Source organism: Numenius arquata, chromosome Z, assembly GCF_964106895.1.
Source record: "Numenius arquata chromosome Z, bNumArq3.hap1.1, whole genome shotgun sequence".
NCBI classification, from domain to species: domain Eukaryota; kingdom Metazoa; phylum Chordata; class Aves; order Charadriiformes; family Scolopacidae; genus Numenius; species Numenius arquata.
In genome coordinates, this window is record NC_133616.1 from 56,693,275 (window position 1) to 56,981,632 (window position 288,358).

Genomic DNA, 288,358 nt, shown 5'->3' on the forward strand with positions numbered 1-288,358 from the left:
TTGGAGGAAGCAATAATATTTTTTTTTTTAATTTTTGCAAGAATGTTTAAAATCCTTATCTCAAGATATGAAACACATTTGATGAAAATTCTCTGGTATGAAGAATGATGTAAACTGTGAGAAACACTCTATAGAAAGGGAAACAAATTCAAAGAAAGAAATTACTAATTCTTAATCCAAGTGTTAAAATCCACATGAGCTTTTTCTACTACAGAGGGTTTTGTGACTAATTCCCCTCCCAGATGAGTAAATGAACGATTCTCTGTTCATAAAAGCAACAAAACTTTGTGAGGCTATGAGAATGTGATATTTTAGTACAACTCAAAAGAACACACAGTGTCAAAACCACCTCATACTGATGGCAAGCCTTAAATTTATCCCAGCACCCATTTTTAGACAAAATCACATTGAGAAGCTCCCTTTCTAATAAATGAAAAGGGATATCCCTGCTTTGAATCATCCTTTGAATGATTTTATTTCATTCTTTTTACTGGGTATATTTTGAACACTATATAAAAAAAAAAAATGCAAGTATAGATATTTTGTTTGATGAATTCTAATTTGTGTCACAATGAGACTAATTTATAATGTGTGAGCTCTGTTTTCTTTCATTTTGTAAAATGTTGACTTGCAAACTGAAGCAAGAAGTAATTGCACTACTGCAGGCACTTCCCACAGTTTTACTGCCCTGATTATACATAGTTTTACAGGAGAATCCTTCCTTTTACCAGACTAATTGAAGGGATTTTTATTTAAACTTGGGTTATGAATTACTGTATGATTTAACCTGAAGAGCTGCTCTGTAAGGTCTAATTTAAAGTAATAAGGATGCTACAATCCAGGAAACTTTACTTATGAAACACCCTGACTTTTCAATGAGGTACAAAACATCACGTGGTATATGAAAGCTGCCAGTAGAAAAGTAATAGAGAGAAACAGAAACAGAAAACCGGGACAAGGTCAAGTCTGGAATATTTCAGAGATTTAGCAAATGACAGATGAGTGTGATAGAGGCATGAAGGAATAGTTTCCTGGAAACTTATTTTATAATTAGAACATGAGTCCTGAGTATCTGGTGGACACTCTTCAACTACAGCTAGGTTGACAGCTTAAATAACTTTGTGTATTCTTTTCATAAAATGGCAAGGTCACCACAACTTCTCATGTTCAAATCGCAATGTGGTACACTGAGAGCAGTTGGCTGTTCACCATTTCTTTTGTAATTCAAACTCTCCTGACTAGAAGGCAGAAAATTGGACACAAAGTATCTCAACGTAAGTAAAAATTATTAGAAATAGAATTGTGTAATTTCTCCAGAGGTTGCACTGTATACATTTAAATTAAATGTCAGTGCAGAGGCTTGCATGATCAGATTTTGCACTATTTAAGCACATCTTCTGTCTGATTTAGAAATTATTTCAATACGGTTCTGTGAATGCAGGTGAATTTAACCTGTAATTACCACTTCATAGTTTTAGAACTACCAAAATGGAAAAATGCCAGTCTTTTCCACAAAATAACCTGATTTAGAAACTTAGTATTTTTCCCCCTCTTTCAGTATAAAACTACCACAATTTCTAGATAAAGCTGTGTGATGTGAAGAAACATACCCAAACATGGAAAAAGGCAAATTTTTTAAGAATGAAGACAGAGAAAAAAGATAAATTGGAAAATTAATTAACAGTAAGGACAAAATTTTCTGATATAGCTAAAAAGCAACTCGAGACTTGTGAATGTGATGACAGTACAACTCTGGGGAAGGCGCAAGAACGATTAGCTTAATGAAGTTTATTGACTATCGCTTAAGCAGTTGCTGAGCTACGTCTGTAGGCTTTCCACCTACCATGAAATAATCAATTTTATGAGATCTCCTTCAGTACAGTGTTAAACAGATTGGTTTCCTTGGATCATTTCAGCTTGGACCCCCAGAGAAGCCAATCAGAGAGGCAGCAACAGTGAGGAGCTCCAGGAACAACTGCAATTGTAAAGATACACACAGCAGCGAGAGTGAGGAGTTTGCAACAGAAAGGAATTATTGTGCAGACATCAACAGAGGACATAAATATTAGTTCAAACATGAACAAAAGTCAGGATCTGCAATTACCTTAAAAAGATATTAAAACTCCAGCTTATTCATATTCAGGCTAAAGTACAGGCAAAATACTCTGCTACCTATCCTTCCACTCTGTTCCTTATCTCAATAATAAAATAAATTAAAAAAGAAAGACCAGCCACGCAGTCTGTTACATTAATTAGTAAGTTTACTACATGAGATACTACTAAATGGTATGCTACAACAGAAGTGAACAAGCTCTTCCTAGAAGCTGAGTCAATAAGAGCCATTTAACTGCCATTGGAGTACCACAGATCCCAAGCTAATAAGCCCTGCTGTGAAGCACTGTGTATTATTTTACGAAAAATGCCATGCTAAAGTGGCATGGCTTGTATTGGTTGAAAGTGCAAAGGAACAAGAATATTTGCTAGCTAAAACCCATGTAAACACAGTCACCCTTACAGCAAAGACTTTAGGTTGCTCAGGCCCCCTAGTTGTGTATCGTTAAAATGAATGGTTCCTATAAGCATAGCTAGAGCCCCATCTAAGAACAAGATGAGTTACTGCCTTGCTTCCATACAGAAGTCACAATATCTGCTACTTAAGTGATTTAGAATTAACCTAATTGAATCCTAACATTTTCAGTGATAGGCTACAAAATTCCATCACTTTTTAACTATCGTTAGACATGATGTTGGAAATATGGGGAAAGTGAGATTGCAAAAAAGTTTACCTGATATTTCTCTCTCTTTTGAAATAATTGAGATCCCCCCCAAGGTTACCATAAAAGCTACTTTGCTAAAATTACATGTTGTAAATTAAGATTAATTTGCATATAAAGGATATATGTTCTTTGAAAGTTTACTCTATACTCAGAGACATTGCCATGACTTTTTATAAACTCTTTACTTTGGATGATAATATGACTTGCTGTGGAGGCTTCTCATATGTAGATGCGAGGCCATTGAAATCAAGATACTGGAGGATGAAAATCTGCAAAATCAGATTGCTGAGGGATACCTCATTCTGTACTTACAGATAAATGGGTACCAGTACAAACTAAAATTTTCAGACAGTGGCTTTATTTTTTAAACTGTCTTGTACTAAGACATTAATTGTGTTTTTGCAGTTTTCTGGTGCAACAGGAAGTTGTGGGTAGGTACTTACATTATGTGCTAACACTGCCTTCCATAGGCAAGGGAGATGTGTGTAAAAATATAGAAGACAAGTAAAATTATAGGAGAATCTGATTCTTCAGCTGCAATTCAGTTACAGACTGTAATTTTGGCCTGGCCCAGGCCTTTGTAAAGCCAAAACAGACTGGTCAAAAACAGGAACAGAGAGATTTCTAGAATATGCATAAATAATATTTGGCAAAATATTTAGAAGAAACTGTCAAAGTTTCCTGCATATGCCATTAATGAAGCAAATATCAAGCAAAATAATCTGGTTTTGCAGATTGAGCAAAAACTGACAAGTCCCAAAGCTAAGCAGACAAAAACTGGCATACTGACTGGTGGTAGGTGGGAGCCATACCAAAGCAAACCCACACCCACAGTAAACCTACAATCCCTAGATATTTCCCAAAAGCCTATAAATGTAATTTTCCAAAGGTAAGTGTGCTAGAAAACAGAGATGATTTTGCACTCTATTTTTCAAGATGTGGTATATCTATCATAGCAGCAATCGATAATGCACAGCCCAATAAGAGTGACTTAAGGTACTAAAGTTTGGGGCTAGATATAAAATCACTTATCCCTGTCCAACAGGAAAACTATCTCAGAGTAGTGAAGTACCTTTAGGAAAATCATGTGGAGTCATTCATACTTCGCACTATCAAATTATATTTTGGTATCAACCAAGTACAGCTGTCATATTTAATAGAAAACTGGATGCAGTGAGTCTGTAATATTTAAAACTGGTACCAAAGGAAATGAAGAATTGTAGAAGTACAGAGAAATGAAAAAGGCCAAACAGAATAATCAATATGATCTGAAGGCCTTTCTCATAGAGAAAAAATACTATATGTCTTGCAGGGCAAAACAGCAGTAATAGCTTGTAGTGGGGTTCCCAAAACTTGGCAGACAGAAACTGAGGAGATGTTCAAAAATGGAGATATTGAAAACCCGCCTGGATGGGTTCCTGTCCAGCCTGCTCTGGGTGAACTTACTTTGGCAGGGAGTTTGGACTAGATGATCTGCTGAGGTTCCTTCCAACCCCTACAATTCTGTGATTCTGTAGGTCCTATCATCCCAGCATCCTGCAAAAATGAAGAGAAGGGGCAATGGAAACTTGCCAATTTGTACAACAACGTCTTATGGAACAGTGATAGTAGGTTAGGATTAATGCCTCTAGCAAAGCAAAGAGATCTCTTATAGATACGTAGCAAAAGTAGTGTCAGTGCCTGAGGGGGACTACACAGATCCAAGCCACCAAGATACATCAAAAGATCACAGAATCACAGAATCACAGAATCTTAGTCGTTGGAAGGGACCTTTGAGATCATTGAGTCCAACCACATAAAAAAAAAAACAAAAAACCACAACACACAAAAACAAACCAACCAGCAAACAACAACAAAAAAACCAACAAAAAAAAAAAAAAAAAAAAAAAAAAAAGCACCCACCAACTAAACCCCACACCCACAACCTCACACACAACACCCCACCACAAACCAACAATCCCGGGCACTAGAGCATGCCCTGAAGAGCCATGTCTACACGTTTCTTAAATACCTCCAGGGACGGTGACTCCACCACCTCCCTGGGCAGGCCGTTCCAGTGCTTGACCACTCTTTCAGTAAAGTAATTCTTCCTAATATCTAATCTAAACCTCCCTTGCCGCAGCTTCATACCATTTCCTCTGGTCCTGTCGTTATTCCCTTGGGAGAAGAGGCCAACCCTCGCCTTTCTACAGTTTCCTTTCAGGTAGTTGTAGAGGGCAATGAGGTCTCCCCTCAGCCTCCTCTTCTCCAAACTAAACATGCCCAGTTCCCTCAGCCTCTCCTCATAGGACTTGTTCTCCAGACCCCTCACCAGCTTGGTGGCTCTCCTCTGGACACGCTCCAGCACTTCAATGTCTTTCCTGTAGTGAGGGGCCCAAAACTGAACACAGTACTCGAGGTGAGGCCTCACCAGTGCCGAGTACAGAGGCATGATGACTTCCCTGCTCCTGCTGGCCACGCTATTCCTGATACAAGCCAGGATGCTATTGGCCTTCTTGGCCACATGGGCACACTGCTGGCTCACGTTAAGCCGGCTGTCCACTAACACTCCCAGGTCCTTTTCTGCCGGGCAGCTTTCCAGCCACTCTTCCCCAAGCCTGTAGCGTTGCCTGGGGTTGTTGTGACCAAAATGCAGGACCCGGCACTTGGCCTTATTAAACCTCATCCCATTGGCCTTGGCCCATTGATCCAACCTGTCCAGATCCCTCTGTAAAGCCTTCCGACCCTCAAGCAGATCAACACTCCCACCTAGCTTGGTGTCATCCACAAACTTACTGAGGGTGCATTCAATCCCCTTGTCTGGATCATCAATGAAGATATTGAACAAGACTGGCCCCAAAACTGAGCCCTGAGGGACACGACTGATGACCGGCCGCCAACCAGATACATCAAAAGTATCTGATATGCTTTATGCATTGCTCTGCATTCAAACACCTTGCCTTAACTACACATAATATGCCACATTATTTGTGTTTAAGCAGAGTCTGAAAGTCTACTACATTAGCACAGTGTCACCAACAGAGCTGTGTCTGTAATAATCCCCATAAACTGTTGGTAAATGCAGTTCCTCAGAGTAGTTTTCCTACAAGTACCAGCAATGTTGTGCCTCATAAAAATCTGACTTAAAAAATTCAATTGTGCTGCCGCTGGGTTTGGTATTGCTCTGTCTTGGACTGTCTGGCCTGAATTGGTTTGTTCTGCTTCTGCATTCATCTTCCCGACAGCTGGGGAACCACAATGTGTGCTCACATCTTTTCCTCATGAGATGTGGCTATTCACAGAATGAGAGCTTCTTTGTTAAGAAATCTTGTCTTGCTTCCCAGTTACCCGTTGTCTTCTCAGTTGTTTCCACTCTGTAGGGCTCTTTTATGAAATGCAACCAGCTTATAAACACTCCAGTAACGATGTTTCACTTATTGCATTCATGATAAGCATCTATGCTGTGTATTCCCCTTGACAATACTGTGGAAACTTTTACTAAAAAAAAAACAACCCAAAACTTCACAAAATCCTTAGGGGACAAATAGATTGCTGTTAAAGAACAAGTAAACTTTTGCAGGCATAGCATAGCAAATGAATGAATATATAAAGTGTTTATTAGATCTATAAAGACAAAGATTTTTGGAATATACTGAACACACTGTCACTTTTTCAGATTATGTTTAAATTTGTGAAGCAGGTTTATTTCGTTTCCTCAGGAGTAACTGAATAGTTGAGAACATGAGCTGTAACTTTTGGGTGTTCTTGCTTTTCCTGTGTCACTTGATCTTATTGCTACTCTGCAGCTGGGTGCACATCAATCCTGCAATTTGGGAAAAAAAAAAAAAAATTTAAAGACCTGTCAAGGGGTTGAATTTCTTAGGAAAATAAAATCCAGGAATTTTAAAAAGAAGGAACAGATAATCATGATTAGATTGTTTTTTGTTCAGGATTGTGCAGGCTTTACCTAAACCATCATATCTAAAAATAAAATGCAGCTACTCTCACATTTAATTCAATTTGAAGATAAAGGCTCTAGACAGACTTGCAAAAAAAGAGAAACATATGTATGTATCATCCAACTCAAAAACAATACGGCCACCTCTTTGTCTGGTTTATTGAATTGCTTTCCTGCCAGGGATTGTGGGAAGTCTCTCTCTTTCCTGAATGAGTGACCCATGCCATTTTAAATACACCAAATGTTTTGAACTTACTGATCCATGTATGTCATGTCCATCCAGCCCACAGCTATTGACACCGAAAAGTTACATGTGCTGTCTCTTCCGTGGCAGGCTTGTGCTGCAGTCTGTTTAAAGTTTGTGTTCCGTCAGCATCTGCTGAGGGCTGTTTGGTAATAGCATCCTGATGCATGTTCATGCAGCTAGACAACAGGCTATTCCTCACATGGAGCTGAAGTAAAGAGCCATAAGCACTAATTTGTTTTTAAATCTAAACATCTCACAGAAAGTCCCAGACCTGGTTTTGTACCTAAAGCATGAAGAGGGTAAGAGTTCTTAGCAACTGAGATTGGGTCAGAATTTTTAGATGTCTCTGAAAAAAAGAACAGGTAATTGGGGCATGATATAGCATTCTGAAGCAGGCTGATACACAGAAAGACAACAGAAGATGATGAGAGAGGCACAAAGATGCAGGAGGGCATGTGAAGGACCATGTGCCATGTTCCTCACCTACCCCAGGGGTAGGGGAGCATAGGGGTGGGGCTCAGCATCCTCCATTTCCTTCTTGTGGGGGCAATCTACAACAGATATCTGGCAGATAAGTAAGGCTTGCCGTTCTTCTGGGAAAGTCTCCTTGAAGTCACCTTTCACAAGGTTTTTTAGTAACTTGAATTTGGCCTGGGTTCATACTGCTTGGAAGGGAAATGGGACTGCAAGGTGGCTGGGCTGGGAGCTTTGGGATTTTGGGGGCACTCTGGGTCCTGAAAACCCAAATTCAATGTAAGTGCAAACAACTTCAATGCTTCAGAAAGAGACTCTCCCATGGGAGGAATGCACCTCCTGTAGATAAGGTGAAGCTTACTCGGTCAATATTTGTAAAATTGAAAACGTACAAAGCAATAAAATTATCACGAAAACAGAGCACAAGTAAACGAAAAGATTCCTCTTACCTTCACTGCACTTGGGACTGCTCTCATAAATAAATCCATTTGCTGCTGTTGCAAGCTAGCCCTTTTTGAATTTTAGGCTGACAGATACCTACTTGCTTGGATGGGCTTGAAAATCTTGAGGCTTATTATGGAGCTGCTTAGTCTTTACATTTCCCCATCATGCTCTGTGCTCTGTTGCAGCTCTAAACAATTAAAGAGTTTACAGTTTCTTTACCCCAAGCATATGCCAAATCCCATTCTTGCTTATGACATGGTGTGATTCAGCACAATGAAATCGGCCGATAGACCAGAATTTAACTCTGTGAATTTTCTACAAGAAGCATAAGCAAAATGTGAAGAGCTATTAAGAAGGGAAACTGTTTGTGGTTTAGCATGGCATCTAGCATTGTAAGTGATAATTCTATTTCATTTTGAGTTAAGCAGAAATGAAATGTTTAGGATATAGTAAATGCTCAAATGGATGTATTATGCTATGCTAGTATTTATTTTGTTCATGTCAGAAAAATTAGATTAGCTTGTCTGGTAAATCTTAACAATAAAGCTACACAATGACTGTCACTAATCATTTCCATGTTATACACACATCTTGTAAAAAGTTTATATGTGCTTGAAATTAACATTGCATGTATTGGTTTGGTTTCATAGCAGCATGTTTTATGTGTTTTTTTCATTTCCAAATGGACAAAAAACCAAGAAGTTGTTTTGCAGCAGGGCTTTTCTTTTTTTTTTTTTTTTTTTTGTGTTGGGTCGGGTCGGGTTTTTTTGTTTTTGGGGTTTTTTGTTGGTTTTGGTTTTGGTTTTGTTTTGTTTTGTTTTGTTTTTTAACATCTCTTCATACTCTTATGGTCTGCTTGGTTGCTAAGAATGGCAAACATCTGGTTTTTGGCAAGTATGAAAGAGAGCACAACCTTGTTAAACAACTTCACAGAAATATCTGCACCTATAAGGATCTTTTTGTTACACATATCATATACATATCACTATTCATGTTATCCGTTCACCAGTTTCACTTTTCCAGTGCCATACAGACAAAAGTCTTCCTTCTTGTTCTGATCCCCTTACAGTTGAATATGATAATAAGAACAACAGAGCTGAGAAAGACATAGGGGTAAGGACAGGACCAGGGACAGGACTTGAACTGGATGGGGAAAACGGCTGGAGGGAATGATTTCTTGCTCAAAAGAAGTTGTGGGAGATGAACCAGTCCTGTAGGGCAACAATGTGGAGGATGGGAAAGGCTGCTGTGATGGAGAGAGCCAGAAGGAAGTTGGAAGAACTCAAAAGCTGACAAGAGAGTACTGACATCTGTTTAGGCAGAGCTTAAAATGTTTAAATTTCAGTATTTGGCTGCATCTTAACCATTCTGGGAGGTGCTTGTGTTTTGCTGAGACTGTGGTCAGAAGAACTCAAAGATGAAGAAAAAAAGATAAAGATGTTACAACAGGGACAGGACTTGTGGTAGCATTTTCAAAGATCAGTAAATATTGCACCAAAGTAACTATGCAGCAAATGATCCTTTCTATGAAGTATGACTTTGCTACAACTGGAGAATGAATTCAGGAGGTTAACAGCAGCAGGGAGGCAGCCTTGCTACTAGCGTTACCTCCCAGCTCAGTCTAAAAGGCAGAATGACTCATCACCTTAGTTTTAGGGCAGAAAAATGCACTTCTGTCTATATCTAGCTACAAGAAGAATGGAGGGCAAGTCAGTAGAAAGAAGCAAAAGTAACTGCTACTATTAGAGTTGCAAGCTTTGAATAAGCAAGACCCAAAGCAAGTATTCAAATCTGTAAGGCTTTAGGATGGATTTAACCATCCCTAGTGTGTTTCAGTGTCAGTAGGAAACTGTAGGATGCTACCCGGTGTGCCAATATGTATTTAAGAGGAAGATGGTGTGTGGGGCGCAGCAGTGCTTGTGAGGGAGAGTTCTGCAGCACACAGGTGCTGAAGCCGGATTAGCAAATGCTGAAACTAAAGGCTGTGTCCTGCACAGCCACCCTCCCCGGGAGCTCAGCCTCCCTTGCAGCGTGCTCCCTGGGGTGATGACTGTGAAAAAAGGGGTGCTATCAGTGCAGTTCTGGCTAAGGGGAAATGGGTAGATGTTGGGCTGCTCAGCCTTGCAGACAGCAGCTGTATTTTGGGTTACGACTATTTTGAGCAGGGACAAGGAAGTCTGCAACCTTGCAATGTGTGAAGGAACAGTTTGTCTAACATGTAGCTTCCATTTCATAGATGTGATGTGATGGGAGCATTTTCCTTATTCCCTTTGGAAGTGAAGGAGGCCATCAGTGGACTAGCAGCTGCAGAGCATAATTACTATTAGACTCAATCTCAAATGATGTCATAATAAATATCATAAACGTTGCAAAGTACATTTGATGGGCTCCTTCAACATCTGTAGTTTGCTTAGTATTTGTGTCAGCCATCACCTTATGGTACAGAAAAAGATAAAAAATTTTGCTAATAAAAATTGGTCTAGATTTTCTCTGTAAACATATTTCCCCTTCTCTCTTTCTACACTAAATCTCTAATCTTTTCTGAAGTACTCTGCTATTCAGATCCTTCTTGCTAAGGCCCGGCTTCCTGCTAAGAAAATCTTATAGAGGGAGAGGGAGTAAGAGACCACAGTACAAGGCAGACACTGTTTTGCAGTAGAATTTCTTTGATTCTGGCATAACTATTTCTCTGCAGTAAATGTATGTTTTCCATCAGACTTTGCTCTACCATGTGGCCTAATCTTCTTGATATTTTGCCCAACATATTATGAGCTCAAGCTACTATTTCTTTCCTTTGTACAAGCCAGTAATATAAATGCTAGAGCAAATGGTATAAACCCCGATGGAAAACACATATCTATTTCATTGGGGTTATTAGTTGCCAATGGGAATAAACAGATTTTTGTCTTTGAAGAGCTCATTAGCTTCTAAGGAAAAAAAAAGCAACACAAAAAAACTTTCTAACCTTGTAAATCTATTGGGACCCAAACCCAAAATTTCATTTAGTATTTTTGGGAGCGTCTGCTGACCTTGGCTTTGACAAACCTTGTGAGCTGTACTTTAGCCCACACAGCTTTAGATGCTCACAGTTAACTTAGAAGATATCCATTACTGCTTGTGTCCAAACTGAAAAAGGGTGTTGGTTTAGAAAATGACTGCCTGAGCTTCCACAATGAACTCCTCTATTAGATCATCCCTATTGCTAGCTTTTCCCAACTATTTGAATGCTTACCTTTTCCTCAAGATTGGCCAAAGGAGTAGCTTTCTTGGACAATGTAAGGCACCCATCAATATTCCCTGAAAATCCTGTACCCATACAGAAGTGCAGTGTATGCAGGAAGTGCAAATCCTCAGCTACCTGTCTCACTATCACTTTCCAACTAAAAAAAAACCAATCAACCAACCAACCAAACAAAAAACTAGCAAGATATATTGGGTCAAATACTGTGATTCTTGCTTGATCTAAATTACTATCGATGTTAAAAGAAGGATTGTCCAAGAAAATACCAGGAAGTCTACTGTTTCTATTTTCCCAGAAGGCAGTCACATCCTGCTGGTGGTCTTCTCTCCAGACTGAGTCTCTAGAGGGAATTCTAAAGGTCTTTTAATCATGTGTATGTCAGAACAGGAATAATTTTACAAACCAGAAAAAGAGCCTGTGAATAAACAGCACATACCAGAAAAAGGTGGGAAATTATTTATCTGGGATCAATTGTGCTGATTCCACACCACTTAAAGTTATGGTTTTATGATGAAGAATACTGTGTAGAAAGAATCAAGTAGTTAAACTTAAATGGAATGATTTTCATGCAAAATGTCTGCATGTGAACTTGAAAATGCTGGCAAATTAATTCAATATCTGTAACACGTGGTAAGCTGTTAAAGAATACTTTTTTTCTCTCTTGGTAGGATTGGTCTGTGATTATAACTTCATGTTTTATTGAGATATGAAACAGTCATAGGTTGCATGACTGTTAATTCCACAAGAACAAACCTACAGTAACCTTAGGATTCAGATTTCTATCACTACCATCTCTACATAATCTGTCTTGTGGCTGCTTTTCACTCCCACACACTTGACTTTCTGCTTAAAAACAACTGTTAAAATTAGTATTTCTATTACTGAAGATCATGAACAAGGTCTTTCTTTCACTTTAGCTACTATTCATGAGTTTGTTTGAATTTCATGCCCAGCCCTTCTCCCAGGACAAGCATTGAATGTTTTTTATGTATTTAGTCTCATCCTCACTGTGAAAATGACCTGTAACTGACAATATGTCAGCAGCTGTTTCTTTTTTAAAATAATGCCATTGGCTGTTATTAAGAGGACCCCAGTAGTGAGCACTAATGGAACAAGATGACTTTCATCAGTTGTAGGAAAAAAAATGAGGGAGAATTTGCCTACCGCATTCGAACCACATTTTCTTCAGTAGAGCTGATATTTTTTTCCTGTCCCTTTCAGGATAGTGACAGGATTGTGTTCGGGTTTAGTCACTCAGCTCACTGTCAGTTCTTGGTCATCATGAAGCAGAACCCTTTTATGTGTTTGCAAAATGAATAGTAATAGTCAAGAACACTGTTTGTAGACTGAGCAACCTTATCTATCAACTTCCACCTATGTTAAAGAAAGTGTTTATCCTTCAGAAAAATATTCAGCTTTTTGCACCATGTAAATAGAGTAACTCTGCAACATTTTAAACATCTTAATAAAATACAAGAAATATAATCATAAAGGAGTATTCATACACAACCCCTTATCAAGGCTATTTGCTTCTGAACAAATACAATCATTTCATGTGTACCATAGTCCCAGAATCTACATCTTTGTATGGAGCCAAAAGCAGAATCGGAAGATCTTGCACAGAACTTTGAACCCAATGATAAAATTTCTTTAGTCATGTAAACAAAAAGAGCATGAAAGTGGTGACACTATGCAGTGAAGATGGCATTGAAAAGGAGGACAATAGAGGCATATGCCAAAATTAAATTAGTATTTTACCTTTCCAGAATGATGCTAAAGTTTAATTCACGGGCCAAGGCAGGATTGCTAGATAATATGAGAGTATGGAACTAGAAATTACAATGTTAAAGATGGAAACAGAATTTCACTAATTTACTGCCCCCAAGGCAGAGGAACTTCATAACTGTCACTGCAGAATCCTGCAAAGCCCTCCCCTATGGTATAGTAGGGCTTAGAGGAAGGTCTTTAACATAGAGTGAAAACCTAACCTGATTTTTTGTGTGAATATGAGTCATGTGCTTCATGTTTGTGAACTATAAAACAAGTTTTCATTTCCAAACTGGAGGCAAACCTTTTGGAAGCAGAAGAAAAAAAAGGCGTAAAGCTCATTGGATTATTAATCATAGGAATGTGATGCGATACTCTTCTAACTGCAGCAGATGCTATCCCAAGCTTTACTAAGTAAAGTTGTTTCCAGCAGAGGTCAAGAAATACTGTTGCTTTTCTACTATTCAGAATGAGATCCCACCTGTAAGGAAGACGGATGTGAAGTGAAATAGCTGATAAGGGATTTGAAGTGAAATAGGTGATAAGGGATAAGGTGATAAATGAACAGAAAGTGTTTCACAAGAAAATAAAAAATGGGCTTTATTGTTTTTTCAGAATTCTTCCAAATGAGAAGGCCTTATAGATACATCAGCTATTAAGGCCAATAATGCTAATGACACAAAAGCAAATAGATATAATCATCAGTATCTATAAGCTAAATATTTCTAACTATCAGTGGTGCTATAGAACAACTTTCCAATAGGAACAGTGATGGGAAAATAGACTACTAAAATGAGTGATAGTTCTTAATCCACCTGTGAATGAGATTACTTGGCATGCTAAAGACATAGCAGGATTCAATGCTGCATTAGGACCCTCCTAGTCCTGTGCTTTTCAGGATGTAAAGACCTGTTCTTGCCCGTTATAAACAGTGTAGTCAGTGAATCTTTATTTCTTCCTTGCAAATAATCTTGTAACGTTTCTTCCTCATAAGAAAAGGTACTTCGAAAAGATGAGAAATAATTTCTAATCTGAAAGTCTCTGTGTAAAAATACAGAATCTAAAAGAGAAAATTCAGTAAGGTTGAGTTAGGAATTTCCACCAGGATCTCACTCAGTCAATGATATCTTAGTTTCTGAAGGATGAACCACAGGTACACTTCCAGCAATGTGAGATGACACATGTAATCAGCTGAGTTTTTTGAAATCGTGTGTTAAAGAAGGACAAAACGTGAAGATACCAGTTTTGCAGGTACAGCAATCTCAGTCAGGGAACTTGTCCTAGTATTTCCCTAAAACCTGTATATTTAAGGATATCTTAAGGTGCTTGCATCTTTCCTGGGACTTTTTCATGGTTTAACCCCAGTAGGCAGTATCAGACATCCCTTTGGGTAGTTGGGTTCAGTTGTGCCAGCTGCGTCTCGCCCAGAATTCTTGTGCACCCCCCAGGCTACTCACTGGCAGGGCAGTGCGAGGAGCAGAAAAGCCCTTGACACTTTATAAGCGCTGCTCAGCAATAACTACAGCATCAGTGTCTTACCAACACTGTTCTCATCACAAATCCAAAACAGCACCATATAAGCTACTATGAAGAAAATTAACTGTATCCCAGCCAAAATCTGCATAGTCTGGCCATAATTTCTGTCAAACCTACAGTAGTTATTAAAATATTTTCCTTTTAAGACATAGCTGTCAAAGTGTAAACAAAGACAGGTAGATGCTGCAGTTTTGGGCATGGAAACCCAGTTTGGGATGGTTTCCACCTTTAAAAAAAAATTAAAATAGAAGCAGCAGATACCTCACCATTTCTTTGTCACATTCTGAGGCTCCAACCCTGCCAGCAGACTCCACTGGCAATTCCTGTCGGAGTCTGAAGTACTTTTACAATCCATGTGTGAAGTGCTTATATATAAGCCTAATCAACTGTTATAGTATGGTAAGAAATTCTCACCTTTGTGGAATGAAGAGTTCGTTTGAGTCATGTGTATTTTCACTGAGTTTATATAAGCTTGACAACATGATCTAACAGAAAGTTGTAGGTTCTGTAGGTATTCTGTAGGTTCGGCGATTATTGCACTGTGACATCTTTTTTGCACATGGCAGATGTATGTACCTGAGTGGTACACTTACAATGACAAAATTAAAATTTAAACACATTAATGTCCAACTGGGTCACTTTTTCTTGCTTATTAGGCTGACTGCATCAAGATTCATCAAACATACATTGCATTACAATCTCTGCTATGATCACTTTTGGGCTGCTACTGCTTTTTTTTTCCTATTCGGCTTCTCCAGCAATTCTGATGCCAAGCCCAAACTGCTAAGCCCAACAGAGTCTATTATTTTAGTACCTCTCTGCACACACCATATCTCATTTGATATTAGGGTTTGGAGTTCATAATTAGTAGTCCAGTGATTTAATATAACATTATAGTTTCAGGTACAGTCTTTGAACATTAACATTCACTTTAACGTTAGACATGGACATCGCTTGTAAACCAGTGTTGCATTGTAAGTAGACTAACTTCAGTACCTCATTTGCATACTTTACCTAAATTATTAACCATGAGATATCCCCAGCCTTTTGGAATTGCCATCAGATATTCATAGCATTTTGCCATTAATTTTTGGTGCCATTTTTAGATCAACTTACAACTCTGGTTGCATGGTACATACCATGGGTGAAATCCTGGCCAAATGAAATGACTGATAATCTTCCCTTGTTCTGGTAGGTTACTGAAGGCATTTATTTTAGAGTTTTTAAATTTCCTATTTAAACAAATAGCAATATTTTATTTTTAATTAGATATTTAAATAATTTAATTTAGCTGAGGAAAAAACTTCTACTTGAGCTGTTCAAGTGTGAAGAAGCTTGCTGCCCTAGGCAACTGTAGTACCCGTATGAGCACCAAACCCTCAGAACAACTTCAAAAATTCATAGTTTCTGTAAATAGCAATGAAAGGAACAATTAAGGTTATTACAGACCCTGCATATTTCGTGTATCTTTCTCTAGATTTTACTTTTGATACAGGACTGGAGATAGCAACAGTGCTGTACACAGAGTCCATATTCTATATAAACTCCAATTAGAAATCATTAATACATTACGAGAAAAGATTTCCTTGCTATAATCTGGACCATTTGCTGATCCATACTGGCTATAAATAGCTCTGAAGAAGACCTGTTTTGCTGCCTATTAAGTCATTGTTAAACCAATGTGCTCACAGCTATAGGCGCAATGCCACCAGATAATCTTTTTCAAGACTTAGCATAGCAATGTCCTAAAGTATCACAGGAGATAACTAGAGTGTCAGTGACAAAGATGCTAGTAAAGACTGTGTTTTATGCCATGACTGTTCACAAGAAAATGTATGAGCTTTCTTTTCCATGACATCTGTAACATCTCAGTCAGTGACTAGTTCCAAGTAATTGTCTACTCTTGAGGTTGGTTGAGTGTTTCATGATGAGGAATTGTTGTTATACTTGGATAAACTTACTAAAACTTAGACTTGACTTTTGGCTTGCATGGAAAAAGGCTGGCTTCAGAAAGGATAAATGTTTTTTTGGCTTGAGTTTTGGTCAACAGTATCTCTTGGTGAGACTCTAGAAACACTGTGGGAATTTCAAACTGATAAATAAGCCAAACACACAAGTTGCTTTTGATCAATGAAATTACTGGGAAAAAGCAAGATATCACTTCATTTGTAGTTAAAACTGGTGAAAGCTCGCTTTAGTTCTCATTTCTTTGTGCACTGACAAATTCTCTAATTATCAACTTGTTATCAGACAATCCTTCTATGACAGCATATGTAGTCAGAGCAAAAAAATCTAAATCTTTGTTTTTCTCATGTTTTATGTTTTGTGGCACAATACTGTACTGATCTTTAATGTTTTTTTTGCCACCTTGCAATAAATGAAAACGAAGTGTAAACTCTAGCCATAAATGCTAATTGAACAAAAGGGGTTATAACCACAGAGCAACATGATAGAGATAAATCCAAATTGGAGTAATTTTTCATTTAATTATTTAATTTATTTATAGGCTAAGAACAATCTTCTGGGTCTTCTACTCCTGTTTTCAAGACAATTTGTGATGGTGATAAAATAGTGGTTTTATCTGTTACTCAGCTTTACATCGTAATTTACTAGGTACACTACCAGTAGTCATCTTGTCTTTTTTGTTCAGGTAAGTACAGGGGGAATAAAAATCAGCAGAATTACCCTTGTAAAAACTCATCAGAAAAGCTAATGGTGTTATCCTGCCTTCTGTTTGGGGTGTTGTAACTCGGGACTCTCTCCTAGAGCTCTCAGCTAAAAAGATTACAGGGACTATTAGCAAGAGTTTCTCTGAAAGCAAACTTCAGCCATGTTCAGCTTTCACCTCATTTCTGGTTGTAATACAAAGTTTGTGTTTGTGTTTTGGTTTTTGTTGTTAAATTTCTATCTCCTTAATTTCATTGGTTCCTGTGTGACTCAAAGACAGCTGGTCTCAGAAGAGGGCTGTGAGTAGATTGCAGATGAGAGTATCTTCAGCAGTAAATCTAAGATTGACTTTTTATTTATGAGAAATCGGAAGCAAAGACTTTTTGAATGAAAGGTTTTGACAGTTAAAAATCCCAGATGAGGTTATTGTAGTCTTTTGTGAAGATGCTAATCAGTATATATGAAATCCTTAAGAAACCTTTTTTTCACAAAAGGAACTCCAATTTAACTGTGCTAAATTGTAATCATTACTAGGATAATCCTGGCAGAACTGATATGATAAAGATAACTCATATTTCTTGCCCTCTGATCCCTGCTGTGCCTCTTGTTTGGTTTACAAATGATCAATGTCCTCTCTTTGCTGTGCCTATAGTGACACCAAAGGGCCCGCTCCTTTGACATAAATTTTCAAATATAATATTCATGGACTGTCCAGTCCTTTCTGTATAGGATTAGACAGTGCTGCCTCCATGCAGTCCAACTGCTGCATGAGTGGGTTTGCCACTAAGCATACTTTCCACCATCTGTCTTTGTTGTTGTATGTGCTCCATCTGATCATCTTTATGGCCCTCTGCTGGATTTGTTCCAGCAGGTCCATGTCCTTCCTGTGCTGAGGACTCCAGAACTGGACCCAGTACTCCAGGTGGGGGCTCACCAAAGCAGAGTAGAGTGGCAGAATCACCTCCCTGGACCTGCTGGGCACACTTCTTTTGATGCAACCCAGGATGCGGTTGGCTTTCTGGGCTGCCAGCGTACATTGCTGGCTCATGTTGAGCTTCTCATCCACCAACATCTCCAAGTCCTCCTCCTCAGGGTTGCTCTCAATCCATTCTCTAAAGATAAATCTCCATATGACTCTTCTTCCTTACAGCCTTCTGTTTCAATTTCTTGCCTGATATTCCTCTGACTTTTCCTCTCTGGGAACCTCAAGTCATCTGAATTAATTCTAATTATTGAACACATTCATCAGTTGAGGAAGGGAAACCCAGCCACTGTGTTTGTGTGCAGGTGTATGCAACATGCAGTACAAACACTCCTTTTGCTGACAGGCCTGTGGGTTTGTCCATATGCTTGGGCAGCATTCCAAAATTCTTGGGTGAACCAGAGGAATCCACGTCAGGACTCTGCTCTTGGCAACCTCGGAGGAGCTGCATTTCAAGCCTATGACCTAGGTTGTTTTTGGTGTCTCTTTCAGTCCATTAATACATGGATCCTCTCAATCTATTACAAATTCCTCTACACAATCAAAGGTAAAGATCCTATTTCTTCCTCTTGACTGAAACGTAGGATAATATTTTTCTTTGTGTGTGTGTATCTGTCTGGTCCAGATGCCTTTCACAATCACCTACTAAAACCTACTGAAAGTATCATAAGGGGGTGTGCCTGGGGAAAAATATTCATGATCTCAGTGGATTTTAAATTGTTCCTGTTATCTTTGTTTTTGTTGAACATGATCTAATGCAAGCTTCAAATATATGTCCAGAACAAAACTGGACATTGAGTTCACTCTAACTTTCATGGCACAAATTCAAAAATTAAGCCATACCTCTAGATTGTTCCTGGCACCCTGCAGCTGGAATCCTCAGTTTGTGCTCGGAAAGATGCAAACTTCTTAGTATGCCTCTCTTCAAACACATTATGTTCCTGAACAAACACATTATGTTCACTGCACATTCTATATAGTGGTTCATTAAATGAAAACTAAATCTTTCTAACCAGTTCACATCACCTAAAGTAGAAAAACATCAACATTTATTGTCACCAAGCAAAAAGCAAAACTACTGCATAAAGCAGAACACTTTTGGTATGGGAAATTGAGATAATAATTCTCCAAGGTAAAATAACTTAATTTCTGATTTAAGAACTCATTTGGAACAAATACCATGGAAAAAAAAAAAGGCCAAACCTATATTTCTTTTACATAAATTGGTTTCGAAGGGACACCAGCAAGTGCCAAGTATACATTGACATATGAAAGTGGCTGATCTAGGAGCATATTATAACCCATCCTAATCACCTGGTGTTGTAAAACGGAGAACTAAGATTTTAATTTAAGATAACTGTGGTGAAATATAATGCAATATTAGAATATTAGTTCCCAGGTGGTAGCAGTAACAAAAAGAATTTTACCCTCATGGGACAGCATAGAGAAAAATCTTCCAGAACAGAATTAATTGGTCACTGAGATAAAATATGTGATCTATTTGCTTGTAGTTGACCCACTGTAAATAAACAAATAAATAGATAGATAGCTCCAAGGCCATGAGACACCCTGGTAGTCTTATTAGATGTCCAAGTACATAGAAATATGGAACTGTGATGTGGGCATAAAAACCAATCTTGCTCATAGTCTTGATCTTAGCCATATTTTTTTCGTTTATTTTGTTTCGTAAAACAACTTTGCCTCTTTCCTTCAGTATTGCTTCCCTAATTTTTGTCACATGTATTGCCTAGGCTTTTGGATGGTGAAAATTGCTGCTTGATCACACAGCTGTTGAAGCTAACGAAAAATTCTACCATTTGCATGGCTATATAGAAGCAGAAAAAGCTTCACGGCTAGAGGGCTAGCAGCAGTTTTCCACAGTGTTCATTCTACCATTTTATTTCTAGCTATTAATACAATCTAATTTTCAATGTTAGTTCTCTGGCTTCCTGATTCTTACATTAGGGGATTTTTTCTTTTGCTTTAAATAATCTTTTAACATTCCTTTAGACTTTATGGCTTCCATAAATTCAGTCTTGCTTTTTCTTTGACAGAACATATATTTTGTTGTTTTTTCTTGATAGAGTTGAATTTTCATGTTTTGGTTTTGTTCTGTTTTGTTTTGTTTTGAAGATATTCTTTGGCTATTTGGTTTTTGTGCTTAAAGTTATGGATTCTCTGATATTTTTTAAAAGCTCTCACGCTGAGCTGAGTGACTCTACTGATTTTCTGACGTCATATTTTGGGGCTTTTAGCTCTGTCTTTTAAGTATCCTATCCTTAGCAAAAAGACTGATTGTTTGGGTTTTTTTGTATTATTTCTTTCCTCCATACTGTTATACTTGCCTGTATTGTCTGTAAGAAATAGTGATTGTGATCATACTGTGCTATCGTTCAATGCCATGATCCTATTCAACTAATTTAGACATATCTCTACTGCAAAAAAGCAAATCTTCTCTGACTGCCATGTGCTCCAGCATTTTAGTTTCACATACAGTTGTAAGAACTCAGACCATACACAATTTCTGTTTGCTATTGAACACGTGCCCACGTTGTATCCATCCGTGTTGTAGGCAGAGTGTATGTCTACCCATGATAAAGGTTACGAAACAGGTTAAAAGATAGCAGTATCAGATTCCGTATCAAATGCTTTTTTTTAATCACTCTGGTGCTGGACACTAAAATGAAGAGCAGGGAGGTTGCTCTGACTAGTTTCTAGGGAGTGCAAAGGAGAAATGATGAAACAGCTCAGCAGCCTTACTAACAAAAGGATGATGAGCAGGAGAAGCCTTACAGAGCTTGAGAACCTGACCTCTCCTGCAAATGCCTCAATCTCTTTCAGAGGGTGGCTCATGAAAATAGGCCTGAGCTGTTAGCACATTTATACTCTGTTCTTGATTGCATAACCCTGAGGTTGGGAAAACCAGAGTAATAGTTGCCAGTGAAATTCAGTTTGGGTTCCTTTCACATGAGCATCCTCTAGTATTTCCAAAAAAGGTAATGCTAATAGTAACCACAGTGCTTTTGGAGGCAGACATTTGGTGAGATCATTATATTTGCTTTCAGTTAGATTAGGTGAGATCGTTATAGAAACAGGTGAATTATTTTTTTTAATTAAATTTTGTGCTCTTTGTGGAGCTACTATGCTCATTGTTTGTTTAAAAATTGTAGTCTACAATCTTTTCTGTTTGTTTGGTGGCTATTAAATTGGGAGAGACGTGTACTAAGAAGATTGTACCTACCATTTCTACAAGCACTTGAAATTGAAATTTGGAAGAACCAGACTTGATAGCTGCCACAGGTTAATAAAATGGCCATGTGGATAGGCACAACACTCAAGCTTATGACCACAGAATCTGCTAAGCAGAATAACAAATCACCATAATGTTTCCTAATGCTGAATCTGAAAGATACGAGAAATCAAAGGAACGCAGAGAACACCCTATCGAAAACACCTTGAGAAAGTTTATACACAGTTTATTCCAGCTAATACCTGGAATATACCTCACTCAGAGATATTAGAAGTCCCTCAATATCATTCTTAATTTCACTCTAACAGCAAAATAGGGGAAACCAAATAGTGCTTTGTGTGCTAAATTTCCACTGACCCATACCATTTTCACTGGTCTTTTATATAGCAAAATGTATCATATTTATGTCTGTCTATGCTTTTGCATAACATTTATTCTAGAAGAAGAAGTGGTATATTGTCCTGGAATACAATGTACCAATACTGACTTACATCACTTAGACATTTTGGAACGTGTTTTCTATGAAATAACACAAGATAAGTATATTATATAGTTAGGTCTTATGCTTACAAAAGATTTAAAGTCATGAGAGTTTTCTTGTCCAGGATCAGGATCAAACTCTATATCAACAAATTTCCATAAGGGTTGCTGGATGCCTTCTTGTAAGTCCTAAATAGTGGTGCTTTTTTTAAAGCCAAGGAAACAAAATATTTTTAAGCACTTTTTCCTCAGATGTGCTGTTGATGAAGAAAAGCGTGAGGAAACACTGACAAAAAACTGAACTGTGGTGAAAGAGCCTCCTGTTGAACAGGGTCATTCATCAAGTCCAACAGCAGCAGAAAGTAAATGAAAACGTGACCTGAATCAGCAGCTGAAAGAAAGAATGGAAGTTAAGCCTGTCAGAAATGCTTCTGTTAGATTTTTAATGGCATAGTTTTGCCCTCATATTATATGTCTAAAATACTGTACATATGTTCTCAAAATAATAATAACAATAATAATAAAACTGTAGTAGACATTAAAGCACTTCTTGAAGAAGCAATAGAAGTTTAATAGAAACCATCTGTTAAGATGCTTGAACTCAAGAGGCCATTGTTTTAGCTGGTTATTTTGATCTTTTTCTGTGATATTTTTAACAACAAATTCTTTGCAAAAATACCCTATTTAAATAATTTCTAAATTAGAATGTCTGTATTTTCCCATTTTAAGGGAGGAAAAATTCAACCATGCTCTACTTTTATTTACTTTATAACTGGTTATATGCTCTCTTATTCATGGCAATAAGCTCCTCCTGGAACCATTTGCTACCTTGCATTTAATGAAGTATTGTACTAAAGTTTTCTTGTAAGCATAGCATAGGAAGTTGAAGTGTGTCACTAATTATCTTGTAGTAGTCAGCTTTTCTTCCCTGTCTTTAAACACAGAGCTCTATCTTCTACTTAGTAAGATGTATATGGGAAGGAGATATGGACAGAAGTCAGTAATGAGACTAACTCTGTCTCTGCAATGATTAATAAATAAAATGTCTTTATTAAAGCAAAAACACTAATAAAGAAACTCTTCGTTTGTCTCTCACCACACACTTACCTCTGAGCATTCCTTCATTTAGAGACTACTTCTGTGCATAGCACTGCAGTATAGAGTACAGTCCTCTAAAATAAATCTTAAGTAGTAGGTTTCAGTTCTGCTAGCAACACAGTTATAGTGACCAGAACATTTAACACAGGTAAAATGTCAGAGAATTTTCTTGCTCCACACAGGTTTTGCACTGGGTCCATTTCACATGAGAATTTTGTGCTGCCTTGACTAGCAGTGCCAGGACATGTTAATGCAAAGCAGATGCTGAGAGGTCATGGCAGCACAGCTGTATGGAGGCAGCAAATTGAACAGTGGGTAAGAAGGTAGACTTACCTATTGAGGAATAGCAGATAAAGTGAACTGAGATAATTTAGATGTAATTTATGGGCCTAATTCAGAAAAGGAGTTGAATTCTTGATCAGCTTAAAGCACAGGAGTAGAAATTGTAACCTTTTCAGAGCTTGTATATTTTGTCTGGTTGTACCCTAAAACCAACAGCTGTTTTGCCTAACACAAGATCTGTCTTTTCATTGTGTTTCTTGTGCAACAGCATGTTCTCTGTCTACATTGAGTTATGAAAATAGGGAAGAAAGTTTATTCCTAGTCATATAACATCATTCATGCTCTTGCATCCATAACAGAACTACCATTTAAAGATACTGCTGTTAAATGCAGACTCTAATTTGATAACAAAAACAATGTTTGAAGCAAAACCTAATGTTTTAGAGATCATTGGTAACCTGTATCTCATTCTTGGGATGACATGCAATATATGTATGCCATTTCAAGTTCAGGTTACTTTATCATAATTCTGTGTAATGTTATTGGAATTATGCATGCCAGCCACCATAACAGGGTTCAACTCTAGGTTTCCGCTGAATCAGTATGCCAAAAAGAGATTAAAGTCATTTTTATTAATAGGGGTACAGCTCGAGCTGGGTGCTCCTGAAGATGAATCTAGAACAAAGAAATCCCTGGGCAATTATAACCTTACAATCCAAGTTCCACAACTCTCATGTGATAGTTTGGACCAACAGTAATTTTAAGGTCTTCTTGCTTTTTTATTGGTTTGATTTGTTTGCTGTTTCTTTGCTAAGCAGTTGCTAAGTGGCCACCTTCTTATATAGTATCACATCCTTCTAGGTTGGTTTTGGCCGACTCCGTAGTTAGCTGCTTTGCATGTTGTAATATGTTGTTACAGTTCATATGCCATGATCTATAGGTTTTGTCTAGTCTAGCTATTAATGTTTAAGCTGCTATCTTTGTCCACTCTAGCTATTATTAATGTTTAAGTTGCTAGCTCCATGTTTCAACTAACTTTGTCTACAACAGTCCTGCCTTTATTAACATTCCTGTTATAATATAGCAGCAAAATATTTATAGCCTCTAGCAGTTGAACACAGCAAATGTTACAACATTGAAGACAAATAAACAGTATGACAAAGATCATTATAAATATTAATTACCTATATAGAATTCGTTTTTCCCAAGTTCCTAAATCTGATACCTAGGAGGTTAGCCAAGGCCACACTTCTTGGAATACTGCTGAAGTATTGTTCAATTGTATTTATGCACTAATTTTACTTGTTCCCACATCTTCTGGACATTGGCTGAAATTCTTCCACTCTGGTCAATATACATGCAACAACTGGCAATAATTATACATCCTCCCCCTTGTGAAGCTAACAAAGTATCTAATGCCATTCTGTTTTGCAGCGTAATTTTGGAGAGTTGTGTAATCCCTTCTTGTAATGCTGTAATTGCATCAGCAGTATTATTACCAAGAATTTCTATTGCTGCTGAAAAATTAACTAAGGCTTTTTCTAATTCACTCACTCCCAACCAGGAAAGAAACCATTTAGCGAAGCAGTGGAATGTGGTCGGGCTTTCTACCAGCAGATTACTGTTTGGTCCTATGAACGAATGTTCGTAACCATGATCCTGATTCCATAGTCAAATTTGGGAATACAGAAATATCAGGAGTAACATCTCCTAAGGTGCAAATTCCCGACCAGTCTCCTGGCAATATTTTGTGAGCTCTCTTACCACATATCCAAACCCACCCTTTTCCCTCAGGTACAGACTAGGGTATATTGGAAAAGTCCCCAAGTATTCCCGCTATTCCAATTTCTACAGTTTGGTTGCAATCATTAAAGTTGCCCACAAGGGCAATACTATTGTATAAGGCCTTAAGTTGATTGGGAAGGGTCTGATGTTTTACACATGTTGTGCATTTATTCTTTGCTTCTGGGATTGCCACCTCCCATTGTTGTGAATCAATGTGGTATCGACAGTAGTATTTGTCCATAAGCTCTTGATATGTTGTTTGGTATAGGGATCCCTAACGGGAATGCTTGTTGCTGAGTGACTTTGGAGGTGAGTACATATTCAGTCATTAGCTTTTTTTTAGTAATTTGGACTATGGTTTGTGGCAAGTTAAAATAGAGGTTTTCTCTGCACTCATGATGGGGCTGTACAAATTTAGACATTCCCTTACCTTGTGTAATAAGCACAGCAAATGTTAGTAACTGCACCTGTAAAATTTCTGTAATCTTTCCTATAAGGGTGGAATGGATACCAAGAGGGGTAAAATTCCTTATTAACAGTCTCAGATGGTTCACTTAACTAGGCCCCTGGGGAGTCACATATCCAAGAATCTCTGGAAAAGAAACAAAAATGGCATGAATTCAGAACTCCTTCATCCTTTGGAAATTCAAATGGCTTCAGTTTCCAAAGTAGCACTTGTAGTTGGTTCCTCTGTCACTGGTCATTGTACCTCTACTGAATAATCCTCAGGTAACCATTTAAGATGTGAGTGGTGGATCCAGGCTTCCTTCTCTGTAACCTTTAAGGAAAGTAAGAACTGAATAAGACAGTATACAGCCCCTTCCACCAGGGTTACAATATAGATTTGTGGGAAAATACTGTTATTAAAACTCTATCTCCAGGCTGAAAATCATGTACCTGTATCTCTGGAGAGATGGATTGGTACCACTGAGCATGAATTCTTTAAATTTTGAAACTTTTTTGTAGATGTTTTTGTATCCCCAGTACAATTTGTTAACTCATTCATCTCCATCTAACAGGCTGGTCTAGTGGGGACAAAGGTGTCAGGTACAGCTAAGTGTCTGCCAAACACTATTCCTGTTGATGACAACCCTAGAGGTTGGTGAGGGGTATTTTCAATATCTCAATATCCCATAGTACTACTCCTAACACTTCAGGCCATTTCAAACCTATCTGACTACAGCTTTGAGTAATGTTACTATTTCTTTCAGTTTCGTTGGAGCCTTTGGTATGAACTGGACAGTGTACTACAGCAATTTCCCTTGGAAGCTTAATAGCTTTCAACAGTATTCGGATTTCTGTTCCATTAGAAATATTCTTTCCCACCGAGCTAAGAAACTCTTGTTCTTTCCATAGCATAGCTGTTGCATGATACACTCCAAAAGTGTATGAAGAATCAGTATAAAGAGTTACCCACTGATACGTCTCCACCAGGCTGCTTTTGTTAATGCAGTTAATTCATCCCCTTGTGCACTCACCAAGGGTTGTAGAGGTTTTGCTTCTAGTACCTGTAAGTTTCTCACCACTGCACCACTCATGTGCCATTTTCCATTCATGTAATATGAAGATCCAACAGTGAAAAGGGTTGGATCAGAGTTCTCTAGAGGCTAATCTTGCAGATATTCCTGTAGGTGCCTTGAGTTAAGCACTACCTGAGCACAATCCTGATGCAGATCACCATTGGAGGAATAGGCTATAAAGCTGAAGCATTCAAATAATTACATAAAGCAATATTTAAAATTGTTAATTCATAACGATGTGCTCTTTGTGGGGACAATGCCTATGTAGCATGTTGTTAAGAATCAGTTCTACTTCATGTGGGACATACAGAGCTGCTGTGTGACTCAGAACTAATGGTCTGCTCTTTTTCATGCTGTTGCTGCCACTGCTTTAACACAGGAATTATTCCCTGCCACTACAGGACCCAGATGAGTTGAGTAATAAGCCACAGTGCAGTGATGTGTATCTATCTTTTGAGTAAGGAATCCACTGCTTAATCCTTTGTTCTCATGCACAAATAGTTCAAAGGACTTGGAGTAATCTGACAATCCCAGTGTTGGAGCAGAATTTAAAGCTCCTTTTATAGCTTAGAAAGCCTTTTCTCTTTCTGAACCAATGTATATGCTCCGATTCCTCTTCCTTGGTAGCTTCTGTCCATGGCTTACTTAACTTTCCTAGCCCTGATATCCAGGGTCTGCAGTATCTTACTGGGCCTAAATATCCTCACAGTGTTTCTTTGTCAGGGCTTTTCTACAATAGCTTGTTCTGTATCTATTAATCTTTTTCCCTCTGTTAATATTAATTCTAAATATTTTACTTTCTGCTAACACAGCAGAAGCTTAGAAAGAGACGTATGGTGACCTTTCTCTGCTAAAGCAGTACATAGACAAGTAGTATCTTTTAAGCAATCTTTGTATGTCTTGCTGGCAAATAACATATCATCTATGTAATGTACAAGTATAAAACCTCCAGGTGATACAGTATCTTTCAAATTTTCTCCTTGCCACCCCAGCATGTAAAACTTAAAATAGTTGCATCAAAAGAAGCGTGACCAGCAGGTTGAGGGAGGTGATTCTACCCCTCTACTCTGCTCTTCTGAGACCACACCTGGAGTTCTGTGTCCAGATTTGGAGTCCTGTGTCCAGCTTTGGAGTCCTCAACACAGGAAGGTCATGGACTTGGACATGAAGATGATCAGAGGACTGGAGCACCTCTCCTGTGAGGACAGGCTGAGAGAGTTGTGGTTGTTCAGCCTGGAGAAGAGAAGGCTCTGCAGAGACCTTCTAATAATCTACCAATACCTATCAGGGGCCTACAGGAGAGATGGGGAGGGACTCTTTATCAGGGAGTGTAGCGATAGGACAAGGGGTAACAGTTTTAAATGTGAAGAAGGGAGATTTAGACTAGATATTAGGAAGAAATTCTTTCCTGTGAGGGTGAGGCACTGGAACAGGTCGCCTGGGGAAGCTGGGCATGCCCCGTCCCTGGAAGTGTTCAAGACCAGGCTGGATGGGGCTTTGAGCAACCTGCTCTAGTGGAGGTGTCCCCGCCCATGGCAGGGGGGTTGGAACTCAATGATCTTTAATGCCCCTTCCAACTCTAACCATTCTGATTCTATGTCAGAGGTGGTTTTGTTCACAAATACAATTGCTGTCAATTTATTATTAAAATTAACACTGGAGGTAGGGAAGGAACATGTCACACCCACACACCCCACCCTTACACCCCCACTGCCACTGGCTGCACTGCAAAAGGATTAGGGAAAACATTAAAACACACAGAGTAAAGCACAGCAAAAGCAACAAAAGATACAGAGGGAGGAGTATAGGGTGGTGTGGAGACCAGCTCTGCAGACGCCTCAGTTAAATTACTCACAATTGACCACCCTCTTTACAGGGGTCATATGCCCAATTCTCTCATACATACCAATAATCTATTTTCTGATGTTTTTCACCTTCTAAAATTTTCTGGAGCGTAGCCAATTTCTTTAATTTGAAGGCTCCTTCACAGGGCCATATCCTTGCTCCTCTAAGTGCTGGCCAATCTTCTTTATACAATGCTATTGCTATAGTTCGAGCTGGGTGCCTCTGAAGAGGAATCCTGAACAAAGAAATCCCTGGGCAATTATAACCTTACAATCTAAGTTCCACACCCCTCGTGCTACTTTGGACCACTAGTAACATTAATGTCTGGGGTCTTCTTTCTTTTTTATTGGTTTGATTTGTTTGCTGTTTCATTACTAAGCAGTTGCTAAGTGGCCACCTTCTTATACAATATCGCATCCTTCTAGGTTGGTTTGAGCCAATTCTGTAGTTCGCTGGTTTGCATGTTGTAATATGGTTGTTGCAGTTCATATGTAACAATCTATAGGGTTTGTCTACTCCATCTATTAATGTTTAAGCTGCTAGCTTTGTCTACTCCGGCTATTATTAATGTTTAAGCTGCTAGCTCCATGTTTCGACTAACTTTGTCTACAACAGTAAGTAGACTGTAAATTCTTGTAAAGAATTTACTCGTTTGAGTAAATATGTAGCTGCAGAGCTCCCTCTAGCAGAGTTTAGTTATTCCCAGTCATTTTATGCAGTGTGGTTTATATGAAGTGGTTCTACAACTGGTTTTCTCTTTGTTTTCTTAGAATAAAGAATCACTTTATATAGATGCTTTTTCAGAAGTTAAGGCTAGATATTCTGGGAATCAAACTTATTTTGAAAGAGATCGATATGATGCAGGAATATTATTTTCATCACAGACCTAAGAGTGGAGAAAAAAACACTTTTATCGTGAAAAGATGCGAAAAAATACCTGAAAAAGCTTTGAAATTTGTAATCACCTGTACCCTCTTGTGAACACATCAAATGTGCTTAAAAAAGATGATGACAACCACATTACTACCAAAAAAAGGCAAATCATTCTTTTTCACTGCGTATAAAATTGGGAGTGGTTCTTAAGAGCTTTGTAATTGGTGAATTGGGAAGGTACATGAAAAGTGAGTTCAGTCTTTCTATGAAAGTTGTTTTTAGAGATACTAGGTTTAATTGAACTCTCATTTTTTACTAAATTGAAACTTGACTGCAACACTCTTTAATTGATGGCATCTGCTTTCTTCATAAAAGATTTTTAATTATCTTCATTATACATATCCCCGTTATGATTTATATTGATTAAAATATATTTGATATGATGCAGCAGATTTTCTTACAATCAGCATTTGCTTGCTGTTTTACCTTATGTACTACAGAATTACATTTATTTTTCTTAATTAAATAAATTAAATACATTTCTAATAAAATCTTCTATTGAAGGCGTAGGAAGAAAGCAACCAAAAAAATAAAAGGGTAATAAAAGGTATTATTACCACTTTAGACCAATGTCACCCTGAAGCCTCGAGGAACAGAAACTGAGCAGTCTCATTAATATATAACTGTCTCCACTTAACTGTTAAAACACACAACTTCTTATATTTAAATACTCACTTAAAGAGAAAGAGAAAGGAGGGAGGTTTTCCAGATCAAGTCCCAAGAGCTCTAGAACTTAGTATCTACTCCTGATCTACTATGACTGGCATATTCATGTGTTTTTCTTAAATTATATAAGCTACTGACAGGCATTATATTTGTTTATTACACAAACAATGCAACCTGAAGATAGATGCTAGGGATTTTAAATTAATCATTTGAAGGATGGAAGTGGGATTAATTTTATTTGGATGGGTGCTTCTCTTTAATAGAAACTGTGCTTTAGAAGGCAGCATGTAAAAGTTTAACATTATGCCTTAAATGCCTTAAAATAGTATGCCTTTTGCAAAGCTCTGTGGGTTACTCAAGCAGGAGCAAAACTTCGGCAGGCTTCAAGCTGAGAGCTGGTATGTCAGAGAGCCACCACAGGAACCTTGCAGCATTTATAACCATTAAAGGGAAAAGGATGTTCTCTCTTTCTTTATTCATTTCTTTTTTCCTTTTTTCCCCTTTTTTTAGTTGTCTCCGCGTTCATTCATCAGTTTTGCTTGTATTTATGAATCACACTGCTTAACAGAGGAGGCACTTGATTTTGTGTACTGGCAAGTAGTTAAGAAAGGAAGAAAAGTAAGTAGGGAAAAATTATGATGTGTTAATATGGGCAAGATGACACTCCACTGCCAGCCAGATCTGAACTGCACATTCCTGCTGGTTCAACAAATTCAGCTGATCTCCTGTGTACTAAGGACTGAACAGTTTACTACAATATGTTTTGCAGTGCCTAAAAAGGGAGGAAGATTTTGCCCTCTAAGTACGGTTTTTTTTTTTTGAATGAGGCAGTGGTCCTTCTCACTAGCTTTCTCATAGGTGAAAAGGGAGAAGAGAAGGAACATTTGCTCATTTGATGCTTTTCCACTACTGAGATAGCCATTTCATAGGTCATGAGGGACAGTTAGCGGAAGAGCTTTCTTTTTTGGCCAACTTCCACATAATTTCCTGCAATCAAACAATATGCCTGTTTGCTTTTGCTGTGTCTTCATCTCATTTTTTCTAGAAGTCACACTAAAGGAGAGTATACACTATATGGTCCTCCTAGCATGTAAAAACACCTATGTTTCTTAGAGGACTCTAACCTTCACATCCTCATGTCAAAAAGGAATCAAAATTGACCTACCTTGATATAAATATGAAGTGGAAAACAGATAATATCAATTATGTTTTTATATACACTGTGACATATCAGTGATAGCTACCATGGTGCATGGTACTATGAACAACCATATTTATCTTCCTTGCTAGCACTAATCTAAGTCTCAGTGCAGGTTTCTCGGCTCAGGTTTCTTCTGAGCAACCTGAATTTAAGGTTCTGATTAAATGGCAAGAGTCCTACCTGTGTAAGTTTTTGCCTTCATGACCCCCATAGGTGTAGCTGAAGTCACAAGAGGCCATTTATTCTGGAATACCTGGCTAAAAAGAAGGAAGCTATTTAACCAGGCAAGGCAACCTACTCTTCCTTTTAATGTGTAATTTTAATTTGTTAGCTCACAGGTTGTATTATAAAGCCTCCATCTCCCCACCCCGACCCAGGTTTTTTCATTGCTTTGCAAAAATTATTTCTTTGGCTCCTCTTAACATCTGAGAAACTTTTCCAGAAGAGATGTCTTTATTTTCAAAGATCAAAGGAAGTCTTTCTCTTAATATCTGCAGACTGATGAATGACAGGATAAGTAATGTACAAAGAAATCTTGCTATGCTATGAAGGAAACTGGAGGTGTTGCTTTGGCACCAATGTGCAGATACCAAACACAGGTTTCCTAAGGCAAAAAAACCCCCAACATTCTCTGATTCATATTCTGCAAATACTTACTTACCCTAGGTAATTGCAAGATGAAAAAGTGTATTACATTTTTGAAAAAAGAGCACAGGCCAGATAGGCATAATACTTACATTTAAAAGATTATATTCTACCTTTAATGCCATCTTCTGAGTATATTTACGAACAGCTTAGTTTGTTCCATGTCTCTGCTTCTAAAGATAAGATATCTAATTGAGTTCATGTCCTATTGCACCATTATTTTGGTGTAAGAACTTGAAAAATCTAACTGGGATGCTTAAAAAACACTATTTTATCTGTAATCCTAAGACCTTATTAGTTCTTACTCTATAAACAGAAAACCCTTATTCTGATTTCAAACACAAAGAAAAGTCCTAAATATGCCTAGAGGCATTACAGACTGCATTAAGGCCTTCAGAACCCAGAGACTTAATTTTTGCTCCTATTTACTGAGAAGAGGCAAGGCTTCAGAAGGAACCTGTTTTGAGTAATTGCATTTCCAGAAAGATGTGGGCCAGTTTGAGAGTCCGGGGAGAACAACAGTGCCCATCAGAGGTCCAGAAAACATGAATCTGAAAAGATAACCAGTGGGAAAATACTGAAAAAAATGTGTTGGGTCTAGAGCCCAAACACCTCAAAGCGCAACCATAAATCCTTGGTAGGCTGGTGTTGAAAAGAGAAAAGGAAACAAATTTTCTCCATGTCTCAAGCTAGCAAAGTAACAGGTTGAAAGTAGAACAACAAAAAAAAATTAGATGAGACCTAAGGAAAAACAGTCTTTCTAACAATTAGGATAGTTTAATGTTGGAACAAGTGGAGAGCAGGGATTTTTTGTCATTGAGGTTTTAAATCTCCTGATTGATTGGATGAACAACCGCCAGATGGGACACTGGCATTAAAACTGCTTCTTGGGCAGGAAGGTGGATAAATGGCCTGCCCAACCATATTTTTCAGAATTACATAGTGTGGAGAGGTGAAGGAGAGGGAAGCCCTCTGGTATGCTTATGCTATCTCTCCCTACCATCGTGAAGAATTGCTATGTATGTGGGTTTACTCAAGGTCAGCTTCCTTAGGAAAGAAAAAGGAAAGAACATCTAAGGCTTTCTTTGAGCATCTTCCCACATTTTCACACTTCCTTGAATGTCTGAGCTACTGCAAAAAAACACTAATAGTCAGAATTGACTGCATTGGTTGCAAGGCTTCATTCTTCTTGCAGATGTGTTCAAAAGCTCTGGCTGGTAGGAGGACTTAAGGAAAGAAAACAGTGTGAGGAAACGCCATATAGAAATCAGGTCTCTGTGAGCCAGAATTATGATTGCTATATGGGTGAGCTTATTTCCACTTCATGGATGCAACCCTCACAAAAATCTCTTCCATGGGGGAAGAGCTGGACATCTTCGTGGAGAGACATCCCTTGTGAAGGGAAAGTGGGACTTTAGATTTTGGGATGATAGTATTTCACAGAAAAAAAATATGCAGCTGGATAGCTTAAAAAGTTGTTGGTGATAGGCAACTGAGAATCGAAATCAAGGCTTAAATTAGTACTGATCAAAGTGAGCAGCAGTGAAATGAACACCAGAAACATATGGGAATATCTTCTGTCACTAGACATTATCTCTGAAAAAGTGTCACACTGACATGGGCCTTGTCAAGTCAGCCACCCCTATTGATACACTTCTAGAGCCTGGTCCTCTCCTTCACATCACAATTAAGGTAAAAGATGGGAGGGGAAATGTGCTGGTAATCTTACTTGTTCAGGAAATAATTTAATGTATAACAACTTGGATTAACATTATCTTCTTTATATAACATAAATATCAAAATAACTGGGCCTGGTATCTAAGACAACAACTTAGGAAGTAAGAGATCATAGAATCACAGACGTGATCTTAAACTCAGCTTTTACTACTTTCTCCTTGTGTAGCTTTCAACAGACCATTCGATTGTGTCTGGGTTCTTTCTTTCACCAAAAATGAAGATAAAAATATGCTTTCTTACCTTTCAGGCATGTGAGTATATTAAAAGTACTGCAAATTGTAAAAGGCTATGATAGTAGGATCTTTGAAAGTTAGGGTTAGGTACCACATCACTGGATTTGTAATATGCCATTACTTTGATGTCCTATGGGAAATATTTCTCTTGATAGGAAAATTCCTCTACCTATTTCTTATTATCACAACTGCTAGCCTCTTCTTGGCAGAATAGCCATTCCTGCTGGTTTTTAGTGACATGTTTAAACTACATGTCCCAGGTGTCATACTGTATAGTACTTACTTTGAGTACACAGAGACCCGTTTCCTTCATATTGGCCATGAAAACAGACGTATACTGCTGTCTAGGCATGGAGGTAAAATCCTTGGTCGACAAGCTCTTACACTGGCAGGAAAAGCAGGAGCAATCATGGATGCCAGATTTACATCAGCTGGTTTAGAAAAAGTATTCATAAATAATCCCAGGGTTTTCTGACAATACATCATAGTTTGCATTTTACTGGACAACAGAGCTTTTGGATAGTAATGATATACAGCACTTTCAATCTTCAGAATGCTCTGCAAACATGAACTAATATCTCCTCTGCAGTGGAGATCTTTGAGTGCTCTGTTGACTGACACTTCCTGGCTTTGGCCAGGAACACGATCACCATTGTGCAGCTTGTCAATTTGTTTGTTTCTACTGCCTGACCTCACCTAAGTACACCAACTTTTTGTGCTTTTATTCTTGTCTGTCTCAGCATAATGGGAGGGAGAGGGAGGCAGAGATGAAGAATTGAGGAGCAAAACTGGGAACATCTCATATGACACCGATATTTGTTTTTCCACCTCAATTCAAGCAAAAGAGAGTAGCTTGGAAACCCTTTAGCCATGTGTCCTTGGCTTTTTGCCTGTTTAACAGAGGTCTTGCACAACCTGTGTTTTATGTGCTGTCACCTTGATTTCTCTATATTTTAGCTAGTCTCCTGGTGCCACTGTTTGCCATTGGCCTGCCATCAAAGTGAGTGCCTGTGGACAGTACTCATACGGTATGTAACATACTGTATGCTTTGACAACTCATGTGGTCTTAATGGGTTTCCCAGTTACAGAGGCTAAAAGAGCAAGGCAGCCTGTTCTGCAGGCTACCACGCAGCAGTTCTTATGAATAAATCCTTTAGATAGGAAAAAATAAATAATTCCTACAATGTTTGTTTTTTATCTGGTAGATATAACGAAGTCTTTCTCTCCTGCGGCAGGGGAAAGTGCAAATAGGATATCCACAATGTCACTTAAATGAATAATGACTTAGAGACTAGTTAACTTCATTTCTATAAGGCTTCATGATATCTTCAGTGCTTGCAACTAGGTGACATGTTGAAGAAGGATGTTAAGAAACCAGTGATGATCTTTGTTCAGCTATCCTATTGCATGCTTTCTGTAAATCTATATGGAAAGAAAGATGTGTTTCAAAAAGCAAGGTTAGTTATATGCCTCACCTTACAAAACAGCAAGGAAACAAACCTCGCTGCATGGAGTGCTTCCTTTGATTTACTTGCTGTTTTTGAAGTGGTATCTCATTATCTTCTCTTTATCCTCTCTTGTTTTCCTTGACTTTGTTATCTTGATCAGCTTTCAATCACCTCCACACTGGCTTCTTCTGATCCTGGATCCATTCTCCTGCCTCCTGTCTTCTTTTTCTCTGTGTAAGTTAATAATGTAATATATATAGTTACATAATAAAAACAGTAATGCATCTATCCTGATAAACCAAAATCCATACAGCAGTTTAACTGCCAGAATCTCTAAAACACATTCAGTTTTTTAAACCTTACTTGGAGCCATATTTCATGTTATACAAGATTTGCTTGCATAGCCTTTCATATTTCTCACATATTCATCTTCAAGTTTATATGCTTTCATATTATACTGATTCCTTGACACACACAAAAAAGTTTTTTTGGCTTTTTTCTGAAGCAAAAGTGGCATAAATACATTACGATAGTAATACCACTCAGCCATTTGAACTGTTTATCTAAGTAATGGAGAGGTATTTTTAACTCACTGTATAATTCTTAACATGATTTCTCCATATCTCTGCATAAATGAAACAGACTGGTTGCCTAGTAGGTTTGGGATAACTATGGCTCATAGAATCTCTTAAACTTACTAGTCTAAACATAGTAGACATCTACCTAACGTTCACTAATAGTCTAATGTAGTTGAAAATTATTCTGGTTTGATCATAAATGCCACAGAATTTTGTACGCAGTTCCAGATGTTGACCTATTATGTTGTTTCTTGTGTTAGTTTAACTTACATTTTATGTTCAAAAGTGAAAGACCCGATTTCTGCCTCAGAGAAGCTTTCTCCCACATTAACAATTTTTTTTTCTCCAACAGGTGACTTGCAGGTTTCAAATTTGAAGTCTTGTTTTTTTAAGGTGTTCCAAAAATGGCAGTTATTTGTAGTCATTTTGGATTAGCCTTTTCCCCGTAATTGATCGAGTGATATATTTGCTTGATACATGATTTCCAGTTTAGAAATTTGAGGAAGCTCCTCTTTGTGGGAGACTTTATCTTGGCAAGTTATGTGGGACTCAGGTTCACAAAGAGAGCCTTGCTGTCTTTTAAATGGCTTCAACTTGAGTAGAAGTTGGTACTTTCCATTGTACAGTTGGTACTTTCCATTGCACAGATTCAGCTTTCTGTCAAATTGTCAGCAATTGCCAAGCATCAATTTTTCTGAGAAAAAAAAAGTGGCCAAATGAAAAGGGTATATTAAAAGAGCCGTGAAAGTTTATTCTGGTTAAATGGTGACTCTGCCAAACATCCTATATAAATGGTGTGTTGAAAGTGTATTTTAACCTATATGTACCATCCACAAAGATCTTGATCAATTTCACAACATGACTTCTTGAAGTTAACTCACAAGGTAACAACTGTGACTTGGGAGTAGATGTCACTGAATTACCTAAACTCAAAAGGATCATAAGAATCGGTGGCATAGCATAATAGCTTTGAGCTGCTATGAGCTTAGCTTTGCACTTTTAAAGTTTTTGTAATTTAAACCAGTAGAGGTATTAAGCTCACAATAGTTCAACACACATCTTACTCCACAGGTCATCTGATTGTACTACTGAGTTTAGATGTAACTGTGAGATTTGCTCTGAAGCAAGATCTGCTAAAGAGAAGTTGTTTGAAGTGGTCTTAAATACATACATTTTAAATAAACCCTTCATTTTGAGCACGTAAATAACAGTATAGAATTACAGATTAAACATTCAGAATCCATGAGCTAACAGGCAGTGGAAAATCACTCTTCAATTGAAGGGATAGGGAACACAATATTTTCTAAAATGGAAAAAAAATCATTTCGTTCACACTTAAGTGGAGAAAATTTGCATTCGTTCACATATATCTTGCAGATAAAAAAAAAAAAAGAGTTCAATCTGCCTTTAAATAAGTTTATTTATACTGAGATAACATTTGCAAAGCACCCTAGAAACAGGAAGATGTGAGTTTCTGTTTCTAATCTCAACCGTCATATGATATGTGGCCTCAAGGTAGCAAGCACCATTCAAAACAGAATAGATTTTTTCCATTCATCTAGCATATATTGCTAAGTTGTAAAAATTTGAAACAAATGTACTCGATGATTTTTAAAAAAGCAATGATATCATCAATCAGATATATATAAAGCTTGTGTACAAATAATTAACAACTATTTCCCTGTGAAGTGGATTAAAGGTTTGAGGGTTTTTGGTAACAATTACTTGAGGCAATTTTTTATGTATTGTAAAGCTGAGGTAATTTTAAAACAGTTTTGTATGTATAAACTTGATAGCTTTTACAGTTAGATGATTAAGTAAAAAGAAAAAATAAACTAAGGAAAATCCCTGACTGATGGTGGTGTCTGTATTGCTAGAAGCTCACATTTCGAATTCAACAGCATGATTTTTTCATACTTATCTTAATCTCCAGAATTAAATAGCTGAAGCAGATTCACTATGTGATGGGGGGAAAATTCTACCCTTCCTCACATGAAGTGAGACAGTAACTGCAGCACAGATTTAAATAAAACTATAGTGGTGAAGGATATGGAGGTGAAGAACAACCTCCACATCTGCAAAAGATCGCTTGAGATGTCTGTGGTATGTTACCAGTGATTGGAGTACTATCATCAATGGCACACTGAAGATAAGAGAAGTCAGCCTGTGGGGTGGCCTGAGAGAGCCCTTGCCCTGCCTGCCCCTCAGGGACCGATGGCACAATTTTGTATATTTAACATCAGGGAGGACTAAAGAGAGGAAATTGCCAAATCTCTATTGATTTCAACAAAATTAAGCTGATTTATCTCAATTGGGAAGGACTGATGAGGATACACTCCTTATCTCATTTTCTGAAATGTTTTTCTCATGTCGGTGAGATGGTCTGGATCATTGTTATACTTTACAAATCAACACGCCCTTTACTTAAGGCATCTGCAATTCTGCATGAGTCCCTTAGAATGCCAAGCAGCTCAGACCTTCCAGATAGGAAGCGCAATTTTAAGAATCTACTGGAGCAAACTAAGTGTTTCTTTTCATTTTACTCTATATTGAGTTTGAAGATACTATCGCTTCCAATTTTACGAACGCATAGTTAGTTAATAGTTAATAATAGCACACATGCAGTATGTTCTGTAAAATAAAAACTATTTTGCAAAGAGCTTTGGTGGCTTTGTGATTAAGAAAATAAAGTCTTCTGTACAGTACATGTGGATACAATATTATTCTCTCTGCAAAATAATTGCAGTATGAAAGCATTGTTTTGTTCTTTTAATTCTTATTCTTTTAGACATAGACTTCTCCGCACTAGTTTCACAGTGACGACAGTTAGCATGTGGTGGGCTACAATACCGTCTACCAGTATTAACCTATGACCAGACTCTTTGTTAAAACTAATGAACACCAGTAGGGGCTCTATTTTATAGTGCATTTCCCCCAAAGTTAAACATAGAGAACTTCCCCCTATATTTTTACTTTAACTATTGAAACGATAAAAAGAAAACATAAAACGAGCTAAAGAAATTTGTTGCAGCTCCACATTGACTTTAGCTTGCGTTGCATTCATACGTGGAGACTTATTTGAAATGTTCCTCCTTTTTTGGCTGGTGATAAAGTCAAACATATTAAAGTCTTTCTCAATTGGCTTCTTACAGTCTCTTTACCCCCTACAGTTTGTGTTGAAAAGGCCAAGTTCTGCTTACCTTTCTGACAAAAGCAGTTCTTTTGTCTTTTTAGTAAGATTATACATGTGAATAAGAGAAGTAGAATTTGGTCCAAAGGGACTAACTTCAGCAGATTGAAAACAGTTACAGCAATTCACAGTTTTAAAACACACACACGCCATGTCTTTTTCCCTTATTCCTGCTGGCTGCCCATTTATATCTTTTGGGATGTAACTGTATGCACTGTAAGTAAAGATTTTCTCTGTGTATTTTTTGTATCTTGTCTATGTATCCTGCGTTCTTTTTTTAAAAAATGCAATCAGAATTTGTATCTAGTGTTTGCACAGAAGCTTACAAACTACATCTTACAGCATTTCCTAATCAGCTGTAAGAACAGTTTTGGCTGTGGAAAGGCTGCAGCATTGGGCCTATTAACTAGCAAATTAGTACGCATGTTGTTATTTACTTGGGAAACAAAGCTTCGCTTTAAATGCATTTTTAAGGTAACCTAATTATCAGGCAAATACTAGTTTGCAGGCTCTGGAAAGCTCCCCTCTTCCTAAACTGCTAGATGTAAATCTGTCATCTTGTTTTTACTAAGTCCCTCTGATTTTGCTTAGCATAAGTTGGCTCAGATGCCAAAAAAAAAAAAAAAAAAGGACCACTGTATGGTAACTTTTTTTTTTCCTATAAAACCAAACGACTACTCAAAAATACTGTTTGGAGTCAGTTGAGAATACATACCCATGCAGCATAGGCTTCAAGCAGCTATTGAACACAGCAGAGGGCAAACCCCAGCTGCACTTGGCTTCTGTGGAGTCTAAACGTGTTTTTTATTTGGAGCCTTAACATGTGATTTTTGTTTGTTTGTTTTGCTTTTCATTTTATACAACTTACTTTTAGAAAGAATTCTTGCAACTTCATAGCTTACCCTTAAACGGCACAGATGGCTTTCCTCTCCACACTAGAATGCTCTGCTTTCCCTTAAGGCACAACAGCCACCTTTGACACCATCGGCAGTAGGTAAAGCAGCAGAAGTTATGGTAAGAAATGAGGCTTCTGGAGGGAGGCGTTTACCTGTTGCTTCTGCCGTTTGTGCTGATGTTAGATATGCACTTAAAGCTTTTGCTCGACTCCTCTTTTAATCATTCCTCTGCTGACAAGGGCGGGGTGGAAAGTGATGGGTTTCCACGGGGAGCTGTGGAGGCATCAGGAGCTTAGAACCAACCAAACTACACAAAACCAGGCAGAAACGGTCAATCTCTGCTGCTCCCTGAACGCGCGGCAAAAAGGCTGTGCAGCAGGACGAGGGGGTCGAGGGAATCCCTTCCTGCGGAGGGGACGCGGCACCGCGGTGCGCCGCCGCCCTGCACGCCCGGCGATGCGGGCGGGGTGCGAAGCGCGGTCTCCCGGCGGCCGCGCCCGCGCAAGGTGCCCGCGGGGCGAGGCCGGAGCTCGCCGCTCCACGGAGCACTGCGGCGGGATGGCCGAGGCGGGGGGGGGGAGGCTGCCGGGGGAGGAAGGAGGGGGCCGCGCCGGGTGCCCGCCCGGGCGGGGCGGGGCGGGGCCGGACGGGACGGGGCCCGGCGCGTCCCGCCCCGTGGGGGCGAGCGGCGGGCGGGGGCAGCGCGGTCGCCGCCGCCGGGGCGCAGCCGCCCGCCCGCCGCCGGGCGCTGTGTGCGCGCAGGGGCCGCGCTCCTGCCTGCCTGCGCCCACACACACGCACGCACACACGCACGCACGCACACACGCGCCCGCCGTGGGCTGCACATCCTGCGCTGCCGGTGCTGCCCGCTTCGCCCTCGCCAGCGGTTGCTCCGCGGGCGCCCAGGTGGCTGCGCTCCGCGGTGCTCCCCGCCCGGCTCGGCTCGGCTCGGCTCGGCCCTCCGTGTCCTGCCAGCCCGCCGGTGTCCCGCGGGCTCGGAGCCGACGGGGATGGGCGGGAGGATGCGCCTGAGCCGCGTCTGCTGCGTTTTCTACCAGCTGTGCGTGCTGTCAAGCGGGCTGGCCGCAGGTAAGTGCGCGCCTTAACGCGGGCCGGAGCCGAGCCTCGGGGCGGCCGCCGTGTCACGGCGGTACCTGCCCGTTGTTAAGCGCCTTAACGGCCGAGGCCGTCCCCGGTGAGGGATGGGTGATCAGGTAATGCCAGCCCTCGCTGGCAGGGCGCTCGTCGGGACGAGATACCGGTTTTCAAACGCTGCCGTGTCATCCCAGCCTGCGTAGGATGAATGTGTGAATTAAACTCCCTTCTGTCTCGGGCTCGTGGAGGTTGTGTGTACTCATGTTTATAAACACAGTGTTGGTGCGCAGGATATTTTGGTGAAATTGTGTTACGGTGCGTGTAATACGCCGACATTGCTAATCAGTGATTGTAAATGGTCATGATGATGCAGCATATGCATGCATCTGCCACTTGTTCGTGTGCTTGCAAATGTACGGCCGTGGGGTGTGTGTGTGTTTGGCTGAACTTTTGAAATCATAGTGGGTCTTGCAAAACATGCTGAGAACAAGGTTGAAATTTTCAAATTTTTTGTTCAGGTTTTCCCTGCTAAAGTAACATTTTCTTTTTAGCTGTATGAAAAAGTTGCCACTTCGTCTAAATGATGAAAGTTCTGTGCAACTCTTCTTGCTTAGAGGTGGTGGTCATGAAGAACATCCCCAGCTCCTGATAGAAGTACAGCTTCTGCCCAGGTTGAGCCCCAGCTCTCTCTCGGTTTTTACGAGGACGGTGGTGTGTCCCAGACTCCCGAACAGGCACAGAGGCATCTAGGGGCTGGCCCATCTGCCGTGTATGAGCACAGGATGAAAGGGCCAAATGGAGCCTGCAGTATTTTGGGTGGGATGCGTGGTGGGCTGGGAGCCAGGAGGAGCATGTTGTAGAGGGCATAGGGTAGTTTTCTGGCAAATGCTTTATGCACCTGGGTGCTCCACTCATTTAAAGCATCTGCTGGCCTTCCTGCAGGTCTCCATGCTTCAGAAGAAACTGAGGAGTGGGAGATCGTCTTCCCTGCACTGTGGAGCAGGGGCCAGCAGGAGCCGACAGGTGGCAGCGGTGGTGGTGGGGGCTGCAGTGCTGACCCCAGCTGTGGGAACCGGAGCAGCACCCTCAGTGTCCCAGTCACACCTAGCCCAGTGGCCGGCAGTTCCCGGGAGGTGCGTTCAGTCTCCTCCTCGGTGGAGGGGCAGGCACAGGCTGTGGGGCAGACAGCAGAAGAGGACACTGAGGATGAGTATGAGTCTCAGGAGTTTTACCACTGGTCCCCCCTGCCCCAGGGGTCTGGTGCTGCCTCTCAGTTGCCACCACCACCATCACCACCACCACCACCCCCAGCAGAGGACGGAGATGAGGTGCTGCTGAGGATCCCAGCTTTTGCTCGGGAGCTCTACCTGCTGCTCAAGAGGGACAGCCGCTTCCTGGCTCCTGGTTTTGCCGTGGAGGAGCGGCTCGGGGGAGAGGGCAAAAGCCCAGCCAGTGCTGCACAGTCTCAACCTGAGAGAGCTTGTTACTACAGTGGTGCTGTCCTCCGCTACCCAGGCTCCTTCGCCTCCTTCAGTACCTGTGGTGGATTGGTAAGATGACCTTGCATGCAGGGGTAGCACCAAGGTCTCCATCCAAATGTCAGCTTCATCTGCTGCTTTTCACTCTCATCCCTTTCCTAAAGTCTTTCATAGCTTTTCTTTCATACCCTCTTGGGTCCGACCCCTGCACTTACCCCCGTTTGTAACCATTTTGCCAATCATGCTTTTATATCTCAGTCATAATTTTTCTCAAATCCTACTTGTGCCCTTGTCCTGTAAAGTTTTGGTGTTCTTTGTGCCATTTCCCGATACACTTTTGTCCCTCAGTCCCATACCTTTCTTTTTTGGATCTCCTTTTTACTCTTATGCCATTCTTTCGTCAACTTTTCTCATCTCCATCCCTGATTTTATCTTGTTCCTCAGTGTGTGCCTGTAATTAGTTACTTCTATGCTCACTCTCCTTCCTTTTCCCTGTATGATTATCTTTCCTCCCGTTCTTCTGTAATCCATTTGTTCATCATTTCCATCCTATATTCTAAAGTTCTCTCTCTCATCTGTGTTATCATACCTATCCTCTACATCTCCGTTTTCGGACTGTTTTGTCTTTCCTACTTCTACTAATATTTTATGTCTGCTTTCTCATCTTCATTACTCCTTTTCTCTCATTCCTTTGGCCTTTTTTCTCTACCTCACAACTTTCCAGTTGTGGAACCTGTAGTTACTTGGATTTGGGGCTCCATACCCTTCTTTCCATTCAGTTCCTTCATAGAAGTACACAATGAGTATATTCTCAGCAGAAATGTTAATGCAGTAGGACCTTTTGAATAGTAATTACTTCCGTGGCATACCTCCCTTATTTAAAACAAATTTCACCTGCTATAATTTCTCTCAGATCAGTCATGCTTTTTACCAGATAAAGAACCGGAATTGGGCACGCTGACAAAAGCAGTGGTGATCCAGTGAGCTGTAATCCCAAGATACTTGGGGGTGGATGGAAAGAGTAGAGAGCAGCTGCGATGATGTAAAATGCTGGCAGGATTTAAACCAAAAACAATTATTCCTACTATTATTCTGATTTTGGGCCTTTATATAGCATCATAAATTCACATGCCTGTAGCACTTTGCAGAATATAGAATACAAACAGTAATGGCGCTAGGGAGAGTTAACATCATCATGATTCTGGGTTTTTAGGGTGGCTAGATGGGTGTAAATCACCACAGTCGTATGATAGATATTTTCTTGTATTTCTTTCCGAATTTGAGCATCTAACTTGTTCCATTATTGATTCATGAAGATCCTGCCCGGTTTTTATTTGCATGGTCATGAAGTGAAACTAGGTAAAATGTGGAAATTTGGACTGCTTATTCATTTGCCTGTTTGTACTTATTCAAAAGTCAAACCCCAAACTTAAAGTGGTGGAGAGGGAACATATGTGGATTGACACCAAGTAAAATATTTGCCTGCACTCTTGCAAGGTAAAACTGCCAAGTTTCACACAACTGTTGGCGTGTAATTATTGACTGCTTGGCATCTAATTATTGACATTTTGTCAGATTTTCCAAAGCATGGTAGCAAGATTAATTGTGAAGAATAATATTGGAAGTCAACTGAAGGTGGTTTGAAAGCAATCAGGTAAAGGATTTTTATGTTCTGGAAAAGCAGTTGACTTCTGTTCTCCTTTTTCTTGTTAGAATTTTACTTCCTTCGACATGGTGTTTGCATAAAATTAGTTTAGAGAAATCTTCGCAAATAAATTGGTAGAGAGAATTATTACTCAAAAGTGACGTACATCATTGCATATCTGTAATTCCTTTGACTTTATTTATAAATTGAAATTCACTGTTTAAATAGACCCCAGTTCCCTAGGAACCCCATTAGTAATTTTTGATTCAGTCAGACTTTTCCTAGGAGTACCAGCTTACTCCCAGCCTACCGGCTGTCTACGCCTGCATGTGCCCAGATCACGTTCCCCATTCAGAAAGCTGCAGCTGAAATAGAAACTATTCCTTGTATCTCAAATAAAATTGGAAACTGTCGTTGATGTTGACTGGTGATGTCATGATCCTCAACTGCATAGTCTTGTTTGCAGTGAAATAGTTAAGCAGCTGTTCTTCCTGAGAGTGTTGCTGCGTCAGGCACATAGTAAAAAAAAAAAAAAAAAATTGCACAGTGCTATTATGTCAAAGTTGTCATAACAAATCTTAAGTTATTTGTCATTCTTTATTCAGTCATGGCTTGGGCTTTGTCACATATGTAAGTTGCTCTGTTTCCAAGAGTCTTGAAAAAACATCATACATACATTGCGTATTCCATCCTGTATCCTCTTGGCCTTGCCCTGCAAAAAGAGCCAAGCAGTATTTCAAACTACATTTTTCCTTTTTAAGATGTAAAAATCCATTGAAACTTGACCCTACAAATAAATTTTTGTAGTTACAGTTTGTTTTTTCATTTTAAATGTAAAGACATTTCAGAGAAAATATGGTATGAATGTCTTAGATAACGCTCTCATTTCAAAGCCTTGCAGACTTTGGGTTAGAGTTACTATGTTGCATACACTTTGGAAAGCCAAACAAGTGGGCTGTAAGTCCCTTAATATGCAGATTAGATTCCACTGGGCAATTTTTCTTTTCAGTGTGAAATACAGCATCTCTGTCTAACAACAAAACTTCTACCATTATGCTCTTTAGATAGTGGCCTTTTAGTGAATCTCTTAATTCACTGAGGAAAGTAGCTGTAGTCATAGAATCATAGAATGGTTTGGGTTGGAAGTGACCTTAAAGATCATGTAGTTCCAACCCCCCTGCCATGGGCAGGGACACCTCCACTAGAGCAGGTTGCTCAAAGCCCCATCCAGCCTGGCCTTGAACACTTCCAAGGATGGGGCATCCGCAGCTTCCCTGGGCAACCTGTTCCAGTGTCTCACCACCCTCACAGGAAAGAATTTCTTCCTAATATCTAGCCTAAATCTCCCCTCTCTCAGTTTAAAACTGTTACCCCTTGTCCTATCGCTCCATTCCCTGATAAAGAGTCCCTCCCCATCTCTCCTGTAGGTCCCCTTTAGATATTGGAAGGTCCCTGGAGCCTTCACTTCTCCAGGCTGAACAACCCCAACTCTCTCAGCCTGTCCTCATACGAGAGGTGCTCAAGCCCTCTGATCATTTTCATGGCACTCTGCTGGACCTGTTCCAACAGGTCCATGTCCTGTGCTGGGGACTCCAGAGCTGGATGCAGTACTCCACTGTTGTCTGACAGACAACAGTGATTTTGCCTCACAGGAAGAAGTGTGAAGAAGTGTAAAGACCAATAGAAGAAGTTTGGCCATCACAGAATCATAGAATTGTCTAGGTTGGAAGGGACCTTTCAGATCATTGAGTCCAACCATGATGTGCAGGGAAGGGTCATATGTGACAAGATAGATGTGTAGCTGATGCTATAGGGCTAGTTTTGTGAAAAGATAATGGATCTTCAATAAAAGGAGGTAAAGGCCTTGCATGAAATTGTTGAGCTGTCCAAGTTGGGATGCTGGTGTTCATTCCAGCTTCTCAAGGCATGGAGACATCTGACATGCCAGTGACATTCAGGAAATGGAAAAAATGTCTATGTAGAAATCTTATCTGCTCCTGCTATAGGCAGAAAGACAAAAGAATATTGGTGCAGGTGTTAGGCACCTTTTCCTCTTGAAATGGGATATAGATACTTTTTGAATAGTTCAATGGCTGTAGTTGGGAAAAGCACGTGGCATACAGCACAACATTAAAGGTTCCCCATATATTTTATTTCATAGTTCCTGAGAGCTTTAGTAGTGTGTTTTTTCTTGAGCTGTTAGTCAAAAGCCAGTATGGAGGGGTGATAATAATGGGGTTCATTAGCTCACCATGTGAATCATGTGAATATAGAAGTGGAAAATGAGAGCTGTACTCCCAGATAATTATTAACCAAATTCTGACTGCCAGCATTGGCTTTATTTGGCAACTATCTTGGCAAATGAACGAAAGATAACTCAATGGGTATTTTCTAATCAAACTAAAGACTGGAGAGATGCATGAAGCTCCATCACTATGAGCTGGATGTAATCTCAGAGCTCGCATAATCAGCGGATGACAGCCCCATCCAACTCCTTGGTAAAACACAATTCTTACATCCTTTTGTACCTCAATAGGGTTTGCTCTGAGTACGTTTTGGGATTCTGCACTGGTTCTGTGGGAAGATGAATAAGGATAGGTTTCCAAGAATTCTCGATCTGTATGCTGCCTGCCTACTTGTTGTTCATCGTTAGCCAAATACCAGCATGTAAGCAGTCTTGCTGATGCCAGAGAGACTGCTGTTCTCAAAGTGATGAATTGCAGAGCTGGACCATTAATTATTAAAATGATCATTTCTACTGCTTGCCTGTGTTTTTGCGGTAATATTTGAAGTAAGGAAAAAAAGCATGTAAAATGTCGTTGAACAGTTTTATTTGTGACCGGTAAATATATAATTTACAACTGGTAGTTCTTTTAAAGCATGCTGTAGGAGAAACTTACTGTGGATTTAGAATTAAGAAATCTGACGACTGGTTCTTTAGCAACGATCTGCTCTGCTGCTAGCATGGAAGTTGAAGTAGTCTCACTGCATTTCCCCAAAGAGAACTGTAAACAAAGCAAATGTGTGCTTTACCCCTTATGCCTTTCATTTCAGAAAGGGAGGCATTTAATGTCACTTTTTCTCAGCACTTCATTGCTTAGGTAGTACTCTATGGTTATGTGGTGACAGGCAGGGATTTTCCCAATGGTTCTTTTTCTTTTTAGCTGAAGCAGTCTGGAATAAATAGAGAACAGCTAGGTAGAGAAAGGATTTGAATGTCTTCTTATACCTAAAGCAAAGTGATATGTTTAGGCTGTTAGGAAGTGCAAACAGGAGCAAATGTATACACAGAGGATAGACAGGAGAATGCAGCTCCATCCAGCTATGCTGTTAGTCACAGCACTTAGCAGGTTGTCTAACAGAACATGCGTGGAGATCGGCCTAAACAGACAGCATTGCCAGCTGGGTTAGTTTACTGGAGAGAAGCTTTAAAATCAGTCTGTGTGGTTCTGTATTTTTACTGGATCTGAAGAATGTGAAATGGTCAATAGCATATTCATAGTTCTCTAAATCCCTGAAGAGTCAGTGTCAAATAGTATTTGCAGTGAAAATTAATGTGCATTTTCCCAGTGACTTGAGTGGGAACAAGTCTTAACACTTCTCCAATCCAATCCAGGGAAGAGGTCTCTCTAGAGAAGTGTATGGTGCTTTTATTAGGCCTCACTGCCATTAACAAGGAGGTATTTAAAAATCTGATCAATAATTTATAGAGAAGTAGTCCCAGATTTACTCTAGCTGTTAATATTCATTTGAAGAGCACTGTCCGAAGCAGTGCTGCCAGCATCAGCAAAAGAATGGATGTCAGTAGTTCTGTGTCATGCAGAGAAGTGCCAAATATCATTGAACAGCATTCTAATAAATACTTCCCGTGGTAACGTCTTACCTTTACAATAAAACTGAAATAAGTTAGGATGTGAAAAAACCTACGCGACTTCTTTGGCTAATGGAATGCTTATATGCTACTTCAGTAAGATTTGAAAAAAACCCTGAAGGACCTTTACAGGAAATGTATGATTTTTTTATTCCTGACAAACTGTGTTTTGAAGATTAGTGCTATTAACTAGCTATTAACTAGTAAGGGAACAACACATGATGGATTCAAAATATTTTAGATTTTTTACGGGGTTCTAAGTTCACGTGACCCTTAAAATTCAGGACAACACATAGAGCTTCTGCAAAACTGGAATTTTTTGTTTTCTATCTATCCGTTGAGGATAGTCTGACTTTGCAGGTTTTCTTAGAACAAGATGAAAGAAATTGTAATAGAACAATAGTAATAAAATAAAAATGTATATTCTATGTTCCTAAAGTTCTGCCCACAGTCACTCTTGAGGATAGGATTCAGCCTGAGAAAACGCTCAATCCTTGTTTTGGCATCCTTCCTCCTAGGGAAGGATTTTAACCACAGCATTTCACCATTTTTATATGGGAAAACTCCCAGTGAATGTAGTTCTTAGTTACACATTCTGCAATGAGAGTGGTGTCAGACATGGCAACTATACTTGAATTTTTGGACAGGTTGGACAGTTTTGGAGAGCCATACTACCTTTTGGTTGTAGAGTTTCTTTCAGTGGCAACTCCTTTCCTGGCATAGGGTCACAGTGACTGGGAATGCATAAGTTGTTTGCATTGGGTGTGGGTAGTGAGCCTGACATTTGCTGCGCTGTGCACATGCAAGGTAAATCCTTGGTTTTGTGAGCATCCCTGCTTTTGTGAGGCGTCTTGGAGCACGCGTTCAGGAGCAACTCAATAAATTGGCCCTAGGAAGCTGTGCTATTACAGGTTGTGAACTCCTGGTGTAAGGCTCTGAGACTTCTTAATAGACTTCTTATTTTGATCAAGCTGGAGAGCCACTGTCCCATTACACATCCTGGACCATACAGTTACAAGCCTGAAATGGGTTAAGTACCAAGCCTTTTATCAACCAAAAATAGCACCCCTGCCTTCCCACTTCAGTGATGTTGCAGTTATTCATTGATATTGAGTAAATTCTAGACAAAGTGCTTTTCCAAAAGAAGCTGGAGACAATTACAGCTGCTTCTGTGCTGAGGGTAAGCATTAGAAGACAGAGATCACCATCAATTTTTCATAAAAGTGAAAAGAAAAAAGATTTTTAGCAATATTCATGGTCCATTTGATACATACAGGCTAAAGTATGACATTGCAGAGGGAGGACTATAAAATTAAATAGGATTATCCTTAAAGGCTGCCAGGATGAAATGAAGTACATACTCCCTCTTTCTGTGCACCCAGCTTCCTGGGATACTGAAATGAAAGAGAGGAAAAATACAAGCAGTAAAATATGTGTTTAGATCTCTCCTTTTGAAAACTAGGGCTAGCTCAAGACAGAAAGATGCAGGAAATTACAGGTGGTTTTTTTGGAGGCTTTTTCAGTTACCTATTTAGAATTCTAAACTCGTTACTTCCTAGTGCATAGTCTGCCTACTGTTCCATTGCAAGTTCGTTAAAGAAATGAAACTTCGCTGAGAGGGACAGAAATAAATATGTTAATGAGGGTACTCTGTGCGTATCCCTTTCTCACAGGTCACAGGTTCACCAAGTTTTGCTTTATAACTTTTAACTTATGCCTTATTTGTGTTTTAAACCTCTTTAAGTGGGCAATGTAAAATTTGTCATCAGTAGACATAAGTGAGTGAGGTAAGCCATGAGTGGAAGTGTCAGCCCTGAACAGAAAGCAGCTTTGCTCTGTTATTAATAAGTATAAAGTTATCAAGGTTATTTTGCAAGATACAGAAGTGAGATGGTAAATCAGAAAAACTAGGTAAGTCCATTAATTATTAAAATTTTTGTCTTAGTTAAATGACTAGAGTTTTGATGACCTAATTTGAAGGTAACTGCTTTGAAAAGAAAAGACAGAACACTGAGCCTCTCTCAGCTACAACTGTTAAGGTTAGTGAAAATTAGCATTTTCTCCAAGTCTTGTATCCCTGACTTTTTATAATATGTGCCAGTTGTTTCTTCTACAGCAAATTAACCAGGGTTTTTAAAAGAAACAAATGTTCTCTATGTTGCAACCCTTGCAATTTTATTTTAAAAACACTGTTCTTTGTCTTTCTTTTTTAAAAGATTTATTCTTTTTGGCAGTTAATAACAGATTGTGACAGGGGAAAGAATAGGAACATCCATGATTTCCAAGATGTAATACCATAAAAATAGAGGAGCTGGGAAATAGGAGGGAAACAACAGAAAGCATCAGGTGTGAGAGTCATTGTGGGGTTGATGGTAGGTGAGGATATTCAAGGAGTCGTCTGTGAAGACTGATGGTCAGGTAGAAATAGCATACGAATGGTGCACACTCTGATGTGTGATAAAGAGATCTACCAGGATAGAAAAGGATGAGTCGAAGCCATTTGGATTTGAGGGAGAATGAGATGTTTTCAGAAGTTCTTCGGCAGCACATGTGCCTTTCCTTGGTTTACTCAGGTCTCTCACTGGTGACTTTAGGGACATTGCATGAGGGTTGCTTGGTAGCTCCTTGTTTAGCAACGTAATGGAAATAGTGTGATATATGCTGAGCACGTGCATGTGTGTGTTATATTGCATAGCCAGACCATAGTTGGTCAAACTTTTATAAACCTATAGCCCAAAATATCTATATTATATTTAAAATCAGATGTACATCTGTTGTGCATTAGCAGTTCAGTCAACCTTTTGTTGTTAACCTGTCATTGCCTGGACAACTGGTCTTCTTGGTTATTTCTATTGCTTCTAATAATGGCATAAAATAAGCAAGTAAGTATTATTTGGAGGGGAAAGAATGAAGAACATTTCTAGTGTTAATTGCAGAACAATGTATTTAGAATGATAAATGGATATCGTAACATTAGTTGCTAATAATACATGCATCTGCACGTAAGTGAATAGAAGTAAAATTTTTTGGAAGTCTGTTCTGTGAATGTTTTTCTTGGATCAACCAGTACTTCAGTTAGAATTATTTTCTGAATGAGTTTTACATCCAAAAATGTAGAAATGTGCCCAAAACTGACTTGTGAAGTGATTTAGTTTCTGTGTGATTATTCTCCAACAATTGCATATGCTTGTTTTATGATCTCAGCTGTGCTACCTTAAGTTCTCATTAGATGTCAGAAGTTTAACTAGGTCAAATCAGGTCAAGCTTATTTAGATAGCAGTATGTTAATAAAAACAGAGATATTTTTGCATGTGATGTTAAATCAGCTGGGGACAACTTTTTATGATTCAGTACAGAGTATATGTCGTGTTCCATCCCTCTGGGCTTAAGGACATGCTGGCTGGGAGAAGTGCCCAAGTAATGCCTCTAGCCACTATAGTAATGCCATCTTTTATATAAAATGTTAAACTGCTTCGGATATGCTTACACTTCTCAGTGCTCTTTTTGTCAGTGAGAATGCCAATTGGCCTGGCGATCGGATGATAACCTTGAAAACTCAGCAACAAAACAAATTGAAAGCTCAGGTGTTTAACTCTGCTTCAGGGCTTCCTGTATGAGTTGTTTTGCTTTTCTTCTGAAGATGGTGAGACAGGGGAAAAAAGGGACATGATAGGAGACAGAAAAAAGCTGAACCCTTGTTATTCTGGGATGCAGCAGTGCGTGAAGGGTGAGTTCTTATTCTTGCTATGGGCAGGGAACATAAAGGCAGGTTTTTAGACATGTTCTTAGGGCTTAACATTTAGTTGTGCTCTTGCTTAATTTGCTTTTTGAAAGTACTGTCTAAGCATAAAGCTGTCTGGATGTGTACTTCTGTTATAAGCTCTGTGTGAAACTCTTCTAACATAGGAAATTTTCTAAATTTTCTGAGAATTTTCAAGCTTGTTGCAAGTTAGGGGATAGGAAGTTGCTTAGGTGATTTTATGCCTAGATAGATCCCCAATATCTTTTGTCCCTCTAGGACATAAATGGACATCACCCCAAATATTTAGTAGGTAACATATGAGGGGAGTGAGGTATTTAAAAGTAGAAGAGGGTTTATAGACTAAAGTGGACATATATAAAAAATTTAATTTTCCAATTTCTCACTGATAGTCCAAGTATATTTCCCTTTTTCTGGCTGATCACCTGTTTCTTCTGTAGTGACTTATCTAAGGAAGCATAATAACAAAAATTTCTTCTTTGTCCATTTGGTGGGGTTTTTTTGCTTCTAATCCCAAATTATTTGTGTTGGAAATAACCTTCCTTTCTTATTTCATTTTTAGTGATTCATCTTTTGCTTGTTTCATATAAACAAATTTTCTTAAAAGTGTCCAGTCAGACTGATGCTACTTGCTACTCTATTCTGCTCACCATTTGTATTCTTACGCACATAAAATCAAGCTCTCTACCTTTTAAAAAAAGGAAAAAAGCTTTCTTACAAAATCTTTTTTTTTTCCTTTTAGTTGAAATAATAGTCCTTGAAAAATAATTAGATACTGTTCCTTCTTTCATGAGGGTGGCAGAACTTCAGTTTCTGTGTGCAACAAAAGGTAAATTAGTTTGGTTTTTTTTCCCAAAAGAAGGGGAAGGAGAGTCTGGACTAAGAAGTTAAAAGCAAAAAAACTATGCATAGTTTGGAAATAAAATGGAATATGAATTTCAGTTAGGAGTGGAGTCATAGAAGTATATGACTTCTATATATTTTTAACGTTTTTAAGCGTGTTAATCTAAAATGATAATAAATTGTGAGAGTCTTATTTATTTCTCATAAAACCACCAGTTCTGCATTAATGTAATTCTAGACAGAGATATAAAAAGTCTAAGCATAACTTTATTTTATAGATGGACTAACTTGATTTGTTGAATTATAGTTCTATGCCCATAAATACAATTTATTTTCCTTTCTTGAATTACTGTTTTCCAGTTAGTAGTTTTGGCAAATTGTAGATTTGAACTCAACTGAGTTTCATGGAGTGTTGCCTTGAATTAAATAGTCTTTGAATGCAGTTCAGCCCCTCTCTCAGAAGAAAACCAAAATAATGGAGTCGTGGACAGATATTTCAATAAGGATTAGCAGAGATTAAATTTCTCCATGGGCAATCATGGGCGGGTTTTGGAGCTGTGCCACATCCCTCTGTGGCTACAATGAAAGAACATGGGCTTGAAAGGTGGTAGCTCATTGGTATGCACTATTTGAGTGTTTTACACAGAGGAATCAATTTAAACTCAGATCTCTTGTATTGGTCTTTTTAATGCTAGTCTAGGTGTTTTATCTAATGCAGGTTACAGACATGGTTGCTGATATTTTCCGTTTAAATCTCCTGTGTGGGACTCGTTGTAGAATGCTTTGTGCTCATCTTTTGTGTACTATTATATTTTTGCTTACATAAAATATTATTTCAGATTCTTAGCGGATTAAATACAGGCTTGCACTAAAGAAATGGGGTTAATGCAGTTTCATTATCTAAAGGTACAGCAGTTTGACTGATACTCCAAAAAGAGTGGTTTTTAGTCTTGCCACAAGAAGTGCTGAAGTTACTTATATTACACCAAAATGCTCTAAAGAAACACATCTTTACAAGCACCGAGTCTTTAACCGCAAGGATTTTTTCCATAGGTGATATTTTTCCATAGGTGTTGCTTTTTCTAGGATTAGTTGTGTTTAGCTATGCAAAGGGACTTTCTTATACAATATTAATAATTACTGAAATGTTGTTATATAATACATGGTCTGGAATATCACTAAACCAGTTCATTGTAAAGAATTTTTAACTTAAGTTTTATGGAATTTTTTTTTCTAAATCCTGGCTCACTTTAGAGAAGCTGTTGTATTTATTCTGGAAAGGGGATATGGTTGGGGTTTTGAATTTTTTTTTTAATGGTAAATCAACGGTGGTGTTCCATTTAATACAACATATACTTGATGAGAAAAATGAAGTGATTGTTATCATCATGCATCACTCAGTTATGACAATCTGATAGACATAATTTACAGGTTAGGTGGCTGTTTTAGAAATGGATTTTTATGCGAGTTCTGCTTTGAATTGTGCAAGTAAAGGGCTGTATCATGTTTGTTCGTGTATAATTGTATCTTGGTTTTCAGTTTGATTGCAGTTTTATTTTATTTATATTTGTCATCTGTGGTTGGTTGAGCATGGTGCTCCAGCATACTTTTTGAAGCAAAATAAAATAAGGCTTTCCAGAACATTTCAGGCAACAAGCAAGATGGATCTTCATTCATTAGCCAATCAGTGCATGCACCAGCAATGGAGTTGAAGTCATGCAACATAAAACATCTGTCTGCTGTATGTTGTGTGGAGGACAAAATGAAGACTTTTGTCCATAGGACTCAAGCTTTTGATATAGTTGAATTTTTCCTTTGGTTTCACAGCCTTGGTAGTTGGTTAATGCTTCCTTTTGTAATGGTAGTTACTACCTTTAGATCATTTGGAAACTCTGCTTGAATCATGGTCAGCTGTGATGATTGTGTTTTTGAGGAACCAAACTGAAAGCATGGTCCTCGTGAGTTGTTGTACTATAACTGTGTCTTTCAGCTTCTTGAAACATAGGCTTACATGAAAATGAGAGCTCATATAAATAAAAAAGTAATTCTCTAGTCCACATAAGGAAAGATCAAACTATGAAACCTGAAGGCCAAAATGCTGTGAGACTGTTGAAAGAACTTCTTTGAAAAAAGCCCAAAAGATTCTGATTGTAGTTGGCCATTTAGAGCTGCGAGTACAGAAAGTTTATGTGTTCTCTTATGTAGTCTCTTAGTCGAATAATAAATTCCATTTTAATTAAATTCATTTCTGACTATTAGGTTTTTTTCATGCAAGTGAAGAGGAATAAGCTAGGTGGCCATTTCATTACTTTTGCACAGATGATGCTTTCTCGTTTCCTTCTCTTTACTAGCTTTAGCTCCATTCATTAATTATTATTTTTTAAATAAATTAATTTTGTAACATAAAGATACAGACAGTATCTTTTCTACACACCATAAAATCAGAATCTTGATTATATAACATAACTTTATGTTTATTATCACAGCACTACCATTGATCTAAATTGGTATGAAATCAGATCTGGATCTGCTTAGGGTTTAGACAGAGAGGGTGGAATACCGTATCTTGCTTTATTGACCATATATTGGCCAGAGCAGATTGAAGGTTTTGAGGCTGTCATCCATGAAATGGTTTTTCTCTAACAATAACAACAACTCCATTTATCTTCCCTTTTAATGTTATAAAATTGAGAAAGTCTCTTCTGGTCTTAATTATAATGTGATTACCTTCTTGCCATAATATCAGGGCTTGATCATAGTTAAGATAAACACAGTGGTTTTGAAAGAGACATAGGATGGTCTTTAGTGTCATTATTCTTAAACAATAATAAATACTTAATGTTAGGCAAGGTTTCTGAGCAAAAGATACCTATTTTATTAATTCATCTTATTTCATTGGAATAAAGAGGCAACCTTTAAGGCTCTCTAGCCCTTCCTCAAAGCTTCTGTTGCTTCTGTAATAGAAGCAAATCTACTACAGAGATAAGAATAATTCCACAATCTAACTAGTTTTTACTAATAAGTTCAACCTTCTGAGATAACGAGTAGGAGCTACTGACTGAAGGGAGAAATGATCATGGTGGTTGGCAGAATCGGTGATGTTTTTTTTAGTGACATAGTTATGGTTGCCATGAAATCTGTATTGTTTTAGGCATCTAAGGTTGGAAATATCGTATTTGTTTCCTTAAGGATTGCAGAGTGTGCTTTGTGTGCAGTTGTAGGTATTCTGCTCATTTAATAGCTGTACCACTGATGAAGTCTGCCTTGCCAATAGTGATATTGTGAATCCTTGCATAGTTGCCTGGATCAAATGCATACAGTATAGTTTTTTAATTTAAGTTTAGAAATCAAGTTTTTTCAGTGTGTCTTTAACCCAGTGTGTCTTGAAAATAGGTTTTAAATTGACTGTCACATATGTAATGTAAAATTTGACTTCCCATTTCAACAATGGTTTGTAGCACTTGGATCAGAAACACTAATTTCCTTTTAAAATTTTATAAAATAAAATCACCTGTGCTAAGAGTAGTAGGCTTTCTGTACCTCGTAAACTTTCCAGAGTGCTGCATAAGGAAAAGAAATAAGAACATGCCTGTGGTAAGTCTGCATTTCTTAGTTTGTAGTTGTATAAATCTTTAGGTGTTAATAATTTTGAATTTATGATTTTAAAGATATATCTTTGGAATACTTTTCTTGAGTGAACATGAAACTGTGTATGTGAAAGAAAATGGATTTTCATGTACTGCAAACTCAAAATCCAGATCATCTCTATATTGTCTCTCTTTCTTCCCTCTACATTTTCCCCCCTTCGTTTAAAGGATGTAGAGCCTAAACACTTGATAGATTAATAGACGTATAGCTGTAGAGAATGTGTATTCAAAATTTAGGCAGCTCCAGTTTAGCAAAAAAATATGTTTATTTACACAGTAATTATAGCTGTGTAGGATTTAGAGTATTTATGCTTCTGTCAAACATTTTTCATGTATGTACATTGGCGTGCAACTGCAATTGTTTGTTTTGCAGATGTTTCAATTGAAAACCAGGCTTTAAATTGTGGTTTATGTCAAATTTTTAAAATATAGCCTCTAGTTTTGGATTTCTCAGATTATTAGTATTCAGTGTATATGTATACACTCCCCAAACTGAATACTAGTTAAGAATACATGAGCATAAATATCTTGGCCAAATTTGTATTGCAAGTCAGTGACAGAACAACACTAGAATTCAAAACTTAAAACAAAGGGAAAAAGTAAATAATAGAATTGGACTAGAAATGAGAGATCAGGACAGCATCAACTTAGTACAACATCACAGCCAAGTGCATATGCCTTCTGTGCGAGGTGATGACGTTGCTGTAGGCAGGGCCGTAGAGCAGCTGTTATTACCAAAAACCTCCAAATTCCAGCAGAACAGAGTTGTAGGGATTATTCAGCCTAAACTGAGGAAGTACTGAATGATCTGCTGTATCTTTTAGAAATTTTATATGCAGAAATGTTCTATTATTCATGCAGGATTGCGGCACCAGTGATTTTTTTTAATACCTTGGACGAAGATATTTGAGTAAATTTTCTTTCTTTATGAATGGATGTGACACTTCAGTAGGATTATGTAAATTTTTCATGAAGCTTTTTCTCTTTATATGCATACATCCCTTTGTTGTGTATGCATAAATTATATGCATAGACCTACTGCCCACGAGTACGACCAGGTCTGTTTTAGCAGGTCTGCTTGCCATCCATCCATCCATCCATCTATCCATGCATCCACCAATGGGAAGTCCATACCAGTGCAGGGGGTGACTCTGTCCCAGGGGGTAGACTTGGCATCTATCCTTCCTGAATTTCATGAGGTTTCTGCTGATAACTATCCATAAGTATAAATTTATATGTATGTTTTGTATGTATAGGTTGGATGGCACTAAAATGAGCTCACGTGAATGATTGATATCTCCATGAGACCCATATTTCCATCATTCTGTGGTTTCAGTAAAGATGCTGGGGCTCTTGTTGGTTATCCTTTGTTCTTTATCTTTTATTTGCTTATAGATGATATTCTTTGTCCAGTCATACCTCTTCAACCCCCAAAGTTTTAAATTATCTGAGGATTGGTAGCATTTTTAGTGCGAATCATTAGGTAAGAGAATTCTTTTCATGTGACACATTGGGAATAAGTTATCTGCAGTTAGACACAGTTTGCTTGCCACCTATTTTTAAGAAAATATATGCAACAGGAGTGGTACATTTAGCTTTAGGAGTTTATAATTCATATTTGTTACATTTCTGTTTGAAGCATTTGAAAATAGCACTTAGAATTGCCTTATGATAGTATTTTCTAATAAATTATTATTTAAGATACTTTAGTTACCTCAAACTGGAACAGGTTAGACTTGTCTCTATGGAGAGAAAGAACAGCATACAGACGTCTAGTTCATGGGACAGCCTGTGTAGGGTAGTGATTGTTTATAAAGGTTTCTGTAGTTGTTCCAGAAAGAGTCATCTTAAGAACTATAGGGTTTCACTCAACACCGGTGTCCTATTTACCTCCTTTTAACATTTAATATTTTGAAATTTGAGTTATGGTGCACTAGCGATTTTAAATTTTTTTTCTGTATGTTTAAATTATGCTGTGCCTTCTCAGTGCAAGACTTAAAAGGGTTTGGGATGAGTTCTGTGTTTTAAAGCATTGAGCCTCTTCCAGTGTTTTGACACAACTATTTTGACTGAAGCGAACTGCAATTAAACTATACTTCTGGGTAAACGCTGCCAAAAAAAGAGTGTACAGTGGAGTCCATTTACAATGTGCAGTTGAAGCAATAAATCTGTGAAAAGAATAACATATGCTTAATTTCAGTAAACAACTTCTTACAGTTTGTGGTTGTTCTTTTTTTTTAAAGGAGAATCTGTGAAAACTTATACATGTTGTAATGAACCTGCCATGATGTTATAATGAACCTGCTGGCACATTATTTAGGAGAAAAAATTTTCACCACTGTACCGATCTAGTAACATGTTGCATGCCTTACAATACAGCAAAAGTAAGTAGTATCAAAGACTAACATACAAAACTGGTTAGATCTAGGAAATTGAGATGAAAAAAGGTATGTTTGTAAAAACAGAATGTCAGATGTAACAATGACCTTAAAACAACAAATTGGAAATAACAAATGGTAGGAATTCTGTTATCGCTAGTGATCCTGTTATGTGTTTGACTGTTGTTTTGTGCTTTCCCACTTCTTAAAAGACTTCATTCTCCATGTGAAGCTGTCTGCTCTTCAACGGAAGATGTACCTTTGGTGTAACTTGGTATGATTGTTCTGAAGTCCCACTCTTGCAAATGTAGCTGGCAGAGTGAGAGACAGGGTTCCAGTAAATTTTGCCTTGTTTTCAGTGTGACCTTTGTTCATGTTAATGTGGAGAGAAGGCAGTGGCTTAGATGATAGAAAGCATATTCTTTTTGATGATCGTATTTTCAAAGGAAAAATCCCTCTTTTCTGGTAAGCTCCTTGCCAGTTCTAGTCACAAAGAACTGAGCTTGGGTGCTTTATGTGAACAGAAGGTAAGGTTGAACAGAAGGTAAGGTTGGAAGCAGGACATGGGGAGCTGAATTTGCTTAAGTGGTAAATTCAGAGCTGGGAGGTACAGGAGAATTTTTAAACAGACCAAACTTTTATAATACATTTATGGATTTGCTTTATAGACTGATGACTTAGCTGTCAGTCACAGGAAGAGGAAAAGATTGTGTAATTGGTGGCCACAGGATCATTATGAACCATCAGGCATGATGCGGGTGTGAAAGATGCATCTAAGGGTGAAGGACATTTAGTGGGGATGCAGAAACTTTATTCTCATTTCACCAAGTTGCAGTGAAATGATAGCTCAAATATGGCTTGCAGTTCTGTTTCCTGATGTTCAGAGAGAGGAATTAAGTTGTGGCTAAAAGGATAATTATAGTAGTAAAGCCTGTTTCATTAAGGAACAGTCAAAGGCTCATGCATTTATCATCACACAGCAGAAACTGTGATACAATGTGATTACCTTTTATAAAAACACTGGAATGAATATCAAGGAGCCTGGAAAGCTGTCCAAGGAGGATAACAATGTAGATCCAGGGTCAGATGGACCTAAAATAATGGCCATGAATAAATTAAGGTTAGAAAATTGGAAAGAGTTCCCACTATTAAAAGAGAAAAATATGAAACAAATTTCAAATAGGAGTAGTTAAGTAATAGAGCAGCAGTTCTGTTGAAGCTACTTTAATTAACAGCAACAGCAAGGAAATAATTTAAAAAGAAATCTAGGCGTAAACAAGGGTAAGCGTAAGAAAGCCTCTATTTTATGAAGTCTGAATTCCTAGGGGGCTGGATGTGATCTGTAGATCTAACACACCTAAAATATGAGGCAATTTGCATTCTCAGTTCTAGACTGTTTCTTATCCTTTATTAATTTTTCAATACTACAGGACTTAAGCAGTGAGAATTAAGGTAGTATAATGAGAATAATGAATTAATGCATGCTGCACGTTACATAAAAGAGAAAATTGGGTCTGATTTAGCAAGTTGAGTTTAGCTGAGTGTGTTTAATATTCAAGTGAAATTTATAAGCAAACCTAATATTTCTTGAGTGATGTATAATTCCCTTTGTTTGATTTCCTGGCTGTTACTGTTAGACAGTAACAAAAATATCAAAGTCCATTATGCTAGGTAAGTCACTAGAGGAATTAGCCAATTGTTGTCTCAGCTGGTGCTTCTTTCAAGACAATGTCATTTTTTCAGAAAAATATGTATGACCTGTGTTAATACCAAGTACTGTGATCAGTACTGGAAAAGTCCAGATGATTCACTTTGTAGCAAGTTGATGAGTTTTTCTCTCTTTCACAGGATACTTACCTTTTGTATGTGTGTGTGTGTATGTGTATTGAGGTGTGTTGTCCTTCGTCAAAGGTGTTTCTTAAATTTGGGGTTTTTTTGATCCTTTAAGCCACAGCTTAATCAACCAGAACCTTGGCAAGAGCATATTGGATGGGAGAAAGGAGAGGGTTTGAAAACATAATTTCAGGATTTCACGATTGGTTTATCAGTTCTCCTGAATTCTTCTGGAGGTCAGAGGGCAAGTGTACAGTGGTTGAAAATGTACCAAGTTTTCTGGGAGCAGTGGCACAAGCTGAACAAGTGGACTCCATGAGTGATGTGGCAGTATTGTTGATGTGGCAAGAGTCTATAGCTGGTTGATATTTCTAATAAGAAGAACATAGGGTTGTTGGCATGTGAAGAGGTGGTCGCTTGAACCTGATGATCAGCCTGTTACATTGCACAGAAAGCTGTGGCACTTGGAGGGACTCGTGTCAGGTTCATGAGTTTCGCTGCTGATGGCAATGACTGAACATCTGATTTTAAAACACCACCACAAGTTTAGGACTCACATTTTGTGCTTTTGTCTAAAAAAGGCACTTAAAAGAAATGAGAGCGATTAGAATGGATAAATTTTACATATTTTATTTGCAATGTAATTTTGTATGTAGTGGACAACTGTTTACTATTGAGTAGCATAGCGATTGCTGCTGTGTAATAACATAATTATTTCCCTGCATCTATGGATTTTTCAGAGAGTGAGGAGTGTGTATTTCTGTGTGTGTATAGTCATTGCAGAACACTATAAAATGGCAAGAGAAGCAGAGGTAATAAGTACTTTAGTGTTTTAATGTTATTCTTCAAAAATTACAGATTTTTTAACAGTATTTTAAGATGGTGATCATGAAAAATTAATATACTGTGCTGGAAGTTAGAGAATTTGTACTTGCTCTGAAGTTTGTGTTAGTCTTTAGTCAAAAAGGAGTTTGTACCCTTGTGTTCACTCTTCTGAACTGTGTACCAATTCATAACACACTCTTTTAGGTAATATCTTGATTAAAAAGAGTTGTAACCGTACATCATGTAGGTTAAAGGCCATTTAGTGTAAAGTCCATGAAATATAAATATGATATCATCATTACACATTCATTATGATGATCATGGATGGTATCATGGGGAATATTTCAACTTTTCTTCTTTTGCCTGGATTGTTGTGGATTTAGAAAACTCCATGAGACAGAGGAAAGCAAAAGATATGGGAACTTTTATGGTAAACCCAGATACCACGGGACCTGTGACAAAAGTGACAATGCTAAAACACAAAACACATGTGAAACATCGATCAGGAAGTTATAACTTGTAGTGATATAGATTGCTTTTTGACATAGACCCTCATTGATATCTGTGCCTTTACAGCTTTTACCTTCCTTTCTTTAAAGCTGGAATGAATTGAAAGAGTTTTAAACTTAGTGTTATTAATGAGAAGTTTACCTGTAAGCATTGAAAAGCTTTTTTGAAATACTTGGAAAATCACAGTTTGAACTATCTACGCTTATGTTAATTTTATAATATCTGTTTTTGTTGTTTTATCATCTTATGATATGTATGCAAAATGCATCCTCTACCTTTAAAGACACTGTATTGCATCTGTGCAGACAGGATATGGCTTGAGTATTAGTTATCTCAGATGTGACATGAGAATTTCCCAAAGTGTCCTACAAAAATTCCAACTTCCACACCTTTATCTTGGAGGTATGACTACTGATCATTATAAAGCGTGGACTTCATAGCCTACTGGTACAAATTATGCTGAAGTATTTTTGCCCAACTTCCAATAAAATCCAAGTCTGTCACAAAGAATGCATTAAACAGAACTCAGACATTTCTGCAGATGCCTTTTGCATAAATTAAAAATACATCCCAAATGTGAAAAACTAGCCATGCAACTTGGAGTATTTATACTGTGTAACTGGCCAATATAGCCAATAAACCTATGTAGCAATTTTTGTGTCTTTGTATCTTAGAAGTGCAGTCTTCAGTTTAGGGATATGCCTTCTAATTTTAGAGGTGTACCTTGTAATCTCAGATTTTTGTCTAGGGAAAAGAAATATGAGCTTCTCATTTGAGTGAGTAGGATTTTGCAGAGCTGTGGGATTCTTGTAGAGAATATATCTTGCCACCAGTTTTCCAGTTGAAACTCGAATACTTTTTCTTAGTTTAGCTGTATTTCAGCAAAATGCCATTGGAAGAACCCAAGTCTTTCAACAAGATAGGTTGTATGTCGCTAACAACAGAATCACTGAAATTCAGAACCTGAAACTATCACGGGAAGCTTGTAGGCGGTGAGTTTGGAGCACAACTATGAAACACTGTGTTGCTGGTGGGGTATTCTTATCCCCAAGTAAATTTGCTGGTTCTCCACTGCTCTTCACTAAGTAGGAAACCAAAAGGTTAGAACCCTGTATAAAATGTTTTCTTTTCTGGGTTTGGTAGGAAGAGCTTTCTCCACAATGAGATGCATTTTGTTTTTACTTGAAAAACTATTCTATTGAAGTACACAGTTTTTTAAAAAAAGTTAACGTAGCATTCATGTTGCAGAGCTAAAAATATAGAATGTCAGTTTGAGCAAAAGTTAATGTTGATGTTGGAACTTTATTTTGGCAGTGCTGCAGTATTTGCTATCCTGGATTTTTATTTTTTTTTAAAGTTATGACTTAACTGCACATATAATAAAATATACGTGGTTTCTAATGGAGCTGATTTAACTTTGAGTTGGAACTTTTAATTTATAAGTGAAATTCAGAAAGAATAGGGAAAAGTCTAACTAGGATTAATATATTTCCAAAGCATTTTTATGAAAAAAGTAAAGGGGTCGAGGAATTAATTCTACCTGCATCTTGTTGCAGTTCACCATATATAATGTGATACGTCTTAAAATGGTATTTTTCAGTGTTCCCTGGTAATCTTCAGAGTGTACAGCTATACTGAGTTGATTTTAAAATCAAGTGATAGTTCATGTTTTTCCAGTTGGGTTTCATAAACATGAAATGTTTTATGTATATGACCATTAATAAATATTCCTAAAGTATTAAAAAACAAACTACAGAAGTGGATACTAAATTGCTAACATGTTACCATTTTAGAGAATGTCTGATAAGATTACAAGTGATCTAATTTACATACTCCAGACTAAAACATACCTTGAATATCCGTTATTTCACAATGGGCAGTCAAAGCATATAGAAATTCTACCTTGCACAGAGCCAAGATGCCAACAAGTAGCTGAATGGCAGTACCTTAAATAATGGGATAATTTCTCTTGCTTCACGTCACCTGCAAGAACTGTGGGCAGTCCAACTGGCCATAAGGGAAAAGGCACACTTTGGCAGTGGAGTCAGGCAAGAAGAAGTATTGCTGGTTAAGTCTATAGGATGTTCTAGGGGTGGAGGTTTTATTTTGAGTAGGTCTGTTTGTGGTGCACGCTGATGAGAAAGGCACTTGTGGAGCAGGAACTGAGATGTTCAAAGGGACTCTAGACTGCAAAATGCAAGTTAAAGTTCAATTTAATGGGGAAAATGTAGCTGTATCAAAGCAGCCTTTCTTAAAGTCCTAGTGAATGTCTTCAAACTTGAATAAAAATCAATAGGTATTTCACAATCCTATTGGATTCAACATTGCGACTGTATATCATGTTGCCTCAATTGCCTTGTTTCCAAGGTATGTTAAATTTGTCACAGGTCTCCAGTGGTATTTAGGAGGCTGTCAACCTTTTATGGATTGTGGGGTTACTAGCAAATATTTCACAACATTGAATCATTTCCAAAGCTATGAATCTGTTGGCTTCTATGGAGTCTTGTCTGCTGAAGGACCGCACTGGACTTAACCAACAATGTCTGTAAGCATTTGCAGTGCAGAGCTCACAAGAGTAGAGTTTGTATGTTACTCATTATAAAATGGGGAAAAAAAAAAAAGGATGTATTTCAAAATAAGTTTCAAAGAAAGTGGAAAATGTCTCCATCTCTGGAAACATTCATAACCCTCCTGGACATGTTCCTGTGCAACCTGCTCTACATGGACCTGCACTGGCATGGGGGCTGGAATAGATGATCTCCAGAGGTCCTTTCCAACCCCATATCATTCATTCTGTGGTTCTGTGGAGTCTATAAGTCATTGAAGGTTAAATAGCCCCCTGTCCACCCTTCAGGACCTTAGGATCTTAATAGATTATTTTCCATATTTTTCTTATCATAATTTTTATTAGTGGTCTTGATATATTTTGTATATTTTTATATTTATAATTTGATACATTTTTATAATGGTCTTGATATATCAAAGAAAGCTATCTAGTTTTGCTTTTGTATCTGGTCAGCCTTTTTCATAGTCTAGAACTTGAATCCTTCCTGAATGGGAAATAACTCTTTAATAGTGCTTTTTGACGTGTAATCTTGTAAATAAGCAAATTAGAGGAGAAGGAATTGTTCTGTTTATTTCCACGGCAGCTGAAGTGTCAGAGAGAGCATACTGTACAGAATGGACCTTTGTTCTGATCCTGTCCACTTATTCATAGGTATTTAGCATAGATGTGACTGTGTTCTTATATTGTCCGTCACCAATTTTATCAGTGGTGCAGGGGATCAGTTAGTCTTGCAAAACAGTGTGAGGATAACTTTGGTAGATGGAAAATTTCCTTGACAAATAAGATGTCAAGATTCTGAAAAAAATGGTGCAATTTATGTATTTCTGTTGAAAGACTTCCCTGTAAAAATCTCTTGAGAAATGAAAAATATTTCACATGGGGTGTCCAAACAGTAAAGGCACAAATGCTACAATCTGTTTTAGGTGCTTACATTCAGTAAAGCTAGCATCTGAAATAATTGGTAACATGTTGCGATAGATCTCAAACTTGTGTTACAAAGTAATTTAATGCACACCCAGCCTTACTAAGATGTTTTTAATGGGGAGTTAATCAATGATTGTTTGTGGTCACTTCTTAAACAGACTGTACTTTGTCTAGCTATCGTCCTGCACTGTGAAGACAGTTTAAAAATTGTAGCAAATATTAGAATATTGGCAATTTAAGCAGCATTTGTACCTAATACAGCAGTAATTTCTAATAACGTGTTTATAGAGGAAGACTTAGGTCTAAAAAAGGAAATACTTCTGGCTAGGAAATGTGGAATTTGGAATCTGGAGGAAATGCCAAGCATCTTAGGGTTTGGCTGGCAGTGAATTAATAGGCAAATGGAAGTTTGATGGGTGACCACCACAAGCCTTTGGGTGGACCTGATGTCTACAGTTCCTTTATCCGTTGGTCTCCTTTACTTCATTTTCTTTTCAACAAATGAGATTCCTTTGGATTTGTGTCCTTTCTATGAGAAGATTACATTTCACTCTCCACTGTCATCTTGAGAGATTCTTCATCAGTCAAGTAAGGTTATGTGAATAAAAGCACCTGTTGAAATGTGTCAGAATATGCAAAACCATCTCAGTTTTGCATGCTTCACTATTCTATTTCATTCATGTCTAACAAAAATGAAGAAATCTTTTGGCATGTACAACATCAGCTTGTTTTGATAAAACATGATTTTCCTAGAGATTTAGGGTAGTGTGTATCTTAAAAAAGACTGGAAGCAGAGGAGTTTGAAGAGTTTAAAAGCCACAGAAAAGTTGTTTCTACAGATCTTAAATTTGGGGGCCAGTACCTGAACTCATGCTTTTAACTCAGTAGTCTCTGTATAAGAGAGCCATAAGGTATGACGTTGTGCATATGTGTGTATTTCCTTAGGGCACAGTCCTACCAATAAAAAAAAAAAAAAAATCCCGGAAAGGATTGGATTGAATGCTATGTCAGCAGCTGAGAGCCAGTCAACAGAGGTAATATTGACTCTCTCACTGCTGTGACTTCTCCTAACCATGCAGCAGAGTGGAGTGAGCAGGTAGATAGAGAAAACCTCTAAGAGAAATACAATGTGCAAAGCCCGGAAATGCAGTTAATTGAAGACAGAAGTTTCTGGCACTTATGAATTGTTTCTTCAGCCTTCAGCAATGAAGGTACTTAAAGAAAGCTGTAGTGTGTTTGAATAACAAGAACATGTGAAATTCTTTCTCTGTTATTTACACAGTTTGAAAAGTTGTTTGAACTTGCTTTATTGTATGCGTTACTAAGAGCTGGAGACTTTATTTTTGTTGTGTTTCAGCTGAAGTCAGGTCTCCTGGTAGCATTGTTAGAATCATAATATTAAATTCAGTCTGAACTTTTAAAATCATGGAAAAAGACCTTCAGAGTGGGATACAGATAGGCAGATTAAAGATTTTACGTCTAGTAATCTTCAGTTCTGGGACATTTTACAAATAGTACAAAGTTTAATATTACCAGAATGTGTTTCAAAACTAGTAAGTATTGAACAAGTAAACAAGAATTGTCTTTTTCACTATACATTGAAGAAGACCTTTCATTTTTATGCTGCATGTGGCATTAATGTTTTGGTGCTTATGGTTGTAATATGTGAACATTTACTACATTTGATAGGGATGCATTTTTCCTATGACAAGTATTGCTACGTGCGTTGGACAGTATGGTGGGAGCTTGGACAAGTACAGTTTCATACAGCCTGTCCTTGCATACTGTGTGCATCTGCTTCACAAGACAGTGGAGGGTAGAATGCAGGGAAAAATTTTACTGGGATCATGACATGACAAGTCTGTGTCCATTTGTTACTGAAATCTAGTTTAAGATGCCTTTTGGGTGGATGAAGAGACAAAAGAACAGTGAGAAAACAAAAAGATGTAACACAGTGGGAGTTCACTTCAGGTGAGACTTAAGAAATTTTGAATCTACTGCTCGTTTAGGGGAACACAACATTATTAGGTATGCCTTTGTCCATGCAAGCATCAAACTAGTGGTAATAGCCTGCAAGAGGGGCACAGGTATGTAAATCTGTACGGATGGCCTCTCTGGAATGACAACAAGGACTCCCCTGTGTTGGCCACTGCTGCTTCCAGCCAGCTCCAACGGACCTGACACAGGGCATAGCTGAGCCCCTTGGCACTGATGGCAATGCCCCTGGGAAAATGAAAGGGTAAAACACTGCTCAGCAGTGTGAGGTGTGAGGAAAAAAAGTGAGAGAAACATCCCTGCAAACACAAAGGATACAGGAGGGGGAGGAGGAGGTGATGCTCCAGGCACTAGAGCACATAGCTCCACTGCAGGTCCTCCATGGGGTCCTCCATGGGGAGAACCAGGCCAGAGCAGGTGGGTATGACCTGAAGGACACTGCAGGCCCTGGAGAGCCTACACTTGAGCAGGCTTATCATGAAGAACTGCAGCATGTGGAGAGGGAGGAAGGGTAAAGTGTGAGGATAAGGGAGCAGCAGACAGAAACCGTTATGTCCTGACCATACCTGCCATTCCCCACCTGTGCTTCTCAGGGTGCAGGGAGAAGGTGTGCTTTTGATTTGTCTTTGTTCATCATTACCTAAATCTGTTTTAATTGGCAATAACTTAACTTTCTGCAAGTCAAGTTTTATTTGCCCGTTATGGTCATAGATAAATGATCTCCCTGTCCTTATCTTGACCCATGAGCTTTTTTTTTCATCTTATTTTCTCCCCCTGTCCAGTTGGGGAGGAGGAGCAGGAGAGCAGCTGGGTGGGCATCTGGCATCTGGCCGAGGTCAACCCACCACACTGATGAATTGTTTAGTGAATGAAATATTTTGCTTTGACATGTCAAGCCACAGGGTTAGAAACTGCTACTACATAAGCAACTGATGATAAATTGTAGACCACTGAGACTCATCTTTTGGAGCTGGCAAACTACTTTCTTTAAAAAAGTGAAAAAGCCTTAATGTTCTGACATTTCTTTGAAGTCTGTGTTATGTCTTTTTCATTTACTGCTGCTTTTCAGTGGATATCTGTGATGAAAACAACATATTGGCAAAATGTAATTTCACAACTGTCTTGTGGTATGTAAAATTTCCTTTTCGACACAGTCTTATCTTAGCCCCATCTCTTCTTTGCGATATTAAAATGGTAATGACTTAATCTCTGACTGTAGTACATGCTTGTGGATATTCTTCTGTCATCCCAGGTTTTTTTTTGCCGTAATGATAGCAAGGGAAATAGATTTTCTTCTTTTTTTACTTCTCAATTTCGGTTCTTAGGAAAGCATATTCAATTTTCTAACATTCCTTTGCTGCTTTATTTGTATAAATTCTGCAAGAAACAATATTATGTTCAAAATCTGCATTGTTTCAACTTTGAATGATAACAACTTTATATGCAAAGAAGAGTATATAAGAGTTAAAAGAAATCTTTGCTGATCTTTACATTTCCTGGCTTATACCCAGTATCTGATAACTATATGCGTAAGTGTTCTTCGCAAATTTGCTTCACTTTTGTGTTTGGTAACTTTTCATGGTGATACAACTTTATTAGAAACAGTAGATTTGAGGTTTTCACAAGACACCTGACAATGTCAAATCCTTATAGATACTCCAAATAGGAAAAAAAGAAATTGCTGTCCTTTTGGGAAAGAAACACTGGGCAGAAAAAAGTAGCATAAATGTTGTAATATACAAGTTAGAAATGAGATGGTATAGCAGTTTCGGTTATAAGTCTTTTATCAGATGCAGTTGCCCAGAATAGTCAGGTATTTTTCTTTCTTTGTCTCTCATCTATATTTCCAATTGGATGTAAGAAAAACCTCATATTTTGTATTTCAGAAGAATTCTGATCTGCCTACTTTTTGTGTTTATTGGCATATTTCAGATGTCAACTATTTTTATTTTAGGTAAGACAGAAGGTTAGTTTTCATTCAGGGCTGTTATTTCCACATGGCTTTTTTCTGTTTGTTTCTTTTAAGAAAGTGAAAAGTCTTGGTATGATGTATGTTGTGGAAAGCGTTCATTTATGAGGGCAAGTGTCCACTCTGAAATACATGTTGTAGATGTGAATCCATTTCAGAGTGTCCATACGTAGTCCCATGTGATGCTTTACATGTTCATTTGATAAAGCTTGCCCTGTACTTAAGGTCTCACTTACTGCATAAAGTAAATAAAATGCAGAGCAAGTACCCAGTTCATCTTTACATAGGAGGTCCGAGGAATTTTTTGCCAAATGAGGTTATCCTGGGCTCAAGCTCTACTAAGATGAATGTGTGCTACATTTAAGTTGTTCTTTTATTTCAGGAAAGAAACTTGAAAATGCAGGGATACGTGAACACACCATGTTACATTACCTTTGCATGAGATAAGTCCACCCTCCTTGTAGCCTTTTCAATTGCAGCAGTGAGTCGTGGTAGCTTTTCAGATGAAACTGGTGGGAGATGGATCAGTTCCTTAGAACTTGCTTACAGTTCTACCCTAGCTGCATTTTTTTTTTTTTTTTACATTTTTTTAGAGTTTGTTTTGCCGTGCATTTTCATGACAAGGGGATTTTGCCATTTGAACTGTCTGAAGCCTGTATTTGGCCCTGGCGTCCCATATCTGAAAGGACTTTGAAACTGTGGTGCTTTAATGCATGGCTTTGATTTTCTGTGATTTCTGCATTTAGTTTTATGGCAGAAGGTCGTCTTAGCTCCACTTCTAATGATTATGGAAAAATAAGGGCGTGGTTGGCACGGATATAGTTTCATCTCCCCTTTTCTACCTGTGAAATTGTCCAAGAGATGGAGAAATAGTCACATTTTTTCCAAAAGCAGTCAAAATGATCACAGAGATTATTTGATTATCTGGATTTGTCTGAAAATTACCCATTTGAATATGTATAACTGAGGTTAATTTTAGTCAATAAGCTTTAAATCTGTGTTCAGTTCTTTTACCTTCTGACTCAGGAGGCTGGCGAGTTTCAGAGTTCTATACTAATGGATTAACCTTCAGTTTATGAATGGAACTAAAAGAAAACATAAAATGTCAGTGGTCCCAGCATGATTTCTCAGTATGTCTAGTTGGCAATCTGAAGAACAGCATCTTGAAGCCCTGGTTTCATTTTGCAGCAGAGAATGAAGACAGAAGACATATGGGAAATATGCTATGATTGAGTCTGTGTTCAAGGTGGACTAAGGCCTTGTTTTTTGTAGGTGGACAGGGAAAATGTGAAGTACCATGTGATGGGTGGCTACTCCTGTTCTATACACAGAGTTTTTCAGCATCTTTCATAAGCTAAATAATGTTTAATAATAAATAAATAAATCTATGGCTGACTGAAACTCAGCATTAGACATAAAAATAGAATGAAAAATAGTTTATGCATTTTACTAGTATTTGAGAACTATGCTTTTAAATAAAATTTAACATCATTTATAGTTTATGTTAGAAAAGTTAATTGTTATGTATAAGTAACATTATTCAAGATATATAGAATTGGCATCTGATAGATGTACCCATAGTCCCTAGCAATACATAAGTAGCTAATCTTCTAAATATGTAAAATTTAAAGCTCATGATGAACTGACCTAAAAAGTAAGTGCAAAAAGGAAACAGAACAGCCAAAAAAACCCAGCTACTCTTACGTTTCTGTAGAATGTTAATGATGACCTTTCAACATCTGTTCAGCATTCTGCAGCTATTGTAGCTGATTGAAAAATTAAATACATGTATTCACATTTATTTTATGGAATAGTACAGAGAGATTGTGTTGGACTTTTTTTTTTTTTCTTTTTAAAGTAATGCCCACTTATGTTTGAAGGAAATTGTATTTTGTCCGACCTATAAAATTTAATTTTGTTTTCTTGCTTGGATCGGAATTTCTTTTTGATGATTTATCCATATGTCAGGCAGGATATCCAATGTGATAATGGCATCTACATAATTCCAGAAGAAACAAAATTCTTTTCTATTTCTCTGCATTCATACTACATGGAAACATACAGAAGAGCTCTGCTTCTCTCAGCTGGAAGTACCAGATTGTTTTCTTTCTGTAGCAAAACTGTTTTATAGGTTTTCAAGTTTAGAGAATGAGAAAGTTAATTGTCAGTCTTGCTGATGACATTTTCTAGGAGGAAAAAACCCACAAGTCCTTGCTTTCTCCAGCTTTACTCTTGATAGGAACTTTTGTGTGTTGGCAGCTTAGCAATTTGAGCTGAGTTCGATTTGTATGGTATTTATATATATATATGTTTTATAGTATTTTTTTTAACTTTGGCCACCCTCTTGTAATATTAGATATGCATCTGGTGTGTTAGCTTTTTATGTATGTTTGTGTGTACAAATATGTTGGGGTGCGGGGTAAGCTAACCAACTAAATGGCTGTATTAGAATGTTTTTCTGTTTTAACTGCTGGCAACCAAGGAGGGATTGCTGCCTTTTTTTATACTTTTTTTTTGATTGGAAAAAGTGTAAAAGGAGTGTCAAGATGTCTTTTCCAGCTTCATAGTCACTCAGAAGGTATTCTTATGCCCTAAATTATTCCTGTTATGTCATTAAATGTAGTTATCTGAAAATGTGACAATACATTGAGTAATGAAACTAGTGTATAGACTTTTCTGTACATGCTATGCATATTTAAATGACCCTGTGGGTCCCCCAGAGCAAACTTTTAACATTCCAGATCTTTTACCGTGCATCTGCTACTGGCATGTAGCCACCCACCCACACAGATTTAGTTGAAATAAATGAAATTTATTCTAGTTCACTTAAGTAGAAAGGCTTGTAAAACATAAAGGTAGTTACTTTGCTGGTAAGGTTACTAAAACAAAGGGTTTTCTTAAATAGAGTTTTGTGATTTTTTTTCTTCTGCAGGACTGTGAACAATTTCATACTTTCTTAAATTCTTATCTTATGTGTTCCTTTTGTTTTCCTTTGCAGATGGGGTTTATACAGATTAATGAGGACTTCATATTTATTGAGCCACTCAATCGCACTTTGGCTGTGACAGGTCATGCACACAGGGTGTACAGACGAAAAAGGTCCATAGAGGAGAAAATTTCTGAAAAACCAGCTTCTCAGAATCAGTACTGTGGTGTTGTTACAGGTAATATACAAATCTCACTGAAAAGATCTAATGTAGCAGACATATTTTTAAGATATGTAGGTAATAGTTAAACAACTGCGACTGATTATTCTTCTAGCAGTAACTTATGGTGGACTTTGAGGTGGCAAGCTGAGGCTGCCACTTGTCAGAATAGGAAGATGTCCATTGAGGAATAGACACTGCCTGTTAATGTCCAATTATATTTGAAAGTAGAAATATTTGGGGTCATTTTTTTACTTCAACTTAAAAATTACAACCTATTTCTTGTCCTTGTCTGTCTTTGTAGTTGCTTAATTACTCACTACATACAGTGCTTGTACTTAATTTTCCATTTTAAAACATTAGCAAGGTTCGTCCCAATTTTGGTTAGTAACAAGTCTTGAATTTCCAAATGGGTCTGACACTGAATTGAAATAATTGTTATAACAGTGTTCTTGTTCTATGACTGACACTTAGAAGAACTGTGTGAAACAATCCTAATGCATCTTCCTCAATGGCGGGTAGAAGTTGTTGAAGTAGAAGGGTTTCAATAAAAATTTGGCATATAGTGACAACTTAATGGTTTTCAATTGGGAGGGGAGAAATGGCTTTTGTGAAAGAAGTTCGGTTTTACCTGCTTCATCATCATCACCTCTTCTTCAAAGGATAGGGGACATCACAGTCTTTTGATCTCAGGACGAGCTGAGGGTGTATTTAATGTTGTTGTGAGAAATTATTTTTTCCCCAGGAAACAAATCAGAATGAGTACACATTTAAAGGCATTTTTTTCATGTCTCCTGAACTAGTAAAAGTGAGATACTGACAAAGTGGAAAGAAATAGCAGAGATGCACTGACATGGCTAGGGAGCTGGATTATATGACATTTGGGATAAGGCAGAAGAAACTGGGTTATTTCAAACAGGTAAAGAAAGGTAAAGGAAGGATACAGCTGCAGTCTTCTGGCTGCAGAGAGAAGATGAAGCCAGACTTTCCTTAGAAGTATGGATGGTTGTAACTTACATTCAAGGAAATTTCAACTGGGCATAGTGAAAAAAAATCTCAGCAAGAATGCTTAGCACTGGAAGAGGTTTCCTAGGGAGGCTGTGGAGTCTACACCCTCAGACTACAAAACGTAGCTGGAAATGGAAATGGCTCTAAGAGAGGTGATCTTACTTTGATGCTTGCCCTGACTGGAGTAGGAGGTTGGCCTAGCTGACATCTGGAAATCTGTTGTACCCTAAACTTTTCAGTGGCTGGTGGTTCTTCCTGAACATTTATACTACTCTCTCTGTTTTATATGGTTACAGAAGAAATATGACACTTTCCTTTTTTTTCAAGTTTGGAAGTATTGTTTCTATAATTAGGCGTACATCCACAGGTTGAAATCAAAGATGAAGTAGCAAAACAAGGCTCTTTTTATAGTTGTTAAGAGGGACTAAGTAAATGACATGTAACTTCCTCCAGCAGGCTCTATATTTCTCTTCTAGGCATTGTATTACATTGCCACTGCTTATGTAAAAGTGACCTTTTCTGTATTAGCAAAAGTTGTTCACATAAAGTAAAGCTGGTTATTCTTCCTTATTAGTGATAAGTGAGTTAGAGCACGCATGCCTGGATGTGTTTGGGAGTGAAAAAAGTATGCATGATGTGTGATCTGGGAAGGGGGAGAGGGGCATATGATGAGTAGCAAACCATGATGTGTGTGAAAATGAGTAAAGATGCAAGCTCTTCTCTAAGGACATTTTTCTTCTGTCATGCTCATTACCGGTCATCCTTTCACTTTTTCTTATGCTCTAAAATGGGATCTGTTCTAAGAATCTTATGCCCAAGGCTCTGACTTGGTGCAAATAGTCTGTCAACAGAGATTCAAATATTTGCTTAAAATAAGTTTCGTTATCTCTACCGCCAGACTGAAATTTCAAAATAACTCAAGCTGTGCATAACTGATTAGCACCTGCTAGCATAACCTTATTGCCAGGGGGGTATAAATATCTGCAATTTCTAACTGATGCTGTTGTACCAGCAAGACCAGTCCCTCACTCTGCTGCTGTAGGTTATTTTACTAAGTAGGGTTGCAGTAAGTTACATGCATAAAAGCTATGTCTATGCTAGGAAAAATTTGCTGGTGTGACAAGCGGTTAGCTAATACCACCAAAACATTCATGGTGCAGGCACAGCCTTAAAGGTGGGTTGAAGCAACAAAAATAAGCCTTTACAGCAATATTTGAGAATTTAAAGTCAAATCCTAAACTGAGTAGGTCAATGAAACAAAGATAACACAGATGAGTATAAGAGGCTCTCTGATACTCTCAGGTGATGCACAGCTGCCTTTGGTAGAGTTGTAGCTGTGTGACACACAGAAACTATTATCTCGGCAACATGGCCACTTCTCAGCAATATGGAAGGATATCTTTCTTCTACAGTACACGTGTATCAGAATGGGTGCTCTGGGACAGGTATTTATGCTGCTGGTTTTGAGCCAAATTCATCTCAAAGACTGGCTACCTATCAAGCAAATGTGTATCAACAGTGATGAATTGTAATTATTAGAAGGAATGAATGTCTCTGCTGGAGGTGTTGAAGGATCACTATTGGAAATAATAGCTTTTCATGGAGAACTAGCAGATGCAATCAAAGAAGGTATTGTTTGTTGTCCGTTACTGTTGTGGGCTGTATTGAAAGATGTTACACAGCCAAACTTGTTTGGAGACAACAAAGAACTTGTTTTTGTGAATGGGATGGATTCTTCTTATTAATTAGGGGAGGGAGAGAATTCTACCAACAGAAGCAGATGCTTCCTGGATTTGTGAGAGTGTGTATATCCTGTTGTTGAACGTGTGTGTGATTTATTTACATATGTGAGCCAGTTGCACATATACAGACCTCACACTCCAAACCTTTCTTTAGCACATCGTCCATGAAACCTTTCCAAGCAACCAATTTACAAGCGTGTTACAGATAAAATGTGAGAGAAACAGTTGCCATCAAAGCAAAGGGCCACACTGGAAAGCTAAGCTCTTTTCCTTCTATAGGTGCTGGCCTGTGCCCAGAGAAGGGCAATGAAGCTGGTGAGGGGTCTGGAGAACAAGTCTTATGAGGAGCAGCTGAGGGAGCTGGGGTTGTTCATCCTAGAGAAAAGGAAGCTGAGGGGAAACCTTATCGCTCTCTACAGCTACCTGAAAGGAGGTTGTAGAGAGGTAGGAGTCGGTCTCTTCTCCCAAGTCACAGGTGACAGGACAAGAGGAAATGGCCTCAAGCTGCTCCAGGGGAAGTTTAGATTGGATATTAAGAAAAATTTTTACATGGAAAGGGTTATTAAGCATTGGAATGGGCTGCCCAGGGAAGTGGTTGATTCACCATCTCTGGCGGTATTTAAGACGTGGGTAGACACAGTGCTTAAGATACGATTTAGTGATGGTTTTTGGCAGTGTTAGGTTTATGGTTGGACTAGATGATCTTAAAGGTCCCTTCCAACCTAGACGACTCTGTGATTCTATGATTCTATGATTCTGCCTAATCTGAAGCACATGTTCAAGGCTGATGCTGTTTGTACAGTGAACCTAACTCATGGGAAAGGCATGGGACATTTTGGGGAAAGAAAAATAATAATTATCTTCTCAAATGGTCTTTCCTTTTCACACAGACTAGTGAGTGAGAGCTCTTGTCCAGGATACAGTAGATCTGAATTTTGAATCCCTTCTGTATTTGGGAGACTGGAAGCCTCCTCTTTTACTTCTGAGTTCTGGTGATAAACAATATACTGTTCTGAGTTACGAGCAGATTGTGCTGTTCCTCTTTGAGTGATGCCATTTTGCAGGAAAAAGCCTGCTAGTTTCACTGGATGAAAAGCAGAACTTTGACTTTATGGGATGTAGACTGGGCAGTCAGCTGGGAGAGCTGTGTTGGTTCTTTCTCTACAGCCTGTTTCCATGCGATCATGAAATAAAATGCATAAACAATCTTGGTCATCGGTCTAGGTCTATGAGATTGCACTAGATGGAGACTGGTCCTATTTGATTTTTTGTTTTCTATTCCTTTGGTCAGCAACAAGTTGTCACTCTGCATTTAAATCCCTATCCAACCTATAGTGGAGGTATAGCTCGTGGCTGCCTAATGTCCTGACTATTTCCCTCTCAGCCAGAATACTGCAAATTCTATATGATGAGGCTACACGTTTTCTTTTCCCTGGGAAAAGAAAGCCTGGGGAGTGAGTGATGGTCTGAGCTTCATGTGGATGTACTCAGGGAATGCTCTTGTGCCTCAGGACTTGTAAGTGTCCAGGAGTCCTGTGGTCATAGCCTGCTCCTAACGTTGGCTCAGATACTTTATGCAACCTGTGGTTATAGCAGCTGGATTTTCTGCTCTTTTAGTGTTTTGGAGGGGATTTTTATTGTTTTGTTAACACTTCCTGTTATTTTCTCTTCACTGAATTTCACTGAATTTTTAGAGTTGGAAGGGACCATAAAGGTCATCTAGTCCAACTCCCCTGCCAAAGCAGGATTGCCGAAGCTTAATTGCCTATTGAATGGCAAATGTACTTGTTGCAATATTTCAGGCCTTCTTGCTGGAGTATGGGAGCATTTCTAGCTTTCCGCTCAGTGAACTGAGTTAAAGTAAATAATTGATACAGAATCTTCATATTTTCTGTAGTTGCACAAAACATAGAAGTCTTATTGCACAGAACCCTCCTGGAGCACTTATTTTTTATTTCGCCAATATAATTAAGTTTTTAAGATTAATTTATGCATCTTTAGTCCCAAGAAGCAGTTTTTTCAGTTAATCTTACTTATCTTGTTAGCATAGTCATTAATGATGTAGGTGTGGGTTTTTTGCAGCAGTTATTATCTCTTTCATGCACTGCCTTCAATAATGAGCAGTTCTTTATAATTTTTACTTATTTATGAGTATGTAAAGGAACAAGTTTTTTTGCTTGAAGCCCATTTTGCCTGTTATTTGGTGATAATCATGACAGTTGTTTGAATACCACCGGTACCAAAATTACTAATTCCATTTATTTAAATGTCTTAGGGAAGGGCTAAAATTTTCAGATAAATGAGATCTCATGTGATGTGGAATTCTGCCAGCAATTTGGAAAAGGTTGGCTGGCCGAGAACAGATTGTGCTTCGGTTTGTTAACCTGGCAGATATCTGGGGCAAATGGTGGGCACTGCCCCTTGCAGCCAGCTTGTCTACCAAACTCTGCAGTCCCGAAAGGCAGAGTTTTCAACAGTTTATGGGACTGTGGCAAACTTATGTTTAGCGCAATGCTGTATTTTATTGTGGGCTGCTTGCTGTCAATTCTGAATAAAAATGCACCGCTAGCTAAAACCTTTAGAGAGGTGTGTTAGCAGACTTCTCTCAACAGCCAGTCTAATATTAAATTTAAAGTTTTCAAGCACTAGCTCCTGTCTTTTACAAATGTATTTTACAGTGAATAAACTGTGTTACTGGAAACTGTACTGGAATCAGTCACTGTTCCTAGGAGGAAGGCAGATTGACCAAATGGCTCATGAGAGATCTTTTTTAACCGAAATGAGTTTGCTATTTAAACTTAGATCTGTAGCCTGCTCTTGCAGCATTAGATGCTTGTATGGTAAGTCATAGTTGTGTAGCTTATAGGGTGTGGGGGTTTTTGGCACAAATTCTGACACTGGAGTTTCATTAAAAGCTATTCTCAAAAGAGTGACGAAAACACACATAATGTTATATACACTAGGCTGTAGATCCACAGTTAGCAAACAAAGTGAGAGGCTGGCTGCATCTGTAAGGCTAGGCAAGTGTCTGAAGGATCAAAATGAGAGAAATTAAAATTAATTTTAGATAGTTTATGAATTTATAAGTTGTTTCTAGTTCTAGGCAATCAAACACCAAATATTTATTTCTGGAGAATATATACTTTTTTTCTTTTAGTAAATTTGTATGCTTATCAGTGTTAGTAAGTCTTACATTGTAACCGGTTGTACAGGAGTCAGTAAGCCCTTCTAAAATGTAGTGGGGTGGACTAAATCACATATATAATCTTTAACAAATGACTACAGAAAAAGAGAGAAAACCTTTTTAAGCACGGATGCTTTGAACATTTTACATTGAAAAGTATGTATCTACATTATATTTACATTAAATCTATATTGCTTGTACTTTTATATTAAATCAAGGATCCATCTTCCAGTGGTATCTTACATTTTAAAGTTAATTTGTGAGTTCAGTGACTTTTAAGGTATATTTTTAGCACTTTCCTGAGGAGTGACTTATTTTTTGGAGAGAAGTCATGTGTTATAAAATGAACTGCAGGAACTTTCCTATTAGAGATGAGACTGATTAATTGCAAAGCATTTCCTAAAAATTTCTGAATATTTGATTGTTTCCAGAACATGTGTTTATAATTGTCATCTCAAGCATCACTTCTGTTGTAAACAGAGAGCCCAATATTCTATTGTGGAAGCTGGAAAAAATTGCACTTGATTCCAGTGACTTCAATGAGATCAGTCCCAGAAGTTTTATGTCCTTTCAAGGGGATCTAACAGAATTTGGCTTTTACAACAGGGAGTTTAATTTTATTTATTTTTTTTTTTATTAAATTATTTCAAATATCATTGCTGACTGCTGTATGCATATTTTACCACCTTCTGGCTTGAACTGTTTCTGTGTAATTCATTTTTCTTTTTCCGTCTGTACTGTAGAAGTAACGGGGATTTGTTGGGTTTTTGGAAGGGAAACTTAAAATGAAGAAGAGCAGTAACCTCTAGTTTACCATAAACGTAACATGTTTTCAATTTGGAGCTTTCTGTAAGTTTAGAAGCCTGTTTTCAGGGTTTGGTTTTGTTGTTTTACTTTAACTGCTTAAATGATAGCAGCACTGACTTTGAAGTCATGTTAATAAAGCTTCACTTTTTTTTTCCAATAGACCTATATCCTACATATCAATCTCTGTCATTAATCTGAAATATGCTTTCATCTTTTCAAATCACTGAATTGGTCCATGTATTTTCTTAATATTGAATTTGGGGCAAATCTGTATTTGCCATCTTTTATGCTGAGATACAGTTACATCAAGATGTTTTCTGTGTGATTTATGAAGATGGGCAGTTAACAATTCCGCAATCTCAAAGAGACTATGTTTCTGTCAAACATAAATTTAGTTTTGTCCCACAAACCAAACTAGGAGGCACATTTTGTAAATATGTTAGGTGAAAGGATGCAAATAATCTGACTGACTTTGTTTGAGCAGCTGGATAAGATTCTTGTTTTCTTGGTGTGATCTAACATTTATATGTAATACAAGTGTTCAGTCTGAGCCTTAGCATTGGCAGTGCTAAATAAACATGTAAATAAGCATAGCTATTACATTCCACATAATCAGAGTTATACCATAATCACAGGTAGCAAATCCTGAAAGTAACGTAGGGGTAGTTTGAAGGATGAGTTTGTCAAGCAATGTTTTATGTTACAGATAAAAGAAAAAACAAGAATCAAAAAGTATCAGAGAATGGAAGAGGAAAGCGATACTCTTACAAGTTACCTCAGGAGTACAATATAGAAACTGTTGTGGTCGCAGATCCAGCTATGGTTTCGTATCATGGAACAGATGCTGCCAGAAGATTTATTCTGACCATCTTAAACATGGTAGGAAATTTAAAATTAATTTTGGTGTTTTGCCAACAATGCATGACTGCGGGCTGGTTTTGTTGCTCCTTTTAATTATTCTGACTGAGCATCAGTAAAGGGACAGTCAGTACATGGACATCAGCAGGCTGTCAAGACTTACTCTATATGTTTTGCAGCATAAAAACATGGCGCTGCATACTTGTCTGTACTGTCTGGTCTTATATCTTCAGGCGAACCAGAAAGTGAGAGCTGAGCAAGATGATTTTTTTGGTTAGAAGCCCATGATGTTGTTGGGAAGGCTGGAGTATTGGATGATTTCTCACAATCTATTCTTGTTATGAAGAGATAACATTGTCTGAGAAGGGCTGTATGATCATTAATCGCTGAAAAAAAACGAAGGGTAATGCATTCAGACAATTACATTCCCTTCCAGCTCTATCTGGAGCTGCAGTGCACTCATTTGGTGCATAAAGCAGTGAAAACTAACATCTGTAACGTACAAGGAAAGATTGTTCTAAAGCAGGAGCATAAGCTGAACAATAAATGAAAACTTTTAACTTGTTTTGGATGATAGTAAGAGTTATTGCCACGTCCTGTCTCAGACCACTCGGGCCATCATCCTGGATTTAACTGAATAGAAATTTTCATGTGAATAGTATTATACGCATGTTTAAGTATTTGGAGAAACAGGCTATAGTTTATAAAGTAGTCATGGCCATTGAGGGGAAGAGGTCTTTTTTGTGCTCCCAGAAGTTTTTTGTGCTTCAGAAGACCAACACAATACATTAGCTTAATGTTCTGTTCAAATTATGGAAAATTAAAGCAATTACAGTAGAATATAAGAAATTTTTGAGGTTCTTTGAGGTTATTTGTATTCTACAGTGTGCAATACAAGTACATGTTCTTATTTACTATTTTTTATCTTAGGTTTTTAACCTTTTCCAGCACAAGAGCCTTGGACTACAAGTAAATCTTCGGGTCACTAAGCTTGTCCTCCTTCATGAGACTCCAGTAAGTATATATTATCTTTGTCTTAGCCTGTAGAGGGTAATAGTAATTAGCTTGCTGCTCCACGAAGGCATACGATATTCACCAACTTTAATGACTGAAAAATTTTCTCACTTAGCTTCTGTGCGTTATTTAGTTATTTGAACTGTGGGGCAGACCCAGTAAAGATTAAGCTTCTCCTAATCTATGTGCTGCATATATTGAGATTTTTCTGTGGTTACCGTTGGAAGTCAATGAAACAAAGTTTCCTTGTGGAAATCAGTTAGTTCTTAAGAAAGTCTGCTTGTGCTCTGCTTTTTGTGCATCCTTACGCTCAATAAAAAAATAATCTCCCTTAAACCCAGTGGACAGTAGAAGGAGAATTGACGTTCTGTGTTAGCCAATCCCTTGATGGAGAAAAGGTGCCATGATATAGCACTATTCTTTCATTGCCCCTTTCAGGCACCATCTCAATTCCTGTTTTTCTTTTCTTTCCAAAGAAAGACAAGTCAGCTGATATAAAATCCTAAAATAGTTTGGATTGGAAGGGGCCTTTAAAGGTCAACTAGTTCAGCCTCCCCTGCAATGAGCAGGGACATCTTCAACTAGATCAGGTTGCTCAGAGCCTGATCCAACTTGACCTTGAATGTTTCCAGGGATGGGGCATCTACCACCTCTTTGGGCAACCTGTGCCAGTGTTTCACCACCCTCTTTGTAAAAAAATTCTTCCTTATATCTAGTCTAAATCTTGCCTCTTTTAGTTTAAATCCATTACCCCTTGTCCTATCACAACAGGCCCCCAACAACATTTGTCTCAATATTTCCTGTAGGCCCACTTTAAGTACTGCAATAAGGTCACCCCGGAGCCTTCCCTTCTCCAGGCTGAACAGTCCGCAAAGGACAGGTGTTGCAGCCCTCCTCTGGACCTGCCTCAGCAGGTCCCTGTCTTTCCTGTGCTGAGGGCTCCAGAGCTGGACGCAGTACTCCAGGTGGGGTCTCACATGAGCAGAGTAGAGGGGCAGAATCACCTCCCTGGACCTGCTGGCAACGCTTCTTTTGATGTGGCCCAGGATGCGGTTGGCTTTCTGGGCTTCAAGTGCACATTGCTGGCTCATGTTGAGCTTCTCATCAGCCAACACCCCCAAGTCCTCTTGGCGGGGCTGCTCTGAATCCCTTCATTCCCAAGCCTGCATTGATACCTGCGGTTGCCCCAATGCATGCAGGACCCTGCGCTTGGCTTTGTTGAACTTCATGAGGTTCACATGAGCCCACTTCTGAAGCCGGTGGACATTCCTGAGGGTGGCATCCCATCCCTTGGGCGTGTCAACCACAGTGCTTAGCTTGGTGTCGTCTGCACACTTGCTGAGGGTGCACTCAATCCCACTGTCTATGTCATTGATGAAGATACTGAACAGCACTGGTCTCTTCGTGTTGTGGTGTAGCCTTGGCTGGCAACAAAGAACTACCTCTCCTCCCCTCCATCAGCCGCGAGGGGAGAATCAGAAGAAAAAGGCAAAACTCATGGGTTGGGACAAAGGCAGTTTAACAGAACAGCAAAGGGAACAGGAAAACAACAACAGTAACACTGTCAGAAGAATATACGAACACAATTTGCACCCAGGACACCTCAGCCCGCTCCCCAGTGGTGACTTCCTGCTCCCTCCCCAGGCCAGCTCCCTGGGCATGGCTCCCATGGGATGGAATACCTGTGTGCCTGCCAGAGCCTGGGCAGAAGTAACCTTGTCCTTGCTGGAACCAAGACAATCCTCCTTCCTACCCTTTATAAAAACAGGTGCAATGTTTCTCTTTTTCCAGTCACCAGAGACTTCCCCTGACTGCATGAGTCTCTTGGTTAAGACATTCTATTGAGCTATGGTTTGTATATTGTATTTCAGGACAATGTCAATTTGATTTCTCTTTTTAAAAAAAAAAAATGTTATGGGAATCCTTTGATAGTTTGTTTAGTTCATAAGAAAAAGAGATTCCCTTTCCATGTTTCTAATTTTAAAGTATGATATTTATTTTCAGGCAGATATGTATATTGGACATCACGGGGAAAAGATGCTGGAAAGCTTTTGTAAATGGCAACATGAAGAATTTGGCAAGAAGAATGATATACACTTAGAAATGTCAACAAGCTGGGGAGAAGACATGTCTTCAGTTGATGCAGCTATACTGATCACAAGGTAAAATACTGAAAGATGAGCATTAAAAATAGGCAGTGGCATAATATGAACATAAATCAAAGGAATTGATAGATGACCAACGCAGTTAAGATTTACTTTTGCAGTGAGGAAAAGTCCAGCTTGAGGCTTTTTCCAGAACTCAAAGGTGGTGGTAAAGTGATGGTAAAGATAGTTCAGAAAGCAATAGTTCCCAGATGGTACACGTGAAATGACAAACAGGTTGCTCTCTTGTTTCTTCTTTGGCTATGTAGCTAAGACCATAGGTTGGATGCCTCTCTCCATGTGCCTTTATTTAAAATAGGCAGCACTCACAGACCCATAGATACTTTCATTCAAAACACAAAAGCATATTTAGACCATTCAGAGCTGGATCAGCATGACACTAGGCACATGACTAAGTTATATTTCCCTCTAATGGATCTAGAACTAGTATGTTTCATTGTACTCTGCATCCACAGGGTGTGATCCCAAATCTGCAGTTCCTTATAACTCTTAAGTACCAGGCATTTCACACATTTAGAAGGACATAGGCCTCCAGCTCACATTTTTCCTCCCAAGCAGATGCTATCATGGTTTTGGCTGTAGATGGTGCACAGAGGGATGCATTTTGATGTTCAGACAGCGTACAGCCATTATCCAAAGAAAAGGAAAGAATGAGGGTTCAACTGGCATAGAGTTGTGCTTAGTGCCATTTTTGAGTAGCCATCTAGACGGGATGACTTTCAGAGTTCCCTTCCAAAGAAAATTCCTATGACTGGATATATTGGAATACAATTGTGCTGTCCCATGCTACTTGGTGACATGGTATCCTAAAACTGTGTGTAGTCTTTAAACTTAATTGTAGCTTTATACTATTTATTCAGGGCAATTTTACTAGGAGCTATATGGATTTTTTAAAAAAAATTGTTTACATTCGGACTACTCCAATATCTAGAATATATTTCAATTTTCTGAAGCAGAAAAAGACTTACCTAAATTTCCCTGTTTTGGAGAGCCAGTCACATACTGGAAGCACAAAATGATGAAGTCCAAATTGTCTGTAGTGACAGTTTTGTTGCTACTTTTGCTGTTTAATCCCTTACATTTACTTAGAAAAACACACATCTATCTGTTCTTACCCAGTGCTGTGCTCCTCTATTTGTTATGTTTGTCTGTTTTATGGATTGTTGGGTCTTTGAGGGGGCAGATTAGTTTTTGTTACATATTTATTCATAAGCTAAGCAGTAGTCCTTCACACAGGCTCCTCTGAACTACCATGGAAGACATGAGAAGTAACATTCTCTGCAAGAAATTTCCTTTAGCTCATCAGAAAATATACTTAGGATGACAGACTGGAAAGAAATTTTTCAGATTAAGACCCAAGACTGATTTTAAAAGCAATGAATGTGTCATTGGGGGAAGAATCTAGATGGAGAAGGAAAAGTGTGAGTAGTAGGAAAGAGGCATAAAGGATGGCTGAGTATCAATACAAGGCATTTGGTTGATGAGCATAGCTAAAGGGGAACAGACCTTCGTACATCTTGTTGTACTTTGTGACTGTCTGAGGATAATTGAACAATTGCATCCTGCTTGGTTGCTAGAAACTTAGGGTTGTTGAGTGACGTCTTGCCTATGCCCTGGCTCTCTTATTTCAGCAGCAGAGGCAGCAGTATCTGCGGCAGCAGCAGCAGCTGGAGGGAGCACCGAACCCTTCAAGCCTGCATCTCGGGCAGTGCCAGGAGAGTGAGTCTAGGGCTGCATTCTTCAGTTTTTGAGGTGTACTACTCATAAGTAGTAAGATACCATGAAATAAAGCATGCAACTCCTCTTTCCTCTCACTTTTCCATCTTCACCTTAACTAGCCTTTATGGGAAGAGGCAGAAGAGATCTGAACTGATGCAAGTGAGGTGTTAGTTAAGCAGTTAAGAGGCAGTGGTCTGGAGATGTTTTTAGCAGCCAGTGCCTTTGGCAAGAGACCTTTTTGAATTTCATGCAGGATTTCTAAATGGTAAAAAAGCTTTTGAAAAGTCTAATCACATGCTAAGACAAGCTTTTCTGATGTGCTTTGTAATAACGATACTCTGATTTGCATTGCCTACAATGTTTTTCCTGTCAGTTTTAATATGTTTTGTGGAGTCCTTAACACTCTGATCAGTGTTAAGGAAATTGGAGTAGAGAACAGGGAAGTGATTGGTTGGATGTCAGATAGTAAGTTAATAGAGCCAGAAATTAAAGATCTGTTCTTCTGACATTTTTATTTTTTCAGTGGTATTATTCTCTGGACTGTACTACCTTCCATCTCAGAGCTGCTTTAGCTGCTAATAAATCATACCAGTGTGGTTTGCTGACTGTGGGAATGTTTTGCTAATCCAGGCTCCCTTTGCACATCATCAGGTTTATGATATAGCTAACCTCATGTGTGGCTCCACTTGTGTGTTTTGTTAATTCAAAGTCTCATTCCATACTGCAAACACAGAACAAGCTCCTTTGTCACAACTTCCAAACAGCTTTGGACAGCAGACCTGCTTTATTGAGAGAAATAATTTTGTTTAGACAGATGAACACCAACTCCTTGGTATTTTTCAAGTAAAAATGTAAAGTCTTGGTTGTCTAACATACTCTGTGGCAGATCTCCTAAAGCTTACCCACGCCTCCTTTTTTGTCTCGCATGATAATAGAACAGCAAGAGTGCTTTGAAAAAGCTTTGCTGTGCTTTCACATGCCAGTTGTGACTAGTAACCATAAGAGTTCGAAATGAAGTATTGAGTAGTCTGCAGAGATAACATCTAATGCCTAACTAAAAAGGGCATAATGTGTATGTAAAAGAGATTGTCAAACAGCCGTCATAGCCTTTTCATGAAAAAAGTACTTTTCAAGACTTTTTTTTGCATTTGTTACATAAAGCATAAAGCAAAACTGGCTTCTCCTGACAACTTTCTCTGCTACCCAAATAGGCTTTATTGATGCATAGGAATCTGCTACCAATTTGTTCATTTCACTTCACTGTAGTCCTATTTGAGCCTTTGAGGGCTTTTTTTAGTTTCCCTTTAAATCTACTTATTCTGATGAAGTAATGTCTTGTTTAAAAAGTGGTGCCATAAAATAAAAGGAAGACAGAAAGAAAAACTTTGAATAGTGTATTTGGAGAGGATCCCCAGGGAGGTTAGGTATAAGGAGAATGTGAGAATTAAGACAGAAATTGTTTTATTGTCAAGGAATCTCTTGATAAAACTAGCTGATTCACAGTTATAAATTAGCATAATTACTTTAGAGGTATACATATCAGAAAGTACGTTTCTCTGAGGAAAAAATATACCCTGATATATCAACATCGTCCTTGCCTTTTAAATTACTGTGTGTGAATGCACAGAGATTACCCTGATTTTGGTGCCCACTGAGGTGATATTACCCATTGCTATCTGCATCTGTTGTCTGACCTGAATGAGGTAACTGAAAGTAAGGCAGGAAAAGGCCCATGGCATCCATAGTTGTTCTATAACAATACTTAAGTTCTTATATTGCCCCTATTGCAAACAAGGTAATGAAAGCTTTGACACGTATTATTAAAAAAAAAAAAAAAAAAAAAAAAGGTATACAAGAATGAGGTCAATTGGTGTCACAATGTTGTTTTAGAAAATTTAGTAAATATGAAAATACTGTTAAAAAAAAATCAAGTTCTGTATTCTCCTTCTAAGAATTACCATTTTTACATGTGCTTGTGACAGAAAATAGATCTCTGAGTCTCCTAATATTCATCAGATAGGCAGTGATATTCTGTGTTCACAGCTGTTTATTCATATTGATCTGCAGTATCTGAAATTTCTTTCCTCTGGGTGATACATAATTGAAACAGTGATGTGAGGCATTTTCACAGTAAGGAAGTGCCTCATTGTGTAAAAGTAGACAATGGCATAAACAGCACTTAAATTTGTTAAATATTGTTTCATTTCCAGTCGTTCTAATCTTCCAGAACTCTACCCAAAGCTTGGACAATGATTTATTAAGTGCTGCTATTAACTTCCAACGCAAACAAGAAGTACAGTTCTTTTCCTGACTTTGCTTTTTACTACCTTTCTGATGATAATAGTTTGAACCAAAGACACGTCCTCAAGAAAGTATGAGGTGGAAGACTGTGAATGACTTCTGCACAGAGACTAAAATTACAAGGTCACCCAAATAGGTTGCAGTGTTTGGCAGTCCAAAGTTGTTGAAATGTAATGGGATGGAGATTGGGTTATTAAGCTATTACTGCTGTCCTTAAACTTCTAGTGAAATTCAGCTATAGAAAAATCAGTTCTTGGAATTGCATGGTGAGAGATTAAATTCTTAATTTTGCCTTCATAGTGGTGTTTTTTCATCACTGTAATTTCAATACTACCAATTCTCTTGATATTGTTGCAAATTTTTACAGTGTTTACTGTTTCTTCTTTTGACATCAACAGCAGACCTCAAGGGAGTACATGAGAATTTCACATGTCCTTACTACTAATTATTTACTAACATGATTGGAGATGTAGAAGAAAGCATGGAAACGTTAAGAGTCACAGGTGCCCTTTGTTTAAAAAACACAGTCTCCTGTATTTATCACATTAATTTTAAGACCTGTTTTTAGCTTGAGTATTTTAAAAATTCCACTAATTTTAAGTCATCATATGCTGTGGGTTTTGGTTTTTTCTTTTCTAAGTGCAAGATGCTTGAGTCTGTCAATGGCAATGCTTGTAATAATACATGTGAGAAAAATCTGCATGAATTGATGTCTTTCTGTCAGCTTGTTCTTTTGAGCTTTAGTACGCACACTACATATATTCCATTCAGTTATACAGATTGTTATGTAGCATTACATGGACCTAAACTGAATTTCAAATATTTGATTATCTAGGGCAGGTCCCAAACATTAACTTCCATCAGTTATTTTTACATTTTATTTTTCTGATAAGTAAGAAAACTAGACAGTCTCAAGACAAAGATTTAAAATAAAGGAAGATAAACTGTGTTCCGGAGTAGACTATTGCCACAGTTATTTACTTTCAGAATGGACAGTTGTATCTTATTTCTAATTTTTGTTTCTTCAGCTTTCAACCATGGATCTCTTGTATCGTTTGCTGCTAAAGAGCTGTTAGAAAGCTCCTCCCTATGTAAATACTTGTAGGCTGTGATCAAGTCACAACTCATCTTTCTCTTAGATTAATTTAGAGAGGTTTTTAAGCCTGTTTCCTAGACATGTAATCATTCTCTTAGCTGTTTCCAGACCTTTTCCCATTTTTCAAATTGTTTTCTGAAGCATAAACACCAAATTGGATGCAGTAGTGTGTGAACGGTTGTAGTGGTTGTACTGGGGCCGTGTCTGATGTTTTCCTGCATCTTTATCCAAGGATACTGTTCGCTTCTACTGCCTGTTCTCAAATGCTTATTTCTTTTTATTGTTGTTGTCATGCTGTTGCCGTACCTGATTGAGTTTGGGGGTCCAGTTTTGGCTACACTAAAATAAAAGTTATTCAGATGAGTAATCTTTAAGAATTGATTTGTCTTCATTCCTATTTGCATTTTACCAGAACTCATTTAATTTTTGAACTTTACCAGTAGTGCCTGCTTACTTTCTTCCAGATCATTGCTTAATGCTAGTGCTGATGCTAAATTCTGTTGGACTCCACTAAAATCACCTTCCTTGGCTTCCTAACGTTTCTGTATCTGTTTTGAGATATTAGCTACACATTCAGTTCAGTTATGGTTCAGTTATCACACTTCTGAGCTGTTATTTTTTAGTTTATCTGAAAGATGAACTTTAGAAGAAGGTGTATTTATATTATCCTTTTTAATGTCAGTTCAACTTTACAGGCTCTAAGTAATCTGTTGCTATTTAAAATATGTAAATGTAGTATTTCCTGATTTGCTAAAATTGTCCACTGCATACTGGTTCATTTGAGGTTTACCCTCAAAATACTAAACAGTTTCTGAAATAGATTTATGGTAGTAAAATTATCCATTTGTTTAAATTCCCAATTGAATAGTATGTATCTAATTTATTGTGTGCTTCATTAACTCCAAAATTGATTTTAATATTTCTTTAAGGGCATTTATTAGTTGGTATGTATATGCACAGTTTATATGTCAGAACCATTTCAGAATGTCCTGTTACTTGAAGAGACAAGAATATCTGCAGTCTTGTCATTATTCACTTAGCACAGTGCAAATGAAGGCATTTGCAATATGATGAGGATGTTATTTGCCATGGGGGCCATTAATTGCAACTATTCTTTATAAAAACCTTATGATTTGAGAAAACTTGTTGCTTGGGCAATAAACCTCAAATATATCTTTAAAAGTTGTAAGTCTTAGAATCAATGACAGCAGCAGGGATTAGACTGCATTTTCAAGCGTACTCTACTTTCTTCAAAATTATGAACATTAGAGAAGTTAAGAAATTGAAAGTAGGGTGAAAGCCAGAATCAAGATTTGGCAGACTGGTAACATCCATTATCCGTCCTCTTCTGTTTCTTCTTTTGTCCAATCTAGCATATGGAAGGAAATGATAAACTAGCTTAGACGAGAAATAGGTCTGTTGACCAGTATGCCTAAAAGGACTGAAATTTATCTAAAATTAGTGCAAACTAATCATAAAAAATATGTCTCGATTCTTCTTTAGTCTTGCTCTGCTCTTCTTGATGTCTTCTGTTATACATCCCATCTACACGTCAGATTTTTTTTAACAAGGGGAATGTAATGAGATACTTTATATTTAGAAACCGGATAGTCTTTCTTTGCTGTGAAGGCCCTTCCTAATGCTATATGTAGTCGATTAAAAATGCACTAACTAAATATAATTTTCTGAAACAATGGATTAGCGGTTACCCATTCTTGCTTAGAATTCTTTTCTAGGGTTAGCCAACTCACTCAAGCTTGGAAATCAGTCCTAAATCTCATGAAAGCTCCTCTTTTCTCTCACTTGAATAAAGGCCTGTTTTCCCTTCCATGTGCATGCAAAATAACTATTTAGAGTAATGGAAGTTGTGTGCTAGATGCTGGTTAAAAGTGTTCTTTAACCAGTTTATTGATTTTGGTGTTGGACTTTGTTATGAACTTGTGCCACAAAAATTCTATATTATTAATGGTATTGCTAGTATCATTGCTCTATTTCACTAAGAAAAGGGAGAAAAAGAACCAAAGCAAATAATCTGAGTGGCTTTCCTGAGGACTTTGTAGAGTGCTTTATTGCTGTGCTTTATACTTCTTACTTGGAGGAGTCTGTGTCCTTTCTTTTGTTTTGTGTAGTTTCAGTATGCCAATTCCATATATATATAAAGTGTAGAGGAGTGTATATATATATATCAGTGTGTATGTTACATACATACAGAGGAACATCATTATAATATGATGGAATATTTAAGTTACCGTGTGGGAGTAAGAGAATGATTTCGGTGAGAGTCATTGGTAGGTCTAGCTAGAGCTGTAAATCTTTACTAAGGAGTCTAGTCTCAAATGTATGTAGTGCATTCATATTCTTGGAAATTAAAGGAGGAATTACATTCTTTCAACGTAAATCAGGAACTAAGAATGGTTTATTGTACTTCCCTCTTGCCAAATCATAGCAGTACTGTTTCCCCCAAGTCCCATAATGAAACTCTGGATGCGTAGCATAACCATAGTCAGAGTCAGCCAAGAAGGAAAAACAAAACAAAACCAGCTCAGTAAGTGTATGAGAACAAAGCTATTACATAAGCAGAAACCTCTTGCATATTGGCAGTTTTAAATGTCAGATGGTATTCTTGTATATTTGAAGGTATGTTCCCTTTTTTTATTTTTAACTTGTTGCATCAGTTAGTACTTATGGTAGTTGTGTGAGTGTACATGGAAGACAAACTATGTCCTTAGATTGTCTTTACACATGTTCTCTTGCTTCACCACAAGTACCATATTTCTAATCGTTCTGTCATGTTGCTTAATAAGACAATAAGTCCCTTGTGTAACATAGCACAAAACAAAGAATTGTGTTACGACCAATGCAATTTGTTGCAGGTTTGAAAAAATAAAAGATCTTTCTTCTGTATCTGATTATAGTTTGTTGTTCACCACCTTTGTCTCAATTTCCAGTAGATTCCCAGAGTTTCTTTATCAGCTTATTTGCAAGATTTGGTTTAGCGCAGTTGTTTTGCTTTTCTACTCTGTAATTGTCTGGAAATGGTGACTGGAGAATTAAAAGCTGTATAACCCTGTGTCTCTGGCTGTGTGGCCTTTAACAAGTGCCAGAAATTTGCCATCCTCTTGAGATTTCTTTTGGGTCTAAATTGCTCTGTGGGAATAGTCTGTGGGAAACAAAAAACCAAACAAAAAGCTCTTGGAGTAGTTGCATTTCTAGAAATAATAAGTATCACTAGTCTACTCTGTCATCTCAAGCATCAAACAATTCTTGCATTTTGTTTCTGTTTAATGAGTGTTTATATATGTGTATATCTTTACCTGTATCAATCTATGTGCATATCTACATAGCTTCATAGACAGAGTATAAAAATGAAATGTCTCTGGCCCATATGGTCTCTCTGAAAAACAGAGACCATTACTCTGTGGTACAGCTAAAGAACAGAAACTTATTTATTTGACTAGGTTGTATTGTGCTATAGATGCTCTATGCGTGTGTGTGGAGTTGTTGTTTGTTCCCTGTTGGTTCCGAACCCCCGGCCAGTTCATGCATACCTGAGTAGCCCTGTTTTTACTTAAAATAAAAAATTAGCATGAGTTACAAACACCAGTAAAAAGAAGCTTTTCCTTTGTGTCGTGGTTTTGGACAAATTTACCAAAACCAGACTGACAGATGGCCCTTCCTTCCCTCTTCCCCCCCCCCGCCCCAAAAGAGGAGAGAGGAGAGAAAGAGATAAGGAGATTTAGAAGTTTAGAATGGACTAAACTACTTTAATGAAGAATTACTATTAAAATAAAACAAAACAAAACAAAAGAAAATAATGAAATAGATACAATATATACAAAGCCGTATAAAGCTCCCAGGATGACAGTCACATCACCGGCAGGCACTGGGGAAGTCCCAGACTGGACTCAGTGACGAATGGGAACTGGATACCAGCTCTGGAGTCAGGAACACACGGATCGGGATCAAAGGCAGACGAACAGACAGACTCCTCCCTGGAGGTCAGCCATCGCAGGAAGGGGGTTGACCCTTTGATCCCTCAGCTTTTATACTGAGCATGGGGCAGATGGGATGGAATACCCCAGTTGGTCAGGTTTGGGTCACCTCTCCTGTCCGCTCCTCCCTACAGATGTGACCCCTTTTCGTTTTTTCCGTTTCTGACCCTTTAAGGGGGCAAATAACGAAATGGGCTGCCCTTGGTTGTTATAGCAATAAGTATAAGCAAGGGCCTCCCTGCGTACCATTCCTTGGCATGGAGCACAAACATTGGGCTTATCACTCTGAGAACGAGCAGTTTTCTCCACAATATGCCGTTAATTTCAGAGAGTTAGAGGAGGCCTAGCTAGGATGTAAAGTTACAGAACAGAAAATTGGTTTGGTTTTACTTCAAACCGGGACACTTTGCTCGTTTGATACCTTTATGTGTCTCTGAGAACAGGTAAAATAGGTGTGACATGAAAATGATTCCCAAGCAGATGTTATTTAAGACAGAGATAAAATATTTATTCTACTTCATGCAACTGAGTAGTCTTATTTATACAGCTATTGCTGTACTAAAATCTGTGTTGGATATAGGATAGGCTTCTCCCAGAGAGTTGATTCTTAAGTTTTCCATTGTTAGAAAGGGATGCTCTATCAGAAATGCTTCTTCAGAATGTCTTCCTATTAGTCATTTTAACCATTGTCTTTTTAGGACAAAAACTTTCTGACTCTCTCTCTGATCTAAATGCTGGATTATGATGCTTCTTTTGGACCTGATAATAAGCGCTGAAGATATTTTCATTTCAAATGAAAGAAAGACTAACTTTAGAGTTGTGACATCTCAAGATGCTTACTTGGGGGGAAAACCAGAAATTAGGTACAATGCAATTTAAGTATATGGTACATGTTTTACCACCTGACTACTCCTAAATCTGTTCTAGGAATAAAATAAAGTTTAAGTGTTCTGGATAATCCTGGCCTTTGTATCCCCATGCTCTTTGTTGAGATAATGATGTTCTGTAATTATTCATTCAGCCATGCAAATTATTTGTAAATAGGTCACACAGTCGTTACCACACTGACAGCTTGGCTTGCTTAACATTTTTCTTTTCCCCCTAATTCTAGGAAGGATTTCTGTGTACATAAAGACGAACCATGTGATACTGTTGGTAAGTAAATAAACATAAGAGACTCTGTGTATAAACCACTTCATAAAATCCGTTACATAAATAGAGATGTGAAGCTAAAAGATGACAACAGAATCAGTGCTGGATAGTTGTAACTAGCTGAAATGCAAAATAAATCTACTTCATTAGATTTGTGTATGCTTCTAGCAAAATAATGTGTTAAAGTACAGTATTACCATCTCATTCATAGGGCAAACTTTAAATTATTTTTCTTTTTGATCTCACAGTTTAACACCAAGTTATATTAATATTCTTAATTCAGACTATGAAGCTAAACAAATGTGCTTATGATTCCTTTTTTTATTCAGTGGATTTATCTTTGGTGTGAATATGATGTTTAAAGAAAGTTTCCATAAGAATTTAATGTAATGTAGTAGAGCAATACAGTGTTTACGAACTATGTAACTTCTGAAGTGTACAGGATGTGAACTATTGTGCAAGGCATCTTCTGGTATCTTCGATTAAAGTGAGTACTAGTTGCACTGAGTTTTTCTATCAACATTCGCTAATTTAGTTCACACACTTTTGGGAAGACAGTTTTTCAGTGTAAAGGTCTGGTGGAAAAGGTAGGAAAAGGTGGTGATTGTTCTGTTCAGTCATAATACTGAGTAAAAACATGCCATGTCACTAAATGAAAGAGGTCATGGCATGTTTTTACCCTAGAATTTCTTTTGGGTAATAGAAGCCTTCAACAGTTCTATATGTAGATACAAGTATTCACAACCTAAATTTTTTTCAGTAAGGTTTGGATGATAGTAATGGACTGTTAACTATTGACATGCTTGTACTCCCTCTTAGGTAATGGAGAAGTAAATTTTTTTTCCCCCCTGTTTAATATCCATGGCAAAGTTTTGAGGAGAATTCTCATGTAAACTGTATTACCTCTATCTAACTAGTCTTTTTTTCTTTTACTAGTCTATCATCCCAAGTCTATGTGAGCATGTCTGTGGGGTGAATATCAATAAAGAATCCTTCTAAATGAGGAATGGAATGTTTGTCACAGCAGTTGTTGGTGAAGAATTTAGAGTGTTCTTCCACTAATTGGTATCTTGGTCTTAGGTGAATTTTGTATGAGCGCTCAGAGGCTTTTGTTTTTGTCTTGTAAGTGGAAAAATGTTTCCTTCCAGCTAAAAGAGGAAACGATGTGACAAGAAATCTATGCTGATCTAGGCTGAAGATCAAACCTGGAATACTTCCAGAATATCTAAATCGGGATAGGCTGCTGTCTGGATTTCACGGATGAAGTGAATGATTCAAGGATTTTCCCTGAAAAATGTTTCCTCTTTGGTTGAACCTTGGCGTTAATAGAGTGACTATTTATCTCTGAATTTGTCCGTGGAATTATAAATGAGATAAGATTAAACTGATCAGTCATTCACATTCCTATGATGAAGAAACTTGGATGAAAGTTGAAAATGAGGCAAGGCATTAATTGTAAGTGCACAGAAAGTAAAGGGTTTACAGTCTTAATATAGTCATAAGCAAAATGAAGTAGAGGCCTTGGCTGTCTAATCTGGCATTTTGTGGAATGGCTGTTGTGGACTTTTGCACTCTGCATGGTGGCATTTAGAGTTTTCTTCAGGAACTGAAACATAGTTCATATATGTACTTTTTTCCGTATATCTACAATTGCACAGCAAAAGCTAAGGTCATTCTTTTCCTGTTGTTCCATCAGTTATTATATATGAATTTAATAATTAGTTTTCTGGATAAACATAGTTCCTTTCAATAAATTCAGTGTATCATTTCTTCCATGCATATTTAGAATACTGTGAGTCCACACTTTCTCTTAAAAAGACAATGTCTTTCTGCAGCTTTTGTACACCATCATCTGTGAGCTGTTCTAAGGAAAGTTGTTGAGAAAACTAGGGTGAACTTTGTGCATTTCTCTTGAAGAGAATTTTTAAATTGTCTTACTAGCATGGATATATTACGCCAGTGTTTTTAGGATTGCAGGTTCATATCCAAAATTGTTGAAAGTACATGTAGGTGTATGGTATCTTTTCTTTTACTTTTGCCTTCACTAGGAAAACCCAAATGGTGATTTGTAGTCTTACATTAGATCATGAGTAAAAGGTATGGAAGAGCAGTTCAATCTTACTGTAGATCCTCATACAACATGTTTATAGGCAAAAAGAGACATTGAATTCCAGAGATGTTTAACATGCTGTAAATTATAGAATTTGCCAAAGAAAGTACTTGAGAAATACTAATGTAGTATCAGCTGTACAATTTCTAGCTGTCCAGAGCTTGCCCCTCCTTCCCCCAAAAGAATAAACCAAAATACAGACTTTTGTCTACCATAAAGAGTGGAATAAGGCAATTCTCTGTGAAATGTTAACATAACTGTGAGGCAGTCAAGGTGATCTTTGTAGCACATTACACAATCCAGAAATGAAAGTCATGAGAAAGGAACATTTACAGGACGGACCTCATTACTGGAAAGGGTTGTCATGTTGAATCACAGTTCTTCCCAGTGATGGATACTAAGCAGACAAATACTGGTTTTATTGTTTATTCATTAAATGCCAAGACTCACAGTTTTCAGACCGGACGTGAGTACCTACTTAAGCCAGATGGAGTAAGGGCCAGTATAGACAAATTTTCACATATTTAGGTGGCAAACAATACATTTCTGTGTGCTTCCGGTCTTGTTCCACTCAAAGTACAGAGATTATGCGCTCTTCAACTGGTACTTTTTCATTGTCTCTTAAAATAACAGAGTGATTTATATGAAGATTTAATGGTTTAAAGGTAACATTAACCAAAAACTCTGTTAACCACAAAAAAATGTTTATTCAAAATGAAAAACGTGTAAAATCTCCCTAGAAATACATAATTTCACTCTGGATTTTGGAATGAAATACATAGTGTCAATCTTCCAAATATTCCTGCACAAAAGCATTTGAAGTGGACAAATATAAGAATTTTTTTCCGTAATAGAAAATATGTTTTGGAATATTTGTCAGATTTCTACATTCTTAATCAGGAAAAAAGTTCCGTCTATCTTAGTGATCAAGCATAAAATGTATTAATACTTCATATTTGATGGTTTTGAAAAGTATGCAGAAATAGAAGAATTAGTTCTGGAATTTTATTTGATTTCCCAGTGTGTGTTGAAGTTTAGAAAGTAGAATGACTTCATTTTATTCTTTTCAGAGTTACATTAAGTATGATACTATTGGTAGAAATGTTTGGAAAGCTCTGCTGTAGCCAGGGGAGTTGTGAGGCTTGTTTCTTACTTCACATTGTAAATTCAGAGTAAATCAAACAAATGCCTTCCTTGACTAATCTCATGTTTCTGTAAAACAATAACGTAGACTGTCATGTGGTATCAGTCAGCCCACGTCAACTGATTTCAGCTAAGCGATTCTGATTTCAGTGTTGTCAATTGTTGCAGCCCTTGTCAAATTCCTTCTGGGTGGTGGATCACAAAGCAATTGTTTTAGGATCGAAATTGACCAGGCCTAAGTGTTCTTGAGCTCCACTCTTTTATTTTTATTTCTTTCCCCCTGCTGTTCTGCTGATAAGTGTGCTCACTGTTTCCTAGTCTTGCAGAAAAGTGAGATCCTGTTGCTCTGCCAGTGATTCTCACAGCTCTTCTGTAGCTTAAAGAGAAGTTTCAGACGTTGCTTTACTGTACTATTATCAGGGACATACTATGATTAAAATAAACAGCGGGCTTGTCTGGGGGTGGAAGCATATGAAGATGTTTATATAAGAATCAAATTTACTTTAGCTAATGAAAAAACTGGTTTAGATTTGTAATTGTCCAGGATTCTTTCCCCCCAGAACACAACTGTTCTATGGGATCACGGCATTTTTGTTCTCCAAACAGTTTTTTTAGCTTAGTCAGAGGGACCTGTCTTCTAAATTTGTGGTCATTTAGGGTGTTGTTCTTTTTCTTGTGCTGTATGTAGGTAAAATTATTAATGTAGATGTCTGAATGAATTTCTGAAAAGTCTACGAAATAATTCATTTGTCAGTTTTCAGGAAATTAGGTCTGCACTAAAAGAAGCAGCATGAGAAATAAGCTGTGGGCTAGTACATGCTGCATTGTTCTTGTCCATGCATCTTCTGGTATTATCATATTTAAGTAACTGGATGGAGCAGCGATTCATGGGACATCCTTGTTAGTGGATTATTGCACAAACCGTAGTACCAGCAGATGGAAGTCAACAGATATTTTCTCACTCCCTTCAAGGATTAGGCTATAAAATAAACACAGGAAGAGTATTTCCTGAAGGAAGTGTACGCACATTTGAATTTCCCTTCCTGTATCTACCTTTCCACTGCAGCAATTAAGATTTTCAGCCCCTGAGACATACTTCTTTTGGATTTCTTTAGTTGTTTGCTGCTAGCTAATGTCTTCTGTGGAAACAATATAATAGAGTGTTCATAGTGTGAAATGTTACAGGCATGGGCAAATTGTAAAACGATCCTTGTCTTATGTTGAAGTCAGTTTGGAGCCTTGTTAATCTGCAGTAACTGGGGGAATGGCTGTTTCCAAGGGAGGCTGTGTCCTTGCTGGGATTGCCCTGTTTGGAGGCTGCTCACTGCCTTGGTTTAGCATCCCTCTGCCTCCTTTTCCAGTCTGGCTTTGTGCCAGCAAAATGACTCAGCAAGTCTTAGCAGAAACATGCAATTGTGTTTGTTTAATGAAAATTTGGACTGCTTACTTAACTAGCTGTAAAATTTTGTTTGTAGCTTCCATGCAGCTTGCTATTTGCATCAAAGCTGTAGGTTTAGATTGATGGATAGGTTCCAGGAGGGTGCTTGAGAGCTTGTTGATGCCCTGGAAGTGTTCAGGGATGCATAGTGGTGTTCTGGCAGCGATGTCGTCTCAAAATGGTTTTCAAAAGGTGTAGGAATGGGCAAAATTCCTAAATCTGGAAATGCTGTCAGGCCGAATGACCCACAGAAGCTCAATGAATTAGCAAGTGAAAGAATCAGGAAGAGAACCCAGCATGTTCTTCCTCTGCATTCAGCATGTTACATTGTCTGCATTTCTAGTGACTATGACATGGCTTTTAAGAAAATGTGAAATGTTGGTATGCTGTCATATCCCTGTAAGTTGTAAAGCTCCAAAGAAATTTATCCTTAAAGAATATGTAGAATATGAAAATAATTTGCAGACAAAAAATCTCCTATTCTACTGTTTGAAAGCTGTTGCTTTAGTAATACTATCCAATACTGAGTATTAATTGCAGTTCCTGCTGGTAGTTGGTTTTGTTTCTAAGTCTTTACTGAAGATAGACAATTCCAGATATCAGACACTAAGCACCTGAATCCTTGTATTATCCCTTGTCTTATGCTATCTGATCTTCTCCTATCCCTTGTCATAAGTCCCCAGGTTTACAACATGTGCTTTGTAAAATGTGACTATAGTTGATGTTTTGAAAGATTTATGGTAGCTAGTAAAATGTCCTAGTAACAATGACTGCAACAAAATAGAAAACGAAAAAGTAATATTTCCAGATTCAGTTACCGTAAGCCTTTTACTGCACTCAGTTAAAAAAATATGCTTCTGTCAAAGGAAGGTCAGGAATTTTCTAGGCCTGTATAAATTGACTTCCATTTGACCTAATGTGACAGAAATATAAGTCATTTAAAAGATAGCTTTTGTCTTAAATAGAATGGCCTCAGCTGATTGTTTAGATACTACCATCTTAACTTTAGCAGGGTGAAACATTTTGTTCGTTTTTTTAAAAAATACATCTCCAACTGACACACCTATATTGCTATGCACAAACACGTTTTTTTTAAAGCTGATACCATTTGCGCATACTCTTAGTCCTGGTTGAAATTCCCAAGTAACAGGATGTTTCAGGAAGAGTAAATGGTGCTTATGTGATGCTTTACGAAAGACAGGTTTTCTAGCATTTCATTGATCTGAGAGAAGTGTAAATGCAATGCTCTTACTGTGGTTTGCTGGAGAGCAGGTCATTAAATGCTGTTTTCAAACAATATTTTGTATCTTATGATACCACAGAAGAGCTGGTTTTTCTTAAAAAAAAAAATACTATTTTTAAAACCTGATACTACATCATTTGATCCTGTATTTTCAGATACTATTTTCAGTTAAAACATCAGCTATAAGTACATTGTTTCCTAAAACCATACTTCTGTCTAAACTGTTTACTAGAAAGCATTTTCCAATAAAATGCGTACATTGCAAAATGGGACTCCCTTAAAAACTCTTGTCAGATTGTGTTAGGGGGATGGTACAAATATAATATATTATAAATTTCCAGCTCTGGTAAGAGCTAGTGTTGCAGAGAGAAAAATAATGCTGGAAAAATGAGGCACCATCACGTCTTCAGTCTCTTGCAAAGGATCTAAGGAGCGTGGATACAAAAAATGATCAGTAAGGAATCAGACAGACATCTACACCATAAAGTCCAGAAAACAAAATGAAGTGAAAGAACACATCTTCCATCCAACTTAGCAAAATGCCAAAGATAGATTTATTTACTTTCCTTTTCTAACCTGAAAGCTGTAGATCTTTAATACAGAGGGCTTTGCCTTTTCCTCCAAAACTTGTCCCCAGGGACAAAGGTTTTGTCCAGCCCTGTGCATTAAGAGATAACAACAGAAATAGGTAATTGAGCTGGCTATCATTGTCCAGTGGAGACTAATGCTGGAAATATTGAAGCTGGAGTCTTAGGCTCTGTTACCAGTGAACAAGCAGCCAAAGAAGTTGCACAGAACACAGACAGCAGCACTGCAGAAGTGAACTTAAGTCTGTTTCCCCATGCTTCCTCATCTGTATCCATCTGGTGTCCATCCTCTTATCCAGAAGATTGCTCTGTTATAGGCTTACATGGCTGCCCTTAGCCTAACTAGCTGGGGGAGTGGTAAGAGTTTGCTGAGAAGCAGGATGAACTCTACCATGCTGAGCCATACTGCGCTGTGGCTGAACTCTTGTGAGCACTTGATGTTGCTAATTTAAAGGTCATTCAAGTACCTGTGTGCTGCAGAACAGGAGGCCTTGCCACGTAAGCCCTGTAGGTAGAGTTAGTCTTTCTTTGGAACAGGTTGCCCAGAGAAGCTGCGGATGCCCCATCCCTGGAGGTGTTTAAGGCCAGGCTGGATGGGGCTTTGAGCAACCTGCTCTAGTGAGAGGTGTCCCTGCCCATGACAGTGGGGTTTGAACTAGATGACCTTTAAGGTCCCTTCCAATCCAAACCATTCCATGATTCCATGATTCTGCTTCTTTAACACTTCATGTGGTTGGGTTCTGGTCTGGAGCTAGACACGTTGCGATTACTGCGCCCTGCACTGTTTCTCCAGAGGAAGGAAAAGGAGAGAAAGAGGTGTTGCCAGTGTGTTTTCAGTGGGCATATTTGTGTTAACTGGGATAAAGAAGGAAGGGGAAGTTTGTCCCCCCTCTTCCAGGCCTTCCCCACCATCAGAATTGGATCCTGCTGTATGAGTCTGTTTTTCTAGAAGATACTAACAAGGGCCTCTGTCATTTATATTCACTAGAAAGGGGTGGGGTTTTTGTTTATCTTCTCCTTTGTTGAGGCACAATTGTGGAAGAAATGCACTTAAGGCAGTTACAAATCAATACTGTGGGTTGTACAGTTGTTGACACTTGCAGGAGGCAAGGGAGATCTATGATCAGTCAAGGCAAGCAGGAGTCCATAAGCCCTGTTGTTTATAGCATGTCCTAACTTTGACATGCATTTTGGGAACAGGTTTCTCCATGAGACGGATAAGGGTGAAAGTAGGATGTGGGCCAGAACTACTTCTACAAAGGATGGCGTATAGAACCTATGTATAGGTCCTGCCCTAAATATAGGAGAGGGGTGGAGGTGAGGACTTGGTAGTCCTGTCAGTCTTGGAGGAAATATAGGAGGCATGCTTAGAGAATAAAATCAGTGGAGGTGAGAAAGAGTTTGGTAAGGTGTGTGCATACATCTGTTTTTTGGAACATCTTAGCATTGGTTGGATCCAACCATACAGGTTGGGTGTTGGTGAAAAGTGTTCTAAGTAAAGAAATACTATTTGAGGTTGCCATTTTAAAATTCCCTTGTCTGAAGTTGCCCGTACCTGGAGATGTCAAAAATATTCTTTGACATATGTCCAAGCTTGTTGCTACAAAAATGTGAGAAAATGGTAAGGGCATTGTAAGCTTTGAGTTTTTACCTGTGAGTTCATTTACCGCAAAATAGAATAGCTGTCCTGAACAAAAGATAATCTAAGTATATCCTGTGTAAAGGAAAGATAATTTTCCTTCAAAGGAACATTTAAAGAACTGGGTTCACCATTTAATCTGCAAATACCTCCTATGGAGATTTCCTATGTGTAACCTAATCTAAGCCATTCATATAACTTTTAAAATATATAGCAGTTTGCACTCATACAACATTCTCTTTTACAGCAATATCATGATGAGAAATTCGCTGACCGGTATATAAAGGAACACCTCATACAGTGAGAGCAGGAGCATCTTTTAAGTGCTTTTGTGGAAAAGCTAGCCATAGAGATCTCACTTAATTTCACATAATGAACTTTTGTTTTTTTTAAAAGTACTGTAGCTCAGATGTGTATCCGGTAGCTGCAACTGCCTGAGTAACTACAATGTTCACATGTGGCTTCTGAACATTGATTTCTCCTGTGACATTGCTAGGATGTTTTATTTAGTATAATTTAAACTATGTAGAAGTGTACAAATGCCAAAGTTCCCTAGGAAGTGATATCCATATGATATACAGTATGTCTAGTATACAAATACCATTAACACACAAGATTTTTTTAAATCATCAGGGAAATTTTGACCTCTACAGTCTAAAGAATAAAACTTGCTTTTGTTGGTGAGTCACATGTCTGTAAGTACAGAAAAGCAGAACTAATCAGATGTGAATTCCAATAAATGTAAAACAGCCAAAACAAAATAAATAAATAGAATTTAGTCTACCTCATGTCATAAAATGTCAAATGAATTATGTGTGCTCTGTGCACTTTCTCAGGAAAGCAGAGGAACATAGAACTACAATACATGTGCTCAGTCATTAAATTCAGACGTCTGCTATTGCAAGCATCAACTTTATTCCTCATCTAGATGTATTAAATTCAGTTTTAGAAATTATTAAGATTCTTGATTCCAGCAAAACTCTTTAAGATGCAGTCCCATCTTTGCATCTTGTTTTACTGAGTTGGACTAAATGGCAACAGTCCAGTGAGACCAGAGAGCTAGGTTTTCATGCCAAAACAGCCAAACCTTTGTTTTCAAGCTGTGTTGTAACTCAGAAAATAACTAGGTTACAACACAGTAGATTGTTTTATTTTCAGTGTTTAAAGCTTAATTAATCTCAACAGTAGTAGGGTAACACAGAATAGATCTCTGAATGGACTCTTGATGGCAATTTCATAATGACTGAGCTTACTTTTAATTACTAACCACTTATCATACTTAAAAACAAGTCATGTCTTCCTTAAACAATTGATCAAGGACTTACTGCTTCAGGCAATTCCTTACTTTTCTTCATTTCATTTTATTTTATTTTATTTTACTTTGAAGTAGTTACCCAATGCATTTAGAGAGCTGAAAGTGAAGAGAAAAAAAATCTTTTCTATTTTGTTTTTCTGATTATACTACAGAAGTCACTTACTGCTTTCTTATTAAGTATGTGTTAACAATCTGTCTTAGGAAACAGTAGGGCCCTTGAATGTATTCAGGAAGACTGGAAGGTTAATTTTCATGTTTACGTCCAATTTCAGAAGTTTACAGTGAAATCTGTAAGTAAACTTATATAGAGCTGAGAAAATCTATGACACCTGTATTGAACTTCTGTTAGCCTATGGATGTTATGGTTCCAGGAATAACAATTTTTGAGAATGAAACAGATTAACACATTACTCATTTGATGTGCAGGATAATTTTATGTATTTGTTGATAGTGTTGGTATTTATGGTTATCTTTAGTAGTATTTATTTATACAGTAGTTATACATTAAAAATACAGGATATTTGAGGTAGTATTAAAGGTGCAATCATTCCTCAGTTACTAAAGAAATCAACTTTTTCTTTTTCAGATATTGTGGTTATCTTGAAATATCTCTGAGATTAGTGATTATTTTTACTTACATTATAATAATAACTATTACATCCATTCAGACACATAGTTCTTTTTACACATTCCAGTTCAGATACATTCAGTTGTGCTATTACTCAAGTAGGTGACATACTGTGGTTGTTCTTAACATATATTTAAATCCCAGCAGAGTCAACTTATGTGCTTAACTGCTAAATTTGCTTCTTTTCCTCAGTAATTGGTCATGTAATATGCCACAATACCATCCATAGTTCTTCATAATTTCACGTGCAACCGTATTCCTTCTGTGAAAACGCAATGTAACTTTGTTGTTTTCTGCAGATTATGCTACTTCATCTCTAGTTGAATTTTTTGTTGTTTTCTGTGTTTAGTCTCAGCAGCTGACCTGAGGTGTTTAAATTCTGTATTAAATTGATTTAAAATATAGAGACATTAACATTACACTTAATAGCATTTAGAGTATTTGTGCTCAGAGCCAGAACTTTACTTTCTTTCACAGGCAAAACTCTTTTGACCATCAGAAAAAGGCACTCCCAAGTAAGGACAAAAGAATCTGTAACAGTATACAGTGCATATTTGCTTTGTGTTAAAGAAAACAAATTGCAAGCTAATTGCAAGCTAATTATCACAATAATATGTGTTTTTCTCATGAATATTGTGTACTTTCCAACTTTCTGTATGAATCCTTCAGCTATGCATGCCAGATTCAAAAGTGAAAAATCGGTGAAACATCAGACCAATACTGCCATGGTGCTCAAGAGATGCTTATGTCAAGGCTAGGGAAGGGTGGTGAGACACAAAGCAGAGAACAGAAGAGGGCATGGCTTAACAGAGCTCAGTTCTCTGGTGGCAAAAATTCTTTCACTGGGAGAAAATTTACAGTTTTAGCTAATCAAACTGCAAGAGATAAACGAATGAGAGGTTTAGTGACCCTCTCACTGCATTGAATGAGTCAGTTGTGTCCTGTGTCATTTTATTCACCCAAAGTGTTGAAAAATTTAATCACACCCAAGCAGCTGTGAGCTCTTAAAAATATTGTTCATTGTGTCCTGGATTTTACAACTTCAGTACTTATCTTTTATATTTTTTTTTTAATGTGAAAAACATTTAGATGAAATCTTGTGTACGTTCATTAATAAAACTGTGTGGGTTGGCAACTGTAAGTAATTGTGCATTGATAATCAGTTACTCTCTACATGTATGTAATAATACTGAGATATACTCTTTATAAAGAATTACTCTTCAATTTATGTATCATGCATACAATTAAATTTTAAAAATGAAGAATAAAATTTGGTGTCAAACATTACAAATTAAAGACATCCAAAATATATGGCTGTAAAATAAGGTATACCTGTTCTCTAGCTAGCCAGCCACTTCTGTAATATTAGAGTCTTCTCTTTAGCTCTTGGTAGTTATGCTTGTGTGTAGTATTTTCATGCCTTCAAAAGAAATGTTTGCAAAGTTATATTTGAATAGAGCCATCAACATTGCATAATATTCTGCACTGAAAAATTGCACTGTTTTTTATTGGAAGTTTTTAAAAATAAGAGACACCAGGTAGCTACTTGTGACTAATGTATTGGTTTCTGTGTCCCATAGCTATATAATGGGAAAAAAACATCAGTGTAATGGAATTAGGTAGACCATGTAATGACTGCATATTTTTCTCTGGATTTTGAAGAATAGGATGGCTAGACAGTGATACATGGGTCTTTTAACTGAGGAGGAAACAGAAGGAGCTCCATATTTATGGAGCGAACTGTGGAGAGAACTGCATCTAACTTGTCCAAATCCAAGGAAAATTGTTCTGCAAATGCAAGCAGGAAGGAACAGAGGGACAGGGCCAAGGTTTGCTCTTCATTTAAATGCCTTTGGGCAGATTTTCTGTTTGAATCCATCTCATAGCTTCCTTTTGTTACACTTCAGTAGCAACAAGTTCTTCTGTATTTCTGCTTTGAGTCTGTACTGACGATTTTATGTTCTCAGGATGATGGTATCCTACCCTGCATAAAACATGAGTTTCTCATCCATTAATTCATTCTTTACTCAGCTTGCTCAAACAGGGACTAGTCAGGGTCTAGTGCTGCATGTGAGATATAGGAGCCTCCTCCAGTTCTCAATTAGTTGCATCTTGCAGACTTTGCATAGGTAGTTTGGATAATGGATTGCCTGGAAGAAGAAAGTCCTGATACTCTCAGTCTTTTCAGCTTGTTTTCATGGAGTTCAAACTTCTTGAGGACCATCCCAATAAAGTCGAAAGAACTTTTTTAGTTGGAAATAGTTTGCAGGAACATTGAGATGCGGTCTTGAAAAAACTCATCAGGTGTAGGTACAAGTTGAGCCACTGATCAGTTACTGCTGACTCTTACTCAGGCATCATAACCACTTTCATGCTAGTGGTTATGCTAGCACAGCATGAAAAAATATAAGCTTAGTTACACTAATAAAGATGGAATACAGCATGGATATCTGGAGGTAGTAATTTTAAATGAAATAAATTTAGCTGAAAAAAAAGGTGTGATGGAAGACTGTTCTCAGGGTAGCTTTGCCTTTGTTCTCGCTTGCCAGAAAGATACTGGTTAATCTAGCCATCCACATTTAGACAGTGTTTTTTACATAAAGGAACAGTTAGCTATTTAATTCACTTTTCCTAGAAGATGTGCTATTAGCATCTGCTGTAAACAGTCCCAAGATCAGTCATATTCTTATAGTGTTTCTCTCTCATAGTGAAACAAAGTATAATTTCCTCATATGAAAAAAACTTCAAAACTTTGGCCATAGAATAGTAGATCATTCAAAAAAACCAAAAAGCAGACTAATAGCTTTTTCAATCCCTCTAGCTACCCCTTGCCTCACATAAAAGAGAACACAAATTATACTGTGCTTTAAAAAAAGGAAAAAAAATCCTAAACATTTTATTTAAGTGGGGTCTCAACAGCAGTAAAATAATCACTTTTGTAGTACTTTTATCTTGTTTATCGCATGAAAACATGAGAAATGCTTTATGGGAATCACCTACATTGCAGAAAATGAGGAAATGTATCACTGTGCTGAAGCACTGTTTGTCAAGGAACTATGTTACGTTCCTACCTTACAGTGTCATTTCCATAGCACAGGTATAATAAAATAAATTACAAAAGAAAGCAAGACAGTCTTGTTTTCCTCATATTTTGCTGTAGAAATAAAACTAGGTCTAAAGAATGTGTATTAGAGTGAAAATTATATGGTCTCATGACTGATATCAGTTTATTGCACAGAGGATGGTACCAAGACAAGGGGTGAACACACCAGAGAGTAAATTATAGGAAAATCAGCTTAATGGATATCAAGGCTGGAATCTTTGTAAGACTAGGAAAAGCATCAGTGATATTTATGAGTTGATCAAATAAGTAAGGGGAGTTGATGTTACACAAGGCTTGGAAGCATATCCAGAAAAAAAATGATTTGATGGAATGAGACAAGAGGTGAATTCAAAGGCATTGCAGTGTGCATAGGTGTACAGAACATGGGGGCAACCTTAGCAGCTGCACATTTTATGAATGTGAGAATTGAAACCCAGATGTCAGGAAGGCAAGGAGAGAGATAAGCACCTGGGTGAATAGTTTCCCTGTTTGGATGGAGTGACATAATTCTTAATTACTTCTAGTATATATTTTACTCTGTGATGCTAATTTATTTTGACCCAAGTGTTCAGAGTTGTAGGCTTATAGTATTTTAAGACATCTTAAAGTGAAATAAGACTTCACAGCAGTGGAAGCAGTTCTGACAACTAATTGGACCATCTTATGTTGCAGGGTAACAGCTATTCATCCCATTTCTTATGGGGAGAGTCAGATTTTCGCAGAAGCAGAATAAGAGACAAGAGACAGTTTTAAAAAAGCAGTGTGTGCATTAAAATAGGAATGCAATAAGCATTTTAGCATTTTCTGCTTTTCTGATAAATTACAGAGATCATCTTGAAATGACATATAAGCTTAAGTTTTAAGGTCAGCAGAATTTTTTAAGGTTGCAGAAGTTATGCAAAATTTCCATTTAGAAAATAGAGACTACCTCAAAACTGATCTTGAAAAGCAGAGGAACTTTTAAAGTACTTATACTCTACATAGCTCCCCTGGAAGTCTAAAGCCTACCCTTACATCAGCATTTTCATAAACGTGCTCTTCTGTGCACTGTGCATCCTGTTTCCTTGGACCAAGGCCCTTGACATTAAATGATAAGGCTTTTTTTAATATATGTATTAATGTATTCCAGACATTTAAAATATTTTAAAATTAACCAAGTCTTTCTGTACATTATTTTTATAAAAGTATATTTAAAATACTGCTTAAAAAATATTTAAAATAAAAATATTAGAAAAAAAGGTAATTTAAACAATTGGCAGTGGCAAGAAAGTATACAATAGCAAAGCTGTAACAAATTATTAGAGAAGGTCATCTTCATAAAATGAGGTCAGTTTGTGCTTCTTAATGCTAGGAAGTATTCAGATTATAATTTCTTATACTGCTCTGGGATTCTTGGCAAAATAAAATTTCACTTGCCTTTTTGGCAAAGGTACCTCCCTTTGAATTCACTCGAGTCTGTGATTCCTACTTTTCCTTTTAAAGTCATATTGTGGCAGAAGCCTTAGTTTGCAAGCCTCTAAAAAGTTTTGCACAAAGTATTTTTACTGGGCTAGAAAATTAACTTTTTCCTGTCTTTCTGTGAAGGATAACAGTTCTTAAATACTTGTCACAGTGAATCTATGCCATCTATTCCTTACAGATTTTTGAATGGACAAATACCAGATATGCGTCATCCAATATTCATCAGGCTGTTTAATCATCTAAGATAATTGTTCCTATGCATCAGATGGTTTATTTCTCAAAAAATGTTCTAGAAGGAAATATGTAGGCCTGATAATCATTGTCCCCTGTTACCTGTTTTTATAGTGGAACATTTATTTTTAAACACAACTGAAAAATAATTTTTCTCTTTGAAGAACTTCACAGAGAATTTCCCACTTTCAAGAATGCCTCCATCTCTCAGGCTTTTGTGTGGCACTATTAAACACAGATAGCCACTTCACATCCCAGATGTTCATAGTGGTCCTGGTTGCTTCCTGACAAGTTCAAGAGCTCTGATGTAAGATTAGTTTCCAGCAACTGAACCAGACTTGACTCAGGCTGAAAGCAATAGAGAGGAAAATGTGTTTTAGAAAAGGCTAATTCTGTATAGATGCTATATAGATCAGTATTACTTTTGCTTCTGTCCTTTGAAATAATATAATCTATGGGGAGCAATGAAATGCAAGTGTATCAGAATCCAGTAGTCTCTGACAAGGTTCTATTAGAAATTCCACATGCTGAGGTTTTAATTCTTAAAACAAAATTTACTTAACTGAAGATATTTGATGTTACATGGGATTTTAATTTAGCAGAGTGGTATGCCAATGTACTGAAATCACAGTGCAAACAAAGTATAGCCGTTGCAATACACAGTTCGATGGCAGTACAAATCTGATTGCCGTTTCTGGCCTTTATATGCTCACCATCACGATGCTGGGCATTGCCAGGTGCTGGGACAGAATATGTGAGTTAAAGTCGGCTCAAACCCATTGCTCTGTTCACAGTTCATTTTGTCAGTTGTTCAGTTTTTGTACTCTCTGTTGGGCTGAGCCACATATGCACTTACCCCTTGCTAGCCTGGCTAACTCAAGAAGCCATTCACACTCTTTTGATTAACTCAGGGAAAAACATTTACACAAGCAGTTAATCCACTGAACTGATACAGGCATTTATCTAGAACAAACCCTCCAGTCCCTTTTCTGTTGAGATAAGTTCAGTTTTCTTTGCAACAGCTGTGGTCAGTCACTCTCTTCGTTCTTACCTCAGCTTCATAAGCACATCTCATCTGACCCTTCTTCTGTTTTAGGCGTTTATTAACCAGACACAAAAAGGTAAACTTTTTTTTTTTTTTTTTTAAATAAACAAGTTTATTTAAGTAAAGTAGGCATGGGAAGGAAAAATGAAAGGTAGGCTAAATAAGAATCAAAAAAGGGGAAAAAAGAAAAGTGTATATATATATATGCACACAGAAATGTAGAGACAATTAGTCAAAGGAATAGACACAGCTTTCATACTACGTGCACACATACTGCCTTCTAACACTTTATACAACTATAGGTACTAATCTGGAGTAGTGATGTATCTGGTCACAAAGGTAAATAAGTAAAAGGAAAATGTATGGTTGGGTTTACATATTTTCTAGTCATTGTGATGATCCATTTATGGCAGTTTTTCCTTAGCTTCTAGGTTATGGTTCATTCTGTCAAAGAAAAGCAGAATCCAAGCTCTGCTTTTTTCCATCTAGCACAATGTGTTAAAAGTAGTTTCTTCCTAATAGTCTTTTTTATGCTTTATATGTATACAAAAAAGTAACAGACAATAATAAAACTTTTCATTGTATAGAATGAATTTTCATTTCGCTACAGCTAATCCCAAAATCAAAAGTGCCATATGCTTAGATATCGTGAGGACTGGAAATGGCTAGTTCACACAAATAGCTTTCCACGTTCGTTTTTGCCCCAGGAAAAAATATGATCCCCAGAAAGGGTTGACAGAGAAAGCTGCAAATACAGGCTGAAAGACTGCAAAACAACATTGTCACATTGCCCACCTGTAAAGGAAATGTAGAACAAGTTGGAAAACACTGAAAGCAAGTCTGAGTTGTTAAAAATACTTCCTGTGGTGTACTGCAGTGTTCACTGTCATCATCTCCCCATCTTGTCTGTAGAGTAACAAGGGTTTTGTCAACGTACAGAAACAGTTTTATGGTAGGAAACAGACACCACCTCTTAATCTGAGACATATGATACTCATTCCAAGTAAACTGTGTATCTGTTATGTCTGTCCAATGCATCAGTGAAAAGCATATCCTCAAGATGAATTTATTTATGCACATTTTTTGTGAGGGCTGTTCTGAAATGGCTGGCAAGCAGCTTGAAACCTGTTTCTAGCATTTTAAGTAACAAGCTTTCACTTTACTTTGGAAAGCCCCATTCAGTTTTGTTGCCAAAGAAGTGAGGTGTCTCCTTTTTAAAGCCACATCTTACTTGATTGTATACAGCAGAGTTCCATGAAGTTGTTATACTGCACTCATAATTTAAGATTGTGTAAGTCCTAAGAATAGACTTTTCTACTTCTGTTCAAAAGTTAAACTTATAAATGTAGATCAAGATTATTAATAATTTTCTCTGCCATATAAAACAAACAGCTAGAAAAATTGTTTATGCAAATCATGCCATGAGGAAATTAGACTAATGGATCAAATTAGTTCAATTTCTTATAAGAAGATTGAGTTATTGCTTAGAAAGATTGTTTGATTTTTCTTTCATATTAATAGTATGAGAAAATATGAAGCAAAGAAAATCTTCATTGCACTTTACTCCATACGCTGTGATTTTTCACATTTTCTTCTGAACAAAATGACTTAGGACCTCTTCAACATCAATAACGTCAATTGTACACAATCTAACCACATTTTTTTCTGTTTCTAGATTACAGGCGCAAAAAAAGTCAAATGTAGAAGACAGGAAGATTTGACTCTTTTCTTTTGCAATTAGTAGCTTTTTTCTTTCTATTTTCCAGTGTGCAGTTTTCTTTCGCATCTTTGTCTTTTCCTGTTCATGCAAATTCAGAGAATAAATGCTTTGGTGGCTGTTAAAGGTGACAGTACAGTTGCAGCCTTTAGGTCAGCAGTCCCATGACACTTGTCAGCAAGGGGCAGGAGTGGACAGAGAGGAAAATTCACTGACTGACTCATCTGTATATTCATCTTGAGAGAATTGTTTTCTATGTGGGCTGTGTTTTAGTAGAAAATTAGTATCTTCCAGCAGTTCTGCCATCCCATTCCTATAATAACAAATTAGACATTTGTGGACTGTTTGTGAGGTGCAAGAGATAAGGACCTAAAACTGTTCGATCACACATTCAAAACTTGTCCACGTGTGTATGGCATACATTGATATCCACTCCCCATTGTTAGACTTTTTCCCCACTCTAAGGGTTAAAGTGCAGCAGTTTGTTTAAAGGGAGAAGAGTGAGCTTAATAGTCTATTCTGAAATATAGAATCCCATACATATTGCTACAGTATTTTTCTGGAAGTGTTAGTTTTTCTAAGATGTACAGAAATCATAAACTAACAAAACAGGTGAATAAAATTGAAGTTACATTTCAGCACAAGTTGAAATTTGATTTTATCCCATTGTTTTTTCTAATGTCTTGCATCGGTGACTATGTGCATTTGTGTATATATATGTATACACACACATCTAGTTATCATCATTGTTGATATCTGTCACTTTAAAAAGAAAAAAAGATCAGTCTAAGCTTTTCTGTTTGCATTTGAGATTCCGGTTTGTTAACAGTGTTGTTTTGATTGCTGCCATGTTTAAGGGCTGCTGGTTCACTGACAAGACTTTTTATTTCCTGGAAATTCTCAGTGTCTGGGACTCTCTTCAGAGCAGCTTGTGCTAATTAAGCTTCTAAGTGTCAGCTCTGTGGAAAGCTTTTTTTCCTCCTGCTTCTTAAGAAAAGCACCTGGGCTGCTAAAAAAAATTATTTGTTAGATCAGTAATCAAATCCAGTTAAGGACTATTATTTATGCTCACAGGCCCATTAATTTGCCAGTGGAAATTTAAAATTTTTATGTTCAGATAAAAGCCAGATGTACTTGGGCATTAGATTATGTTTCTGTTGCAGTGGCTTGCTAGCTTTGTGCATCATCAATAATTCAAACTAAGGTCATGCTAGCAGGAATGTGTCACTGCATGGCACCTTCTGAAGACTAAAGATTTTTTGGGGAAAGTTTGTGATTCAAATCATCATGATTTTTCTGAATTTTTTCTATCCATTTCAACCTTACCTGTATTTCATCAGTGTTTATGCTATTTTTTATGAAACTTGTAGAAAATTCAGAAGAAGATTCCATACATAAATATTACTTTTATGCATCGTTTGTGCTTAAGCAATATCAGTTGTGTATGTACTAATTTAATGAATATAGATCCAACATTCATGAAGTCCATGAAAAGTTTCAGTATCCTGGAAATTATATCTAATATGCATTCAGTAGTAATAGTCTGCTTTATTATTTTACCTAGATGACAGGGAGTGCAGTAGACACTGGGAATCTGTTCTGTTTTACTGTTTTTCTTGGTCAAATTTGACAATTTTTACTGATGGATAGATAGCACAACAATGGGCGTACTATCCCTAGATTGCTGAGAATATAACATACTCCATTAAAAATGCTTTGAAATGGAAATGTTGGGATTTTTTTTTTTATTTAACTGTGCTATATCAACATGCTCTTTTTCTTTCAGCTTATGTTTTCAAGGGTTGGGAATACAACATATGTTTGGGGTTTTTTAATGGAATTTTTATTTCATACAGACTGGAAATTCAGGTAGACTCTGCTCTTGATCAGTAGTAGAAGGGATATCTGGATGATTCCCTATCCCTCTTCCCCGGAATCAAAGAATAGGTTACAGGAGCTTAGTTCTGTGGTTTTTATGGTCATTATTGCCATATAATCCAGAAAAAAAAATCTGAGGTGCTGTGAAATAGCTCAGGAATGTGTAGAGGTGATATCCAGGTGATATCAATGGATTAAACTGGTGGTACGTAGAAGGCTCTCTTTCTCGTATAAGAGCATCTAAAATTAGCAAGTAGATTTTGAGCAAATTATGAGGGAAGGGATCCAGAATGAGCACATAGCTGATGGCGTGACAAACCAAGTTTCAATGTATTGTGAAACTAAGGAAGTTTAGAGGAAAATAAATTCATATATGCTAAGTAATTATGACTTTCAGAATATGAACTCAATTCCATTGGATCACTATAAAGGGAAGAATATTAAGTGATCTCTAGTCTTTTAGAACGCATTATTACAAATGCATACGTATTCAGGTCACACTTCAATGTTGTATGGTCACTGTAAGAAAGTCACTGTATGGTCACTGAAACAAACACTGTAATGTTTGTTTCACATATGCATATTTCTTAATGAGCTTTTGAGTTTTTTACTGTGGTGATTTTGTTCCTGTGGGCAATGCTGACAGTAGTGTTTTAATATAGGTAGTGAACTTATCTTATGGGCAGCAGGCCATGAATGAGTAGGTAAAGCTGACAAATTTGTTTGGATCCTTTAGTCGGTAATGTGTTTTGTGTTACCTCTGTGGGCTGAACCATGGCTTTTCAACAAAGTTGTAAATGTGTGCCTACTTTGAAAGAATAAATAGTTTGATGATGTGATGAGGATGTTCCTTAAGAAACCAGAAAAATTTAATGAAAATTTATCATATTCTGTAGAAGGAAATGCCCATCTCTACGGGTAGTAGTAATAAACCACTTCTATGACTTGGCAAAGTTCTGCTTTTCTGAAGCAGTATGTATTTCATTTGGATATTTACATGTTTGATAAGAAAAAGTAGTACCTTATATGGTTCTTCTAGGGCACAATGGTAAAGCTTTACTCTTAATTGATATTGCATGTATTTTCTTCTGAATTAACTTGAGAAACAGTTATCTACAGTGAGGTAATTTGAATATTTACATTTGGCATGTATTCATACAGTGCTCTTTTTTTGTTTCAAAACACAGCTTTCTTTATAGAAAAATAATAGGATCCTTCCGTAAATTGTCAGTAGGGTGATGCTACTGCTTTCTAGACGATACTTTTCGGATACTAAATGTTTTAATTTGAAGCTGCATGTTGAGACTGTGGGGTTCACTAGGAATACCTTATTCGTAACAAGGGAGCAATTGTTCATTGTTTTTTTTCTTTTCTTGTGGATTTAACCTTGGAGCAGTTCCAGCTGTGTTAATAAGCCACAGGAAGCTGCAGTGAACATACATATATTTAAAGAAGAAATTCCTTCTCTTACCTAATGCAGAGACAACTAAGCAAGAGCAGCTGCTTATTGAAGTCAGTTTAATTTTCTCTACATGTGAAATTAATAACCAAGGACAAGACATGAAACTAGTTCATGACCAGTAGTTGGCTGGTTTACGTCCAGTAGCTGCAGTTGTATGTGGCTTCCATATATGAGGTTGACTTTGTTTAATAGGGGAAAAATCACAAAGCATTAATTGCATTGGATATTTCTACAATCAGAAATCTAAATGAAATACAGGTCCTATGTTTTGTATGTTACACTTTAAAAGGTCAAACATAATCAATTCCTTTAAAGGAATGCCAAGTCTGAAAACAGTATTGGTGATATATATTGAGTATTTTTGAAATTGCCTATTACTGCTGACTGCTGCTTCTGCAGAATAGGTATGAAACATGCAAAGTGCATAGTTATTTCAGAATAAGTCGGGGGGCAGGTAGGACAGTAGACAGCAACTGATAGTACACATGTAGTTGTATGGAAAGATATTGCTAGTGTACTTGAACCTGCCATTTTAGAGGCCAAAAGAAGGTTAGGGGACTTCTTTTCCCTACAGAAAACTAGAGATCATCAGACACTTTTCAGTTAGTACCCAGCATCAACAGGCAGAGGGAGGTTTGGGAATTCTCCTTCTGTAGATCCCAGCAAATAATTTTTATCCAACCAAGGATAGCCCTCTGCAGTAAATGTTGTGGTTTAAACCCAGCCGGCAACTGAGCACCATACAGCTACTTGCTCCCTACCCGCCAGCAGAATGGGGGAGAGAATTGGAATGGTAAAAGTGAGAAAACTTGTGGGTTGAGATTAAAGAAGTTTACTAATTTAATAATAATAACAACAACAACAGTAATAATAATAGTAGTAGTAGTAGTAATAAATTGTAATGAAAAGGAAAATTACAAAGACAGAGAGAAATAAAACCCAAGAAAGATAAGTGAAATGAAAACAATTGCCTGCCACCAACCAACCAATGCCCAGCCAGTCCCTGAGCAGCGGCTCCCCTGCCAATGTGCTCCCTGAGCATGACATCATATGGTGTGGAATAACCCTTTGGTCAGTTGGGGTCATCTGTCCCAGTTGTCTCCCCTCTGAACTTCTTGTCTACTCCCAGCCTGCACTCTGTTGGGGCAGTGTGAAGAGCAGAAAAGACCTTGACTCTAAGCAGTGATCAGCAATAATTAAAACATCCCCATGTTATCAACGCTGTTTCCAGCACAAATTGGAAACATACCCCTTTCCAGATACTATGAAGAAGATTAACTCTATTCCAGCCAAAACTAGCACAGTAAGAAAGCTTTTTGTGAATATTTTGCATTTTACTAACAACAATGCCTGCAACACTTCAAAATGCAGCACTGGATTTCGTCTATGGCAAAAGTAATTTTTCTATTTTGTTTTAGCACTTTGTAAATTCATTGGTGTTGGCTGAAGTCAGGGCGCTGGTATCTCCTTCTTCTGGTATTGTTATGAACTCTACTACTTACAGCTACAGCATTAAAAGCAGCTCTGTCCTTTTCAGCTTTGTCATCAGATCGTGAAAGAAAATGCACGTAATTGTGGAACTACAAGGCAACAAATGTCTTAGAATTATTTTTCTTTTTATTTCAGCCACTGGAGCAAAACATTTGAAATAAAACATTACATTTCAGAGTGTTTCTTCTGTTATTTTCAATAGCATTAATATAAATTATACCTAAATTAACAGGAATTGTCTTTTGAAGAACTTCCCTTTTTTTGCTTTGAAAATGGTTTGCCTTTTTACCCTTGCTCCATGTTTTCTCCTTTCTTTGGAAAGAAATGTTCTGCTGTATTCAAATCTAATTTGTGATGGTTTTGTTCAGTCCTGAACAACATTTATTGTCACATGAGTTTTGTGTCCAAAAACTTTCAGCCAGCTCTGTTGAGAGCCACACTGCCAGACGAGTGACGGGGTTACTACTTGAATTTCATGTTGTGGATGAGGTGTTGTACTCACAGACTGACAAATAGTTGGATTGTAAGAAGAATGACTTTTATCTTGTTAACTTAGAATGCTAATTATGACTAAATTTCAAACACTGTCAAACATTTCAAACTTGACCTTTACATACAGACATCCAGCCAACATGTTGATCCAGAAGGCACCATTCCATTGAAAGGATGTTCCTGGGAAGAAGGCCAAACACTTGAAACAGCGTTTTGATTGCTTAGTCCGAAATTTCAAACAAGTGACTACAATAGGGCTCCGCTAAATGTATTTGTGGTCTGAAAAAAATTGCCATTACCCAAATTAAGCTGCGTGTTGCTCAAGCTGTTACAGTTACAGACATTCTACTTTTTAGAAGCTGAACTTGAACTCAAAAGCCTACCATTCAGGATTCTATTTTTTGAAAACTTAGGCATTATATAGTAGAAGCATTAAAGCCTCTGCAATGAATGTGCTTATAAGGGTGCAGTCTCCTATGAATTTTTCTAGTTGTGTGACACCTGATGTTTTTGCACATTTTTAAAATCATTAACATGCTGAACACTGTATAAGTACTGAACAGTAATAATATATGCCTTGCATTCTGTTCTTCTGAGTCTGTCAGAGGAAGTGACTGTTCAGATTTGTGTCCTAATGTTGTAGACATCTATTTTCATTTATAGTAGTATTGATCTTATTAAGGTACCTAGCAACGCTTTTAGAGAATGCTTTCTGTATATTTCAGTCTATGTAGTCAGGCAATATTACTGTCAGATAATATTACCACTGCTTGTGATTTCTTTGCTATTGCTTATCTATTTTTGTGCTAAAATCAATCATTCTGCCTTATGAGTAAATAAACTGTTGTGAGATACACGTTTCTGTAGTTGGATGGCTCTGACCACAATAAGGTTTCAGACCTGTTTGGAATCAATAATGCCATAATACATACAGATAGTAATAAAAAAAATAATTCAATGTGGCGGTTGTGTTTCCTAGGTATAGCCTATCTGAGTGGAATGTGCAGTGAAAAACGAAAATGTATAATTGCAGAGGACAATGGTCTGAACCTCGCTTTTACCATTGCCCATGAAATGGGTCACAAGTAAGTATGTGGGTAACAAAACCTAGTATATATTTGCATGCAATATTACTATGATTTGATTAATTTGATTGCATGCTTCAGTTTTTCCCTTTTTTCTTTTAGGAAGGCTTTTAAATTTGATGAAAAATTTGGAAAATAATATTTTTGTTCTTAATAATAATAATGAAATGTATTGATATATAGAATATAAATTAAGAAAATGTTTACAACTCGGAGTAATACAGGAATCTTTATAGATACACAATAACTAGGTTAGCTGGAAGGACTGATATTGTCTAGAGGAAAAGCAGGTGCCCCTGCTTTTCTTTTGGGACTGTGGTACTGTGTATCAGATCCAGCTCTGACTGTTGTTGCCAACAAACATTTTAATGAGAACATGAGTTGGAAGAGCCCTTATTTAATTTGGCTTTCTCAGGATAGGTCCCATTAAAGTGTATAATGGTCATCAGTCATCGCAACATTCTGGTTTTTCATGCCTTAATAGAAAAGGATGACAAAGTGAAGGTGAAAGTTACTATCCTTCCCAATTGGACTGTATGTTTTTACTCATTCCATGAGGAAAACTTTGAAGCAAAAGTGAAAAAATTCTCATGTTGCAATAATCAAATTTGTTCATTGAAGTTGTATTTGATTCTTGGCTTAAGAACTTGCTAAAGAAAATAAATAGGAGAGTTCTTATTTTAAAATAAAATAAAATGAAATAAAAAAAATAAAGGTGTTTATTAATCTGTCATTTTTATCTGCAGTGTCTGCTGCAGGTATCTGTGTATACATTTGTAGAATAACAGTTTCCAAGTGACAACAGAGAGGGATGTTTTGCTTAATCCCTTCAACCTCTGAACATTGAGGTTAATTATCTTAGAACAAACACTTTGAATTAAAAGTGATCTGCTTTAAATTTGGTCAAAGCTCTCTGAAAATGGAGGCCATAGCATCTAATGTTGAAACATGCAGTTGATTACAAGAAAGAATTAGAACTTAAAATATTTCCATTTAAAATTTGTCCACGATGCAAAAAAAACCAAATTCAGAGCAATTATGTAATTTGGAGGGAAAGGGTAACTTGACTATCAGAAGCTGCATGAAATTAGTCTTTTCTGGTTTTTCTTTTTTTGGAGTTTTTATAACTGCAGGAAGCTGCTCCAGGTTAATATAAGCCAGCCTGTTTGAGTGATAGTTATGATAAAGGAAAGACTTCAAAAGAAAAATTTGTATTTTGTAGCCACATGCTGTCCTTTTTCTTTTCACTGTAGTGTTTGCTAACATTAGAAGGGGGTTGGGTAAAGGAAGATTCATTTTCTGTACACTTGTTCTTATGACAGTAAGCCATGGAGAAGGGGAAAGAAACAATAACTTAATATGATCTGCAGATAAGTTCATTGATGGAGTAAATTAGAGAATTGTTTGAGGCAGGTATGATAATACCGGATAATTTAGACAAATACAAGTACTGCTTTATGCCTTGCACTATAAAATAAGTTTAGAGAATAAAAAGCTTTGCAGCAAAATTACCGGGTATGAAAAGAGGGGCCTCTCGATCAACAAGAAATGTGACACTTTCTGCTTCCTGAGAAATAGTGATGTACAAAATCCTAGATGCGGAAAACAGGAAGTAGGTATACAATTTTTGCAAAGTTACAGGCTATGTGTTGGTTCTGCGCTAGCAGATTTGACAATGTGGGATACTGATCTTTTGTAAAGAAAGTTTTGTCATGCAGCAGACAAGTTAGACCTATCTTTCACATTCTAAGGACTGCTGGATGCCAACAGCATCCAGAAAAAGTTAGACAAGAAAGCTCACTGCTCTTCTTGGAAGCAGGTCTTCCAAGACTGCTGCACAGACCAGGCTCTATAACCTTTGTTGCATTAGGTCCTCAACTTGAAATATTTTCACGGCTTTGCATTGCTGTGGGACTGAGGAAGAGAAAGGATTTAGCAAGATCTTCCTACAGGGACATAAAAACTAAATTGCTGATGTATGAATCCTGGGAAAAAATGTTAAAGGCTACACTATGAAACTTCAGAACTTTCAAATCCCTCCATATTAATTCAAATAATCATTATGATATCCCAGTCATCATATTCTCACAGTAATAATGACATCTGGATGACCTTAGAGACATTCTCACATTTCTCTGCAGGTACTGTAACAGACATTTAAATACAATGGAAATAAAGAATAAACCAAATCTGTTTTCATAGTTAAGAACAGGATGTTATTTGAACCATACATTTCTCCAAGAAATTCAACCTTATGAAGGCTAATAACAAGCCATGTAGAAAATTAGGGAGACTACCACAAAAGTGAAAGAATAGGTAGCCAGAGATACATGAACAGCTGCCATAAAAAATAAATAAAAAAGAGGCGGCCTCCACTGCAAAACATGGAGAGGCATTCAGCTTGATCCCTGCTTCATTATGGAGCCAGAGTCCTTAATCATTGCAATCTGAAATAAAGTGATCCTGCCCCAAAGAGAGCAAGGTAATCTTCCAGAGACATTTTTTTTTCTCTGCAGGACTGTCTGTGTCTGCCAGCCTAGTCCTGGCGAGTGCAAAGAAATACACTGCACGTAGTTTACCCTTTGTGGAGAAACAATATAAAAATACTTGAAGACAAACATTTGAATGAAGGTCCCATGAAAAGGACCTCAAGAGATTCAAATGTAACTAGAGTGTTTCTCACAGAGATTCATCTTGCTTTTTCTAACTGTCTCAGAAATGGAGATTAAATGATCACCATCTAGATCAGTCATAAATCTTTTCCTCTTTCAACACATCATGTTTTCTATAAAATTTTCACAAACCCTTTCTGAATCTTGAAGTCACTTAACTATTACCTTCTTTTTTTTGTCTAATATCTTTAACTATTCTGGTTGCTGCTGTTGTGAAGAGACCCGTTCAGCAGCGTAGGAGAAGCAAAAACTTTCTCAAAGATTTTGCCTCTCAAAGTACAAAGAAAAAAACCTTAATTTTTTGTCTTCTGTGCAACTAATTACTTGCCTGTAAATTATCATTCAAATAGGCTCAAAAGGTATGCAGTACATTGTAGATTTACACTGTAGATACTCATTTATCAGCCTGAGAACATAAAGAAAAAAAAACATTTGCAATCACCATTGTTTTGATGACTATAAAGGTGCTTTGAAAACAGATTGCTTTTGGAGGGCTTATTTTTATGCACCAAACTCAATGCTCTTATGCATGTATTTGAAATTCATTTGTCTTTGATAAAATCTTATGATCATTTGCAAACTCAAAACAATTTGGAAGACCTCTAATGTCACTGACATCAATTGCATAATTACAGGTTCAGGGGACTTTGGAGGGGATGGAGTGTACCCCCTGTGCTGAAATCTAGGTTTGCTTGCACGTGAACGCAGTTGAAGAATTACGGTTAATTATATTGAATACTTCTGATACATAGATGTTTATTAAGTGTTGTGTTGTGGTTTTCTTCATTTTTCCAATTAAGCCAGAAACATTCTTAACTAAATACAATGGCAAACTAAACCTTACTTTGCCATATGAAGTGTCTTTTTTCTAGTCATTTATATCTGAAAACCGATGATCTTTTAATGACATCAGGAATTAACGTTGTAAGTCAACAATTGTTTTTTGAACTCCATCTTGAAATATTAGGAACTAATTGGATTTGCTAATGAGCAATTAGGTAATTATATATGAAATCGTATTACAAAATAGAAACAAATTACAATTAATTCAAAGACATAATAGAATCATAGAATTGTTTAGTCTGGAAAAGATCCTTAAGAACAGGTTGTGCTGTTCTTATTTGGATAGGTATTTAATTACATTTATTTTACATTCCAGAATGTAGGATGGGTATTTCTTTAGAATAAACTAGAAAGTAAAACGACACATAATGCTGTTTTACCACAAAGGGAGAAAAATACTTTCTAGCTGTAGTGCAATTTTCTGCTCTGAGAAGGCAGTCAAATTAGTTTTTCTGAATTCTCAGAACATTTTATTTGATTAAGAAATGAACCATAAATTAAATTACATATATGATCTCAGGACAGTGGACCACAGTATAGAATTATCAAGTAAGTAATTTTTGGAGTTAAAAACCTGTTTACTGCAGAAATAAATGCAGGTGTGTTAAGTTGAAAAATAGTTTTGAAACAAAAACTGGTGAAAGTACTAAGGAGTTCATGCTGTAGGAGGTGGTCTTTTGAGGTTCCTCTATTGCAGAAATGTGCAACTGTGCAAATACAGTTCCTCTGCAACTGCCTTCATTACCAGAGTATGTTTCCCAGGTTTGTCCTGCAATCTGTTACTCAGGCTTTTGATTTGAGTGAGAGTGAAAATATGAAACTGCCACCTTCAGTGTGGCTATATTTTATTTTAATAGTGTTTTGAATTATAATTTTTTTCCCATCTTCAGACCTTCTCTTCTAAAATATTGTAACTTCCAAGCCTCTGCTTTAATTTTTTAGATTTTTTTCACTAACGGTTACTTATTAATTACTTGTTTATAATTAGTAAGTTAAGAGCCAATAGGATTTCTAAATTTTTTGACCTAGGAGGCTGAGAAATTAATCTCTTGGCACCCACAAGGTCTTTTTTTTTAATTTGGCTTTAAAATACCAACTTTACTGTTGGTCGGGACCTTCTTATTTCAGGTTATGCTTTTCTGTCTCCCCTTTCCTTGATGTGAAACTGTTCCTCTATTTCTGCCTCTAATTGTTACACAGTATGACATATGCTTTCTAATTCACATACATCTTCTTAAAATTTTGAATGTTTTGTTATCATTGTTCGTGTAATTTGTATACTAGCATGAAGGACACAGGCTACCAAAATTTTGGAGCCCTATCGGAAACACTGGAACATTCAAATATGAGAAAATCCCTTCATAGTTACAGGCATCAACAGTAAGTGAATGAATTTCTAGCAAGTATAGACAAATCTCAGAATATACCTATCTTGTATATGCTGTGCGTAGCATTTCTCTGAAAGCAGAATTGCATAAGAGAGATACCGTGATGTCATATATTTAGCCAACTCTGATCTGTTGATAAATTACTGACTTAAAAGATGTTTGCAGCATGTAGGTTATTTAACCAAGAGTATATTGGTTAGGATAGTTACTCCGTTTACTGATTGATTAAGCTAAACCTTTACTCAGTAATGGCCATAATATCACTCTGGGGTCCCTTTCTTTCAGAGCTCTTGCTTCCCAGCATCCTGACTCAGGTTATCTTGGGGTCCTACAATGTCAGGCGTTCCCATGGCAGGACTGATGAGTAAGAAAGAAGCTGCTGCAGAACTGCAGTCTTACTGGCAACCGTGCCGGTAACCTGTCCCCAAATAATCTAGTTGCTTCCTTCTCTCTCCCGTAAATCCCTCATCTGCTGGGCTACGGGGGCAATGGACAGAAGGTACAGGGGAAGTGCCTGTCATTGTGGCCTCCTCCCAGCTGCGCAGACTCTGTCATTTTACCCCCATTGTTTCTTTCCTTAGTTTTTCTGTCCTTTTTGGCTGACAATCCAAAGCTGGGTTTCTCAGTCCAATTTTAGATATGTAGATGCAGATATTAATCTATCTGTAGATATAGAAATATCCATAGATTCAGGTAGTTGGATACAGAAGCAGCCCGACTGTCAGAGATGTTGAGATTTAACTGTTTTGACTGATTTTCATCGTTACTGAGCTTTTTGCTCAAAATGAAGTTATTGTTGCCTGTCAACTGCAGCATAGACATGGGTACCTAACTTTAAGCAATTCAATTTGAAAATCACAGCTGCAGTTTGCAAAATTGAGCTTTAGAATGATTTTTGAAATAACATGCACAACAAACTGTAAGAAATTATCTTTCCCATACATGTATTTGTATCGTTGATAGATTTACAGAGAAATGGCTATACTTCTCTGTAGTTTGTGGATAGCAGCATAAAACATGGACATACTTTTATATTCTTTTCGTTATTGTTTTACTATCTGTGATAACATTTTCTGTTCTATTTGTTCAAAAATGTTCACTTTACATACCAAAGTAGGCATCTGTGCTCCATAGTCAGATTTATATGAGCCTAGGATCTCATTGGGCAGATGGGTATATCATAGCAAACTTCCCAGTAGTCTGGAAATTGTTCAAAAATATACACTTGCAATTAGAGATGACAGAAAGGATGCAGCTTATCACATACTTTTAATTTCCATTTATTCTTGCACTCAAAGTTTATATGGTGATTCAAAACCGTGAAAAAAAATTGTTTTGCTTAGTCCAATTCTAAGAACAGACAGAGGCTCAAGAAAGATCTTATTTTATGCAAACATACCACAAAAATATCAAGCAGAAATCAGGCCTCACTAGCCTTTTGCTGGTAGCTAAACAGCCGAAGAAAGAAGCACCTCAGGAAGAGATGAAATACCGGGACAGTGAAGCAGTGCTGCATCAGGATTTTTAGTAAGTTAAAAATATATGATGATTTTTTATTTGAAATTTAGAAGATTAGTCAACTCTTGCTCTAGCGAGCTGTCATTGCTTCCATTTCTGCCAGACTATAATGTTCCAGGATGGATTTACAGTTAATTTTCCTTGAAATAGCATTTGTAAACTGAACAGTTAGTAACTGAACAACAGCCTACAGGATGTATAGGCTTAATTGATAGTCTGATGCATTTAAAATACCTGTGAAAAAATTGTCGAAAGATCCTAAGAGTTTCAATACTTTTTGTTAGTAAGTAGATAATTTTTTTGGTCTAGTCACTGAGTACCTGATAACTCAAAGTCTTTTTCCTGATTACATGTATTCTTCATTTGAAGACATGTTGTATGTCAGTGTTTTTCCTTGGCATAAGATTAAAGTCAGATACCATAGTCTTAATTGTTTATCTTGAAATACTGCAGTTTGCAGGATGTGACATGGGTATCGTATTTGCCAGAGGTGAATACTTTTCCTATATTATACACTCTATGAAAATCATCAATACGGGACCATATGTATCTTCATGTTATGATGCTAAATACATCTGACACATCAAAGCTTTAAGTTATTTATATACTAAAGTCAAAGGACCACAACACCATGCTCTGTCTAGATACAGCTTCTTGAAGCATGGTGGTAGGAGTGTTAGAGTGATAGAGAAGAAAGAAGGTGTTTAGCAAAAGTTACAAACTCAGCTGGACAGTAGCATGCAGTAAATGTTAATGTCCTCATATTAATATACATATTGGGTTTTTTACCTAGTTTTTTTTAAGATTGAAACTGTAATCTGAGTTGCTAACATCCTAGAGAACGAGAAATGAGTCACAAAAGAGAAATACTCATTGCCTAAACATATTTCTTTTGATTTTTTTCTTTTTATCATTGAATTATTAACAAGAAGATTGAGGTTTCCTTGTCCAGTATATTCTTCCTTTGAAAATAAATTTTTTCTGAAAGAAATAATTTTCTACCTTTTACCATCATAGTTTTCCTGTAACGGGGTTACTTGCCTTTCAATTCCCTTCAGGCTAAATAATTCATTTACAACTAGAACCATGTGTCTTATCCTACTTATCATCTGCCATTTGCAAAGCACAATGAAAATAATGAATAAATAATAAAAAGCTTTCCACCTGGAAGAGTGTGGGGTCACTGAGCAAATTCATGATGCCATGAATGTAACACATGTAGGAGTATTTTGGAGTCCTGTAGTGAGAATAAGTATAAAATAGCACTTTACAGTGCAGACCTAATTCTTTCCAGAAGGTGTGTGTATATAGCCTTATTTAACTTATTTAAATATAGCATAATGACTGAGGACCCTTTGTTGAGATTTAAAAGAGCTTTTATTTCTTAATACTAGGGTATAAGCAAATCAAATCAAAGTGTGGTACTTGGTACTTTTTCAGTATGTGGGTTGACGCTGGAATGCATTTTGTGCCTGCAGGAATATAACCTATTCCCTTGATGGCAGGAGAGATGCTGTCATCTATCTTGAATCCAGATGTATGCATATAATTGCAGCAGCAGAGAATTGTAAAGGAATTACTTCGTAACTGAAAAATTGAACTAATATTTGTCTCCTACTTTCAGTGGCCTGAGTTCTAAGCACAGAGAAAATAAGGATTCTTCTTTGTACTATTCTTACTGCACGTTAAACATCAACAGGGATCATCTTCAAAAATTAGCAGAGATTGTTCCAACTTTCTGCATGATATCACAAAAAAATAATCTGGCAGTGTTTTTTAAAAAACTTTTAGAGGTTTTATTAGATAAAAATATTTTTTCAGTTGACTTGACAACCATGTATAATGTTAATGGAGTTTATTTGACCAAGGCTCTTTTTCAAAATACTTTTAAACTGAGATTATTAAAATATAGTTTAGTTGCATACTGTGAGTTGATATATTGCTAATATTTCAGTTAGCGAATTCATTCCATAGGATGCTTCCTACTTTCACATTATATCTGACATACATATTCTTTAACCAGAATAGATGAAGCATTTTTATATATCAGTGAAAAAGTAATGCTTCTGTTCTTAAAACAGAATTTGATTTATTTCCGTATAGATATCATCTACTACTTGTTAAAGTGCAGCACTGTCTTATTTGTTAATTATGTTTTTTCAGACTGCTATAAAGTTATCCTCTTACCCCAGACTCCCTTGTCTTCCTCCCACATGCATATGGTGTTGTTTTACTCTTGCATGAGGTTGAATGATCACAGCTGTGGGAGAGAGGAGCTTATGGACAGAGAGGGCTATGTACCCAATGCTAGCATAGTAAATTCTATGGGAAGAGCACGGAACAGCACCGAATATTTTCACTGAATTTCACTGAATTTTTTTTTTTTAGAGTTGGAAGGGACCATATAGATCATCTAGTCCAACTCCCCTGCTGAAGCAGGATTGCTGTTTTATTATATATATATAGGATATTTATATATATATAGGATATATATAAAAAAAAAATATATAAATATATATATATAGGATATTGTTATATCCTTGATTGTTAATGAAGAAGTAGATACACATGTTTACATTACTTACTCTCTTGCTGGGTAGGAAGGTAGCAATGGCTGCATAATGTGATGTGGTGAACGAAATCAGAAGTCAATGCTACTGCGTATCGACTTTTATGTGATCTTGTAATTGATATTAGGTCAGATAAAAGTATGCAGTCATTACAATGCTATAGAAGAGATCAACAGTATGTACTGAAGAGAAGATTTCTGAGAATGTTTAAGAGCAGGTTCTGTTGCTACTTTAGCATGCTCCTCATATAATATCTCACATTGTGATTTAATTAGTTGATGTTAGCATAATGACCTATACTTCCCTTTTGAAGTAGCTATACATTCTTATAATCAAAGGCTTCAATACCAGTCCTCACTGCTTCCTGGATATTTTGTTACATGTACTTAATTTGGAGGTGGAAATGTATGGAGGAATGTATCCCATTGGATTAGTGGAGATACTTTGAACTATGTTTGAATGTCAAAGCAGAATAGGACAGGCGTTAACAAAAGTATAGCAGCTGAAGTATTGGAAGACAGTGGGAATTAGATTTTTTTATTAGTGCTTAATGTTGCTGATATACACAGTTGTTATAGGTACAACAGTTTTTACCACTTCTTACTTTAAAAGACAATGTTTTGCTTTTCTGCAGGACAGAGTAGGGCTGCAAAATTCCAGCACACTGTTGAATTCAGTGCTCTGGAGAGTAGTCTCATGTTCATTTACAAATCTTCAAAAACAACTGAGAGTATTTAATTTATTTCTCTTAATGCCAGTCACGCATGTTTCCACTTAGCTAATACTGAAAACTATATTTTTATTTAAATCTCTCTTCTTCCTCTCTGTTTATGGGCTGTGAATGAGAGTGACTGTGAGTCTTCACTTCGGTTAAAGCACCAGCTTGAAGCAGATTTTTAGTCAAAATTTTCATTGCAGTGCCCTCTGTGAGAACTCACTGGGATGCTGAGTGTTTAAAGTCAAAATCCACTGAACTGCTTCATCAATGTTATTTTTAACAGTAAACACTGAAAAACCATTTAGGTTCAGTTTTTTAGATACAATAGTTATACATTAAACTAGTAAGCATTTTACTATTCTATAAAATTTCAACAAGCCAATTCCATATGGAATTAAGATAGAATCACTGCAAAAATATCAAACTATTCACTGATCTCAAAAAGTATATTTCCAATATTTTTGTTGAACCATTAGTGAAAGAAGTACAGTTCATTAAACCTGCAGTAGTTGTACAATTCTGAGCATTCAAAAAGTTGTCCAAACTGTATATTTAACAGCTGATTAGAACATAAAATTTCTCATCAAATGAACAAGCCTTCGCTTTCACCTTTCAGTATAGAATTGTCCTCCAGACATAGTTTCATGTACTTCTATGAAAGCTATGTTGGAAAAAAATCAAAGAAGATTTCCTACATGTAATATACCTGAGTTTTTCATAGCCTCTTGCAGGAGTTTTAACTTACAAACATTTTGAAAACAATTGTTATTTTGTTGTGCTTTGGTTTATTTTTAATAACTTCAAAATTCAGCATGGGGATAAACCACGACAATGACCACCCATCCTGTGCAGATGGTCTCCATATCATGTCTGGGGAGTGGATTAAAGGACAGAATCTTGGGGATGTTTCATGGTCTCGGTGCAGCAGGGAAGATCTGGAAAGATTTCTCAGGTATATCATTCAAGAAAAACAACTCTTACTGTTTGCCATTATAAATAGTTGCAATAAATATCCTGACATAACAAGTTTTCAATAATTTTAGCACTTCTGTGGCAGACTTGTGTTTGTATAGCCCATCAAAATGATTTAAATTATCATGAACTATATAATATTTGACAGATTAAAATCTGTTTTCAGCAACTATTGTATTGCTATATTTTCATGTGTTAATGTATATGATTATACTTATATATATTTATATATACATTTTATATATGTAAATTGTTTAAAATATATTAATATGCTATGTGTTGAAAAATGTTGGGCAGTGAATGACCTATGAACATCATGTAGATTCTCTGATCTATGTGCCGTTCAATATCAAACCATGCAGTATAATTACATTAACTTTTAAAATAGAAATTTACTATGCGATATTTAATAAAGAGTATACCTAGAAACCAAATTAAAACATTTTGTTTCACTCTATATGTTTTAAATAGGATCTGTTCCCTAGAGCTCTCTTCCTTTATTAAGTTTATAAATATATCTGTTGAGACTTACTTGCAACAGTTAACCAGTCCTCAAAAAGTCTGCTTTATGACACTGGAGTAGTTATTATAAGTTAGATGTGTCAATCTGATGCATTTGTACTGAATCTAGGCAGAAATCAAGACCATGACTTGGTGCTTTAGCAGGTTTAAGTATTTTCAAATATTTTTTCTTCACTTTTTGAGAAAAGTTAAATTTCTAGCTACCAGCTCAGAAATGTATGTATTTTTAGATACACATCTAAAAAGACATATATTTTTTTTATATATATATATATATATAAAATCTGAAGAGATTAACCTGAGGTTCTGCTAGATGTGAAAACTAAGCTACACAACTGCCTATGCATTATAAGTTGGCTACATATTTATAATTGTTCAGATCTCTATCCACCACCTTAATCAGTTAAGTAAATTTTACACTAAAATGTTGTCTGGCACTTCCTTGAAATTCCTATTACAGCTGATAAATTGTATTGTCTTTCTGCAAATGTGCAACATCAGAACTCGCTATTAACTAATATCAAGTAACCCATAGTAATTTAAATGGAGTCATATCTCTGAATGACAGCCCGATGCTGATGAACAAAAGAACCTTAAGAGTCCACATTTTTCGACTCTCAAATACGTGTTTAAGTTGGCATGACAATCAGATTCTTTAGGATTGCTCAGCGTATGAATCTTTGCATATTGCCAGGTCAAAGGCCAGTAACTGTCTGCTACAGACGAATCCTCAGAGCCTCAATTCTGTGATTATTCCCTCCAAGCTCCCAGGAATGACGTACACCGCAGATGAACAATGTCAGATTCTTTTTGGACCAACCGCTTCCTTTTGCCAAGAAATGCAGGTAAGGATGAGCGCATACTTGGGAAAATACACCTACAAACTCATTTCTCTGTGAGAGATATTTTTGTGCATGTGTTTGGGAAAAAGACAACATGGCATCTTTGAAATAAGAAATTTGCACTTCACTTTCCAAAGTTAATATGAGCATTTTAATTTGTTTATCTTGTAGGACTTGCTCTGGCTCCCCAAACATCCTGAGTCATATTGTATCATAGCATACCACTGATACATTCCTTATACTTTAGAAATAGAAAATGTCATAGTGTGAAGTCACCTCACTGCAGTGAATAGAATACTTGCAATTTATTCCACTGGGGCAATCAGATTTTGCATGCAGCTTCTGTTTCGTTATGGTTTTGGTATTGAACATCTGTATCTGACCTTCAGTAAAGTATGCTGTGCCTGTGGAATTTCCGAGGGAGAATAATGGTGTTAGCTGGATGCTCTCTACCACTGAGTATATCCTGCCTCCTAGCAGGCCCCCTGTGAGCCCTGGCACAGCTGTGCAGTGTCATGGCAATTGGAGTTGCAGCACCTAAGTGAGTTTGCTGACACTGCTTCATGCCATTGCATGAAACTGTGTCAGTATATATTAACCTTGAAAAGACAAAGTGAAAAAATTAAACAGCTCTTCATAATTTTACGGCCTAATACTAGTAGATACCTGATTGAGGAAGCACTTTAAGAATGGTTTTAAGAGAGAAAAATCATTCTTCTTTAATGTTAATGGGACAGGCACTAAACACGTTGGATGCCCTTGAGAAGGTAACCGAGACAAGAAGGGTAGATGATACTACAAATGTGTAAAGAGTGTGGAATATGGGTTGATAGAACAGGGACTAGGAGGAACTGTGAAATAAAATTTCATCAGAGTCAAAGTGGACAGATAGCTTGGAAGGTCAGGAGTACTTAATATGAAAGCATAATTCCTTGCTCCTTAAGTTCTTCAGCTCTCTTCATCTTTCCAGCTTGGACACAATACTCTTTCTTTAGCGAGTTTCAGTGAGAGTAATCTTTATCCTAAAGATTCTCAAAGGAAACATTGCAATACATGTATGACTACCACATGCTGAGAGTTGCACAGCTGAAAAAAAAAGGAGCTGTAGATCACTAGTTATTATTTTAACTGTCTTATTGAAAACATTTTCACTATGAGAGATGAGCAGTAGAATTAGATGTAAGGATTCTGCAAATGTTCTTAATTACTTCCAAGTGCTTTTTTCATGAATCGCAGTCTGTTTCTTGTTTTTTAATACTTTGTTTTCAATTAAAGGATGTGATTTTGGTTTCTCATTCCCTAGAAGCCTATTTTGAACAAGAAAATGGTACAGCATTAGCCCATTATTTCTTCTAGGTTTTCTTTATCAGGCAAAAGAATTTCAAAAGTAACTGAAGTGACAGTCAAACCTGTAGACTGTTGCATTATGCTGTTGCATAATGCCTTTATATGCTTTTCATTTCTCTGGGTACTTCCCATCCTCTGAAACACTTGTGTTTAGTTCTAATTCGTTCATATACATTCCAGTAGCCAACTGGTCCCATGCCTGTTGTGTTTCATTCAGAGGTGCAGTGGACATTCCTCTCTTGGGGTCCTGACTCCAAGGTTCCTTCAGCTTTCATTATTATTTTAGAAATGTTAGGAAGTTAAATTTAGTTAATGTTACCCTCGTAGTTTTCAACTGTTTGCACAGAGAGTACTTAGGCTCCGGCTGCTGGTACCTAATTTCCACTTCTAATCATCTTCAATAATTTTCTCTTCTTCTGACATTTTGTTTGTAAGAGGACGCATTTCAGCTAAATCACTTATACTTTTTTTCCCACTTTCCGGATCATTACTTCTTATTAAAATGGTTAGTTTAGGAAAATTCCTATCAAGTATTAGTATTATGATACCTTTGTAACTTAAATCCAAAGGTATGCTGGCTTGCTTTGAAGAAAGAACCTGGTAATGATGCAAGACAATACAAAAGGCCAGTGGTCTTTTCAACTATACTTTTTTTCTGACAAACCGCAGTTTTATTTTCAGTTTTCTTCATAAACCAAGTCAATTACTTCATAACATTATGGTCTTGAGAGTAAGAACACAATGACGTGGTAACAGTTTCTGAGAAGAGAGAGCCAGGGGAAGAACCTTCTGCAGTTGCACCAAAGTCCTCTGAACTGGAAATCATATAAGCAAATACCAAACCACTAAATTTTTGTAATGCATCTTTAAGAGCTTTGGACCTATTAGAAATTACTTAAAAATTTAAAAAAAAAAAGATAGAAAAAAAGACACTGAGGACAGAATTGATAAAATCTGATGAGGGCACTGAAGCAGAAGAGAATTTCTCCAAAGTTCCACTGCCAGCCTCTGTAAAGCACCTTGTTTTCCTCTGTGTTCTTCTGTCTGGAAGCAAAATTTACACTCCCATCTTCTCTGCAACAGAAAAATCCAAGAAATTTGATCCTTAGACTGTGGACCTGAAAAACTAGTTACAGCAAGCTTAGGCACTATATTCAGGTCTTCTTTTGTTCCCTGCTGTGGGTCTTAAATTTAGCTGTTCTGTTGCAGTTTACAGTATCCTAGTCCAATTAAATAAGATTTCTATGGTGAAGAGGAAACTCAGAGCAATGGATGGAGCACAGCCCAAAGGATAAGAAAGCTGTCCTGCTCCTACATGTTTCTCCTGTGTATGAAGAGAAAGAAAGAAGAAAAAAAAAAAAAGATGTTGCAATTTAGATTGGGATAGAACCAAGCTATATAAATTTTCCTAGAAGTCCTTCATGAGTTCTCATACATGGACCGTGCAATAACAACATTGTCTAACTGCGAAGCGCTGCTAGTCAGTAGCTAATGTTATCATCTCCCTCTGAAGTACGAGGATATTATATGGAAATAAAAATACGTTGAATTTAACCTACCAAATAATTGCATTTTACATATTATGAAGGTGATTCAAAGTTCAGTGTGTTGATTGTGCACATTACTGTTGCTGCTATTAAAGAAGTCAACATTTAGAAGAATTTTCTAAATTCAATACAGTATTTCATTAGTTGCAGTTTTAATTTATTAAAATAATTATTTTATTATACATTGGCAACCACTGAATTTTCCATGAAATCCAAACTACTTTCTTTTATCTCTGTATACTCTCTTCTACTCTGCCAATAACTGGCAGTTTACTGTGGTTACAGTTGTTGTCCACAAGCCAGGAAATGAGAGAGAAACATACTCCTTGAAGGGTCGTTTAAACTTCAGTAAATCCAACAATTTATAGCCCAAGATTTCTTGGATACATTCTACTTGCTGAACAGTTCATAACTGTAACTATGTAAAAGATAAATTATGAACTATGTCAGAGTCTTACATTTTTTGTGACTGGAAGATAATTTGATGACCAGACTTCCATGCAGTCTTTTACATTAAGCAAGTATGTTTCATATATATCAGCTATTCGACTCAGAAAACAATTGAGTAATGGTGGAAAATAATTTTCTTAATGATCTAAAAATAATCTACAAATATCAGCGGTACAATCAATAATGCATTTCTGCTGAGATGTAATTTTCTACAAATGTTATTACTGAGCAGCACTTTGAGATAATTTGCAGTCACATTACATGGCGGCTTCTGAGAAACACTGCAGATGTCAATGATTTTCCCTTGCTATCAGGAATTCCTCTTTATGATTTAATGGCTATAGCAAAGGACTGACGGACCATTGAGGGCCTAGTCCTGATTTTCCCGAGCGAGCCCCTCCCACTCCTCTTTCATGAGCGGTGTCCAGACTTTATTTTTTCCTTTTAATCTTTATTTCAAAGACTTTTTTTCTCATACGCTAAGCAAAATTTATAGACCCTGAGAAAAGTGTGAGTGGATCTCAGAGTACAAGATTTATACTATGTCGCCATGCTTATCTTGTAAGGGAGCCAAGTTTGCTTTTATGCCCATGATGGCTCACACAAGAATCAATTAGACCCTAACATTGTTTCACGTAACAGATAGTGAGATCATGGCCCAGAAGTAGTTCTTGATGATTAAATGTGATTTTAGAACTTGACAATTGAATGTAATTGTTGAACTATTAAACGTTGGCTTTTAAGATTAAAGTCCAGGATGTGAATGCTATCTAGTCAGTTCCACTAAAACAATTCTTGTCATAACACAGCTGTGATCTTTGCAAAGAAGTAGGAGACTGGTTATATTTCATGGTCATTTTTAAGGCATTTCAGGAACAGATCACAATGAAAAGAAAGTAAGTCATGGAAATATTATAGCTCTGGTGGAGTATCTGTCCTCATCTCCACCACCACACTTTAAACAAATTGACTTTAGACAAATACAGTTCTGAAATGCTCCTTTTAGTCTCTGGTCTTTCCTCTCAATTGGACTTTCTTTCCAGATGCATATATGATTGGAAAAGCATCTTTCTGATGCACATAGAGCTGCCTCACTCTTCATTCAAAAATAAAAACCCCAAAAGCTGGAATGACCTCTGCTATATTTTTTGTAGTACATTGTGACTTTCATGATGTATTGTACTAGCTTTTGCTGTTAAAAACTCACAATTAACACATTCTTTTAGAAAAAAATAGAAAAAAAACCCCATAGTCCTTTGTGTGTGCTTGGCAATAGTTTGTTTTCTAGCATATACACAATGAAATATTTTACAGATTGTTAATAACCTAGTATCATGAGTTTATAATCTTCAATAACTCTTCTTTCCTTGGCTAGTCTAAAAAACTGTAAGGGCTGTTGAACTGTGTTTATGATAGATATCTAGTAAACCTCTGTGATTTTTATCCTGATTTTGATGGAATGAAACTTTCTCTCCAGAGGAGTAAATTTGTGGTTTAGAAGTTTGTGCTCTGATTTTGGAGTGACTATAATATTGACACAAGCCTCCAGATTTCTCTTAGTTTTCAAAACAGTCCTCATCTGCAGCACTGCAGGTTGCTAATGAAAAAAATAAGTTGTGCATCAAGTTTTTTCCCCTGCCACATGCAGAAATCCACAAATGTCAATAAATAAATGGTAACAGTAATCTCCATTTCTCTTACTTCTACAGCAGAAGTACAGTCTGAGGAGTAACTGAAGAGTCTATTTGTGATTTGACTGAAATGGAGAGCCCAGAAAAAACAAATTACAATTTCAGTAATTCCACATCTCCATGTTCTTGAGTTTGGGGAATGTCAAAGTCAAGGATGGAATCTTATAGTAATATTGAATGCTTATGTTAAAAAAAAGATGAAGTGGGTGTTTAGTGAGTGTTTTTAGAATACAGTTCATTTAAGGCTCAAAGATGTTTCTAGCTGGGGGAGTCAGATTTGTGCTATACAGGTATACAAGTATTTGCAGAAACATGCAGATGTATACAAAGCACATTAGCAAGTCAAGCATCTTGATTTGATTTACTTGATTTGCTTTACACAGCTCAAGTGCATCTGTGTGTTCATGCACCCAAATCCTTGTCAATCTAGCTTCATGTCTTCCTAGGTTTAGAAGAATTGTTTCCAAATTTGTAAGGAACTGTAGGTTTATTCTCAGGTGTTCTGCAGTCATATGCTAGTGAAATTGAGCACAAGATAAAAGTGTTTAGGAAAAAAATAGAACAACATTAAAATGTGATGACATAAAGGAAAATTTGACTTTGTTTTTTGAAAGCCTGGCTGTCTTTTCCTCAAATGAAGATTTATCAATATGAAAAAAAATTACTTTAATTAGGAACATTAAATTAGCATATATTTTTCTGGAGTTGTTCCAACAACTCTGTCATTTCTGTCTGTTGTTTTGTAATTGGTATGGAAGCACTTTGTCATGAATATCTGATATTCTGTCTCATCTACGTTGTTTTCTAAAACTGGCCCAGAAGAATAAATTCTCTTTCTCCTTTGAACAAGAACAGAAATTACAATTCGATACTTGAAAAATGCTTGTTAAAATTATCCAGGAAAAGGATAGGACTTCTGTAACTCTATTTTAGGATATGCATAGGCCACTGTCTTATTAGTTCAGCTTCAGTACAAAACTGTTACAAGATGAGTCAGGATTGAGTTTAACTGCTGTCATCCTGTCTCTTGCTTCTGTGCAAGGCTTCAGACCTCTACAATCTTTGAGTTTTTTTGAAAGCTGATGTTACAGGCATTTTTGCATGTAAGACTCCCACTGGAACTGTCCTGTTCCTTGGTTCAGACACAATCTTTTGTTGAATTATGTTTCCTGTGCCATAAGACTTTTTTCAAGGTACCATAAGATTTATCACACATTTTTCATGCACAGTGTAAAAGGCACAGAGACTCTTACTGGGTTTACCAATACAACAAATCATTTCAGTTCGAAAAAGCATGTCTTCTGGCAACCCTGGTTTCAAAAAAGAAACGCTGATCTTTATCTTATGCTCCCTACAACCTATCCCCCTTTTCTGATCCTTCTTTTCCCTCTTTGGGGGTACTATACCTATTTGAGGGAATCAGTCTGCACATGCAATGACATTCGGGCCACAATAGAGTCCCACATGCCCTCGGTTCACTTCTACACAGTTTACCAGTAATGGGTGGGGGAGCAAGACAGCAAGGAGAATGAAGTCATGACTGAAAACCATGGGAGAAGGAGGACTTTTTAGAGGAAAATAGGGAAAGCTGTCACGGAAATCTGGGGACATGTGAGCCAGCATACTTCAAGGCTGTACTTTGCTTTGAAGAAGGTAAAACTATCTTGTTCTGATGCTTAAGAGGGGCAGAATAAGCAGCTTCTCTTTCCATCTCTAAAATGCGTTACTGACTAGTAACCCTCTCGTCTCCTTTCTCTTCTTCTTCCCAGCCAAAATATTTCATCCTGATTCATCAGTTTACCTTGTGTCTTCTTTGTGGATATCAGGTTTTATTGCTTTTTGAGATATTTCTAGAGGAAAGAATGAATTCTAGAGAAGTTATGAGTCACTGGAAGAGCATATGATAGCAGCATTTATTGGGATGGTATGAACAAGGAGGATTTGGAAGTCCTAAAGAAGCCTCAGAGTTTCTTACAAAGGCATTTTTACAAAACTCCTGTGAACATAGTTCTGTGTAGCTGCACAGACTCGTTAGTCCCTGTATATGGAAATGGAATAATTTTAAAACCTTGGGGTTTGTTGCTAGTGACAGTGCTATTTTTCTCCCTTTCACATAAAATGAATAAGCACTACATAAAAGGAGTAAAAAATACGATTAATTTTAAAAATAATTCCCAGAAGCTCACACCTCTTCCAGTCTCTGGGGGAGTGCATCTGTCCAATGGCCACTTCACATCATGGGACAAAGTTGTCCCTATGTGCTTTGTCAGATCTGCCATACACAAAGACCACGACCCCTAGGGTTAGACTCAGAGGCTTCTTCGCCCCCTCCATCAACACACCATGACTTGTTTTATGTGTCCGTGATTAGTAAAAGTCTAAGCAGAATCTACCCACTTTGGGTTTTGTGCATCTTTAACCTGTCTTTAAACGTAGTTCTATACCATCAAACTGCTAACTTTATGACACCATTGGTGGATTGCATGCAGAAACTAATTTTGCGTAAGATAGATTTTGTGCTTACCTGTTTCGTGTGTGTTTGGTTTTCAGCATGTCATTTGCACTGGGTTGTGGTGTAAAGTGGAAAGTGAGAAGGAATGCAAAACTAAACTGGATCCACCAATGGATGGAACAGACTGTGACACTGGAAAGGTATGTTTCTGGTGGAAAAGCAATATAAATAATAATGAACACCTAACAGCCAAGGAAACAAACCGAATAGGTCTTTGCACTTGTTTAAAGTTACTGCTTACCTCAATTTTCATAAAAATCATACATTTGTAGTTCAATGTATTGTATGTTATATAATATAGAGATGATAAAATGTACAATTCCCTAAAACCACTGAATTTTTAAAAAAAGTTAGCAAAGCCATGTTTTAATATTTACACTGTTTTACTTCAATTAGTTCTGGTTTCGAATCCTATTAATGAGAGGAATGCCATTGTTGCACTGCTTTCTCTGAACAGAAGCATAAGCTTTCAGAGATACAAAGTTCTCAGCTATAATGTAAGATTAGAAATACTCTCACCAAAGGAACTGATGCAGATTTGTGATAAAATTTTTCAGTATAAGCTTTGTAAAGACATATTTATAGTGTCAGTGCATGTAAGAGAGTGATAAATGTCAAAAAAGCATTCTATCAAAGAGAAATTAAATGGTCACCTGAAGTCAGACTTACATTAAATGTTCAAGAGCTTTCCTGTTTGAATAATCTCTGTCATCTGTGTATATAACTGTAAATCAAGATAAATAACCTCAAATAGATAGCAGAGCAGGAGCATGCATATATCTTGGGATTTTCATTATATTGTGCTGACAGCAGTCTCCCACAGGAGTAATTTGTGCTTAGAATCATATTGCATTCACCAGGACTGTCATCATCCCCCTAAAGAAGTAAACAAATCAATTGAGTGATAAAATGTTCAGATAGTATCATTTTCCATACTAAAGGAAAAACAGGCTTTATTCATTTTTATATCTCTAAAATAATGACATTTGCTGTGACCTTTTGATTCTGATAAATGTATGTAGTTGATATTCTGCCTTAAGTCAATACTTCGTGAGTCAGGGACATTGCTTTTGTTCGATGTTGTGTTCTTTATGTTGAGACTGGCATGCTCATGGTATAGAATAAGAAAGCAGCACTTCTTTTTAACACTACCCGTAATTTTTCATTGTGAAACCATCACCATCAAACTGTGCACCCAAAATTAGTGTGCATTTTGCATATTAATGTCTGACTTGCAAAAGGTGATAAAGGTGACAGTAGCAACTCATTGCAGAGGACTCATTCTAGCTTTATACTTGTGGGAGCATTATGGCATGGTAGTGACAGGGATCCTGGGAAAGTCCAAGGAGGAAGGTAACACCATTCTCTTCATTGCAGAATTTAGGTAGTTGAGAATAAACAATTAGTAAGGGTAAGACAAAGTACTGACTCTAATTAGAACTGCTTGTTGAGCTTTGCGCCAGGCTACAGAGATACCATGTTTACGTCTAGCAGTCAAAAACTAAGCAGACATAACTGAAACATCTCAAAGGATTAGAAGGGATTATTCTTCTTGTTTACTTTGTTTTGTCTGTCCAAGATGAGCTTCAGATTACACGAGTCACTGGCTTTGTTTTGTTTCGCTTGTATTGTAGAGATGGAGTGTTGTTGTCTTGTGCTCCTTTTAAGATCTTAGGAAGTGATGGAAAAGTCATTTGCATAGCCTGTCCAACTTGGTTGTTTTTTAAGGCAAAGATTTATAAGCATCTCTCAGACTCTACATAAGGCAGTAGCTATCTCTAAAGAAAAATCTATTTTGCCTATGATATCTGAAGGAATATCTTTAAATAAATATGAGCATTTTTGGTGTGAAATATCCAAGAACATTACAAATATAATGATGGACCCACCCTATGTGAAGACTTTTCAAATGTGGTATAATTATTCCATCATTGTAATGCCACGTTTTAAGAGAGAAAATTAAGACCAGTTCGTCAGTGAAGATCAGTTTGAAACTGCAGGTGAAGTTTAAGATCACCGGACAAGGATTTAGCACAGACACTGGAAGCAACGGAATTGTATTCTAAAAGTTACAAAAACCTTTATTGACTGCATTAGTGACAAGGGCTTTTTTTGTTCAAAATATGAGATTTCTTTATGAACTTTATCCCTTAATAACAGTAATTCATCAGTAATTCAGAATGCAAAGAGAAACGGGTTAAATTACTGATGTTAATGGCATTAAGTGTTCCTTGTCTACTTGTAGCCTTACTGCTTTGCAATTGCTGAAAATTCATAATATGTGAGACAGATATTGAGCTGGTATAAGTTGATAAAGTACTAGCTTCTGCAGAGTTATAATGATTTATACCAGATATGGACATAGGTTACAGAGCATAGCAATAGCGCTATGAATTGGATAGTTTTTGAGTGAGAAATTGCAGGTGTCCTGGGAAACGATATATGCATATAAGATTATTGATATTATTATTAGTATTTAAATAAATGCCAGAAATTCTCTTTAATTTCTCAACACTAGCTTATTGAGGATTCCATTCTCTCTTTGAATACAAGTTGTGAATAAAATCTCATTTTTTCTATTACTCGTTACATATCTTTCTATTGAAATTGAGAGTGGATAATCAGTGAGAGTGCAGCTTCCGCTAGTTATGTGGGAACTGTAGTAGTGAACCAGACAAGTTCTGAGAACAGTCCTGAACACTGTGCTGTGATCATCTGTATAGTTCTGCTGGAGAATGATCCCTGCAGTGGATTTGGGCTGGACCTGTAAGTGCTTTCTTAGACAGTGCCCAGGCTCAGATGAAGGGGACAACATGGTCTGGGGACCATTTCCTGCAGGCTATCCCAGGAGACATCCTTCATGGGGAATGAACTTGTGCTGAAGCTTGTGGACAAGAGTTGCACCTGCTCCTTGGCCACCGAGCCAGAGAAAAATCTCTGGCTGATGTATTTACTAGGATAGGAAAACAAGCTATGGGGAACAATAGGAAAAAAAGTATCTATCTGACATATGAAAACTATGTATTGAACAAAATGTTTATTTTTTGCTTCCTGGGTGCTTGTGGAGGAGTGAATTATTTTGCATATGGCTTGATTTATTTACCTAAGAGCTGAATTTTCTTCTAGTGGTGTAAGGCTGGAGAGTGTATCAATCGGACCTCTTTTGTGGAGCATATGGAGGGGGAGTGGAGCGCATGGAGCACTTGTAGCCGTACTTGCAACACTGGAATCAGCAGTCGACAACGCAGATGCCCTGGGTAAAAACAATTTCAGGTTTCCATTGCTGTTCATCAAAATTTCCAAACAGAATTTGAATCTTATCAGTACAGAAACCCATTAAAATATAGTAGTCCCATACACAAGCAATTCCTTTTTTATGAATACTGAGTAACACTTAGTAGAAGAGATATTTCAGGGTTTTTTTTTGCATGGTAATACTGTTTTTCCTCTTCTCTGCTTTTGTCAAAAACTTAGATAATATTGATGGTAGAGTACAACTTTCTTTTTAAGCTTCAACTGAAGAAGAAACAGAAGTCTAAATTTGTAATTTTTGATTTGCAGATCTTCGGTGTGTGATTCTAGTGTTTCAGTTTTTTGCTAGAGAAAATTGACTTCTGTCTCATTTGGAGAGCCGATTAATTGCAACTTTAGAAAGAGATCTTTCTACCAGTTTCACAGACATTTAGATAGAATATCTGGAAACAACATTTAGATTCTGTATCTTTTGAAAATGAAAAACCTTGTGCCTTTGGGGATAAAGGGAGTTTTACCATTGACTTGAATAGAGTCTGTTTCACCATGTCTGAGTGGTCAGATAAAAGATGCAGACGCATTCCTTTGAATTACTCAGTACCATATATCTCTTTCATGGCTCACTTATACACTGAGAGAAAAAGAATATATGGGCAGAGAAGTGGGAGCAGAGTACAGCTGAGTAATGAAAACAAGTATAGAGAAGACTAGACTAGACTAGGCTAGACCAGAGGAGGGTAGGGTAGAGTAGGGCAAAGCAGGGCAGAGTAGATGATTTAGGAAAATAATAGAACAAAAGGGGGAAATGAAGAAAGATGAAAGACAATATAACAGATTTGGGGCAAAAAATGATGACAAGAGTGAAAAAGGGATTAAAAAAGAGATATTTGCATAAAGAAATGTGAGAAAAATTGGATATGGCTATACAAAAGCATGGTAGTTTAACAGAAGCCTTAGATATTCAGAATGCTTTCATGTTTCTGCCTTCTAAACACCACTTCCAGCTGTATGCTTAAAAGCCATTTCTAGAATTTAGGAAATGTCCTAATTTCACTTTCATTCATTCATTTTTCCAGGCAAACCTCCAAATAATTAGCTCCAGTTTCTACAGTTCACTATTCTTTTGCATTTGTTGACCAAAAACTAAAAAAGCATGTTGTCTGAACTTCGGAACACCACACTTGTAAAAAAGGAGAGGTAGCAAATCAGCAGGTGTTATTTCCTTTCAGTGGCACCTTTGGCTCAGTCCAGCTAGAGAAAAATAGCCTGAACCATATCAAATACGCAGCTGAGGTTCTCCTTGCTGAACGCTCCTACTAGTCTTAGTGCTTCTTTGAGGCCAAGTGTAAATTATGGTTTAGCACACATGACTCTTTATATGTAATGTAGCCAGTACAAACAGAAGGCATACGTGTTTTGCTCTGTGACTTTGATTTTTTGTGGGTGATTTCTTAATGGTACGTTACAAAAATCTGCTGTTTAAACTGAATTTGTGTATAGCATAAGCAAACTGTGCTGTCAGTTTGACAAAACATTACCAACAATAAAGCATGATATTTATGCCATCTTTTCTAGTTCAGGCCTTGAAGGAGAGTGTCACGGTCCCATAATGCAGTACAGAATATGTGAAAATCCTTCTTGTCCTGCTGGAGTGCCTGCCTTCAGGGACTGGCAGTGCCAGGCTTTCAGTGTCAGATCTTCATATCAAAAGCACATGCACCAGTGGCAGGCTGTCATAGATGATGGTAAGCATAAACCATCTCCCATGTTCTTATCTTCTGCTCATATGGCTTATAGCTTCTTAGTATTGTTCATTAAGAAGGATATGGTAAAAACTAAAACAAACAAACCCCAAGCCCAAGATTTTTGGTAAGTCATTTTTATTTCACAGACAAGATCTGGTAGTATTTTCACACGCTCTGGAATCTTTCGTTTATATTCCTATTGAATTTGTTCTTCTTGATATGTAATGGCTACATTTGAACTGAAATTCAAAATCAATTTTGTCCTATTTAGTCAGAAATGTAATATGAAACAACTCAGAAATACAGCTTTCTAGAGGAATGCCACATTATTAGACATGGATATATTATATATATACTATATATTTTTTATATATATATAGATGTATTATACTTCTACCTAAAAAGCCAGAAAGACGATATGGACATTGTAAGCTTCTATTTTTGAGGAAGGAGAGAGCACTTTTAGCTTAACACTTGAGTATTTCACATAGCAGTGTTTGATTTTGGCAGAAATCCACGTGTAATGCACATTGCAAACTTAGATAAGATTTCTGTAAATCCTAACAGCTACTGCATGCAAGATCCTAGCATGCTGTTTACATGTTTCAGTGTAACAGACATACTTAGATCCCATATCATTAGGAGTGTGCTTGAGTAGGAGCATAGTATGTTGAACTGTATCTGCAAAGATAATGTTGGTGTAAAATATCAGCAACTAGAAATCAAAACTTTCTACCCAAGTTCTTGCTAAGAATGTGAACAATGGCTACCACTCCACTGAATTTTCTCTGAATTGTTATCGTGTAATTTATTTAATAAAAAAAAAAGGAAAACAACAGAAAAACAAGTTAGGAAAACAGTTAATTTGAGAAATCGACAAATATTTTAGCAACTGGTGATAAGGATGATCATGGAATGACTATTAAGTTGTTAATTATTGCCATTTATATTTAACTCGAAACAAATTATGAGAAACCATTAGAAAGCATAGATTTTAAGGGAACTATTTTGATGAATCCTGAAAAATGTGAATTCATTATCAAGAACTTATTTTAATATATGCCTAGCTAGGCAAGGGGTTTTTTTTCCTTCTAAGCCTTTTCTCAAGGTGCCAAAGTGTAAACTTGTGAGACTATTTTCATTAGGCTTGTATGTTAGCTCGTTTCATAGTAAGGAGAACTCTTTCCAGCTATTTTATAGGTGCTTATCTAGTGAACTAGTTTTGGTTTGTTTTACCAAATTTCATTTTAACACAGGAACACATGATTTATATTCCAGTGCCCGTAAACATTTCCTGGAACTGTTTAATTTACTAATAAAAATGCACTCCAGGAATCTAGAAGTCAGTATGAAGTCAGAGTGGTGTAGATTGTGTCCAAGTGAAATCTGTTTCAAGTTCAGGATTGACTTTATCCTTTCAAAAATCTGCAACAGATTTAGGAAGAAGTTCTGAGTTAGTACACTTGCGAATAAAGATATGAAAAAAATTGTGATTTTTGTATTCAGTTGACCACTGAGAGGAAACTTATTTTATTTTATTTGGTATTACTTTGGCAGTGGTGAAGCAAACTTCATTATTTATAAATGATGACCATTAGGAATACATGGATACATAGGATATTACTATTCTCTTTCAAATTTTTCAAAGAGAATATTTTTTATTCTCTTTCAAAATTAGAAATGATTTGCTGAATGTTTTAGAAATACAGAAGAAATTTGCCTGACCTTGGTAAAGGCGTTAGAACAATGTGTTCGGTTTTTGTCTTTTTTTTAATGTAGATTTTGTAAATCCATATATTTTTCTTCCCAAGGTGTTTTAGTTACCTAATTTTTTTATCTTTGACCTGCAGAGTTAGAAAATCTGGAAAGTGCTAAGTTTCTTTTTTAACCAATATTTACGATCTGCCAAAAATATAGTAGAATGAAAGTATAGATTACAACCAAAATATTCCAGCAGCTATAATGTGCATATTCTTAATCGCAACAATGAACATAACATGAGTACTATGTAGGCCAAGTTTATATCACCAGTATGCTCTAGCAGGAAAGAGAACTTGTGCTTTTCACACAGATAAGAAAAGGATCAAATTCTTTCTTTCTTTTTTTTTTCACTTTATCTAAGATAACTTGTTATGCTAACATAGATTCATGCCACATAAATAAGCAAATAGCGGTTTTAAAAATTATGTTGATAATAATTCTGTATTTGTTAAGTGGCCTTTTACCAATTAAGTATTTTTTTCCATCAATTGCTACTACAGAAAAGCCATGTGCCTTATTCTGTTCACCGGCTGGAAAGGATCAACCCATTCTTCTAACAGAAAAGGTGATGGATGGGACTTCTTGTGGCCAGCATGGGTTAGATATCTGTGCAGATGGTAGATGCCAGGTATGATTTGCTTGTTTCAAACCTGGATACACAGGCACACCCATGCAAGCGCATGTATTTGTTACGCATACGTGTTATTTCTCTGATAGCATGTTGCAATATGCGTTACCAAGACCGAATGTCTTTTTTTTCTGTATCGTATTAAAATATTTTAAACAAATTTCACTCAGTTCAACGCAGTATGGGAAGTAGCTGAAGGGTTAGCCTGAGGCGTGTGTCTCTGTGATGATAAGGATGCTTATAACAAACTGCTGCAGAGTGGAAAATGAGTATAACTGATTTAATCTTCTAAGGGAAGCTCCAGCTTGCCACAGGTTGGGAAATTTTGCCACAGGGTATATGTATGTATGTCTAATTCTGCTCTTTTCAACATTACAAAAGTTTACATCTAAATAAACCATGAGCAAAGAAGCAGAATAACAGAAAATTAAAGCTGAGTGCCTACTCTATTCACGATCCTCAGGATTCCTGTTGTTCATAGAAGTTCTTTTGTCGCTTTTATAGTGCCTTATATGGAAACTCTTCTATGTAAAAATCCCACAAGGCTGGGTTTTTCCTTTGTCCACTTCTCATTGTACACAGTGAATTCAGTAGGAAACCCAACATTAACATATAAGTGCATGTATACATGCATACAAATGCAAATATGTACATACAGTTGTCCTTTCTTGAGTGACTGAGTGCGTGCAACAAGAATACTCTTAAATACTTTGCTAAATTGAGGCTTTTATTCACCGTGTAACAATTACAGGCTTGATGACAATGATGATATATAGTGCATTTTTCCTGCAAATTTGTAATTTGTTTTATCATTCACTTTTGACAACTGACTAATAAAGACCAAAAAAAGCCTTAAATTAAACCCACCTAACTAAGGCTGAGTTGGCTTCTTGGCGTATCAAGGGTCAGAGAGATAGGTGCTAATCAGATTTGAAAGTCTTAATTTGTGAGGTCTTCCACATTTTATTCTGTCTTCTTAGACAACCCACTAGGAAGAAATTTGGGGACTACAGCTGTAAAGTTAGGTATTTATATCTTGTAGAAGTGCCATTTTGGATACACAGCTCTTCGAATGCTTACACTGTAATCAGCATTTTGAAATCTGTATTGCTATTTTAGGTAGAAGAACTCTAATAAAAATTCTGTACATAAAGTGACGTAACAATATTAATGGGCTTGGAAATGAGTGGCTCCTTGATAGACCGTGATTTCTGTTCTCAAAGGAGTCCTTTATTTTCTCTTAAACCTTGCTTTTTGTCTTCATTATTTGTCAAACATACTTGAAGTTTAATTGGTTTTATCCGATGCATTTATACAGGGCACAAGTTTACCCTGTGTTAACTTGGCTAGACTTCAAAAGGCTTTTATTTCATATCAGGCCAGCATATGATATTACCTGTATTTCTGTTGTCAAGCTACCACTGATAGAAATGTGTCTAAAGACAGAAATGCACTTTATGTTTGCATATTCCAGACACGTTCCGCTCCTATTCAGAATAGGACATTAGGTCAATATTAGGCAGGACTTTACCATTGTGGGTGTGGAAAAGAACCTCCCCTGTTGGGAGCAGAAAGCAGTAGAGCTGAGCAGGAGGGCCAGTGGGGTGAGTGTTACAGAAGGACTCAGAAGTGCCAGAGGTCCCGGGGGGAGGTGGGAACGTCTTTGTGTCCCTCTAGGAAAGCAGCTGCTAGAGTTAGCCGACCCTACAGGAAAAGGGAATGCAACGGTTTACATAAAGTCATGGAAAAAATTATTATGGAAGGGATCTCTGCACATGAACTAGTGCAACCCTCATTCTGAGCAGGGCGAGATTGTGTTGGTTTGGGCATCTTGCAAAAGAGCGAGATGCCCACTACTACAGACAGCTTTACGAAAAACATGGCCTGTGTCTCAATGGCTTTATTTTCTTCTCCCACAGAAATTTGGCTGTGATGGCATATTAGGATCTCTGGCTCGTGAAGATCATTGTGGTGTATGCAATGGTAATGGAAAGTCATGCAAAGTTATTAAAGGTGATTTTAACCATACCAGAGGAGCAGGTAAGTCTGTTTGTCTCAAATACTCAGGAAACCAGCAGCTGTTTGATTACTTTGAGCACTGGGAACTGTAAAAAGCTATACTTGTTAAAATTATGCCGTTCCTCACAAGAACTTCAGATCTACTTTTTTAAAGATATTAAGACATTTAAGATAAAAATGCGTGACTATTTTTAAATTTAATTGTTGCAAAATTATTGCAAATTGTTTCAACTGTAAAATTAATGAATAACCTAATTCATCTTCCATTAAGATACACATTATTTCATAGAAGAGCCTGATTTTTAAAAAACCTATGAAATAAAATTTAGTAAATAAATGAACTGTAAATTCTTATAATGTTTAGATTGCTTTATTCTTCTTCAAAATAAATATCCAAATTACGATGTGTTACCTAAAGTAATATCATTAATCCAAACCAGGCAATGGGAGAACATAAAGCTGAGTGTGTGAAGAAGCCTTTATATCTTTTCATTATTCATTGTTTTATAGTAATAATAACATAACATAAAAAGCAAATAGATGTTCTCATGCAGAATGAACATGAGATTTTCAAACAGTCTTGTGATCTGTTCTTTGAATGAGAATAATTGACTGGCTCCAGTACAATAGTGTTGACAGAGCAGAGGATTGAAATGCTAATAATGTGCGCCATGTGCCATGTATACCTTCTCTCCAAGAAAAGTCTTTTCTTTGAAACAGCATTTAGCCATTTGTTTGCCATTACACTTTCAGTTTCTTGAGTAGAAAATGTGCAGAATTTCAAGACAGTAAGTAAATCACATCAAAAAATACTGTAATTAGAAGCAGACAGTGTATCTTTGAAAAATCAAGGACTTCAATGCATTATAGACTGAAGGATAGTACTTTTAAAAAAAAAAGTTAGGCATAGTCTTCAAATGTTCGAGTCTGGCCCTCTCTTAAGCTGAAGGTAATGCAGAACAGGGATCCCAAACAACAGATGAGTCTGGAGGACTAGAAGATCAAAAACTACAGAGAAGGTGGCTGCTAATAGAAATTAGAATGTGTCAGCTCTCTTTTATAGCTAATGTGAATATCCACACACTTTCAAGTTTATTCAGGGTTCTGTGTCAATCCACAATATTGTGGTGCTTCCCTCTAAACTTCATGAGTTATTCTCCTTCTCAAGAAACTGGACTGTTAGCAATACTTAGAAAGAATTATTAGCGCTTAAGGAAATTAAAGATAAATAATGCTGCTTTGTAGCAATTAAATTTTCATGTTTCAAGATATATTGAAAAGGTTTGCAAATGCTCAGTATTTTGTTATAGAACATCACATAGCTACAAAGATTAAAAAATTGGATTATTGTCCACTTTTTGAAGTTCACCCATGTAATCTAAAATAATGTTTATTTATAACGTTCCTGCTTGCACAGTGTTTTCCACCTGCGTTGTCTTTTCACCCCTTTTTACTTAAAGCAAATTGCTTATAGCATGTCTTGGTCCCGCACTTCAAGGAAGCAAGTGTAATGTGAAGCAAATAACTAATAAGTAGACTTCAAAACTAAAGCCATTCATAACAGGTTTTGAATGTGTTAAAGCAAGAAGAGGGAGATGAAGCCCAAAATATTTAAAACAAAAACCCAAACAGTAGGAGGATGTTTGGGTTTTAGTGACATATCATTTGACTCTGCATGCTAAGTGAAGCTGGAATCCGTTTGTGGTTGTCTGGTGGTGATGATGACACTAAAGTACTTGGGCAGAAACAGATTCATCTGCTCCAGCCCCAACCTGCCCAGCCTCACTAGTTCTTGTTATGTTTTACTTTGCTATATTCTTTTAGTTGTATATCATTGTATGTGTAGTACATAATGTACAGTTTCATAGCTTGTTTCAACATTTTGCATGAACCCTCAAACCACTGCTATATAAATTATAACTTGTTACATTTAAGAAGTGTAATAGGGGAGACAAAATGAAAAAAACATACAAGATGTACTTTTCTGTGCTTTTGTATTTAACTCGGGATATCTCTTCTCATGTCTAGGTTATGTGGAAGCTTTAGTGATACCTGCAGGAGCGAGGAGAATCAAAGTTGTGGAAGAAAAACCAGCTCACAGTTATTTAGGTAAATGTCATATGTTTTAGTGTTCATGTCCTGTTTTGGTCAGCACTGTAGAGCTCTAGCTAAACATGCTTTTGTGAATAATCAAAACTCTGAGTCGAAAAAAACTCTGTGAAAAATACTTCTAAAGAAATTTTGTAGAAATAACAAAATAAAAGAACAGTTATAGCATCATTCTTCATATAGGTTTTATGTTGAACTTTTGTCTCATCTCATTTTGCTTACAGTATGTTTCAAATAATGTATTTATATTATGTGAGAAAAATTCTGCGTACCTTATCCTCAACATTTTCAATTTTTCATATGGAAAGTGCTAAAGAAAATACTTCACATTAAAAGTAATGAAAAGGGTTTTATCCTGAAACATGGAGTAATTTATGCTCAGACAACAAAAAGCCCACACTGACCAACATATAGCAAATCATCAGCAAACTCAAAGTTCTAAAATTAGACTTAGAAAGCAGAAAAGTGTTTCTTCACATTATTTTGGATTGTCTGAAAGTTTTAACGAACAAATTTAATAACAATGAATTATTTTTTATTATTTTTTCCATTTCTATGAAATCGTCTTTCATAGAAAAAATAATATTTTCTCTTTTAATGAGTTTTAAAGCTGTTGTGTAGGAGAGTATAATTTGTTACTATTATTATTATGGGGTTTAAGTGAATATATGAAATACTATAATTGGTGCTGTTCTGTGCACTGCTTAAGTTTAAATTGAGAGAGACTTACTATGAGAAATAGGACAATGAAATGAGAAATCCGCTGGTTTGATCACTGTTCTTAGTTCTGCTCGTAAGTAATGTCTACATTTAAAGAAACTTTTTACCTGAGTGTTTTCAGAGAAGGTTGAAGATGGTGAATCTTAATTATGACATCTTAAGTTATCAATGGGTTATTCTTGGTTTATCATGCGGTCTGCACCTGCCCTGTTAAGTTACCACATGAGATTTAAATATCTGAATTATTTCATTGTTCCCCAATGGACTATAGAGATGGATATGTAAGTGTGCTAAACCTATAACTGAAGTGTCATTGACATATTTTCTAAATTTTCCAAGGTTTTTTTTTTTGCTCTCTGTCTACTGTGTTAACATACGTGGACAATAAAAATGCTGTGATTTTTTTTATTTTTTAAATCATGCAAAAATAAATAAATGTTGGAATTGTATTTAGGGAAATTCCTTTTTCATGGGTTGCAAACTGTTTCTTCTCTTATTGTCCCGGTTTGAAGTAAAACCGAACCAATTTTCTGTTCTGTAACTTTACATCCTAGCCAGGCCTCCTCTAACTCTCTGAAATTAACGGCATATTGTGGAGAAAACTGCTTGTTCTGAGAATGATAAGCCCAATGTTTGTGCTCCATGCCAAGGAATGGTATGCAGGGAGGCCCTTGCTTATACTTATTGCTATAACAACCAAGGTCAGCCAATTTCGTTATTTGCCCCCTTAGAGGGTCGGAAACGGAAAAAACGTAGAGGGGTCACATCGGTGGGGAGGAGTGGACAGGAGAGGTGACCCAAACCTGACCAACTGGGGTATTCCATCCCATCTGCCCCATGCTCAGTATAAAAGCTGAGGGATCAAAGGGTCAACCCCCTTCCTGCGATGGCCGACGTCCAGAGAGGACTCTGTCTGTTCATCTGCCTTTGATCCCGATTCGTGTGTTCCTGACTCCAGAGCTGGAATCCAGTTCCCATTCGTCAATGAGTCCAGTCTGGGACTTCCCCAGTGCCTGCCGGTGATGTGACTGTCATCCTGGGAGCTTTATATGGCTTTGTATATATTGTATCTATTTCATTATTTTCTTCTTTATTTTTATTTTAATATTAATTCTTCATTAAAGTAGTTTAGTTCATTCTAAACTTCTGAATCTCCTTATCTCTTTCTCCTCCTCTCTCCTCTTTTGGGGCGGGGGGGGGAAAAGGGGGGGGAAGGGCCATCTGTCAGTCCGGTTTTGGTAAAGTCGGCTGAAACCATGACACTTATCTTACAACAGGCAGAAAGAATGCTTTTTATTCCCATGAAATAGTGTCAGTCATGGTGCTTATTTTTGAAAGGTGTTAATTGTCACATAATCAGCTCTTAATTGCTTGTCGTTTTAACTTTACTTTGCTTAATGTCACTAATGTCCATCTGCATGAGGATCAGCCAGTATTTTATTGCAATATTTTTTGTTAAACCTTTATGGGGAAGCAAGGACAGGTCTTCCACATTATTTTGAATTAAAATCTGTGTTGCTGCACCTTTTTTTTTTTTCACTAGCTGAAGATACTTAAAAGTTCTTCACATATAGGAGATATATTCTGAAAGCATAAAACTCTGAATTGAAAAGGAGTAACATTTTGAATAGGAACCTTTTCAAATAGAAGTAACATGAAGTCTTGGGGAGACGGCATATATCTTTCACCTTAGAAACAATGTGATTAAAAATGTGAAATGTAGCACAGATTAAATTATCTCACGTTTCTGATTTGTTTTCTATCTTTACGGTTCTGTATACTAATTTTATGTTGTATAGTACTTTGCTCTCTGCATTTCTGTACTGGAAATGAGTCAATACAGGCCAACACTATTTCTATTTTGCTAATTATCATATATACATTTTAGGATTAGGTTTTTTAAATATTACATTTCTAATTATACAATTAATAATTGTACAATTAGAGATGCAGCTGTAAAAACAATTTAATCCAGTGTATACTAAGAACTGTTGCTTACAAAGTAGAAGCTAATTTAGACTGGGGGAAGATTTAGTCCTCCCTATTCAGCACAGATAAAATACAGAGGCAGTCAAAGTGAAATACCCTTCTCTGGATTTACTTTGTGGTCAGAAAACAGCGTCACTATAATCTGGAAGCTGCGATGATGTTGCTGATGTAATTACTAAAACTACAGCCCACAACAGTAGCATCACTGAGTGATTGTGCTGTTGAAACAAATCTTCAGAGGAGTTCTTCCTGAACACCTCAGATATCCTCTTTATCTGAGGTATATCAACATACACCACAGTAACAGGAGCTCTGGCATTTTAGGAGAAAAGACAAGCTATAACTTTCAACTGCATTTACTGAATTGATCAGTCTGTTAAGGTCTGTCCTGTCTCTTCTACCCTGTGCAGAGGTAGAAGCAGCGATGGAGCCAATCATCAGATACTCCTTCTTACTGAAGTAGTATGAGAAAATGCATGAGACTGTGGTTCTTCTTTCATCATCAGAGTATTCAGGAATAGGAATTATTTGTAGCAGTATAGACAGGGGCAGGGGGGAAAGGGGGTGTGGTTGAGGAGGTAAGGGGGGTGGCGTGGAAGTGTTTCTTTAATTTTAGAATGTTTCCTAAAATATATACTATATACTTAATTAATTTTTGAATTAGAATTCATTATTTTAAGAAATAATTTTGAGATTTATTTTTAAAGAATAAACTAGCAGTGATAACCCTGTCTGAAACCATTGTTGACATGAGGCTTGGTTCATTGTCCATTACTTTAAAAAAAACTTTTGTAAGAACAGCTATACAAGACTTGTTTTAAGCATTATCTAGATTCCTGTAGTCTAAGACAATGCCTTTTCTGTTGCTAAATTTTCATTTATATTTGGCAGGTGTTAAAAGTTTTTTCAAAATAATTTCTTAATGTAGGATACAAAAAGGAAGATTACAGAATTTTTATATAAGAGATACACTAAACTTTCAGATTAGAGATTTTATTCCTGTGACACTTGTATAAAGGCATGACAGGTCCAGGCCCCATAATGAATTAATATGATTAGTTAATGTTATACAACTATATAAATGATGTGCAATCTAAAACCAGAATTTTTTCTGTGTTAATTGGAAATGAGGGAAGTTATTTGTTTCCAGCTGAGCTAGAAGCGGATAAGCTGCATCATTATTCTCACATATGTGACAAGGCTTCTTGAGGGAAGCAATTGGACCGCAGTTTAACACTGCATGCCATTGTAATTGCTGATTCTGTTATAGGTATCATGTCCACAGGTATGCTGTGTTCTTGTCTGATTTCCTTTATGAAGTGTGTTTCCTAGGGATCACATTTTGGTGGAGGAGGGTGTGGGAAAGCAGATGGAGTCTGAAAAATAATACAAAAGTTTGAATCTCTTATTTCTGACAATGCTAATAGTTATAAAATACCTTGGACCAAATCCTTAGACTGTGTAATTTCTAATTGCAAGGGAAGTTGAGGATCTGGGACCGTAGCAGAGACCAGAGTCCACTGAGACTAAATACATTTTTGTTTCCTATATAGAGGGTCGTAGAAGATGGTTAATAAGTAACATCTTTTGAAATCATTTTGCATCGAGATGAAACAAATGCCCTCTGTATGAAAAAATGAATTGACCTCACAGAACTGTCTTTGAAAAGCAGCTGTGAACAGATTAAGAGCTTATGGGTAAAAATCAGGGGGCAACCCAACAAAGGAAACTCGTGACTGGTGTTTACTAAGGCTGCCCAACCAAGGGGAGCCCATTGGCGAAGCTTTCTTATTTCAACTACAGGAAGCATCACACTTAGAGGCTCTGACCCTGCCTGGGGACTTCAATAACCTGACATCTGCTGGAAAAACAGCACAGCAAGCTGTAAGCAGTCCAGGAGACTTTTGGAGTGCATCAAGGATGATTTCTTAATTCAGGTGGTAGACAGCCCACTCAGAGGAACAGTGTTACTGGACCTTATTGATGGCTTACCAATACAGATGAACTATTTAGATAAGTCAAGATTGGTGGCAGCCTGGGCTGCAGTGATCATGCCCTGGTAGAACTCACAATCTTGAGGAATATGGACCAGGTGAAGACTACAGCCAGGAGTCTGAATTTTTGGACAGCAAACTTTCAGTTGTTTTAAGGAATTAGTGGATGAGACCCCCTGGAAAACTGCCATCAGGGATAAAGGAGCAGAACAGAGCTGGAAGCTCTTTAAGGACATTTTTTCCTAGATTGCGAGAGCTCTCAATTCCCACATGTAAGAAATCAGGCAAGGAAGGCAGGAGGCCAGCATAGCTGAGTAAGGACCTCCTGGTCAAACTGAAGTGTAAGAAGGAAATGCATAGGCAGTGTAACCAGAGACATGTATCATGGGGAGAATACAGGGACGCTGCTCAGGTGTGTACGGATGGGGCCAGGAAAGCTGGGGCACAGTTGGAGCTGAGTTTGGAAAGGAATGCAAGGAGTAAGAAGGGATTCTACTGATATGTTAGTCAGAAAAAGAAAATTAAAAAAAATGTACACACACACACAAACACACACCCTGATAAACAAGACAGGAGAGCTAATGACAATGAACATGGAGAAGGCTGAGGTAATGCACAATTTTTTGCCTCAGTTTCAACGGTAATCACTCTTTTCACATCTCTCAAGTCCCTGAACATCAGGCGGCATGAAGTACCTCCCATCATAGATGAGGTTTGCGACCACCTGAACATAATCAGGTCTATGGGACCCAATAGGATGCATCCCAGGGTCCTGAGCAAAATTGCTGATGTAGCTGCCAAGCCACTCTCAAGCATATTTGAAAAGTTATGGCAGTCAGGTTAAGTACCCAGTGACTGGAGAAAAGGGAATATTGAACCATTTTTAAAAAGAGTAATAAGAAGGACCCTGGGAACTACCGACCAGTCAGCCTCACCTCAGTTGACATTTTCAAAAAGTTACTAAAATCTCAAGTCTTAATGTTCTTAAAATGGCTTGAAGGGAGCACATGATAACCTGAATAGAAGTGAAACAATGACTTCTTTGACAAAAGATACCAGTGAAGTTACTGTCATTTAGAAATGAATTTCAGATTTTTTTTTTATTTGTCAATTTTCTTGAGGAAAATAAGGGTCAGTCAAAATGACATTGTTTTGGTACTGTTCTGGAGAGTATGACTAAATTTTGCCTAGCACAAAAGGCAAGATTCGCAATTCACAAAGATACCAACTTTCCTCTTATTTTGATACTAATGCCTTTTTTCATAGCCTCTACATAAAGTGTGGCAATTTCAATTTAAGGAAAAGTTTCAAAGCTTATATAGTGGTGTAGTATTTTACAGTTTTCCATAGAAAACAATAACAGGATTAGTAGACACAGATGTACCAAGTGGAGGACCAAGACCTGGGTGCTGTTGCTCATCAATAAGCACCTGCAGATGCAGTAGCTGAACTGTGAAATGTTGCATCTCTGTGGTTGTGTAGCCTCTCGCAGTTCATTAAAATTGGAAGAGTGTATGTCCCTAGGGCAGTAATTAAAAAATACATTGCACTTATCACTGTTACTTAATTGTTGTTGTGATGATGGCTACTACTGAAATTTTGGTCTTTTTAACAGTTACAGTAGGTTTTCCCAGTCTGAGTTTTCTTTGTTTGTCTTTTTAGTTGTAGATGTATTGCTCGACTTGTATTGCCTGAGAGAGGATACACCTACATGCTGAACTTCTTCCTGTATTGCATTAGTTGGTACAGGAAATCCTCCTTTATTGAAAGCTAAGCAGAGTGGGAGTACATGTGTGGTGTGGGATAAAACTCAATGAACTTGCTTACATATGGGGTGTGACAGAGTCAAGAATAGAAGCTGGACTGCCTGAATCCAAGCCTAAATTTTAGGCCTGAGGAGACACTTTCCTACTTCGTCTTACCCATGTGGCTCAAGTGAGGAATCTGACAGCAGAAAATGCAAGCTCTGGCATATTTCTCTATTCTGGTGCTGGGATTCCGGTCCTCTGCATGTGGCACAGATGTCCATTGGCACAGATGTCCATTTTAAAGACAAGACAAAATGATGCAAGGTTTGCTACTCTCCAGGGAGAGGATGCTGCTCCATCTGAGCAGCATGACCCAACTGGACCTCGGTGCTTTCAAGTACATTTGTTTTGTTTCTCCACTGGGAAGAGAATTGGCCCCTACAGTTTAAAAACTAAATAGAACTTAATTACCATTAATAATAGAATGTTTAAACCTGAAATATCAATTTTTAAATCTTGAAAAATCACTGGTTATTTTTAGTACAGGGCTGTTCTACAGCATTAATGGATTTTATGGTCTTAACATTTATTACACAGTGCTGGAGTGGTACACATCAGTGGTGTCTTACGCAATTGTATTTCTGCCAGTCCATAGACCTGTTGCCATTGTTTCCCATAGAAACAAAACATAACAGTATAAATATGAATAGGAGAGAAGATGATTACAGGAGTGACTCACATTAACTTATGACTTTAAAAAAAAATTTTTGGACAAGGCTTAAACTTTTGAGGTTCTCTTACAACAGTCTGATGCCAAGCGTGCAATTTCAATGAAGAGGAATGTGTAAAACCTCTTGTTCTGAAGGTGACTTCAAGTATATTCTACTTCACATTATTATTTCAGAACTGATCTGAATAAAATAAAATAAAATAAAGGAAAATTACAAGTCCTTCACAGAAGAGTCTTTTCAGTTTACTATAGAAACTAATGTAAAATCATTTCAGCCAAAAGAATAAGCTTTTCCTATTTGTTAGAAGCATCAAATTATGTGATCAAAGTGTATAAAATAACTGTTTAGGTAGGATGACAGTAGTAGTGTCACATTCCAAGGTGGAGAAAAAGGCAAATGTACTTATTAAATGGGGAAGAATAATCAACTAGAATTTTTTTGAAGTTTTAGCCTAATTCCACAAATCTTGAAGAGTGTCTTGTGAAAATTTTGTTTCCCGTGCCTTTATGGATTATAGAAATGACCATCCTGGGAATACAGAATGGTTGTCTTTGCCTTAAATTAATTCAGTGATCGAATTATGAATTATGCTGGAGACTGTCAGTCTCTTTAGGCATTAAAACACTGATGTTAACTTGAAGTAATGTTAAACACACATGGTTTAGCCAAGCATTCCTTCCAGAAAGTGTTTCTGAAGCATGTTCCAATTTAAGTTCATGTATAGTAGGATCCATAAATATCTTTGCAAACAGAGTTAGGTGATTTCACCTACGTGTTAAATTATCCAAACAGGAAGTGAAGGAGGTCCAAATCACTACTGAACAGACACCTTTTATATTGGTCTTTTTTCATATATTTTGCAGCTCTTCGAGATGCTGGAAAACAATCAATCAATAGTGACTGGAAGATAGAGCATTCAGGAACATTCAATATTGCCGGGACCACTGTCCATTATGTTCGGAGAGGTCTCTGGGAGAAGATATCAGCCAAAGGTCCCACAACATCACCTTTACATTTACTGGTATGACAATATGGATTCATTTTTTTTACCTGAGTCCTATCATATAGCATGATAACTAATATTTTTTCCAGCCTCCTGAAGTTAATAAGATCTATGTAAAATATACCTGCTTTTACACATATATATATATATATTTATACACATACACCTGCTTATATATATTGATCTGTCAGCCTACTGCTAATAAAATGCATTTAAGTCAAAGAAAAATCTTTACGTCGTTGAGGCAAGGTGGAAGGTCTCAGGAGTATTTATGACATTCCTACAAATGTTATAAAAAGCTGATGTGCCGCTTAAGGAGAGAGATTCAAATTAATATCAGATGGTTTTTATCCTTTCTATATATGCTGACTATAGCACAGCATCACCATTTGAGGATTGCAGTCACCAAGTTCTCCATGAAGAGGTACAGTTTTGATGCATTTCAGTGTAGGGGAGGAAAAGCTGATAGCCACTGGAAAGAAAGAGGGAGACATGATGAGGAAGTACTTCACAATTCAAAATCCTTCAAATGCAAGAAATTGTCTGGTATACCTAAAATTTTTTTTAAATCTGATGCCTCTAAGAAAGACTTCCTCTATTAAAGACCACTGAAATCACAGGAAATAAGTGTCCCCCAGATTTCTGGTGAATTTTGTTTTCTTATTTCACATGGAGAGATTTTTGACCTTTGTGCTAAGTAAAGTAATGTTTCCAATTGTCTGGATTTGGATAGTGTCATTAATTCCTTCTACAAAATCTGTCAGGAGGTTTGAAAGGCTACAGGACATTAAGTCATTCTGTCATACTTTTCAAGACCGTCTCCTCACGGTTCAGAGTTTGTCTTCCACAGTGTCTGTGTACATAGGTAGGTTTTCCTTCTCTCTGTCTTGCAGGTGCTGCTTTTCCATGACCAGAGCTATGGTCTACACTATGAGTACACAATCCCACTGGATCCTCTTCCTGAGAATCGGAGCTCTAAAGTACCAGAGCCTCTTTTCATGTGGACTCATTCTGGGTGGGAGGACTGTGATGCTGTATGTGGAGGAGGTAAAATAAAAGAAAAATGCACAAACACACACACACACACATTAAAAATGTATATGTAGATACAATATGTATGTACATAGACAACACATACACAAGGGTGTATACAATATGCATATATATGTATATACACTCTGTGTGTGTGTATATATATCTCAATTGATACACAAGGTGTATTAATATTTAAGACTGGTGGTTGGTGTTGTATATTTAATAGTAATATCCTCGTTGCAGCTTGTATGATTCCATACAATGATGGACATACTTCAGTCTCATGCTTCCTGATTATATTAAAAGAATAGTCATAACTATAGGAAAAGATTCAAACTAAATAAAGTAAGTAGAAAAAGATGGTAGTGAAGGAACAGAATCTAGATTAACAAAGCAACTTCAGGACATGGTTTCCAAGAAGAAATACAAGTGCAAGAGCTAGAACAAGAATAGAAAGTTCATATGCATTCCACTCTGTATTTGGAACTATTGAAGATAAATGATCTGTAAAAGACATTTCAAACTACAGAAAAGCTGAACCCCAGTCTCAGATCAAATATGTACAGTTAGTAACATGATTTGAGCATGATCCAGAAACATATGGAACAAATATTACAACAGCAGATATTAGTATGCTGATGTGATATTTTCCCTATGTTTATGTTTATAAACCATAAAAAATGTAAATTTGGAAGAACAAAATACAGATATGAAAACAAATACTGGAACATGAACAGTATTGCTGTAAGAAAATCCTCTAAAACTGTTGTTTAGAAGATGGTTATTCAACTAGCTAATTACACAGAAAAAACAATTCAGAGGTTTTTTTAATGAGTGCAGTCTATAGACTGAGATCTGTTCATACCTTGTGCAGTTAGTCAGACTTAACACCGTGAATTTGAAATACTGATTTTTGAAACCTGTCTTTCCTGCTTACAACCTCAACAGTGATGGTTGCTCTGATAAGCAGTTCTGAAAACTGCTGTGCACCTTGTGATTGAATAAGAGGGCCTGGAAATGCTTTACTTTCTCATAACAGCAGCATAAGGAACACAGTGTTCTAGCTCCTTTAACTCTGTGAACAATCCTGGTGTCATGACAGATTGCTGTAGTTTCCATAAACATGCTTTTTGTGGTTTGGTAAGAAAGCTTCTTCCCTGAAGGTATTTTGTACGTGGTGCTAGTAGCATCCTCTGTTTCCTAGTAGTGCATTCTTATTCACTTGGAGTATTCATGCTTTTTACAGTTTCCTGAAGTATTTTTAGAATAATTTTAATGCTCCCACAATCTCTCATTATTGCCCCAAATATTTCTAAGGTTACCTATTATCTGGAGAAGTCTTAAAATGCAGTATGTCGGTAATTTATTCTACATTAATGCTTAAATAAATATTTAAGTGTTTTACTGTAACGTTTATTTATCATATTATTCTGTTGTAACTGGCCTTCATTTTTTGTTATTGTCTAAAATAGCTGAGTTAATACAAAGTTCCATAAAAGTTATTTTTACTGCAAATATTCTGAAATACAAGTGAAAGATTTTTCCTACTTTAGACAAAACCATTTTAACTGTTCTTTTAGTTCTTGGCTTAAATCTGAAGCAATAATGAAATTAAAACGCTGCAGCTTGTACCCTGTGTAAATATTTGTGTTTCAGTTTTTAACATCAATATTTTGCTGAATCTGATTAAAGAATATAACAATTATTGGTAGTTTTGCTTAAATGTTTAAAGTATATGTCAGGGTGAAACTATTGATGAAACCATGTGGTTTTGTGCATGTTTATATATGTAACTGGTCTGCGACCTCCTGTGCTGCAGAAAAGCTTTCTTTGTGTGCGAGAGAATATGGATACACAGATGTATATGTAAATGCAGAAAGAATAGTCAAACATTTCAAATGCTGTATATGATAGATTAGTTGCATGTGCTCTTATTTACACAAGCGCTGTGTAAAATGTCAGCTGTGGTCACACACGTAATGTGCATTTATAACTTAACTGCTCCATCCGCAGGCACGTTTCTTACTGCTGGGAAAGGTAGCATGCTTAAGTCTGCCATGCCCCTGCATGCACCCTGTTTGTTGGTAAACTTCCAGATACAAAGGGAGTGTTAAAACGTAAGCATAGGAACAAATGGTTATGAACCTGTTTTCTACTAATTGAAGTCTTTAATTCCGGGATTGCTAGTTTGCTAAAAACAGGCTCCCATCTAATTGCAAGTTACTGCTTAGCGTAGGTACCATGTTAAATTGATTTCTAATGCCTCCAGCTTCAGGAGACATCAGGCTCCAACCCACCCATGAGGACAAGGTTTCTGTATAGAACATGCACTCGGTCTCTGCAGGCAGGACCCAACTTCCTAAATGATTACCCTACAGATCAGGTCAATTTTGTGGCCTCTTTAGTTCACGGGGAATAGCGCAGGCTCCTTACTGCGCCTGCACGTGCCGATTCCCTTTAGCTGACTGCCAGCCATGCTTGCCCATATACTGCTAAACCAGGCAGAACTACTGAGCTTGAGCAAGACAGAGAAGCAGGACTTCTCATTCCTTTCCTTATTTTATATATTAATGAACAGCCATACTTTTCCATGTAATTTTTCTGCAAGCTTTTCCCAGCGCTGGGGCCTCAGTGGTTGAGAAAGAAACAATTATTCCAGTAAGACTAGGGGTTTGGCCTATGAGTAGTTACAGGAATAGAGCAACAAGAATCTGTTGACAGTGGTGTGCAAAGATTGGGTTAGAAAATCACAATGTTCTCTACAAACTTTAATATCTCTCTTAAGCTCCCTGCTAGCTTTGATTTTCCTTTACAGGTTTTACAGTTCTGTTAGCCAAACTGTACATGAAATTGCTGTGTCTGATAAAGATACCTTGTCCTTCCTTTTTTAATAAAGTTGTGTATTCTTGTTTTCCCCACATACCTGCTCTATTTTTTACTAGGTGAAAGAAAGACAACAGTCTCTTGCACAAAGATTATGAACAAGAATATCAGTCTTGTGGACAATAAGAAGTGCAAATATTTAACAAAACCTGAACCACAGATCCGCAAGTGCAATGAACGGCCATGCCAGACCAGGTAATAATGATTTGGTTAAATTAACTGTAATATCAGATGCAAAAATCCTGGGTGCTAAGAAAGATGACTGCCTCTGGCAATGAGGGTGCAGTAAATACACACATCCAAAAGGTTATAATGCATAAATCAATTCTTATTCAATAAAGCAGCTCATTACTTTCATCAGGAAGAGTTCTCACAGACTGATGTGTACTATGAAATTGAAATTTAAATTCTGTTTAAATAAAGATGGATTTAATCCCATGCTTTAATTCTATATTTTAGTGTTTTGTTCAATCAAGGCTTCATTCTTTCAGAAGTTCTCAGTAAGCTCTGGGTGCACCAAGTAGTAAATGAATAAATAAAAATCTGTTAATTGTATCTTCCACATTGATGCAACTTGAAGTATAAAGAGCCTACCCCTCACTCCTCTCCTCCCTCTCCCCTGATCCCTTTGGATCAGTAAGCTGAGCTAGACTCTGATGGTGGAAGGAAGGAGAAGCTGGAGGATCTTTTTTTTCTCTCAATTTCTGCCCAGGAGGCAGCTGCAACATGCAGCCTGTGCCCTGCAAAGCCCACCCCATTTGGTGTCCCTGCAGCTGAGCTGTCAGTCTGCGCCGTGCACTGGCTGTCCAGGCTGGCACAGTGTCCCATTTCAGAGTTTGCCATCCTGCTTCCAAATGGCAGCTAAGAATTATGACTGTCCACAAGTACTGTGTGGACATGGGGAAGGTATCTGCCAGCTTTCCAGGGAAGGGAGAGCAGCAAGCAATAGTCGGCTAGCATCACCAGGGGTAAGCACCGGGACAGGCAGGTCTACTGCAGTCATCTAGAGGAGAGGTAGATGGTATTTTTACAGAAAACACTGCAAAATAAATGAAATGCAAATATTGTTGAAGAAAGTATGTAAAATGAACCAGAAGACATAGCTTTCTTGGAAAGGATGAAATGCTGAAATTGATAAAGTTATGATACATTTTGAGTAAGACCGAGCCAGTGATGCTTGGACTTCCCCAGAGTAGGGCATTACACTTTGGAGGGATCATTTGTATTTCATTATATACATATTTGAACAAATCTTTATTTTATTTTATTTTATTTTATTTTATTTTATTTTATTTTATTTTATTTTATTAACATCACTATGCACTTAATGGATAGAAATGGAGTAGTCTGATCTTTTCCTGAGGCCTTGCCAACTATAAATTGTCAACGTTCTGTAGTTTTTTCAGCTTAAGAAATGAAACATTTTAAATGTTGCTAATTGGTACTCAGAGATGCTCTGCATATCATGATCATATCATGATCCTTAATTTGTATATTAAGTTTTTAGAACAGTGATTCTTACAAAACAAATACTGTTAGCTTTCAACAGAAATGTAACTAAAGCATATGCTTGCATAACTAGTTTGTTATTGGCACTTGAAGAAGTATCTTAAACTCTATTGCATTATCTTGACAGGCTGTGATTTATAAACTGAGTCTCTGGACTGATAATAAAAAAACCTTAGTTAAATGTTTTATTTTCTTGCAACAAATGCGTGACAGAAGGTTGGAACAGATTTGTTTAATCTCAGTTTCCTAAAAGTTCTCCCTTGCAATCTAAGTCTCCTGGGACACACTTGTGTACTGCAGAGCTGTTTGATTTTTAAGGGCACATGGCCATAGTCTGGAGCTGTGGAACATTTGGGGAAAATTATGTTCTAGAACGATTGCCCTCCAGGTACGTGGGCTTTGCCAAGCTGCTTCCTTGCTGCTAGGATTTAAACCACAGAGCCTGAGTTAGGCCTGACCCTGAAGAACACGAAGAAGTCTGAGCTTTTATATTTCTCCAGTGCAACGAGCCTTTTACATAGGAGTGATCCTGTCTTGCAGCTGAGTATTTTCAAAGAATGCACATGCGTGCCATGCAGTTGACATATAGATAGCCATATAGATAGAGAGTAACAGGCTGATCAGTGATCTGTCATCTTTAAAATGTGTGTGTATTTTTTTTGGCTTTTCTAATTGGAATTAAAATGAGACAAGAGTACTCTAAAAAAATGGGGACAATGGGCTAGGGAATGAAATTATATGAGCATTAACACCTTATTTAATGTGAAATATATTAGATTAATAGGTAGTCCATTAACAAAGTGAAGTTAAAAGGAGGCAGAAAATATGCAAGTATTTCTTGGGTGTGTGTACTATTAAGGAAGAAAGTAAGATGACGTGATGGTACTTCTCCCTCCCTGAGTTCTTGTTACTGCATTGCCTGTATTTCTTTGTAGATGGATGATGACAGAATGGACTCCGTGTTCAAGGACGTGTGGAAAAGGGACCCAGAACAGACAAGTTGCCTGCACACAGCAGCTCAGAAATGGGACCCTGATCAGAGCTAGGGAAAGGGATTGCCTTGGGCCAAAGCCTGCTTCTGCACAACGTTGTGAAGGCCAGGACTGCATGACTGTGTGGGAGGCAGGAGTCTGGTCCGAGGTGCTGTATTTATTTATACAAATAGTTCATAGTGATTATTTATACCATACTATTTTCTGGAAATACGATTTTTTCAGTGGCAAGTGTCACAGCTCAGCCTAATGATTTTCAAGGTCCTCATGTAATGATTTGGCAAAGGGATCAGGGACTAAGAAAACCAACCGTGCAGAACTACTACATTTTACCTAGTTAATGTCCTGGAACAGTTTCTTTTGGCCAGTTTTCAAGCACGTATAATCAATTATGCCCTGACTGTAGTAGTGGGTAACCAGGGGTAAATGGAATTAAGGCCATTGCTTATCGGCTACTAGACCTTGGGTTCAGATTGGAACATCTCTGACATACTTTTGTGCCAAGGGATGTTGATCAGCAGCCATTCTGCTTCAGAGAGGCTGTGAGGGGAGTTACTTGCAAAGAAGGACATTTCCTTCCCTTCCTCTCTCTTCTCACCTCTTTTTCCAAGAACAGCATAAGCAGTGGGTGAAAGGGCTTATAAATAATGCAATTTTGCATACGTTGCATCCTGAAGCATTGCTGTAGAATGTAATTACTACTTCAAAAGCTTTATTAATTTAAGATCTTTTAATGTGTATGTCCCTTTGACTTTCTTCTTTCTCTAAAAAGCTACACTACTTTTAAAAGTAATTGACTGTGGTGGAAGAAGGGTGGTGTTATCACTGCCATCTGGACAAACTGAAGTTTTTATTTGGAGTGTCTCTCTCCATTGGAAGAGCAAGGCAAATCTGATTACCTCCCATACCATAAGCTGTGCTATGGGTCCCTTTGGGTTCAAAATACAAATAGCAGATTCTGAATGTGGATATAGTTCCTTCTTTGGACTCTTCTGCTCAGCAGCAGCCCTTGGTACCCAAGGAAGAAAGAGCCAAGACATAGGGAAAGTTTTCAAGGAGATCAGAGAAGTAAATAGCAGCAGTTTTCGGTTTGGTGTACAGAGGTTTACAGTGGATGGGCTGGCTGTGAGAAGAATGGTATTCACTTACAGAGGTGCAAAAAAGAAACCCGGATTGTTTAGTTGGTTTGTTTTCACTTGAGAGATGAGAAGTAAGTAAGCATGTTTTTGTTGGAAGCAATAAATATTTTGAAGAGTGAGGTGTTTCCCATGGCCATTCCTACTATCACCATTATATTGGAAGCTAGCCATTACTGCTTCCTGCAGTTATAATCAGCTTGGCAAAGGAAAGTTTTGATCTGCAAGCAGTGGGATGATCAAAAGCAATGATAATGTTTTGAGAAGGAAATGGCATAATTTTTGGCAATATAAGTGGAAATGGTGGAAAAAAACATAGATTAAGACCTTCTGTCCAAGTCAAAGAGAGTTTTCACATACTGTATATGCAGTGACTTTGAATTTTCAAATTCAGTCTGGATTCTTGCATAGTTTTAGAATATTTACTTTTCCATTTTAACTTTTTTTCCCTCCCAAAATAAGTCTATTAGACAGTAGTAGAATTTTTCTGAAGGCGCTTCATAACTTATTCCGATGAACATTATTTAGATTTTCTTTCATTATATTTCCTTTCATTCACAGAACAAAGATTGCCTAATATTTTCCATATAACGTTTTGCATTCACTTCATCATAACTTTTCAGATGTTTCCTTATCCAAAAGTCTAGAGTCTAGAGTTTCCTTGAGCAAATATTTTTTGATCTAATTATATATTTTAGCTGAAAATGCAACAATCATCATTCTGCCCCATAAGTATTTTTTGTTCATTCGTTATTTTTTAACAAATCCAGTGTCTATGCAATTGAAGATTGGAAGTCAGGAAATCACTGAAGTCTTGAAATATTTATGTTAGCCTGGCAAAGGGCATTACAATGGGATAAAATGAGGCAACTATGACTTTTGTAGAATCCTGAAAATTATCTTTTTCCAACAGTGCTCTGTAAAGTGTGGTAAGGGAGTACGGCATCGGACTGTGAGGTGCACCAATCCCCGCAAGAAATGTGTTTTGTCCACAAGACCTAAAGAAGCAGAGGACTGTGAGGACTATTCCAAATGCTATGTCTGGAGAATGGGAGACTGGTCTAAGGTGAGACATCCTTGATACTAGTGGGCCACAGCATAATAAGTTTTTGACTTGGGGATACTGGTGGATGAAAAGCTGTACAGTAAAAGCTCGCAGTATGTGCTCACAGCCCAGAAGGCTGGGCTGCATCAAAAGAAACATGGCCAGCAGGTCGAGGGAGGTGATTCTGCTCCTCTACTCCGCTACAGTGAGACCCCACCTGGAGTACTGTGTCCAGCTCTGGGCCCTCAGCACAGGAAAGACATGGTCGTCTTGGAGCACATCAGAAGAGGGCCACAGAAATGATCAGAAGGATGGAGCATCTCTGCTATAAGGACAGGCTGAGAGAATTGGGGTTGTTCAGCCTGGAGGAGAGAAGGCTCCTGGGAGACCTTACTTTAAGCCTTTCAGTACTTAAAGGGGACCTACAGAAAAGATTGAGACAAACTTTTTTGGGGGCCTGTTGCAATAGGACAAGGGGTAATGGCTTTAAACTAAAAGAAGGAAGATTTAGACTAAATATAAGGAAGAAATTTTTTACAAAGAGGGTGGTGAAACACTGGCACAGATTGCCCAGAGAGGTGGTAGATGCTCCATCCCTGGAAACATTCAAGGACAGGTTGGCTGGGGCTCTGAGCAACCTGATGTAGTTGAAGATGTCACTGCTCATGGCAGGGGGTTTGGACTAGATGACCTTTAAAGGTCCCTTCCAACCCAAACTATTCTATGATTTTGCAATCTGAGTGCTTTGTAAGATTGCTTTTATCAGAAGTTTAGGAGTCTCCCAGTTGAGGGAATAGTAAGGCTACAAAAAACCCCAAAATCCAAAATCAAAACATGTAGTCACACCAAGACCACGGTACAAATAAAAATCAGAAATATGAAAAAAGTGTGAGATGGATCTTCAGTATCGTGCAAATCTGGTATAAATTTACTGTTGCCAGTAGGCAGGCAAGCAACTCCAGAAACTGCAGCTTACTCCAACCTCACAGTTTGCACATTTCATTAATTTGTGTTTGCATATTTTATTTGTGTTTCCAATAAGTTACACTCTCCAGCCTTATAAGGAAGCACGTTTAACCTATTAAATTTCTACATAGACCACTTAATATCTAGGAACCATCTATTACTGTCTATTCTGAACACTCCATGTAGCTGTCAGTACATTATTTCCTTGGCCTATGGGTTTTGATTTCAGTGAAGTACATAAGCATAGGCCAAACTTTATCAGAAAATATTGGTTAGATTTGTTATTGAGTGTGTAATTGGGCTGGGACCTTGAACATCTGATACAGTTTTAAATATCCAAAACATGCTGAAATACTGAAATTGAACCTGAAGAGTCAAGGTTTTCTCTTGCCGTATCACAGGCCACACTTTAGCAGAAATTGTTATCTTTTTTTTTTTTCCCTTGCTTCTCTTTGTAACTTTGCACACAACACTTCTACTTTCAGTGCCTAACATTGCAGCAGTTTTTACTTGCTTGTATGGAGAAGTATTTAATGTATTTTTAGTTGTCTTTCATGTGATGTAACAGCTGGAAACAAGGACTAAAGCCAACAGTGTATGACTAGCCAGTCTTCCAAGAATTAGCTGCAAGTACTCTGTGGGCAACTACTGTTTCATAGAATTCTGCTTGGGACCTCCCATTTTATGATGATGGGGTACAAATTGTCACTCTCACGTTACTATTTATTCCGTTTTCTTTACTTTTTTCACATTTGAAGGATAAAGGGTAGTGTCAAATAATTATTTTTTTCTAGTGGTGATCATTTTAAATATTTGAAAATATTTTGGAACATCTTCACAAAAACTGCAAGGTAACCCCCCTACATTAGCTACTTCAAAAGCACAAACTAGTATAATTATTAATTTTTTTAACAACAGGAGCAACTACAGTGGCAGGGTTACTTTTACAAGAAGATGTGTTTGGCAATGAAGTTTAGTATTTGCATTTCCATATCACAGAACTGCAGTAAAAAGCTGCATGATTTATCATTAGCACCAGCAGCGAGTAGATAATGGAGAAATGACCATCTGCTTTGTTAGTTGAAGCAGTCATTCAAATTGGGTTGCTGAGGCTATGTGGGGATGCTCAGACAGTTACACCGTGTTCTCAGTGCCCTCTGGAGAAGAGTTTTGTTCTCTATTTCAGTACTTTTCAGAAACATCTATGTCATAGATGAATATACTTCTTCCTGTTTAAAATTTGCTGACATCTTTTATGTTCTGCTTTCCTCCTACCGTCAAAGCTGTAACACTGTCACCTAAATTGTACTTTAAACTTCAAAATCAGAAGATGAGGAAATATTTCATATGGAATTGACAAAACCTTTTCTACAGTTAACTTACAGCCTGACTGTGCAGCTGAGATTTTCCAAGATTTATGCTAAAAAATAGGTACTTAAATTTCTCTACAGAGACATGAGTTCAATTTAAAATATACTTGGATTTCCTTTTTTTTTTTCCCTGTTACTATTCTGTTCCATTGCTAGAGTACATAGCAACATGAAGTCATGGCATACATGTTAATATGCCTGCAATGGGGGAAACAAATGGAAAGCTCAGATAAATGTTAATCTTTGCTCACTGTTTGCTTCTAACTTAGAGGTTCAGTGCAGCCTTCTGTGTTCACTGTTTTTACTCTTTAGGATCGTTCTTGACATTGACAGAAGGCTGTTCCTTTGAGCAGAGCCAAGTTCCCCCAAGCTAATGCCAAGACTTGGCTTGAAAAATTTAAATGACGCTTCTCACACATTGAAACAAGAGGTTTAATGTGATCCTTATTGGCTTTGCTGTTCCCCTTGAACTCCTAAGGCATAATTTTAAATGAAGCTTGAATTGCACTGAGAAGATACCATTATTAATAATCATAGTAGTGCTGTAATAGAGGGGGTTTTTTTAGAGGTACAGTCACATAGAGATCAAATAATTCTTTTGCTCAATGTTTTAATAATAATACCAAGATCAAAGAAATTTTACCAAAATTGCAAGCTCCAATAGGTCAATAAACACATCAGTCCTTCTAAAACTCTGAATTAATTTAAAAGCATGCTGTATGACCTGGACTGTATGCAGCATTAAACTCCATAATAGCTCTTAAGTCAGCAAGGTGGCTCAATATGCTAAACATTACTGTTCTTAACATCAGTTGGGCTCTGTGCCTGCCCTCATGAGGAAAATGAGTATGATGAGAAAGTAAAGAATAAAAGCTTAAACTGAGCTTCTGGAGCCAGCACCTAGTAACGTTACCAATTACATTGTCTTTTCCCAGTGAATGCTGTCCTTGGAATACCATTCTTAACGACCCTCAGATGAGAAAAGCTCATAGCTACTATAGCACCCGTTAGGGTGAGGCATAGCTCAGCTTACTAGAAGCAGTGTCCTTTGCTAAACTGCCCGTTGCCGCCCATTTCAAGGCTATACAAGGACAGGGTCAAGCTCAGAAGAATAAACAAGCAGACAGGGGAGAGGCGAAATTAAATGCATATGAACTGCATGTTTACACATCTACCTGGCTTACTATAGAAGTTCACATCATTGTAGAAGTCATTCTCCAACAAAGACATTGTAGAAGTCATTCTCCAACAAAGACATTGTAGAAGTCATTCTCCAACAAAGTCAACAGCATAGGGTGCTTGAAGGGCAACAGGTCTAGGGTACTTTACTTTATGTAAAAAGTTGTGTATATTTGGGTTTTGTATTATCTAGAATCTTGAGAACATTGGTGGAATAAATGAAGCATGTGAGGCAGGATGAATTTTGGAAGGGAGAATAATTTGGAGATTGGGTTTTGAAAATAATAATTAAAAGATTAAGTTTGACATGATACACCAGAAATGTTTGGAGGGGTTCAGCAGGGGATAATAGGATTAAACCAGTGCGTAACAGAGTAGAACTTAGGAGCAGGCATTTGTAAGATGTGAAAAAATAAAAGGTACGTGTATATAGGAGACCAGAGAAGATAATATGGTGTAAGTTCTAAAAAGATGTTTGGCTATGGAGGCTGGAAAGAGGATGCATCAGTAGAAACTAAAGAAGCAGCTGCAGCAGAATTTCTAAATGGTATTTTTGTATTGGACCAGAGAGGCAGAGGAGTTAAATATGACATCTGGGATAATGGTCCCAGTGGTTGAGATGGAGTTCGCTTTGTTCACCTGAAGAAGCAAAAATGGGGAGCAAAGGTTGATCTGCTAAATTTTTTCCAGTGAGTCTGAAAGGACATCTGAAACAACTGCTTGGTTTTTACACCAATCACCCCCAGAATTCATGGCCTATTCCCAGTTATTTACTTAAGACAGTACTTGCTGTGCTATAGACTCAAATAGACTCAACTGTCTTGGTCTCCTTCAATTAAAAAAAAATAGAATTTGGATAATATTAATGTTACAGTTTTACTGACAAGGTAATTAGCCTTGGTTTTATTCTTTGGATCCTCATCCAAAATTGTTAGCTCTTTTAGATTCCAGGAGTGGAACAGTGTTGGCCATGAGTCAAAATATTGACACTATTAATAGATTTATGGACAAAGAAATGATGTGACTTTTGTGAAATAACAGAAGTCAAAATAATACTGGCATCACGTTGATAACTTATATTGACTTAATTATACAGTAAGTTTCCAGCAAATGAGGTATGTCTTTGTTTCAGAAATGAAGTATGAGCAAATCATATGGAAGATGTCAATATAATGAAATAAGAGTGGAAAGTTTTTTGTACATTTCTAACCAATCCTGTAATATTAACATCAGTTGTTTCAGATCAAGTTGGTTTATTGGTTTTTTTTTAATAGATCAATATACTGTATTATTTTGCCTGGAATAAATGTAATGTCATGGTAGTTTCTAGAAAAACAGAGCAAAACCACCCTTAATAATAGGCAAAAGCACTAATAAGACTGCAAAGGATTTTAAAATTAAACATTACCCATTTTGCACACACACAAAATCACCCATAAATCGGAAATTCTGGTATCTGTATCTCACTCAGATCTATTGGGGCATCTTTGCTGATTTTCTGCTACAAGCCTCTTTAGGATAAGCAAAGTTTTTAGGAATGCCAAACAGGAATCAAAAGGCACAATCAAGTTATAAGGGGATGTTCTGTTGTTTCTTGAATTGCATTATCTGTAAGTGGGGTTATATTAGAAAAAAATTAAGTTGAGGACCACCAGTAGTTCCCATCAGAATTGGCCCCCATATAAAAAGAAAACAGAATTGAACAAGAACAAAAGAAGCTTACAGTTCCTGCTGAAAGATGCCTGCAGTCTTTCCTGACAAGTGACATGGTAGGGGGAGAGCCATATAAGAAAACAGATAATGAAAAGGAAAACAAAACAAAAACATTCTAAACCCACCTGATAGCAGCTACTCTTTTTTTTCCTGTGCATCCTAGGGGAGAGTCTCAATCAGAAGGTACAGCCTTTATACATTTGTTTTGAGTGTTCCCCTCAAGAAGTAAACAAGTGGGTGCCCATAACAATCTTCTCATGGAGTACAAGAGATGGTATAATGCAATAAGAAAGGGAAAAGATGAAAAAACCCCAACCCTCATAGAGGGGGATGCCTGGAAGTTGGCAGCATGTAGCAGAGGCAAATACGGCCCCATACTTAAGTGGGTCTGTCCAGCCACAGTTTCATTCCACGATGTACAGCATGCTGCAGGGTGCCATCAGAAGGAGTGGTATGTGGAAAGAGGGGTTTCACTTACACAGCCACTGTTGTGGCCTGTCTGAGAAAGAAAAAGGTAACATCGGTGAGTTCAGCAATTGTATGTAATTGCTTTGTACCGTGCTGATTTTAAGGAGGGGTTCCGAGGGAAGCATGCTGAGATGCATGTTAGGGACACAAATCAGTAGCGAAAAGGTGGACTTCTAGGTCACTTTCATAAACATTAACAGTTAGAGGAATTCTACGAAATTCCAAAAGAAAGGGAGGTCTGAAATATACCTGAACAAGCTGAATTTTTCTTATTCCCTGGTAGTAGGAGTAAAATTATACAAGTACTGCTAAAACAGACAACTGAGACCTTTATAAATAAATGACATTTTCTTCTGCACATGCCCAGCCATATTTCAGAACTATCTATTGTTAGTATTAGTATGCAGTCATAGCCTTTGTATCTTTGGGCAGCTGTACAAATTTTCTGGGTGCTCCTTCCAGCCATATCCTCTGTGATTCTACCAATGGCCTGAAACCATAGGTATCAGCCAAGCAGTCTGGCTGCTGTTTGCCTTACCAGTGTTTGACAGTACTTAAAATGGACAGGTATGATTGATCAGAGTCTGGCTTACTGGTCTGAGAAAGATGGGTCTATATCATCAAAGCAGACTTTTAGTGAAGCAGAAATTGGTGTGTCAGCATGAATTTCAAAAAAACTTTTCACTAGACGATGTAGCCCATTTTATCTAAAATTGAATAGACTCTAGGTCCCCATGCTGTGTACATGATCTGTATTTTGCTGGTTTCTGTTGTTGACAAATAACTGTCCCTTTAGCTTCTGTAATTATCTTCTGTACTGGCAGCTTGTCTAGCTGTTTATTGAATTGCCATATTTGGCAATCTGGCATTGCCCAAAAGGATAGATAGCTGCGATAGATATTTTAGTGGTATGTTGGGTTCAGAGATCCAGGGCATCTGCTGAGCTTTGTGATCTGACACTTTTCTTTCCATACAAATGACTTTGAAGAAATTACTCTTCCTACAGCCTTACGGGAAAGTGACAATGTGGGTATTTGGCAGTCTGAAAAGTGCTGATACTGTCTGTTAACACTAATGGCCTTTTTCAGCTGTGGTGAAGAGAGTTGATAATCTGGAATCCAAAAACTGCATATATCAGATTTCCAAAGTGCTAATTTATAACAATTTTTTTGTCTTTTAAAAATTTTAAAAATCATCTTTGACTATATGCAATGAGGTAAAAAATTTGAATGTCTAGAATGGTAAGAATATTTTTCAGGCATTCTTTAAAATTAAAAATTGATTTCTTCAGCTTCCCAAAATTAAGCTGAAATGTTTTCGTGAGAAGTGGATTGGTCAAGCTCTTAAAATAGCTTTTTTTGGACCAACTAAGTGAAAGTCTTCTTGAAATGTCGCAGAGTAATACAAAGGTATGGTTTCAGAGAGAACATTTGGTTAAACTGTTAAGCATCATGGTTTAACGTCTTCACAAAGAGAAAATTTGTATTACATTAGAATTTGATACTGGATCTTATTTTTAAAAAGGAGATGGGGATTGTCTTCAAGGGAAAAAAATTGAATTAGAAACCAGAAAACCAGAATTAGAAAAAAAACAACAACAAACCAAAACACCTTAGCTATAATTATTAGAACTAGAAGTACAAGTAGGATGCCTTTGAATAATTGTTAAGTGTTTCTGCTACAGAGAAGACAGCAGGAACCCACTTGCTTGTGCTGAGGCTTGCTCAGTGCTGTCTTTCAACATCTGGACATGATCTCTTGGAGCAAACAAGGCCAGGCAAAGGAGATGCCTTCTAGCAGGAGATGTGTCATGCAGCTATAAAGGCAGAAGTCATAGAGGACAGCAGTAGTAGCTTCCCATCACCTCATTTGCCACTGCCGCTGCCTTTCAAGCCATTCTAGCGCAGTCTAGATCAGGCCATATACCAATTGCCAAACTTTTCTGTTTGTGAGCCTTATAGTGCCAGGCCAGGCATTACTGCTGCAGGGGAGATAGCTATGCACACGCATGCATATAAGCATAGATTTAAATAAAGGAAAACATTCTTGGGAATTGCTGACTAGAAGCAATGTCCTATATCCAGGACTTTGTCATGTGCTTTCCCAGAAATGCCTACCAATTTTTGTTGAGGGCTACTGGGATCTTTGAACAATGAATCTTCTGGAAGGCTAGGTAGATAATTCAGCAGGTAGACGAATGATGCTTTACCAGTGAAATCTTTACTCTAACACTCTACTACACAACCATTACAATGCAGAACTTTATTGCCCAACTCGCAGAATGTGTATTCCAGAGTGCTCTTCTGAATGAGGAAGAGTAATAACACTCAGCATCCCTTCAGTGTTCTTGTGCTGATTTCTTGCTCAATGTGTACTAATTCTTGCTCAGCCAGGCCTGGTCTAAAAAGATTATTCTCAAAAAAAGTTTATAAGATAGGGACTAACTACACTGACTATTAGAATTTCAGTGTCCTAAGAAGCTATGCTGAGTTTATGTCCAAAAAATAACACCACATAACATCACAATTAATTAAGAAAGGAGCGAGTGGAATGAGAAGTAACATTGTACGGCAAAGAGGGGACAAGACAAACAAAAGCAGCAACTTCTGTTTTATCTTCTCAGGCTGTCATTTAACTGAAATGAATGTGTTGTATATGTACAGCCTATTCTACGTAAGGTTCTCCAGTCTTTTTACAGTAAGTGATTATGTACTTCTATGTACTATCTCAGTATACAAACTGGAAAACATTACAGTTTGTCTAACTTTTCATAGCTGGTCCCACAGTTTGGAGAACATCAGTCCCCTGACATTTTGGGTGACCTATCTTTTGAGCTTAGGCCTTTGCTGCATGTTCATTACTGTGTTTTCTCTCTTAATGTTCCGTCTTGCTTTTCCTTAGTGATACGTATTGGTCAAATCATTTCATTGGTCAGTTCATGAAAATGCCTAGATTTTTTCTCTGATGGCTGACAAGTCATTCCAAAGCTGTCGATGTGTGCAGGAAAATTCAATTACTCAGTCCAGCGTTGAGACTCAGTCCAGTAGGCGTTCTTTTGTCTGTTGTATCTCCATCTCTAAGATCATCTCTATCTCTTTCCAAATGTTTTCCTCAGCATCTCTATGATCTGCCAACATGTAACTCATTTAGCCAGCTCACTTGGGTTTTGCTAGAATTTATGTAATCCTTCTGCTCTTGTGGGATCTAGTTGGTTTTTGTGTGGTTTTTTCTATCGTGCATTTTTTTATCCTATCTTTCATGCAGTTATCGTAGATAACACTGCCTCAGGTGTTCATTCTTGTGATAAACTTAATCTTCTATGAACTTACTCTGTCACAAACACGTTTATCGTTATTTTTTGTTACTTTGTTTTAATCTGTGGGATTCTCACTCTTTACTGTGTTCTAATAGCTTCTAACTAGTGACTAGCTGAAAATACTTCAAAAATAAAATTAATAACTAATTCTTGAAAATTTATTTTGAAATAATTGTTTCAAATTAAACTCTGTGATTTCTGACTGGAAAGAGAGAATCAGAATAGCTATGTAACATTATTCATTTACCAGTTTTAAAGAATTACAGGCAATATTACATATTTTTAAATACCACAAGACAGATTTACTCTCCTGCTTTATCTGTGCTGTTTCAGGCTGTTGTTCATAGATTTATGTTTAATCTCCAGAGTTCACTCATCTAATCCCTCCACTAATACTTCCAATAATGTTGACATAAAACAGGAGTTCACCCAAAAGTAATGATTATTCTTTGGTCAGTTTATCACAGGATCACAACAACTCAGCTAGGTCTGTCTATCTCCTGGCCCTCTGATAGTTCCCTCAGGACAGTCATGCTTTTGGGTGACCTCATCATACATAATGAAAGTGTTAGACTTCAGTATGGTTTTCCTGCTAATAAAGCAGTTAGAATCATTTGCTGGAAATCCATTTTCTTCCAATGAAGAATGTGTTTAGACATTTTGAAGAGAAAATTAACCAGGTTAAAAAAACCCTGGGAGGGTTTTTTTATAGTTGTAAGTTATTTTTCTACTTAATTTTCCCTGTTTCTCTTTTAAGGTTTTTATTTCAAAAATAATGACCTGCATGTGGAATCATGGTATTTCAGTTTAAAAAAAAAAGTCCTTAGGATTCAGTTTCCTCATAAACTCTCAATTTGTTGTGGGGGTTTTTTTGTGGTTTTTTTTTTAATGCCTTTCATATCCATTTAGCTGAGTTACCTCTTCACTTCAGATCTTCATGATTTAAAATTTGGTAGATATAGTGGAAGTAAAGTCATTGTTAGGGATGAGCTCTTTCTTTTACTTATAATACTACTCAAAAAACTTGAGAGTGCTACATAGAGTGAGCTATTTAAAGGCAAATACGTAGGGCTTTTTTTGTGTAGTACAAACCAGTTTTTTGACATGTAGATAAAATAGTAGAAATTTTGAAGAGAAAGGGGTTTCTTGGAGGGTTTTTTTCCCCTCCTATGACATTTCCTTTATGTCTTTAATGGGTTCTTTGAATTGTCTTTTCATTAGAAATACCATAATCCTTTAATTACATTTTTGTGTTGATGAGCTGTGCTTTTCCCTGGAAAGTTTTCTACAGAGCAGCAGGCCAGCATTGTGATATATGCTAGCATTAAATTATATCTTCAAAAGCTTTCTTTCAAAAATTTTTCAAATTCTTTTTAAGAATTCATTTTCATCAGTCCAGAATGACATACTCAATTAATTTCATTGGAAAGATAAAGGTAATTATGATGTCATCAAATCTGTTTCCAGATTTTTTTTTGCATGTTTGATAGTTAAAATGAATGGAAAGTAATCTCCTGCCAAAATACCATGCAGTTAGATATGAAAGCGTGAGATATAATAATGTCGTATTCATCACTAAGCACTAATGGCAGTAATATATACAGTATGCCATATAAAGGATTTTTTACGAAGTGTTGGCAGTATAATATTGAGTCTAATCCTCTAAGTGTGAATCCTCTTACACAGTTATGAGTTGCATCTGTAAAACCAATTCTATCACATGGCTCTAACAAATAATTGTCTCCCAGTTTCTTTGCTGACATACTTTAAAAATAACATACAGCCTTAGGCAAACCTTTACTATCTTTAGAATTGATAAAATATCCACAAAGTTGTTGGAAACAAGTGATAGTTCTGTAAAAGTGTTGTTGACTGGAGTTGTTTGTTTCCTTGGCTGAAGGGTCAAGATCCTAAAGAAATGGTGCTCATATAGTTTGCTTTCACATCCCTCAGCTCAGAATATCACAACCATCATACATCTATTTTATCAAAAAAATTAAGTTGAATATTTGGTTTTAGCTTTGTATCTATCTCTATTGCCTTTAAAAACTATGAAGGAGAAATACAATTTACAGAACTGGGAAATAAAATCTAAGGCTTCACATCACTGAGAAGCATGGAAATAATTTTACGTTTGCCCTACAGATCTATAAATTGTAATGGTCTTCAGTCAATTTAGAGAGTATATCACATTTAAGATTAAGCAGGGCTACACATTTTGCTACACCTTTATCTGAAAAAAAGACATAATAACGCTGTGGTGAAACTGTTGGCTTGAGTTTGCATCAATTGCCTAAAGAAACATGGCTTCCTGTATCTATTACGGTATTACAGTTTTTGTCAATGCTTTGACATAGATTGTGAGAGAAAAATACTAATACCTTGCTTAATTTGGGGAAGGAAAAGAGAGCCTGTAATACAGTCTGGTTTTTTTATGGATCAGGACTCCAGGTTGTCGTATGTGAAATTTTTGCAGCTTAATACTGAAGTTTAGTCTTCACTTTTAAGTTTTCAGGAACATTTCTCTCAGTATTTTTTTAAAAAAATAATACAATCTGAATCAGATTTATGTTTGTAGAGGAAAGGAAAATCTTCATAACAAAGGCTTTTAAGTCAGCATAAAGCTGGTGGAAGAATCCACCAGAAAAAAATACCCTTCCTTTTGTTCTTTTTCTGGTTCCAGAGGGATATAAATCTATCCTGTGTGCCATATGAGAAAAGTCTTTAGTCTTGCAAAAAAATTTCCCTTTAAAATTCAAGGATCTTTTACCCATTCCTTGCATAGTCCTGTAAGAAGTATGTTACAGCGTCAGTCTTCCCTGAGCTTGAGAAGATTCTTGTCCCACCAGTACTTCTCTAAGCGGGCTTCCTAAATGAACTAGTAAGTCCAACTGTACTAACAAAACAAAATAGTTTCATTGAGACAATCAAGATTTTTAAATCTTGAAGTGGGTGACGGTGTTTCATTAGTTTATCCAAGAAAAAAATTGGGAAACTGAATGCAGGTCTCAAATATAGACCAATAATTTGCTACTTCTGAGATGAGTCCAGCAAGCCTGTTAAGACTGATGCCTATGAAACCCCATTACGGGTTCAGAGTAAATGAGTAATGATATTCTCAAGTATAGATTTTTATATACTGTTGTAGAAAAAAATATTTTATTTTTGTTGCCTCGCTAATAATCTTATTACACCAAATTGTATGTGGTTTTCCTCAACAAGATTTTACTTGTAAACTTTCAGTTGCATCTTGTCTTGTTACCAAAGGCAGTTTCGCACTGTCCATCAAACAACTGAATTTTTCTGCATGAGAAGGTAATGAGGGGTTTTTTTTAAAAAAAAAGAAGAAGAAGAGGTCCAGATTCTTGAGGTGGGGTGATGAGGGTTTCCTCCATAGGTACCCTGTCTCTAGCCCAACTTATCCAAGGTGGGCTGAGGCTCTTTTTGTCTTACTTTAAAATCTTACCTGTTTTGAACAGTTATCTAGTACTAATTCTTACAGCAGAAAGAAGAGCTAGAAAGAAAAAGGCAGGGGGGAGGGAGGGCAGAAGAAAAATAAAAAGGAGAAGAGCAAAATAAAATTAATAAGGACAACTGAAACTTGCTAAACTTAGGAGAGACCGACAGCAGACTTTTTTCAGCTAAACTTAGCACAAGTTCTGAATTTTAAATTTGGCATTCACATACTGAGGTGTTGGGTGTGTCAGAAATGAGAGAGGCAGAAAGACCTTCCTGGAAATGATGCATGGGAGAACTCAGACTCCATCTTATGTTTGCTCCATTAGTGCCTCTTTTTGCATTAGTTACACTGTTCACAAATGCTTTTATTAAAAAAAAAAAAAAGTGCTTAAAAAACAGCAGATTATTTGTTTTATTTATTAATCTTTAAGAATGTTGCTAAACTCACTATAAAGTCTTTGTTGAAAATAAATGCACCCCTTTCATCTACTCCCTGGCTTCAAAAGCAAACTTCGTATAAATACAACATTTGCTAAAAGATTGCAAGCATGTAAGCAAATGCGAATCCAGTTGCTAAAGTCTGATCGCTTGATATCCTTGTTTTACACTCACTTTATGAAAAGGTTGAAATCGCTTAAATGCTGGAACTGATGAACCTATACATAAATGATTAGGAATGCTCTGCTAATAATTTCCAATGGAACTCATCACTGAGTTTCCTTATGAGCACATCGCTCTCCGCTTAGAATGCTACTTAGACTTGTAAAAACCTTTTATTGAACAATCAGTTTATTCTTGAAAATAAATTGTCCAAGTCAATTCTGTTAATATTGTCACAGATTGGGTTTTTCATTGTGGGTTGTATCAGCCTCTCCAGTGATTGCCTGTTGTGTTGGCAGAAAGATGCATTTTGACCGTTACTGTCTGCCAGTGACAATTTTTCCCTTAATTTAGGAATTCCTACTTCTTATGAAGGCCAGCTGGAAGCAGCTAAGGCATTACAGCACCTTCCTCAGCTGTTGGCCTTGGGAATATGTATTCTCTCCAGAATATATATCTTTGGCAGGGAACAGAAAGAAGGAATCTTGGGTAACGGGTGTGCATGCCAAGTGTAGGGATTGTTATATTTAACGCCTAGGATTCTGTCCTTGAAATTGTGTCTAAAAGAAGTTCAAAAGTAGGACAAAATTCAAACAGAGTGGGTAGATTTTATTTGAAAGAAAGAAAAACTTGCAAAAAAAATAGCTGTTAACTATATTTATCCAGGAATTTTTTTTAATCTTTAACAGGAATGTTTTACATGTCTCACTGCTTGAACGGTTTTACAGTACCTTTAGGACTCTGTCCAAAATGCACAGATTAACAGCCACATAAAAAACTTCTGGCTACGTATTAGAACATTTAGTCTAAACTTACAAACACAGTTGTCCTATGGGGATTTTTGCTAATCAGCTACATGGCCTTAAAGTGTAGGTCATCTGAACAGTCAGAAGTAAAATATAATTAACCACCACAAAAGTTAAATAAAGCATGTGCAAGAGTGACATTTGGAAGGTGGAGGGGGTGGGAAGAAGACCTGTAGAAAAGTATTCTGCATTCACTAATAATAAAAGCTATGGGTTGAAACTAATCTGAGGTCTGCTGAATTAATGCAAATTACTACAGATTGGTTTGAAGTGGTCATTTTCTGTAAATTTTATCTACATAAGCTTTATACTATTAGATATATTTATATATAAAATCATGGAATATACAAGCAGTTTTGACACATAGATTGCTATCTGATGAAATTCACTGCTTAATAACATATTTTTTGGTTCCTGTAAGTTGAAAGTTTTGTTACAGTTTTAAACACGGAAAATCCAGAAGTATACAGAAGCTATTCAGCTTTAGCTACCTACCACAAGTGCTACCTAAAATGCGACACCTGCAGATCCAGTGAGAGGTATTTGCCTCAGGTTGAATATTTTCAGTAAGAGAAATCCAAAAAGTGAAGTGAGTTTAGGAGACAGTTTTGGAAGAGTCTGCTTCAGCTAGAATGTATGTGTGCATATGCAATAAAATGAGTATCAAAAGGAGGGTCAGAGCTGTTGCTCTGAGTGACCTCTAGCTGGTTTGCAGAAGTTGAGGTGTCTCCTAAAGAGACTGGATTAAGTCCATACGTTTGCAGAGTGAAAAAGAAAAATATCATGGATGCCTTTTATCCTCCAATATTCAGTGGCTGCTCTCAATTACACTAGCAGTTGTCTGGTGTGTATGCAACACAAATTCAGGTTTAAGACCACTTCATGGAGGCAAACAGAAATCTCAGTGTTTGCCTGTGTAGCTAGCAAATGTACTACTCAAGACAATATTTGAAGTGAGTTTTCCCTAATTTTGAGCAAATACTATGGGTTGTCTGAAAATTTTTCATTTTCTTTTCAAGTGCTTTTAAAATTACTAAAAATAGTTCTTTTGCTTTGTGTGGATCTGCTCCATGTGTAAATTTTGCTAATAAATATCCTATTTTATACTGTTTTGAGTGTGAGATAATATAGATATGGTAAAGTGATATTATTTTGTTCTGGCCTCCAAACAGTAGAATTCTTAATTCTGAAGTCAGACACCACTGCTGCTGATGTTGTGTGAATAGGGAAGAGCACAGCTTGACTATCAGATCCCTGCTTGATTTTAAACCACTAGTGGTCTGGAAAAAACTCTCTTTACTTGTAAACTGATCAGGCTGGCTTTGAAAGTTTTGGATTGCAAATCAATGTGGTAGCCCTGCCTCTTCACAGCTTTCCCCAAACATCTTTCAAGACTTTATAAAAGTTTTATAAAATAAGAATAAATGCAAAGTTAAAACCGAGTACATTTCTGTGAAAATAAAAGAAGATAAAACAGAAGGCAAATTTCATATTTTATTTCCTGCTTTGCCACATATTTCCTATATGAACTGAGGCATTTTATTTTATCATTCTTTAGTGTTGGTGTCTTCCTCTTAAAGTTGGAATGTTAATAAGTAGGCCATGCAAAATTAAAATTGTTTGCAAGGTGTATACATCTTTGGCTAGAAAACTGCATTGTAATGCTTCATAAAGGTCTTTGAAGTATCTCACAAAAGCTCGGTCATTAAAGGGATGCTAAATCACCAATTAAGATTTTAATGCCAAAAATATTTCCAAATTCTGCATAGAAACTCAGGGCCTAAACAACGACTAGGCGAGAGAGAGATATCTCTCCGCTTGTTGTGTATTGTCAGTTGCAGTCACGAGAGGCTTTCAGGCCAGAGCTCATTTGCTATAGAGAAGATGTGACTGCTGCCAGAGCGCTCTCCACAAAGGCACCTGCATACATGAATTGTTATGCATCACGCACCATTGGAGCCAATTTTAGTCAGCAGAAGTCCAGTGTTTTCAAATCCCATTCTCCTTTCCAGTACTCCAGATGGCTCGGTTGCACCTACTTGTTTTAGGAAAACCAAAGGTTAAGGGCAGATAAATTGTTTTTAGGGTATCTTATGTACCAGATCCTCCTGCCTGTCCTGTCCTCCTTCTCTGTAACTGATAAAAGAAGATACATACATACTACAAGGTCACACATACTCTTAACCTTGGTTAATAAACATGCAAGTGTTTTACTGAAGGGAAAAAAATACAATACTGTGTGCAAAATTACTCTAAATAAGGATCATTGTGATGATCTTCAAAGATTATCTTCATTTTATTGCCTTCATCATATTATCTTCATCATATTACCTTCATCTTTCCTTCATTCTCAGGTTTTGCAGATTTTTGTGTTGCTGGGTGGGGTGTTTTTTTTAATTTGCTATTCCATTGTCTCACTTGCTATTCCATTAAAGTATTCCAAAGATAAACCTCTTTGAAATTATAGAGAGAGGAATCCAAGAAGCAGCTAGAATTTTGGCAAGATTAAGATTGATGTTCTGGCTGATGTTGGTGCTTAACTTTGGATATGTACATGTGTGATTAGACATGTTTACCATGTGCATAATGTAGGCCATTATAAGAAGCCAGATTATGTTTAGCTGCACAGGGAAAAGGCAGAGAATTCAGGAAAAGGAATTCTGTTGAGAGGCTTTTTCTCATGCAATTTAAAAGCAGTATACAAAATTCAAAGTTGATCACAGACTTCTACTTTGAAGAGACTTCAGTACTAGCTGGATTCGCAACTGTAAACAGTATATTGGTTCATATTTTAGGCTGTGGTTGCTGTTGTGTATGCATAATTGAATGTCTTTTCATTCCTTGGCTCATGCATGCTGTATCTGATAAACTTTGAAAGAAATTATAGTTCTTTATTGACTTTATGGAGTTATTCCTGATACACATCACTGAGAATAGATGCAAAATCAAGTTCACTTGCTGTCTTTATATAATGCCAGTGTTTGATTTCATGTGGGTACAAGTTGAAGTGCTTTGGATCTTGCTTAGTCCTTGTGAAAACACCCTTCCAGTGTATATCCTAGTCTCTTGTACCTCTCTTGCAGTCTCATGAGTCCAAAAGACATGAGTCTTACCCCTGTTAATTTACATATTTGGGTGCAAACCCTCTATTTCCCATTTGGCATGTGTAAAACCTTCCTCCAGCTAATACTGTTTAAAACGTCACTCAAAAGCACATAGATAATAAAACTAAAGGGTAAAAAAACACCTTAGTGTTGTTTTCTAGACTCAAAATTATTCTTGCTTTGCAGAAAACGATACTTCTTCATCTCCATCTTGAGACAGGATGGTTGAGAAACCTCTTTTGTTATAGCACCCTCTCCTTGTCTTTCTCTCTCATTTCACCATTTTTTCAGCTGCTTCTTGAATCTTCCTGAGGAAATGTGTTCTGAATGTTTACATAATTAAGATTTTTAGAAAAAAAGTATTTTCGGGATTATGTGGATGATAGTGGCATAAATTTTCAGCCAGTGCTTGTAACATTCATTGCAAGAAATTGATTAATATTTGAATATGTCCTTTATAGTAAATTTCCCCAAAACTTAATGAAATTTCTGGGTACTTGAGTCAAAATCATTAGCAGGCAGGAGCAAATTGCAATATATAATTTTTTGAATTAATTTGTAGTTAAAGCAATAGATCATATGTCAGTGGATGCAAAAATAATTCATGCCCTGTTAAATTTTATTCACAAAAAGACACCAAAGAGGAAAGAATGTATTTTGTTGGTTTGCAATAGGTTTTCTATGCACCTTTACAGCACTGCCCAAGTTTTCATTCTAATATGTTACTGTGATAGAAGTAGAACGTTACCATCATTACACTGCTCAGCTGTTTTATTTTCTGACCTCATTCTCTGTGGCAACAAGATGGGAAGGTTGATTAAAGGCCAGGCAGCATGTCTCACGTTGTGTGTTTCATTTGTGGGACACGTGAAAACATGAAGTTGTGACACAAAGACGACACACACACTCTGCAGAGTAGAAAGAGCACTTCTGCACTGGCAGGAGTAACGGCTTAATTAAAAATCCTTCTCTCTATCAGTGTCTGTGAGCATTTTCTTTTTTTCCATCACCCTCACCTTTAATAAGAGTAAATGAGGATACAGATAGAGGAGAACAGCCACTGCTTTCTTTAGGCACATTGCTGTGTTTCAGTTTCATCACAGGCTCTATAAAATGGACCTTGACAGCATCAGGATGCTGGAATTGGTCCTTCAATAAATACTGCCAATTTATTTGTGCTTTTTAAATTGATTTTCATTTAGCTAACGGAATGGAAAGCAAAAATGTTGGAGTGCTGACAACTAAAGGAGCAGCCACTGACTTCACCTGGACGGGCATTTAACCTTCATGTTTACAGGCAAAAATACCCTTCCAATGAATGTGTATCTTCTGTGTGTTCCAGTGCTCTGTCACCTGTGGCAAAGGGATGCAGTCCCGAGTCATCCAGTGCATGCACAAGATCACAGGAAGGCATGGCAATGAATGCTTTTCCTCAGAAAAGCCTGCAGCCTACAGACCCTGCCATCTCCACCCCTGCAATGAGAAAATTAATGTCAACACCATAACATCACCCAGGTTAGGTAAGCAGTCAAAATGCGGAAATCTTTCTTTAATTCTTTCTCTCCATAGGGTAATGATGATCCCAGTTTAAAACAGAGGGCTAGGACTGAGGAGATGTAAATTGTGTATGGAGACTCATCTCTCTGCCTCAGTTTTCCAGTGTGTACATTAGAGACTGTACGTCAGAATGGTGAAGGGTTTTGTTATCCAAGGAAGGACCATATTATGGAACTGTATGATATATGGACACAAAACATCTGAGATGAAAACATGTTTCTATATATTGGAGACATTATAAACATATTATATATGTTTATATATATTTGTCCACTCAATTTTATCAGACATTTCTAAAGTAAGAAAATATCTTGTTTTCTCTTTAAAAGCTCTGCAAACTGTGTTCTCATGATATTTGTGAGATCAAGGAAGCCCTTATTTGTTCCTCAAATACAAACAGCTCTTTCCATTTGTCTTTAGTTCAAGTGTCTACAGTCTGTGCCTGATGGATTAGGACTTGTGAAGGAAAATTACTAGCATGAAGAGATTTGCTTTTCCTGGAGGAACTCAGTTCTCTATTGGTCTTACAGAAATTACGTTACTGTATAACTACAGAACTCTTAATTCTGTTAATTGTTAATGCCTGGTGCGTTGTTGATGATGGTCTTACCATTAGCTCCCCAGATTGTTCACTGCTTCTTGAGCATGACTGGGGGATATTCAAAGGCTTGCTGTAAGACAGCATACCCTTTCCAGATGATTTTTCAGAGCCCTTGTTAAGATAAACCCTCCTGTCAAATAGATTACTCCTGCATGGAAAGCAAATCTAACATTTCAGGTTGTAGGTAATCCTTACTTTAAGTCAGTGACGGCTATTTCTCTTTGGAGTTCTTAACCCTTAAACATTCCTGTGTAGTAGTCATCGTTTCAGTTTGCTGGATGAAATGGCAGCTGCTGCTTATGTCCCTCTCCTCTGCTATTTCATTGTTGTAAGATTGCCCTTTGTACTTTATCTTTCTTTGTTCAAGTGATCTCTCAGAAGCAAGAGGCCATCACTTCTTCACTGACTCTCTCCCTGTGGTGAGGTATAAGCAGCTTTGTGTCACAGAATAAAGTCAATCACAGTTTCACAGAAAAAATACAGTGTCGGATTCATTAAAATTTGACTTAATGTGAAGTGCACAAAAAAAGATTGGGCTATGTTCTCCTCATGGAATGGATTATGCAGCACTGATGTTTGTGATCTACAGGTGAATCTCATCCAGCCAGAGTCGGAATCCAATCCAGTAGAAACATTAACATTTCCAAAATACATAATGCAATGCTTCTCTTGAATATATTGATCATTTTGGACTCCAGTTCTATTCCTATTATGAAGTACAGATCCCCTGGATTTGGGGGTACAACTAGTAAAGGTCAAGTGGATTGCACCATCTCTACTCTTCTATAAATATGCTCTCAGTTTCTCTTTCCCTTCTATTAAAAAAGGCGAGCGACTCAGATCTTCTGAGATTGACTGTTTTTTTCAGTTCAGTGTTTATGATGATTTTAGGATGATGTCTGTTTCTTGTGCCCTATTTTTACTGTTTTCCCATGTTAATTCGATGTATGCACTACAGCCTGAATAACTGAATGTGCAAAAGACCCAAACTTGGTACCAGCGTCCTTCTATAATAAGCAGTGTAAGAGGCCTTTGTAAGCAAAACAGGTGCGTGGATTAACAGATGGCTTCGCAAGAAAAAAGCCAAAGCACGTGAAAAATATGCCTGTTTTATACAACAGGCATACAACAGAAGTCAGACTTCTGCTTCTGAATGTTTATGACTGCTCCAGAGAACGAAACAGTTATGACAACTGTGGGAAGACGTAAATCAAACAGTGGCTTTTCAGGCTGGTGAGATGTCCTTGTAATTTTAGAAGGTTACTGAGGAAGAATTTGATAGTCAGGGGTTCCCACAGTTAGAAGGCAGCAACAGACTACTAATAGAACAACCTGAATAACCGGGTGAATAAAAGACATGAAAGATGTGAAGGTAAGCTTGACTTTGACATGGAGTAGGGAAGACCCATTGGTGTGATTAAAAAGGGGATGCAGTCAGACCAATGTCTTGGAAGACAATTTAAAAAAAGAAAAAAAAAACAAACACATCTTGAATGTACGCAGAGAGGAGAGAAAATGGTCAGATAGGTAAGAAATGCACAATATTTGTGCATTTGAGAAGCACAAAATGCAGTAGTTGGGCCTGGACAAGTATATTTGCCAACATATCAACTGTTATTGATTCCATACTGTAAGTGTCATTTTTCTAGATACAAAATGTACCATGGGACTTGCTATCTGTCCTCAAACCTTGTAAGAGCAAGACAATATATTTCTGTTCCATTGAACAAAGAAGCCCGACAAAACTAGAGGTCTAGTAGATTATTTAATTTACAAAGAAAGATGATGTAAGACATCATGTAGTTTTGTTCAATTTCCGTTAATTGACAACAAAGCACAAAGCTTGATTTCTTGAGCAAAAGCTGAATCAGAAAACCAGCAGCAGTCTCCATGCTTTAATCCCTACATTTCCCTACCTGCCTTTGAAAAAAAAAAAAAAAAATCCCCTTAGAGGTGTCATTGAGAACCCCATTCTGGTATTATTCAAGATGAGGCTTCCTGTTCTTCTGGTGGCAACTTCCGTCTCAGACTGAGGGCAGTTTCAGCTGGAGCTGCTGCTTCGTGTGGCTTCGCTGGAGCTGGCTCTGCAGCCCCTGTGGCCCCAGTCCCAGCTCGCCTCTGTGTAGGGCAGAAAGATGGGCTTCACTCTCTCATGAGGAGACAGCTGCACGACATGAAACCAGTTAGTTTCAATGCAACTTAATCCAATTTATAAATTAAGTTGGCCTTAAAAATTTTAATGTTGAAAATACTGACAGCAGGAGAATTATTTTTGTCTTTCTTTTGTTGATTATCTACAGAGGGCTGGAGCACCTCTCCTGTGAAGACAGACTCAGAGTTTTGGGGTTGTTCAGCCTGGAGAAGAAAAGGCTCCAGGGAGACCTTATAGCAGCCTTCCAGTACCTGGAGGTCCTACAGGAAAGATGGGGAGGAACTCTTTATCAGAGAGGGCATTGATAGGATGAGGGGTAATGGTTTTAGATTGAAAGAGGGTTAGATTTAGATTAAATATTAGGAAGCTATTCTCTACTGTGAGGGTGGTGAGGCACAGGAACAGGTTGCCCAGGGAAGTTGTGGATGCCCCATCCCTGGAAGTGTTCAAGGCCAGGCTGGATGGGGCTTTGAGCAACCTGCTCTAGTGGGAGGTGTCCCTGCCCATGGCAGGGGGGTTTGGAACTTGGTGATCTTTAAAGTCCCTTCCAACCCAAACCATTCTGTGATTCTATGATCTATTCTCCTTTCCCTTTCCCAGATAACACTGCTGGTGTACTTGTCGCTGTTGCTTCCTGATTCTTCATTAATAAATGTAATGGTAATGTTCATTTGATCTTCTTGTTGCTGTTGTTTCACAGCTGCTTTAACGTTCAAGTGCCTGGGAGACCAGTGGCCTGTGTACTGCAGGGTGATAAGAGAGAAGAACCTCTGTCAAGACATGAGGTGGTATCAGCGGTGCTGTGAGACGTGCAGGGACTTTTATGCGCAAAAAATGCAACAAAAGAGTTGACCTCCGTCAGGCTGGCTGGCTCTCAGCTCTTTGCAATTTTATTATTTATAAACACACACACACACGTACACACACACACGCACGCTTCTTCAGACCAAATATTATCAGATTACATATAATTTAATCAAATTAATTTATTTTTGCCTGCCAGACATCCTTAGTTGTTTTGGTTAGACCGCCAACTTGTTTTATACTCTGACATTTTCATAATTAATTTTTATATGAACAATTTTGGATACATTTATCAGAATTTTTAAAAAATAGTAACTAGTATTTTAAATGTTTATTTTCAGTAGGGTCGTCACTCTGTTGCCAAAAAATGTCATGTTATCTTGAATTTATTTTAAGTTAGCCGAATAGTTTTGTTGTATATGGAAATAAAGCCCTTTTTAATTTTATTATATTTTTGGCATTCAGAGTCAGAATGATCTTGTGTATCTTGCAACAGAAGTTGAGGTGAGTAAGCTAACATTATTGAACAGGTTATTACAGAATGTATTGTGAAATCAGTTCATTTTATTTAGAAACATACTGAAGGGGATAATCTACTGTAATTTATATTGTAAACAAGAAAATTAAAATAGCTAAGTAGGGATTTTGATCATTCTCATGGACACGTACTTGAACGCAAGTATTGAATCAATGAAACACTGTAGAGATTTACACTGAATCACTGTTGCACTGTTTGAGGTAGTGTAGAGAAATGCAGTCCTAGAACTTGTACCATCCTATGAATCCACGTCTGTACTGTTTTAACATGTCACTTGATTTTAAACGTTTTGAAACAAAAAACCCATGCCCCTCTATACCTTTGTGTGTCCTCTTGCAGATTTACAAATGGAAGAGTCCTTCCTCCTGCCACTTGTATGAATTAATCTGTTAAACATTTTCAGTGCCCTGTTGACAATTTAGAAAATAGCTTTGTAATACTACTTTAATCTTTGTTTTATGAAAAAGTCTTTATATAAATAAAATGTTTTACAGTTTTGTGAAACGTTATGAAACAGCTAAAATTTTCCTTATGAGAAAATATTGTACATGATTCACATGATTTTTACATTTTCAATAAAAAGTAAAGCTTCTTTTGTTATTTGTGTTTTTCCTGTTTTGGGCATCCATGTCTGGTAGCCGAATCCATCGCAGCAGGTACAGCTACAGTAGTGCCTACAGCAAATACCTCCTCTCATGACTTAGGCATCTTTCTGCAGCTGCAGGCAGACATGCCTCTCTGTGAGTTTTGGTATATGGGAAGTTGGGTATAACAGGGTAATATTCAGTGGAGGAGAAGTTACTTGTCTCAGGTGAGTTCTCTAGCCACTGAACTTTGCAAGAGGGGAGGGGTGGGTCCTCTGCCTCCATTTTCCTTTAGGCATGCTCTGAATATACATAGGAGAGCAAACACTGAAGGCAAGATGGGCAGAGAAATAAGTCTGAAAGGCATCATATTTTCTACTCAAAGTAAAAAGGGAATGCGTCTTTATTTGAGTGATTGTTCCTTTTAATTGGCTGCAAAGAGTCTACTGTACAGATGTGATGCAGATATCCGCGCAATTTAATAAACTGAGGCTCCCAATCAGAACTGTGATTCTGTTCAGGAAGAATACTTAGCTGCAGTCTTAACTCCTGTTGAAATCAACGTATGTGCTTTCAAACAGCCGTACTGTCAAAATCTTTGGTTTGGCATCTTACTTCTGAGCCTACAGGAGAGCTGGAGAGAAACCCTTTGTCAGGAAGTGTAGTGACAGGACAAGGGGTAATGGTTTTAAATTGGAGGAGGAGAGATTTAGATTAGATACCAGAAAGAAATTCCTTACTGTGAGGGTGGTGAGGCACTGGAACAGGTTGCCCAGAGAAGTTGTGGATGCCCCATCCCTGGAAGTGTTCAAGACCAGGCTGGATGGGGCTTTGAGCAACCTGCTCTAGTGGGAGGTGTCCCTGCCCATGGCAGGGGGGTTGGAACTGGATGATCTTTAAAGTCCCTTCCAACTCTAACCATCCTATGATTCTATGATTCAAAAACTGCAACTTTAATGATGTGCTAATGTATGATTTTAAATTAAGTATCGTCTGGTTTTAAAAAGTAAGAAGGAAAGAAAAATAACTCTGACATCATGGAATGTGATACTGTATTTTGTATAATTAGAAAGTTTCAATGCACAGAAAATTCAGTTGCTCTTGGGCATAACTCCTCAATGTCACAGACACACATTTGAAAGTCAAATAGAATTATTGTAGTTGGCAGGCAAAAATAAGTCATTATTTTAAATTTTCTTCATACTTACTTAGTACCCAGTCCTGCTAATACTCCTGCACTCACTTGAATCGCAACTGAAAATCAAGGGAAAGGAAAGGTGTCTCCAGACTAGCGCCCAGAGGGCAGTCTTTTATCAGCCAGTGATAACATCCGCACAATTTTGAATGGTTTTGCTCTTCTGTTTCTGAATATTCTACTAGCAAGAATGTGGGATTTATCTCAAAACAGAAAAGTACATTTTAAGTCTGCCTGTATCCGTTGAAAACAGATGAGTGACTTGTGCTGAAATCATCCTCCTGTCACCCTTGTACAACCTCATAAAAGAAAAGACTTTTGGATGGGAACGAGGGATAGAAAGCTTCACAGTAAAATGATGTTCTTTTTAAATGTAATGAGTCAGGATGTTACAATTGTTGCCTGGGAAGGTGATGGAACAGATCATCCTGAGTGCCATTATGCAACACATGAAGGATGCCCAGGTGATCAGGCCCAGCCAGCACGGGTTCACGAGGGGCAGGTCCTGCTTGACAAACCTGATCTCCTTCTATGACAAAGTGAGTCGCTTGGTGGATGAAGGAAAGGCTGTGGATGTTATCTACCTAGACTTTAGCAAGGCCTTTGATACAGTGTCCCACAGTATTCTGCTGGAGAAGCTGGATGCTCATGGCTTAGATGGGTATACTCTCCGCTGGGTTAAAAACTGGCTGGAGGGCCAGGCCCAGAGAGTGGTGGTGAATGGAATGAAGTCCAGTTGGCGACCGGTCACGAGTGGTGTCCCACAGGGCTCGGTACTGGGGCCAGTTCTCTTCAACATCTTTATCAATGATCTGGACGAGGGGATCGAACGCACCCTCAGCAAATTTGCAGACGACACCAAGTTGGGTGGGAGTGTTGATCTGCTGGAGGGTAGAGAGGCTTTGCAGAGGGATCTAGACAGGCTGGCTGGATTGGCTGAGACCAACGGAATGAGGTTCAATAAGGCTAAGTGCCGGGTCCTGTACTTGGGTCACAACAACCCCAGGCAGCGCTACAGGCTTGGGGAAGAATGGCTGGAGAGCTGCCTGGCAGAAAAGGACCTGGGGGTGTTGGTCGACTGTCGGCTGAACATGAGCCAGCAGTGTGCCCAGGTGGCCAAAAAGGCCAACAGCATCCTGGCCTGTATCAAGAACAGTGTGGTGAGTAGGACCCGAGAGGTGATCGTCCCCCTGTACTCGGCACTGGTGAGACCCCACCTTGAGTACTGCGTCCAGCTTTGGGCCCCCTACCACAGGAAAGACATTGAGGTGCTGGAGCAGGTCCAGAGAAGGGCAATGAAGCTGGTGAGGGGTCTGGAGCACAAGTCTTACGAGGAGCGGCTGAGGGAGCTGGGGTTGTTCAGTCTGGGGAAGAGGAGACTGAGGGGAGACCTTATCGCTCTCTACAACTACCTGAAAGGAGGCTGTAGAGAGGCGGGGGTTGGTCTCTTCTCCCAAGTTACAGATGATAGGACAAGGGGCAATGGCCTCAAGTTACGCCAGGGGAAGTTCAGGTTAGATATTAGGAAATATTTCTTTACTGAAAGGGTTATCAGGCATTGGAATGGGCTGCCCAGGGAGGTGGTTGAGGCACCATCCCTGGAGGTATTCAAGAGAGGAGTTGACATGGTGCTTGGGAATATGGATTAGTGTTGGGTGGTGTGGTGGGGTGTGTGTGGGGGTTTTTTGTTTGTTTGTTTGTTTTTTGTTTTTTGTTTTTTTTCATTGGTTGGACTAGATGATCTTAAAAGGTCCCTTCCAACCTAGGTGATTCTGTGATTCTGTGAATGCTGGTGGCTCCGGCTCTGATTCTTTCAGCATCTGTAGTACAAAACCATTCATTAGATGCGTGTGAACCACTGTGAAGCAGTTTTGTGTCTGTGTAGCAAAAACGCTTCTTCCTTCTCTACATGGAGTTGAAGGCAAGTTAATTTTACTGCTTCACTACACTCCATCATCATTCAGAGAAGCAGCACAGACCAAACCTCCTGTTTTGTCAGAAAATGGTAAGAGCTTTTTGAGCACCTGCCCTGCAGAGCTCTGCCACAGCCCCGGGGGACAACAGCCAGCGCTTCCCACTGGTGTTCAGGGAAGCGATAGCCTTCTGCTATCATAGACATTCTCACTCGAGTTTACTTGCTTCTTGGATGTGGTCTTTTCTTTTTCAGCAGCAGTCCTTCTGCGTTAATACGTTTTCCTTCCAGCCTGGTATGTAAAATTTCAACTAATGAATGTCAAATCACTGTTCAGCTGACAAGGAAAGGTGACATTGACTCCAGCTCTCACAGGCTAGAGTAGGCCTCTCTGCTAATTAAATCCCCCTTAGACTCTATTTTGTTGGATTAAGTGGGATTTAAGTGGCGCACAGGACTTGTGCTGGGCTGCTGTACAGTGGGTTTACTTGTTCCCAGGTTCATGCTGGCTAGCTACAGCAGCGACCAAAAGTTACAACAGTTACTACTTCTTTTACCTTTCTTAAAGAAAAGGAATACCTGAATTTTAAATGAGTTGTCAGTCATTCTGGAGGGAATTTCCTGCTTTGTTCTGGAGGATGTGGTTTATGTTTTGGGTTGTCTGGGGTTTCTTCCATTCAGTTTTCATTGTCATTGTCAGTGACAGAGAAGCAGCTATTTGGTTTTTACAAAAATATATTAAAAATTGAAAGCTTGCCTGCATGAGGAGACCAATGGAGGCCCTAAAGCCTAGCAGGTCAATTGTAAACAGAAAATGAAGAGCACTCAGAAACAATTTCAAGATCTCTCTAAAAAAGATGCTCCAACTAATAGTAAAAAAGACTTGAAATACATCAAAACCAGGAAGCCAGCTAAGGAATCTGTCAGACCATCTGATAACACAAATGTGAAAGGGACACTCAGGGATGATAGAGCTATGAAAGGGAAGTTCAGTGAATTATTTCCAGCTGAAATGTTACAGGGGTCCTCATACCTTGCACATTCCTTATAGAAAGACTGGATCAAGTTGAAGGAACTATATGAGTATGTAAGACCAAATAGGTATGTTAGATGCTGACGGGTTTCTGGGGTGGCAGTCACATGAGATTCCTGCAAGAATGCAATTGGAAAATTGCAGAACTGCTTGCCACGGTGCCTAAGCCAGAGGACTGGCAGATTGCACTGTAATTCCTGCCTGTTGAAAAGGGGATCTTTAGGGGATCCTCTCAACTACAGACTGGTAGTCTTGAGTTCCTTTTCTGGTGCTGTAATAGCCGATAAAAAAGAATGAGATTCCTGAGCACCTGGATAAGCATGGGCTGTTGGGAGAGAGTCAGCATGGCTTCACCTGTGTCCTGAGCAAAGAGGATCTGGAGGCCACAGAAGTCTCTGACAAAGTTCCACATTGTCCACAAATATCACAACATATTAAAGAAAATACATTCACAAAGGATTACAGGACCAATTTTTATGGCTTGAAAGCTGGTCAAAGCATTGGAAGCAAAATGGTCATCTTTCAGGATGGAGAAGAGTCAGCAGTATGGTTCTCCTAGAAATCATGCTGGGTTTAGTTTTTTCAACATTTGCATCAATGGCACAACGAAGAGAGTCAACAACAGACCTCCAGCTCCGCAGGTCACGTTAAGCTCTTCTGGTCAACCAGCTGTTGCCTCACTTGGCAAGAAACTCACAAAACTGAGTGATTAGACATTAGCCAATAAACTTTGATGTGGCTTAAATGTAAGGTAGTTTATATATGGAAAAAAAGCCTAAACTGTTCCTACAAGATACTGAACTTGCAACTGGTGGTCACAGAGATGGAGAAAAATCATAGTAGTAGTCTGACGTTATTAGCTCTGTGAGAATAACAGGAAAAAAAACCCAAACCTGATGGATGTTGTCAGAAATACAGCATCTTTTTTCCTGGGTTTGGAACTGTGGTGTACCCAGATCTTGAGCACTGTATTCATCTACACTGTTGCTGTGTTACACTGTAACACATTTAAATAGGCAAATAAATGAGCAAGGGGATAGCCAGGTGGTTTGTGAGATGAGACTGAAAGAGTTGATGCTTCAGATTGGCTGAGATGAGCATGGTCAAGGTTCAAAAAATCCTGAAGGTGATGATGGATAAGCTGCATGTGAACCTCTTGTTCTTAAAATCCTGTAGTACAACAAAGAGGACATCCTTGATAAAACTAATACGGAAATTGGTTCAAAACATTAGAGTAAGCACTTTAGACAGATGGTCATGATGCCCTGAAGCTTTCTTCTGGAAGAGGTAGTATCAGAAGATTTGAAATGCAATTAGACAAATTCATGGACAACAAGTCCATAAAAAGATAATAAAAGGCCTGGGAAGAGACACTAGCACAAAAATTTGTGTGGCTTCTGGGGGAGTAAAAAGAGAACAAACTGCAGAAAGTACCCAGGTGTACACAGTCTCCCTAAACAGCATCTCTCCTTGCCTTTTCCAAACACAGCAATAGATCCTGGGTTTGGGGCAGTCTGACCTAGTGGGATGGGATTTTATGTTCTTATGTCATGGCTAATGAAACCAAGTAGTGTTGTTAAGTAAATTCACACAGCTGCACACCACATCATATGCTACAGTAGCACAGAAGAATCCTGTGTTTGGAGCAATGCTGGAAAGAGTATATATGTTTAAGAAAGAAGGCATGGTATTTGGGAACAGTAATTGTTACTGACTTAGTTCTGCCCAGGGAAAAAAGAGGGTACTACGTGTAGTGGGAGGTGTCCCTGCCCATGGCAGAGGGGTTGGAACTCGATGATCTTTAAGGATCCTTCCAACCTAAACCATTCTATGTTTCTTTGCTTTGACTCTATGATTCTGTGATTCTATATCATGAAAAGTCTCCAAACAACTGCTTCATGGTAAAGGTGTGTTAGTTTTTCAAGCCTTCATTACACTATGGAGAAACAGTTCTAAATGTAGCAGCAGATTTCCCAGAAACATGCACGTCCACTCAGAAACATGGTCACTGCTCTCTCTTTTGTGGCTGCTCACAAATACTCTCAGTATCTGCTTGAAAGGTGACGGATTAATAATTTTTAACAGATGTGCTGTAAAATAATTGCCAATAAATGTATGCAAGGAAAAATTGTGAGCTTTCTAAGTAAATAAGGGTTTTAACTCATATGCATATCAAAGTATTCATTTATTACATTATGATCTCACATTAGTAACACTTTAAAAAAGTAGTTAACTGGTCTTATTTTATTTTTAAATTTCAGCAATCTTCTGTAAGGGACATAGATTGGCCTGATTCTCCAGTCTAAGTATAAGGCTAAAATTTTCATGATACCCTAATACTCAGGACTAATTTTACCCAAAATAGGTTTTCCTGGGTTTCAAACAATGAACTTTCAAAAATCTGTCCTCTGTGGCAATGTCATGAAAAATGAAACATGTCTTTCTAAAAACAGAAAGGATTGGAAAAAAGGGTTAAAATAAAAGTGAGGAGACTACTTTTGCTGGTTGTAAGTAATGGTGAAAGTCAAAAGAACTTAAGATTTATAAAATTATGATGAAAATATCAAATCTCAAAATAAAATAACAAAAGTGAAGGGACTGACTACACCATTCAAGTCAGTAGGATTGTTTTCCATTCACTTGAACAGGAGCAGATTCAATTCCCTGAAAACTTCTGTTATCAATTACTTGAAACAATCTAATATTTCCCAGGGTCAAGAAGAATTTACTGTGAAAGAAATCCTTGAACCTAAAGAAGTGTATGTCATAGCTATCATGGTAAATGGTACCGACCCACACAGCACAATGGAGCCTCTTAGTACCACCACAGAAAAGGAGGACTTGCTTTGCACTGGGAGCTGCTTCTAATTTTCTGGGGGGGAAGCTTGCTTTGAAGTATTGTAAGCTTGACATTTTTGGCAGGTCACTTGAGGAAGTGCTGGTATGCATTTAAGCGTCTCATGCATCTACTCACTGGTACTCTGTTAGCTTTAATAAGCACATATGTATCTATCAAAATAGACCTTGAACTTGAAAACTTAAGCTAGGCACTTACAGAAACATGTCCTGTCTGCTCTGCCGCTTCTAAACAATCTTTTATCATTGGTAGATGATATAAGTGAGCCTGACACCAAACAGGGGTCAGATACAGTTTCAGGAAACTGTCGTATCCTTCTTCACATCATTAATAATAGAAGGAGCGTGCACAGCCAGGAAGCAGAAGCTGGGGCTGTTTTCGTTATTAAGCTACAGGACAGAAACATGGACTTCTCTGTTTTGCCAAACAACAACCATCCCGATAAATTCCTGCAACTGGAAGTGAAGTCTTTAGTAAAAAACTCTGCCTTTCTACAAGCCAGCCTGGCAAAACTCCCAGAAGCAGCTTTACCTGGAGTGCAGCGGTGGCACAACAGGGTCTATTTACAGGTAAGGTGTAAAAGAAGCTGACATTTTTTTCCAATTTTTCTACCTTGTTTTGGGGATCAGGAGACAAGTGACATGAGGCTCAGACTTCAGCTGTGGATCCAGCTTCCTGCATCTCTGGATCTCCATCATTAATATCCCTGTAAGTTTTCCCAGTGACTTTAGTGAGGATCAGGCTCCAAGAGGACAGTCACTCTCTTCAGGGCAGTCCACTGACTTTATTTCAGTACATTAGGCTTTCTACTGCTTGTTGTAACATTTTCATCGCATTTCTCAGTAAGTCTACTGATGTCAAATACTGATTAATTGTACTAAAGGGGAGAATTAGAGCGCCCTATCTGAAGAAATAAATAAATAAAAAAAACAGACTTAAATCTGAAAGCCGTATCATATCCCTCAAACTCAATGGAAAGGCACATTAGAGAAAGTATTAGATATTCTTGCTAGCGTTTCACAAGTTTATATATGTCTACATAGTTCACCGTAGCTTCCTCTTTATTTTGCCTTGTTTTTCTCATTCTACTTTGACCTTCCTGTTATCCTGACAGACAGCTGCTGAAAGCGTGAAACCCGCTGGCTGCATTAACGCAGGTTATTACCGAGAGGTAGCAGCAGTTTCTTCGTATAAAATGTAAATGTGCAGTGCTTAGTAGAGGCCGTGGAGCCCGCGGAGAAGTTCACGTCTGGATCAGCAGCAGTACAGCTGCATCAGCTCACACCCCTCTGGGCCCCACTTGCTGCTCCACAGTGCTCCTTTCCTGTTGCCCGGGGAGCCCCCCTCGCCTTTCCCCACCCCTAACATGAGCAAAAGCTCCAAGGTCTGGTTCTTGTCAAGGGATGGAGACGCATATAAGCAGTTGGCTGGGGAGGGGTTGGGAAGTCGGGGGGGGGGGGGGCAGATGGGAGGAGGGAAGGGGGGAGAAGGGTCTGCATCCTCAGGATCCTTAGGGTGGGGGTCCAATTCCCCAGGGGAGTGAGAAGTGAGAGCCGAAAAACCATCAGCCTGGGGGAGGGGAAGAGCAAGATCCTCTCACGGCTACTTCCATTTGCATTTCTCCTCTCTCAGACATTTCTCCCCTCAGCTCTCCAAACCCCTGCGCTCCCTTCCAGAGTCCGTTCCAGTCCTCATCCACGTGCAAAAGTCCTCCCGCTCCTGCCACTCGCTGCCATGACCCCCTCCCCCCGCCTCAGCCTCCCTAGCCTCTTCTCCAGACACCCTCCCCTCTGCCTACCCCGATGCCTCCAGCCGTCTTTGCTCACGTTGTATAATCTTTGCTGGCGGTTCCCCAGGGGGAGCTGGGGGAGGCTGGGGGGGGGGGGGGGGGGCGCACGGCCGCCCGTCATCTCCCATGCAAAGAGCCCTAACCAAGGGAAGGAGCCTGCGGGACACCGAACAATGGGGTATGGTGCAACGCTGGCCTCCTTCCCCACCCCACCTAAGCCCTTCTTTTGTGCAGGAGGGAGGCAGCCACACACAGAGCCTCCTCCGCAGCGGGGATCCTTCTCCCTATTGTCGTTTAACAGGACGCACTGTCACCGAGCCAGGGCTGCAGGGCTGCGGGAGGATTAGAAATGTGTGGGGAGCCCTGTGCTTTTTTGACTTGTGCTCTGCCCTTCGCCACCAGCGAGAGGGTTTTCCTGGAACTCTGTTCTCAGCCCCGGGATGGCCATTTCAAAAGAAATGTCTGTGCTCGACACGTCTCCAGAAATGCAGTTTGCAACGCGGTATGTTTTATAAATGTTGAACCTAGGGCACAACCTATACTTTTTAAGTGTAGTCATTAGTGAATTCAAGCTGTCCAGATAAAATTCATTGTGCCTTATTCTCTCCCTCATGAGCTCGCCTCCTTTTTTCCCTTTTGCTGACAATCAAGGGAAAAGAACTGATGAATTCCAGACGTTAGAATAAACACGATGGCACAGTGGAGTACTAATGGTGCAGGAATAACATGTTTTGCTTTAAGATGAGAGAGCTAATGGGGTTAAGGGTTAGTTAATTCAGAAACGGAAATGGGGGCGGGGGGGGGCGAGGGAGGAGAATTCATTTCAGAACATATGTGCGTGACCTACAGACTCCCAAAGTCATTAAACCTTGAGAGTAGCCTAAATTCCCTCTTCAGAAATTCATTTTCTTTTAAGAAACGATAGCTACTCAGGGCTCTCTGTGTAAAGTGACTTATCAGTGGCATGTTTGTGGCCTCTTCCAGACCTTTATTATGAGATCACTTAAATTCAAGTGCACTTAAGTGCTTATGTGTTTTCTCCACCTATAAATTTTTTAATTTATTTCTATTATAAAAAGCAGCTTGACATAACAACAATCCCTATTGCTGACCAAAAAGGTCTTGCTCTTTCTCCTTACTTTCCTCTTCTGTATCAGCCAGCCTGAACAGCTTCCTTAGCATACATTTTCATCATCTACTTTAAATAAACAATCCATAAAGCAATCGAGGAATCTTGGCCCTTCCTTGTGAAAAGCAGCATAAAAAGCACAGACTCTTTCTCCTGCAAATGTCAAGTTACTGACCACTTGTTGATTGCCCTGAAAATTTCCAGTCCCACTGGAAATTTTATCTTCCCTACATGTTTTAGTGCTCAGCATACACAAGATGGTTAATCCCCTGTTGCTGGTTCTCATAGCCAAGGTGCATGTCTCCCCTGTAGTCTACCTGGTCATTTTCTGCAATTCTCGGACTTTTCTCTCCTGCTTGTATTTCCCTTTTTTCCCTATTTCTGGAAGACAGCAGTGGGTGTTTGGTCTTTGAACACCATGCTACTTTTTGTCATGCTGCTCTTGCTTAAGAATTCACAACTCCAAACAAATTTTGGGCTGCAGGTATTATAGTTCTTGTGCTACCTTGCACTGCTAAGCCCTCCTGGTCTCTCATCTGAGCTAACGCCTGTGTCCTGCCTTTGCTTCTTTCTCAGCGTACCAGGACAAGAGGTTTTTTTTTTTCTACCTATAAGTTAGGTGCTGGATTACAGTTGCTTGTTTGTCCCCTGGCTCAGACATGCATTAATTACTTCCACTCTTTTTCTTATTCTTCCTTAGACATCTGCAACTGGCCACAGTCAGAGTCAGCTGCAAGGTTGGCAGATTTGGCCTGACACCATGCAGAAGTTTTTATATAATGCACTCACAGCCCTACAGAACTCCATTACCAATGACAGATAAAACAGCTTTCTTCAAGTAAAGAATTCATTACGAGGACAGAAGTACTCCCAATGCTGCACAATTAAAATAGTCCGTATGAACGCTTACTTTTCTCTAAATATTCCTGTCAAGTCGTCTTAGGGGTTTACAACCATCTACTGATCTCCTTCCTATCCATGTCAGGTGGCTTCCCAGGTTGCTTTGTAGTACTTGATGCTGCTTTACATCTCTGACAAGCAGCTCTGATGCCATTCAGTTCCTTCAAAAAGAAAACTTGCATTCTTAGGAATCCTTGATGTGAGCTGTTGGCCCTACTGTCTTTCATATCCGCTTACCTACCCTTGGTTACCCCTTGCCTTCCCAATTGCTTTTCCACAGCATCCACAGCATGAGATCAGATTTGTTCAGGAAATTCTAAAGAGCTAATAATTACTTATCCTGATAAATGAGCTTTTTTTTTTTATTGACCAAATGCCTAGCAATACCTATTCAGTTGTTACAACTAACACAGGGATTCTTGGGTTACTACCTAGCAGCTTTTTGTCTGTCAGACCTTTTGTCTGTCTTAGAAACCGGTCTTTACATCAGCAAAATGCCCTTCCAAGTGCTGGGAGAGTCCTCCAGGGTGCGTTACAAGGCTTTTGTACAACAGAGGTTTATAGTCTTAAACAAATTACATGCAAATATAATCACCCTGCTACCCACGTCATTAGGATTGAGGAGGTTGTTCCAAATAAATTCTGCAGCATCTGGTAGCCCTAAGTTTCTTGAAGACCCCCTTGATTAAAACTTGTAGGTGTAGCTGCCTATCGATAGTGTTTTTCACCTTCATTTAGTATCTCCTCTGGTTGCAGTTGGAGACCATGGCTGGCCATGGAACAAGAGTAACTAACTCTCTTTGGGGGGAGTAAAGAAAAATTTGACTTGCAGGAAGTAAATTTCCTTAATATTTTAGGTGTCTCCTTGATCTCTTCTTGCAGGTAGCTGGACTTGAGACCAAGGCCTAGCCTTCACTGTTGATGTCCTGGGTTTGGTGGGTAATTAGCTTGATGTTTCACGTCACAGACCAAGGAGAGAATGGTTAGATCCATGGTTTGTTTCAGCGCCGACAACAATGACAACAGCAGGAACAAAAGGATGAAGTCGAGATAAAAATGAGATAAAGAAGTTTCCTAGCAATATAGATTAATTTATATTTTGTTTAACTACATATAGTAACATATCTATATGCATATGCCTATACATTACATTATGAAATAATTAACAAGAAAAATCTGTGGAGAAAGCACATTTTGACCCAGGGATGGAATTAACATTGACTCTCTACAGATCTTTAGGCTTTTTACAGAGTCCTCTTTTTGTCTGTGTCAGCTCTCTGGGTCTGTCAAAGCGGGACAAACTGTTCTCAGTGAAAAACAAGTTACAGACCATAACGGCTTTCTTGCTCATGAACTATATGTAGATCAAACACAGTTATGTGTTTGCAGGGTTGAGCATTTTTCATGTTGTTAAATGAGTATTTCAGCAGCACATTTCAACTACAGTTTCTCAGAGTTCTTCATAACTATTGCTGCTTCCATTCAGTGAATAGTAATACAAATTTTCTACTAGTAGCTCTGATTTGATCTGTTCCACCCTCCTTCATGCTGGCTTCTCACAGTGTAGATCATATAAATACTGTAACATGTATAACATGTTTGCAATACTTTCATCTTTCTTTGAACATTTGCTTTATGAAGCAGAATCAAAACATGGAAGTCTGCGGAAACTGTTGGGAGATGTTTTGAATCTTAAAAAAATATGTAGTTTTTGATAGAATTATTACTGGCAGGCATATTTTTATTATCTAACGTCCTTCTGTTTCTCTGCTTCTATTTATAGAAGCATGCATATATGCATATGTTTCATGCAACTTCTTCAGATTTCCCTGTATCATTTTTTGGACCTAAACATTTTTTTGTGCATGTATCTGCACCAGTCTTCTGTCCTTCCTCTTCCCTAACTAGTCTCTAGTTACTGCAGAATTTTCTGCAAAATTTTCACAGGCAAGCATTTGCCTGCACTCAAGTGTATTCTCTCGATTAGCTTGGCCCTTCAATGTCTTCTCTCCAAAACTTTTGCAAACCATCTCCTACCTCAAATTCCCATCTAGTTCTCATGGTAAAACCTTCTTGCCCCTCACATCCTACTCCCTCTCTACCTCTCCTCCAGGCTACCAGAGTCTCCTGTTCTCATGCCCATGAAAAGGAAGGTACTGTGGATGGAAGGAGCAAAAAGTTTTGCTACAAAGCACTCTCTTTATGAACGAATTTTGCATCATGCCATCTATTCCAAGTTGGAGCATTTTATTTAAAACAGCTTTAGAAATTACTGTCAAGTCACATTCTTTTCACAACATTTTAGCCTTAGGGAGATGGAGCATCCCCTGGTGAGACAGTTCGCGTTCTTCAGCAAAATGGTCTCCAAGTTCAACTATCTAGCAAGCCTGAGGGAAGCATCATTAAGGTCATTGACAAATTTTAAATAAGAAATAAAATAAATAAAATAAAATGCAGTCAGAAAGAAACGACAGTTAAAAACACCAGCTCAGCTGAAATCTGGCCAGTACAATCCAGAGGGTTTCAGTGACAGCTGCAACTGCAATGCAAAGAGTAATATTATCAGGGGATATGTCAAGGCTAAGGAATGACATATAAAAATTATGAACTAATAGAGGGACTGGAAGGGCACTGAGGATCCACCCACCTACTAATGGTAATTATTGATGGGAAACATGCTTAGTCACTTGTGCACAATTTAGTGATAAGAATGCCAGCATGATGCTTCCTCCTAGGGTTTCTTAGACAAAGGCTGTTGTTTTTGCTTCTCTCTCTTTCCTTTCTGAAGGAAACCAGCCCTCCTACTTCCTTTTACACCTGCCTGCCCCAGACCAACTCACACGTGTCTGTGTGTCTGCACGGGCACTGAGGCATAAAGTAGGTGATGACATGTAGCAGCTGGCTTCCACTGGAAGCAGATTCACTGTCCCATGAAGTGGGTAGAAAATTACTCAAGCAGAAGAAGCCAAGAGTTTGCCGTCAGCTTAGTCACCTGCGCCGGATGATGTGGGATACGAGCAGCTCTAGAGCCAGTGTGCAGGAGGAGGTGGGATCCCCTGGGCTCCCACCAGAAAGGTGGAAGGAGAAGCAGGGCGTGCTGCTGAAGTTCATCCAGCCCATGCCACCTTAATGGCTGAAAATCTCAATATAAGTGAAGTATCCTGGGAAAGATGTCATTTCATGGAAGGAAGTTTCTTAATTTACATTGTGATTGTTTTGTAGAAGCAATCCTGAGACACGGGAGAGGTGGTAGTGTAAGGCAAAGGCTCTGCCAGAAGCAGGTCTCTTGGGAAGCTGACACACTGCTAGAACCAGAGATTGGTGACAGATTAAGTCAAAGTCTCAGTGACAGAAGGTTGTGGTGAAGTAAAATGTTGAACAGCTTGAATTGGAGAGTCTGGATGCATTCCTGCATGCAATTACAGATCAAAAAATATGGTAACTACTATCTTATGGGTACCTGAAGAGGCTCTTAGTACTGTGTTAAGCAGCAGCTTGTAAGTTCTCCAAAAATGGGATGCCACCAGGGTTGTTAGTTCTGCTCTCTTGCCACCTCCCTGTTCTAAATAGTCTGATTTAATGACTGTTGTTGCTGGGAGACTGCTCAGATATTTAATTACCTTTGAGTTCTGACAGTGCCCCAATTAAGGGCTCTCCCTCAGTTGAATAAAGGGCCTCCAACATCCTGACATGAGTCTAGCATTCAACAGCGTGAACAGAACTGAGAATCACATCCCTGCTGTTAGAGGTGCAGCTCCAGTCAAGGCAGACCCTTACACAGCATTAGCCCTGTGCTTCATTCTGCTTTGTTCTTACAGCTCTGCTTCTGCATCATTTGCCCGTGGCTTTCATCAGAACTGCATCTTCTACCACAGTAGCACCATTTTGCTAATGCAAAGGCTTGCTTTCAGCAGGCATTATAATGCCAGTTCACAGTTGCAAAAGAGTTTAATGTTCAGATTGTACCCATGTGCTTTCCCCAGAAGGAAGAAATCTGCCCCGAGTGAACAGCCAGGCTCCCTTACTGCACTGTAGATGCTTGCCAGAACAAGAAAAATTGTTGCATGTGCAATTTTAAAAATTATTTTATTTTATTACAAATGATAACTCTGGAAGGGATTACTCTTGTAGGTAAATGAAGATGAAAGCCAACTTCTGATCTAACTTGTGCCTTACAGAGAGAAAAGAGAAATGTCACTGAGCTGCCGGGCTTAGACTTGAAAGGGGTCAGTCAAGAAATGATAGACAAAGCCCTCGGGAAACACATTACACCCATCACCCTGAAATCCACAATCAAAAGCAACCCCTTGTATAGTGATATCCAGGTGGATGATGAGTGGGAGGAGAAGAAAAAGACCCCTTCCTGGACTGTGCAAGACTATGACAGGCAGTCACTGCACTCTGACTTGGCCAGCCACATAAAGGTAACGCACCGTCACGCTGCAGTTGCACAAAGTGAATTGCTATGAGCTCTGTGTGTATGTGCATGAACCACTCACCGTGCAGCCCGCTTGGTTCCTTTGGTGGGCTTCCAGAAGTAAGTACGGATGTATTTTCCGGTACAGACATGACACTAACATGAGTCTGATCTGGAAAAGAAGTCCACGTATCTGATATGACTCCCAGAATTTCAGTCCTGCAGAACACCACCTCTGTGACTAGAGAAAATCTGAAACCGCAATAGCCCACAACCCAGCTTCCCCATTTATACGGAGAAGAACTATAAACAAGTCACTTAAATACTATATGCCCACTTTAATAACTGTTCATAACATCATTCCGTTATCAAAAAATACACATTTTTTCAGCCTCATCCACACTATGCAGGATCCTGCCTGCTTGTGCATTGGCACAAATCACTTTTAGGGTTACTTTTGTGAGTTTTTTTCTGCTGTTTCTTTTTTTGGAAAGGGACTCAGATCTCTGTTTATAAAGTGACATGTCTTCTTGAGAAGACAACATGGTTTCTTTCGGGTTTTTTAGTCACATTTCAATGGCTGGTGTCCTACATTTGGTTCCTAGCTGAAAAGCGTGGTTTTAATTTTCCCCAGTGGAACATTTGCAGCATCTGGCAAGTAGTGCAACCTGTGTTCAAGTGAAAGTCTCTTGCATTTGTGTTGTGATGCCTTAAATTCATTAATCACTATCTGATGATAGCCAAAATACTTCTGGCTATGTTCTAATGACTTTATGTGCAAGAGAGAGGAACTGAGTTCATTTTCTGATTTTTCTTTTAGGAAAATCCTAATGATCTACGGTTCTGGATGGGAGATATTTATACTCCTGGGTATGATACCTTGTTAAAAAAGAAAGAGAGAGAAAAAAAGCATTCCAAATGTTGCCGAATCATCCTGCTCGTGGTACTAGCTGTTTGCATCCTGATTACCATAGTCACGCTCAGCGTTTTACTTACTTAGTACAGCCAAATGATGTTGATGGGAATTTTTTCAATAAATATTTTTATTAAGTTATTCCCCTCCCTTGTTTTATTTGAATTCCAATTTTTTGTCACAAATACATTTTGTTTGACATCACTGTTTTACAATGTTCCTGTGCAGCATAAGGAGTTGATCCTGAAAAGACACAAATACTCTAAGCACAGCAGAATGTCTCCTTATGGGTATAATTAAAAAAGAAAACTATAAATATGCTACTTTTCGTAGTGCCGCCTTCTTTGTACTAGTGTGTGGTATGGTACATATAGTATGTATGGACAACCAGCTGACCATTCTAATAAACACCTACCATCCTGTTCATCCTTTTTATGATTAGCTATTCTTGGAATTCCCAAAGAACTCCAGAACAATAATTTACATATTACTTAGTGGCTGAATGCATTGCTGCACTGATGCAGCACTTTGTAAAAAGCTAGCCTAAATGCATAAGTGTTTTCTTATACTTCTTCGGAGAGGAAAACCAGAAAATAGACCACTGAGTTTCTATCAAAATAATTCCCTGAGACAGAGTTTCTTCATCCCTGTGTCATGTTCTTTGAACATGTCGCATCCCTGTCACCCCAGAAGATGGAGTGCCAATATTTTTTTAATCTGACATGTCAAAAACTGGAGCAAAATCAGTGGAGTACTAGAGTATAAACTGAAATTAGAATACACCTTAAAGAGATTAACGTTATATAGCCATGAGATAAAATGACAAAATAAAAAGTAAGTGAACAGAGAGAAGAAAAATTATTTTTGTTTCTGAAAAATACTCTGAGTGATGCAAAGCCTTTATATTTCTATAGTAGAGCAAGGGTCTATGAATACTATTGAGATGGGTATCTCCCACAGTTACACAAGAGAAATTTACAGATGTACAAAAGCTGGAAAGTTGGGGTTTTACCAGAGCTACCTCTTTTCACACAAAAAATGATTTGAAATAGATCAGGAATAGAACCAAGGTAGAGGGTGTGTATTTCTCCCTCTGAGTTCTAGCAAGTGCCCTAGTTGCAGCAGTTTTGCAGTGCTTTAACTCAGGTCAGGATGGATTCATCTTCAGATAGAGTATGACAGTAAGATAAGCGCGTTTAATTCCTTCCTTCCTCACTTGGTCCAGGTTTGAATCTCATTTGTGCCCTAATGACTCGGACCGTAGTCTAGCTTGTACCATAACTGCTTCAAAGACCCAAGCTAAAACAGTTTACTGCTTTAATCTGGTGAGCAGCCAACGGCAAAAGTGTAGCAGCATTTTCATGCATTGGCATAAAATTAGTACCCCCCACTACAAAATTGAACGTTGCTGTAAACGTACCAGGGAACTCAGTCTCCTGGCTTGCTGCAGTTTCATTGTGAGCGGGTGTTCTTGTCTGAAAGATCAGGTCCGTTCAGCTTATGAAAGTAAGAACTTGGGAGCATTTTACAAGACTAATAGCCACCATTATGAAGTAATTATTCACATTAAAGCAACAATACTTAACTGTTTTTTTCCAGCCCAAGTACATTTGCTTTAAGTGCATTGCATACAATGCAGAGACATATTTTTGTAAATTACTGAGGCCTGCAGGCGGGAAGCCTGAAAGCAAAGGGCTCTGTAATTTCCAGGAAAACAGCCAATAATGCGAGTTTCTTAACTGCATTGCTCTCTGAGGGTTTAGAAGTAGGGATAAAATCGTTTTCTCCACAAGCCCATTACTGGCTCTTTCACCCTGGTTTCGCTGCTGCTGTCATCTAGCGGAGAGTCACAAAAGAGGAAAACCGTGGAGCTGCCGCTTCGGTTTGGAATCGTTTGTGCCACCCCCCCTTTTTTTTCTTTTTTTTCTTTTTTAGTGAATTTTTATTTTCCGCTCACGCCGTTGCGATGCGGGGTCCTTTGCTGACACCCCGTGGCAGAGCACGGCGGGCGGAGGAAAGCCCACGCCATCCCACCCCGTCCTGCACCTTTCTGTGCCAGCAGCAGCTCTGCACTGGCAGGTGTGTGTGAGCATGTTTTAATTTTATTTTATTTTATTTTTTGGTAATTTCAAGAAGAGTCGTCGTCACGTAACACTTCTCAACTAGGCTCAGTACTGGAGAACAGAATGTTTAGTGTATTCCAAAAGTGCTTTTAAAACTGGATGAATAAAACAACTCTGCTAGGTAACGACGTTAAAAACGGGACATAACGGCATTTTTTCCATGTTGAGTAATCTCTCAGATCTACGTTCACTGGTCCCTTCCTGGCCTGAGAGAATGCTTATGCATACACTTTATTTTACTTCATTAGGATTTAAGCAGGTGCTTAAAGCTAAGAAACCACTCAAATTTGGATCAGGACAGAAACAGATCTTGACATCGGTTTAAATTAAAATACAAATACAGTGTCCATAAACTCAATTCTCATGTTATTTACTTTTAGCCTGTGAAGTTGCTGAACATGGGCTCCTGCTTGGCTGTGGCGCTCCAACAGCCACGATTAGGGGAAATTACAGCTACCGCTCTACTTCAGAGCGGTAGAGTAAAAAGCTGGCCCATGGAAAGGATCTTACAGGGCTTGTTGCTTTAGCAGGGTACATGCTTTCATACTTTCCAGCTTGATTTTTTTTCTGCTGCCAATGCAGTCATTGACCAAGACAAGGTCTAAAAGAGGAAAAAGAGAGGGAAAGAGACAGTTTTGAGTTTGTCATGGGTAAAGTTACGTTGGTCACACCAGGATTTGAAAAAGGAAGATGTAATGTGAGTTGTGAGATGTCATATACTATTAATGTCTCTGGGCAGGACAGAAGTTACTCCTTCAGTTATGATGTTGCGGTGTGCGAGTGCTGAGTTAATATTTATTCGAACAATAAAGAACCGTAACAGCAGAACCTCTGGGGATGCTAAACAGCTCTGCTATCTGTCACTCAGGAAGCTCCCCACAAATTGCCCTACGCAAGGAGAGAGTCCCACTGGTTAGTTCAGAGATGCTTTGACTACAGATAAAGACCTGGCTCTGGGTGGTCACATTCTTGTGCATGGGATAATTCACTGAAATACAAATTTACAGGGATAGTCAGATGAACTAAGTATCAGACAGCCTTCCAGCACAACTAATATGATATTCCTGTTAACTATTTTCTCATGTGATTTTACTGGTTAGAAGATGCTTCTAGATTTAAAAAGCTAGAGCAGCAGTTTCTTACTGTAACAAGGGACAGGTTCAACATAAGGTGTGCCAGCTCTTTCTGTTGCACAAGATGAATTTTAAAAGTTTTTAGCACCCAGTATTTTAGGTGGAATACACTTTTTGATTTAACAACAGCACTTTCCTCAGCACTTTCCAGCACGTTTCCTTCATAAAAAGAGCTTTTCTCACTACACCATTACGGCTTTTTTAGCATTTCCTAGAAAGCTGTATCTCGTGGACAAAGAAGGATACAAATCCAGAGCACTTCTATGGATTCACAGTTCTCCTGTGACCTTACCTGTACAGCCATAACCTGATTATTTCCATTGTGTAAGAATGCATTAATAAATGCAGGAGAGACTGTTGTGTCTGTGATCTCTTGTTCATATTGAAAGGCTTTCCCTGTTCCAGCTCTTATCTCCCATGACATAGGTTCAGACTCAAGCCACTGCTACATGCAGGCTCAGGGGACCTGGATTCATGGATAAGAACACAACCTATACTGTGGTTCAACTCGTTTCTCAGCAGCCTGGCGATGCTGAGAACTGTAACGCAGAACTGTAAGTTTTACAGGCCTATGCCCATTTCTAGTCTGTTGGCTGGAAGGAGAACAACAGAACAACAGCTCAAAGAAGAATAAATCTCTTAATGACATTCTTTTCTGCAAGTTGATGAATCTAAATCTGCAAAAAATTTAACTTGCAAGATTCGGGATTTAGGGGGCGTCTTTCCCTTTTTTCCTTTTCCTTTTCCCTTTCTCTCTTTCCCTTTCTCTTTCTCTCTTTCTCTTTCCCCTTCCCCTTCCCCTTCCCTGTCTTCTTCTCTCCCTTCCTTTTTTCTCTTCTCTTTTTCTCTTTTATCCTCGCCTCTCCTTTTCAATTCCAATTGTTTGCATCTTTCATTTATGTTCCTTAGGTCTGGGATTTGTGTTTCTGAGAGGTACACAACCTATGCCATTGATCTAGGCTCAAACCATAAGCTTACTAAGCTAAATCTTGAAAATGGCCAGCTGTCTACATTTGCAGGTGCTCCGCTTCTCTGGACGTGTCCAACTGTAAACAGCAACGGGTGGTGGTTGTAGCTATCCATATACAATCATCACAGGACTGCCCTGAGATGGATACTTCACAGGCACAACCACAATCCAGGCAGACTTCTGCTGGAGAACAGGTGTAGTTCAAGTTTGAACTGAGAGGGAGTGTGAGTGCACATGTGATTTAGGTAAAGAGCTTTTGACCAGTTTCTCTGGATGGTGTGACACCGAATTCACCCTTTTGCAACCACTTTCGAGTGGACTTCTGCCTGGAAGCAGCCACTCTGATCAGTGATGATGGTGCATCCTGACAGGCAAACCCCTCCTCCTGACAGAGGGACTTGTCAGGGTTTTCTAATCCTGGAGGCTGACTCTGCGAACCTCTGCAGCTGGACACACTTTGCAATGATCCTGATACTGCTCTAATGCTGACCACAACGTACTGGATCCAAGAGTCAGAATATTCAGTTATGAATGACATATTGTTAAGGGGTTTCTTTTCTCAACAGATCTGATAAAAGTCACCTGGTTGTGGAAAATAAATGCTGGACGCTCTCTCCTGTGATATATTAAGGCAACTCAGCAACAGAATTCCTGTGCACAGTTATATTTTCAATGCTTTACTGAAACAAGCTGGCAGACAGTTCCTGTGTTACACTGAGAGAGAGGAAAAATTAATTCATAGCAGTACAATATGCTGTATTTTCAGGAGAACATGCAAATCTTGAGTTGGTGTGCGTTATTTTTTCCACCCACATTTTTAGCTTCACAAAGAACCCAGTGCATGGATCAGCCTTTCTAAAGAGGGCTTGTTTCCCTCTGGGATTTCCTCTGTGCCGACTGTGCTCTTCTTGGAAATTCTCCAAAAAGCCACTTTCAGCTCAGAAACCAATTTGCTGCAGCTGCTGCAGTAAGTTGAAACGCTTGTAGCTGTAAGTGAGTTCATCTGTGGGGATTCTTGCTGCGTGTGGTCAGGTTAGTCTTGTTGGAGGTAAGCGGTGTGGAGGTAAGGTGGAAGGTAGAGAGTTTTATGACAGCACATAGTTGTACCACACACAGCACAAACCTACTGGGTATCAGGCTTATTTGCTTCAAAGTTGGTGGATTTCTCTTTTTTTTTAATCCCTGCAGGGGTGTGGTATGTGAAGCAAGTGTTCAGCCTTTAAATCTTGTCTCTAGGCACAACTGAATACTGAAAACACACGTACAAATGTACGTGGTGAAGTAGTATTTTGTGTTGAGCTGTTCGGGTCTCTGTCTTCTAAATAACTTGGTGCTTCCTCAGAAGGGGAAGTGATAAAGGTGATCCATAGTGAAGATGACAAAGGATGGTTTTGTTGTGGAAAAAGCTGTAAGTGAATAATGTTCTGTGTGTGGCTGGCTAGCACTTAGTGGTAAATTGCTAAGGGAAAGACTGTATGTCTTATAAAAGTAGCTGTTAGGGTAAAATAAGCACAGGGCGTTCAATCTTTAAATTTGCATCAGCTCCCTTTTTCAAATGATACATCATACATGCTGTCTCATCTCAATGAGAAGTGAGCTGAACCAAGTATTAGTAAATTGGCATCTGGGTAATCTACAGTCAAGTGCCAAAAGTGCTGTTTCTTTTTAATTTTTTTTTTTTTAAGGCTGTTTCTTAATATTAACTGAGCTGGATTTCAGAACCATTTGTGTCAGACGTGGGGAAAACTTCAAATCAGGAATCAGAAAGCTCTGTTTTGCTCTGAAATGGTCTAAAGGTCTGACAAGTTATTGTATCTTCATTGCACCCCATAAAAACTTCTGAGATGCCTGTGATATTAAGTTACCATATAGCACAGTTTTCAGTACAGTATAATGTAAGAGAGCTTTTTATGCAGTCATATAACTGGTTTGTCCAGTCGTGGATTTCATGGAATTGTCAGAGTTGGAAGGGACCTCTAGAGATCATCTAGTCCAACTCCCCTGCCAAAGCAGGATTGCCCAGAGCACATTACTCAGGACTGCATCCAGGCGGGTCTTGAAGAACTTCGGAGAAGGGGACTCCACAACCTCCTTGGGCAGCCTGTTCCAGTGCTCTCTCACCCTCATTGTAAAGAAGTTCTTCCTCATATTTGAATGGAACTTCCTATGTTCCAGCTTGTGCCCGTTGCCCCTCGTCCTGTCACTGGGAACCACTGAAAAGAGTCCGGTTCCATCCTCCTTCAACCCACCCTTTAGATACCTGTAAGCATTTAGAGGGTGCTTTGCCTTGTATCTGGGCTTCCCAGTTTACAGTGCATTTTCCGATGAAGTTTGGCCATACATGCATATGTATATCTATATACATATAGGTATGTGTATGTACATGTATGTGTGCGTGTATACATACATATGTACGATAGATAGACACTTGGGGGGAGGGGTGGGGTGTATACACACTTGAAAAAAACATTAGCCTTGTGAAGCTCTTGCTTCTTAAAGTACAGGTGATGTGGGTTTTCCAGCATCCAAAGCCGAAAGTCTCCAATGTCAAGAACAATTTTGCTTAAGAAGCTCTTAAACAGTAATTAGGGTATACTAAGACAGGCAAGACTCAGAGCACAGTACTTGTGAAACAGATGACATTAGTCCCTCGTTACGCCTTGCAAACAACTGCTAGTACTTCTTCTTTGAGGAAGGTTGGAGATAAGCAGCAAGGGAAAGCAACAAGGGTGCAAGCCAGCTGGAGACCATCGCATGACTTCAGTTTTCTTGTTCTGAATCTCTGCTGAACATCCCTTTCCCCTAGTAAGCCAAACTAGGAAAGAAGATGTGAGGAAGTGGCCTTTTGAGATATTGTGCTGTGTAACGCATTGGCAGCTGGAAATGAATCTGTGAATTATGCAGAGGTCTGTCAAGCTGCATTTCCCATGCAGTGGCGAGTCAGGGCTGCCCAGGGCACGAAGAGGCGCCGGCGCTCTGCCTGTTGGATGGGCAGCTCAGACAAGGAGGTGGGCAGCTGGATGCTGCAGCATCTTGGCAGGCTGTATGGGCTGTCTGTGGGGTGGGACAGCCCTGCAGCCGGTGGCCAGGGGCTGCTGCACCTGGGGGAAACCAGGCAGGCAGCATTGCCCATCCCTGCCTGCTCCCGCTGAAGCTTGCAGTGGGATCAGCTCACTCCAGTGAGATGGCATCCTTCTCTTAAACAATTGAAAAAACTCCTCACTTTCTCACCTGCAAATGTTTTTACATGTTATGACCGGAAGCTGGATACTTGCTGAAAATAAACCTTTTTCCTGTTGTTTTCTTAATCCACTTTGCCTTCATTATTCAGCACAGTGATGTGTACAATAAGGGTGAGAAGCAGGCTCAGCTCACCAAAACCAAAATGGTATGTATTTCTGTGAAGTATCAGGATTTATTTAGTGTTCAAAATCAGTTTCATATTTAGTAATTATTAAATAAGCTGCTGACACATGCTTATGAATTATTGAAGAATAAGCTGTTACTGATCATATCAGCAGAATCCATTTGAGGAAGCTGTTGATCAATGAGATGATGAGGAAGGCATCCATTATAAAGTTATACAAACTAAAAAGAGTTAAATTCTGTCCTTAATAACATGATTGTATACTAAACTTGATTGACAAATACTAGGGTCCAGGATGCTTTCTCTGCCTATTTTCCCCCTCTATTAGGAGTTATGCTTCTAGCTATGGCTTTAGAACTTGATAGGACTTGGGGTATGCGTTGAGGATTCTTCCTAATGAATCAGAGTAATGTCCTTCTCATAAAAATGTTCAATGGTTTGGGAGTTTATTCTTTTCTTTCATACGTGACATTCAGAGAGGATGTCAGGATGCCCAGGAAGTTCTTCATAATTTTGGCAGAGCTGTTGTTAGATAAATCGTCCTTTTACAGGATTCTTCTCAAGTTTCTTTTCCGACACAGAGTGAGCTTTGCCCTTACCGGTCTATCCTGGTTATATCTGAATATGCCAACAGTGCATTTGGTTACCTGCCAAAGTTCAAGTTTACGGAGCCAGCTACATCCGCAGCTTGCTCCCAGCGCAAGCCAGTTTGTGTTCACAGAATCACAGTTCATCCTGCACATTGGCAGTAGGCAAATTTGGCAAGCACGCTCAAGCCTCAAAATCATTCAGTATATTTTTGCAGCTCCCTCTGACACATCTTTTCAGTGCACGGTATTCACCCGCAGGTGATTCAATATTCTCTAGAGACTGTCTTTCTACATTGATCTACCCCAGCCTGTGTCTTGCCAGCTGCAGGTAAGATGCACCAGCAGCTGCAACAAAGAGGCAGTTGAAAGTTATCTACAGCTTTGTGCTAGGGCCAGACACCTCAAAAAGTGGCCATTATGCCTCTAAGTAAACAGACCCCAAAATAAATGAGTAGAGACTCACGAAAATAGATAGACTCTGCAACATGATGCTCTCGGGGGCGGTGTGCAGGTGACTAGGTGCTGTTAAGCTGCTGTCTGGGGGTGCTTTGAGAAGGAGGGAGTTGGGACTCCTTGGGAGTTGGTGGCTCTCGCTGTTGCTAAATCCTCACCCAGCTCCTAGGTTAGTGGATGCTGCTCCTGAGCAATCGTAGGATTGCAGCAGGAGCCGAGAGCTGCCTGGCACAGACGTGCTGCCTTAATTATTACCGTGCTGCTTCTGACAAGAAAGCAGTAGGTGTTTGTGTATTTTTCTTTTTAATTCCTTACATTCTGTAAAGAGGTGAATAATTTTGACAGCTCTTGCATGCGTCAATTCATGCATGCAGTAACATTAAAGCACAAAATTACTTACTATCCATTCCAGAAAAATAAAATTAAGGCATTCTGAGTAATTCAACATGATGCTCATAAACAAGGATATGTTCTGCTTTAATTATGCTGGCAGAATATGTCAAAAACCTAGGTACTCACAGTGTTTTTCGGTAAGTGGGAAACTGTTCTGCTTTGCAGCCTGGTTCTGCCTCTTAAGGCCTCAAGCTTTGGAGGTCCAAAAAAAAAAAAAAAAAGAAAAAAAAAAACCTAACTGAAGAATATACAAGTTGGTTTTATAAAGTGATTGACTGTAGTTTAACATAACTGCTATGCATTATAATCGCAGGGTTAGCTTCTAATTTACACTCACCTTTTTCTTCCTGAAAATCGTAACACACCAAACAAAGCGATAAGCTCTGTTACTTTAGAAAAAGGCTTTTTTTAGGACATAACATAAATTTGCTTTCCACTTAGTATAACTTCTCCGTCTACATCTAGAATTCTCAGATGATAATTTCTGTTAAAATAAAATTGAAGACTTAAGCAAACAGCTATCCCATTGATAAAAATACTGGCAGCAAACCAGGGAACATATGCGTTATTACTATTTTATTGTACAGTTTCTTAAATCTTTAAGCTTTCCCTCAAAGCATCATTTGATGCTTTTTTTTTTGGAGGTAGAAATAAAAGAATAACCAAGAAAAAGTATGTTAATCTCTAATTTTAGAGGGCTGATCTTTGATTTTGTCTTTCCAGCCTTTATATGGAAAACAAAAAAAAATAAAACCAACAAAACCGCAACAAAATAATTTAATCTTGTTATTTTGAATTAAACTTTTTTTGGTATGAAATGCACCCTGAAAAAACTTACTTCTAACAAAACCTGCAAATATAAAGCCAGTCCTTTTCTCCTAAACCATCGTGACATTGTACACCATGAATAAAAATTTCAAAAAACCCAAACTTATTTGTAGCTTTCCTTTTGGAGACTACTGTTGAAATATATTATCTCAGGCACTGTGCTCCTGACCTAGATAAGGGAAATGCCAGGCAAGGAAGATAGCTTTTTGGAAAAAATTCTTTGCTATCTCTGTACCAGCAAATGCTTGCCAGAAATGAGCATAAGCATGTTTTATTGCACAGGCTCAGAGAGCAGCGTGTACAGCACCGGCATGGCTAAAAATCACTTGCTATGGCAGGGCATTAGGACCTCCATGCAGGAACCTCAATGGGAGTCTTCGGAAAAGTTCATCCAAGTTCAGGATAGCTTAGAAGTACTACGGAGATGCCCAGTGGAACTAGAAAAAGAAACTGAGGTCCCTTGAGCTTTGACAGAGAGCAGAAGGGAGCTCCTGAGCAGAACTGAGGTGGAGGACTTCTAAAGTAAAAACGTCAATGCAGACTCTTAGTTTTCAATGCCAGTCTCAGTATAGGACCTGAAAAAGCTGAATGGAGTAAAACAATTTGTACTAAAATCTTGAATTGCCCCTGCTCTAATAGGATTTTTGAGTGACTGAGCCTGAATCATCTTTGAGGCAAACTGATAAATGCATGAATACTGAAGTTATAGTGGTCCTATTCTGTTCTCTTAGCATTTCACCAGACTCTCTATTTTGAGATAACTTGGGGCTTTACATTTGCTTCCTGGTTCTCCAAGCATTCTAAGATGAAGCTTTGCAGTTTCAGCTGACCTTAGCAACATCTAACTTTTTTAAGGGCTCTCTCTGGTATGTTCCTTTCCTATTCTAAACTGAATTCTTATGTCTTTGGTGCTGATACATACTGTGTTATCAGCCAGATCACAAATAACCTCTTCAGTAAAAATTAATGAAAATGGTAAATATGATGGCATTTTAAAAGACAGAAAGATGTAACGAGTGCTCGCATGCTTGCCCTCTGGCCTGCTCAGCATCATTCCTTTCCTGACACATACTTTCTGTGTGCCTACAGGATAAGTTCTTGTTAGCTCTGATACCTGTGGTTATCTTGCACCCTTTTGGTCCCTGGATGCTTGATGACATTTTCATTCTTGTCTTCAGTAATTTGGCTTATTTTTCACTTTCTGTATGCTTCCTTCTTTTATTTAAGGCAGTAAAGAATGCACAATTAAGTGAGGTTGGTCTGTTATTGCACATAGCAGTGGGTGCACTGGAAATGCACATAACAGGAAAATTCTTTCTCTTAGCCCTGCAGTTGTTTCTTCAAGGAACCACTTCTTCACTTCCTTTACCTCCCAAGGGATTTTTGCCTGCCAGTGCTCTGAGCTTACTCAAGCCAGCCAATTCTGTAATGAATCACTCTGCTGAAAACAGGTGTCAGTGGTGGGCTCTCTTCTAACGCAAAAAATAAGAACAACCTCCACACTAATGTCAGCTTCAGTGAAAAGGAAGCTCTTTTCCTTACGTTGGATAAGGCAGCTAGCATTTAGTCATAAAGTGACATGCTGAGCACTCTTCAGTGTGAAGAGGCGTTCAAATATAACTGAAAACAGAAGAGATGAATCACTGAGTGTATTGAAGGTGATGATATAACTCTTCCCCCTGTCCCAGGATTAAAAGAGTGAAGCTAAATAAATGAGAGAGAATGACAAATCTTAAATCTTTGATAGAATCTATAATTTCCTGTCTGACAGTCCAAGAGGCAGATAAGGATTCCTCTGCCTCCCCTCTGCTCAGGAAGTCACTCTTTGGGAAAACAACAGTGTATGAGAAGAGTTGAGGTTAGTACCTGTACATCAGAATAGGGAGGCTGACCTCTAAAAAATGCTCTTCTCCAGCAAATAAACTGTGCGGTCTTATGTTGTTTGGGGAATGCTACTCACAAGGTAGTAGCAGGGTTCTTGATGTGTCCTCCATTAGTCTCAGGAAAAGTACTTATGAGCTATACTTAGTGATCTAAGTATCAGTTGTTTTAGCTTGTTAATCACCTTTCTTCCTGTGGCAGCAGCTAAAAGCTGCAAATGACAGGGCATGGGTTTTGGGATGCGGTCTTAGATTGCACTAGCTGCTGAATAGATGAAATCTGGTTAAAATATTGTTAAGAGAAAAAAGTTACTAGTTGACAAATATAATCTCTAGCCTTGAAATTCCTAGTAGTGATTACCTAAATGAAAGAAGCCAGAAATAATTATTAGGGATATAGACACAGCAAGGGCAAAGGAATCCTGACTCCTTTCTTGTTTATTTACTATTATGGGTGAAATAAAGGCAAATATAGCTAATAATAGACTTGAACCACTAACCTCCACATAAAAATATCTTTAGGTAATGATATAAAGTGTTGTTTACTGTCCATGTCCCAGGAATAGGGAGGAAAGAGTTGTCTCCTGCCTCAAGTATTTTCCCAGCATACTGCAGAGCTATGCCTTCAGGTGTATCTCCAGTCTTACAAAGTTTGAATAGTTGGTTGTTGGCTTCCCCTCCCCAGCCCTTTTTTTTTGAAAGATTGATCAAGGAAAGTGACAGAGAGTAAGCTTTGACAGCCATCGAAGTCAGACTAGTCAGTGCAGCCAAGACGAGCAGTGCGTTCCCTCCCGCAAGACTCTGTGTGGCTGTTTCCTTTTGGGTGGCCAGATGGTACCCCTCCATATCACTCCTGAAGTGCCCTGGTCCCAGCCATCTGGAAAGAGCTCTACATAATGGAAGTGATGGTACGATTTATTTGAGGAATGATTTCTAGGTCATTGGTGTGTTAATTTAGAGAAATCTGCAATTTATCCTTCTTGCCCCAGGGGAACATTCCTGCCTTTGTCCAAGAGGGCACTCAGCAGATCTTCACAGCCCCCTTCTGCTATGGCTGCCACATATGCTGTAACAGCTCAGAGGTACAAGATACCACACGGTGTATAAAGGGGTTTTTAATAATGGTACAGTGTGGTAAATAATTCATCACCCCAACCAAAGGCTGCAAGGTTACAGGTTTGCTTAGCACAAACCAGAAAGATTAGGAGCCATTTGAATTTTCTAGCCTACATGAAGAGTCAGGATGCTCACAGGAAAACAAGAAAAAGTATGCTCGCTGCCTTCTTTTTGTGGACCCTCAACGCTGTCTGTTTCGCCTAAAATAACACCTCAACATTCTGCCTCAAGCAGAGCGGTTCAAACAGACTGGTTTACTCTGAGCCAAGTTAGTGTCCCGGTCAGAACTGCACAGAGAGTGATTTAAGTGCTATTTAATGCTATTTAGCTGGAGCTCTGAAGGGTCTGTCACCAGGGCAAGCGGTGAAGAGCAAAGCCAAATGCTCTAATGGGGCATGAAGGGCAATGGACTTGCTCAGTAGAAATGAAATGAAAATGCATCAGGATCAGCCTACTTTTGTGACCTTTGCATCTTCCAGCCTGGAAGGAGGGGATCCCGTGCAGGACAGGAACCAGTGGTGGTACAGCTGTGGGGTGAGCCATCCTTCTGGGGGGTCGGAATGTGCCAGGACAGCAATCGCGGCTGAGTGCGTGCAGGCAGACGGCAGCTGTGATCAGCAGGAATGGATCTGGGGTTTTCCACTGCCCCATAAAGTACAGATCTTTATTCACTCTCTTGTGCATGCTTGCTAACAGTTCACCCTGTGAGGAAAAAATAAATAAAACAAATAAAATAAAAGTTGTTGTATTAACGATGACTTCCATACAGTCCCTTCCCTACACTGAAATAAAAGGGCAGATTGACAACACGCCGACACTTGAAACCCCAGATTTTATTTTTGTCTCATGTTTTTGCTTCCTCTTGTGACTAATCCACTTCCATGTACAAGCACACACATGCATGCTATACTGTGTTTGTATTTGAACTGAAAGCATTGCTGGCACTTGGGGGTGGATTTTAATGGGCACTTTCAATGGTAAAGAAAACAGACTAACTAGACTACCTTTGAAATCCAAAGCCTATTTGCTTTAATCCAAGTTTCGCATAGCCACGATTCTTGGAGAGAGCCATAGTCAAGATAACCCAAAAGAATATAAGACACAAATTTATTTTATCATCAGAGGAATTTATTTATGTTTGTCTTATGAACACCTGAAATTTGAAATACTTGGCCCTGTTCAAAGACACCGCTTTGAAACTCATGTCATGACACTGTAAATCTGTAAATTTTCTGCACTCTCACCCCAAGGCCAGAAGCCAAACTGACGAACTATTCAGGGATATTCTCTGCAGTTTACTTGATGATGTTTAACAGCAGTGTAAATGGCAGTTTCCCGATAAGCAAACATCTTCCTCACAAATTTTGCATAAAATACAAGTACGTATGTAAGCAACAGAATTTTGCAAACCTTGCACTTGAGGCCGTTGCTCTGAGAATGTTAGTTGCTAAATGTAAATAAGTCACAAACAGTGAATTTCAGAATTTCTCTATTTACTATAGCCAATTCCTCTTAGTCTGAAGATTCATTCAAGTGGTAATTTATATTTTGAGCTGTGTTTGAATGTGTTTAGACTTAAAAAAATTTTGAACTTTCTTAAAAAAATGGTAAAATGGAGATAATTTCAAATACATGCTTTCCATAATCATGACAAGCTTAATACCCATATTGGTGATTTGGAACTGGTGCTTCTAAATGTAAACCAGAACTTTTACTTTTTAGCATCTCTGGCATTTTCAAATTATATAACCCTTATAAAGCAAAGTTTTGTAACTTCTTTATTTTGTGCACAAAATGAAGCTTCTAGAATTATTCTTTTCTCTAGAATCTAACGTCCTAGTTCTAAAATGGTGTAATAGTAACGAAGATACTGCATGATGGTTTGAGTTACAATGAAATGCTGCCAGAAACCATCAGCCTGCAACCACAGTAGTGTTTCACAAGGTGGCACAATTACTCTTCATAGTGTGCATGTATATTTTTCCTCAGCTACCATCTAATCGTCTAATCTGCCTCCCAGTGTACCCATAAAAGAGCCTACTTGTATTCAATCGCAGAAGACATAAGAAAGGTGTATAGTCTACTGATTGCCACTAGAATAGTAGGCAATAACTTGTGACAAAAGTGCTACTACAGCAAACAAAGCTGCATTTTCTAGTTTCAGAAATGTGCAAGAAGCTATGAGAAACAGACTTCTTTATCAACAATTCCCCGGGGATGATCAGGTCCTCAATTCCTCTGAAACATTCTGCAGATTGCCTTGCTTGCGATTCTTTCAGGTACATTTTCCCAGGTAAGGGCAAAACACACTTCTTGGGACAACAGGAACAGAACATGCTCCAGATTTGAACACTTCCAGGTTTTGCAGGATTTTGGAAAAGGCTTTTTGCCTACAGCTTCTACCAGTGCATGCATACTGTAGGTCCAGAGAGTGCTTCCCTGTTTCCAGGTGAGAGCGTCTCCATTGGCACAAGAGTTGCCCATGCAGCATACTGTCTCATCCTGTGGCTTTGAATGAGAAGATGCTGTGCCTGTGGACCGGAAGGATGCCACAGTGCTCTCCAGCCCCATGCCTGATCTGGATCAAAGCCTGTGCAATGTGTTCAAAAACATATCCACATTACAGGTTAGATGGTATGAGAGTGCAATGGACCTGCAATGCTGGAAAAGATGCACCTTTCCTAACTTCTCTGACTATTTCCTGTGCAGGTCAGCCTCTGTGCAGAGAAATTATGTGCAACGTCCCAAACCCATTGAAATCACTTGAGACTATGCCTTCCATAAATGTCCACAGCTACTGTGGCACCTGAGGAGGAAGAGAGTAAATACTGCTGTCCACCACACAGGTCCATTTCATGTATCCAACATGTAAGTGGGAGCTGTGTCTCCTATTCCTAAGAGAGAATGATTTAATCTCATTTATTTCTATTCTAAGATGAGAGGCAAAGCTACTACAAAATACAGAAAAAATAAGCAGTTTGAAAGAGGAACAAAATAAAACAGGTTGAATAAAATTTACATACAAATTGTGAATGTAAACTTTGGTGTCATCATAGTTCTTCATAAAGAAACGTTGCAAATGTTAAATCTGAAAGGATTTTCATAAGTATGGATTTCACAGCCTAGCCTATCACACATAGTCTTTCAATTTAACTTTAATCAAAAAATAAATTGCAGGAGTATAGAATTCCATGTTTATCTTTCATTAAATTGCAGATCAGGTACATTCGTTTCACAAGTCAGTGCTTTTCACCTATGGCTGCTGGGAAGAGATTGTGAGTGGTGTTAGGGCTGTCTTCTTTTAGATGCTCTTTACACGATAATTACAATCTGTAAACTGCAGCTCAAGTGTCAACATCATTTTCAAACATCTCAGCAAGCCAGGTGAGTGGAAACATCCAAGAATGCAACACCAAGATTTATCTTTATTTTCTGTCCAGTGTTGATCTTGAAGCCTATTAGTAATGCCTAGCAATCTCTCAGTGGTTCCTTTGGACTTGCACCTGAGAAGGAAAAGTAGTAGGGCTACTACTAAGGCATATTGTTCTTTTGTTTCACAGTGTCAATGCCTATGAAGTTCAAGCTTGAGCTACACAGAATCACAGAATGGTAGTAGTTGGAAAGGACCTTTGGAGATCATCTAGGCAAACTCCCTGCCAAAGCAGGTTCACCTAGAGCAGGCTGGAAAGGAACGCATCTAGGTGGATTTTGAATATCTCCAGAGAAGAAGACTCCACAACCTCTCTGGGCAGCCTGTTCCAGTGCTCTGACACCCTCAAAGTAAAGTTTTTCTCATGTTGCAATGGAATTTCCTGTGTTCCAGCTTGTGTCCCTTGTCCCTTGTCCTGTCACCGGGCACCACTGAAAAGACTCTGGCCCCATCTTTAGATATTTATAAGCATTGTTGAGGTCCCCTCTCAGTCTCCTCCAGGCTAAACAGACCCTGGTCTCTCACCTTTCATCATAGGAGAGGTGCTCCATTCCCTTGATAATCTTCATAGCCCTCTGCTGGACTCTTTCCTGGAGTTCCCTGTTTTTCTTGAACTGGGGAGCCCAGAACTGGACACAGTACTCCAGATGCAGCTTCACCAGGGCAGAGTAGAGAGGGAGGATGACCTCCCTCAACCTGCTGGCCAGGAGGAACTTCACGAGACCATTTTTGGCCACAAGGGCACATTGCTGGCTCATTCCTTTAAATGGACATAGAGTGCTTAACCAGGAAATTTTCTCCTTCTGGAGACTTGAGGCACCAAATCCATTTTCAGTGTTCTGTTTCACTCAAAATGAAATCTGAACTGACTGTGGTTTGTTTTGTTCCCTGTTCTTGTATATCAGTACAGCATTAGCGTGGTATCAGTGGTACATATTATAGGGCATTCTGTTATGTTGAGAAGTATCTTCACATTGTAAAATAAAACAAAATAATTTCTCCTTTAGAATAGGTTTTCTTATTTTCTGAAGGAAAGAAACAAAACCCACTTTTGTCTTAGATTCAACTGACAGAAGTGCTTCAGTTAATTATAATATCTTTTGTTATAGATATGGCTGGAAACCAGAGACTAGAGCGGTAAAATTGTTCTGTGCTCAGTTAATTTCTAGAACTGGCCATTATTTTCCTTCAAGTAGTTTGCCTCTCTAATTGCTGGGGGTTGGAAATAGAGTATGAGGCTAAAGACATCAGGTGTGAAACTGCATTGTTACAGAAATAGATGTGGCCATGTATCTTTTATGACAAAATCCTCTTTGGAAAAAAAATTTCCCCTTGCAAAGATTGGAAATGCCACTTACTTGAAAGTTAACAAAGCAATTTCCTCCTGGCAAGGTAATGCAACTCACAGATAGCAGGCCCAGAGAGCTCAGTGACTTGTATGATGAGTGATATCATATGAAGTGATGTATATGAATTATACGAAGTGATGCCTTCACTTGGAAATGTGGCTTACTGCTTCTGTTTTCTTTTCCAGAACTCCTGCAATATTGCTACAACATTCACTATCAAAGACATAAAAATGCCGAATGTAGGATACCATGTAAGACCTTGATCTTGATCTTTTTTTTCTGTTAAACAATAAATGCAGACCTATGAGCTTGATACTTTATATATCTTCACCAGTATAAAAAATTCTATGATTGTCCATGGTGTGAAAATGTGATCACATTGCAAAGACATAGGCTGAGGAATTTCAGGGATTACAAATGGCTATTGAACATTCATTCTAGGTCAGCAGTGGTGTTCTTTTCAGTTAGTATGTTGGAACAGCAGGAATGGAGCAGCTCACTCTGAAACAAGAGAAAATGTTATATTCTAATTTTTTTTTCCCATTCTGAAAAAAAGCATGGTTACCCAGAGAAAGTACCTTTTAACGCAAAACTTTACGAAATGGGATTGCTAAAGGTGCTGTATATTATGATGGTAATAGTTACGGCTAATGTGAAAATGGAAACACAAAAATTAGAAGTTCAGCTGACAGCATGACTATTGATGGGATGCTCCAAAATTTTAAACTTTTTGCTGGGCTTTTTTCACAGGTTTTTGCTATGGACTTAAAACTTTGCTATGCCTAGTTTATCCAGACACCTTTTACAAAGCCAGCCGCGTTGCAGCTCAGAGCTAAGTTCCTTTTCTAGGACATGACTACAGAAGCAAGAACACTATATAGATGGTTTTTTTGGCTTTGTTAAAGCTCCTGCCAGTATTTACTTTAGACCTTGCCAGAACACCAAGTCTACCGAAAAGAACAGCTGTGTAGGATGTTTGCCATAAAAATACATGCTACTATCAGTAGTAATTCCTCACTTCAAAATTAAAAGTTTAAATTAGAAGGTAACAAATAAAGTTTTTACTGTGGATCTTCCAGTGGTGTATGGATGTGCCCTAGTCAATAGCATGAACCCTTCTGAGTACTGATACTCAGTTTCATAATGCTAGAAGCCATTAACTGTTCGTAAAGGAATCAGTGGGATTCACAGGGTGAGGGCAGAGATAACTTCCCTCCCTGGCTTTCCTCTTTCTTCATTCAGCCTGAGGTTGTCAGAGGGGAGAAAGGACAATGGATTCCTTTTGAGATAGTGTTACCCTGGTGGTAGCTCACATGTAGTCTATGAATGGGACAAACACTGTTTCCTGCAGTGTGAGCCATGTGATCTCCGGTAGTGTCTTCTCCCAGTTCTTTACTCCACTAGTCTCATGTGCTAACAGCTTTTCTTGGGCATTTAGTCAGTATGAGGGCAGGGGCAGAGAGTGTGACCATCACCAGCCTCCTTCTCCTTGGCGTGCTTAAACCACGAGGATGGGCAAGAAGCATGGTCTGAGCTCTTGGGAACCAAGAGAGAGCAGTTGGATCACACAGCTTTCTATCACAAGAACAGTAATCACACATGCAGCAGTAGTGTTGGTGCCTACTAATTCTGCCATTTTGAGTGTTTAAAGCTGCAGAACTGTCATGGAATCTAAAATACTGTTTCACTATACTGAATAAAAGTATTTGTAACAAGAAATACCTTGGGATAACCATCTGTCATGGTGCAGCTCAACTTTTACAGAAAACTGAAATACAGCGAAACTGAAGAAATTGTCCTCTGCTTTTCTAAGTTAATCCCCTCTTGACAATAAGATCTCTTTAGATCTCTTCTGTTCTAACCACCACTGATCTCTGAAATTCAGTACTTCGTAATCCAGAGAAATTAAGTAGGTTTCTGGAATTGTTGACTCTGTTTTTATGTGCGGTTATGAACTATAAGTAACATGAGGGGAGAAAAATTGGAATTTTACCCACGTAAACCACTAGCAGAACAGACCCCAAAAGGTAATCCACCTTGATCAAGAATGCATCAGAAACTGATCTCTGTGCTGTAAAAAAAGTGAGACACTCATCTCACTGTTAAATGTCTGGGCATCCTTCATGGGACCTACTGTTCCACAGAGTGTTCACATATGTACTGGGTAACAATCTAGTTCAAAACCCATTAAGTGAAAGCTGATATTCAGATATAAATTCCACGAAAGTCAAATTTCCAAGCTTTAAATTTGACAATTCAGTAGAAGCTGGTAAAGAAATGGTATTGATTCTATTCAGTCCTATACTGGTATTGAAATAGATCACAATAAAAATTGCCAACATCAAGAACACCACAAGTTTAGGATGCTGCCATAAAGCACATCAAACAATTGTTGTCCTTTCAAACAATTGTTTGAAAGACCTTTCAAACAATTGTTGTCTGAGGGTGTAATCATTAAAAACAATAATCCTATGTCTGCAGGAACACCAAATATTGTCGTATTTGCAGCCTACAGAACTTTTGCTCTCGTTGACCTGTATATAACATTCGTAAAAAATAAATAAATAATTTCAGCCATGTCATCATCAGATTGAATATTTTACAGCTGCTAAATACACCTGTGCCAGAGTTTTGTGCTCTGCTTCACCTGTCAAGTCATTAACAACATGTAGGCTGCAACTGGCAAAGCATCACAGGGAAATCCAAAGAATTTTTGAACAATTTTTGCCCAAGCCAAGCCCCAGAATTTTAATGTCCAATGTCGCTAGTGATCCTTGATGGAGGGGGGAACTACCCAAACCCACCATGCTTTTGCTTATTAAAAGAAAATGATAGTGGTTCATGTAAGAAACATCAGGTATTTAAACTGCTTAATACCCACAATAGCAACAAGTGGCCCTCTAAATTGGGGTGGGGAACGCGTGATCTTTCTTTCTCTTCCTCTATCTCCCAATATTTATTTCTCCTGTAAGAACATGCATTCTTTGGTTTCATTTTTAAACATTCCAGGCAGATCATATGCTGTGTATTAGTATTTTATATCCTAGTAGTCTAACAACGCAATGTATTAACCATGAGGATTTTCAGAAATAGTAGCAGTACATAGATGAAACAGCAAAATTTGCTTTTACTTGAGAGGTTTAGTGAAATAGAACACCGAAATTTATATCTCATTTTGAAACATCTCATTTATATCTCATGTATATGTCATTCTCATTCTCGTAATTGCTTTTTGTATTTTGAATCATACCTATGAAGTGGCTGATTTTTTTAAATAATACTATTCATATGCACTGAGAACCACTTTTTTCAGGATTAAACTCTCTGTGCTTTATAAATACTTTTTATGCTGTGTGTTGCTGAATTGGTTAACTGCATTGATTTTATTGAAGTTAATGCCATGTCTCCTCTTCAAACAGACAATATTTTATCCATCAATCTACGTGTGCTCTCTCCCTACCTACACAGATCTTTCTGTGCAGTTTATAGTAGTAGAAGAATTACCAAATTCAAAGGCTAGAGTTTCCATATATCCTTATTTATTTCTCTCCCATCTGTGGATATGAAGGGTTTCACAAGAGCCTATTTGATTTTGACTGTAATGTCTAGTTATGAGGTGAGATTGTCTTTCTCTGTGCATTTCTCTACCATGCTTTTTAATCAGCTGAAAAAGCGTCTTGTGCTGGAGTTAAGTGTTGTACCTGGTGCAGCTGTCCCACGGTATCCTGTTTGAAGTTCTCCTAGTCTCCAAGGATTGTTGCTTTTTTTTCCTGGAGCAGGCTGCTCGGAAGGTGAGAGCTCTGCAGAGCAGAAATATATGGGTTGTTCTATTGCATTTTCCTAAATGAGCCCTGAGCTCTTTTCAGTATTCATGAATACTGTTTTATGTGAACCAGATTTGGAAGAGGATTAAATGATGAAGCAGATGTTGTAACACAGCATTATTTTCTGTTTGATTTCACACCTTTGAGTAGGAAATGCCTGGCCTCCACTCGTGGAAGTCTGTGGATGAAGTTAAGTATCATTCTGAGTAGGAAACAGAATTCTCTGATTTGAATTACATCAGTAAGTTTCTACCGCTTTTATGCTAGAAAAAAAAAAAAAAGAAAAAATTGATCCCAAACTTCTATGAATTTTGGCTAGGCACTCACCTCAACCAAGGCAAACAAACAAGACCATGAACAGGAAAACGTCCAACTAAATGGGAGGTGTTTTGGCTAAGAGTAGAAGGGCTATGCAGTGAACTAGACTGGAGTCAAACATACTTGACAACATTTTGCTGCTGAGAGAATGGTATATAAAGAACACACACAAGATAACCACCTCCTTCATAATTTTAAAACTTAAACCAGCTCTTTCTAAAAACCCTTTTAACTGCCTTCTCAGATTAAATTTAATATCTGAATGCAGATAAAAATATAAGCTTTTTAAAAGAAAGAAATATATTATATGAAATTTATTAGCGAAGATTCTTTAGTGAGAGGCTAGTGAAGTTGCCTTGCATGTCTTAAATCAATCTGTGGCACATAATCAGTAAAACTATAACATTCAACCAAAGTTAGTAAGTTCCAAGTGCACCCTTCTGCAGCTGTAGCCTGTTATACCTGGTAACTTAATGCATGCATCTTAGGGAAGCTGTTAAATTCGTTTCAGAATAACAAACAGGTATTATTTAAATCTGTAGAAAAAAGGTCAGCAACTGAGGTAGGAACTAGCAAATTTTTAATGGAAGGTTTCATACCTTCTCTTTCAATTAATTTTGTGTATTTTTAAATTAACAACTGGATAGCTTTAGGAAAAAAAAAACAAACAACACATTGTTGCAAATGCAAATAGGCAATATCAATTAATTTTTCCATGATCTTATTATGTGTTTATAAGCTGTTATATATTAGCATGTTAGTAATTGTTTCATTAGGTTATACCAGTCCCCATGCTATAATTTCTATTCTCCATGTATAATATGTACTATCTGATGTAGTACAAATAAGAATAAGGCCCAAATCTCCACTAAACCAGAATGAAACAAGGTATTAAGAAAATATGATCATGTAGCAAGTACCGGGGCACAAACAATACGCTAAGCAGCCGTCAGAGCCCTATTTCTCTCTCCATAATGGACTGAAATCACTTGGCAAAATGTTTAGAAAGCAACTAACTACAGTGCAATTCATCTAGGAACCATGAATTTCAGTTAGGTGATGAAATAACCCTTTGTGGAAGTACTTAGTTTTTTTCTAAGCTATATAATAACGTCTACTGCATACTGGCACATTTTTAATGTTGAAGTAAGCCGTAAGAAGATACAAGAGCTAAAAACTCATTCGACAAATCCAGGTATGAAACAAGATGATATACTCCAACTGAGGTAATTAAATTGGGAGCGCTTTACTAAATGTAGGAATTGATTCACGGTTGCTTCAAGCTCTACAGTGATGTTACCTTACATTTGAGACTTAATTTTCTGATTAATTCTTTAGGCTGTGTAGGGAAAGGGGAAAGGAGTTGCTCTTTCTGATTCTTCTGCTCATGCGTTTCACTGGCTTGCATTAGTCTCAAAAGAGTAGTAAGCCTGTGGGACTAGCTGAAAACAGGACAGGAGAGACAGGGGACCAGTGGTCAGTTACAGCACAATAGCTGCAAAAGGGCCGGAAGGAGGATCTGGGGAAGTACAGGCCTGTGAGCCTGACCTCAGTGCCTGGGAAGGTTATGGAGCAGATCATCTTGAGTGCCATCACATGGCACAAACAGGACAACCAGGCGATCAAGCCCAGACAGCATGGGTTTATGAGAGGCAGGTCCTACTTAAATAACCTGATCTCCTTCTATGGCAAGCTGACCTGCTTAGTGGTTGAAGGAAAGGTTGTGGATGTTGTTTACCTGGACTTTAGTAAAGCCTTTGACACCATTTCCCACAGCATTCTCCTGGAGAAACTGGATGCTCATGGCTTGGATGGGAGTACTCTTCACTGGGTAAAAAACTGGCTGGAAGGCCAGGCCCGAAGAGTTGTGGGGAACAGAGTTAAACCCACTTGGTGGCCGGTCACAAGTGGTGTTCCCCAGGGCTCGGTATTGGGGCCTGTTGTCTTTATCAATGATCTGGACAAGGGGATTGAGTGCACCCCCAGTAAGTTTGCAGATGACACCAAGTTCAGTGGTAGTGTTGATCTGCTTGGCTCTACAGAGGGATCTGGACAGGCTGGATCAATGGGCTGCCAATGGTATGAGGTTCAACAAGGCCAAGTGCCAGGTCCTGCACTTGGGTCACAACAACCCCAGGCAGCGCTACAGGCTTGGGGCAGAGTGGCTGGAAAGCTGCCTAGCGGAAAAGGATCTGGGGCTGTTGGTCAGCTGCTGGCTGAATATGAGCCAGCAGCGTGCCCAGGTGGCCAAGAAGGCCAACAGCATCCTGGCTTGTATCAGAAATAGTATGGCCAGCAGGACTAGGGAAATTACTTTCTCACTGTATTCAGCACTGGTGAGGCTCCACCTCAAATACTGTGTTCAGTTTTGGGCTGTGCACTACAATAAAGATATTGAGATACTGGAGCATGTCCAAAGAAGAGCAATGAAGGTGTAAAGCGGTGTAGAGAACAAGACTTCATGAGGAGTGGCTGAAGGAACCGGGGTTGTTTAGCCTGGACAAGGGAAGACCTTATTGCTCCCTACAACTACGTGAAAGGAGCTTCTAGAGAGGTGGGTGTTGGTCTCTTCTCCCAAGTAACAAGTAATAGGAAAATGAGGAAATAGCCTCAAGTTGTGCAGGGGAGATTTATATTGGATATTAGGAAAAACTTCTTCACTCAAAGGGTTATCAAGCACTGGAATAGGCTGCCCAGGGAAGTGGTTGAGTCACAATACCTGGATGTACTTAAAAAATGTGTAGATATGGCACTTAGGGACATGATTTAGTGGTGGACTTGGTAGCGTTACGTTGGATGTGATGATCTTATGGGTCTTTTTCACCCTAAATGCTTCTATGACTTACATGGCTGTAACCTGCTTAGAGTCTGTTCAGAGTTGACTTCTGACACCCCTTGATGGCCTCCAGCCAGCAGGGAAGCTGAGCTCCTCCTCAGCAGGTTATTTGCTGTATAGAACCATGAAGACAATTTCCACATGTAATGGCTTTACCTAGAGAGATTTTAGTAATGGGCAGGGGGCGCTACAGGGGTGACTCCTGTGCGAAGATGCCAGAAGCTGCCCCCATGTGGGACAAAGTCAGATCATCAGCTCCAAGATGGGCTCACTGCTGACCAAAGCCGAGTCCGTCAGCAACGCTGGTGGTACTTCCAGGGCAGCATATTCAATAAAGGGTAAAAAACCCTGCGCAGCAGCTGTGAAGAAGGAGCAAGAAAATGTGAGAGAAGCAGCTCCACAGACAACAAGGTCAGTGAAGAAGGAAGGGAAGAGATGGTCCAGGTGCCAGATCAGAGAATCCTCCGCAGCCTATAGAGAAGAGCATGGGACCCCATGCTGGGGCAAGAGAAGAGCGTGAGGAGGAAGGAACGCCAGAGACAGAGCATTATGGACTGACTGCAACCCCCATTCCCCATCCCCATGTGCCGCTCAGAAGGGACAAGGTAAGAGTCAGGAGTGAAGCTGAGTGTGGGAAGAAGAGGGATGTTTTGAGTTTTGTTTTTATTTCTCATTAGCCTACTGTGTTATTAACTTGCAATTAATTATATTAATTTCTCCAAGTTGAGTCTGTTTTGCAAGTGGTGGTAATTGGTGAGTGATCTTCCTGTCTTTATCTCAACACTTTTCACACAAAAAAGAACTCATTTACTGAGAGAAGTCCTAAATTAGAATCCAAAAAGTGCATGCACATCTTAGCCAAAGAATGGTAACTCAAATCTTGTTACGCTGTCACTGAACCAGTCTCTTAACTGGTAAGAGCCTATAAACATAAAAAGGTTGGTTTTTTTTTTCACCTTGATGTTTAAAATGGAAATGCAATTAAACTCACTAAGCTTGCTTTTCTACTCCTGCTAAAACCAGCTCTAGCTGTATTAGGAAATAGGCCTACATACCTTGTTTGCAATCACTTACGTCTAAGATTTAATTGGACTTGTACTTCTGTCAACACACAGCTGTGATGCTGCAAGGAACACCTATCTACTGCATACATCTCTTCACTTAATCTACCATGATTTTATTTAAGACTATATACAGCTGCTGTCTGAGACTAGCTTTTATACTGTTCTAGAGGGAAGGTAAAACTTAAAAACTTTGAAAGCAAGAGCATGCTGGAATACAAGACAGAGGCTGCAATTCTTCAACAAGCTAAAACCTGTGTAAGGTATCAAGCATAACAGGTACACAGGAGATAGAACAGATAGCATCAGACATGTGAGCAGAAAACCAAAGGTCAAAGCCAAAGTTCCTAATTTCTTTTACTCAGGCAAGTAGATTTAAGATTTTCCAAACTATAGATTGATAATTTAAATTCCACCAAGTTGTCCTTCCCAAGAAGGGCTCCACCTCATCTCTAGCACAGATAGAGTGGATAGAAGATCAAAAAAAAGAAGAAAAATTTAAACTGCTCTCTTTTGCTACAGTTGCTTCAGTGTTCACAAACACTTTTCTCTTTATTATGTGTTTTTAAATATAAACACCATTTAATTTTATTACTAGACATTTCTTGCTTAAAATAAAAAATAAATAAAAATCAAGATACTTGTTTTTCTCCTTCTGACCTCAAGGGTATAGCACAGTTAAAGTCACACTAATACTTTTTAAAAGAGAAGTTTGAGAATTCTCATCACTTTCTGTAAGTTACTAGACATAATGGAATTAAATTTATTGGTAACTGTGCAGGCACATTAAAAATCTGAGTGCTTGCAGGTCTGTACAACATATTATTAGGTATTTCTATGGGCAAGATTTATAAGTGAGATCTTGGAGTGAAGGAAAAAAAATAAATGAGTTGCTGGCTTCAAAGAATGCATATTCATCAGATGGATTGCTCATGTTTGTACAGGTACAAACGAAATCTTAAGAGTACTAACTCCTATCAGATTCATATTTGTGATTTTTAATTAAACCAAACAAATACCTGCTTATAACATGAGGGCAACATTAAAAATTTAAAGTCATTGCAAGAATTGGTTAAAAAAATTCCCCTTCCTTGCCTATTAAGATGAATCCTCTGTTTGATTCTTACTCAAACCCAGTACAATTGATTTACAACAAAATACTGTTGGAAATTACCCTAGTTAAATGATCTTAGCCTGTACTACTGATATAATTTAAATTACAGTCAATGGTTTTAAACAGAAAGACAAAACAAAATCCCCCTGATCAAAATCATAGGAACCAGAATGAAGTTTATTAACTTCCAGAAAAACATTTGGTTGTATAGAGAGATTCCTCCATTTTATAAAAGGATTATTATTGGTTATTAGCATAATTCTTTCAACTGTATACATTATGAGTTTTCTCATGGTCTATGGGAGTTTTAATAAACTACCCCCAGAAACTAGCTGCATCCAAGCTTGACTTAATGTTGTGCATATTTTCTCGACGTTGCTTGGTATAAATATTTGCCTCTCCTTTTTGCAGCCGTCGCCTCAGAGCAGACTTTTGTTGTTTGGTCAGTTGACGTTTTATCTTCTGTTTCACCAGTTCCTACAAATAAACAAACAAGTCAGTATCAGAGCTTTATGAAGATCATTTAGTACTAAGACATGGCACAATGATAGCGCATTTTCAATACCAACACGAACACGCATGATCCTAAAAGGAAGGCTTCTGAATATCAAGAAGTTAGTGATCTACACAACAGTTACTGTGAGTAAGCCCAGGTCTGTGCTGTGTTGCACTAAACTGCACATACAGGGCTGTCTTCAGGCCTCTGTTGTGCTGCTCAAATCTATTGGCAGTAGGATAAATTAAGCCAGCTCCCACCCAGTACTGGCAATTAGGCCTCCTGTGAAGCCCTGTCTTAATCTAGAAGTGCAGCAAGAAGTTCTCATGTGAACTTCAGTTTAGCTTTGCTGTAGAAATGATGAACAGAGCTGTTCCGTTGTAAGAAAAATCAAAAAAAGCTCGACTGACTTAAAAGACATTTTTTGCTATGGATAAGATCTGCATGGTGTGCTGCACATTTGTTGGAAGTCACATTCAACTCTAAACCCTCAGGACTCCCAGCATCTAAAGGGGTGTGGGATTATCTATGCTACTCTCTTCTGATAGTCTTAGCTCTAAAAAACAGCATTTTAAATCATACCTTACAGAGTTTAAATGTCTGTCTTATGGGGATCATAAAGGATCAGCATCTCTCAGTGAAAAACATCTGCGTTACAAAAATGTAAAAGCTGATACTAGTCTATGCTTGAATATTAGACAAATGTCTTTTAAAAAAAAAAAAAGAGGAACAAGAACATTTCACATCCTGTAGTAATTATTTTGTTTGTGCCTATTTATTTTTTTTTAGCACCCTGTTTTTTCTGAAGTTTGGATTACAAAGATCTGAGCATGATTCTAATGGAAAACAACTATTCTCTATCACAAGTGTGGCTAAAAAAAGTTGGGCAGTCAGGAGTGATTTACAATTCCTCCTCCAGTTTTACACCATTGTGAGGCACTCTCCTACAAAGATTCACAAGGTCAGGACTGTCTCCTGCTCCTACAGCAAAAGTACTGAAACAGCAACTGCACCTGTTATTTCCATAAATAAAACTGCAGTAGTTTTATGACATTTCATCTGTTATTTACACCTATGTTTACATTCTGAGTTCTGCTCTGAATTATGATGGCAATAGCTACCCATAATAAAAATGAAGCCATGAATTAGACTGTGGCTATGATTTTGTCATTCAGAAAATGACCCCAACTCAAGCTGCTACACTGATATTGACTGCGTACTCACGTATCTTGACTTGCAAGAAAAAAAAAGAGAAATCAAATTCTTTTCATCGCAACAGAATCATATCTTGTTGGAAATCCGAAAGGAGTGTCTTATTTTTATTCTAATTAATAAAACATTAAAAAAAAAATGACATCAAGGAATATATCTGCCCTTAATAAAAGATATGCTGATGGCCTAATAACTGGACAAGAGGAAAAATACCGATCTAATTACATTTCCTTTACATGTACCCTGACTTCACTTGCCTTGTTGCGCTTTGTTGATCTTACTATCAACTCCATTTCACTGCTGCATATGAAGTATTAAGTTGGTAGAGAGTAAATCACGAATCAGAAAGCGTAACTTTGGCAAGCTATGCTCTTCAAGAATTTCTGTGATTAATACAACTAAAGTAACAAAATACAAGGTAGTCAGTGAATCCAATTACTCAATCCTGATTTCAGCTGGAATAATCAGGGAACCACGTGAACAGCAGTTTCCTAAGTTATGTCACATGCAGGCTGACTGTTGAAATGCGGATGAAAAAAGACTTGCATGTAATGTGTCCTTCTTTCCTTGGGAACTAAGCAGCACTCAGTAGCTAACCATGAGTTCTTTGGAAATAATAATTATAGATTCTCTTTAAAAATATTCCTGAGGAGAAACTGATCAGACTTAATTGAAACTGACACACCAATATTTTTCTTTTGCCAATAAAGTATCTGTCATTCTGTGTTTTTTATAGGCAGAACCCTGAAAGAAGGCATCTCTAATTCTCCCACTCTGGTCCAGGACAGGTAACTAGTTTATAGTTTCTTCTTGCCAGAAGAAAATTTCTAAGATGGATACTAGAAGTCCCTGACATGTAATCATAATGTAAATTCACCAAATCCTATCGCTCAACCACAGCATGTCGCAGAAAAAATTCACTAGTCTTTCCATCACCGTAACTTAAATGTGAGCAAATACTGAGCTTTGGAGTAAGTAGATTTACATTTTATTATTAATTTTATTATTTAAGTTTTTGATCATCCACATTGTTTCCTCTAATTAAATTACACCAGTGCCTATAAAGATTTGTACAAGCACAGAAAGATACCTTACTTCAGCTGATGTTCCAAAATTCATGATACTTTCCCTTTTTGGCGTAGCATCCAAGTTATGACTGTACCTACTGCTATTGCTGCCATTGTTTATTTATGCTTCTATGAATTCATTTGTGTAAATTTAAAAATCTGATTATTTTTTAATATGTTTTCTCCACCAAACAGAACACAAGCTGCAAAAACAACAGATAAATACTAGCAGCAATAACAGGTGTAAGCTCTAAGCAGCCCAGTGAATCTTACTGCACTGCCAGTATTTTGCATTTTTAGCTTTATAATTATGTTACAAATAGCTCATTATACACATTGTTTCTTTAGCTCTAACAGTCAAAAGTTAAAACAAGATTCAGTAAAGGGAAGAAACATTATTTTACTCAGCACAAAAGCATGGAAGTAAAAGCGCTATGCAAAGTAAACTGGTGCAGGATAAAATTTTTTATGTGGCTGCATCTCTTAAAAGCTTCTCTGCTAAAGTGCTTTTATCTTTCTTTAGAACAGAAAATTAGGTACATACATGCCATTTATGTATTTTTAACATGTTTTACGTGTCTGCCTGGAGAATATACATACACCCTCTAAATACTGAAAAAGGTTTCTGTAGCTACCTAACGACCACTGCTACCACCAAGTGGTGTAGAGGAGTACAATTTCAAGTACTTTCCTTTAGTAGCACTAAGCTTTTTTTTTTTTTTTTTTTTTAAATTCTGCACACTTACATTAGCAAACCAAAAAGAAAAGGAAAAAAAAAAAAAAAAAACAAAGAAAAAAAAAGATTGCATGTACCAGAAACTAGGGAATTCCTGGCAGGTCATCCTGCCAGGTTTACTTCATACCACAGTTTTTACCTAATCCGTTGTCTCCTTAAGAACATACAGTGCCATTCCCTAGAATAAGAACTGTGATGAAGATCGAAATTGTTTTTTTTTTCCTTGTATGAACTCCTGTTAAAAAAATATGTCTCAGACAAGACACAAACATGCTGTACCTTAACATTTACTTACACACGTAACTTTATTGGCTATTGGTATCTTTAAAACATTTATCTTAAAAAAAACAAATCCAAACATGGTAAGAGTAAGGCAGCCAACTATTCCAAGAATATTGTAGCCACCGACAGGCACCTTGTATAAAACAAGGCTGCTTCACAGAACAACGTATCACCTAAAGGACAGGAGCAAAGCCTTTGTTAGAAAACTAATGAAGCAGTAAATAGCAGACTGGAAAGACTGTAAATGAGAAAGATCAAGTCTAACTGAAAAAAAAAAAAAATTTTAAAAATTGCTCTTGCTGATACTAGAGGTTTCAGATATACTGCGATAATCTGATACTCTAATCAGGCAATAGAAATGCTTTGAATAAACCCAAATTGAAAAGTACATGTTTACTTTTGAACATGTTGCGAAAGAGCTGAAACTACACTAATGTGTTCCCCAAACATGCTCCTAATTGTAAATGAAAATAAGACTAAACATAGGTATGCATATTTACAATGGCAGGTATGTAGTCTGACCTAATTAAAAAAATACCTCGAGGATCAGCTGTTAGCTGAAGGAAGTTTCTTCCTGCTTTGCATAAGAACACTTTATAACTAACAAAGAATGTTGGATTTTTTCCCTTTAAAATGAGAATGCACTTTTAAAAATGCGACAGACGTCGCCTTACTGACTAGTGTATAGTCATGGGTTGAAGAAAAAGACATTAAATTCTGCTGAAAATGTTCTGATGTATATAATGCAGAACATCAAACAAATTCATATTGCCAAAGAAATCACTATTGAAGTGAGTTCACACAAATGGTTCAGAAGTGTGAAGAAATCTCTACGATGACAGGTGAGAAAGGCCGAATTAAATCTCAAGCAGCCACTTTAAAAAAAAAAAAAAATGTAAATTGTGGCTAGCAACAGAAATTACAACTGGTTACATGTTAGTGCATTAACATACATTCACATACATTAGCCTGTTATTGGCTAAATAAAGGGTCGTTAATGCTGATGTAGAGCTTTGATAAAAGAGCAATACATGAAGGAAACTGCTGGAAATAGTTCTGTGTGAACAATTACAGAAGTATCAGTCCTATTTTTCTGTGGGCATGGAAATGCAAATCAGAGAGGTACATGGCACAAGTCTTTTTAAAAATAATTAATGCTAGAGAACATTTTTACAAATAGGTACTACCAGCTATGTGCAATTTAATGTGCTCCAAGGGTAAACTAGATATAATAATATTTACCGCCGGAATAGTTGAACAGCTCCCAAGACTTCTGACTGATGTGATACTTTCAGTCCTTGTTCTGTGTTCAGCAATATGAACGGCACTCTCTTCATTCCTAGAATACATAAATCAATATTTCATTCCACTAGCAAGATAAACATCCTTTGCCTTTATAAGCACTATGTTTCAGTCTCAACTTCTTGAGATATAACCTGAAAACTCACAACAGAACATGCAAGTACTACAAAACATTTGTATTTTAACACTAGTTGTTCACAACAGGCATTTTATGAAAGGAAGAATTTGTTGCACAATAGCCACATGTATACCAAGCACATGAAAAGAAGCTTCAGAACACCAGAAAAAAATATTTCTGATTCTGCAGAATGTTTCGACAAGTCATTTCAATAAAAAGGAAAAGTAGATGAGGGGAAGTATGAGTTTGGTATATGCATCCAGGAACCTGGTCAGCTGGCAAACTCAGACTTGGAATTTCATGTACAAGGGGCTATCCTGAAGGTAAGCAGGAATTTCTGAGTACATCAGGAAAGGAATTAAAACCTAGAAAAGCTTACAATACAATATATTTGACTAATACATTCCAAGGAGCTTGTTCCTGCTATCTTCATCTGAGTAAGCAGCAGAATAATTTGGCTTTGCATCAGCAGTCAAATTACAAACTTATTCATAAAAGTTATTTAGAAGCAGTATTTTAATATCAAGAACTCTTTCAGTACTGATATTAACTGAAATAAAGAAAAAGGGAAAAAAATTCCACCATAGAAAATAAGTTGGTCTACAAATTAAATCCAAGACCTGTTCTCTCATTAGATATGACTACACAGCTAGACAACTGTTCTGTCACAATTTACATATGAAGCATTACACACATAGTACCAATCAAGAGGTTGCCTATCGTGAGACCAATAGGACGATACTCACTGCAATGTTTTCAAAATAAACTGAAAGCCTTGTCTTCAATTTAAACAAGGTTAGCTGAAGACTAGTCCTTTTTGAACTACATAAAAGATTTGCATTTATTTGAGGGAGGAGAGGAACCACACTACTAGACAGCAAATATGAATCTTTACCTGTCATGCCTGATGTTCTCGTTTAAAGTTGACAAGTCAACCAGATCAGGGCATTTGTCTTCATTCTCTTTATCATTACAGCACCCTCCTTGACTTGTCTGATTTTCAACTTCAGCATCATTTTCGGTTATGGTTTTGCCCTTAATAAAAACAAATGCAGAACTCTCCACATCTTCACCGGACTTCCAAAGCATAGCTTGCTCTTCAACTTCTTCTAAGGCTGAACTCAACTTTGACATATTCAGCCTTTGTGTAGTTTCACTACTTTCAGTTGTGTCAGCCTCTTCGCTGGTATACATGAAGTTGTTAGAGGTTCTGCTTTCAGAGAAATCACCCGTTTCATACATGAAGTCTGCATCATTTTCTCTATCTTTCCTGAAGAAGTTGAGTTTATTTTCAGCATCTTCTACAAATTCAGATACCTCTGTTGTATTATCATCCTCATCAGAACCTGGTGGGTAAAGCAGTTCACCATCTTCCTCCATTTCTTTTGTATAGCCGCTGGCAGCAATCTCTCTATCAAGAGAACACTCTCTCCTGTAAAAGAAGTATGCTTTCTTTTAATATGCTAAATCATCAAGACACCGATATGCTACATTTGGTTTAAAAATATTAATCAAACCAGACTATAATTACCCATACTATTAACAAAGAGGATATATTCTGTTGGAACACACAGAACACCACATAATAGTGCTGAACCTTAGGTAACGTATTAATAGAATGAGACCTGAGAGAAGCAAACTTCTACAGAAGATTGTTCCACCTCCATAACCAGCATTTATTTATAGAAAATTATTTTCTTTTCACAGGAATACAATTTGGCTTTAAGTTCAAATTATGATTAAGCAAACAGAAGAACAAAGAATACACTGACACAGAGAGACTGATTCAAGTATGGTAACTTCTTGGAAAAGCACTATAATGAAATAAACCCCATTTCATTGCAACAGTTTCAGTCTTATAATAAGTAAAGTTACTTTTCAAAATGGACAAAAGACATTAGGAAGAAAACTATGAACATAATAATGTTTGAAGAGGCAGTCACCTATGTGACTAGTATTTACTAGCATTTTAAAAATAAATTTAAAATTGAAACCCAAATTAGTCTTCAATATACTAGAACTGTCAAATAGGCTTTGCGAAGCGGGAGAAACTGATTCTGCATCACTGTTAACGTTTCCTAGATCCACAATTTGGATCAAACTTTTAGGTTGATCTCTCTTCCTTAGCTGCAAGAGGAAAGACAATGGAAGCAGCAGCAGATTTTAAAGAACGCTTTAGCTTTTAGAAACCACTTACAGCAACTTTGAAGAAAACACAATAGGAATGACAAAACAATGATTTAAAAATCACATAGTTGGGCCTATTTCTTTTTATTTCTCCTACAAGCATATCTCACAGGCACCCATTTTTCTCACAAAACCAACACAAATACCACAAATAGGAGAACTCAAATTCATATGGCAGTTTCTACCTGATGTCTTTGAATGATGGGAAGAGCTCACTCTCGTAGTTGAAGCGTTTCTTAAAGAACTCCTTAATGCAGTTAACATCTCTGTCAAAATACCTGTAAACAAAGCCAGAATTGTACAAACACAAAATCAAGGTGATGAAGTCTACTCCAATGACAAACTTTTAACCTACATTTCTTGACTTTTACTGATTTTATTTTAAAATCATTTCAATTAGTGATTCCAAGACAAACAGCTAGGGAGACAAACTGGTGCAGTAAGCATTTCTAAGCATTTCTAAGCATTTCTTAACAACGTCATTCTCTCTGAGAAGCAATTAGTTACGTATTTTTCCTAAAGAGACATTTCCAAACACGCTCATCAATCAACGTTTGGAACTTTATTTGTGCTGCATGACAACAATGGTAGAAAAAAAAACCAGAAACAGGCTTATGGAAACAAGTCATGGTTGACTGTTGCTGTCATCAGCTCTTGTGAGATTTACTTTGAAAACATCATTAAAGTTGAACCTACCATTCAGCATTCGCATGTGATGTTGATACCATCTGAGGGAAATCAATCATAGTGACACGGTCATCATTATCCAATATGAGATTAAATTCATTGAAATCACCATGAATCAAACCATGATTGGCAAGTTTTACAATAAGATCCATTAATTCACTGTAGACGGAGGCAGGATCTTCCATTTGGCGCACCTGGCACCTGAAAAGTTAAATAAAATAAAATACTCTGAATGTTGAAAGACTTAATTTAAAAACATAGACAAAATACATGGAACACATCTGACAGAATGCCAGGGTAATTCAAATTAAAAGGGATTTCAGGTCCAATACCCTCCTCTGAGTCAACTCAGAGATCAGACCAGATTGCTCAGGGCTTTGTCTAGCTGGGGCTTGAAAAATTCCAGGGATGGAGAGCCACTGTGCAACCTCCTCAAGCACCGTAGCACCCTGTGCCACTGCTTCACTGTCCTCAATTTAAGAAAATGTCTCCTTTTATCCAAGCTAAATCTCATTTCAATTTATGCTCATTGTCTCCCATCAGGCACCATTGTCATAATGCATTATTTAAATAATGGATCTGTAAATTTTTATGTCTCTCCTGTTTTAGGTAATCTTATGGTCTCAGTGGGAACTAGGTCTTCTTGTATTCAAATTCAAATCCCCCACAACATCTTTTTTTACAAAAACCTATTTTATAGACTGTTAGGGGGAAAAAAACCAACCCAAAACACACACAAAAACACTCACAAAAAAAAACGAAGAAAAAAGCTTAACGTGTTCCTGAGCCTATACCTAAGAAAACAAAGTACCTTAAGTGGCAAAATACAAATTGTCTGGTCTTTAGAAAGAAACCAAGTAAACCAGCAGTTATCTTATTGTACCATAACGTGTCAAAAAGTGCTCAGCATTTACAGTTATGTGAAATATTTTAGTCTGAACGCAGACTACAGTATTGAGAATGGATCATTTGTACGATACAAAGAATGAAAAACGGAAGTCTAGCAGCTCTGTAACAGGGTCCTGTTGAACACTTCCACATTCATACCAAAACGAACTGGTGACACTTCTCATAACCACAGGTCTGTATCATAAAAGGTCCCGCTTGTTGAATTTGGAAGTCGTGTTAAGTGGTATCTTCTGAGATTGGAATCTCAGGACTCAAGGACCAGGGGGAAGGGCTGGAGCAAGGAAGATGTACCTTTGGTGGAAGAGCGTCGGTTCAGGCAATAGTTAAGCAAACTGGACACACAGAAGTCCACAGTACTTGATGGGAACAGCTTGACAGAAGGACCTAAAGATCTTGGTGGTCACCAAGTTGAGCATGAGCCAGCAATGTGCCCTCGCTGCAAAGGCGACTAATAGTATCCTGGGCTGCATTAGACAAAGCATTGCCAGCAAGTTGAAAGAGGTGATCTTTCACGTCTACTCAGCACTGGTGAGGACACAACTGGAGTACTGTGTCCGGTCCTGGCCTCCCCAGTAGAAGAGAAACATGGACATACTGGAGAGAGTTGAATGAAGAGCCACAAGGATGATTAAGGGGTTGGAGCACCTCTCCTATGTGAAGAGGCTGAGAGCTGGAACTGTTCAGCTTGAAGAAAAGGTGCTCAGTGGGATCTCATAAATATATATAAATACTGGAAGGGAGGGAGTAAAGAGGACAGAGCGAGACTTTAATCAGTGATGTCTAGGGACAGGACCAGAGCCAATGGGCACAAACTGGAACGCAGGTCTGTCTGCCTGAATATAGGAAACACTTTTTCCACTGTGAGGGTGACTGAGCACTGGCACACGTTGCCCAAACAAGTTGCGGAGTCTCCCTCCTTAGAGGCCATCAAAAGTCATCTGGACATGGTCCTGGACAACAAGCCCTGGGTTGCCCTGCCCAAGCAGGAAGGTTGGATCAGATGACCTCTGGAGGTCCCTTCCAATCTCAACCATTTTGTGATTTTGTGAGAAGTGAAATAAAGTAGTAGACAAGGAGAATGAAGACCAATTTGCCAGGAACCTCGGATAACCCTGTACTTGTCAGAGAGAGCATAACAATTGTTTACTGTAACTCACCAACTCTGCCCTAGTTTTTTAATTTGGGCAACAGACAATAGAAAAACTGGAAACAGGCTCTAGGTGGGCCTGCTTGAGCAGCATGTTTGGACCAGGTGACTGTTAGAGGTGCCTTCCAAGCTCAACTATTTGGAGGTTCTTTGGCATATTTGAAATAATTCTCATCCACTGCTCACCTCCTTCAGGTTAGAATCACAAAACAGGGAGAGCACAGTAAAATTCCATTGCAGATGTCCACATGGAACTTGAAGTATATATACAGGATGGACGTGGAATATTTTAAATAATGAAAGTGGGGAGACAATATAATAAACTCTTCTATGCTACTCTTCAACTGTTAAAACTTTGGAACTAATTCCTTTTTGATTAAACTGCCCACTTTAGATCTTGTTTACTATACAAGAGCATGGACTGGTTTGTTCCAGAACTTTAAATCTCGGGACAAGCACATAGGTTATTTTACCTTGTATCAAATATACAGGCCTTTGCATTCTGCTCTGCAAAAAAACCAAACCAGCCCTTCATGTGCAAACCTCAACGATATTTAGTGTTTCTAGATGTTGAACAACTGAAGCAAAGTAACCTTCCTTGAAGAAGCAAAACCAGATTACGCATGGTATTCTCTGTAAACAGAGCAGAAGTTCTAAAACTGTGAGTCATAATCTTACCTGAGTTATCAGAGCAAGGATCATGAACTGGAGTTTTGAACATGAAGGATATTATATTCAATATTGTATATATCCAATAACATATAGAATATGGGATTTCTCTGTAGAAACCATTACTAACTAGTAACTAACAATTACTAACTGTAGCAATACAAACACACTGCTCTTTTGATGTATTCTTTACTTAAAAAATTAGTCTATTTCACCAGTTTCTTCGGACTAAGAAAAAAGCAATTTCTCTGAATAAAGAGGTAAGAGAAGCAAGACTGTAACGAAGTAGAATGCAAATGAGTGTAGGCAAGAGACCATTATTCAGCATGGTGAAGTCAGAATTCACTAGCATGACATGGAAAAACCCTAACCCTGTTACTTACTGAACCTAACATTGTTAAGGTTTCTGTAACACAGATATTTCAAGCTTCAGTACTTACAAAGGATAGCCATCAATAAGTTCCATAACAACTGCATGCCTGTTGTAGTCTACAGGTTTTGGAACAGGAAATTTTCTGTCATGCAAAGCCTGGAAAAAGACAACACACTGAAGAATTAAAACTAAATAGTTATGAAAACATTACATATACTGACAAACTCCTGTCTAGGACAAGCAATAATATTTATTGTGGAAGCAGCAAACACTACTGAAATGCTAAGTGGAAACATCAAATAACATGCTTAAGGAGGCATAACAGCCATCTGAACTTTCACTGCAAAGACAAGTAGAATTTGTAAGTTTAGAAACAGCACTGCACTGCTGTATTATCTACAGTTTAATTGTGCATCTGGAAGAAAAACACAACAGAATGGAAAAATGACAGACTCGTATCTCATCTGTTAGCCCAAGTATTCAAGAACAGGTAACTGGGAATAGGGTGTCAGGCATTAGAAAAAAATTCCACACTAAGTTGCTGCCAATACAGTTCTGCCTGACTAGTTAATCTATACTCGGTTGCTGTAATACAAAAGTTCACTCTTCAGTATCAATAACCAGCATTACAGCACACTAAAGATTAACCAAAGGTAAGTCATAGTATTTTGAAGCTCTCTGGTTTGCCTTTTTTAAAGCAAATTTAGTCATTCACTTGATCCACTCAACTTCTTTATTGGTTCATTCTCTTTTATTCTTTCTCTTGTTCCCAGTGAATTTTTCCAAGATAGAGTTCTAAGTTAAAGCAACATAAATACAGCTTTTGTTACTTAAATATTACACTATTATCACTTTTGCACACACAATCCTCCCCCAACTCTGTTTTCAGGGAAACTGACCGCCACGATTGATTTCCTACAAGTCCTGACCATAAAATGCTTTATCAGTTGGATCAACTAGACCAATATAGAGGTTTTAAATGATGTTAATAGTTCTTTCTCTCTCTGTGGAGGCCACTGGTAGAACCTATTAATGATTTTTAAGATAAACAAGGAAGTATTTAATGTATATAGTACTCTTGAATAGCACAAAAGGAGAAGAGAAAACTAGGGGTTTTTTACAAATAATTATTTTTCCACCTTTAACTTTCAATTACTGGATAACATCAGCATTTTTTAGTGCAGGCCAAAAAATACAGAACTCTAAGAGCAGCAATATACACTTGGAAATTAAATCTTTTCCCACAGTACAGAATAAAGCGTGTCTTTTCAAATCAAAACACCACTGTGGACTGAAAGATTTCCCTAAACAGCACAGCAACAACTGAAACCATGTTAAACTAAAAAATAATTAAATGAATTTAGAAAAAATAATTCTGACCAGTAACTGTAAATTTCCTTACTTTTTAAGGTGTTTTTGCAAGCTTATGCAATAATTTTCAAAGGAAAAACAGCAAAACTGGTGAAATATGAATTATTGATCCATGAATAAAAACATCAATTTGAAATTCTCTCATGACACCTACTTCTGTTCCACATGACTTCCATGGCAAAGCTTCATTTCGTCATTGCAAAGTATACAAAACACATTGCACTGAAATTCTCTGAAACGTATACTTAAAGTTCATTAGGGGGAAGAAAAAAAAAAAAAAAAGCGCATAAATCCTACCAGCACTGCAAATCCAAATTGATCTAAAAACAGTCCAAAAAGTATCTTCCAGTCTACTACACCATTGCTGATACTGTGTGAATGGCCACCTACCTTCATATAGGCAAACTCCTTCATTGCTGCTAGCCGGGATAAATACAGCCATGACATTTTATGTCTGTGCTTGTGGTAGTCACGTTTATTTTTCAGACTGCGAAAAGAAGTTCTTCCAAGCCTATGTAATTTCAATGCATACTGCTGCTCCTCTTCATTTGCAACAATATAAATATCTAGAAGACACATAATGGCATTGATTGAATAAATTATATCTAACACACTAGTATCTAATGAAAAACTGCAGTGGTAAGTTTGGTATTTCACTTCTCACAATTACTATTTCTGGCATAGCAAGTTCTACTACAGTTAGTTATTGTTAAAGAGACTGTGGAACTCCGTTAGAAGAAATACTGATGCGATATGAGACATCTTTCAGAGTAGGAGACCTTAAGGTTCCAATATTCACGTTAACATCCTCAGGCTACCTGCACAGCAAAGAAAAAATGAAAGCTATCCTTGAGAGAAATCTAGGGCAGATGCTTCCACGTTCTGGAAAAGCCGCCTTCTTTCTATTGAGTGGATAGACAACCCAAGGGACCAGCTTCTTAATTTAAACAGCGTTAACAGATAGCCTATGTTTCATTTCTACTATTTGTCCCCAACAATCTTCTTCTCATTCTTCAATTACACAAATTATGTGCTGTGTCAAATTACAATCAACATGAACGTAAGAGGAACCAAGTTAGTACTCCAATAGTTTTGAGACTATTTTACTTTAATATTTTATTTCTAAGTGGGATTAAAAAAAATGAAGTTGTCTTTTTGCTAAAATGGTTCAAAGCTCTTCACAAAGCATGAGACAAATAACATCTGTCTACAAAGTACCTTTTTAAGCGATGAACCAAGAATCAGACAAAATAGTCTAAGGAGAATGACACTCTTGTGAAGAAATATTCAATAACAGCCAGAAGCCTCAAATAGAATTTCAACAAGTGGCCCATAAATCTTGGTGTCTGACAGATTAATGTTGACTGTCCAGAGGAACACTTACCTAGTTTCTAGCAAAATATTTGCAACATTACAGCTGTGTTTGCTTAAAAAAAATTACTGAAAGTGTTTTTAATTACCTGATTCTTTGCCAACACCCATCTGGTTTCCAACAGAATCTATGACTTGTCGGGAAGACAGAGTTTTCAAAGCAAGGTAATCATATCCCGCATTAGTTAACCGATAACCCTGGACAGCTAGTCAAAAATAAAATACAAAACATTTAATTTCTCATTATGTAATACATTAAAATAAGTCTCAACTTAGTCTTGTTTTTTGTTTCAGCTTACAGTACACAACACTCAAGATTTCACCTGTTGGCTAATATCAGCCCATTTCGACAGAATAGTGAAGATGTTTAAATTCCTGCAAGTTTTATGAAAACTGACAACTGGGCAAAAGACAGACATGCTGTTAGCACCTCTCTAAAAGTGGCAATAGCAGTTTGTGAATTGCCTGGGAAAACCCAAGAGGCATTTTTGAAGATACACATGTAGGAGATAAACAAGGATTTGGGATTGTTATTATGATCTAGAGTGACCCTTAATGCTCTGAAGAACTGGGACAAAAACGACAGGAATTTCCTGCAGATTCCTATGGTAAGTTTGCAAAGATGCTACTAGAAGGCTGAAGAAAGTGGGGAAAGGCCTGCAGAACTATTACTTATAACATGACAGGGAAGAAAAACTACTTCAGTAGCTGTTTCTGAGGAGGTGAAAAGTACCAGGTTTTTGCAGTCTGCTTCAGTTTGTGTACTATAAGACTCCAACTCATTTGGCTTGATTTACAGAATCAGAATGGTTTAGGTTGGAAGGGACCTTAAAGATCACCAAGTTCCAAACCCCCTGCCGTGGGCAGGGACACCTCCCACTACTTCAGGTTCTCCAAAGCCCCATTGAGCCCGGCCTTGAACACTTCTAGGGATGGGGCATCCACAGCTTCTCTGGGCAACCTGTTCCAGTGTCTCACCACCCTCACACTGAAGAATTTCTTCCTAAGATCTAATCTAAATCTACCTTCTTTCAGTTTAAAACCATTACCCCTCATCCTATCGCTACACTCCCCAATAAAGACTCCCCTCCCCATCTCTCTTGTAGGTGTCCTTTAGGTACTGGAAGGCTGCTATAAGATCTCCCCAGAGCCTTCTCTTCTCCAGGCTGAACAACCCCAACTCTCTCAGCCTGTCTTCATAAGGAGAGGTGCTCCAGCCCTCTGATCATCTTTGTGGCTCTCCTCTGGACTCGCTCCAACAGTTTCATGTCCTTCTTATGTCGGGGGCTCCAGAGCTGGAGCACTGCTGTATGTATCACTGTATGTATTCGAGCACTGTTGTATGTATTGTTAACTGTTCATCTCATTTCTGCCTCTCATCTTTGTAGGCACGAGCAGCTCAGTAGACAGTTACAGCCTTTGGTGCTACACAAATCCATATTCCCAGGGCAGGTGAAAGAAAAGTTAAGGACCGGAAGTGCTCTTGGATGCTCACACATTCCAAACTGTGGTACTTCTGCAAGTATCACTGTGAGGCACTGGGGACACAATAAGAGAGGGAGCTGAACAAAAAATAAATTCAAACTCACTTTTAGTTCGTTCATAAGCTAGAAGTTTGTGCTTCACCAACTCTCTCAAAATTTTATTACAGCCCCCATGTTTAAGGCTGGCAATGGAAGCAATTAAGCTAGCAGGAACTATTTCATGGTTCTTCATGCCCATTTCCACCTATAAGAGTAAATAAAAATAGACTTGTTAGCTCCTGTGTTCAACAATTAAATAATACCACATCCCACTTGAGACTAAAATCACCTTCATGGATGCATTATTACTATTTTTTATGACTTAACCAGCCCTTTTAATGTGCATCACTGCCCCTTGACACCCTTTGTATAATTCAGCCTTGAAATTTCTACAGTAATGGCCAAAAGATGAATGGCTGACCAGATTTTCAGTCTCGGTAGTTGAAGAAGTAGCTGTTCTTCTGAAATGAGTCTTTTCTCGTAATTACACAGACATGGCTCAACCTGCTTTTCCACCAGTATCTCTGCTGTCAGTACACACCTGGCACGGCCTGCGCTTACCATGTAACAGCCAAGGCAGCATGCCGCACACTGGTAAGCCTCTGCTCACTCCTCCTTTGGATGCCAGCAGCAATCGGCACGTGTAGAGAAACTGGTGAGAGTACCTTACTGGGCGGCCGCCATCCGCGCAGCCCCAGCGACCACCCCGCTGTTAACGACCCCTCCGAGGAGGCCGGCTGAAGGCAAGCATGGCACGATCTGGGCCCTCCCCATCGGGAAACACCAACATCGGACCCGAGTGAAGGCAGCGAGAACAGTAACAGGTCCCACTACTCTGCAGCCTTTCTTCCGCTACTGTCTGCGACACAACCACCCCGGTCACCCATCCGGGAACGGAACCTGCCCGGCCTCGCTTAGCTAAGCGGCCACACGGAACCACTTGCGCAGGGCTAGGCTAGGCTAGGCTGGGCTAGGCTAGGCTAGGCAGGCCTTCCCCCCGGCTTGCCCCGCCGGCCAGGCCTCCCCCCCCCCCCCCCCCCCCGGCTCACCGCTGTCAGGACCCTGAAGTGCTCCCTGGAGAGGTACCGAAGCATCACCACGTTCAGCTTCCCCATGACCGCTGCAGCCGATACGCGCCCGCGGCGCGAAAAGCCGGCTAAGTTCGCCGATAAGCACAGCTAGGCCGCCCCGTTCCGCCCCTGCGGAAATGCGCCCAGAGAGCGTGTGTGTCGCGTCGCGTCGCGTCGCGTCGCGTCGCGTCGCGTCATGTCCCGTCCCGCCCCGCCCCGCCCCGCCCCCTCCCGCATGCGCAGAGCTTTCGACACGGCGGCAGCGAGCGCCTCCGGGGTTGGGGTACTGCACGCTTCGGTCCTGGCAGCTGCGTACACACTCGTGTCGTCGGCCGGATCTTTGCACGCTCCACTCACCAGTAAGTCATTACGGACTAAAAATCAAGAGAGAATAATCCTTTACTCCGCGACTGGCTCGACCTCTCTCCCTACTGCGAATTAACGAAGTTGGGTGGCATGTGTATCTGCCAAGACCGACGTCCTCGAAGAAACCACTCTTGGGTAGAGGCGGGGAGAGCAACCGGCATGTTCCGCGGCGGCGCCAGCACGAACGACAGAGCGGCACCCCGGCGCCGCACCCCGGCGCCACCCCCCGCCCCGCGCGCCCGTGTGCCCGCCCGGCGGGCGCGGTTCGGGGTGTGAGGCGCTGGGAGCCCCGGCGCCGTGTCAGCCCACTAATCCTGTGCTCCGAGCCCAGGGGGTGGTGTGTCGCGCCCATGGGCAGCCCCTTCTGCGAATTCTTTTTTTTCTGTCATGCGTGATAGTAATGCTGAAAGAAGTAGAAATACTGATGGGAGGAAAGAAACCCCAAACCGGGGGTTATATAAACACTGCAGTTCACTGGGGGCCGTTCTTCCCCCCAGCCCCTTTGAGGAAGAGGTGGTAGTCTGAACTGCCGTGTACCGACTGGGAAAGGAAATATATTTACTGCTTTTTTAGTAACTGCTCTGCATTGTGTATCAGACTGCAGTGGTGAGGGGTTAGTTAATTTCAGCCTGTAGCCGTAATGAAAAATGAGACCTTTTCCTCAGTTGCTTTGTAATATTAACTACTTGTGATGAAAAGATTTCTGGTGAACTTCTTGCCTACTGAATTTGTTCAGGTTTTTTTCTCAAGGTCTTCGAGAAAAGGTGGAAAGGGTGTCTTGACTTAAACCAGTAAATCCTTGATACTTTTTTTAATTTTCAGAATTTAAACATTATAGTATGTGCCTTGCCTCTTCTCTCCCTTCCCCCCTTCCCCCCCCCCCCGCTTTTTTTTTCCTTTTTTTTTTCTTTTTTCCTTAAGTCTTTCTGACGTGGCAAGTCAGAAGGGTATTACTTATCAAGTATCTTTGAGAAAAGTTTTCACAATGATAGCAAGATCTGTGTATTTGTGTCTGTTTTAATAAGTTGCCAGCAGTACAGGCAGAAACTACATATAAAGACCTGAAATAATTTATGTATTTAGTGTGCTAGCGTGTGATGCAGTGCTCTCCCAAGTAGTGAGGAGGAGGAGGAGGAGGTAGAGGAGTGGCATATGCTGTGTTGAAATTCTTTACAGCAGTGGTGCATGCAAAAGTGTAATAGGTAGGTCAGCCTCATCCCATGGGTATCTGCTTTCTACCAGATCACTGTTACCTTTATTGAAACCAGAGCCCCGTGATTCTAACTTTCTACTACAGTGTCATCTCTCTAACCTGCACAAGCCATAGTTCCATATCCACCCCTCCACTCATGCTACCTGTACCTTTCGAAGTATCACGTTTTACCATACAATAAGTAGGCATGCCGCTCAGCTACACGTTTCAGGTTCTTCTCAAGGAGAGGGTTCACTGCTGCTCAACATCTAATTAGCATTGAAGCAGTTACTTTATAGCATCTGATAGAAAGAGGTGGTAAATATTTACAGCTGATCAGCTTTTGTTCTGTACCTGCCCCGCAACAGATTTGTCCAGGGTAGCTGTGCCTTATTCATTCCACATATCTTCTCAAAGACTTTTTGTTCTGTGGTATGTCTGTGGTGTTTGTTACTGCCTGCCATTGTGCCACCTTGCTGGTAGGGGTTGGCCAGCATGCAGGTGGGCAGAGTTGTCCAGTACAAGGTGTTTAGTGCCTGACAGTGCTCAGGTAGTCAGGACTGCTTGACAGCGTCATATGCTACCTGGACTGGGAACACCAGACCACAAAGTGCTGCTCTTGGGGTGGTTGGGTGATGGAAAGGAGGAGACAAAACAACTTCTGCGTGTCCGCAAGATGGTATGGCAGAGATATTCTTTTGTGGTCTCTCGTGTAGGTTGTCCAGCCATAAGGAGTCTGTGGAGAAATAAACAGCAGTAACATAAACTGCATGTGGGACGCCTAACCATTCTCAATGTTTTAAGTTAGCGCTCAGTGAAACACAAAGTGTAATTAGGATAAATTTGACTGTATTTGTTTCCTCAGTATTAGTAGTACACTTTCAGGAAAACTGAAAGAAGCGTAGGAGGCTGGTGAAGTATCTAGAGACCAAGTCCTGTGAGGAGCAGCTGAGGGAACTGGAGTTGTTTAATCTGGACAAGAGGAGGCTGAGGGGAGACCGTATAGCTCTCTACAAGTACTTGAAAAGAAGTTGCAGCAAGATGGGTGTTGGTCTGTTTTCCCAAGTAACAAGCAATAGGAAAAAGAGGAAATGGCCTCAGGTTTAGATAGGATATTAGGAAAAATTTCTTCACTGAAAGGGCTACTAAGCATTGGAACAGGCTGCCCAGGGAAGCGGTTGAGTCGCCCTCTCTGGTCGTATTTAAAAGATGGGTAGACATGGTGCTTAAGGACATGGTTTAGTGGTGGTGTTGGCAGTGTCATGTTTACAGTTGGACTCAATGATTTTAAGGGACTTTTCCAACCTAAATGATTCTATGATTTGTTGTCCAGTTCATGTATGTCGGTAATGCACTTGACTATGAGGCATAGGTTTGGGGTTTTTTTTTTGGGGGGCAGGCTGTTTGTTTTGGGTGTTTTTCAAATTAATATTATTTTTATTTCATCCATGTTCTCACATGATGTGATGAAGAATGGCATATCCCCATTTGCTGTCTGGCATCTCTGCTGCAAGGTTTGCTAGCAAGCTTTGGAAGAGGAGGTAGTTCTATAAAATCTTTATACTAGAAACACCGGGAACAGGTGACTGTAAGGTTAGTTCCCAAATGAGCTGTCTCAAGGTGAAAAAAAAAGGATATGAACCCACTGTACAATTAGTTAATTAAGAAACTGCCTGTTTGAATATCCTCCTATATTCATAATATTCCTATCCAGAACGTCATATTCATGGCCCTGAACAAGGAATAGTAACTTTAAAATTTTCTTCCAGTCTGTCTTTAGTACGAGCTACTGCTACTATGTTTTGGATTCTAACTGCAGCAGATCTTGTTGCATATTCTTAATATAGAATCACTTCTTTACAGCACAAATATGTTCTGGACTTAAAAGGAGGCCCCTTGAAAGCTGAACTTGCAAACTGAGATGTTACATTTTCAGTACAAATGGTTAAAAAAAGGGATCTTTCTTAAAAATTGCTTGTGAGCTTAAGGTCATAACCACAAAAAAAGAATGTTCTCTGGAAGTCTGCACTGATGTAACAAAGTTAATGAGGACTGTAAAAAATATGGTTATTTTTGACTGGTCAGTATACTTCTAAGGTCATGTTGCCGTTATCATGAAGAATATTAATAGCAAAATTGCATTTTTGATATTTTTAAACTTTGGCTCATATGTGTGTGTGCGTGTATGAATGATCAGTATGGGGACAGAAAAAAACTGGTATTTGTAAAAACTTTTCTAATGAATAGCAGGGTCTATGCCAGGTGTACAAATGCTGCACATTCCTTTCTGAAGGTAGTTTTATAAATCCACAAAAGCTCTTGTTGAATGTAAGGTTTAAACAGTGCAGTTCATATAGTAGACTCTTTCATAGCAGTTTTGGAAAACTGCTGTTCTCAAGACAGATATGAATGTTTACAGGTTTATTGCTGCAGGTGTCCCTTTTCAAATGAAAATTAGTAGTTTAGGGCTAGATTGTGGTAATGTTACAGTTTCTAGTTTAGGTAACTGCTAATGTGTCTGAATTACTAAAAGAGAAAAAGTGATTACTGTATGTATAAGAAGCCCTTAGTAATCACTGTTTTTTACCTACATATTTATACCTGGAATTTCAGATCCGCATTTGGCACTTGCTAAGGAAGTGTTTAATCACCTCATGAACCTTAATTGGTGGTCAAACAGCTCACTTTGCATGAAGAGTTGTATACGTGTCTCCAATACGTGTGAGGTCTAGCTGTGACCCATTCCCATGTTACGGCTGAAAATAGCCTCCTGAAACACTGGAAAAGCAGGGTAGTGTATGTTTACAGACTAGGTAATACGGAAACTTTTCAATTCTAATTAAATGACTTAGAATGTTTAACACACTTAAATTTTTCCCAGAACAGCTATTTAGTCAGCTACTCAGACTCTTGTTAAAAACTGTAGGGCTTACAAAGCACACCATTATTTTAATGCTTATGGCAAGTAGTGCGTGAAGCTTAGTGTTCATGAACTATATTAATGAGTGTTTCTCAGTGAAATTCAGTGAAATTCTGTCCCACTCTTACACTTCTTCCCAGGTTCAACTTCACTGCTTTATTCCCGACTCATCCACCACCTTCCCCACTCTGAGAGGTAAAGCAGGGATAAAGAGTTTCTTTCTGCTGCTCTTTCCTGTTCGCACTGTTTCCTTGCTCTAATGTGAGGATCCTCCCAGTTGTTGCAGTCCTTCATGAACTGCTTCAACTTGGATCCTTCTCCACAGAGTACAGTCCTTCAGGAACAGACTGCTCCAGCATGAGTCCCCCATGGGCCGTAACTCCTGCCAGAAAACCTGCTTCTGTGTGGGCTCCTTTCCACAGGCTGCAGCAGCTGTGTGGGCTCTCTATGGGCTGCAGCTTCCTCCAGAGCATCTCCACCTGCTGTAGCATGGGTTCCTCCATGGGCTGCAGTGTGGATATCTGCTCCAGCATAGTTCTTTGTGGGTGGCAGGGGCTCAGAGCAGCCTGGAGCACCTCCTTCTGCTCCACAGCCTGTAGCACCATTGACCGTGGTGTCTGCAGGATCATTTTTTGCGCATATTTTCCTCATTCCTCTCTCTCGCAGGTGCTGGGACAGTATTTTTACCCTTTCTTAAATATGTTTTCACAGAGGCAACACCAGCTTCAATGACGGGCTCAGCTTTGGCCAGCGGTAGGTCTGATATGGAACCAGCTGGAACCACCTGTGTCTAGCACGGGGCAGCCCCTGGTCTCTTCCATGCATGCAGCTCCTTCACTGCCAAAACTTTCCCTCATAAACCAAATATAGTGTGCAAGGGGACGCTGTTCACTCATTCAATTTGCCATCAACCAAAACCCCCAGCTCTCCTTCCAGGGCGCTGCTCTCCAGTGTGATAGACTTTGGATCTCTCTACTGTACTTTTGTATTCTTTTATAATTAGAAATACTGATTTTTTTTTTTTTTAATGCAAACTCTAGAATAAAAAGTTGTACATTTTGTTAATATAATAATAAGTAAGATGTGCTAGCCCCTGAAAATGAAATGTTCTCCAGTTTTATTTATTTATTTGATTTCACATTGGAGGGGATAATTTTAGAGCATCCAGTTAAAACCACACACAGACTCACTGAAGTAATTGTATCTTCGAGGCTAGGAATGAGATTTTACTAATCTAAAGATTAGGAAGAGAAAAAGGCAGACTGTTGCAAAGGAAAGGATAAAGTTGCTTTTTTACCTTGCAGGAAGTGGTAAACTATCAGCTTTTGAAGGGCAATAATAATTTAGTTCTGTGATAAAAAATAGAAAAAAGAGAGGAGGAATGTAATATTTGAATAATTTCCTGTAATATTGTTAGTTCTGCTAAGGTTCTTTTTCTTAAAAAAGAAGTAGTGTGTAATACCTTGTTAATATTTACTGGAAATAAAACAGTACTTTTTGGGAATGTTCAAGTTTCATATGTGGAAGAGTTTTTGGTTTTGGACATGAAGAGGCTGTATAAAATTGATTGTGAGAGTTTGGATTGTAGAACAGAACTACACTAAGATTCTGTTCTGCATCTTCAGTAGACTAGTACTCTTAATGTAGTAGAATTTAGTGTTGCATTGCATTATGTGTATTCATTTCTACAATTGTTCTTCAAATTCTTTATTGAAAACATGGTTTATGTGTACCACTTTTACAAAAGCATTATGTGATTAAACTGGATAATCATAGAATCGTACATTATCTTGAGTTTTGACCCCTAAGGATCATTGAGTCCAACTCCCTGCTCCTAGCAGGACTACCTGAAAATAAACCATATGATTAAGAGCATTGTCTAGACACTCCTTGAACTCTGACAGGCTTGGGGCCGTGTCCACTTCCCTGGGCAGCCTGTTCCAGTGACCAGCCACCCTCTCAGTGAAGAATCTTTTCCTAATGTCCAATCTGAACTTCCCCTGATGAGGCTTCATACCATTTCTTCATGTCCTATTGCTGGTCACCAGAGAGAGGAGATCAGCACCCTTCTGCCACTCTTGAGGAAGTTGTAGCCTGTGATGAGGTCACCCCTCAGCCTTCTCTAAGCTGAATAAACCAAGTGACCTCAGGCACTCCTTGTAAGCCTTGCTCTCAAAACCTTTCACCACGTTGGTCACCCTGCTCTGCACACATTCTAATAGTTTGATGTCTTTATACTGAGGCACCCAAAACTGCATACAGAACTCGAGGTGGGGCTATGCCAGTGCGATGTGGAGTGGGACAATCACCCCCCTCGACTGGCTGGCAATGCTGTGCTTGATGCACCCCAGGACGTGGTTGGCCCACTTGACTGCAGGGGCATGCTGTTGACTTATATTCAACTTGCCATCTCAGGCTGTTGTCACAGGAGAGGTGCTTCAGCCCTTTGATCATCTTCATGGCCCTAAGCTAAAATAAGCTAAATAGTATCAGAAAAAATTGAGGTTTAAAAGCAAAATGTACTTACCATTGTCAAACTTTAAGAACAATATGTTTGATTCCTGTATTCTCTGTTACTCTGAACGAATAGAAATAAAGTGCTCATTTGCTAAAAATGTAATCTATATATAACATTATGTGTTATATAGGAAGTATATTTCAACAATCCTTACTTTTTACCCCAGACATTTGTATTTTATTTTTTAAGGCAGCTTTATATACAAACATGCTGTAGGGGACTTCATCTAGCATGGCAGTTGATTTGTTTGTGAAGGCAGTGTAAAACAAAGTTATTAGTATTCTTGCTCTTCCTAACGAAACACTCAGTAGCTCTAGAATTACTAGGCTGATCAATCTCATGTTCTCCAGCTGGTGAATACAGGGCATTGGAACAACCTCAGCATCATTTCTCTGTGTGGGCTGTTTAGTTGGACTTCACTTAGGTCTTTTCTTTGCCATGTTGTTCACAAGATGCTGTACCAACAGAAATGGCTCTATCCTCAGCAGAGAGGAATGGGTGGAAATAAACAGGTCAACCTGAAGTTGGGGGCAAATAATGAGGGGAAGGACGGACAAAAAGAAATTAAATAATCAGAAAGTGTGACAGAAAGCAGTGGCTTTCCTCTGAGAAAGAAATCAGGGAATCTGCTGCTGGAAGACTTCAGCTATGTCCCATCCTCAGCTTGAGACTTGCAAAAACTGGGCATGTGTTACATGGAAGTGGTAGTACTGACTGTGTAGTTTTGTGTCAAGGAAGATGCAGCCTTGCATGGAGAGATGTCCTTTTCGGTAGGATATTTGGAAGATCCTGAGGAAAAATGTAGTGGATTTAGAACTTCACGCTTTTTGGTCATCTAAAATGAATTTTATTATTTAAATTTCTCTCTGACTGTTTATATTCTTCTCATAAATATCAAAGTGCAATATTGAATCTGTGAAGCATTCCAGAAATCTGCAAGGCAAAATTTGCAGGGAGAGTACTTTTTCTAGATAGACTTACACAGTTGCAAAAACAGACAAGCTTTTGGATATGCAGCCATTCTTGGGCACCAAAACACAAACACCTGAATAGGGCATGGAATCAATTCCCTTCCATTCCTGCAAGACTGAGAACTCTTGCAAAGCTTGCATAATTTATTATAATAAAGGTCAGAAATGTCTATCAATCCAGATTGTCTAAGTCCCTTGATACTTTTAACATCCATTAATCGCTTGGGTTTTTTTCTCTCTCCAGATACCTAAAAAAACCCAACCAAACAATTACTAGACCCTTGACACGTTCAAGAACTGAAGTAAAAGATCTGTAGCTTAAAATAATTTTGAAGTGTATTTACATGTTTAATGTCTTGCAATTTTTTAGAAAGCTATAGATTCATATTTTTTTTTTCTTGGAACTTATGTATGAGAAGCCCGTTTTTGCCAATGGTGCCATTAAAATCTGGGTTTAGAGAGTTAGGCTGGATTGTCTCTCACTTGTAAATTGATAAAAAAAAAAAGCTAAGGATCAGAATATATGTTTCAGTGAGATTTATAATTGTACCTTATTGCTTCTTCATCTTCTGGGATTTAGATTCAGCTCACAGTAAGCTGACTGGTAATGTATTTGTTATTTTTCTGCTTTGTAGCAGTGCAAGATACTTCTGGGTGTTCTTGCTCCCCTCTCAAAGATGAATGAACTACTTTGCATTTAGAAGGGGGAAAATGTATGTAAACAGGAAATGAGATGATGAAATTTGGACTTAACTACTTGCGTACTTGCACATGCACATGTGAGTTATCTCTGTGTTGCTTATCTAAGCCTGATGATTTCATGCTGCCACCTTTAACCTGTATAAACAACTGATTTATCACAGGAAAATGGGCGTGGTTTGATGTGTTAGGTAGTTGGAAGCAAAGATCAGTGAGAATAAAAGTCCTTTAACAAGATTACTTTTTTAAATGGAGCGCAAAACATCTTGATATTTCCCAAAACTGCAGATAATGATTACGCTCTCTGTCCTGTCATTAGCGTACATCTTAAGCTCTCAAAGCCAATCAAAGCCAGAATTTGAAAGAGATGTTGTCACAGCTTCAAATTTAAAATATTAAAGATAGCTTAGGCAGTATTGGTTAGTACTAAACTTCTATTATATGAAGGGGTAAGTTTTTTTCCTTAGCTCTGAAAATATACAGTCAAATTGGTAATGTAGACCTTTTCACTTTTCACAGTCGGTGCGGTTAGTACTATTTTTATCCTTCAGTACAGACCTTATTACCTTATTGATAAGATGCCTCTATTTCTACTGTATCCTTTATAAAAATCACACATTTAAAATTTTTCTATTAAAACTTTGTTAACAAAGTATCTTACTATTAACAATCTCTTATTTAAAACAAAGAAAAACGAGAGACACAGAAATCTGTAAAAATTCAATAATCACTAGAAAAGCCCCACACAAGTTATGTCCATGTCTTTTTTTCCTTTCAAATTGAGTTGATTCTGCTGGCAGAGAAGAAATACTGATGGCTTTAGTTGCTATTTCACATGATAAGAATATTTAAGTCAAGGGGATGTCACTGAAAATTGCAGGTTCTCAGCATCTCTTAAGTTCCTTGTCCTGTTTATGCCCAAGTGTTAAAAAGAGTAGCCACTGGGTGTCTACTAAGATTGAGAAAACAATGACATTTATGTAATGGCTATATTGTGACATTTCTGCTTCCTAATAAACAGTGCTGTAGTGAATGAAGATCCTGATTTTTTTCTGAAGTGGATTTGAAATAATGTGCCTTGAAATTATCTGCCTTGAAACAACCAACCAACATTTTACATTCTTCATTCAGACTCCTTATTTCTAGACAGAGGAAGTACTTCTACTTATAATGCATCTGCTCCTGAGAAATGCAAGTGATGCAGTGGGACAGGGGTGGTAAGTCCTTCAACTGAAAAAGATCTCTTGCAAGAGTAATTACTAGCAATTACTGGTAATTAAAAGGGGAAACAGCAAAGAAGAAGTATCAGGTTAGAGGATGGGTATTAGTACCCTGTTACAAAGATGCTGGTCTTGGGTTGACTGCATTTCTATTAATGACTGGTAGAAAATGTATGAGAGCATTTTAGTAAATCTTGATGGTATAAAATTGGCATCTATGCAGGAGGAAGGCATTACACAAAAAGGGCATGGTTCTGAGGACTGAAAGAAGAAACAGGAAGCCACCTTTTATCTTTCCACCATAGCTATGTTTCTTCCTAAGGCTGAGCCCAGGCTATAGCCTGATCTGTAGCCCAAGGTCTCCTGTCTTCATGAGCACATTCAAGAGCACACAGACCAGTTATTTCTGGTCTATTTCCTCCTTTCTGCAGTGACTGTACCATCAGAATACTCTCTTTTCTGCACGAGATTTCTTTATTTTGTCAACCTTTGTTTGGAAACTATTAAAATATTTCCAGGTTGAATGTGTCTCCAGCTGCTATGGTGCAACTTAGAGTAAATGTACAGACCCTCTTTTAACTGCCACTGCTCTGCTGATGTCTCTCCAGTATGGGTGTTCTGACAAGCATAATGTCTATATTAGATAAATTACCAAAAGTAATTTATAATATATGAACTTTCACTCAACATAGTGTATTGCTTCTCTGTGTGTACTAATATTTCTAACTAATTTAAAATTTACCTACTTCCTTTGCAGTAACCTTATACTTGGTCTTCTGATGCTCTTCTCTGAAGAAAAACGTATATGTTAAAGAGTGACTCTTAGGTATAGCTGTTTTCAGCAATTGTTGAACTAGGTGCAGTTTTAATTCAAAATTTTACTAAATTTTCACTAGTTTTGTGATTCTGGAGATGGGTGACGTTAACAGATGTTTTAGTTCAGGTGATGCGAAATGAGAACTTGGTGAGTGCTGTGGTGAACTCTGTGCATGGAATTCATAAGTTGGAAAATGGTGGCATACATTGTCCATACAGACATAGAAATGTCTGTGTGAAATGAATTGGTCATCCGTTTATACTGATGTTGAATAGTATATGCATAACTTCCCTCCTTAAAACCACTACTTCTTGGCTCTGTTACTGTTCTAATTTGATGTATAATTGTCTATTTTGTAATAGAGATGGTATTTAGTTGTAGCATTCAGTGTTCTTTCATTTTGCTATATATTTCATTTTCATGATACCTTGTCATGGATTTTATGTGGTATTTGAGGTTGGAAATTGGGCATAGGCTTGGTGATTTTGCTTGGTGTTCTCGGGCTGTTCCCAATGCTTTCTGAAGTTTGGTGACTATTTACCTCTTCAGGTATAGGTAGCATATGTGTATGTATTCTTCAAGGAAAGTAGAAAATAGGAGAAGAAATTACTTCTTGTGCCCTTGTTACCTTTGTTGGGGAAAGGGGCATAGGGCAGTAACATTCTGTCTGAACAGCTAAAGTGTTAACACTTGTGGACTTTATTTAAAAATTATTATTACAAAAAAAGTCTTTGCTGCTCTTTGGAGCTGCTTTTGTGAAAATGGCAATATATAATGAGAAGCAGGTCATGGAGTCTAAAAAACAAATATGTTTTTTCTTTATTATATAATGTTCAATTATACATGCCCCATAGCCATAGTGTGGAAAGTACATACAAAGACGGGTTTTTTTAACAAAATCTGATTATAGTTATATTAAAAGCTATTAGAATTGATTTCAGAAAAGGTTTTTCTAATGTTTGGAGAGCCATCTGGAGTTCTGGCAGTAGCAGGAGAGGTAAAGTGATTGTGGTCTCCTAGGGTATACAGAGCACTACGGTATCTTTTTTGACTCCATGCTTCTGTGGATCAGGGTATTCAATAATTTTGTGAAAGCCCTTTGCCTACATTAAAATGGCCAGTTTTTATTTTTCAGATTTTTTCTGAAACACACTTGTCTAAAGGAAAGTCTTAGAAACAAAATAAAAATTATGTTAGATGTAGGATTCCCATTTTATCTGGGAAAGACGGAATTTAAACCTGATTTACTCCTATTACGTTCCCTTAAGATTTCTAGAAAAATAGGAATTGCAAACAATTCAGCTTCCTTTCCTTATCTGTGTGTGCATATAGCAGGTCAGATGTTTGTTAATTGCTAATTTTGTAGCTCACCTGTGCATATGAAAGTGATTTCTTACCTGGAGAGACAAACATACAATGTGTCTTAACTTTAAACTGCCCATTCAGAACTAATTTACTATTAAGAAATGTGTAGATGCGTATGGTGCTGATGTGTCAGGTTTTTTGAATGTAGGCAGTAGGCACAAGGTTAATTGAGATGTCAGATGCAAGTATTCAAGTGTTAAAATTGCAGCATTGCCATCTTCATTAATAAGATTTTGTGCCATGAGAACTTGGCATAATATTTAATTGCTTGTAATAATTGTGGTAAAATCGCTGGCAACTACATTTGCTACAAAAATGTCCAATGTCGGTCTCTTTTCATAAAAATTTTCAGTGTTTTTTTATATGTATGTATTGAATATTGGGATCTTAATTTTCATGTTTTGTTATCCATGTACCCAATGCACTTCTTATGGCTTTAAACTTATTCCTCGTTTGCTCTTTTGAAGTTAACTCTAATCTGAAAACAGATACAGCTCCAAGCTTGTTAATACAAACATATCTTAAGCAGCAGTAATTTATCCTTCAGCCTCCCTTATGATTCTTTTTGTTTTATTGTCCATCCCCCCCCAGCTTCCAGTTTGAATGATTTGTCTGCTATAATGGGCATTCAGAACAAACAAGCATACTTCTCTTACACAGGATAAGCCTGCCTGTTATTCCGCGTTACAGGCAGAAAGCACGCACGACTAGCACAAAGAGCTTGGCAAGCAGAGAAAAAAATAAGGCACTGACGAAGTTACAACTTGGGAAGAGTAGTAGTGCAGGAAACTGACTGTTCCACCTGACCTTCCTTTGCAAACTGGAGAACTGGCAAACTGAAGTGGGGTTCAGACAGTTATGTATTTGAAGAAAGACACTGTTATTCCACCATTTTTTTTTTAACTTGTGTTAACTGTGTCTTTCATTGTCATTTGATCACGAGACCAGTTGGTCTAAGAATGGTCAAAGAATACATACTGGCCCAGAGTTGCATCTGTCTTCTTTAGAGAGAGCATATGCTTACCGAGGAGGCTACTGTTGGTAAGAAGCTTTCCTACCCAGGTGTACTTTGCAGCTAGATCCAACTTGTTTAAATGTTTAAAGGAATTATTGATATTTACCATCAACCAGTATTTTATCAGTGCAACAGGCTTTTGCCATTTGGGTTGATGAAAAAAGTTCTCATCTTTTATATTCACAAATACCACAAATAGTACTTTTCCCGGTGGACTTAATTTGAATCTATAATTCCATTTCTAGAACAGGTCAGAAATGTAGGACATACTCTCTTAGGTTTTGGTTTTTTTTTCTAAAGATCAGGCTGCATTGGTTCAGTTAGTTGTTGTTATTTCTGATTTCTAACTTGTCTTGATCTATCCCTCTTTGTTTATCTATGGATTTATCTTGATTTCTTACCTTTTATCTTCTCATTCCTCCTGCCCCCACCCACCCCCTCAATCCCTTTCCGGGATGCAGTTATCTTCTGTTATGCCCAGGATATTTTTGTCCCAATCTCTCGTCAGCTATTACACGTTTCCCCATACTAAGCTAATTGTATTTGCATACCAGTTGTATATAATTGTGAGCTGGTACAGCCATTTTCTGCAATTGTTTGTGGAAATTTGTGTGTACAATTTCTCATTCAGGCTTTCTATTCCAGCTGTTCTCCTTATGGCTCCAGCCCCTTATTTCCACTTACAGTGTGAGCTTTTCCCTTCCACCTCTAAACATATGTGGTCTGGTGAATTCAGCCTCCTGTCCCTGGTAGTGGACAGTAGGGGATGCTTTTAGGGAAAGAATGTAAGAATCAGGTGATAAAGTGATCCTTCCTGTGGCATAGTCATCCTGTTTTCCTTATAAAGGACTTCTTGAAGGGAAAATTTAATCCAGTGTGTGTAATAACCTGCAGAAGACATTCTATCCAGGAAAATCACATTTTTCAGTCTTGAAGTACAGATATGAGCTATCTGTAAAGTGCAAATAGAGCTGAGACGGGACTAGGCTTTCTTTTATTCTGTGTATATCTTTTTTTTTTTTTTTTTTTTTTTTTTTTATGACAACAACAAAGTACTCCATACCAAATCTCTCTTTTATTCCCAATAGCTCACTTACATGCTGAGAGAGCCACACGATGGCTCAGGTTGGCAGGAACCTGTAGAGATCACGTTGTCCATCCCCCTCCCCAGCTCATAGCAGGGTCAGCTACAGCAGGTTACTCAGGGCCGTGCTGTCAGGTTTTTAATTTCTCCAAGGTCGAAGACTCCACAAACTCTCTGGGCAACCTATGCCAGTTCTTGGTCACACGGTAAAATAAAGTGTTTGCTGATGTTCAGAGAGACCCTTCTGTGTTTCAGTTTGTGCTTTCTGCTTCTCGTCCTGCCACTGGGCACCATTGAGAAAAGCCGGACCTGGACTGGAGAACTGATATGTCTGCAAGTGCGGAAGTGCTGTTCTGAAGCAGTCTTTGGCATTCCTCGGTTGTGGAATCACTCAGCATCCTAAAAATGGTGGTGTCACCTTCCAGTCTAGAAATAAAAACATTTTACTGAGGTGAGATTTCAGCATTAAGTAATTTTATTTCAGGGAATCACTTTTGGAAATGACTTGTAGAAAAAAGTGGAGAGAGATCTGCTTTAATATGTATTCCTGACTTTGGATCTAAGCAGGTCGTTCAAAAATTCTGCACAGACCTCCAGAGAAAAGTATGGATATTAATATAGTGTTTAGATTGTCCATTTTTTTTTAAATCTCATAGAAAATATTGAAAAATAACATAATTTCAGGTAAAAAACAATTACTTTTCCAACCTGTAACCAATTATTGTTGGTGACAGTCTGCTTCATATTACCATTTCTCTATCTTTCCTTACCACTGTATTTCAAAAAGCTCATCATGTGTTAACTATAGATATTCTGCTGACAGAAGAGTCATCTTATCCAATCACTCTTTCAAAATTTGTTATAGTAGATTAGATTAGATAATCTTCATTAGATTCTGTGAATGGTAAATGCATCAAATTAGTATTTTCCATTTTTAAATCCTTTTCCTTAGGCAACTGATACACAGAATCTTGCATTACTGTGGATCAGGAAAATATCTCACCAACCAACCTGTGACAATGTTTGCTATGAAAATGTAGAAAATTTTAAACTGCAATAAGTAGTTAGAATTTCTAAGCCAACAATAAGAAAAAGTTATTTCTGCGTTTGTGCTTCAATTCTGTTGAACATCTTTACGCACTTGCTCAAAATGTCTTCTGAATGTTGAACAGGTAAAAGTTTCCGTTGATATTTTTTACTTCATACAACTGTTTGGAAAGAGTTTGGAAAGACAGAAAGATCTTTGTACAAGATGTAACTTAGATCCAAGATTAAAATAATATCCCTGCAGCAGCTGCTCTAGCTTTGATCCATTCTAGTTTCTTATATGGCAGAGTTTGACCACAACACAGAAGTAGTTGCTGTAACACAAAAGTAAAAATGGTAGTAGCCTGTCTTTGAATCTTTAGTCTTCATCTGTTTCATTCATTCATTTGGAGTCCTCAGCACAAGAAGGAGAGGGTCCCGAGGAGGGCCGCAAAGATAATTGGAGAGGTGGGGCACCTCTCCTATGAAGGCAGGCTGAGAGAGTTGGGGCTGCTCAGCCTGGAGAAGAGAAGGCTCCAGGGAGACATTACAGCAGCTTTCCAGTACCTGAAGGGGGCCTACAAGAAAGCTGTAGAGGGACTTTTTACAAGGGCATGTAGCAATAGGATGAGGGGTAATGGCTTTAAACTCGAAGAAGGTAGATTTAGATTACATATAAGAAAGAAATTTTTTATAATAAGGGTGGTGAGACACTGGAACAGGTTGCCCAGAGAAGTTGTGGATGCCCCATCCCTGGAAGTTTTCAAGACCAGGCTGGATGGGGCTTTGAGCAACCTGGTCTAGTGGGAGGTGTCTCTGCCCATGGCAGCAGGGGTGGAACTAGATGATCTTTAAGGTGCCTTCCAACATAAACCATTCTATGATTCTATAGTTCCCAGACTAATTTATAGAGAGTAACTCTGGGGACGGAGGCTGGGTTTTGTGTCCTTTTTTTTTTGACACAGGATGGTGAATGTGTGCATCGCATTTTCCAAACAAAATGGAAGATGTTGTCATTGGCCTAAATTGCATAAGACAGAAGAAATTAACAGGTGAGATGAAGGCAAGCCAACACACAAGTAAGACTTTTTTCAGGAGACAGAAGAAGGTGGGAGGGTTTTGTAAGAGAGAAGAAAAAACCCTAATTTCACTAACAGTGATTTCTTAGGACTTCATCTTATCTAGGAAGAAGTGTTCTAACATGATTAAGATACATAGACAACTTGGGACTGATGCTTGACAGGCATTGACACTTTTCCTGGACACGTCTCACTTGAACACTTCTCTGAAAATGGAGATAATGTGTGAGCCCACCACCCTGTTTGCCTTGTCCAGACTTTCACGCAGTAAATAGACACCCAGACCTGTATAGCTCTTGACAAAATCTAACTCTTCAAGCAGACAGTATGTCATAATTTGAAAGAAAGACAACCTGCCCAAAGTTTGGACGTCTTCAATAAATTCCCAGGAGGCTGCTGTATAAATATCAGCACATTTGCAGTTGTTCTTACAGGTGCTTAAACAAGACTTGTGGCCTTTCACCTAACATAATTAGCTTCCTCTTTTTTCATAATGTTTACCATTTCTTTACCTAACCTTAGTGTTTCTACAGAGCACTCTTGAAGGAAAACTTAATGAATTGCACAAACACTTGCCACAAAGCGAACACAGCTTCATGATAGCTCTGGGAGGGAAGCCCTGTGAGAGGCTTGCTAACAGCCTCCCAAAGGTACGTACATCATGCGACTAGATGCCATCAGTCTCTGGAGGAATGTGGTACCGACTTGCGTATTTTAACCCTTGTCACAGTTGTAGCGAGGCACTTCACTCCTAAGAGAAAAGCAGCAATATATTTATTGATATAAAACAGCCATTTAACAGAGTTTGATAGTAAATGTAACAGGCGTTTAACAAGATTAAATGGCAAGGTACACTTGGTTATTTACTGCATAGAAGACAGGGTCAGATGAAACTGTCAGGGAGACCCTCTCATTCAGTCACAAGGTTTAGAGAGGACCCCTTTGGCTTTCTAAACTCCTCAGAGAGGAGTCTGGGTGCAGCTGGATCCAGTCCTAGTCCCAGATGTGGTCGATGGTTTATGTCTAAAGGATTATATGTGCAAAATTAATCTAAGATGTAATCTTAGTGAAGCTTCAAAGTTTAGCATGCTATTAGTCAGTTATTCTGTGCAGGACTAAATGATCAGTCCTGTCACAAACCTCAAAATGGCAAAGCCTTTTTAACCTTTATTTCACTTTCATGATGGATTATGTGCTTCGTGTAATTTCATATACCTCACACTACACAGATTTCATGGAATGCTGCATTTACAGGGTCCATGCTTTGAAGTAGTAGACAAAATTCTTCCCTTTTTAGATATTTCTCAAATTTAAAAAGCTGTTGAAGACTGAGATTTTGTAAAGGGTATATGTATGAAGAAGGAAAAGGCTTAAAGGGGGGACACGGAGCAACAGAACAGCGATTCTGGAGATGCCACCTTTTATGATCAGAGCAGCTTCCTTTCTGCAACTGCAGTTTTAGTCATTAGATTAAATTTAGTAAAGCCTTGATAGCATATATGGAATAATGAGGATTACATCATTACTTCTGTTTGGGCACAAGAAGCAAGAACACTAGCTAGTTGGGAGGCGGTGGAAAGATTTCTTGCCTGTCTTATTTTCGAAGGAAAAAAAAATCTCATAGTGACATGAGAGAGAAAGATTATGGATATGCAAAGCCCTACTGTACTTTAAGATAACATCCAAATTAGGAACATTTTATCAGTATAGAAGCAGCAGATCCAGACATTGCATAAACCAGTGACAACAAAGGAAATTTTTGGACCAGCTTAAGAAACAGCTTGTTGTCAAACATGGATCACATGTTCTGATGCACCTGACAGAGAGCTCTTCTGATAAAGGTGCATACTGTTACTTCACTATCAGCAGTTTTCTAAAGCTGAAAAAAAAAATAATAATTGACTTAATTTAATTAACTCACACAGAAGATGGAATACCAACCACAAAATGAAACAAATAAAAAAAAATGTTAATCAAAAAAAATCTTGCATTTTCTGCCTTGGAACAGCAGCAGGACAGTGGATGCTGGCAGTGGTCACAGTGTAGTGTATCACTGATTCCTTTTTAAGGTGGTTTTGACCAGATGAAATACTGAGATTCATGAAGAGATTTGAAATTATTTTTTCTCTCTGTTCAGACAGGAGAAATTCAATCACTGTGCCAGCAGCTCTCACTTAATTTCTGAAGAGATTTGATCCCATAAATTTTGTTGGTTAGCTGTGAATAATTTCTAAGCTTTATTTATTCTGTTCTTTCTCATATAAATAGCCATCCGCCCAGAGTTTTCTCTGGATTGCATTTTAACTATGTTATTCCTAATTTATTGAACTAGCATGGAATATGAAGTTAGTAATTCAACTACTTCCGTGATGAAAAACATAGCTGCTTTAATTTTATTAGGAATTTTAATCAAGGGAAAAAAGAATAGCCTTTCTAAGTGTTATGGAGCTAGTTTTATGCCTTGGTGTCTTTGTAAGATTACAAATAATTCTGATTTAAGCAATAGCAGATTAGCAGCATCCAGGCAGCAATGAAGTTGCAACAAGAAGTCTGAGGGCAATCAAGAGAGACTTCAGGGCCTTGGGACAACTGATTAAGGTATCAGGAGCACAAATAGTGTTCTTCTCTATGCTTCCAGCTGCAGGGAGCGTTGTGGGAAGAAACAGGAAGAACCAGTAGATCCATACCTGGCTCCGAGCCTGGTGTCGCTGGCAGAATTTTAGATGTTATAACCAGCTTTTATTTTAGGATTTCTAAACAATCAACAATCAACTAGAGAGATGTATATTTTGTGACAGAGATTTTTTCTCTGCTTCAGCCAGCCCAGAAATATGCAAATATTTCCATGCATGGTTAGGTTTGAAAATAAATATTAATATATTTTCTTTGCTTGTCTTAAGCAAAGGTGTAGACAGGTTAGCATGCAATATTTTCTTGTTCTGCCACATAATGGTGACATGATTCCTGAATCTGTTATTTATAGGTTTGAATGCTTCCCTTAATTTATGGCCCAACAGCTTCTTTTCCTCATTAAAAATCAGTTTTGAGATAAGACCGCAACACCTTTCCCAGATGTGGTACTCCATTTAAACACATTCATTGAGCATTTTCACTTTAGAGATGTTGATCACATATGTAGCTTCTCTGTTCACATGACTCATGATTTGCTCTTAGCATAGATGTCTGTCTGAGAGCTACATTTAGAAGAAATGTTGCACATCATTTTCACAGCATTAGAGCTAAATGAAAATGTGTATAAGATTAGATCTACTTGAAGTATTAGATGGGATGTGTGTTGTTCTTTAATGTAAAAAGGTACTTAGGAATGTCGTATTTTTAGAAGCTTAGTTTTGTAATCAGCTCCATATAGCAGTTTTCCCCCCTAGATATTGATCTATTGATTCATGATGCTATGTTTGAAAACTGTATATTTCTTATTTGTCCAATGAGCTAAATTATGTATTTGAGTTTCATAGTAGTTCCAAATTGTTTTATTTGTTGGCAGACATGTAATTTCAGCTATATTTGGCTAATATATGATTTGAATATATTTTCTTCCATGACAAGAGAGCTGTATGAAGGCTCACAATCTGAATATATAATCAAAATATATCTTAATATGTATAAGTTCCTTTTTTTACATCTCTTTAAAATAGAAAGCAGACTAATTTACTCTGGTAAAATGATAACGTACAATTCCATTGACTGAGTTTAGAAGGTGCAATTTGTTTTTTCTTTCTTGCACTCTCCAAGACTGCCACACCTTAGTTTTTGATGTTATGTTAAATGGCATCTCAGACAGACTGGCTGTTTTCTTTGTTCAAGAAGCAGAGAATATTCTAGCTCAGAGGTAAATTTATTTTTTCAATTAAAATTAATTTAATTTTTGTTTTGGAATTCTGTTGATATTGTAGATTTCATGGAAAATTTTCTCCCTGCTACTCTGTCTGCATACCCATATCCCATTGTTTTTTATCCCTTTGAATAGTAAGTGTCCTCCTCTGTTTCTTGCCTATTTACAGATGATAATCGCTAGTAAGCACAACAACTATTTCCAAAGTGACTGTGAAACTCAGATAAATAGAATGGCAGCCAGGTGTTTCTGCTCATTTATGGTATAAGTAGGTTATGAAGCAAGAAGATGCAGCTTTTTCTCCACTTGCAAATTGATATAGTCCTGACTAAAGTAATAAGTAAAATAATTAAAATAGAAGATAGTTGAAAGAAAGGAATTCACTGCAATGCTATTTGTCTGTCACACTTTACAGTTTTACATGCCATTCAAGCACATTATATGCACAGAAAATCAATTCACTGTTCAGAGCAAAACATTGTCTATTAATAAATTCACAAGAGAGAGTAGTAGTTCTAAGTCTTTGTTGCAGATTAAGACTGGATGAGGAGATTTTGAAAATGTAGGTAGAAAAAGGGCTAAGTGTATTTACTATGTAGATGAAATCTGACTGGATAATTATGCAAGTTGCAAACCTTTTTTTTTCTTAAGTAGAAAGAAAAGATTGAGCTTCTATTGAGTATCTGGAAGATAGGGTGTAGACTAAAACACTCAGATTTGCATACATTAAGAGACACAGAATTTAAGCAGCACAATCTGCCAGTGTATCTCAAAGACATAGGAAGCGTGAAAGAAGGACAAAATATATCATATATGTTGTTGGGCAAAAGGACCAGGAAAGTGTGAGAGAGAAGTGAACATGATTTCAATCCGAGACCAGTTCAAGAACTGATTTCATTGGGCTGGCCTAGAGACTGAGTCATCATGTCTCAGAGGACCTTTCCCAGTGGCATATAAAAGTTCCACTGTAGGTCCTGAGTGTATGCATGCAGTGGGGCAGCCATTGTAAAATGTTCTTTATTTATTGTTTCTTTAGTATTTTCAGTGCTGAAGGGATTTAAGACCGGTAAGGTTGACTTCTGTGTTTGTCCAGCTGCTGGCAGACAAAATAGAGAAACCTGCCCAAGAGTTTTGAGGTACTGAGCTGAAATTGAGCCTACTCCTGCACATTGTCAGATCAATGATTAATTTTTGTAATTTTAAAAAAGCAATATATGCCACACACACACATACTCATATTACAGATGTAAAAGATTTAATTAGGAATGTTCCATAGACTTTACCTGGGAAGAGTGATGCTGTTAATTCCCTGAACTCACTCAGGTTTTTTTGCTGTTTGGGTTAATTTATCTTAATTTCATTTCCAAGTTTTCCTCCTGGAGAAGTATTTATATATGTGCTTTCACTCACACTCGATCTGCTCTATAAAGACTGTTAACTGTTTGAAAGCAAGGTCGTACAGGTTTCTTCTCAATAGTACTATGCAGAGAGCTCTTTGATGGTTGAGAAAGAAAAGTATTTGCTCTTAATGACCAGCTGAAGACCACCCACACATCACACGGATTGATGATGTTTTTAGTGAATACATAGTAAATTTTAGAGCTGTACAGTTAAATGTGCCTGGAAAGTCTTCTGTGGAGTTGCATTAAAAGCTCTTCATGTAATCCATTCTTCCATCCCTTTTCTAAGAAACATCTGATCCAAAACGTTCTGAGACTAAATGTAAAACAAGAGCAACATCTATATTTCTGTTCTTTGTTAGATCAGGAAAGAAAATAAGGGGAAAAAGAAATGGGGAGAGGAGGACCAGACAGCAAAAAACCCTGTGAAAGATTCTATCATCTCCACGTATTTAACACCACCGGACTGACTTAGTATTTCTTGTTTCGGTGCTTTCAGCTCTGTGGCCTGCTTGCTAGCATAAATATTGCTACATTTATAATAGAAATTAAACCAGATTGGCTGGTATGGCCAGAATGCACTTTTGTGTAAACAAACATTACAACAAATGTGAGTGAGGGATAAGATATTGGAAGAAAAAAAAATGCAATGTGGTTTGCATTTCAATTTAGGATTAAATTTATACAGTACAAAAATGTATGAACAGGAAAAAACACCCTATTGTAAACTACCTAAAATATGTAGGCTTCTCTGGGATACTAGCTGTAAGAAACATAAGAGCTACTTGTAAATTTTGTTTAAAAACCCCATATACTGATATTAATTGTATAGCTGATAATGCCAATTTCCTTTCCAGGAGACCTTTGTGATTTGTGATGAGTAGGAGCTTATGTCACCTTATTTGGGAAAAAAAAATTCACATCAATATTTCACATTTTTCTTCCATTATACCAGTCCTAGCAGTACTGAGTGGTTGCAGGCATGGTATGGGCACTTCACAAACATGCAAGAAAGAACATACACATTTTTTGAGAAGAATCTCTTTTTAGGTTGATTAACATAACTTTGGCTATAGTTACGTAGTTCCCAAAGTAGATCCTGATTGGAGACAAAATAACAGGTATCATAGCACTAGAAATTTAAAATCTTCAGGAAACAGATATTAAGTGGATGGTAGATTTAACTATAAAAATTTAACTATTAATATGGTGAAAATTGAAAGAAGAGAGCTCTGAAGGGATTAAAAGTCATGCGATTCCAACTTAATACTTCTCTCTGTATTTGTAGAATTATTTTGGATGTGTCAGGCATTCAGATCCATTTTCCATTTCTGAGTCTCTGATTTCAACCTAGATGCTCCTAGAATATCATAGAATCATCTAGGTTGGAAGGGACCTTCAAGATCTTCTAGTCCAACCATCAACCTAACTCTGACAAAAAAACCCGTCACTAAGCCATGTCCCCCAGCACCATGTCAACCCGTCTTTTGAACACTTCCAGGGGTGGTGCCTCAACCACTTCCCTGGGCAGCCCATTCCAATGCTTGATAACCCTTTCTGTGTAAAAATTCTTCCTAATATCCAACCCGAACCTCCCCTGGCGCAACTTGAGGCTGTTTCCTCTAGTCCTGTTGCCTGTGACTTGGGAGAAGAAAAAGTAGAAAAAGAAAACAAAGAAATCAGTAAAATTGTAAAGATTTTTTTCCTCATAATCTTAAAAGCACTTCATTTTTTCCTAAAAGTGCTAAGACTTTCACCTCCATATAGAATTTTCCTCTACCTTTTTCCTATTCCTATTCTTAAATTTTTCAAGTCTTTCAAAAAGGCATATTTTTTAATGATTATTTTTAAGGTAAGAATCCTGGAAGCTGCTACTGTTAAAAAAACAAGTTCCTTCACCCTCTTTTTTGACTTGCCAGCACCCACATTATAGTCTTAAGTGCATTATTCCAGTGATTTAAGTAACGTAGCTTCTGCTACTTCCCCCTTTAAGAGTCTAACAGAAAACCCTATTAGAATGGGTTTGTGATTTTTCATCTCAACTTTTTTCTCTTTGCTCATTTTCATCCTCTTCATGTTACCTCTGTTAATTTTCATGTTCTTGCCAAATCTTTTCACTCCTTTAAGTGCTTTTAATACTAGGCTTAGAATATACTCTACCACCACTTTCAGTAGCCAGCTATCCAACCCGCATGTAGTTTTCAGTGCTTCATTAAAGTAAATCCTGTCAGTCCCACAAGATATAATTATTGCTATTTTTGACTCTGACATAATCTGTATGCCTCATTGAGAATTGTAAAGCTGTCTCTAGCAGTTGTTCAGCAATATTGTACAGAAGAAGGGATAATTTGTCTTGCCTTGGTGAGTAAATACTAAAATTATTACTGCTCCAGTAGCTTATAATTCAAAACTATGTGTCTTCCACTTCTAGTATTGCCTCTTGGTATTATCAGAACTCAGTTCTCCTTGTTTTCTTTATGTAACTTCATGTAGCCTTCTTATTCCCCGTTCATTTATAACTCCTCTAGAAGCTTCAACACCAGCTTTATGTGTTAAGTGAGGCTTAACTGACATTAGCATTTCCCACAATAGGACTGGAATTGAAGCTAGTTATCATGGGAAAGGGTAGAAGAGGATATAAAGCCTCTACTTTTATTGAAGGGACATATAAGTGAGTAGAAGGGAGCACAGGTCTTCCTCACAATGTGAGAGGTGGCATGACTCTTCCAGGGAACATAAGCATTTGGTTCCTGCCCAAAGCAAGGACAAGATGCAGAAGGTGGTGATGTATTGTATATCACCACATATGTATTTCCAGCTCCCTGTCATGCTCAGGTGTAACAATAATTTCCTTTACATGGAGTACATTATAATATCACACTGTAGACTAGAGAGTCATTTGGGAGTGTGGAAAGTTAACCCATTATGTGTTAAAAAAACTGTTGCTAGGAGTCTGTTTTCAAAAACTCCATCCTGTTTTGTGTTTATACAAAGAAAAAAGCTACTAAAATTATCCAACAGCATCTTTTCCAGCTTTTGTCTTCTTGTGATAAAGTCGAATTTTTTCCTAGCAAGAATTTTATAACAAAATATTCAGAAAGTTTTCTACACAGCAGAGAAATCGAACAATACATGCCAGGTATGTATCAGAAACAGAAATCTCGTAGAAGATTTTCTTTTATCTTTGGTACTGTTGTTATTTACTACAATTGCATATATCTCAGCTTCAAAGATTTGGATGCAAGTATGCTTTGTAATTACAGTAACACATACCCACCTCGACATCTGTGTTTAAAATAACTTCCACTCAAACTCCCATTTGAAGAAAGAATTGAGCAGGTGGATTTGATTTTGTGGTTCATGTGGTAATGCAAGAGAACATTCTGAAGCTGTGGATGTTCATTATCACAGACTTTTCTGCACAACAGTGTAATACGAGAAACAATATAATGGGTGCAGAGTAGCCTGTTCTTTCCTCCGTTCAGGAACCCTTACTGAGAACCTATTTCCCACCTGAACCATTAGAATAAATTTTGAAAATATTTTTCTTTTTCTGTAGCTATTACTGCCCACCACAACCAGATATTGATTGGAAGGCAAAGCCATTATATGCATGAATTAGCTTGAATAATGCACTTCTCTGCCTGGTCTCAAGGAAAATAAAAGAAAGAGTATGTGAATTTGGAATTCGGTGTGTATGTTTTGATTGCTAATTAAAATATACAGAGGAAGATTTTGATCATGTGTATTCTTGCATTATTCCTGCCCTAATTGGATAGTTAATAAAGTGCATCATACCAATTGGAAGCACAGCAGCCTTTAAAATTTTATCTGGAAATGTTTTGTAGTGCCTAGCAATTAATTTTAGTTAAACAAACAGTTCTTTATTTCTACAACAGTTTCAGAAGGAGGCAAAAGGCACTGTTTTGCCCTGTCTTACATGAAAAAAAAAGTTTCTTATTCTCTGCCAGTATGGCAAAAAACATCTGGATATTAATCCTCTGTCTCTTTGTGTTTTCAAGTTTATTTTATTTAACATTAATGCAGCTCTTTGTGACTCATTACAGGCAGTATTGTAGTCATACCTATATGTCATCTCTGGGTGTGAAGCTCAGCTGTTAGGAAAGGCATGTTGTAGGTAGCATAGAAAAATATTGTTCAGCAAGGACGACTTGATTTGGAAATTCATGTAACTATGATAAAGAAAGTCAAAGGCTTCAGTTCCTACACAGTACTGTGGGTAGGTACAAACAGAGCTCCCTACACCATTGTGATTCCTTGCACTGCAGAACAATTTACACTTGAGTCAGGAGTTAATATAATCTTACCTGAAGACATTGGAAGGCCTTAAGACTGCGAGTGAAGTCTGCTGGTGAAAAGCAGCCCAACTTTTCCTCTTCCCAGTCTGTGCGACTTTTAAGTGTAGGTGTACATGGATGCAGCACTCTGAGAGAGCTGGAGGGTATGCATGGGTATGCAGAGGGTAGTCTGACGCTGCTGTAAATACCCTCTTGGCGGCGTTTCTAGTGTTTATACAGATCCTGTATGCATCTCGGCTCAAGTGTCTCACAAGGCTTGATTCTAGACACAACCCCAAGTGGTTTTATGGTATGAAAGCAGCACAGAGCAACCAGATGGCTACGTTAAAGGGATAATTAAGGAATATTTCCTCTTTGACCCCAGAAAAGCCTTTGGGTGGAGCTCTGCACTATTTGAATTTTTTACGTTCACTTATAATGAGTGGAGATTGTCAGGCTTTAGACTGTATGGGGTATTATGAATGACGCTCTGTTAACTCATCCACCATGGCATCTGCTCTCTGAAAACAGTACAGCTTAATCCAATTTTGCACTTACAATCTGAACTAGGAATATCTTCTCATCCACTTAATATGTATAAGGAGCATGTCCATAAGGCAGCACACGGTAGCTGCTGCACAGCGATGTTCCACAATGGCTTATTGTTTATTAGTGCCCCAGTAAGGATGCATCATGAGATGCAAGAAAAGTTGTATTTTGTGGCAGACCTAAGCAGTTCCTGTTCATTCTCCAAGTTACTGAGATCTCCATCATCGTCTTTGGCAGGACCTTGAGCTGGCCAGAACTGTGTGGTCAAAGGTAGCATGGCTTCTGCTCAGTACAATGCTATCTAATGCTCTGTGGCTTCCTCTGAAGCCTCCAGAACTTCCCACCATGAGTTGGAAAAACAAAAAGTGCAGAAGAAAATGTGATTCCACCTCTTCTTCAACTTTATAAGTACTACGCATAACACACAGACTGGGGGAAAAGCTGGTCTGTCATTTCTGATTAATGGCAGAATGAAGTATATTCCACTGGGCAGAAAAAAAAATATATAGGTTATTTTTGCAGTAGGGTAACTATTTGGTCCTCCTTTAAAGCTTTAAGTTTGTCATGAATTGAGTTATGCATGTGGGCTCTGTGCAGTGCTCTGCTCAAAGAATTTTTTATATAAGAAATGTAATATTTACTGCAATAGGGTGTAATATCTGAGTAACAGTGCCTTTCTATGCTAAAGACCACTACAACTCGTGATGTGTTGCAGGCAACTTTTGGCAAACTTTTTTATCATGTAGTGGCATTCAATCAGGGATAAAAGCAAGTGTTAGTACCTGAACCCTCTCTACAACATCTGAATTTTTCTGAGTCTTTTTCTCTACAGGGATATTAGCACATCTAAGTTCTTTCTGCTGCATCTATGGTAATCTTAATGTGAAATGGAGGAGCCTGGCCTGTAAATCTTTCTTTTTCAGAAATAGCTTCTGCATTTCGTCTCAAACTATGAAAAATATTACAAAGATATAGATGCATCTTAGTCTACAAATAAATTATCATTGACAAAGAAGGTGATACCAAACCAGATCTACATTTGTAGATTGGCATCTACAAATAATTTTTTATATAAATAGTATAATAATAAATTAAAGTTTGACTATGATAAATTTTCATGAAAAAATGTTTATTCTTTCCTCTTTTCTGGCAGTTCTATAAATGTGCTCTTCAAAGATATTTTTGTGACCTGAGCTTGAAATGATCTTCAAGAAACACACTTTGTGTTTTCAACAAAAACTTCCCTTCAATTGTATGACACTAGGCAAAGATTTCAACAACAATCATGCACCAGACAGTTTAAACCTGGTTATGGTTTAGATAGAGAGGTTCGTGGAAAGAATAAGCCAGTGGAAGGCACACATCTATCCATCAAAAGGCACCTACTATGTTCTGTATTGCAGAATTTGCAGCATAGTCTGCTCAAATCTATACCTATATCTTGTATTTATATTATTTAGAAAGAGTGAGTGCAAAGGATATATATAACTCTGAGTGATATCTTCAGATGCAGCCTACAAAAAGTAAACAAGATTTATTTGTCCCTCTGAAACTGGATCTACCAAATCAGCTTTCAGTAAAAAGAAAAAAATCTATGAGCCAATATTCTGTAATATGGCATATAATTTCTCTTTAAAAATCATGACCCAGGTGGCAACAGAGCTTTTTTGTGCCTCCTGTCATTACAAACAGTGGGTAACATTAGTTCTCACACAGAAAAATTCCACAAAAAATTCCACCAGATTTTTGAAATCACTTGCCTGGCAAAGAAGAAAAAAGAGAGCACAGTGAGATTATCAAAGAAAATTCACTCCTAACACCCACTGAAAAAAGAAACCCCAAACCACAGGCACTTAATTTTAAAAAAATATTGGTTTAAATCCAGCAAGCACCTGACTGTACTGATGCAATCCAGGTAGAAATCGGTAATAGATGCTCATAATTCACGTTAAGCACTTAAATGATGCTTTGGTGATCTTTTTAAGTGAAAACTGGGACAAAAGCTAATGGTGAAACTGGAAAACCTGAACAATAGGTAGATGGAGTTCAAGTGCTGCACTATTCGGAGTGGAGAGCAGTGACCCTGTGTTTGTGATTTTGCATAGGTGCTTCAGCCAAAATGTCTGTGATTGCCTATTAAGCAGTTTGGACCCCAAAACAATGAGGGATTATGTAGATCACAAAAGCTCTTGATGTTCTTAAAAAAGACCACATGCTTATACATTATTGCTATCTAATCACCAATGCATTGAAAAACTTTTGTCCTTTTTTACTTCCTCTCAGTTCAGTAGTAATAATAGGCTTAATGAAGTACTGCAGCTTCCATAGTATTTCAGATGCCTAATGACTTTCTCATTGAAGTGCTAATTAGGTTAAGGTCTGCTTATTGACTTAGCAGGTAAGATTGGTTGCATTCATTTTGGTTGCAGACAGATTATGTTACCTGCAAATATGGGCCACAGAATTCAATATCCGCAAACAGAAGAATATGCCATCTGCAGAGAAAATATACTTAAGGGTAATGATGAGGGTGATTTTGTCTCTTAAACAATGAAACGTATTATTCTAGGATCTGTCTACGGTCATTGCAAACCATCTGATTTCTTGCTACAATTGACTGTCATGGTTTAAGAAATATTGTGGGTGAGTACTGAGGAATTACTTTAGAGTAGGAAAGAATTGACAAGATTCTGTGACAAAGCTTGCACAACTGTTGGCTACGCTGTCATTGCAAGTGCATGGAAGTATCTATTACCATAATTGCAAGAACTGGAACTCATTAATCAAGTAATATTTTATCAAGGTAATGATGCTTCTAGTTGCAGTTCTATTAGCCTCCTTTTTTTTCAAAAGGTAAACTAATTACAGACAAAGCAATTCCTTTGCTCATTCATTTTATAACAGTTAAACATGTTAGTAGCACACCAAATGCTGCAGTGTGGTGACAATAATATGCTATGTCAAAGGGGGTCACAGATGCAGAGATGCCAGTGGAGAAGCTGCTTATGTGTTGCCCAGAATTTGTTACAGAGTAAGGTATGGGGTGCTCAGCCTTTCTCTAGAGTAGCCACAAAACTATCTGGTAGTCCTTCTCCCTGTGATTTTGTTTAAGTCCTTCCTTTTTCACTGTCTTAAGACAGCATAATGAGAGGTAAAACTGAATCAATGAATGTTTCAATGACTGCAAGGGTGGGAGAGTTATTTTAATTTTTTGAGTGGTAGGCTCCAGGTTGTGTTTCTTAACTGCTCAATATGTAAAGAAAACCAGCAGCTCTGTGTTTCCACATGTAGTCTAGTATTACAAAGAAACACAGTCATGAGAATGTTCCAAGATTATTCTCATCCGTCCTTTAATGTTTTCTTTTTTACACTGAAGTAGTTTTTCTACAGTCTTAGTTACAACATTTAAATCTCCGAATGCAACTTTTGTGAAGAGATAAAGAGAAGTAATATTGCGGGCGGAGTGATTAACCTCACTCGTAAGAGAGAAGTAACGAAATACTTATTAAGGTGAAAGAGTGATTTAACAAAATTAGTAGTAAATGTGACAGTGTTTGACGAGATTCGATGTCAAGGTACACTCTATTATTTACTGCATGGAGCAGAGGGTCAGACAAGCTGTCAGGGAGACCCTCCCGTTGACTCACGAGATTCAGAAAGGACCCCCTTGCCTTCTAAACTCCTTCTCAGAGAGGAGTCTAGGTGCGGCTGGATCCAGTCCTAGTCCCAGACTTGGTCAACGGTTTATGTCTACAGGATTATATATGCACAATCAACCCTTTATGTTACTTAGCTAAGATTTCAAAGTTTAGCGTGCTATTAGTCACTTGCCGAGAATCTGTTGCGGCAAGGAACCTCTCAACCTCGAGGAGTAGAACCTTAGGCGAGTGTCCTCCCAAAAGGGAAGATCCTGGCGTGCAGCCCGCTGCCATACAGGAGAGCTCAAAGGGCTCTTGGGCTGTCCACTATTTATAGAGTAAGATAATTGGCCTATAGTCATATTCTCATGGGAGCAAAATCTCTAGGTCCCCACTCCAGACAGTGTTATGGCTGTGTTGCCAGCCATCCCCCAAAGTCCAGGTGCAACTTACCCCTACTGATGTTGTGATGGCCATGGCATAAGCAGGAGCCAGGGGGGAGAAGAAGATGAGGAAAAAACAAGGAGGGCACACCGCCACAAGTAAAAATCACACATTTTGAAAAGCAAACTAAAACAAGAAACAGCTTGATTTTGTTACTAAAGAGATATAAGTAGGTACCTCTCTAGATCCTTCACAAAGAAGAGAATTAGGGGTTGCAAAGTCATGGTGAGAAATAATTGCAACATCTAAGTTTGGCAAATACAGAATGCATTAAATAGTTTTTTGTTTATATATACATATGCAACACTTACATCTTTACTATGTACTTAATCTATATAGTAAACAGATGCCATAATAACACACAACTCCAAGTGACCATCCTATTACTAATAAAAAAAAAAAAAAAGCTTGAATTATAGTCCATTAATTATATTGTAGGGGAGGAAACAAAAAAAAACCCCAATCTGCTTGGTAAATACTATCATGTATATATATACAAAGATAGAGTGGGAGACTGGGTTCTTATATAGAAGCCTGCATAGAATGTATTTCAAAATAGGCCACTGGATCAGAAAACCAGCTTTATGACCAAATAATAATCTGACTATTTGCTCATGTGTGTGAGTTTATTTACTTCCTACATGTTTGGATTGTTGAGTTTATGCCTTTTTACAGGAATTAAGGTAGATGCTTTGGTTAAACAAGGCATAGTTAGACATATCTTCAAGGTAAGCTTAATTCAGATCTTTAGGTAATTTTTCATTTTGAATGTTTTAATAAGTTATTATTTAGCCTTTGAAGCTCCCATTACTGTATCTGGTGTGATTTCCTCAATGAACTTCCTAGCTAAACCTTCCAGCCCAATGGACTTCCTTATACACTTCTATGTAACTGAGCTGGGATTCAATTCACCTTATTTCTACAGCTCCCTTGAAAGATGTTGGGCCCTGCTGGTACCATTGCTGAGTCCTACCTACTGAAACAAACAACCATAACCTGACAGATCTGTGATAAAATAGCAGCACTGCTGAAGTGTAATTTGTTGTTGGTAACCCACTTTGAAATTCCATACAGTCATTTTTGGAAGCCTGCTGTGGAAATCTCTCACTCTAATAAATGCCTCTCCCAAACACAAACCCTCCTTATTTATAGTTTTATTATATTTCTCTGTGGCCACATAGTTTTGTCATTTTTCCTTCACTATTTATACTGAAGGTACTGGAGCTGTTTATAGCATAAAAATCTGGGCATCTGTGCTAACAGTATCGCTAGTGATTCCGGATTATATGTGAAAAAAAAAAAAGAGGCTAAAAATACATTGTATTATGGCATATGTTTCTTCTACCTATACACAGACTGCTGTATTACTACACCTGTATCCACTTATCTGAGTGGGGAGCTGTGCAAAGAGAGCCTACAGGACTTGGGCATGGACATTACACTAGTCATCACATTGCCTTCCTCTTCCTTTCTTCCCTTCCTTCCCTGGCAAATTATGACTAACTAGAAGAAAAATCTCTTCCACGCAGAGAAAGATTTTCTCCCACACTTTTGGAGATGTTTGAAAACATGCATGTCACAAAATCAGAAGTAGGCAAAAAAACCTGTAAGGTTTTGGCTTGCTTTTTACCATCTCAGCATCTTTAAATAAAACTCTTCTATTTTAGCTGCTTAGGCCTGATGATACATCAGAACAGATAAGGAAGACTAATGTTCCATCTACATAAGGAAGTAATAATTATCTGGGAGAGGTACACAAATTCTTCCCAGAGAATAAAAAGGGTGTGATAGAGGTAGAGTAGGCTTCTCCTGGCAGGATAAAGAGCAGCCATAGAAACTCCATGTGGGAAGAAGAGTGATTCCAAACCACCCGGCGAAAGAGAGGTGGTGTTATGTGGGGGAGATATATTTTTTTTAAGAGTTAAATAAAAAAAAAATATGTTTAATTGCAAGAATCCAGTGATTGATAGATATCTGAAAGGCGGGGAAACCACAGACCAGAGACCTTAACACTTTGATTTTAAAACCACGGGTATTAGCAATAGAGAGTCTGTTAGTCTTCTTTCTTTTCTATCAGCTTGCCCACTTCCCCAGTTCCTTTCAACCTTTATATTATTTGCAAACAGCAGCTATAATGCTTCTCTGGACAGAGCTAGCTTCTCTTTATCAAAGCCATTTTTTCCCCTGTCTGTGCTCAAATATATGTACAAACTCTGAATCTTTCCCACAGCTTTGCACCTGTGTTCCTTTGGCTTTTTCTCCCCCATTCCTATATTTGAGGAGAAGATTCTTCCCTTTCCTATCCAGTGAGGCACACTATCTACAGTAGGACTTTTTACCTTTCACAGATTTTTTGAAACAGTGGAGAAATCTGTTGCTGGCTTATGCTGAGTAGTATCGAGAGTACAAAGAACTGGAAGAGGCTCTGCTTCAGATTCTGTATCCTGTGATGTAATCATTAATAGAATGCAAAATTTCTCGGGATTCCCATCAGACAAGCAGTTTTGCAGCACCTGAGGAACAGTAATTTTTTTATCTTTAAATTTTGTTCTGCAGATGGGAAAATGAAATTGCTGTCGTTCTAACTGGGAGATGGAGCCTGATTTTTCCCAGAATTGCTCAGTGAAAGGACAAAAGGCACCATTCAGAAGTTGCAGCAAGTGAACTTCCAACAAAATACAATGAAAATCTTCCCTGTGAGAATGCTTGTGCATGTGAAGAAGTTGTGGAACACATCAGAAATCAAGTGGACGAGGCCCTGAGCAAACCTGTCAAACTGAAACTTAGCTCTCTGTGAATGGGGCATCATTCCAGATGGCCTCCACCGAATGGGCGTTCTTCTATGATTCTGTGAAACCAAAAGTACACCATTCAGACTATGATCCTATTCATTAAAAGCTCCAATCAGGCAGCAAACAGAAACAATAGTGTATGATTAATTGCACAGCAAATTAGTGGCTAAATTGTACACGAGCTACAGTCCGTGTTTGTAGATATCAAAGTCTCTACGGGAGTAGGGATTATTAAACATACTTGAAGGAAACTAATGAAATTATGTTTTTTCACAAACTTGTTAATGAAAAGTCTGTTCATTGATTCATATAATTATGAATCAATCAGGCTGTTCAAATAATTAATAACTGACCCTCCCCCCTCTCCCTCCCCTACTCCCCTCCCAAGGTGGGAAGTCTATTCTGCAATAGAAATAATCTGCATCATATCTATTCTTTCTCCACTACCTTTTGTATTTCTTCCTTGGTACCTGTGTGGGTTTCCCTTACATCTGAATTTTCCTCTTCCACATCCTCATTTTTAGTGATCCACATTTACATTTTGCCAACTTTTGCAGGTGTCTCAAGGGATGTTCCCGAAATAGCTGCTCTGAATAGTTTTGTTGGGAATAGTGTTCAGGGGAAGGAGAGATTGTGCACAAATCATTCTTCTGTATACAAGTCATATCCTGAAATTAAATGTTGATCTTCGGTTGAGGTTTACACTTCTGAGAAGCAGTGAGCTGGCTGTTATAACATGGCTCTTGCCATTATTTAAAAGAAGTTGCTCCTTGTTTGCTATCTTTCAGTCACACCCATTGGCTAATACTGCCAATGTAAATAAGTCAGAATCTTAGCATAATTGTACAAAGAGATATTGATCTTTAAAAAAAAGATTGTAAAGGTATATTTAATCTTTTAAAAAAAACATTTTAAACTGGCATCACCAGGAACAAAATGACAGTGCATATTCCAGAGCCTTAAAGACTCTAGAGAAAGGACTAACAGTGATACAAATTCTTCCGTTCGCTTTATGGAGCATTTTCTTTTTCTCTGTATTTTCCTCCCTGATTAGACATTCCCTGCTTTTGGTTGACCAGACTAAGAATTCTTAATATTTAATTCCCCACTGTATGCATTTTCCCATCAAGTTAAGCCTCGAAACAGTGTAATTAAGAGATAACAGAGGTGTAAGAGCTAGAGTATCATCAATTTATGAACTAGAGTTCTTGGGGGAGTTATCATAGAACCAATGAGAGAATCTCTGCCAAAATTATGAGAGAGAGCTGAGGGATGTCTACAATGGCAAGATCTAATTACCTCTAAAAAAGTTCATTTTCAGGTCTATATCCCACACCCCTTCTCTCCACCCCCCCCACCCCCACTCCCACCCCCTGCAAATTCCCCTAAGACAACAGTGATATTTTATTGATTGTTGGGATTTTTATTTCTTTATCATATAACAATGCAAATATATTGCTCATGTTATTCTTTATCATTTGTATTCCAGGAGTCTCTCAGGTTTCCAAAACAGGGTTAGAGCTCTCTTGTTGTTGGCACCTGAATTTTATGTGCAAAAGGAGAGCTTCAGTTCTAAAATGCTAAGAAACCAAGATGTAGATTGTCATTTCTGTTATGAATCATCTTTGCTAGACTTCTTCCAAGCTTCACCTTGTATGTGCAGATAAATAAACCTCTCTTGAACTACAGTCTGTCATAGATGGAATTCAGCCTGTCAAATGTAGCCGCTTAGCAAGGCTTGAGAGATCAGATTGTGGGAGAAAGAATTTAGTTTTCCAAACATAGTCAAGCACATTTTGTAGATAAACGGTTAGCACATTTGAATATCCATAATGAGCAATCCAGGATGAACCACCACATCTAACTCGGGTGCTTTTCCCTCTCCACTGAGTGTATAAGGAATTTAGAGGTCTCAAATGATGATTCGCTCTGAAAAAAAAAAAAATTACGTCTCCAGTAGTGTAAAGAAAGCTCCTGCAGCTCAAATCCTTAGAAACCACTTTGCTAGCTCTTTAGCATAGTCATTTAAAGGAGAGGAGGGAGTGTTGATTATTCTTTTACTTAAGGTCTCCGTGGACCCGCAGGAAATGTGAGATCGTAGTGTCTATGCGTTACTGAGCCTAAGAGGGTAGAATCTGCATCTGAGGGAGTTCTCTGACCACAGGAATGTGAGATGTTCTCCACCAGATTGCACATTGCCTTGGAGGTGGTCCACCTAGCAGACAGGAATGCAGGAATTTGAGACTCAATTGGCTATTAGGCAAGTTGATAGTTTGGCGTTAGTTGATAGTTTACAGTAGGCAGGTGAGACTGGGAAGACTTTGAGCGCAGATCAGGTCATGATGCAGAGAATGTAGATACTCAGTTCATTTTAACTGGTACCTCTGGCCATGTGTGGATGTCCATGAGTAGCCCAGATGCTTTCAAGATAGAATTGAGCTGTTCTGGAAGGTAATAGGAATGGATTGTTTTCTGGGCTTCCCATGAGATTTGAATGGATTGGCTCTTGCTATTCCTTTGTTACAGAGTTATGAAGCATTGTTTTACATACAATAGGAAAAATCATGGGTTAGGTAAGACTTAGGTCTTTTCAATAAGGTCAGAAATTTCTTATTAATGCCACCACTAATTTTGCCATTTCTGTGAGCTACTTACTTTCTTGTGGTCTACCCTGTCTCACTGTATCTTTTCCTTCTATCTGCATTGTGTTTTTTCTCACGGCACAATGACCATTTCACTCTGAGCAGCTTCAAAGGCTTCCAACATTGCAAGAGATTACCACACAGTGATATGCCATGCCCTATCTCAGCACATGTAAATAAAGATTGACAGAATCACAGAATATTTTTTGTTGGATGGGACCTTTGAGATCATTGAGTCCAACCAACCAAAAAAAAAAACCACCCAAAAAATCCCAGAACACCAACACCAAAACCAAACCAAAACAAACGCCTACAACCACACCCCACCCCACCCACAAACAAACACAAACCAACAATCTCGGGCACTAGGGCATGCCCTGAAGTGCCATGTCTACACGTTTCTTAAATACCTCCAGGGATGGCAACTCCACCACCTCCTGGGCAGGCTGTTCCAGTGCCTGACCACTCTCTCAGTAAAGAAATTCTTCCTAATACCTAATCTAAACCTCCCCTGCCGCAACTTCAGACCATTTCCTCTGGTCCTGCCATTATTCACTTGGGAGAAGAGGCCAACACCCACCCCTCTACAACCTCCTTTCAGGTAGTTGTAGAGGGCAATGAGGTCTCCCCTCAGCCTCCTCTTCTGCAAACTAAACATGCCCAGTTCCCTCAGCGTCTCCTCATATGACTTGTTCTCTAGACCCCTCACCAGCTTGGTGGCTCTCCTCTGGACACGCTCCAGCAGCTCAATGTCCTTCCTGTAGTGAGGGGCCCAGAACTGAACACAGTACTCGAGGTGAGGCCTCACCAGGGCCGAGTACAGAGGCACCATCACTTCCCTACTCCTGCTGGCCACGCTGTTCCTGATACAGGCCAGGATGCTGTTGCCTTTCTTTGGCCACCTGGGCACACTGCTGGCTCATGTTAAGCCGGCTGTCCACCAATAACGCCAGGTCCTTTTCTGCTGGGCAGCTTTCCAGCCACTCTTCCCCAAGCCTGTAGTGTTGCCTGGGGTTGTTGTGACCGAAATGCAGGACCTGGCACTTGGCCTTATTAAACCTCATCTCATTGGCCTTGGCCCATTGATCCAACCTGTCCAGGTCCCTCTGTAGAGCCTGCCGACCCTCAAGCAGATCAACACTCCCACCTAGTTTGGTGTCATCTGCAAACTTACTGAGGGTGCACTCAATCCCCTTATCCAGAGCATCAATAAAGATATTAAACAAGACTGGCCCCAAAACTGAGCCCTGAGGGACACCACTGGTGACCGGCCGCCAACTGGATTTCACCCCATTAATTACAACTCTCTGGGCATGGCCATCCAGCCAGTTTTTTACCCAGTGAAGAGTACACTTGTCTATGCCATGATTCGCCAGCTTCTCCAGGAGAATGCTGTGGGGGACAGTGTCAAAGGCCTTACCAAAGTCCGACAACGTCCACAGCCTTCCCCGCATTGAGAAGGCGGGTCACATGGTCATAGAAAGACATCAAGTTGGTTAAGCAGGACCTCCCTTTCATAAACCCATGCTGGCTGGCCCTGATCCCTTGGCTGCCCTGCACTTGCCGTGAGAGCTCACTCAAGATGATCCTCTCCACGATCTTTCCCAGTACCGAGGTCAGACTTGCACCCCTATAGTTTCCTGGATCATCCTTCTGGCTCTTCTTGTAGATGGGCGTCACATTGGCCACCCTCCAGTCATCTGGTACCTCTCCTGTTGACCAGGATTGTTGATAGATGATGGAGAGAGGCTTGGTGAGCTCTCCCGCCAGCTCTCTGAGTACCCTTGGGTGAATCCCATCCGGCCCTGTGGACTTACGCATGTCCAGGTGCATAAGCAAATCATTAACTACTTTCTCCTGGATTACGGGGGGGTTGTTCTGCTCTCCATCCTTATCTTCCAGCCCAGGAGGCTGAACACCCTGGGGGTAGCTGGTCCGACTACTGAAGACAGAGAAAAAGAAGGCATTAAGTATCTCAGCCTTCTCCTCATGCTTGGTCGCAATGCTTCCCTCCACATCCAGTAAGGGATGGAGATTCTCCCTGACTCTCTTTTTGTTGACGAATTTATAAAAACTTTTTTTGTTGTCCTTTATATTAATGGCCAGGTTGAGTTCCAGCTGGGCTTTTGCCTTCCTGATTTTTTCTCTGTATAACCTAACAAGATCTATGTACTCTTCCTGAGCTGCTTGTCCCTTCTTCCAAAGGTGATAAACCTTCCTTTTTTCCCCCTAAGTCCCATCAAAAGCTCTTTGTTCATCCAGGCTGGCCATTTTCCCCTCCCTTTAATTTTGCACCTCATGGGAACAGCCTGCTCCTGGGCCTTTAGGATTTCCTTCTTGAAGAACGTCCAACCTTCCTGGACCCCTTTGCCCCGCAGGATTATCTCCCAAGGGACCCTCCCAACCAGGGTTCTAAACAGGCTAAAGTCCGCCCTCCAGAATTCCAAGGCAGAGGTTTTGCTAACCCCCTTCCTTACCTCACTAAGAATTGAAAACTTGACCATTTCATGATCGTTAAGACCAAGACAACCTCCGACCTCCACATCTCCCACTAGTCCTTTTTTTATGAAAAGTAGGTCTAGCGAGGCACCTCCCCGGTAGGCTCTCCTACCAGTTGTGTCAGTAAGTTATCTTCCATACACTCAAGGAGCCTCCTAGACTACCTGCTCTCTGCTGTGTTATATTTCCAGCAGATATCCGGTAGGTTGAAGTCCCCAATCAGAACAAGGGCTGGCGATTGCGAGACTTCAGCCAGCCTCATAGAATACTTCATCAACCTGCTCATCCTGGTTGAGTGGTCTATAGCAGACTCCCAGCACAAAATCCCCCTTGTTAGCCTTCCCCTTCATCCTTACCCACAAACACTCAACTTCGTCATCACTGGAATCTAGCTCTATACAGGCAAAACACTCCCGAATGTACAGAACCACACCCCCGCCTCTCCTTCCTTGCCTATTCCTTCTGTAGAGTTTATAGCCACTCATCGCAGTATTCCAGTCGTGACTGTCATCCCACCATGTTTCCGTGATGGCGACTACGTCATAGCTGTCCTGCTGCACCATGGCTTCCAGCTCATCCTGTTTGTTGCCCATGCTACCTGCATTAGCATAGATGCACTTGAGCTGGGCTCCTGATTTCACCCCCATCCTTGGCCCTTTATCCCCAGGCTCGTTATCAGTGGGCCTGGTTTTATCCCCTTCCCCCTCCACCTCTATTTTAAAGCTCTGTCCATGAGCTTTGTTAACTCCTGGCCTAGTATAGGTGTCTCGTATAGCTGCTTATGCTCAAAAAACCCAAAACCCTGCCAATAACACCAGTCCCGGAGCCACAAGTTGACCTGTTGCCTCTCCCTATTAATTTCCTCATTCATAGTTGCCACTGAAGGGATAGAGGAGAACACAACTTGCGTTCCTGATCCCTTAGGCAGCTCTCCTAAGGCTTTAAAATCTCTTTTAATTGATTTTGGCCTCCTTCTACCCACTTCCTCACTACCCACCTGAAATACTAACAGGGGGTAATAATCAGAGTGGTTTACCAGGGCAGGAAGTTTTTCCAACATGTCCCTAACCCATGCCCCAGGGAGGCAGCAGACTTCCCTGTGAAGTGGGTCAGGGCGGCATACTGGTCCCTCTGCCCCCCTCAGTAGAGAGTCACCCACAACAATGACCCGTCTGCTTCTCCTTTTGGAGCTAGTAGTGATGCCGGGTCTATGGTGACTTGTTCTATCTGACTTCTCCAGCCTGGGTGCACTATCCTCCTGTCCAACAGCCAGCTCCTCCTCCAGGACTCCATACCTGTTCCGCAAGGGTAACTGGGGAAGTGGGAGGGGCCGGGAGGGGGCTCGCCTGCTTCCCCGAGCAGGGACCTGTTTCCATTCCCCCTCTTCTCTGAGATCTCCTCCTATTGCTTAGTGACAAGAGGGGAGGGGGTTCTCTGGTTTATGTGGGGCCTCAACCTGTTCCCTCACTCTCAGGGAGCGGGCCCACCAGTCAATCTCTCTCTCATGCTCCCTGATACTCCTCAGCCTCTCCACTTCATCCTTCAGCTCGGCCACCAGGCTGAGCAGATCATTCACCTGTTCATATCTGATACAGGTGTTGTCTCCCCTACCCTCCATCACAAGAGCCAGGCCCCGGCACTCTCTGCAGCCAGAGGCCTGGACGCCCACATGTTTGCATAAGGCCTCTGTCTGGGTGCCCACAGCTTTTCTAACAAGAGTCTTCGACCGGGTACCAACCATGGCTGGATCTCTACGAGCAACTGGTACCTTGCAACTCGAGGGTCAGTTGGGATGAGCCCCCTAGTCCTCTGGCCACTTAGAGGGATTGAACTTACCTCATACACTGGTAGAGGCTCACCGCCCTGCCGTACAGACTGCAGCTGGCTGAGGCACCCGCCAGGGCACATAGATAGCCACCAGGTGCTCGCTCTGGGCTCTGTGGCCAGGGACTAGTCCCTGCT

The 288,358-nt window shown here is 38.3% G+C and overlaps 3 protein-coding genes across 3 annotated transcripts; 2 read left to right on the top strand and 1 right to left on the bottom strand.

Moving 5' to 3' along the window:
• Positions 1-40,870: 40,870 nt before the first annotated feature.
• On the top strand, positions 40,871-187,485 carry ADAMTS19 (ADAM metallopeptidase with thrombospondin type 1 motif 19). Its single transcript, XM_074166133.1, has 23 exons — positions 40,871-40,949; positions 41,898-42,505; positions 72,198-72,363; positions 79,793-79,965; positions 80,875-80,958; positions 82,963-83,120; positions 93,343-93,386; positions 117,346-117,451; positions 127,972-128,112; positions 129,349-129,499; positions 137,082-137,183; positions 140,170-140,300; positions 141,871-142,040; positions 144,302-144,429; positions 146,349-146,469; positions 148,477-148,557; positions 156,603-156,760; positions 157,636-157,789; positions 160,720-160,855; positions 163,105-163,309; positions 165,211-165,363; positions 183,666-183,843; positions 187,334-187,485. The coding sequence occupies exons 1-23, from the start codon at positions 40,871-40,873 to the stop codon at positions 187,483-187,485; spliced, it is 3,579 nt and encodes a 1,192-aa protein (XP_074022234.1).
• An 8,421-nt stretch (positions 187,486-195,906) lies between these two features.
• On the top strand, positions 195,907-204,791 carry MINAR2 (membrane integral NOTCH2 associated receptor 2). The gene is made up of 3 exons (XM_074166782.1): positions 195,907-196,125; positions 203,553-203,798; positions 204,612-204,791. The coding sequence occupies exons 1-3, from the start codon at positions 195,961-195,963 to the stop codon at positions 204,789-204,791; spliced, it is 591 nt and encodes a 196-aa protein (XP_074022883.1). The 5' UTR covers positions 195,907-195,960.
• A 26,855-nt stretch (positions 204,792-231,646) lies between these two features.
• RIOK2 (RIO kinase 2) lies at positions 231,647-248,182 on the bottom strand. Its single transcript, XM_074166422.1, has 10 exons — positions 247,989-248,182; positions 247,006-247,144; positions 245,506-245,622; positions 244,436-244,611; positions 242,742-242,830; positions 239,586-239,777; positions 239,075-239,167; positions 237,598-238,134; positions 236,525-236,621; positions 231,647-231,966 (listed from the first exon to the last, which is right to left on the bottom strand). Exons 1-10 carry the CDS (start codon positions 248,052-248,054, stop codon positions 231,805-231,807), a joined length of 1,668 nt encoding a protein of 555 aa, XP_074022523.1. The 5' UTR covers positions 248,055-248,182; the 3' UTR covers positions 231,647-231,804.
• Positions 248,183-288,358: the final 40,176 nt, after the last annotated feature.

Excerpts from the sequence above, each read along its gene's own strand:
- RIOK2 (XM_074166422.1), bottom strand. The coding sequence starts at position 248,054 with ATGGGGAAGCTGAACGTGGTGATGCTTCGGTACCTCTCCAGGGAGCAC. Across the intron at positions 245,623-247,005 it reads AGCTTATGAACGAACTAAAA|CTGTCCAGGGTTATCGGTTA; the intron begins GTGAGTTTGAAT and ends ATTTTTGACTAG. Across the intron at positions 242,831-244,435 it reads AGGAGTTTGCCTATATGAAG|GCTTTGCATGACAGAAAATT; the intron begins GTAGGTGGCCAT and ends GTCTTTTTCCAG.
- ADAMTS19 (XM_074166133.1), top strand. The coding sequence starts at position 40,871 with ATGGGCGGGAGGATGCGCCTGAGCCGCGTCTGCTGCGTTTTCTACCAG. Across the intron at positions 140,301-141,870 it reads CGACAACGCAGATGCCCTGG|TTCAGGCCTTGAAGGAGAGT; the intron begins GTAAAAACAATT and ends CATCTTTTCTAG. Across the intron at positions 165,364-183,665 it reads GAATGGGAGACTGGTCTAAG|TGCTCTGTCACCTGTGGCAA; the intron begins GTGAGACATCCT and ends TGTGTGTTCCAG.
- MINAR2 (XM_074166782.1), top strand. The coding sequence starts at position 195,961 with ATGGACTTCTCTGTTTTGCCAAACAACAACCATCCCGATAAATTCCTG. Across the intron at positions 196,126-203,552 it reads ACAACAGGGTCTATTTACAG|AGAGAAAAGAGAAATGTCAC; the intron begins GTAAGGTGTAAA and ends TGTGCCTTACAG. Across the intron at positions 203,799-204,611 it reads ACTTGGCCAGCCACATAAAG|GAAAATCCTAATGATCTACG; the intron begins GTAACGCACCGT and ends TTTTTCTTTTAG.